The following is a 288,358-nucleotide window of genomic DNA, read 5'->3' as shown; positions in this document are numbered from 1 at the left end:
CTTATATCAATAAACACTTGCGAGGCAAAAATGATGATGCGATTTTTGGAGGGAAACGGCCTGTTTCATTTGCCCCCATTTCCACGGGGGAAAGGGGGATGTGCTTTTATTTAGCAACCAGGGTCAAAGGTGAGGGTCAAAGGTCGTCAGCATTTGGAAGCTACCAAACCCATATTCCCTGGTAAGACGGCATGATAAACTTCACATATTAGACAACAACGTCTATCCAATACACCTCCAGCTACTGATCACAGTTATAAGTTTGTTTATATCAGCTACAGATATGAATAATTAAATGCTTTCCTTGTAACGTCGATTTACATGCCAAGTCTGGGCCCTCCAGGGCCAACATTCAGGGTCACAGGTGACAGTCATCACTAAATCAACCCATGCCATTGACCATGTGACTTATGGACACCAATTAAAATGTAAGCAGCCTGGTGGGTGTGGCTTAGCCCCTGCCAGCTTTGCAAACTTTCAAGAAAGCTCATATTGTTTATGGCTGTGTTGAGTTTAGGGTTAGAGCTCCAGGTGTTCCTTATGATCTGCAAATGGACTCTTTTTAAAAAAAAAAAAAAAACATATGACCTGGCCTAGGTTTAATTTCCTCAGCATGCAGCGACATAAAATGCCCAAACACAAAGAAAATACAGGCTTTTCTTTAAGCTTGGACCTTACCCACACTGGCCTGAGACACCGGTAGTGAGACGGGCGATGATGTAATCCCCAAAGACCCGGCCCGGGAGGGGCCGCCCAGCCAGGTCAGGGTGACACGCGGAGCCTTGCTGTCGGAACAATGACGAGAGGGAAAAAAACGCATGACGTCAGCAGACCTTCAGTCACAGGCTGGATGGGAACCGGACTGTGGGAAGGGCGAGATTTCAGCAAGACGGGAAACCCGAAAATCAGCGGCGTGGCCGTCTCTCCCATTTCTGGAGCCCGCTTATCTGGGTTTCAATGGGGCTGGGAGCTCCTTGTCAGAGGACGTCTATGCCAGACAGGAAGTGATGTCATCCCCAATGCATTGGCGGTGAGTGGCATGTTAAACTTCCACCGCCTTCTGAGAGCTTGGGTGAGGTGGTAATGGTGCTTCTCCTTGCCTGGTCTCGAGTCACTCTGCGGCGGCGCTCCAGAAGATATTTCATATTTCAGGCCACTTTCAGGCCACTTTAGCCGAAGGTCCTGCTCCCCAGGAGTGAACCTACAAGACCATATCAACCACTGTGTCACCTGAGTTATGATTAATAGTTATTATCATTTATGTTCTACTTTTCAGCAGAACAGCCACAGGCACAGGGTGATATTTAGTACATAGGTGTATATCACAGTCAGCAGCTAGTCAGGGTGAGCTGTAGCAGAGAGTCTGTGATGTGGGGTGGGGGGGCGGATGTGGTTTTTCCTTGCCTGATTCACAGCACATTTCCACATTTGGATGCCCAGAAGGTCTGTGGGTGAGAGCAATTATTTTTGGGGGGGAGGAGGCGGGGGGGGGGGGGGCAATCAACGATGATTTACATATGAAAAAACAGCTCAGAAATGTTTCCGACCACCCCCCCCATGGAAGCATCCTCAAAGATAAAAACGGGGGATCGTCTGCAGCCCCCGCTTGCCACTGCTGGTGACGATATGTGACTGCGGCAGGAATGCGGGGGGGGGGCGCTTGATTTATGGAGGTGCTCTGACTGCCCCATTCCCTCCTATATGGCTTAGCCCCATTGTGGGGGAGGGCGCTCAGCTCAAATCGATGCCAAACAACCTACCTCCAATCGCACGTGGAGCAGAACCCACAAATGCGTTGGTTTCCGGGACGGTATGCGGGAACTGGTGGGGGGGGGGGGGGGAGTGATGCTCCTGGGGGGACTGCCAGGTGTGCTCTCCTAGGAAATCCCCCTCAGCTCCCATCACTTCTCCCCCCCCCTGGATCATGCATCGGACATCGATAGATGGATTTTCGGGCCCAATTCTCCCCCCTTCCTGAGAATAAACATCGTGATTATTGCGAAAGGGAGCCGGGACCGGGACACACCTGCTTTCACAGACCTTTCATTCATGCAGCCCCTCTGTTATCCGCTGTCCTCTGTTCTTTATTTTACAGTCATGCAATTTAAAAATTTCACACCGCAACAAAATCTCTGAACATCTGGTAATGAGCATCTGGGGCAGGGTGTTTAGGGGGCAGAGCCACAGGTGATTGAAATGACCCCCCCCCCCCCCCCCCACGCTGCTCCGGCGTGTTTCTCGGGAGAAATCGGTGAGAGACGCTGGCGATGGGAAAGCCAGCGAGACGCGAATGTAGCGACCACACCTGGGGGCGCGGTCACGCGGTGACCTGTCGGCCATCTTGGACGGGATGTGGGGGGGGGAGCGGTGATGTGGGCTGAGGGGGGACAGCCGGCACAAAGCGGGGGCTGACTCTGCGCCCCTAGGAGGTCCTGCCAAACCAAAAAAGTGATTCCTGGTTCGTGTTTGTCAGCGAAGTTCCTTCCCTTGGCTATTTATAACACCCCACCGGTCCATTGTCCCGGATCTTTCCTCTCGGCGCCCTCCTTGTCCTTCCCATCCACTTTCGATCGACCGGATCGTGGTATTTATGGCCCCCGGATGGGACTGTGGGAAGGGGGCCTGAAGACAGTCTCAGCAGCGAGGCTGAGTGTCTGGCATTTTGTTGGGGGTGGGGTGGCTTAACATGGTGTAAACTGGCACGTTAATCCGAAGACATCCGCTTTCCCTCATGCTTTGAGGCACGCGGTGAGAAAAATGCCCAAACTGCAGCTTGTGTGTGTTTTTTTTTCCAGTAAATCTCCTTGTATTCGGCAAACATGCATGCCAACAGTGTGAGGACTTGGTCAACTGGGGTGATTAGCAACCGTTGGCACATTTTCCAAAGCCCATTTTCACACCACCCTGCACCCACTGCCCCATGACTTCAAACTCCTCCAGTAACCAGAACATCCTGGTGCCTGCAAGCCAGAAATCGCCCAGGCATTTGAAGGAGTGACCCGCAGTTCTGAATATCACCACTAGAGGGAGTAAAAGGCGGTCTTGAGTAGTCAGAGGTGTACTCCGTTGATGAAACCATACCAGAGTCACACGAGATGGTGCTCTGTTGTATGTTACCTCACCTATAATTTAAATTATGCTACGCCATCCTCCTTTTAAGCACAATTAATAGAAAAAATGGAGCAGCTTTCTGTAAAATGACCTTGGCTGAGGGCTTTTTTCATTTTTACATTAAACCTCAAAAACATTATGGAATGCCCAGGCAGGATAAGCTTTTCAGTGTGATTGTCTTACGGTGGCATACAGGCCTACTAATAACCCAATTAAATACCGACTGCGGATGTTTGGAGCTGCTTGTGATCTCAGCAATAAGAAGACCTTTAATTCCTCAGAAGTTTGCTTCTTTTTGGATAAGCCTGGTAACCATAGGTAGGTATTGAGATGTTAGCATGGGGTAAGTGCCAGCCAGTGAGGGCTGCTAAATGCTAGCTAACCAGCTAGTGATTAGGCGGCTGGGATGTCACCTGATGCTGGTTATATGTACAACCATGGGCTATAGAAAAAACTGCACATATGCTCAAGGGTCCAACAGCAAATCCCATCACGTCACTGATATGCCACCTCCTAGGTGTAGGAACAAACTGAACTGACCTGGACACTGGAGTCTTAAAGGTCCAACAGCTAAGATGGGTGGGTGGGGGGGTAGATAGGCAGATCTCACGGGACGGCCCATCAGGCAGCTGCCCTTGTGAGTGGGGGGGTACATGTGCCATACGGGGGGGGGGGAGAGGAGGCTATATGGTTACCTACTGGACTAACCCCTAACTTGGCCATTTAAGGGGACCCCATCCAATCTGATGAAAGGGGGGCGGATCAGCCAGATCGGGGTGGGGGGGGGGATTTTCTCGCCCGTCTCGACCTCGAATCGCCGAAGAATCCAATTACAAAATCCTCACTGAAGTAAAACATGCAGACGTCCTGTGGAAATAGGTAATGGAGCTGTGGAAGACGCCCTAATGGTTTCCAGTTTGGAGCAGTCTGCTCGCGTGCTGGAGCGCCTAAAAAAATGTTAATCTTTGGAGGAAAAAAAAATCATCAGCACAGCAACTAAATGTAAAAACATATAATATACGGTCATTGTAAAGCCACAGGATCTCGGCAATTCCTGTGACTGCTGTGTAAATGAGTAATTAAGGGAGAAGCCCGTTAACGAGTGTAACAGAAGAGCAGAGGAGTTTGTGAGTCGCCCTCACTGCCCGCACTCATGAGGATGGACAGGCTCGCATTGCGTAAGGCGGGCTGGAGTAAAGAGCCCGTTTGGGCACAAATAGGCGAGAGGTTACATTCCCTGGAGAGTTTGGTGTAGGGAGTGACCTTCAACTGGAGCGCAAACTCCCGGCCAAGCCAGTGGGGTGACATGATCCTGATTAGGCTGCCGGTGTGTGTGTTTATGTGTGTGTGCGTGTGTTGGCTGTGTATGTATTACATTGTGGGTACCAAAACCTGTTATTTTGACGCCATGGGGACCATTTTTCTCGGTCCCCACAAGGGGAAGCTCATTATTATAAAAAATCTGTGACCGGAATCAAAAAACTAAAAATGTCATATGTCTTGAATTTTTTTGGTCTCTTAAGGTTAGGGCTGGGTAGAGGTTAAGATTTTTTCCCATAGAAATGAATGGACGGTCCCCACAAAGTGTGTGTGTGTGTGTGTGTGTGTGTGTGTGTGTTTATGTATGTGAGCGCTGGGGTCAGCAAGCTCTCCCACACAGAGATTCTAAAAAGTCCAAAAGCAACAGGCACCCAAAAAGACCATCATTATTATGAAGAAGTGAATTTCTGCTGGTAAATGTCACCCTGTGGTTCACTGCCATTGGTTCATGAACTAATTCTGTTTGAGAAGCAGCGTGTGTCTGACCTCAATATCCGCGGCCATTTTGCGCAGCGGTGCTCGTGCCGGTGATGGTTTCCTCGGAGACCGGGAGGACTTGCATCCAATGAGTGATGCGCGTTGACCTGGCTGCACCAGCAGAAGCAGTTAGGCCAGGAAGCCAGAGACACCCGACGCCAACGGGATGGATCCTGCTGTTGGAGCCTTAAGTGAAGAACTTTAACCTGCATGGCTTTTGTGAGAACATTCAGCTGCAGAAAGCCAGGATGGTTAGTTAAGAAGATAAATAGTAATATGACTACATTTAGCTGAGCTGAAGCTTCTGTACCAAGAATTTTGGACTTAAATGCAACCAGATCCGTGGTTCTGTGTACACCATCATAAAACGGTCAGTCCAAAACATTTATCCAGCATGCACTTTGTTTGAGGGTACAATAGCCCTTTCTGGGACTTAAACCAGCTGTAAATCTCTGTCCTCAACTACTACGCCACCTGCTGCACCAACTCCACCTGTGCCTCGTCACAACCCAGAAAAGAAGGTGGATGTTCACTTGGATCCTGATCGTCTCTGTAATTTCCATGTCACGCCTGGAGAGCTGAATGAGGTCCTGATTGCTGCATTTAAACTGGGAATATTTCCGCTTGTTTGATCCTCTTCGTGGGGGATTACAAAGCAAATGGGTCACATGATGTGATTGTTCTGGCAGAGCTGCGGCCTCAGATGTGTGACGGCTGTCCTCACTCCCGCCCCTCAGTGGTTTCGTCCATGCGAGCCGTCACTCAGACGTGGTGGGTCTCCACTCGACGCCTAGCTCCTGATAACACCAGGACTGAGGCTCAGGGAAAGGCAGCCAGAGGAGACATTAACAGACGGAGCTTGAACACAGGATTCTGTATCCCTTCTTGTAAAATCTCAACTGGTTAATTCAGGGGAAACCTGAAGGATTTCAGATGAAAGTTAAAAAAAAAAAAAAAAAAAAACACTGGACAACAGTGCAGAAAAAAAGGACGAGGCTCTCTGGCCAATCAGAGCATGCCACTGAGGAAGGTCAAAGGTCAAGCTTTTAAAAAGAGCACAGCACACAGCAAAGTGAACATGCCCCCAGTGGTTTCTTGAAGGCGGGGGGCGGGGGACGGGGGGGGGGGGGTGGACTAGCTCTTGTTCCCCAGCTGAACGCTGAGAGGTTTCTGCTGGGGTGGGAGGAGAAGGGGTGGGGGGTCACGGTGCAGTGTGAAATGCCCATTTGCAGACGGACCAATGACTGCTCGCTGAGCTCCAAAGGGAGACCCACGTGAACTTTTCTCAAACAGCCCCAGCCCCAATTTCAGCATGCCGGAGCTGTCAGACGGTTTATCGGTGTTTGAGAGGAGCCTGACGCTAAGCTAAGGGGCTGACCTGAGTGCAGCCTGACGCTAAGCTAAGGGGTTGACCTGAGTGCATCCTGACGCTAAGCTAAGGGGTTGACCTGAGTGCATCCTGACGCTAAGCTAAGGGGTTGACCTGAGTGCAGCCTGATGCTAAGCTAAGGGGTTGACCTGAGTGCTCGGGGTACAGAATTTCCCCAGGAGAACTCGTTCCAAACGTAACATGCACCACCCCACCGCCTGTGCACGTGAGTCCCCTCGTCAACGACGTCTAAGAAATCGAAATCATCTCTTCTGACTTTGTATGAAACGGTGAAGCTGGTTGCTTCGTTCCCAATGATCCAGCCCTGGCAACTAAAACATCATTAGTTTCAAGGTTCCCTCCTGGTGTCTCCATGCTCCTGGCCTCACAGCTCCATGAGTTAATGAAGCAGCGCTACTGAAATATATCGAAAAGGCCTGCGGTCATTACCGCACCGAGACTGGGCCAGACATTAAGCCACACGCACAACGGCGACCTCAAGCGGCGACCTCAAGCTCCAACAACAGTGAGGAGCATAGCCGAAGGAATCCTACATTCATCATGGTCAAAGGAGAATCCGGGGAACAATTTCACCAGCCTCCCCCAGCAAGAGGTTCGAACTCTACCATGGTAGAGACACCCACTGAATCTACAAAAGGCCACGGGGCCCCACAGAGGTGGTGTTGATCACCACAGCGTCCTACAGTGAACTGAGTCACTCCGCCTCACTTCCTATTGACCCAGCCTAAGTAGGCCACAAGAATGTAAACGACGTAAATAGTTCTACTCTAGCAAAATGGCCGCTTTTATTTTGTGGTTGAAGGCGATACGAAGGCTACGGTAACCGTGATTTCAATCTAGATTGCTTATTTTTCAGTTTTAATAATGGGCAGCCTGATCTAGAGCTGTGTTCTCCCCAGGGTCCAGCGGGGTCTGTTTGAACCATCTTTCCTCGCTATCGCTGTTCTCTCATAAATGTTATCTCAAGCTGAAAACGGAATGGAAACCCCGGTTCCAATCCAGATTAAGGAGCGGAAAACGGACGGCTTTCATTTACTTAAAGTCCTGCCTGGATATGAGCAACAGCTTGGGAGGAAGGGTGAGTAGGTGTGTCCACATGCAGCCTTCCAGCACCTTCCGTGGATTGGGAACGGGAATGTGGGGCAGAGGAGGAAGGAATCCCGACTGGGCCGCTCCGTCTGCAATAGCCAAGTAGGAATGATAGAGGCGACTGAAATAAGGGAGACCTCGGGGGTTAAGGCGCTATAAACGAGCACCGCTCAACAAATTCAGATTTGAGGGCTGAAAAAAGCCAAACATAAGCTGAATAAACAAACTCAGGAGGTTCGGCTTCTGTAAAGCTACCGGTACGACATCTGTCCGCGACACCTTTGAAAACATTTGCCGAAACACCGCCATCGCGGTCCTCCAACAGCAAGCTGCCCTGACAGCTTTTTGGCAAAGGCTGCACGCCGGCACAGTGGCCCAGTGTCACGCAGGCCGCCGGGGTCCCGGCACAAGCAAGGTGTGCATGTGATATATTTTCCTTTCAATCGTTGGTTGGGGGAGGGGGGAGAATTCCTAAGGCTGCCTAAAAAAACACATTTGTCAGAGCATACACCCAAAAAGCCACAGGTTCGCGGAGGTAAGCGAACGTCAGAGCTGTCTTTGAATTTGACATCTGTCATACTGGACTTTCTGTGACGTTTTCGGGATTTTCTCTGGATTTTCAGACATTTCATTCAAGACCAATGTGTCAAAGATGAGCTGAAGAAGCTCAGAAATTTCTTTGGTTGCTCATTGGCAGTAGCTCATGTGAACACTTCCCGTCTCTCAGAACCCCAGTGTGACAGAACTCATTCCTCCGCCGGAACCGGTTCCCACATGGTTTGGGAGGGGTGGCACCTTGATTCCGGTAAGGGCACGTGGATACGAGGAATGGAACCTGAAAAACCCGGAGCAGGTTGGACCAAGACCAGCACTCCCTGTGAGAAAAAGACGGATAGTGTGGAGAGACTGGAAGGCATTGTGGTCTCGGACTTCCTGAGCTCAGAAGCGGTTTCTCTGTCGGTGTAATTACAGGCTGTGTTTAGTGTGAACAAACCAAGTAAAAATCCCCTGCCCCCACAGAAAGCTTAATAAAATACATTTGTTTTGTTTATGTTTTCATTCCTTTCCTGAAATAACCCCCCACCATAAAGATCAGTCTAAGCTCATCTGAGACTCACACTGTGTCTATCTGTTTATCAGACGATGGTGCCGCCTGATGAAAGGAAAGCCGTAAGGCCCCCACCATGGCGATCGCTTCTCGGATCTCCGTCTCGAGGAGCCAGCAGACGTCTGAGGGGCTAAGCAGAGCTGAGAGCGGCAGATGGCTGAGAGCGACGTCACCCCCGACCAGGGCGGCACAGGGCACCCCCAGCAGGACACCGCCAGAGTGTGACGACGTCAGGGGGCCCGAAGTCATTACCAGGGCCCCCGAGATCCCCCCCAAACAGTGTCACCGCATTAGACACTGAAAATGAATGCCTCCTTCACAACACTAATGAGCCAGTGCTTCATTAATGTGGGAGTGTGACCTCCCCCCCCCACACACACACACACCAAAATCACACCTGTTAGCAAAACACAAAGAGCTAATATGGGAAATTATATAGGTCAGGGGAAAGGGCAGCTTGTCTGTGGTTTACCAGAACCATTTGGGGGGGGGGGGGAGAGGGTCTTAGAAATACTCAGACAAGACCTTTCACTGTAAGCTTCCTGTCTGCGTCAGACCAAAAGCTGGCTCCTGCTGGAAATCCAGAATTTTCAAAATGGCATTATGGAGCAGAAGAGCCGGTACCCCAAAACACACTCATCTGTTTTTATTATTACTGTAATCATCATTTACTAATATAAGATAAGCAACCATGTGAAGGTTGCTCAGAGAGAGAAGCATCGCAGAAAAGCATTGAGATGAATCCTCTTCAGAAACCTAAAAACAATGCTTACACTTCTGGATCCTGACCAGGCAATAATACTTCCATCCTGATTTCCCGGAGCAGATTAAGCGCCACATCAAACAGCTGGAGCACTTTCAATAAGCACATTTTTTTCCCCAGCATAAATATTTGTGCACCATCCACCATCAGACCCTGCAGAAACACGGCACGACTCGGACAGCCCGCGTCACAGCAACGGCGGCGCCTTTGTGACACGCAAACCGACAGCGGGGCGTGTTTTTGGGGGAGAGGTTAGCGTGCGATCCTCTACTGGAGGCAAAATGAACCAAAAAAGGCAACGACAACAGCATTCGTGTCTGATAAATCCATCGGCCGCACACAGGAAAGGACAGCTAGTTTTCAGCTTTTACGAGAAATCGGCGCTGGACTTACAGGCTGAAACCCCCCCAGTGACACGGGGGACGAGCAGAGGCCTTGATTCCAGGAGCCAGAGCTGCAGGAATGCAGCAGAATACGGGGTCGCGGAGTCCCGTGATGCATTTTGATCCAGCTGGCTGCTTGCATGGGAAAGTCAAAATGAAGCTGACCGCATGTCTATCAGATGAAACCCTTCCAGCTCTCTGATCGCACTCGTTTCTGAACCCCCGGCAAACTCCATTCCCCCCCCCACACTATACAATCCTGTCGCTTTTCATTTAATTTTGGATGAGCTCCGTCAACACAAACATGGACTCCCTTGGGCGCCAGCGCGTGACGGGGCCGTTATTCCAAACACTGCGAGAGGATTGTGCGTTATTTCTGGGCCGAGTGAAAGTCGACACGAACAAAGCGCCGCACGGAGCGGCTGCATGTGATCGAGCGCCGATGGGTGAGAAAATGACTCGCATGCTCACTGCAGGGAAACAAACAAGAAAATAAAAACAAGAGCTAATCCCAGAGGCTGGTGACCGCAAATCTCAGAGAAATGCAGATCCCAAGGAATAAGGCTTCCCTCAAATTGGCAATAAACAACAAATTAGTCCCGTCAATTAGACTCAAACTCCAAACCCAAAACTCCGCTGGAATTTGGTTTTCTGGGACCAATTTGGTCTCTTGGGCTTCACTCTAAGATCACACAAGTGGATCACACAAGTATGGATGCCTCCCAACCCAAATAGCATATCTCAAAGAGCTAGGTTCTTCTGGACCAAACTGGCAGCCAACTAACGAAGAATAATGGAGGGACCTCATCTTCCAGCATCCATACACTACACGCGCATCTCCTTCTCAGCCTGTAGGACCTCTTTGGCGTCATGTACGCTCTGTAAATTACTCCAACCCACAATGCAATGCGACTTAAGTCACACCCTCAGCATTTTGAATAGGAGATATCCAAGTAAATTACACTTTGGTGGTCGGTTGGGGAGGGTGGGGGGGTTACTTGGGGGGTGGGGGGGCCAGCCAAAACCACATTCAGCACATTCCTGTTCTGCAGGGGCTGTCCTACACGGAATGACTTAATGAAACTGAGGGTGGTCCTCCTCGGCCAGGGGTCAGGTGATCAGAGCAGCTTTAGCAGCCAAGCATGAGGGCCACAAGTCGCAGAGGACTTAGCTCACTGCAATCCTGAGGCTGCGTTAGCAATGCATGTAGTCATGCAGAGCAGTGTTTCCCAATCTGTCCACTGCACATGGACTGTCTGTGGGTCCCTGAGGACCCGATTGGGAAACACTGATGTAGCGCAAAGCAAAGCAGGAGGACGTTAGTTCTAAACACTTACAGTGAAGCCATCCGTCTACCTGTCATCATAACCATTTATACGGCAGGGAGTCACCGTGAGCCAATCCCAGGCAGCATTGGACACAAGGGACACCCTGGACTAGGTGCCAGTCCAGTGCCGTTAACAGTGACCAATACATAAATATTATCATACCACTTAGGCAAAGTAACTTATATCGGAGGTCATTTATACAGCCGGGTCCTTTACTGGAGCAGTTCAGGGTAAATTCCCGGCTCAGGGGTAAAACACTGGTGGGACCCAATCCAGTGAGCTTCAGGTATTCATATGACATCAACGGTTGCCCTAAAGAAAATCAAAAGAGGAACCAAAAGAGGACTGCAGGCAACCGTAAGACAGCCATGCAGTAGCACCTTGAACGGGGCTGCCATTCTCTGTAAGGTCCGGTGACCCACTGACTTGACGCTTGACATCGAGCGTTCCTGCTGCAGAGAATCAGAGCGGGTATAGAAGGGGAAACTAGGAGAGCGTGGCCTGCAGTTTCAGCTCTGCGGCCCAGATCTTTGCTTTTGCTTGGAGGAGACTCCCATCTGAGGCTAAGAGGAGAGCACTTCTGGATGCTCTCGAAGAGCCTCATGTTGTGTTTGGCTGTACTGACATCTTCCCAGCCAGATGTTCCAGCCTGCAGTATAGACAATCCTTACTGCTGATGTTATTAAATATTAATATTATACTGTACATGTGATGCTGCTTGGGAGAGAAGGATGGATGGATTTTGCAGTTCAGAAAGTTTGCCAGTTTTCATTATGACAATGTTAAGCTAAATCATCAGCCTTTTGTCGGTAAGGTTAATTTTGCATTGCACCTTAAAAACATAAATAATTAACATCTTAATTTGAAAGATAAACACCCTGATTATTTACACTGACCCGTGGCATGTTTTCTGAAGTGCTGAATTAGATTCCTTACTAATGAATCTCATTTTATGTATTTGAATCAGTCACACACATTAGTGGTTTTGCAGAGAGGATTAACGGTGAGATGAACGCATCCCTCTGCCCATCACACTTTCCCGAGAATTTAAGAAGAAGGCAAGGATAATTAATTATGTTGCCCCTGATCCCCCAGTTTAAAACTTCTGTCCAGGTTACTACAGATATGTTGAGTTTCTGTGAAGGACAACAGATGGCACTTCTGTGGTGTTAAAGTGCAGATAAAAATCTCAAACCAAAGCCATAACCCCCGCCCACCCCCCCTCAAGGGGAGTGCCATTTCCGCCCCAGTGCTTTTAACTGCCAGCTAGGGTGACCAGTGATGTCGTAATTATTACAGTAGAGTCGGTGGAAGACAGGGGGCAGGCAGAGTCAATGGAAGGCGAGTCATTGGCTCATTGGAGAATGTTTAAGGGGAAAAGGAGCGGGGAAAATCTGCAGCCACCCCTCCCCCACAGTTAAGACACATAAAAAGCAACCCCCCCCCCCCCAAACCTCCCTGCACAATGAATCTGACCTTTACAAACCAAAGGCAGCTGGGAGTGTTATTGATGCTTATGTGAGGATCCCAGCCTAGGGAGTAGGGGGCTTGGAGGGGTGACTCTGCCGTCTATAAAGCACTAAACGTCTGAACAGGGCTACAGCTAGCAAGTTATACCAGTCAGTGCTCCAAGGAGGGACAGAGAATGATTATAATCTACATACAGCATGTGTGTTATTAATTGTCCATGATGCCCACAAGGATTTTTCAACAATGTGAGGGAAATCACGCTATTTTGTAACCGAATGCCACAGATTAAATGAAACGGAATCCACTTGTTCATTCAGGATTTTCTACGATATTAAACTTCTAACTCCTTAGCAGGCCGGACTTTGCCACTGGAATTAAATAGGAAATCGGCGTCTAACATCTTAATACCGTAGTTTCCTCCATCAGCTCGTTCTCAGTAACCGTTTATCCTCCCAGGCAGACGGTAATCCAGAGGAGACAGGAAGTCCGAGGATGAGACGGGAGGACAGGCAGTGACAGGGTCCACACACAAGCCCCAGCAAGACCGCCCTCAAACAGGCAACACAGACGGTCTGTATTTGGTCATAGAGACAAGTCACTTAGCCACTATGGCTACGTTCACACAGCAGGACAAATGTGGGCCAAATCCGATTTTTTGCTCATATGTGACTCAGATTACATTTTTTTTTTATTGGAATCCAATTTTTTCAATTCCATTTTGTACCACTTCAGTATGTGCTCATAAATCGGATACAGGTCTGATTTTTTGCAATGTGACCTCAGTCTGAACAGTGAAATCTGATTTTTTTTACGTCACTCTCGATCGACATTCGTCACAATTCTGTGCAGGCGGAAGTCACCATATGTCCCCGTCAGAGTGTCAAACATGGAGGAGAGCACAGAAGCTGGCCAGTGGAGGGACAGTGAGGTGTTGGATTTAATAATATTTGGGGAGATAAATCTGTTCAGGGCTCATATCGTAACCGGTCAGTTTGCGAAACAATTGAAAAGACATGGCCGAACGGGGTCATAAAAGAACGTTAAAGACCTCCCCCTGGTAAGCAGTTTGAGCATGAGCAGACACGCCGGTGCCTCCATGCTGGAGATTGACTTCCTGCATCGATAAAGCGACGTCTTTGTTTTTGCGTATGTGAGTCATTGCGTCTTTGTTGTTTCGTGCGCATGCGGGCCAGTTCAGTATAGTGAATGTGAACAGGCAAACAAAAAATCTGATCAGCGCGGGAAATCAGAATTGAGCATTAAGCACCTAGGTACATCTAGCACATCGCTAAAATCTTTTGGATGTGGATCTTTCTTGAGCTTCTGCCACATGGTGAACACTTGTTGATTTGCAGTATTTTGGGTTGCAGGCTAGGGGGTGGCGAAGTCCGAAGACAAACTGCCAGATTTCTCTGGACAACAAAAGGCCCATCTGCTCCCCACTGACCCTTGACCTCCGGGTCACGCGCCCCCCCCCCCCACACCCCGCTCCAGCATCGTCTCGATGGGCACCAGCGTGTCCGAGGCGTTTCCACGACTCCCCTCTCCTGGGAGGACCGTGTCCAAGAAATGGACACCACCACTAATGGGGGGAAACGAGTTATTGAGAAATAACAAACCTGAAATGGACCGAGCCAACGAGAACCACTGACAGACATTCAGACACTCTGCAACAGTCCTTGAACATTCACCATTACAGCCCAGACCTTCTCTGTCCCAGTTCCCAGCTTCCTCCCCAGGATTGTGACATAACTGGGCTGTCCTTAGCTAACTTCAGGGCCAAGCAAGCACCGAAAATGAGTTTCGTTTTCTGTCTGTCCTCATGGGCAGGGTCCAATGTAATCACTGTATACAGAAAGAAACATCATCATTATATTAATTAATAGATATTTAACACTAGTGCCTCTCTGTCTCTCTCTTTCCTGTCCTTCATTCCAGAGGGAGTTCCCTTAGTGAGCTTTCTTTAGGTTCTCCATATCTTGCCTGCCAGGAATTAGGGACAGCATCTCTGCACTGATGACCATGTAATGCATTCCTGAAGGAGGTCGCGGGTGTATTTGGCCTGGGACGGGGGACCTCAGGGGAGGGGGCAACTAGCTCTGACCTGAAACGAATAAATTCAGAGCAAGAGGCGAGTGGAGCACGAGAGACACTTAATCTCGGACTGGGGGGAAGGAGCCCCTCAGACGGAGCCAAATCATTCCCCATAATCACTGCTGGGTCTCACAGGAGCCTGTAACCTGTAGCTGCATTTTTTGGCAGATGATTTACAAGGGACTGAACACCACGGTGCTCAGCTAACTGGGGCCAGGCGGCGTGCAGAGACGTTGGGACGGCGAAAAATCCGTAAGGACCCTTAAAACCCATGTGGAGCTCTGGACATTGCAGTGTTATGCACTTAAGCCATTAAATATAGATTTTATTCCTTTTGACTTCATCCTTTTTTACTGGTTCCATGACTTGCATGTGCAATTTCACCAAACTTTTGTGTTTCGGCACAAATGATTAGTAACTCAATTACTACTCATGTACAAATATAGTAACTGCATGAAATACATGAACCATTATGATTAATTAATGATGAGTATGTAACTAACACTTAGTTTCTGGTTAATTAATACATTAAGTAAGAGTGTACTACAACGTTATTTGTGCCCCAAGTGATGTGTTACCAAAGAATATATTTTTGGGGAATATTTTAGCAAGGGCTTGCTGGGTTATTAAATGTAGGCAGTACACTACACTTTCTGCAATTATACGGCCGACCATTTAAGTAGAACAGAATAAAACCCCTTTTCTGGTTCTAATAAGCATCAGTGTCTTCAAAAAAGGGAAAAAACACTTAGGGAAGTGTGTTTGTAGGGAGCGTTTTGGTGACCGCAGATGACAGTGATGCATCTGTGGTTAGTCTGAGCCCACACCCCAAGGTTGAAGCGCAGTTAGAGATATGGAGGGTTTGAATCGGGATTAAGAAGATCACTATAAATCACTCAAGTGGACCAGAACCGGTCCGACATCAAGAGGATGTTTTCATCACCACTGATACATGGAAACCGAGTGGACAATCACTCGGGGACCGCTTGCTGTGGAAACCAAAGATCAGGCTGGCAAGGTCCCCATCCCACATTATACAGCTGTGAGTCACCATGTCTTTCGGAAAGGCACAGTCCCACAATGCATCGGGGCATCAGATCCGTGTGGGGGCCCTTCTTGCGCGTTTGCTGTATAATAATCTCCATCTCCCAGAAGGCCTAGGGCACATCCTTAAACGACGCCTTCAGAAGGGAGAGATTTTATGTAAACATTGAATTACTTTCCATGAATCAAGTTATTAGGAAAGTCAGAGCAGTTGCCCAGTTGTTCATTAGACCCCTCAGTAAGTAAACAGGAAATACACTAATGACCAAAATTGTGGAAACACTTCCAATATTTAGAAATCGCAGAACTTTATTCAACTGTTGCACCAGTTACTAATTTAATCATCCAATGTATGATATTTGTAGCATTCTTTGATTATCTATAAACATTACCGGCAATATTTGTATAGTTATTTTCAAAGCGTAATGCCAAAAATGCTAGGTGTTTCCACAATTTTGGCCACTAATGTGGAAGTAAATGGTTTCTAGTAAAAATGGAGAGTGAAGGACATTAAGAACACCCAGCATTGGCTATTTTGGAGTGTCCACCAGGCCATGCACAGCTGATGGTGCAGAAACAGGACCCAGAAGCATGAGTGATACCTTCAGCACACCAATGTCTTGCACACAAGATGCTGGGTATCTCGTATACATAGGGAGATATAATACATTCAGTCTATCAATATGTGCATTACTAATTGGTATATTTATGCATGCAGCTCTTGTAAGGCCGATTTACTGGGGTGGGGTCGATATTAGGATTGTGGTAGCAAACACATAAACAGGAAGGCTCAGGCCCGTTTTAGTTGCCTTTCACTCAACTCCGAGGTCCAGAGAACTTATTTTGTGGCAATAGTGCTGGGATTTTGCTAAAGCTCCCCCATAAACTAGAGGACTTAACATCTGGTGCCAGGATCTGGGGTGGGGGTTATAAAACTAGGGAAGGGGGTCCCTACCTATTGCTTTGCTCTCCTGGGTCCAGGTTGGTTACGACGGAAGATGATTAAAATGACCGCCATGCGTATATGGCAAGGAATGTTACCACGACTGGTTTCCTAAAACACAAAGATCATAAACGTATATTCTGGGCATTTCAGAACCGGGAGCTTAACCATTACAGCGACGTCTTGCTGTAAAGGTAGCTTGTTGACTGTTGACACTCAGCAGTTTAAATCTAAACCCCAGTAAATGCCTGTATCTAGTAAAATCTTTGCTGGAAGTTTAGCTTTATGCTAAAGCTACATATGCATCACATGACAGAAGATCAGCATAATCCATTAATCTATGAGGAGCTCGTGGAGGGAATGGCAGACTTATAATTCATAGATTCCTTTAGAAATATTTCTGGCAAACAGGGCTATATGGAGGACATAAATTTTAACTGAAAACACAATTTATGTACAGTATATGGAGCAGGGCTGAGCTGGTCAGTGTGGTGCGTCTTGTACGCTATGGAGTTTAACTGCTCCTAGTTAGTCGTTTCTGAAGGTACGCTTGAAGTGAAATTCATCTGTGGTCAAAGCACCGCTGTCTCAGGGTTTACAGAAAGCCCTCCCGCTAAACAGAGCGCCGTTTGCTTGATCCTCTGTTGAAATGCGACATGGATTTTATTGGGTCGTACAGGGCTGCGAGAGCAGGACACGTCGTAGAGCTTCCTTTGGCTCTGGTGCGGAGCTGAGGGGCTGGTTTTTGCGGGTAATCACCTGTTAGAAAGGCAGATGAAAGGTAAGGGATGGGCTGCCTCACGTCAGCACCGTGGCGCCAGAACCTAACGGGAAGCAGACGCCGATGGGAACACAGAGATGGCCGTGGGGATCAAAGCCTCACCTGGTTTCTGTCGATCCATAATAAGTACCAGTCTGTGTTCACCCCCTCGCCTCCCGACAGAGACATCTCAACCACTCAGTCATGGAACATCTCCGCTAAAGTGACCTTTCCCTGTCAGGGATAAACACGAAAAACAAAACACACATTGTCTCAGTATCAACTCAGCATGTAATTGCATCAACTGCCAAAACTCACAAATGATAGAAGAGTTCACGACTTCCAAGCGGACGGTGAATTTGTACGAGGACTCCCTCATTTCTTTTGCTCATTTATTGCATAAATATTCAGTTTAAAAGAAGTCAAAGACCTGAACTTTGCTTCCAGTGGTGTGTGGTCTCCAGAAAGAAATTCTGTTACTACTAATCAGACACATATGAAGAAAGGCAACTACAGGCCTTCTTTTCCACTAAGAAGAACATGGTCTACATTTCCACAGTGTACATTAATAAAGATTGTTAGCCAGAAGCATAACTACAGCCTTGGGAGATGTACCCAGCCAGTAGCCTGGATACCCCAATGTTGGCGCTGTTTTTCCCACTCGATGGTATAATCACCTGTTCTCTCCAAGCGGTGATGGCATCTGTTAAGTATGTTAAGATTAACGGCCACCTCCGCGCCCCGCACAGCCTGCCCCTTGATGGCGGCCCCGTTTTCTTCGCAGGGAACGGTCTGGAATCATGGTTATGGAGCAGCATGAGCCCCCGCAGCGTTCTGCTGCCGTCCAGCGAACCCCTGTCTGAAGTAGAGACGTTCATGACGAAAAATGGACAGATGAGGCTAACAGACGGATAACGTGTACCCAGGGGCCGAGGAACTGGGAAGGGGGAAGTGTGGGCTGGGGGGACATGTACCCCAAATATTTAATTTGGCTTCAATTTAATTCACCCCCCCCCCTCCCAGTAAACAGATCTTTTGTGTACAAATTAAATTGTCCCCCCCAATATCAAACTCTCCTGCGCCATTGAGTGGATCTATCCATACATAAGTTTATTCCTATAGCTAACTTGACCCCCAGACAATCCACACCAGAACTGAACAATCAAGCCATCAAGAACACCGAATTCCTGGTATAGGTGTGTTGGGAGCTGTGGGGGGGAACAAATATTTGGGCGGTCTGGGGTTTCCTGACAAACACTGAGGTAGGGCTTAAGCTGAGTGACTGTAGATAAAGAGCACGTGGCAGTGCCTCACACCTGTAGGGTGTGGGTTCGAGTCCCACTCCTGGCTGTGTGCATGTGGACTGTGTGCGATCTCCCTGTGTAATACAGGTTTCTACACACCCCACTTACCTTCCATAGACCTGCCTTCAGGTGAAATGGTATCACTATGCTGCCCATGGAACGTGAATAATGGTGCCCGCATACTTCAAATGAAAGTTGACGGAATCATTGTCAGTTCAGTAATACGATACTGTATGAGCTGGGATCACTGTTTCATGACACCGCCTGTGCAGAGTTGCTAAGCTGAATTTTGATATTTTGAATATTTGTTCTGCTCACGTAAATATTTGTTCTGCTGCCGTAAATGTTGTATCATAGGGTTGGCCTAATTATACATTTACCAGCATGCTTTGCGCCACACCGTGTGTATCTGTAAATAGCAAAAATTTATATGTGTATTTGTGCATTCATGCTGTGAATAATGTATGTTGTAACCATAATGTTGTAGAATGTGAGTGTTTCTTTAGAGCGTAACCATGAGTGTCGTGTAAATCGCTGCCTTCCCTGTCTGTGCTGCTGCTAGTATTAGGCCAATAGTGGCTGTTAATAAAGAGCTACTTCTTTAAAAAGGATGTCATCCCCTTTATTAAAATGGCTCACACACTCCCCACAATATGTTTATCTGCCCTCTGTATGTGGGTCTGCTGCAGGTAAAACATTCTGCGCCCTCTAGGGTTGTGGAGTGACACAGAATGAACACGGTGCTGGTCTGTGTTGTTAATCGTGCAACAGGTTGTTCTTGCAGATGTGTTAGACTTCGTTTTGTCTGGACGTCCTCTGAAGTGAGGGGCCACTTTAACAGTCCTGCTATGGAGCCCATCTGCTGTCCTGTGCTTCCAGGAAGAGGCTAGAGTCTTCACTGCCACCCCGCACTGGATAAGCAGCTTTAGAAGAGGGATGGACAGATACACATCACAGCTTCCTTCATCTGCAGACAGGGCGGGAAGATTTTGAGGGCATGCATTAAGATGACGCATTTCTCGTTGACCTCTGACCAGCATACGGCTGAGTGCTTTCGTCTGTGAACCCAGCAAACACTGCCCGGCCAGTCGCCTGCTGATCTTCCGCAGACCCCAGCCGGCAGCTGCGAAGCAGAACGTTCCAGAACGTCTGATTTACAGCACCGACCTCAATCAGCAAAACCCATATGAGACGAGGATTTCCCGCTCGATAAAACGGACTCTTTCACAATTCCCAGCCGGTTCCTGGGCTCGAGTCAGACTGGCGGACCACACGCTGCCGCACAAACACATCCCGGCTCGTCAGGCGCTCGCTTCCCCGAGGAGATTCCAGACCCCAGGGAGAGTCAGGGCTTGCAAAGCGTCAATAAAAATGTCAGCCAGACACACACACCTCTCGCAATCGACCTGGCGAGCCAGTCTTGTAGCTGTTTCGCCCGTGGGAACGTACGACTCAACAAAAGAAAAAAAAAAACATCACAGCTCCATTGTACACGTTGCAAGTATCCTAAATTCTCCAGGCCCAACCTCTGGGATTATTTGCCCCCCCACACATAATAAAGAGCACTTAAAGGAGTTGAGCAGAAATGCCACCCCTCCGCGCATACCCTTTAACCGCCAGGAATGTCCGTCTCATACTACACGTGTTGCTTTAAAGGCCAGAGTTTATTACCTGTGACTATTACAATTTTCTAGGGAGGAATATCTCTGCACCCCATTTCCCGCAGCCGGCTTGGAATGCAGGCCGCTTCCCTCGAGGAAGTGCAGCGAGGTGCCCCCCCCCCCCTCCCCTCCCCTCACCACATCCTTCATAGGGAAGCAGCTGAGAGAACCCCCAACCTCTGGACCCCTTTCCTGCAACCCCACCCTCACTCCCACCCTGCCACCAGCCCGCCAGGAGGGCCCCACCCAATCTACAGTAGCCTCTTGTCCTGTTTTCTCTGTTAGGAATTTCCCCTTCACCTTGGGAACAGGGGACACGTCCCTTTCCCTCCATATAGAAGACAGGTGGGTGGAGGCTTTAGGAGATGGATGCTTCATCTCAAGGTTGCCGGTTTGGGATCTGCAAGGAAAAGCCACAGCTAGACCCCCGGGCCAGAGACATCACCCAGAGAACGCTGCTGAATCTAAGCCAGCTGTGTAAATTATGAAAAGGGCAAGTTGTTAGTTATGAAGCCAGACTTCTTACGGTTCAAGTTAGCAAATTGCCGTGCAGTCCCCATATAGCGACATCATGCTGCTCTGAGAAGACAAACACAACGGATATCAAATTTTACAACCAATGGCAAAGTGTTGCCTGAAGTGTGAGAATATGGAGGGGTTTTATGTACCAAGTGATTTATAAGGTCGAATTTTTTTAACATCAGCGTCCATCAGTGTCAAGCCTGCCTGACTTATACCATACGTCTGAAAAGGTTACACTGAATGATGTGGATCGTAGGAGACACATGCAAAGCTGGCCGTTTTATTCAGCCAATGGTCAAACCAGTCTAGAGGACCTTTGCAAGCCCATAAGGCTGCTTCTGGGAACCCACTTGGTATTTGATCATGTGAATAACTATTAACTAATTATATGCATTTGTCTGAGACCCAGGCATCTAGTTAATTATACTTTGGGCCATAGCAGCCTGGATTTGGCACTTGTCGGAACATTTCGACACTCTAAAACAACACTCTAAAACAACACTCATAAGCTTTGAGCTTTTTCAGCTGACACTGGGAGAGAAGCCAGACTGGAAAAGCAGCCGTGTGGACACCTACCTGCTGTCAACAGGCTGACGCTTATCTCTCAAAGAACCTCACGGTAGTGGAGTCTGAGAATGCAAAACGTCCCCATAATGAACGTGGGTCCTGAATGAGTCCCTGCAGGGGCATTGAGGACATCGCTGGCCTGATCAGCTCTTATCATCCAAGCGCAACAGTGTCACGTCTGGCAAGCGTCAAACACACTGCATTTGAGAGCAGGCTTGATGAAAGCCCAACCTAGTCTCCCACAGGTCTTCAGATACATTTCGACTTCCTTGCTGGGAAGAGCTTGACTTACAGCTTTACTAACTTACAATTAACCAATTAGCAAACTAATTTAATGAAGTGATTAAGGTTGGAATTTCAACAAGAGATGATACCAGGACAGAAAGTATTTTGATATTCTATATATATATATATGTATATATATATGAAACATGCAAAAAATTATTAGCATTATAATTAGGATTGGCATGTTGGCTCAGCAGATAGCATTACTACCATTCACGTTTGGGGTTTGGGGAAAAAATGCCACGTCTGCTCCATATGCATGTCGATGTCCTCCCTGCATTTTGTGAATTTCCTCTCACCCTCCAAAAGCACACAGCTTGTGTGTAATTGGAGGTCCTCTGCTTGTGCGGCGTCCTATCAGAAAGTCCCATGCCCTGGGTTTCCTGGGATAGGCTCCAGACGCACTCTGACCCTGTGCTGGTTGGTTATTTTTGGTAAATAAGTCAATTACGGATAATAGCGAATTACTAATGAGCTCACGGCACTTCGGGTTCCGTGTGAGGGATTTTACAAGTTATTTCGCAACCCAGCTGCAAATGCCTGGGAAAACCAGAGGCTCTCTCTCTCTGGTCAGTCAATGTGGGGAAGCCTCCTAATGTCCTTTCAGATGTCAGAGAACACTTTTGTATTTAATGAGTGTCACATTTCAATAGGACTTTTATGTATACATAAAGCCAAGCACATGAATGCAGCCAGCTGACCTGGAGGGTTTGGGGTGCAGTTGAAGGTGACTCCGCCCTCTTTCACAAGACATCAAGCGGCTGCAGCTGGAAGGATGTCGCGTGCAGTTAACATGTGCATCCTTTCTGAGCATTGGGTGCCGTTAGGGGCTCGCTTTGCGAAAGTCATTTTGTTTAGCGACTCAGAGGGACAGACAGCCAAAAACACATTAGCGCAAGCTGCCGTTACTGGCACTGATGGAATATAAATATTGTTAATGTTCACGGGCCCTCAGTCACTGACCGCGCTTCCATCATCCCCGGGGAGAAATACTGGCCCCTGTGGAATTTCAGATACGGCACCAGAGAGACCAGTCTAGCAAGCATGCATATAGTTTCGGCCATGTGTATTGTTTTGGCCTGAAGGAATGAGAACGACTCTGTTTACAGAGGAAAGAGAAATTTCATCCACTTAAAATATTCGGCTTATTTTGTGTAAAAATGACACACAGGAGAGAAACTGCACTGATAAAAAGCTTTTTATTCATTTTTATTTTGCAAGAAAGAAAAATTGCTAATACTTTTTTTTTGTACAAAAAAGAGACCATACAAAAATACTAGGTGATTTTAATACAATCATAAATGTAGTTTTAAAAACTTTATTAAAATGTACTATTAAAAAAATCTAACTTCACTGAATAAAAATCTGTTGTTCAGTCGATGCTTTTCAAGCAGTAGTTGTAAATATAAACACAGGTCATTCATAGTGGACATTTATCAGGCTTATGGGCCAGTTCACAATTGGTTTGATCTATTCAGAGGTGACAGAGGGGCCATGGCTGATGGGGGGGAAGCAGACTATACAGTGAACGGGCGGAGAGAGAGTGTAGTGTGCGCTGCCAGGACGGAAGGCAGGAGGGTTTACGTTACATTATGTACACATCCCAGAACAATGACCAGACATTTAAAAGAGTTTCACTTCTGTTCGCACAAAGGAGAACATTAAAAATCCACAGTTTTCTTTTCATTCTGCTTCATAACTATCTACATAAGATGAAGATCAACGTCCTTGACCCCCGACCCGGAACGGGAATCCTGTCATGGAGGTCCAGACTCTGTCCAGCTCCCGACACCAATGAGGCAGCGGAGGCGAATCAGAGGTATACTGGCCGCACGATTGACGACCCCCCAAGAGAGGCAACGCAAGACCCCCTCCCGACCAGCAGGAGGCAGTCAATGGCCAAAATGTGCCCCTCGTCACCCAGAGTCAATATGGAAGGGTGGCTTCACTCGGCACTGAGCCCCCAATGGTATGAGGAGGCATGGCACAGCCACACATACAATACAGTGGGTGCAAAGTTGTTGGGGGGGGGGGTTACAGGCTGTCATACCCTCAACCTGTCCCAGATAATACTTTTAAAAAAGGTTGCAATATGCATACTCTACCCACAGTCCCTACCCACAGGTCCTCGCAGAAACAGCAAGGTCTCAGCATCCTAAGATCATCAACAACACACTTTATAGCGACTGATTTCAGGCTGTAAGGGATGACGACGGTTACGGAGTTCGGATATAGTGCTATAAGTTATTTTACACTGTTAATATTCCTGTATATGTGCATTGTGTGATAATAATTTTACAAGAATATCATTCCTATTAGTTAGGAATTTGTTGTTATAACAGGGCCAACGTGGCTGAATTGGGGTGGGGGGGGGAATGAGGAGAAACAAAAAACAAGAGCCTCAAAAGGAGAACGAGAGCCAGCTGCACATCCAACATGACATCCATTCATTCATGCATCCATTCATCCTTCATTCATTCATCCATCCATTTGCTCATTCATAGATTGTTCCTGTTCTGCGAATCCACAGTCACAAATATCAGGAGACTCGGGCCTTGTCTGCCCACTCTCTCCTTTTTGGAAATGGGCTCTAGCTGAAATGACAGACGAAAGGACAGACATTTCCTACGGGGGTGGGGTGGGGGTGGGTCAAATGTCCGCCTCTCTTGCCTACATTCTACTGTCAGATGAGAAATCAGAGCAGCAGTTTGCTGGTCATGTGTCACAGGTGTGTTGGCGTTCTCCTTCATGCGTGCTCCAGGCCGTGCTTGGGCGCCCCCTCACACCATGTTGTGGTGGTTGTTCCTCTCTATGATGTCCGCCGTGGGAAGCAGCTCCTTCTTCACCGGAGGGGGCGGAATGCTGGTGCTCTTAGCTTTGGCCTTGAACAGGTCGGACACATAGAACACCTGGAAGAGACACGTTTCTGCATCAGTGTCGGCCTCCACTCGAAAGGCAGCAAGAACAAGATGGACAGCTGATGAGTGACCCCCCCCCCCCCCGAGAAGATCTTATCGCTCCTCACTGCCAAGTAAATGACTGTGGCAAAACCCCTTGGCGGCACCCATCATGGTCTGCGGAAGGCCAAATGCAAGAATGAGTCACGCTACTGAAGGCTGGAAAGTTCTACTCGACTCATGCAGAGTCTGTGAGGTCAATGGCATTCATGGGGGGGGATGGGGGCAGCTTTTCCTGCGCCTTGAGTGATGTGAAGCAGGATATGGAGGCTGGTTTACCTGGAAGTGGTGAAAAGGATGTGGACTCTGAAAATCAGCCATTGTCAGAAACTTCCTCTTAGAGATCTGGACACTGGCAAGTGAACAGCATGTGGCAAAGCACTTTAATGCATTTTAAATGAAATACTGATTCGACTCTGGCACACTGGAAAGATGGGTGTCTTCTAGTCATTTTCCAGATGTTTTTAAAGCCGACCAGCGGACTCTCCATGGCGTGCCGCGACACACTTGTTTTTCAGCGTACACTAGGGGCAGCGGCACAGGGAACAGGAACATTCTGGAACAGAACTGTGTGTGCTAGTGGTACTGCTTTCCAAAGAGGGCCCCTGTCGACTGCAGAGGGTCAAGACGAGTCCCGCTTCCACTAACAAGTGATCACATTTCAAACCTTAAGGAACATGTCCTTTTGTTGGACACAGTTCCTCCGGAGGGCTGTTAACTGAGGAATGAAAAACAGGATTTCAACTTGATCCGAAGTGGGAGACGTGTACACGACTGACATTCATAAGATGCTTCAGGGAAGCCGTCGGAAAACAGTTATCAATGTTGCAGTATTCTTTAGACAATATCCACTTGTACGGAAGGAGAGAGAGATGTCAAGCATAGCGCAGTGTGACTCAGACTCGGTGAGAGGCGGGTCTGCCCTACGGAATTACATCATGCTATTTACTGGGAGACCTTGTCATGCCTTGAAGCGATTCCCATTCTGTAACAAAGGAGAGGCATTTTTGCTCACATTACGTCTTTGTGCTTAAGACTTGCCCTCTCCGAGTAGCACTCAACCTCCGACCTCAGCTAAAGGAGCTTCCATGAGCCGCAAGCAGCAAACCAGGCTTTCCTGGATCTTTGTTGCCGACAACGTACGGTCAGCAATGGCTGGGGGGGGATCAGTGTGAGACACTCCCCAGGACGAAGTGTGGGTCTCAGAGTCTCCAAGCAGGACCCCATCCAGCACCCCACCTAAAATAAGGCACGCAGACGAAAGCAGACAGGCCTGATATACTTCAGAGCGCCATCGTGGACGGCAGGCGCATTGGTCTCTATAAACGGCAAGTTCTACGGCGTTTGACTCATAAGAATGCCGGAAATTACACCGTAAAATTGCCTCCGATCCCACGGCCACTCACTGCATAGAGCCCTCTGCACTGTGCTGTTCTTCAGACCTCGGTGACACTGCGTTTGATGGGGGCAGAGGAGCCCTCCAGTTCCACAAACAACAGGAGGCATTTTCCAAGTATTCAATGGCGAGATGTTAAACCTGCTTAGTCTCCCCCACCTCTGGCACCCCAGTAATGAACATTCCCCAAAGTTATTCTTCCGAACTGGCCTTTGGTGGTAGAGATTAAGCTCGCCCTCCCGAATGTCTTCAAATGAGTGATGCCATCCACCTAGCTAGGCGATGGCTCGGTCATCATCAACGGGCTGATGAAGGTCCGGGGGCAGGGCCTGGACCTTCGACAGGTAGTGGGGGGTGTCCTTCTAAGATGGTATATCGTGGGGAGACTGGAGCTGCTGTCTCCCCAAGTCAGACGGCTCACTTGAAGGGGTCCTATCTCGATGACCACATCGCTACCCCCCCCCCCCCCGCTTATACCGGGCGAATCGTCGGCATGCGATTGTGATGGCTGCTCCCCCAGCGTCACCATGGATACGCTCAGCGGACACAGACATGTCGCCCGCGAGCTCCGGCCTTCAGTGAGGCAGGGCTGCCGAAAACAAAACGTGAATTTCCCTCTGAACATCTGCCTGAACACACAGAACTTGGAATTCAGTAGGCTTTGGCACCACAAAGACAAAACCCATTATGAGCCCGGTCTTGAATCGAGTGTGAAAATACTGACTTTTTAGAGGGAAGTTTAAACTTTTTCCACTGTACCTGAGGACTCTCATAAATCTTATTTACACCATCGTGACACCCTTCCTCCCCTGTGCGGCAGTTTACATGCTGCAGCGTTTGACCATAAAATCCCAAAATGCAATAAATAACACTAATCGTGGCCCTTGGGAGCCTGAGAAGGAGGTGGACCCGACCTCTGAACATCACGCAACGCACTTCGTGTCGCTGTTCCAGCTCAGGCTGCCTGCTCTCCTTTAAAGCCAGCGCAGAACTGGAGGATATTAAACATTTTTTAATTGCAGGCCATAAGCACTCGCAGATGTAGGCCTGGCTCACGCTCGGAGGCCAGCGGGGAGGTGGGCATGGAGCTAAAGTGCTTCAGAGAGGATGTGACACATGAAACAGGCCAACAGGACCTCCATCAGCTGGGTGGTGCCGTGTCTGAGTCACTGGAATGGTATACGAGTTTTTGCACCCGAGGAACTCACGCCCCTACACTGTACCACCAGAAAGTCTGCACTGTACTCTACGGACACACTGCTCTCTGAAGCAGATGCAATCTCGGAATACCCCAAGCTGACCTACGGGTACGACTTCCTGGTCAAGGTGGAGATTGCAGGCTGCAGATGAGGCTGAACTCCCCAAGACAGAGATGACTCCACGGGGAAGGCAGCAGCAGACATAGGCAGACATCTGGACAGAGAGCCACAGCAAAGGTTTTATGGCTACCAGCGATGGCCTTTACATTCGAAGCCAAGGACAAATTAAGAAAAACGGCAAAGAGTAAAATCCACGTCCCCAAATCATGCTTTCTTAACCATAATTGCTCATTAAACTTGTTACTTGTAAATGCCTGCCAGACAGATAGTGTGAAGGCCAGGCTCAGACCAGGGGGGCACGAAGAACAATAGGGGGGGGGGGCTATTACATGTCAATCAGCACAATGAAAGATGTTGAGGACTATACAGTAGGGTGTTTTCTTTTGCAACGATCGAGAGCTCCGTATAGTCTTATGACTGGCTGGAACTTGTCTCTGGACAGATTCTCCGCACAGCAAGTCAGTCCACAGGAGGGAAGGTGATAAAACGTTCAAGAGAGCACAAGACCCCCTGAAGCGGACCTTTGCTTGCAAGTTTTTGGTAGATTTTCCAAATTCTGTGAAATAATAAATGATCCAAGAAGAGTCTCCCTCATTTTGAAATCTTCTGGGCAGCAGCAGTGCGGTGCAGCTTTGTTAAATAAACACCAGCAGTTCTGTTTATTTCCAGCAAGACCCGTCCACCAACTGAGATAATGGAGCGATACTTGTAAAAAGCAGAGGCTGGATATTTGAGCCCACTGACGGCCAACCGAGAAAATGATACAGATCATCACAATCAGGCCCCACAGCGTTCCCCATCGTGCTGGCAGGACATGGGGACAGAGGCAGGGCGTGTGGAAAAGGGGCCGTCCACCTTTTTCCATAAGCTAAATACAGGCTTTGCGAAATCCAAGCTTCAGTGAAGCTTGTAAGTGATATTGGTACAATTTTTTAAAATTATATTGGCTAAACATTAAGTTTGTAGTTATCAGATCCGGTGACCCTCACGACTACATTTTTCATCAAGCTCATTGGGGTGTTAAATGTAATGATTTAAACATCAAGCTTGTGTATGCAATTATGGTTAACTACGCATTTAGTTCTGTACCTCACAGACTGACCAAACTGATCAACGTTCACCTCACTCCACCAGCCTCCCCGAAGAAGAATATAAACTCCACCCACATTCATGGGAAGTTTAGTTAAAAAAAAAAAAGACTTACAATGCAGTAGGCCACCAATGCCCCCTGAACGAATCCCGCCAGGACGTCGGTGGGGTGGTGCTTGTGGTCGGACACGCGGGAGAGGCCGGTGTAAAAGGCCATCATCAGAAGGGTGAACTGCAGGAGGGGCCTCAGGAGACGGGCGCCGCGCCATGTGAAGCGGGACTGCAGGTAGAACTGGGGGGGGAGCAGACACACAGCAAGGATGAGTACAACCGGCACGTTTATCGGCGTGTTAAGAAGGCAGGACTGCCTCAGCCAACAGCGGCCTACGACAGTGAAGGAAATGAGCTTGAATGACAGACCAGAAAACAGAAATTATTTCCTGCAAGTGATATTCTTGCATTTAAAAAAAACCACCAAAATTTAAAAAATCAAGAAGGTGGAATAACAGACTAATAGATAGTTATCTACCAAGGTTTCAACGATTAGTGGTGCGGTGACAGAGACCAGAGACCATAAACACAAAACAAACAAATACTGTGTAGATTCTCAGCTCTTTCATGCCTTAAATTCCTGTCGTGGCAGACACAATATGATTTGCATACGACACAGAGCGCCTAAGTACTTTGTTTTTGAGACAAAGGCGGGCAAGCTGAGGCCACAGCAAAGACACACAAGAAGCCACAACATTCTTGTTTATTCTCCTTCCCAAAAAACTATAAGCACTCGTCATGGGCCAGAACTAGGATGGGTCATGGGTCAGCAGAAGACCACCCTCAAACAGACTGAACTATCAGGTGGGCTCCATTGCTACTTGACTTGGATATCTGATCATATTTTGCAGAAGTCAGCACTGTCGTGGGAAATCCTTAAGAATTCTGCATTAGGCTCAAAACAAATGACAGACACATAGATAGATACATAGATAGATAGATGCATTGTTAAAAACATTTAAGATGCATTTAGAGCTTATGAAATTATGTCTAAATAATCTTTTCAATTTGGAGACCTGGCTGGTAGGTTCCACACACAATTTTTATTATATGCAAAGGCGGTTGCTACAGGCTTCTCTTCCGGCAGATAAGGGAGAGAGTCCCGCTCTCCCCGAAGCCGCCTCATCCGCGGTGCCTTTATCAGTATTTACACACAGAGGGCACTGGTGAGACACGGCTGTACGACATTCACATCAGTATGTTACTACACCTCTGTCTCCGGTGCCGTGACATGGTAAAACGTATACATTATTATTATTTTTTTTAACGGGCCATTTACTTGTAGCGGATAACATTCGGGTTAAATAATTGTAGCGCCATCCTGCAGGGTTGCCAACTCTCACGCAGGAAATCCTACGGCAAATCTATATTATTCCACTATAAACCTAACATTAGCTACATCAAAAGCGTTGGGATAGTTTGCAAACCCTACAGACTATTTACAAGGTAATAAAACTGTTGCATATATGTAAAAGAGTATGCATGCGTGTGCAGACTTGTCTCAAATTGGAAAATCTCACGCCAGCCAGCTGACCAAAGTTCGCAACCATGATCGTAGAGCTGTTGGGAGAAACGTTAAAACGGCGACCGACAGTGCGAGTTATAAAGCTTAACTACGGCTGAAAATTCACTGCCTACCTGACTGTCCGTGATGTCTTTTACAATATTATACATTAGCGAAACGTTTGGCGTGTTTGCTAGCAGGGTTGCCGCCTCAGTGCCATAAAATCCTGTACATCCACTCACTGACTAAAAATACTGCAAGGTTTGTTTATGTCTGTTTGATGGGGAAAATAATAGGGATATTCCATGTCCAAGAATGAAATTGTTCACGACCAGAATCCTGGACGGGTGACAACCCTATTTTTTTAGCAAACGTTAGCTTGTAGTCGCACCGTAGCACATTAGTAAGTGATTTGGCTAATGCTAGCTACCGGACGGCCATTTTTAAAATACGCGGTATCGGGATTCACCCATGACGCATTTCCGGTGATGCTACCGGCAATAAAGAAACTCAAGGCGCAAACTGCACGAGACCTGATGGTAAAAGTATGTATTCCAGGGACCGGGGGATTACAGGGATTTGAGAACTTTGTTAGTTACTGGGTCCTTTTTACATTTCTCATCTCAAGTAAGAGGTACGGTGATGGTGTCATTAAAATCTGAGCCAGAACTCCCAAGGAACCAGCAGGTTCGTTCCATTTAAAAAAAAAAAATGTTATTAAAAATGTATATTTTAAAACAATTATTTAAAACATATACAGACCTGGCATACAAATGTAATTTCACAATATATTTTAAGCATAATATGTGTGTGTGTGTGTGTGTATATATATATATATATATATATATATGTATATATATATATATATATATATATGCATGCTTAAACAAATGTACTAAATGTTTATAAAGCCTTTCAACAATCCCGCAAATAGTCCCCCCTCGCCTTTTTGCGGGGTGAGGGCAGTGAAGGAGGTGGTATCACAGTTAGCACAAGCTTTTACTGGTGGCTTAAGGAAGTTGTTCCAACACGACCCCACACAGGGCAGCGGGAGGGTAACGATGCCTTGACAGTGGTAATAAATACCGTGCGGGTGCCAAAAACAGACGCGGCCATTACGTCTGCAGTGCTCAAAGTGGCAACTGGGGTGTGACCCTCTTCTGCAGCTCGGCCACCCAGCCTATGCCCCCCCCCCCCCCCCCCTCCCCCGCTGACAGAAGATAAAGGGACACCTACAACCCCAGCTAAGAACCTTTGTTCTGCAGCACTTCCCTATCAGGAAAGAATGTCTCGCTCACTGCTCTCAAAGGGAGATGTGAAAGAAGGCAATCAGATAACAGGCCGGTAATCAGTGCTGGAAGAGCTGTCTTGTGCCCTGGAATGGGCAAACAGTCTCCAGGGATAAACCTGGTCACAGCCACCAGCTAGTCCTTATTAAATAAACTTAATGGTTATGCTGAAGCAGCCACTTTTATAGTGTCAGCTGTTATTAAAGTCGAAATTACAGCTTCATGTTCATTCCCTATATTGTAGTTCATCTTCCATTTGCTGTTTGAGCCAAAACAAGCACTGCAGCACTGGAATAAAATCCACTGGCTGGAGATGGCATCTGCATTCATTCGTCACCCAAAGTACATTTTAAAATATTTTTTAAAGGTTAAACTGCCTTCCCCTCCTGGGTGAGTCTGCCACACTGCATGGGCCCTCCTAACTTTCAAGCGTCTCCCATGGCACGCCGGACGGCCCAGGGGTCGGTGGCTTGGGTCTCACCCCGTCGCCGTGCGGTCTGGGTTTTCTGGACGCACCCGCAGCCAAACCCAGAAGCAGTCTGCAAGGAGGTTACGGCGAGGCTAGGAAATACCCACTGTATGAAGCCTCCTCCGCCACAACACATGCTGACATCACCACCACCACAGCCGACTACGTCCGCCGTGGGTGGGGGGAGGGGAGGGGATGCCCGGGATCTCGGTGTGATTCCCGGGAGAAAACATTTTGGTTCTGGCAGACATAATATCCTGCCACGGAAAATGGTTGTTTTCTGCATACTGGTTTGAACTCTGAAGACCAAACTGGGTGATCGAAAAACGAAAAAAAATAATTTACCAAAAGTTCTGAATCAATGAATCAACAGCCACCTGGAAGGCACTGTAATTTAAAGCTTCCGCTGACACAGCAGTTGTGTGGATGTCCCTACAAGACAAAGCTTGTTTTTGAAATAAGACACCCTTCCCTGCAGCTCACTGAGCAAGACAGTGAGAGTCAACGATTTCATCCAACCCTTCATTCCCATATAATTGTCTAACTTTTTGTGTCTAGGCCTGCACATGTGTCATTATTCTTTGCTGGGAATTCATGGTCCGAGGGCACGGACCACCCTTAGAGTGATGTCACCATACATCTCGTGGGGTTCACCTGCTGTTCCTTCTGCTAGTCACCTTGCTGCCAGTGTCCCAGAAACAGGGAACCCCAATAAAAAAAGCAGGCCTTTCATTTGGACCCCAGCCAAGCTGAAGTGTGGCAGGTTTTGATAAGGTTTTTTAGAAGATGTGTAGTCATTTGGATACATCTGGACAGGATACTGTCCACACAGCAACTGCTGCAGATCGACAACCAGAGAAAGGATAGAGCAAAAGGTGAAACCTTCTGATATGCAACCCACGCAGTTAACAAGGTAGAATTTATCTGCCCAAACTAAAATAAGCCACAAAAACCCCTGCCTGGGAGCAAGAGGGATGAAGGAGCTACTCACCGCCAAGTACAGCATGGTGTACATCGAGAAGGAGGCGTGGCCTGAAAAGAACGATTTCCTGGGGGGGGGGAAAAACCCACAAAAATCCAAAAATTAATGGAAAATCGGCAGTGCCGAGCAACAGTTCATATATCTACACAGGATATTAAAACTGTTATGTTCATCTCATGTTTCTCACTGGCTTTCATCGAGTCCCAGCCCTTTGTACTGTCAATCAGCACTTTGTGAGCTTAATATTGGACCCCATTTCTACAACACTGGGTGAGACGATATATGACCAGCAGTCAAATGATTAAATTAATCAGCCCTTAATTTGAACCCTGAACACAAACATTATATTCCCGATCTTGCATTTCAGTACTGTTTTTAGCTTATATGTACTTCTTTACAGTCCTTGGCTGAAGTGATCTCAACAACGAACAGGCATGTAGGTAGGTAGATATTTTATAATATCTGACGTATTTTTATCTTTTGCATTGGTTTAAGCACACTTGACAGCCATAGAAAAATCCACGCTGAGGTTTCAGGGGACCATACCTGGCCTCCTGCACCACTTTACTGTCTTCCTCCTGGCAGCTATATACAGTTATATAGCCACTGGAGCAGTTGATTGTGGAGAAGTCCGGCCTGCAAACGGCCAGGAAGTGTGGCCGCAACCGGCCCACCGACACCTTGGCGATGTCCGTGAAGGACTGGCTAATAGCACAGCCGAAGATGAAGACGCCCACTTGCTTGTACAGGGCGGAGATATAGGGGTTGCCCACAAAGGACTTGGAGCCCTGGTTCAGGTAGTGGATCCTGTACCACTCCCCAATGATGATCTGAGAAGGAACAAGGAGACAGTAAGTGAAAGGTCCCAAAAGTGTCAGTTCTTGGTGAATCTCTTGGGTACTGGGGCCACGTACCAGCTTGTGCCCATCTGAAGGTCAGATGGCAAAGATGCAGTTCTAGTGACCATGAGATTTAGGACTTTCACACATAACACATGGGGGTGGATTAGAAGACAAATGAGGGATGACCATGCACGTTTAATGGCCTGTCTTGCCTGGATTAATACCATTAGCTTGTGGTGAAATGAGACGTTTATTCATTACTTGATTAAAAATGTGTTAAAGAGCGTGGAGACCGTTGGTGAGGTGTTAGCCCCATAGCTATGCAGTGCAGCAGACGGTCTGTTCCCAGCAGCTTACAGCCAAGATCATGAAGTGTGGACCCATCTGCATGCCACAGCTTAGACACGCAACGTCTCGAAGGTCCACACAGTTGGTATTGGCATTGCTGATTAGAGGCTCTGGGCCGTCCCACTTAAGCCACTTAAGTGTAACTTGGCTTCTCTATTCCCAAGAAGTACCGCTGATTCATGGTGGATGGGGTTTGCGTATCCGGAGTCCATCTGAATGAGCCATGCTCACTTGCTCCGTCTGACACTTGAGAACCAAAGGCCTGCCCTGTGGGCACAGCGGGCAAGATGTGCCACTTCAGGATAAACAGAGTGGGGTGGGAAGGATCAACAATAATTGGCCACAGCTGCACTCAGCACAACCGCCCACCCCCGTCACCACCCTTCCCGGCAGGAGCCCAAGGAGGCAGCTGGTTTTAATCACCAGATCTGCTGAGCTTGGAACGTGGGCCTTCATCTGGAGAGCTGCTCCGTTTGGGTCCCCCCCCCCCCCCCAAGCCCCTCCCTTGGCTCCTAATTGCAAAACATTTCAGCAGAGGGCCGAAAGCTCGGTGCGAGAGCATCAAAAAGTTTAACCGTGATCGCCGTCAGGGTCTCTCCTGGCTTTTCGCTACTCCTTAACGAGATAAGCCTTTGAGATTTGAGCAGATGTTGACAATCTGAGGGCTCGTGGCACCAATTAATGCTGTTTTTACAGTGGAAAATCTGAGCCACCTATCTAAAATGAAAACAGCCATTAACTGAAAAACAGCTCTGGGGTACATTTGGACCAAGACTGCAATCTTAATGTGTTTTAAGGACAGGGGCTATATCTACCGTGATGTCAGGTGTCTTTGTAAGAAGCTCGTTAATGCCATACAAACCTCAATAGGTTTAAAAAATGAAACAGAACCAAGATGCAGAACAGGCCTCTTTACTGGAACATTCTATGGTCCCAACTAATTGCAGCGTCCTGGCATCAACTGTAATATATGTTTCTGGAAACTTTCCAACTGTAGAAGCCACATGGAATCCCACATGTCCACAGATTACTGTAGAAAATGGAATGACAAACGAGGGAAAAACGTGACCTCTGAGGAGATGCAGGCGGTCCAATTCTCATGGTGGAGAGTCTAAGCAAAACTGATTGGACCCACGACGATACCTCTGCCGTACAGCAGAGTGCTATGATGAGAACTAGCTAACTCTGTTCATGTCTTTTCTTCCTTCTCTCCTCCAGAGCAGAATTCAGTTGTTGGAATGGTATGGCACAAGTCAACCGGCATGTTTACCCTTTTGACATCTCAGAAATATGACAGAGTCATGCCATGATAAGACAGAGCATGCGAGACGGAAAGAAGCAACAACGAGATATGATAAAGCGCATTAGCTAAATTAGCAGTTCTAGATGAAGATGCAGCTAAAACAAGGAGCCAAAATTGTTTGACACCCAGTGCTGCTGGGGATGTTGGCAACCTGGGAAGCAGCCAAGCAGAATTTAATGGCACCACTATGGAAGTTAGTGCCTAAATGCTTCTGAGGGACAGACGTAGCTAAATAAACAGATCACAGTTGGCAGGTCACAGACGGGACAGCACAGACATCATTTGCTGGGTAGGTACTGATAAAGGAACTTACAGAAAGGATGGCGACGACAATGCCCACAGCGCAAAGCACAGCGTCATTTATGGTTTCTTCCTTTTTGGATGGGTACTTGATGGACTCGTCGTCGCAGTAAAAGCCGCGTTCGTAGGGCTTGACAGCGCTAGACTCAATAACCAGGAAAGGCAGGCCAGCTACAGCAACACCACAGCAGGCGTGGGGCGGGGGGGACAAGAAAAGGGTTTCAGGTCAGTGACGGACACAAGAACATGGGGGGCACACAGAAGGGGCACAGGGCAGGGCAGCCAGGCAACGAGGGGGAGGGGGTCATCTCAGGGACTCTCCTGTGCCCTGAGTAATGTACTCTTCACGGCTGGGATCTTCCAGAGCAGTGTTTCATAATCCGGTCCTTGGGGACCCCCAGACAGTCCATGTTTTTGCTGGTATCCAGCTCTAGGAAGGTAGCAAATATGTGGACTGTCTGGCAGGGAGATCGGAGGGAGCAAAAACATGGACCGACTATGGGTCCCCAAGGACCGGATTGGCAAAAACTGTTCCAGTCCATGTCATGAAGACAAAAAGACAACGAAGGTGGGGTTTCCCCAAGACCCCGCCCCTCATTGCCTGACTCTGCTGCACTGTGGAGAACTTACAGAGGTGACTGGCACTATGAGGCCTGTGGCCAGCAGGATGGGCGAAGGGACGGTACTCCTTTTAAAGGGGTATCTGATGCTCTCGTCGTCACAGAAGAAGCCGCGCTGGTAGGGCTGGACAGCCGCGTTGTGTACCGTGATGGAAGGGAGCATGACTGCGCAGACAGACAACACTGGCATCAGCCCACCTGCTTCAAGTACTTACCTGTGGTTCTAACCGGAAGGGGCCTTACACATTTCATGTGGAGATTCAGTCTTTTACTCAATTGAAATGGAAACATTGCCTTACAAAATAAATGCTAAGCTCAGCAGAAATACACGTTCACCCGCTTAGAGAAAGCCACAAAGTATTCCTTTAACTGGAGCTTTGATCAGGAAGTACTAATTTCAAGTCCTTCAGTTCATTTCGAGGATTTCAGAGTGTACCCCTGTCTTGTTCCCTGTGCATTCTGGGATAGACTCCAGGGCTCCCTAAGACCGTGACCAGGATAAGCAGTTAGAAAAAGGATGAATGGAGTTCTTGTAGACAGACCAGGCTTGAAATATATATTAAACTATAGAAGACTATACACACACACACACACACTTCACCTTCCAGACACTCTACATCCCAGATTGGAAGAATAATTCTAATTAACTAAGCAAACAGCCACCATCCAATCAGACTGCACTCAGTCAAAGGGAAAGCAGACTCCTCCAGCGCGGATCCGTCTGCAGACAGAACCCAGCACTTTCCGTGGGTCTCAGTATGTTGTTCTTTCTTCCCCAAGTTTAGTCAGCCCAGCAACACTCAGAAGCTAAGCCATTTCCAGACATGACAACTGACTTCTCATCCAGTGACCTACAGTAACTTCTTTCAGCTGAAAACGTCACTTGTGTGCTTGCATTTTTTTTTTAAATTATAGTTCTTACCCAGCAAACTGAAGAATAAGCCAAGAAAAGACAAGGGAAACATTTCCGAGAAAAAATCTGAATAGTAAATAGTAAATGCAGGAATGATGTTAGTTACATTTTGTTTTTTTTCAGCACAACCTAAACCACACAAACTTTTTTTATCCCTCCAGCCAAGAAAAGAAAACATGAACTGCTAGATAATATCAGAAAGCCAACCCCAATGCAGGTCTAAGATTTCCAAATATAACATAAAAATAATATAGGCAAACCAATTTTTTTCCATTTTCCTTAAACCGGTCAAGCATCTGTGGCCCCATTGTCCTTTACACATACTTTCAAAATTCAAAATCAAAACTTCTCATTAGAGTTACACAAAAGTAAACCCCTAACAGCCAAAGCTCATCGTCTGAGATTCTGTTCACACACGGCCAACCCACGGTGACAGATTATGATGCTAATGAATGCCCCCTAAATGCTTTAGGCATATGCAAGAGCTGCCAGTTGGGTGTTTTTATCCAGCTAACTACGTAAAAGCCAATTAGGGGGAATTTAGACTATGAACAGAATCGATTCACAGCATCAAAAAAAATAAATAATAATAACTGGACCTTGACTCTTCGAGGAACATGGAGAATGACAACATTCCTAGGGTCTGTGAACAACAGAATAGGCAAGGTCTAAGATAAAGCCTCAGTGGACGTTTTGAGAAGTAGGGTTTCTGGGTAGTGCTTGGCCTGCTGGGTAATGCTTCGCCTGCCTCTACAGACCATGACCACATGTTTACAAAAGTCCTTCTATGCACAACAGGTCCTCCAGCGCTAGGCCGAGGCAACATTGTTCTGTTCTCTATGCCATTGCCAGGAGAGCACCTTGGAATGTTGGGATGCCTCCATTTCAGACCCTCCTTAGCCAATGGGGGGGGAAACAACCAGTTCCTTTGTGGTGTGGGGGAGGGGAGCATGCGTTGCTCTGAGGACAAAAACTTGCCACAAATGGCATTTTTCGCAGAAGTGAATGACTGGGTGTATGGGGGGGGGGGGAGCGTGGGAATGTGCGATTACTCAAAACTACAGCATCCAAGCCTCGACCCCCAAGCCTGCCCACACTTTTGTTCTGTCCCTCAACATACACACCTGATTCTTCGAGCCAACTAATTTGATGACCTGCTTCAGGCTCGCGGGAAGAAGATCAGCACGCGACTGGCCCAGCCCAAGGCCGCAGAGTTTATATCAAGAGGTCATCAGTACTGCTTCACCGACTAGCCTTCCGCTGAAGCCATAATGGAAAACGACTGGGCTGCACTGCTGCAGGCGTGAACAACAAGCGTCCGCTGCACTTATCTGATCGCGGCACACAGCTCTCTGCTGAAACAGCACAGACTCCCCCCGCTGTCGCTGGCAATCGACCCGTTACGTGCCGTTGAAAGTCAGTCAAACGATAAGACGCCAAATACTATCGACTGGGCCTCATTTGGGGGGGCGCACATACAAAATACAAAAATCCCCCCCCCGACCGGGCCCCCGTCCCACCACCATGCTAAGCAAACCTATGATACACAGACTTTAACTCAGAATGGCAAACCACAGCAAGATTACGGATTTCAGGTGTCTTTTATCATCCGGGGTGTGTTGAGGTTTTGGGAATTCTAAAGTAAGAGGGGTTCAGTATGCTGTACCAATGCAGGAGAAAATTAATAGGGTAGTTCCAATGAGTTTAGAATACCCTACAGACATTGTTGGTGGATTTGCAACATAATCCCATTCTGCACCACCAGATCATGTCACTGGTCCACCAAACTTTCAGGCTTTGGCATACCTGGCAGGAGCAGGTAGGGGTGGGGTAGCAGGGGAGTACAGGGTTTGAGCTGAAACTCTATAGTGTAGAGTACAACCCAAGGTCTGAGTCTGGATGAGGAGAGGAGCTCCAGCCTAGAAACTACTCCCCAGGCTACCTCTGCTTTCAGAAGAATCAAGGGCTTGTAAATCATCTGCTAGTAGCCACATGGAAAACCATATCTACTCCTGCAGAAAACTCCACGTGCTCTCCCACAGGACCCTTCCACGACTCCAGGATTTATGGTTAGCAGGCTAACCATTTCAAACAACTCTGCAGGAACGTCAATCCGCCTGAGTCTGGCACCTTCCGTCTACGTGGCACGGAGCAAAAGCAGTTTTACGAGGAGAGTTCTCATATATCTTCTTGCACACACTTTTTTGGTCTGAAGAGCCAATGACGACTGATGTGCATTTACAGTACGACGTCTGTGGGATGTTTCTATGGTCATATTTTGGACCCATTACTACACACTCACCACAGGTGATCGGTGCATTAGAACAGAGGTCTACTAAACCCAGAGGAAGGCTCTTAAAGACATGCCAAGGGTGGCCAACCCTGCAGCCTTTAACATTGTCTGCTACTTTTATGTGGACAGGCCCGGAAACGAGAGGGGTGACATACCCAGAAGCACAGGGAGGGAACAGGGCAGCGGTGAAAGGTGGAAAATGTGATGGCTTACTACTCTGTCTTTGGGCAAAAAAAGGAGGTTTTAATGAGCTATTTCAACATGTGATGGAGGTCTTCTGGAGAAAAGGCAGGGACAGGAGATTTTAGGGTGATGTACAATGCGTGGTTCCACCTCTCTCTTTGGGGGGGGGGGGGGGGAGTTGGAAATTAGAAAGAAAATAGCAACAAGCAGCAGCTGTGTTGGCATCACATGGCCGTTACCAAGGAAGCGAAGACGGCTGGTGCTTCATCGCAGCCTCATTTATTAGGGTAGTGGCGTGCAGCCCCCCCCCACCCCGCTTGCCCCCCTCTGCCCCAGCATGTTTACCTGGGAAGTAAAGTTACTTAGGGATCTCCCTCTGGCTTCCAATGGTGTGTGTGCTTGGAGAACAACACGTCCCAGGTGGGTCCAAAGAACATCACCTTCGCCGGAACATGGCTGGTCAGTCGTGCAGTTGGCAGGTGTGTGAGACATCGCCAGGTGTGGACACATTGTCAAACTGGGATTATCAGCAGCCAGGGGGGCAGGAGCGGTACCCTAACAGGCCCCCGTCTGTGCTTTCCCCACTGACAGAACCCCCCCCCCCCCAATCCCCCGCTGCTGCCAAACCCACTAACTGATACTTTCTAGCTGAGCTCAGAGCCTGTCCTTTGGCGATCTGGGGGTATGAAGAAGGGGCAAAAGTACTGAAAAACACGCCTGCACTGTTAATCAAAATAATGCCCAAAGTTGAAATACTCTGCTTCTCAAGGCCATAAGCAGCAAAACCCTTTGATTCCGATTCACGAAGTTGTGGAGTGATTTCCAGCATTGAGCTTGTGACCAGGACGTCAGCCCCCCCTCCCCCCTGCATAAGGTGTTTTGTGTATTTAGAAAGTCTCATATATACATGGCTTTGCCTACAAACATGCAACCTCATCAAATGAGCTATCAAGAATGCTTTCATGGCATAATCCAAACCCAGCCCTCCACCATGATCATCCTCCAAATCATCTGCACGTCATTCCTTTGCAGAAATCCCACACCCCCCACACAGTCAAGAAACATTGTCTTCATCATAAATAATTATAAGGCTGGCCCTGCTTTGCCGCCTGTGCCAAGGCTGACTCACTGAAAGAGACAGCTAACTTTTGGGGTGCCATGCCCAGAGGCGGCTTTGCCCAGCCAGCCGGGGGCGGAGTCTACGCTTCCTTTGAAAACATTTCACTCGCTTTTTCGTGCCTCTGAATGCGTAATTCTGCTGGAACAGTTCTGGTAGAGCTGCTTTTTATGCACAGTTAAACTGGGCATCTTGGTTTGATTGTAGAAGTTGGAGAGCACCCCCTCCCAGTCCCCCAAAAAGGGGGGAGAGGATAATCAAGTAATTATTAAAGCAACTCCGCATCAAGAAGCTCGCTGGGGATCCTGAAGTGTCAGCACACAGACAACAATGGCGACTTTGTGCTAACTTGACCTGAAATCAACAACAAGTTTGGCGTTAAGGTTTAACACACACACACATGCACACACTAACCCCTTAGTGATCCTCTCCTAACACCATGTTCTCCACCACAGCCAGACACGTTCCTAGCACAGGCGTCGAGATTCATCTGGCTTCAATCTTCTTTCGGATTTATTGGAATCCAGTTGCGAGGAGCAGGGATCGGAGGGGGCCGGAGGGGGCCGGAGCCTGCTTTGAATTCAAGAAGTGAACCACTCAACCGTTAACTACTGAAATGGTTAAATGGGGAGAGAGCTGGCCAGTCTGCTTTGCCCTTAGGACCACTAAGGAAAGGGAGACTCCCCACTGCCACGCCGCTTGACACGGCTGCAGACGCTCTGAAGGCGACGTCGCCCCAAAACCACCCAGAAAAACAAAAAACAGACGTGAAACCGTGTGACGAAATTCAAGGTCCCCACGACGGAACCACGTATTCTGTGGGTCTTTGGGGATAAACATCCTTAGTTTTGTTTGCTTGGTGACTTTGTTTCCAGGCTATAAGGCTGGGCCTGAAAAAAGGGGACATGTAAAGCGAAGTACAGGGCGCTGCCGTCGATTACTGTAGCGGAGGGCTCTGCAGTGCCAAAGCACTAGTGCTGGCGGACTGACCGAGGCATCCCAGCGTGACGTCAGGCTGGCCAGGCAGTTACATTCATTCTGGGGCATGTCAATTAACTACGTCAATAATACAGCAGATAGTGACCTGGGGTCTGTGGTGGTATAAAAATACACCAAAGTTATGAACTGAATAGGCCTCAACGAAGTGCATGTCAAATAAACAGAAGGGCTTTAAGAGAAAGTAGCAGGCGTCTAACCCCTACTCAGGTGCTGCTTAGGGTGGTGTGTAGGTTATATACGGAGTTGAGCTGGAGGAGATAAGATGCCAGGCAGCCTGCTTAAAAACAGCCAATAAGGGCATATAACTGAGAGACAGGCTACCAGGGGACTGCTGTCGGACTCCGAAAGCTCGACGGGAATATTTAACATGCATTTCTGAAGGAGTGCCATCGGACCACTGACACACCGGCACGCGGTGGTCAGGCGGTGGTGCGCCTTTCAGGGGAACCGTCCGGTATTCTGTGGCCGTGCCTCTCCAGAAAATTGCAGGTTGGGCTTTTGGGGGTGACTGCTGTAATTAACCAGAGCAGCAATCTCTGGTTTACGAGCCGCCGCCCCAGCGAGATCTGCAAAGGCGCTAAGGAGAACGTCCCGTCGGCGTGCAGGTTATGAGGTGGACTGACAAGGTGAGTCAAACCCACACCACCCAACCAAGACAGGAATTCTGTAAAACCTGGAGGATCATACATTTAATTCAACAGGACCAACATGAATGTTTACATGGTACGCTTAATCCAGGTTAACCACTGCCTCACCATTTCACAGAACTACTTAGCTGAACTTAGGAACTTAAGTGGTTTAAATTATAACAATTTGGTATAGCATGTAAACACCTCTGTGGACCATATTGCAGACTGCAGACAGACCAAAACATATGGTTTCAATGATAATCATCAGGGTCATTCTACTAGGTTTGGTCATGACGTCTACAAACCAGCTGCTCAAAACAAGAGCCGTGGGCTATTAACCGAGTAGATGGAAGCGCAGACATCTCAACGCACCTGTAGACTGCTCAGCTCTGATTGGGTTCTCTCTGAGTTCCAGGGGGGCGGGGAGCTCTGCACCTTCCACTATTTCCCTCCCCCAAACACTAGTGACAAGTTTACGTCAATGCCACGAGTCTGTGTAGAACGGGACAGATCCTGGAAGCATTGCACTTCAAGAACAGGGCAACACAAGATCATTCCAGACACTTGGCAGCGCTTCGGCAAAATAACAGGTCGGTTTCCCGGTGTTTTCCAAGTATAAAGAGATGAAGATAAAGTTTCACTTTTTTTTCCCCGCAGAAAACTGATGTCAGGGTCAACAGCAAAGAGTTCTGTCATAAAACGCCGCCACAGACCAAGGACAATCTTGCATGGCGGATCTTAGTGTAAGAACCAGCTATTACATTCATCGGTGCGTGCCGCCAGCCCGTTAATCTCACTCCACAAACTCGTGAACCTCGGAGGGCACAATTGTCATGCAAATGTGGAGAAAATGATCACTTCTCCAAAATATCCCAGAAGGCAATGGGATAAGAATCTCAGATTGAGTCATTTGCTGGACTGAAGAGTGGAAAAGCCATGGGGAGAGAAACACAGGTGGAGACCGCCGTGATGGGACGGCAAGCTTGGTCACATTCCACCTGAAGCTAATGTTATGAGAGCTCCGGCTCTGAAAGACACCAGCAGTGCAGCAGTAAATTTTCGACCTGAAGTCCTAATTATTTTACTCACCTATACCAACCACATCACCTCTCATTGCCAGCATACGACCAGCTACGGTTTTGACGAACACAGACAATCCCAAGATATCATGCCATCTAACATCAAAAAGTAATTTCTGCTAATTCTACCAAGTGCTTCTAAAGACAACTTGCACAAAAGGCCAGTCGACAGATTGTACAAACGGATGCTTTTTTGACAGATTCCTGGGGAGCGGTTTAACCGTCAGGAATGTGTGATATTATTAGAGTTACACTGTCAGAAAAAAAGGACCAATTTGCACCCCTGAGGGCATAATTACCTGTCACTGGGACTATACCCTTAAGGGTCTGCCAGCTGTAGGTAAATGGACCTTCTAATCTAATTTAAGGTGCAGAAATGGACTCTGGGGAACATTGTTGTACCACTGCGGGGAACCTAGAGGAACAAAACTATACCAGGGCTGCCGGCTTTATTCTGACAGTGTACCCGATTGCCTCTGCAAACGCACCCCCCCCCCTACAGAAAACAAAAACCCAATCAAATTAAAGGATTTAGGTAACAGTAAACCCCAAAGTCATCCATTAATGCATCTTCTGCGATTCTTTGACTACTCACACTTAACAGGTCCTGACAACACCCACACAAAACCCCTGTGGGGGCCATTTGTTAGCCACAGAACCATACCTTCAGCAATAATGTAGGGATATATTGTTTAGAATTTAGACAGCCCCTACTTGGAGCCCAAAAGGTATCCCACATACTCATTATGTACCCATTATACGTGACACAGACTGAAGCAAGTGGCAGGGAGACACAGCCACCCGGGGGGGGGGGAGACTGAACCGATGGCACAAGATGCAGCGAGATGGAAATCCCTCATAAACAGTCAAGACAAAGGCTTGCATTTCCCCCTCATATAAGTGTCAGTCTTGGGTCTATGGTGGCTGGGGGGCCAGCAGATAGATTTTTTTAAAGAGAGATCAGTCTTACTTGCTTACAAATCTCCCCACAGCTATTACTCTGCTACTGTTAATGGCATAACGTGCAAGTATAGCTAATTTACAGCAGCTTGCAGTAAACCCTCAGTGAAAACTACTGTTTAAAATGAGACGTGTCCTTTCTATTTATACCAGCTTAATATAAACAGCAAAAATGCAGAACAGGAATTTTTAAGGCAAACTAGAGACGGAAAAGTCCAATGGGGGGAGAAAAATCCAGTTTCCAAATACACGCGAGTGAAAACAGAGCTTTTTTTTAATGAAATAAGCACATTTTAAAACTGTATCCCGAGTCCAACTGCTGCTACAATTTCTTACTTTTGATATATAAACAAGCAGCGTAATCCGTGACTTACAGCGTCACCTTTTGCACAATTAAGCAAGTCGTGTCTCTGCTGTATAAGAACACAGGACTGGCGCACAGCGCGCTTTATCAAGTCGGACCGAGTGCCTGAGAAACAGATGGAGGGCTTCTCGTTGTTTACAAATTGTACATATCATTAGATACTTGCCTACCATATATCTACTGTGTTTGACCGCTAGTACTGTCAGTAAGATAAGAAAAATTAAACGGCGAGGATACAGCTGTTTATACTGATAATATTATGGACTTCAAGTAGACTAATTAAATGCGAAGAACTATCAAATGCAGACAAAAACCATGCAAAAGTCTTTTTATGGTTTTAATTATTGCTCACGTTTTTAAACAGCTGAACTTGATGGGTTTATATTAATAATTAAAGTGAAAATACATCTTTGGAAAGTTTTGCTTAAAAACACTCCATACGTAAATTTACCTTCATAAATCCGCATTCATTCTGAAAGATGTCAATAGTCTTCTTTTGCTCAGGTCATTTCAAAGATTGTTTTAATGAATGCGTGCCTCACTTTTTTAAAATTATATACACACATTTTAAGAATATGCCGCGCCTAAGACGGCATCGCAGAATGTTTAAACTCTCAAAACAACTCACCTAAAAACAAACAGAAGAGATCTAGAAAGACGAGCAGTTTCCTCTTGCTGTTGTCTATGCCGTTATTATTATTTAATGTTGCGTTTCCTCCGTTTCTGGTCTCTGGTGCCATCGTCTTCTCATACATGAAGTTTTGCATTAAAAAGTTTTACGTCTGCCTCGGTTGAAATCCAACAACAAAATGTGGCAATTAAAAACAGCAGACTCTTAAGCTCGCGTTTTAACAAAACGACAACCTATGCTGAAAACAATGAAGGGCGGGGGGTGGAATTAGCATGAAAGAAACGTTTCTCCAAAATGTTCATCCAGCGCCGGGAAAAGCGATCTCCTTGTATTGCCGCTTGCTCGCTCAGCCTAGGCGCCGGAGTGATGCTTTCCAGTAATGCAAGCCTACAGGTACTGAGAAAAGAAATGCATACACATATATCAGTGCCTATCCGTGGTAAAATATCTTAAAAATAAGTAAAATGATCTGCAGCGCACTTGTGTTGTGATGTAGCCTACAGCAAATTCAGTGTTTTCTAATCTCTATGCACGGAACTCTCGCTTGTAAGTTGTACTGCTGGTGGGCGCTTCTCCTTCTGTTTTATGAATCCTCGCCCCCCGCCCGCTCCAGAATACGCCAGCCCACTTCCCCCAGAGCCACGCTACGACTCATTATCCCCCTATTCCGACGTAAAGCTTTCCCAGGAATATTTTAGTCATCACACATGAGTCTTTAGTGCTACGAGCGATCCCGTTTTACTGGATGTTTTTGAGAGTCATAAAATGTTCTGTTTGCTTGTTTATTGGGGGTGGCACAAGATGACACTACAGTTTATTAGGCCTGTGTAATATATAGTATAGCAGTGATTCATAAACATCCACAGTGACTAGTATTTCGTGATAAAAGTGATTCGTTCGTTTCTTGCAGTGTCAATGTCATTTTTATTAAGACACAATCGCATGATCTAACCTGCATAGTAAATTGAAAATTAATGTAAATTAATATTTAAAATAGGTATTGCCTGTAGTAGGGCATGGAAAAGGAATTTTGAGAAAGCGATTACTTGCTCCCTCTAGTGGACTATAGAGATATTACAAAACCGAGCCGGAGTTCGTAAAATACGGGACACGGTTCACCAGTGACATGTCAAACGTATGAGTCGACGGTGCATTATGATTTATGCAAATGATTTATGGCATTACAAGACTGATAATTAAATAAAGTAAACTGAAAATCTAATTGCATTTATAACTTTTTGGTTTATGTTGAAATGAACATATTTTCTTTCTGATACAGTACATAGGATATAGGCCTAATGACTTCTGTTTCGCTGTGTAACATGTATTTGAGAATACGGCCTGCCATCTACTGGTAAAAATCCTGCGTTTGCGCATGTGAAATTTTTGTGGCAAATCAGCAAAATATTCATCTATCCGCAGTGTTTATTTGACCGTTGTTTTGTGCTTAATTTTTATGCTTAATAAAACAAATGTGTTCAGCCTCTGACTCCTCTGAACTGCGAATGATATCAGGTAGGGAATAATTTTAAAAATAATACTATATACATCAAGCCTAGCTTTGTTCAAGGTACACGGTTTTCCCTACTACGCCTACCATGATGTTGGTTTCTCTCTGTAATCCTCATTCGGACCGGAGCCGCAATGCGCGCCTCTGATTGGCTCCCGCCCGACACACCTCCTTATTAGCTGAAAAATGTCCACATGGCGTGGTTTGAATGAGATTCAAAAATCCCGCAACCAATTCCAGGAAAGTATAACCCCCTTTAAAGTAAGGATACCGAAAATTTATATTGCATTAAAAAAAAAACTGAAAGCAAAGATCATAAAAAGTACTGTCTTGTTAAAATGTCTCAATGGCATGGTGAGCAGCTCCAGCCTTTGCGGTACATTCAGCAAAGTGTTCCAAACTAAACTCTTTAGTCACTGCTGTGAGATTTTCAATAAGCAACCCCTTGCTATTCGCACCGAGTCCGAGTCAAAGGGAAAACATAACCAAGAAAGTAGCCCGTATTCATTCATTTTTAGTTTTACTTTTGACTTTCATTTTTCATTTTGAATCATACTCTCACTGGCCACTTTATTAGGTACACCTGTTCCACTCGTTGTTGAAGCAAATATCTTATTAGCCAATCATATGTCAGCAGCATGATGTATATGGCCAGTGGGTGTATATTTTTTTATTAATTGGCTGTACTCATACAAGTTAGGGAAAACTGCAGAGCTGCCAGCCGAATAACGATTAAGTATCAGATTTTAATATTGTAACGTCTGTATAGTCCATGTGAGATAGTCCGATGCTGAAATATGAGTATAAGTGAGGCGGAGTGGCCATAGAGAGCAGTGGGACAAGTATGCAAACTGAAAAGAGCGGAGAAAGCTGGTGCCAAGGAAAAAAGGATAAAGTGAAAAAATGCGCTGGAGAGAATGCAGCAATACGTATGAACAGTTTGGCTTCATTTAGACAAGTTGTAGTTCATTAACTTTACAACACTGCCTTGGGTCATGACTTCAGTAGCATAAGGTGAGAGCTGAGAGCAGGGTGGCATGGCGGTGCAGTGGTTAGTGCTGTTGCCTTACACCTCTGGGACTGGGGTTCGAGTCTCCACCTGGGTTCCATGTGTGTGGAGTTTGCATGTTCTCCCCATGTGGTCGTGGGTGCTGTGGTTTCGGCACACAGTCCAAAGACACCCCCAACAAAAACCTGATTGGAGTAACTAAATTGCCCATAGGTGTGAGTGCATGGTGTGTGAGTGCCCCCCTGTGATGGGCTACCCCCCATCCTGGGTTGTTCCCCACCTCGTGCCTATAGCTTCTGGACTCCCCATGACCCAAAAGGATAAGCAGTTTGGAAAATGGATGGTGAGAGTAAAATCAGCAGCATCAACAGGCCCTGCAGTAAGTCATTCAGACTGGAACACACTGGCTTTCCAACATTGATTAGTGGCACAAGCACCTTGTTACAAAGCTGACATTGATTCATAATCATGTCTACAGAGAAAGACCAGCAGAGACCAGTGACTTGCTAAGGAGCAGCTGGTTAGTCCTGTATTTGACTTAGGCAGCTGCCTAGGGCAGCAGATGTTGAGGGGGCACAACTTGCCAGCCAATTTCACTTCACTTCAGATGTGGGGGGGGCACCAGTGGTGATGCTCCCCTGGGGAGCCACATGTGACAGGATCGCTACAGCTAAGGAGGCTACTCATGTTTTAAGTAGCTATAATATTCTTAAGCTTTCAGATCAAGCACAACACCACTATGGATGATCATTTTCAGTTGGCTTAGAATTTGTTTAGGCCTAATTGCACATGGATACTCTTGATTAAAGTGTCTGTTACAGTTTGCTGCCAATAATAATCTTTCATCTGCTTTTGTATTTTGTCATTTTCTGAAACGATATTAGCTTTTTTAGGAGTGACCTTTCTTGTGCCTGAATTGGTCAACGTTGTGAAGTCCTTTCAGGCACCCTGAGGAGGTAGAGTATAAAACCTGACATGGAGTTAGGGGAACTAGACCACATTTCCCCCATTCAGATTAGGATTTGCTGTTTTTGATATTTCATCAATCATTTCTGTCATCTGAATAAATTTCAACCTTAATATTCATAAAAGTTGTCTTTACTGTAGTTGTGAAATATACCACCTAAAAGTGATCATTTTGATGATTATTACTAAACTTTGTACCAGTTACTTAAATGGTTGAAAATTGCAGTAGATCCCCAACGATAATTCAGACTCGAGGTTGTTAGATTTTTGGGACACGATGCCAGAGAGTGAACAATTCTGCCCCCTGGTGACACAACTACGCCACTGAACAGCACTCCTGAATATTTAATTTTCAAAGCCAAAGTCGGCGCTGGCAGGTCTACATATTAACTCATTCTGCACATATCTTGGCTCTTCTCTGTCAGTTTTACGGCATTCTTGCTCATGATTGTAAACACATTGATCGACACTGGCACAGATCATATTCATTTTCTAATCTGAAGATTATCATTCAATACACAAACTAAGGGAAAAAAATTCATGCTAGTTCAGGTAGATTGTGCATGGATGGTGGTTCTTGTTTCCTCGACACGATGCTTTAAAATGTCACAAAAGCTTAGACCTACTGCAGCTTTGTGGTCAGTAATCAGTTGCTTTGTAGCACCGCTAGGTGAGTTCAATTGGTGTTTATTATAAATGGACACATGACTCATCGTGATCCCAGTGCTTATTAACCAATTTATAATACAAATAGTACATCACATAAGACAGGATTTAAACGAAGACATTTATTGACAAATAGGTCACAGTATAAGTGAGACATTGATGAAACTGATGCCGTCACACAACATATCAGTGCAAAACCCTACACTGCATCTAACCTGGAACTTATCCCCAATCCTAACAAATCAAAACCCCAACACAGAAACTGCAACTAGAGAACTTCTGTTCTGTGGTAACCTTTAGATTACCCGAATCATATTTTATTACTTTATTACCATATTCAAGATTTTTATAGAAAAATAACCCTTTTCTCCCTCGTCATTACACTGCAGAGATCAGACAGTTACAGTAACCATGAAGGTTAAGTACATGGACTTCGCTTGCAGCACCCAGCTAAGATGACCAGCTCTAAACCCGATGACGACCTTCAGCAGTTTATGACAACGTTTGACAGTTCAGCTTGCCGACACTCTTAACGCAACCAAGTTCTGCAAAACTGGCTTCTCAACCTTGGAAACTGCTTCGTGGTGGTGAGTGATTAAAACTGACCGGCAGTCACTCTTTCCACTACTTCTCTATTCAAAAACCTTCACGCAATCTATTTTTCTTGAACGTTCACGAATGAAGTAATGCATTTTACTTTCATCCCATACGCGGATAAGTCCGGAAAGGTTCAGATGATAATCTGATGGAATCACCAACGTGTTCTGGCCACTTCTCCTGTAGGAAACACACACACACACAAAGTTCAGTAGCTACCAACATTTTGCGGGTTACAGCATAAACAGGAACATCTACTCCACCACCCCTTTATTAATGAATCATGCCCCAGCGGAGGAGGTTACCCGTGAGCCCGGCTGCCAGGCCAGTCACCCCCTGTCGGCGAAGGGTGCGGGGGGGGGCAGGATGATCAGGTCCATCAGTTGGAATTCCCCTTCTGGCTCGCTGCTTCGGCGAGTCGAAAATGCAGCCGCCCTGAAAGCAAAAAACAGCGAAGGGATGATGGGAACAGGCCGAATGGAAAAGCAGGAGCGGCCAAGCGAGCGGAGGGGGGTGCGTGGAAACCATGAGGGCGCGTTTGATACTTACAGACTTGTGTGCTCCTCTGCTGAACACAGACCTACACACAGAGAGCAATAGGGGAACAAATGAAAAAACAGCAAATAAACGTCTCAAAGTCTCACTGCAGTCACTTATCATAAGACCCTCTCATATTCCAACATGGCTTGTAACATAGACCAGGGGGTGGGGAACCTGTTCCACTGTTCCACCAGTGTGGGTGCAGGTGTTTGGTATGGCCTCTCAATCAGCCAATACCTGCAGTCCTGGGGACCTACTGTTGAGTGCCACTGTTTTATTATTGGCTGAGGAGGTCATGCCAAAAACCTGCACCGGTTCTCCATGGAACAGGTTCCCCAGCCCGGTTGAAGACAGAGAGCAGAATGACATCATAAGGGCCAAATTCCTTAACAGTGGTGATTGCTAGTCTATAGAAAGCCTTTCTAACATAAGCGAGACCTAAATGTGAAGCCGGCGATGTTCACTCACTTGGTTGAACTTCAGTTCTTCACAAAATACATGGAGAGAAGGATGAGAAAAGAAGTCAGTGACTATTTCTGGCAGGCATAAAAAAAATATTTAAAGGAGCACTCTGAAATAAGTTACCCTGCAGGAGTCTGTCCTGCGTTTTCCTCAGCGATACTCTCGTTTTCCTGCTGCTGCTGCTGGAAGAAAGTAGCAAGTTTCTGGAGGGCTTCGTACCTCGTCCTGCAGACAGGAGTAGAGAGAAGAAGGTGAGCCTGGAAACCTGCAGCGAACGGTCACCGGCAGCCTGAAGATTGTCAAACTATGCAACCAGAAGGTCAAGTGACTCCAACGATTCCTCTTCCCAAAAAACACAGTGATCTTCCTCACAGGAAGTGAGGTCAGTGGAAGACAGTGTCAGCTCCTCGCAGATGGAGCCGTACACGTTGACTTACAGGGCCTGGCTGTCCTCGTAACCATCGTTGCTGGCGGCCGGCTGGCCTTTGCCGTTCGCATAGCCTGTCAGACAGAACCAGGAGGCCAGGTGAGCCTCCAACCCGAACCCTTGCAGCAATGCTACCATCTTCTGCAGATTAAGCACTGAATACGAAACCTAAAGCCACAAATCTTTTTGGAGATACTTACACATTTCAGCCATGGAAACATTTTGACTCTGCAACCTATAATGAATCAGAACGACATTTTACAACAGAAAAAGTACAAATCAAACATGACAGCTGCAATGGACAGGGAAACAAGCTTTACGATTCAGGTTTGTCATCAGATCATCTTCTATTGGATGAAACCTTACAGAATCATCTCTATACAAATGCCCCAACCCAATAAAAAGTCACATGACAATGTTTGGGAGAGATAGTGGTTTGTTTCCCCATGTCTGGATGAGTAGTGAAACACCACATGGTTTCTCCTCGTACCGCACATCGGAAGGAGACAAGATCGATTCCTCGTCACACGTCCATTCCTCACTGTCTGTAACTGAGAAACAGAGTTCCTTAGTTCCACAAAAAAATACTCCAGCCAAGCAGTTGCTAACTCCCTATGCAGATTAAGGGATATAGCTACAGTTGTTCCCCCGCAGCCACAAGTTCAACCAACCGTGGATTAAAAATACTGGGGAGGAAAAGTAATCCAGAAAGTTCCAAAAAGCAAATCTTGGAATTTGCCACAGGCTGAGCACCACGCTGAAAGTGTAATTTGGGTCATAATTTTCAGTAACGTGGTCTCATCCACTCATTTTCAGTAACGTGGTCTCATCAATGTTCAGGTTTGCCCTGAGTCAGCCAGAGATACGATCTCATTCACCCACACTGCTTTATTGTGCTGATACCGAACGATGTGGGTTAAAATTCAGAATATGATTAAGTCTTTAGAGTGAAGGTAGAAAAACCATTTTACAAAATCATTTTACATTTCATTTATTCGGACACAACATTTTCCATTATTTGCGTTATACAGTGGTACCTCGGTTCTCAAACTCACTAGAACTCGAATTTCTTGAAAGTCAAACAAACCAGTTTGACCTAGAACTCAATCTGAATATCAGAAGTCGAACCGTGAACGCTGACCTAATATAAATTGTATGCGCCAGGAAATGAGTCATACTACAATGCAATTCTTACTTGAATGCCTTCTTCACAGACGGGACTAAATTAACTAAGATTAACTAAATAAAGCAGCGCAACATTACAGTAACTAACAATAAATAAACCACTAACTTACGTGTACTATTAGAGCATTTATGTCATTTATTTAAACTTTATTTTACCAGGTAAATTAACTGAAAACCAGTTCTCACTGCTTTACGTGATATTCGGGAGAAATAGCAGATTACGCATCGGAACTGCCTGGGATACAAACATCATGCGTGTAACTAAACTCTTTAGCCAATAAGGGCAAAGGTGTGTCGTCACGGAGGCGGTTCCAGTTTGTGCAGCCGGGTGAGAGGTCGCAATGCATCTAACCGTAATGCATTGCGTCAGGATCAGAATGCGTTGCTTTAAGCCAGCGCTGTAAGCAAGTCGAACGCACACAATGACCAGACTGGGGAAACAAACTGAAACGCGGACTTAATACAGAGGACTAATGACAACAACCAGAAACAGCTGATCACATGGGGATCCCACACGAGGTTAACGAGGGGGCGTGGCACACGGAAGGAGCGGACGACCGGGGCAGGACTGGGGTAATGTTGGGATAAGATCTTTATCGTTTTGGAAGCCATTAAGATAAAAATGCTCTTCTTGTCTTATCCTGTTCATCTTGTGTTTAAATGCTTAAAAAATAAATAAAATAATTTAGGTGTAATTTTGGGGGGGCCGGGAACCAATTAATTGTTTTTCCATTATTTCTTATGGGAAAAATTCGATCAGAACTCAAACTTCTTAGGATTCGATCCTGAGTCCGGAACGGATTAAGTTCGAGAACCGAGGTACCACTGTATTAGGTATTACAAGTCATGTAGAGATGATGTAAAGTTTATGGGAAGATGTACAGGGTTATACGCAAATACTACCTTTTTCTATAAGGGGCTTGAGCGTGAATACAGAGGGCAGATAGCACAAAAAAAAAAAACCATACAAGCATACTTACAGCTGCTACTGTGAGCAGGACATTGGTTAGAAGACCTGGAAAATAAAGGACAGGCAGTGGGAAAGTGACACCTGCTTCACTTTATCTCTGCTGCAGAAAACCTATAAATCAACTGACAGAACTACAGAATTATCAGCCAAGAAAAGACAAGCTGGTTTTGGTTCAAAATCATGTGGACATTTTTGGGTTTTAGAATGTAATTCAGCTGCTGTAGGGGATGGAAAATTCCTGCCAAAGGACTGTTTAATTCTTTATAGTTTGTGTGTGGGGGGGGGCATTATTCTGCCTTTAAAAGCCCCAGCTAACCTGCTTAACTACTCAGTATAAATATCATGAAATTGCCATAATGAATATTTGCTGCATGAGGCCAATATTTTACTTCGAGGCAAGAAGTGGGAACCTTAAGTCGGCCCTTGCAGTCAGAGGCATATACAGAATGTCCATTAGCTTCTATGCTGATGGAATTTAACAGTAATACAACACTTTTCAATAAAGCACATCCCACTGATACAGCAACCTCTGGCAAACCCATGTGACTGTTGAGGAGACCATCTCCGTTCTGCAGATCTGAACAACCTGCAGTAGCTTCACTCCAAACCTTTGTGTGACCACAAGGCTGACACTTAAGAGATGCCAACTTGATCCTGAATTTCACAGAAGTGGTTGGAGGCAGAATATTAGCTAATTATCCCTCTGAATTTTTGCTGGCCGTGGTTTTGAAGAATGGAGTTCCTCTGCTCGTAATTAATACCATCAGCCAAGAAAACACTATTTTTTCTTAATCAATTTGGGGAACTTCCACTTTTTATATAACCAGTGACCAGCTTGCATACATGTTTAGATTCCAGATTCTTCCTGAACTTGCATGGTTTTTGATCAAGAGGTTACTGAGCCCAAACATAAAAGGGGAGGTTTAAGACTAGTGCCTCATTCAGGCACTTATATCATTGAATTCATAACTGCAAAATATCAGGGAAGCAGACTGGTCATGCTTAAGGCTTAGCTTAAAGTAGCATTGGTAGCTATAGTCATTCACTGCATTGTCGTCACCATGCTTGAACAGTCTTATAGTAGACCCTGCTTCTGAAGTACGAAATGCACAGTTACTTTATCATTAATTCCTCATTACTACCTGCTCCCGTCGCTGAAGGTGTCCCCATCGACGGCGGGGCGCCCCGCTGCCTGGGAAGCCCTCTTTCCAAGCTCCAGCATCTCCTTGATGTCCAGCTCCACGTTCATCACAGGGATGTAGCCATCTGCGGACATGCCGAGAACCTTGGTTGCAAACTATCCAGGCTCTGCGATTCGTAACTGACGGAACGGCGGCCAGGGAACTGAGCACATCAACTGAACAAACCTCACCATTCCAGGGTCAACCTCTCATAGCTGTTAGTCAATAAGATCATCAATCCTTCAAAAAAACAGACTTCTGCATTTAACTATTCTGTAACTATCCAGCTTAGAACGATTCACATTTTCATAGCAGCTGATGACCAGAAAGGGTTAGGGTTAGGGTTAGACCCAAGTTAGTTCAACTGGCACCATGAGACCTTCCATTTCAGATCACTGGGATGAACACGGTCTCTCACACTTATGGTCATCGTCCCTCGCCAGCCACTTCCCTTTGGGACAGTCAGTGGTGCGGATGATGCTGACGACGTCTCCGGTCTGTACGGGAAGGTCACCCTTTCGGCCCTTGCTGGCGACTGTCACCGTGGCCTTGTACATGGGCTCCTCCTGCCCAGTTATCTTAGAGGGACACAGGATAAAGCAGCCAGCGATTACTGTGGAAATCTCAGCAATTAATCAGAATCTTTGCCACAAGACAAAGGCTGGTGGAAACGTGTTGGCACAACATGCTATAGCTGGAGAGACTATGACAAAAGACAACAATCAACATAACGTAGACTGAGAATAGAGGCGTAAAAGCAAGTGATAAATACCGAGGACGGCGCAATGCTGGTAGCTGTTACAGGCAGAATACAGACAATATACCCATGCATACAGAGCATAACACAAAATACGTGGAATGTGCAATTATAATGCGGCAATAGATCGTCAAGTGCAGGTGCTATTGAGAAAGCAAACATTGAAATCCTGCAAACGTTGCACGGTTATTGATTAAAAAGCAGGAGGAACTGCTGAGGAGTCTGACGGTGCTCGGAAAGAAGCTGTTCTTGAAGCGTTTTGTGGTGGTTAGTGATCAGAGTCTTCAACCTGAGCTGAAACGGATCATGTGCAGGATGATGCAAAAATGTTTGCCTCATGAATCCTTTGAGGTTCCTAATGCAGACGCCACCCCCATCTCCACCACCCCCCTCACAAAACATCTAGCAGACCCTTGAGGTGAATGTTTACGTCTCCGCAGCTCCTACTTTGAACTTCCTTCTCATCTCGTTCTCCTTCTTCTCCCTCTCCCGCCGCTCCTTTTTCTCTCGTTTCTTCTGCTCTCTGTCCTCATTGCTCTCTCGATTCTCCTTGCGCCCGTTGCTGCTGGAGACAGAAGCAGCCAGAACTGGGATGGCATTGAAAAACCTCCAACTATTTAAAGCCAAGAGAACAATAGATTCATAAACAGGCAGATGTGGCGTCAACTTCTTTACAGTAAAGTGTCTAATTGTGGAAATGTGTTCAGTTAAATGAACACGCAGACATTAAATCATGTAAATAAGATTACAAATATACCAATTTCCATGTGAGAAAGTTCCAGGAAGCTCTCCTGACACAAGCCTAGAAAGACTTTTCATGCCATTACATTTTTCAAGATGCCAATGCAGACTTCATGTTGATCATTGACAGTGATGCTCACTGAAGAAATATGTGTATTTGTCAATAGGAGCTTTCCCCATTAAAAATGAATTTGTACAAACCTACCATGGGTTGTGAAACCATGCGCTCTTACGCGAATCTTCACCCTGTTGACCATACAAACATGAATTCAGAACATCTCCAACCAAAAAAAGTTATTGCATATTAAACATTCCAAAAGCAATATTTTTTTTCAGTCACCAAATAAATCTTTTGCTATTTTTCCATGGGACAACTGCAACTTTTCAAATGCCACCTTTAGCCAGTCTCATTAACACCCACACAAACTTACCATCAAGTCAGTATCAGCGTACGGATCTAGAGAGGACCAAAATAAAACAAAAAATGTCAAATACAGATCTCTCATCCTACTTTACCGTGCAGGAGTAATAGCGACATCCAACACAGAACTCTTACTTTTTGGAATGACTTTACGTCGCCATGTATTCTGCCCGCGGCGAAGCTTGTTTGTGATCTCAACATCTTCATAGACGTCTGCATTTTCACTGTGTCTTTCAGAGCCAAGACTATTAAAAGTAAAATTCCACAATTACACAAGGGAGAGGCAATAGTACCTGTGCTTTGTCACAAGAAAAATGCAACTGAATGAGTATACACTTGTCAAAGTTGAGTCATTGGGATTGATGAGTTATATGACGCCACTTCACCCAGCTAATGGCTTTCCGTCTTTGTGTTGACGTTCTGTGATACAAGCAAAATTCTGAGCTGGAGGAGCCTGGTCTGGAGGGTCCAAAGCAGGTGTAGATTCCTTGGTCCACAACCCCAGCGCCTCTAGAACTGCTGACTTTGGCTCTCTAGGTTCAAGGTCTGTGGCATGAAGGCTCTGGTCCCCAGAACCAATGGACTGGGACTCTAGGGCATTAAAAGCCACATTGAAAATTCCTGAAAGTTCTGGACACACCAGATCTTGAGGCTTCGGGGGCACTGGATATTCAGGAGCTTGGCCTTCAAAATCAATAGATTCAAGCACCCCAAAAAAGCCTGAAACAAACAAATGCACAAGAGAACACACGTTTCACTGCAACAGGAAAACTGTACATCCAATTCAGTTCAAATGGCCTTAGAATGCTTAAGTCTTAAATGATCAAGTTAATGTTTTTAGAGAGAATTTTTTATTATTTTTTTTAAATCAGCCAAGGAATTAGTTACCAATTTCATGTTGATCCTTTCCAAATAAGGCCCAGCAGTGGCTGAGATCCACTAAATGGGGTCTGGGTGGTTTTTCCGGCGGGGGACCCAGGGACTGTAACCCGGGAAGAGGTATCTTAGCTGGACCAGTCTCAGCGCGATGCCCCAGTCGCAAACAGTTTGTCTTCCAATCTGCACCGTTCTTGCGTATGTGCGGCATCTTCCCTGGAGGAGAACCCATCACAACACATGGCACCAAGCACTAAACTCGTGATTAAAAAGGATTTTTTTTAAATGCCGGAATATAAGCTTTTGCTTCACACAGGTTGTTACATTCTTGCGAATACTTAGTCCATTACTGTCCGATTACATAGCTGGGAAGACCAGGTACTTTCATTGCTTGCCTAAGAAAATTTAGCAAAATTTAAACAATAAGAAAATTCTGGAATGTACTTACAGTGTGAGGCTATATTGAGCTTGGCAGCTAAGGCAGAGACACTGGTGGCCTGAGAAATACTTTTGGGTTTTTGAGGAGGAGCTTCTGCCTTCGGGTTCTCGCAGCCCATGGGAGAGAGTTTGGGAGATACCTTCAAGGGGAGCCATGGAGGGCTGCTGGCTTCCGGGGATCCCACATTAACACCCTGAGCACTTTCTTCGCTGGAGAGGGTAGAGTGTCTAACCGAAGTGTCTTCGAAAGCGCTACAAACACTAGGTGCAGATGTGCTCCGGGAATAGAGGCAGCCTCTGCCTCTGGGAGATGGAGAACCGGATGTCATTTCTGGACTGTTACTGGGAGACTTTGATCGAGAGCTGGTATCGAGGGAGATCCCACTGGTTTTTGGAGATGTCGACTTAACGTCATTTTCTGCGGACATCACCATCTCAGGTTGGCCAGGCGGCAGGCAGCTGCTCGAAGGCAGACCCAAGGTGACCTTCTGCTCTTTTCCTGGTACAGGAAGCCCAAGAGACAATCGCTTGTCCTTTGATGTTTGCCTTGTGCTCTGTTCCTTTTCTGCCGTCTTGCCGCTGAAGAGGGAAGGCGTACAGGGCGGCAGGGGCAGTGGGTAGGAGACTGGTCGCTTGCCGTGTTTCTTTGCTCTAGGCAGGACTGACGAGTTGCTCTCAATCTCCACAGCGATGGTGCTCAGGTGAGACGGACAAGCTCCGGGTGGTAGTGGAACCTGTCTGGGCTTTTCAGGGACCATCGGTTTTCTCCTGTACTGGTTCAAGGTGATCTCTTCTTGAAACTTGGCTCTGATAGCTTTGAAGTCAGTAATGTTCTCCTATAAAAGATTGAGAAAATAAAAGGCTTGTTTTCATATAGGCAGGACCATAGCCAGCTATGAGGTCACTGAGGTCCGGACCTCTGCAATATTTTGAGAACTAAAATTTGAAGCTAAATATTCACCTGAATAAAAATCAGGCTAATTAACGTTTTAAAGCTAACTAATTATTTTAAAAAAATAAAAACCGCACATGAAGAGGTTGGTATCAATAATATGATTGACGATCGAGGCCCACACTCAGGTCCCGGATCTCAATATTATTCAAACCTTGTCTACAGACCTGCATATAAACGCTGATGAGATTCACAGATACACGTAAAAAGTGTGAAGACTTTAGAAGTATATTAGAACTTTAAGAAAAACGTCGTTTTGGTCTTTGTATGATATGAAAAATCCAAACACCATTCAAGTACATCAGCAGCCATCGATAATCGCACGGTTTCTGCGCATTGTTATTGGCTTAACAATCACTTAGGCAAACTTAAAAATGACAAAGCAGGGCGTTTATAAGATTAAATGTCATTAAAACTGACAAGCGGAACCAGTGGAAAGCAATATTTAAAAGTAGCAAACTGTGAAAGAAATCTTCGACCAACTAAATATTTTTACGAACTGGAAAGAATCTAAGAAACAAAAGGGACTTACCTGTTCCATTCTCTTCATTATCGAAAATAACCGCTACACTTACACACTTAATGACGGTTCTGTTTAATTTTTGTTTTAAATGGGTTGCATGCGGGATTAAACATGGCGTTATCCCCAAAACTCCCTTCAGTACATTAGAGACAAATGAGGAGGAAGTGGGGCAGGTGTGAGTCCCTACGGAAATCACCAGTCCCGTGGAGCGCTTATAACCAGCAGGCGCTGTGACCGTCTTATGCGCTCAAACCAGGCTGAATTTTAACAAACTGCGGTGGGACCGGCGTTGATGTTTGTCTATTCAGCCGAATTAGTGCTTTCGCAAAGCGCGCAGCTTGTCTCTAACCTCCAGCAGGGTCACCGGTGTCAGCGCCAGAGCCAATCTGACAGGCGGGCCCAAGACTTTCACGCCCTCCGGTAAAAGTTATCGATCGGGGGTGGGGGTGTCAGCAGGCAATCCATAGCCACACCCCTGGGAGACACCGGGTTGATTCGATGTCAAAAATAATATTAGAATAAAATAAAAAAGAGATGTCCTTGGTGGGTGGCGTTTGCAGGGAGGGGGGGAAGTGTAGCTCGCGAATGACTTGTTACTGCACAGGAAGAAAAAAAAATCCGATCCTCATAATGAAAATCAGTTATATGGGCGAATGAACCTTAATAAGGAAAATAAATCCTCAAGCCGGCGGTCATGTTAAATTAGAATCGGGGGGTCCATTTCACACTGTCGTATTTTATGGGACAAAAATTCTTTACATGATATTTGTTAAAAAAGACAAGAACATTTTTCAGCTGTCTACAATTTGCTTGCTTGACTTGATTTAATTTAATTTTCACAGCCCTTTATCCTGACAGAAAGCATATTAGTCTGTTTTGTGTATAAATTATCTGTTGCACGGGCAGGAAGGTTTATATCCGCGCTATGATCATTTCCAGCATTCAACAAACATTGTAACAACAAACAAACTAATTTACAAAGACACATCACCCTGCCTGTCAACAAACATAATTTAGCAATCTTTAGCTCTGGACTATAGGCCTACTTCTATCTGTCTTTAACTGTTAATCCTGGGTAGGGTTACAGGGCACATACACACCCATACATTACAGGCAATTTGGAGATGCCTGTTAGACTAACTGCGTGTCTTCGGATTACCCACGGGACCCGGGGAGAACATGCAAGCTCTCCATACATACTGAGCGGGGGTGAAATTCGCCCAAAATTATTTAAGAATGACCCGTCTGTTAATAATCCAGCCCCTTATCCAGTGCAAGGCACTAGGGACGTAAGAATATTAATCATATTCATTCAGTTCATAGATCACCGTAATAGTTTGCCGCTATTATATAATTTTAAAGTAAACATTGTCGTCATTCTGAGCTTGTGACTGAGGAGAAATTTGATTGTATTACGAAAAAATGACGGTCAGCCCTCTCGTGGACAGTTTACTTTGATTTAATCATTTACATGACTTGTGGCCTATTGACTGTAGCTTGTGCTTATGCACAGTAAACTTCCAGGATGATCGCACTGAATTACTCTTTGCTGGGAGTTTACCTCTCAGCGCTCTTTGTGAACGATTTCATGATATTTGCGGTGATCACGACTGGAAGCAGGTACTAACTTTTTACATGTCTTAAGGTTTATTGTTTAAAATTGTTTAGGTAGATGTGTATATCTGTATTTGTGTTCCACGTGTCCGTTTTTTCTTCTGGAAGTGCTGAAAAGGTCACCTCGCGGCTGACCCGGGCTACCGATACTCCGGCTGCAATTGACTGTAAGATAAAGCCGTGGTCGCAGTGGACGCCTTGCTCGTCATGTAGCAACATTACGGTACTAAACCTTACCTGTATTATCGAATGTAAAATATCTGTTATCATAGAAATTGCCATAAATATCTGATTACTTGCGAGCCTTTAAAATAGTTCTCGGGGAACATGGTCGTCAAGGCCGTAGATCAACAATCCTCTTAGGCCTATTTACAATAATTGTTGATTCAGCAAAAAATGCTACACCCAAATATTAAAGTGTTGCATTGTTTGGCTGTTAACAGGTCAAGAGTTAGGCCTTGTACACACGTACCTGGGTATTATTATTTTTAAAATCTTCGTCCACATGAAAACGCTAAAACGCCCTGTCAAGAGCATGCCAAACCAACAGGTGGCGATATAACTCTAACCGTAAAGCCATGTTGGTCAATCAGAAGCCTGTTCTGCCAGAGTAAATGCATGGGGTAAAATATGTAACTGCACGCTCTGACGTCAAACAAAATGAACAACTGTGCATAATCTGACGTTACAAGCCTAAAACTGCGTTATCCCTGTCTACACTGAAAACAAAGTTTTTGAAAAGCTTTTCCCTGGACGGGGTTTTACAAAAGCTCTGTTTTCAGTGTCGTAAAACACCGTTTGCATGTGGAAATGCCAAAGCGCACAGAAGCTACGTTTTCAAAAATACTCCGTGTATGGGTGGACAAGGCCTTAGTGTTAACTGTTGCACACTGGGATGGAGAGTTAGGGCAAGATGTTCAAACCTCTTTATAGTCTCGCTTCAGGTATCTGGAGCAAGCGTCACAGTTCCAGGGGACCAAGTGCCTCGGCAGCCAGTGGGATCAAAGAGCCTGTTCCACAAATGTGCCGTGCAAGCCCAAGTCCGCCTGTGGCGACGGCTTTACATGTGAATTAGGTAGTTCAAGTGCATGTTTTTGGACTGTGGGGGAAACCTGAGTACCCGGAGGAAACCCTGTGACATCATACACGCTCAGTATGTGTGGAGTACGCCTGGTCTCCCTGTGTGGGACCAGCAGTGTGTGAAATACGGGGGGGGGGGGGGGGGGGGGTCCGACACCCTCGATTAACTCATGAGACCCCCTGAAAGCCTCAAAAGCAAAATTTTAAGGTAGTCTCAAGATCGGTATTGCGCAACAATAGGGATATGGGGACCCCCCCCCCACAAATATTAATGGGTATTTCACACACTGGGGATCAGGGTACGTCTTGTACTGTGGTTTCATTTTGCAGCCCAAAAGCTTAGTCTAACCAAATTGGTATTATCTTAATCAGCGTTTCCCAATCTGGTCCTCAGGGACCTGCAGACGGGAGCTGGGAGCAAAAACGTGGACCGTCTGTGGGTCCCCAAGGACCGGGTTGGGAAACACTGGTCTAAATCACCTGTATTGTGTGAGGGTGTCTGGGTGTCTTACCTGGTCCCCTGTCCCTCCTGGATGGGCTTCACTCTTGCTGTGACTCTGTAGTGCATGATAAGCGGTTACAGAAGATACCTGGATGGATGTCTGACTGGTGTGCTTCTGTGAAGTTATCACCATCTGTGAAGCCTGCGCCCACAAGTCCTGCGTGCTCTGTGACTGAGAAGGACTTCAGAAAGACTGCTTGTGCCCTCAGGACGGTGTCTGAAGAAGGAGCTACGCTGTAATGGGGAGAATGACTGCATGCTTGGCTCGGATGAGGACGGCTGTGACGCAGAGGACCTCACTGAGAACATGTGCACTGATCTGACCCCCATCCCGGGCTCTGAGGTCAGTGCCCGTGGGTAAGCACTCACAGCCCCCGCACAAGCCCCACACATCCTCATCTCACAGCCCCCCCACCCTCATCTCACAGCTGAAATCTTGGATGAAACAAGAACTTTCCGCCACTAAACCCACAACTATTCACAAATATTATTTAATGAAAGAATTAATTATTAGGGCATAGGAGAGAGTTTTGTATTAGGGAGGGGTCATGAAGCCAAATAAAATATTGGGGTGAGGGGGTGCATGTCTGCCTTGTTTCCTGTGCCATTGATCATTGTCATTACTATTAAGACATATTAGTCTACAGTGACAATAATTTAGTTAATTATAGTTTTTCATACAATTTTTCCATTCGTGACTTACAAGAAAAACAATAATCACTTTCTATTTCAGTTACAATGTTTTAACCGGCGACTTTGTCCAGAACGCGGTCGACCCGGAATATTACGGGGGACTCTGTGAGTACGTCTACAACGGAGAGTGGAGACGCCTGAAATACGACGTTTTCTGCGAAAACCTGTACTACAACGATGACGAGAAGTATTTCAGGAAACCGTATAATTTCCTCACCTATCGCTTCATGGTAATCCTTTGACTTGCCCATGAACTGAATTTGTAACGCCTTCATTTACAAATTATCTCCCACATTCCCTTTGTTTTATTTGTTGACAAATATGTAGCCTTTAATAATATGGTTTTGCATCTTAGTTACTGGAACAAATTATTCAGTCCAATGCAAGTAAAATAACATTGTATTGTAGAGTAATTTATCTTCAGCGCTAATCTGGAATTTCTTTTCACATGTATTTATAATACAATAGCAAAGAAATGAATATGCAAATTATTGTGTTCTGATGCATCTGTGAAAGACCACATATATGCATATTTTTTCATGCATATCCATATGTTCCCATATATCATGCATATGTTCTGTTTGTTTTTTTTTTTGTTGTTGCCATGGATATTGCCGTCCGTGCCCCATCCCCACAGGGTTATGCCGAATCCGGGGGGTCCAATGAGTTCTACGAGGACGCCGTTAGCTTGTTGAAGGCCAGGAGGGAGGGAGGGTCCTTCAATTTAGGATTTACTGTTGGAATTGATATGGTTGAAGTCGGCCTTTCTGGAAGCGAGCAGTCTGAGGCTTTGAAGAACATATCTGAGTACAAAGACACCGTAAGTTCATCCGGCCTTTGATTAGCCGCTGCATATTAATAAGCTTTCATCAATATCTTTAAATTGATATATAATTACGTGTGTATGTTTAAATTAGAATTTATGAAGCGTATTTATCCAAACTGCTGATGGAGGCCTGGATTTGGGGGGGGGGGGGGATTGGAACCTTCATTGTGAATGTTATATATGAGCAGGGGTGGATAGTTCAGGTCTGGAAAGTCAAAATCCAGACCAAGCAGTTGAGTAGCATGTGGCTCAGTGGGCGAAGGGGAGAAGGCTGCTGGTGTGAGCCTGGCCTTGGCAGAAGTCATGCCTGTGAGCCCTTGAGCAAGGCCCTTAACCCCCAGCTCCCTGGGCACCACTGCAGTTGGCTGCCCTTCGCTGCCTCTGTGTCACAGAGGACAAGATAGAGAAGGTAAAAAGAGAATTTCTCCATGGGGATTGTAATTATTTGTAGAGTCTCAGTCATAGTACTCAACTGGTTGGTTGAAACAAAATCTTGGTCTGGATTTTTACGATCTCCACCGGAACTATCCACTTTATATTACACTTTATGAAACACTTAATGAAATGTAGTTGTGTCCGATGACTTTTTACATACCATCTGTGATGTTAGTATGAGAGCCTCTCATTCTGCTAGAACCTGGGCTTCGTCAGGCTGGTATCCAGAGTGCAGACGGCCCACTTTAAGCTGCGGAGCCGCGATCTGATGCTAGATGAGGAGCTGCACCGCTCGCTCGCCGAGCTGCCGGACGAGTACGACTTCGGTGCATACGCTCACGTCTTCAGCATCCACGGAACGCACTACGTCACCTCGGGAGTCCTGGGGGGGGTCCTGGAATACATCTTAGTGGTGGACAAGAAGGTCATGGAAAGAAATGGTAACAGATTTCCGACAATTTATCCTAGTCCTGTCCTCGGGGACCCACAGACAATCAAGTTTTTACTACTGGGAGCTGGGAGGGAGCAAAAACTGACTGTGTCTCTGAGGACAGAATTGGGAAACACTGCTTTAAAGAGTGTGTTTGGGCAGGGCTGTTTTGGTGAGACTTGACTCCTGGTCTCCAGAGGTGGGTAGTTCAGGTCCAGAAAGTTAAAGTCCAGACCAAGATTTTGTTTGAACCAAGCAGTTGAGTATTTTGTGAGTCTGACTGTTTATACTGAACTGGTTTATTGAAACAAAAATTCTGGTCTGGATTTTTACTCAATGGACCTGAATTGCCCACCTCTGCTGGTCTCTCACACTAAATCAGTCCATTCGCCATTTATCCAACAAGGAATAATGTGCTAAATATGAAGATAACTTGTTAAATATTCCCCCAAACCTAGACGCATGTGAAAAGCATTTTTCCGCATATTTTTCTCCTGAACTTATTATGGCCAGTTATGTCTTGAGTATGTGCATAACATACATGTCAGCTAGACCCCTCAGCTGTGGTGCAGTGCCACACCTATCCCTCTGGGGGGTGCTATAACGCCCTGGCAGAAAAGTGTCAGTCTCTCCGTCTAATTCAATGCAGGTGATGTTCGAACCCGGGTCCGCTCACGCTGAAGCATTTTGCCCATTTGCAGGCTTATTTTTTAACTTGTTCCATCTCCAGAAATCACCGGGAAGATGGCTGGAGACTGCTTTGGGGCGTCGCTGGGTATATCCAAGATGGGAGCGGGATTATCATTCAGCGGGACTTGGTGTGACAAGGAACAGACGTCTGGTCAAGGTGCGGCTTGACGCTCAATCGCCTTCTCACTTTCTTTACCTTCTTTTGAAAGGAAAAACAAGAATGAATCATAACCAAACAAAAATGTCTAGTTACAAATTAATACATAAAAAACTGCAAGTAATATTTGACTTTAACGTGAGTAGACTGGACATTTGGATTTTATGGAATGTTTGGTTTCTGGAGATAAAATAGATAAATGGAGGTAACTTAGTTAAACACTGTAAAGATATTGATTACCAAATGTACTGTCAACCGATTTGAAAACATAATGAAATTCCTAATATTCAGCCATAGTCAGGATATCATTTAATATTGATATTTTTATGTAAGATTTGTGTCTAGTTGGGATCCGTGCTCCTGGTCATTTCCGTGTGTTGTGATCACTTTTCCGCCGTCCCTTTTTCTGCAGATAAGAAGTCGTCAGGCAGCTACATCAAAGACGTAGTGAATCTGGTCCGTGGGGGGAAGGTGCAGTCTGCGGGGGGGCTGCTGGCTGTCAGGAATGAGGAGACGTACACCAGGTGGGGGGCGTCTCTGAAGCACAATCCGCAGCTGATGGAGTTCGAGGTAACCCGCCCCTCAAACTGCGTTACGAAGTGAACCGGTGCGTAGGGGTGTTTGTGTAGCGCCTCCTGTTGACGTCCGCAGGTACTGCCCATCTATGAGCTGGTTCGCTCCAGCACGGCGGCCCAACAGTTCCAAGGAAAGGTGGCCCACCTGAAGCGGGCCTGGGAGGAGTACCTGCAGCAGTTCAACTCCTGCCGGTGCGCCCCCTGCAGGAACAATGGGCTACCTGTACTCCAGGGCACGGACTGCATGTGCCTGTGCAAGCAGGGCTACGAGGGCTTGGCCTGCGAGAAGACGCAGCGCACGGGTATGGCCCCGCCTCCTCACAGAGGGTATGGCCCCGCCTCCTCACAGAGGGTATGGCCCCGCCTCCTCACAGAGGGTATGGCCCCGCCTCCTTACAGAGGGTATGGCCCCGCCTCCAGGCAGAGGGTATGGCCCCGCCTCCTCACAGAGGGTATGGCCCCGCCTCCAGGCAGAGGGTATGGCCCCGCCTCCTCACAGAGGGTATGGCCCCGCCTCCAGGCAGAGGGTATGGCCCCGCCTCCTCACAGAGGGTATGGCCCCGCCTCCTCACAGAGGGTATGGCCCCGCCTCCAGGCAGAGGGTATGGCCCCGCCTCCTCACAGAGGGTATGGCCCCGCCTCCAGGCAGAGGGTATGGCCCCGCCTCCTCACAGAGGGTATGGCCCCGCCTCCAGGCAGAGGGTATGGCCCCGCCTCCTCACAGAGGGTATGGCCCCGCCTCCAGGCAGAGGGTATGGCCCCGCCTCCTCACAGAGGGTATGAGGGGGATCAAAGCAGTAAGGCTATAGCCCAAGTTTGCCCAACACCGGTCCTGGGGGGCCAGTTTGCACCACAGCTTGCAGATTTCCCTGCTTTAACACATTGCCTCAACCTGGTAATTAGCTGATTGTTTTATGTATTTCAGCAAGGAAACCTGCAAACTTTGTTGGATTCTGGGCCTCCAGGACCAGAACTGGGCAACCCTGCTAAAGTCAAAATTTAAAAAAATGGGTTAAGGTCCCTTTAAATGCAAAATCAACAAAAGAAACCTTGGAAATTCGGAGACACACAAACCTAAAGCACCAAGTCCAGTCCTGTGTGTGCAATACCAACACATGACACTTTCCCAACTTGGCCCATCTTCCTGAGGTCCAGTCGGCGAGCCCCACTTAATCCTGGTAATTAGTCCAATTAGACCAAGCCTTCCTCCTCTGGCTCCCCTACTGGGCAGGCTGACCATAGCTCTGCATTCAGTAATCAGCAGAGGTCCAGAAAGTAAAAATCCAGACCGAGATTCAAATATCAACCATCATAGACTTACAGTCACAGAGTACTTAACTGGTTGGACAAAACAAAATTTTGGATGGATTTTTACTTTCTGGACCTGAGATTTCCACCTCTGATAAATAGTTATGGAAGATGGATGGATGAATTGAAATGGATTGCTGATCGAGTCTTTAACATGAGCCATATCACTGCCTTTTAAGGTGGCGGTGAGAGACTTATGGAGATGTTTGAGGATTTCTGTGTTGGACAGGTCCCACTCATGGAGGCTGGAGCTGCTGGGGCACATGGTCAGGTTGTCAGTCTGGGACCCGGAGAAGAAGTCGTCAGTGCAACAACCCAGCTCCTCTCAACGAGGGAAGCCCCTGTTTGGGGACGCCCACACAGACCCAGGGCTGCTGAGGCGACTACATCCAGCCCAGCCCTTAAACCCTACCCCAGCTCTGGCATCAGATCGGTCACTACAGGCTGCATCTTAATTCCATATATGAACTAATACCATTCTGGTACTGCCTATGCTTCAGCCCTCCAAGGTTGTGTGTTCTATCCCAGCCCTGGTGCTGTTTCCTCCCTTTTGTTTTTACGTTTCCTCTGGCTACATCCACCTGAAGAATGTCCCATTGCTTTGTGACACAATTCCCAGAGTGGGCTCCTGACCCCTTTCAGCCTCCCGCCTTTTATTATGTTGGTTCTAACTTGCTTTGCCTGCTTTTTTCGGGTGTAAATCAGCCATGTGACTGGGGTATGGGACCCGTTTTATTGGTCTGTCAATGAAAATGCCAAATTAAACTCTGAAAAACAAATACTAGTGCATCCATAATTCATGTTAAACCTGTTTCCAGTAAATGTTTACCCTCGTGACAAAACTATTGTGTAAAGACTGTAATGTACTCAATACATTAACTAAATGAAAATATGACAATATTTTCATTTCGTTTTTATCATCCTATCTATTTTCATTTTGTTATGGTGCAAGGAATTATGGGTAGAAAATCTACAGTTAGAATGTGCTCCTGGTTCTCAGGGACCTCCAGACGGTCTACATTTTTGCTCCCTCCCTGACAGGGAGCTGGGAGGGAGCAAAAATGTGGTCTGTTTGGGGGTCCCTGAGGACCGGGTTGAGAAACACTGGTGTAAAGGATAAAATGATATCAAACATATAAATGATCCAAGATGGCTGGCTGTGGTATTGATATTTATTTGTTTGGAACCACCCCCCCCCCACTACCCTGACCAGGATAAGTGGATGGATGTTTGGCAAGTGGGGGGTCAAACACAGTCTGTTGTTTCTTCTTTAATCCCTGCACACGCCATGCCCCCATTCTGAGGGGGGGGGTGGTCACACTGGCGAGTCCTCTGCTTCTTCCGACCGCTGCAGGTCGACCAGGAGGACCAGCAGCTCCAGGTCCCGTCCACAGTGACCTCTGTGTTGGTGAAACGGCAGAGACTCCGTTATCAAAGGCTTGAAAGCCCACGGTGGGTGGAGCTAACTCAATGACACACCAATTAGCCAATAGGGAGCTAGTAAGAACAGTGAATGACAGACAGTGCACAGTCATCCAACCAATCGTGAGTTTCAGAGCCAAATCGCTGTCGTCTATGCTCACCTGTCCTTTGGGTTATCTCACAAGCTTTTCCACTGAAGCCCACTGGACAAACACAGTCACATCTGGTGCCTGTCCAAAACAGGAGGACTCAAATATTACAGTGTAAATCATTAGCTTTATTACGATACGATTTCATTTCGCAAGGCAGCAATTCGATATCTGCCAATATTTGAAACGTTAATGTGATACGATACGATTCGATCCAGTAAAATGTGCTCAATATTTTCAAAACAGTGAAACATAAGATGATTTTGGCAGAATTTATGTGAATTCAAAAAGATTTAAAATTCATGTTTAATTTTTAATTTTAACAATGGGATTTGTTGAAAAACAAATGTACACAAAAGTCCTTTAAAAAATAAAATATTTATTAAATGATTAAACCATATTGTGGCTGTAAGATTCGATATATTGATTGGAATCAATGAATGTTACATCCCTATCAGATTTTAATAGTCACTGTTAGATAAATTGCATGATACTGAGAGACAGCTACACCCCTTCCACAAAAGTGCAGGACGTGACACCTGAAGACAGGAATAAAATGAAAAACCCACCAACAAGACGACTTACTGATATGCTCCCTGATATGCTTAAATTTAAAGTGGTCCTATATCTATAACCCAGTACTGAAATAGATACAGATATTCGCCAGGTATGGGAATAATGGTGTGCTGTACCTTTAAGGACGGCCACCCCGTTGTGGAGGCAGGGGGCGCAGCGACAGGAGCTGACCTCGGCCAGATACTCCACCAAAGCCCGGTTCAGGTTCTTCTTCAGGGTGGGGGCGCTGACAAAATCCTTGGAGGTCACCAGTTCATGCAGGGGCTGCATCTGCACACCCCAAAGGCAACTTTGACAGGATTCACACAGCAGGAGACAACGGGAGACATCAAGTGTCCAGATTTAGAGGCAACACAGGAATGACTCGTGCTACCTTGGTCTGAATGAAGTCTGGGTTCAGGAACACGGACTCCCCCCAGTCCTGCATGATTTCCGGGGTCGGCAGCTGCTTGTAGACCAGCCTGGAAATAGTCTCAGTACTTCCCCCCCTTACCACAGCCACAAAGTCGTCCACGAGTTTGCCTTCTTTTTTGTCCTCTGAAAAACATGGGTGACAAAGACCAGACGGCCAAGGAAAGTACTGCTCACAAGGATCCCTACAAAAGTCCAAAACTAGCAAAAGGCCTTATGACAAAACAAAGAGAAACTGCTTCTTGGCTTCAAAATCATGGTCAGTTGCCTGTTGCAGTAAAGGCTGAGATGGACTGTAGGCCAGGGGTGGGCGATCTTATCCACAAAGGGTGTATGCAGGTTTCTGGGATAACCTTTAGGTCAGCTGTTCAAACCCAGGTGAGAGGACTCTTCAGGCAATCAGTCCTCTAGCTAGCAATCAAACCCGCATATTCAAAGGCCCTTTCTGGATGAGACTGGCCCCTGTTTTAGGCAATCACTCAGAAGGATTCATTTAAAACATGAATCGATGATTTGCCCATGAGTAACAGCCATGATTCATGAAGAATCAGCAACGCAAGCGAGTCTGAGGAGGACAGAGGGCTCTGGGGTCCAGTCAGCCAGGGAGCCCACGGTGAAAAAGGCTGTGATGTCACTGCAGAAGAGACGAGCCACAGAAGCCCAATGAGGAGAGTTCTTACCTCCGAGTTCGTTGAGCAGGCTTTTACACCTGCCCCCCTGCCCCCCTATGGACACGTACACGCCTTTGATTTTGGCGCCCAACTTGGCTCCGGCTTGAACGCACTTCCTCGTGTCCTCCAATGTGTATCCTGGGAAAAGGATGGAGATATAAATGCAGGAGGTCACCAGAGAGGGGTGTTGCTGTTTCTGCATGTATCCAAGCTACAGCCACCAGCTAAAGGCAGTATTCCACAAGCCAGGATTTCCCAGTTAGCTGGATAACTTAAGCCAAAAGTGAAAATTGTCCAATAGGAAGAGAGATAAGTGACATTCCTATTGGACAAGTCTCACCATAGGCCTTACTGTTGGACCAATAGGTGAAGACTGCAGCATATCTGGTCACTCCTATAAAACAAGCATGGTCGGTGTAGTCAACCAGTTAAGGTTGCACTCATTTGTTCTGAGTGAGAACTTTCTTATTATTCTGAACATATTTCCAGTCATGAATACTCAATAGTTTCATGTTCTTTTCTTCTTTGCACATGAATGTAAGGTTCTGCGCAAACATGCCATTCTGCCTTGATAAGCTCAGAAGCATTTCATGATCATTCCACCCGACCATCTCACCCGACTTCTCCATGTTCTCCTTATTGAGCATGATGGAGTACTCATACTCGCCGCCGAGCGTGGCCTCCGTGATGTAATGCGTCCCGTAGTCTTCAAAGACCTGCCTGTACTCGCCATAGCTGTACTCGGAGGGCAGGGCCCTCAGCCGCTGGAGGAAGCCGGGGTGCAGGACCAGGTCCTGGGGCTTCAGAGCATAGCGAGCCACCTCCAGCTGGGAATGAGCCAGCAGGAAGTTGTGTTTCTGTGGAGGAAGGGGGGGAGCAGTGTGGAACAATGTCACCCTCTCAGCCTCTCGACAGCCCTACAGAATAGTGCTTCCTAATATGGTCCTTAGGGACCACAGCCCATTTTTTTGCTCCCTCCCAGGGACAAAATTTACCCAGTGTGACAAAATTACTGTGTAAAGACTCTAATGTACTCAGACAATATTTTCATTTAGTTTTTGTCATCGTATCTTTTTTCATTTTATGCTCCAAGGAATTATGGATAAAAATTCTACAGTTAGAATGTATAGCATAATAGTGTAAAGCAGTGTGTTTCAACACGGTCCTCAGAGACCACCAGATGGTCCACTTATTTTCTCCCTGTTTCTGCTCCCTCCGAGGTCTGGTAAGGATCTCGGAGGGACCAAAAACATAGATGAACTGTGGGTCTCCGAGGACCGCATTGGGAAACACTGTCATATAAGCTTAAGGCCTTGTGAAGGGTAACTGGATTACGGGGGATATCCTGCTTATATATGGCTAAGAAAAGTAGTGATGAGATAAGGTTTACATACAGTATCTCCGCATATTTTTGCTTGGCTCATCTGCCAGTGTTTCTGCACAATCTGCCATGATGAGATTTTTACCAAGTTACGCTATCAAGGTAAGAATCCCTGAGCCTGTCAGACTATGGCTCCTTGTCTCTTGCCCCGACACCAAGTGACCTAATCCATTCCACTGAGTGAAAAACACACCTGTACACAAGTGACCCACGGCACCGGTATCATCGCCTTGGTAACAGTCCAAAAAAAACCAAAGGCCTACTTTCAAGTCATTATCTTCACAAACGCCGGCTTTCGGAATCTCCCGGTGAAATTCCGTCTGCAGTTTCCCTTTGGGGCTGACCGACCTTTAGCCTCCCACTGAAACGCCAGCGCTGATACCAAGCAATTCCAATTCAGCCAGGTCACCCAAGGTTAGAGCTGGTTATTGCCAACTCGCCCGCGACACAATACTCATCGTGATACCAGCATACAGATTCAATGCACCGGTCAGACCTGCCTATTGTGTTTCCCTATGCTGTCTTAATTGACAATTGCCCTGGCCTGATTGCCCTGGTTTGATTGCCCTGGCTTGATTGCCCTGGTTTGATTGCCCTGGCGTGTTGTACCTTTATATTTAAGGGTTTAGGTCTTGGCGTGCCGGTCAAACATTAGTTGTTTCTGCTGCTGCTGGCAGCGTCAGTGGTTTTATTGCTACCGTTATTGTGTCCGTCTGCCCTTGCACCAGGTGCCCAGTCAGGCTCCCATTTTTACCCCTTTTATCTGCTCCACGCCGTCCACCAACCCGCAGCCGCCACATGCACTCGCACCTACACGCCTGTCTCCCTATACGCATGCCTGGAGGTCAGTGACATCATCACATTATTACCATTGTACTCTGATGGTTAAACACTCCAATGCTGAAGTAATTTAGGCCGAATTTATTAAACAGGAACAGGAAGAGTCTTTAACTACCAAGGATGAGATAGACTCTTGAATGCAGCTGAAGGATACTTCAACTCCCAGGTGTATAAACTATGAATTTCTTTGTGCATGTATAAAGTGCACATTTCTGTTTTTATAATGCAAATGGGAAAAAATATATTGAATGAAAAGACTTAACTTCTACTTCAACATTTCAGAGGTACGCACTTCACCAACATTCTTGTACAGCAGTGCAGTTAGTACAGGCTACATAAACAGCATATGTTTTAATCAGCATTGAAAAAAGTATGTAAAATAAAACATTTCACTCTGCCAGGGTGAAATGACACTGCAATAAATTAATTGATTCAAAGGTTCAAAATGTCGATGAACAATCGTGTCAAAATGAATCGTGATTTAACAAACTGCAGTATAGATATGGCTTCACCTAAGGCTTCTCAGCCTGGCTTAGAGCTACATACTTTCAGTGTAAGTGTGATGCGTCAGCAGAGGACTCACCTTGCCGGAGTAGTTGCGTATTATGCTGACATAATTCTTATATTTCTCATCTCTGTAATTAAAGCCCAACTCCAGGACTCCCGGTAATTTTATTCCGAATGAAATGCTGGTTTTTGACATGCGGGCTTCCATACTGTGCTCCTCAAACCGGGAGTAAGAATCGTACACATCCAGAGTGAAATCGTAATCGCCCTTTGTCTGGAATTAAGAAGAAAGGAGACTGACGGTCAGCCTGGGGTCCCGGGTCGCGCAGAAGCACGGCGGCCATTGCGTACAACTTGCTGACCTGCACCGTGTAATGCTGGAGATTGTAGGGTTTCCGGAACCTGGTGTGCTGGATGTGATGAGGTAAACAGCTTCCTGCATAGTAACGGTTGTCAAGGACTGCTCCTTCCAAATTGCCGCTAAGCACGTTGATCCTAGAGGAAGAAGAATCCTTGGAAAACCGACTTAATTAATAATGAAACTCTAGTAATGATGCGGCCTTAGCGTAGCCAGAAGAGCACACGTCCACCCACCCGCTGGCCAGGTTTTCGATCCCCCAGTACTCCTCCACCTTCTCCCTGCAGGCCCTGATCACGCTCCTGCAGCCACGCTCGTCCGAGCCGTCCCCGCAGTCATCGTCCCCGTTACAGAGCAGCCGGCGCGGTATGCAACGCCCTGCAAGCCGACGGAAGCCACCTTAGATACAGAGAGGCCTCCTGAGGGCAGGGCTCTTGGAGAATACTGTCCAGCAGCAGACCAATCGCTCCAAGTCCATGCACCACTGCCATCACATCAATGAAATCTGTGAACTTATTTAGGACTTTTATTAGTAAAGAGTTAGATTACCATACACTGTCAATCGCTAGGATTAACCCATTTCTCATAGTAACATCACTGATCCCAAACCAGCTTTAACCAGACAGAGAGTGAAATCCAACCTGTCATTAACGTTCCATGTCATTGCTAAGGATGAATTATTATGGGGTTCCACAGGTTTCAGCAAGTAAAATGTAAGACTTTTTAAGACTGTTGTGTATGTAATTTAAGATCTATTCCATGTCCATACTGACAAAAAAGTAAAAAGGAAATGAAGGAAACTCCAAGTCCCAGAATTACTTGCAAAGTAAATGAATATATTCACATTCAACATGAACATTCAGCTGTTTTTTTGTTTGTTTGCTGCTTTTGATGAGAGGAGACGCCAGGTTTGCCCGCACACCACAGCCTGGGTGCTCTGAGACATTCTGACCAGGCTGCAGCGTTAGCGGTTAGCGGATAGCAGTCCCATGATAGTTTTGTTTTGTAGTTTTGTTACAGCATGATCAGTATAAACTTTTACCAAAAACAAATTTAAAAGTGAGACTTATAAAAGTAAAGATGATTTCATAATCCAATCACTTTTAAGACCTGTCAAAAATGTACTTGACATTTTAAAGCCTAAAATTCAGATTATTGGATTTTATACTTTTTAAGGACTGGGCGGATACCCTGTTTTAACAACTCCCGTCAGTCTAGCTGTGCTGTGAAGATTTGCAATACAAAGCAGCATCCTGAATCGTGAAGGTGCTGGTCCATTCGTAACGTCCCCACCTCCGCTGGAGATTCAGATGGGTGTGTTGGGCTGGGAAGAAGCAGTGAGACTCTCCCAAAGACCCCCGAATCAGGTCAGCAAATGTTCTAGGTCCATCAGACAAACGGCTCAGAGTGGTTTAGTGGAGGTATTGGCATTCTGACACCCCAGGGCCACATCCTCCATGACCCTGCCTGAACTTGTTGAGGTTGCCCAGGGAGGGGTGGTGTATTTCTGGGTCTGCCAGGCGGAACGGGGGCCTGGAGTGGATCGGGCAGCAACGGTACCGGTGGTGACGCAGACGAAGCCTTCGCACGAGGGACTGTCCCGACAGCTCAGTTGAGACGGGGGGTCACAGGGCTCCTCCTCTCGCCCCCGGAAGTGGCAAGGCTCTCCGCCAAACTGGGATGGCTGCACCAGCGTCGCGTACCGGTACTGGAGAAGGAGAGGGATGGTGGGAGTCTGAGAGTCTGGGAGTGATGGGCCATAACTAGGGATGCACCAAAAATTCGGCCACCGAAAATTTTTGGCCAAAAATGCATTTTCGGTTTTCGGCCGAAAGACCCACAGATAGCATTTTGTAAAGCATGCAATTTGAAGAGGGGTGCATCTATAAAATACTTTCTCAACGTTGGGATTAATTTATCATAGGGAATCAAAACATCCCGATCGCCATGCCGATTATGAGACGAATGTGGCACAGAAGAGGAAAGTCCCCCCCAACACACCCACTCCGTCTGTGGCGGCCAAGCTTTTATTTGGGATACTCTCTTGGAGGATCTCATTGAACATATCAAACAACATGGCTACATTCCCCTCATCTTTTTTCCAAGCTCTGCGCTCCCTCTCTTGCGCCGTGCGCTTCTCCGTCTCCATGCGGGTTCTCCGTCTCCATGCGGGTTCTCCGTCTCCAACGCAGCCTGGATCATTTATTGTGTGCGTTGCTTTATCCCCACATCCAAGTAATGAACTTTATAACGTGGATCAGGTACAGTCACGGTGAAGTGCAGGGGATCTGAGTATATCTCAGTAAACCTCTTTGCATAGAAGTTGTTATATCTTTCTGCAGTTTTTAAAGCACATGTTTTGAATGCACTTTGTTGTAGTGGTCCTACAGAGAATGTTAAAATGCACTTCACTTTGATGCACTTTGTGTTTTATGAGAGAAGATATTTAATTTTACAAATCTTTCAATAGTCAGTTATAGGCCTGTAGGCTATACAGGAGTAGGGCCAAGTAAAACATTTCATTTAGAATTCAATTTTATTTTATATTGTCCATTGTTGGAATGTCAGCATTCAGTGCTGTCATTTTTTTCATAGTTTTGTAATTGATTTATTCTTTGAAGCATGAATATTAATTTATGCAATTGCAATGCCTTGACCTTAGTGAGGTAAGTACACACACTCCCAGCCATAACAGCAATGGCACAAAAATATTAGCATAATAATTTCTTTCGGTTTTCGGCTAAATGTTTCCTCATTTTCGGTTTCGGGGCATCCGTAGCCATAACACCTCCGAACCACCGTGTGGCGCTGACCAGCAGTTACAAGCAGGGAATGTTTGGAAGAGGTCATTCCTGTTAAAGGAGGTTCAGAAAAGAAAGCAGACTGTGTTTGATCAGACTCTGTTTACCTATTATTGTGACTTGACAGAAGATCAGTACACGTACGAGCAATTAATCGAATGATTCCGATATACTTTGTCGCAGCTGTAAGGGTTTGTCTTCAACATTTTTTAGCAAAAAGCTAAAAAGCATTTACAGCTCAGTGGGTTAGGACAGCGTGTTTATAAGAGGCAGAGTGACCAGCAGAGTGATGTCAGGATGGGGTCCCTGAGTGAGGCCCTTAACCCACAGTCACTCCAGGCCCTAGATGACCTGGCCTTCTCCAATTGTATGTCATTTTTAATAAAAGCATCTACTAAGTAATATGTGTATAATTACTGTTAATTTACAACAAATAATTATTATACGAGGGGCACAGAAACTGGGGGAGTCCCCCCAATAAACAGACCTTTGCATTTAAATTATTGTCTCTGCCAGTATCACACTGTCTCCTATGCTTTTCAGACTGAGGGACATGGAGGGGGTGTGGTCTGTTTGGTGTGATGTCATCACGCCACGCCCATTTCACATGCTCACCCTTTTCTTCTGGCAGACGTTGCATCGCGTCCATGGAGACCAGGGCGACAGGGCACAGTCCAGCGGCTGCACTGCTCCCGATTGCACTCCGGCAGAGTGACTGGGGTTAGAATCATTACCAGGCAGAGTTGCAGGGTTACCAGGAAAGCTCAGGACTGGTCAGTGATGAGTCACATTTTTGACAGGCGAATAAAAACAAAGCTGGAATTATGCACTGGCCTGTAGTCCTGGGCTCTGAGTTGTATGGGGACCTAAACATTTTTTTATGGTTGTCACAGCATGATTTTATGCTGTAGGTAGGGCCCCAACAATAGCTTAATCCCAGGGGGCCCCACCCCCCTAAAATCGGCCCAAGCATTAACATAACTCGGCTCGACATGAAAACCATAATCTGTATCACATAAGATGCCGTAGAATATTGCAGAATCTACCCAGGGTAGATTTTTTGCATGTAGAGGCCCCTAAAGTACGGGGGCCCCCTGCCGGGGGATCCATGGCTCACTGACACCCCTGGCCTTAGTTTGTCTAAATATCACGTCTTTGAAAAGCTAGGAAAACCCCACATCAACATGCACACTCCACACATAGAGAAGCAGTGCAGGGCTGCAAACACAAAACCTTGGAGAACATGGACATATGGCATCTGTATAGCCACCAGGACTCTCCACACACCATACAGGACCAGCATATAATACACTAACCATATACCGCAATAAGAGCAGTCATAGACGGCGATACCGTCTAATTACTCTTATGTGAAATCGGTTAAATACAAATATGGTATTCAGTAAAATGTACCAAAATTACCTTTTTTCCCCCTAAGAGAAACACATATCAAAAAATCTAGAGAATCACTGAAGCTTCCGGGATATTATCCTGGAGAATAGGCCTCCGACAGTCATTAGGCTTATATTATGAGGCATTGTACAACAGAATGAACAGGTTTGCAGAAGATGAATTCCAGTCTTTTTTTTTTTTAAATTCAAAACAACAATAATCATGTTAATTGGGTTCATTTGGGATAATCATTATGGTGCAAAGGGATTTAGCCTTTACAGCCGTATTATATTTGTTTTTATATATCTTATTTTGTTTTGAAATAATTTCACCCAAATTTCCATCTTTGAAAATTAAAATGGTTATCTGTGGATATGAGTGACTATAAACAACGCACGAGTTCAACAGCCTAAAACAAACTAAAGGCTTATTTTAATAACTATAAGTACCTGTATGCTGCAATTTGTTCTATTTTTTCCCGACGTTTAGAAGCGGACGTGAACGGAATAAAAAACCAACAAACATGCCATAGATCTTGCAATGAACAAACAGCACCATTAGCGCAGTTTAAAAACACGGCTTCGTACACTTGATTAAAAATTCTTTTGAATAATTAAAAACCAAGGCAAAATATACTGAAGGCTATAAATCTCATTTTAAATGTTTTTCGCCCCGTTGCACTGGGACGAAAGGTTAAACAAAGACTGAAAACTCTAATCACTCACCAAAGAACATAGAGAAAGAGGGTTGAGATTAAGGAGAAGACGTTCATGGTTGCTGGGGAGTCCAGCGTGGGCAAAGGTACTGTGTGCTTAACACGGCACAACCAGAAATCGATCATTATTTAAAGCAGGGGTTCATCTTTTTGATCAAAGGTCCGCATCAGAGTTTTTGTTCAAAATCAAGGGTCCGTAACAATTTTCAATAACAAAACAGCATTTCATGAATTTTAAAGGATTAACAATATCCTTCGATGTAGACGATAATGTACAACAAAAAACTGGAACTTCTCAACACTCGCTGATCATTTCGACTCAATGTCCTTGCGGCGGGGGGCGGGGGGTTACTACGAGTAATGTGTGTGCGATATTTGGTGGTACTACATTATATTTTTGTACTTCAACCCACGATAAGCCTTTTTAGGTTGACTCATAAAGTGGATGAACGGCTGGGTCCAGCGCGGTGCGCTTCTGTCCGCACCGCGGACCGGATTTTCTAACGCCCCGAACTCCTGCGCTCTTCTTTGGCTGCACGACCAATCTATGGGGTGGGAAGTGTCCGTATAGCTACGTTTGGGAAAAATCAGTCTTTTTAGGTTAAAGCAGACAAACACAACCAGTTATTTATTTTCTTTATCGTTGACAGAACATTCAGTTACAGCGCAGTTTAACTGGAGAGTTTGCGCTTCGGAAAAGCATCATTCCGCAGAACGCGATAGTGACGGACCGATGGGTCCTTCCTTGCTCTAATTCCCAGGGGACCCCCCTCAGCAAGGACTGGGTCTACACTCTGCACCAAAATTCACAGACACACGAGTCTATTTCATGCCTTGATTATCGGATCAGGAGTCCTGATGCAAGATCTCCTGCTCCTTGGGGTCCTACTTTCTGTCATACCGATTTTTAAAAATTGTTTAACCGTTTAAGGATTGCGAAGTTCGGGTCTTTTCATCACAGGTCTTGATTGACACGTCCTAGCTCTATAAATCCTGATCAGGATAAGGGGCTAGAAGATGGATCGATGCAGGGCAGGACAATCCTAGAACAAAATTTTATCGCAACACACAGCTTCATTTAGGAAATGTTTATTTGTGACGCTATTACATGGTGGGATACATAAATCCAAAAAAACCCTTAAAAATCACTTTAGAATGTTTTCATAAAGAAAGGTCAGTTTACATCAACAAAGTGATAATCTGAGGTAAGGTTAACGTCTCTGAAGAGAGGTGTTCTCCTCATTTTCTGATGTAATTAATTTAGCCGGAAAATGATTTTTTAAATTAAGACTCTGTCTGTAGAGAAGCAGCAGAGGACAGAAGTGTCAATGAAGAGGACAGGAATTGATAATCAAATTAGTCGGACACACTGACACTAATTAGCAATGAAACGAACTAATAATTTTAGGATGAGGCTTAGATGGGTGGACAACAGGAGAAAACGACTGGTCTGGAGAAACGCTTGGTTTGTGACCCAGTTCAACCATGGCACTATAAACCTGCCACCAGGTGGACAGGGTGTTCCCTAACTAATCGATCTGCATGTGGGCCTTGTGGGGGTGAGGGACCTACAGAGAGATACACAGAGAGGTGTGTGGGAACCCCCCCCCCGCCCCGCAAAAATTTAGCACCATCCTTAAATCCTCTGCAGTCACCCTCTAAAGCAGACACATCATCTGACCGAGGTTAAGCGACAGTAACACCTATGGTACCCCCCTCACCCAGCAAAGAGTGCATATCGGAGAGAGAGACCTCACTACCCAGCCTTCTGAAGACACGTCGCATGATCCGACTGCGCTTTGCAGCTCTCTCAAGTCACCCTGAAGGCTTCATCCTGTCACCCCGAATAAATCACACCGCCGATTGACATTCTTGGACACCTGTCATATGTTTCTGTCCCCCCCCCCCCCATTGTAAGTTGGCCATTTTAAGCCAGCATTCCAGAAATGAGAAGCAAAGTGGCAAGCTGGTGGCTGAGGAGGGGGCAGGTGGGAGAGATGGTGAGGTCACTCGGCCATCGCTTAATCATGTCTGTTTTATGGCACAGAAGTTAGGAGAAGAACATGTAATATTTACAAAATAAATCTTGCAAAGAAATGTCCTCATTTGTAGTCCTTAAAGCAACGCACAACCCCAGAAGACTAGACCTTGATGGCATGATTGGCTTAGAAAATAAAAATTTCATTTTAATTCATCTTTTTCGATCAGTGTTGTACAAAAGCTATAGAGACTAAACAAGTCAGTCGGAGAATCGGTTCGGCAACGTCCACGCCTCTGAGAGTCCGGGACCTCCCCATGTCCCTGTTGGGGCCCTCGCTCAGAGAGAATTCTGGCAAAGCTTCCCCTCGTGCCATCAGTCCGGGGTTCGAAGGGAGCGGCTTCGTCTGCATAGCACACGGGCAGTGGACACTCGGTAGAGAGAATGGAGAATAAAGAGGAAGGCGAGGAAAGCGGGTGCTTCTGGAACCTCCCGGAAAATGCCTGCGGCGGGTAGCAGACGGGCCTCGGGCATGCGGCCTCCTGCCAAGGTCGGGGTCGGACCCTGAGCTGGAGGGGAATCCCTGCTGGAGGAGCGCCACCTGCAAGGCCGGCCCGATTGCAGGTCCACTAGGGAGCCGGGACAGAGTCACCATGATGGACATAAACAAGGGCGCTGGGGGAGCTGGTATGTGGTGGGGGGGGGGGCGGGTGGAGTGAAGTAGTGGCCCATCACGACCTGGGACCCCCTCTGAGAAGATAGCTTGGGGAAACAGAGGAATGGATCATGCTGGGGGGCTGGTGCTGTGGTCAGGGGGGCCGGACCCAGCCCGAGCGCCCTCTCACACACCACACACACACACACACACACACACACACACACGCACGCACAGTCTCCCCGGCGACTGCGGGACCCGGTGGGCTTATGCAGACTCCTCCTCACTCCTTCGCTTGGTCAGCATCGGCACGTGGACACCTCCCCTGCAGGCAGAGAACGGCTCATTAACACCCGCCTTCCAGAAGGTAAGCCCCCAATAACCCGGGTGGATTAGAACAGGGAGGAGAGTCGGTGTCGGAATAAGTCACATATCTCAGAAAAAGCCCCTCAGGGTAGCTGAGAGAAGCCAGAGTAGTTGTTGTAAGGAATTCAGATGCTCTGCACTTTAAACTAAGTTTGTGCAATATCGAGGCAAGTCGTGAGTGTAAGTGAACAGCCATGTATCCATGAGCACTTAGAATTAAATTTTACGAGCGGAACTGCCTAGTTCCTTGACCAAAGTGACTTCCTTCAAGGACATGGAAGAGCAAAATTGCTCTTGTAGTAACAGACACTCGACACTCTTGTGGAGGTATGACAGAGTAATGAGGCCGCGGGAATTTAATGTGATACTTAAAAGGAATGATTGAGGAAGAACACGGTAAGTTTCGATTGGCTTTTCTCAAATGGTGGCTTTCCAAACAGCCACCCAAGCACAGGACTATAGCCTGTATATATATAGTGTCAAGACATGTTTTATGTACTACTGCCAACTGATTTCACGCCTCGGCAAAAATTATTATGTTACATGGCCAGCAGATGGCAGTAGTGTGCTTCACAGAAAAGAACGACATGAGACATATTCGTCTAGCAAGGGGGGGGGGGGCTAACTCTGAGTCATGTATGTGTACCACCCGCAGGCATGTGAGGACGGGGGTGAGGATTTATTTGTGTGGAATGCAGAGAACCCGTCGCCAATGTGACCTTAATATAAAACACCTGTCAAGCCTCATCCGGAAACGGCGTGTTGCATCGAGACGGAGACGAGCGCTGGCTTCCCAGCACCGCTCGGCCTTTGAAAACCCAAAAGAGAGCTTTGCTCCAAAGAAATACGGAGACTGGAAATTATTGCTAAATATATGCAGCAATATATGGTTGAAATGTGGCACGGTGACCTTTTGCTACCCGTGGGCATGCAACCAGAGGGATATGTTGGATATCCAGAGAGAGCAGAAGATATGGCCAAGAGAGAGAGGCCGCCCTCACTGATGGTCAGCAAGGAGATGCCACCCTGGGTCACTTGTGGCGCATTTTCCACTGGCATACAGGAACCAGGCCGTACCTGAGCTGTACCCCAAAGAGAAACTATTTACAGCACGGTTCCAGCTCGCTTTGTTTTTCCACTGCAGAAGGTTCAGCTTGGTAAGGGCGTTGTTGGGTTTGGAGAGCAATAGTGACATAAAACCAAAGTGACACTTATTTATTGTTTTTGCTGTGTATATCATAATTTGCTATGTGCTAATTTCTGCTAACATGTCTGCGAGAATCACCATCTTACTTTAGCATCAAACACTAGTGGAATTAGCATTCGCTATGTAAATTTGCTTTATGAGTCCATTCTGTTCAGCTGTTATATAGTGATTTTTCAAGCAGGTGCAGACCACCGGTTCTTTCTTGCTCTTTCGACCAATAAGATTGTGGTGACGCAACCAGCTTGATCTTTTTCACACTCTCGGCCCTACAGGTCGGGTGCGGTTCCATTAATTTACAATGGAAAACCGTTTCCTCCTGGTTCGACTAGGTTCTTGGTGGCAGTGGAGAAGCACCATTTGAGCCACACCTTCAGCCCGAGTCTGCTGCAGTGGGGGGGGGGGGGGGCAGGAGGGAGGGGGGACAGGAGCCCATCCTACTGGACCATATGGTGTCAGGACAGGAATATAAGTGTTGGAATGTGACGCCATTGCGACGCGGGTCACTCCCAAGCATCCCATAAGGAGGGGTCTCCATGGCACCCACCCAGCAGCCCCGGTGTACGTGTCACACTGACCCCTCCATCCACGAGCGTGAGCTGGCTCGCATCCAAAAGCGCTCTGCATCTCCCTCCCCCTGCATCCACTTCCCAAGGGTAACATGACACATCATATGGGTGCGACCAGCACCTCCAGTGCCATGTGACCCCATGAGGGATAAATTCAAACTCAATAGAGACCCGATAGCCAGTGAGAGTCTGTGGTGATCTACTCACGGCAGGGACAGCTCTGTTCGGGATCCAGGGATAAAATGGCGGAAAAGCCATCACAGCTTCCCTCTGCGATGAAATATGTGACCAAGGCCTCCAAAAATCGGTACGATTTTAATTACGAGCAGCTTCAAAGACGCACGCGGAGGGATGGGGATGCTCCATGGCGTGAGCTGTAATAGAGTGGCTCTGCTAGAGCGCGTAATTATTTAAGCGTGTAATCCACAGTCATCGTCGGCGACATGACAAGGCCAGCGATGAGCGGGAGGCGTGCAGAGGAACATGACGGGACCCTGACAGCAAGGGACAGCCCATTTTCAGCTGCGACACATTCTTTAAATATCCACAGCTGGGGATAGCCAAGTGGTGCTAGCTACTTAGCGTTAGCCGTGCAGTGCCAACCACATAGCCTTGGTCACGTATCGCTAGCTGCTTAGCCATGAGCGCTAGCCACATAGCCTTGGCTACATAGTACTAGCCACACTGCCTTGCCCATAGTGCTAGCCACATAGCCATGTAGCACTAGCCTTATAGTCGAGGCCACATAAAGCTATCCACATAGCGTTAGCATTCCCACACTCCAGTCTCTGTTTCCTTATAATCTCTGCACGAGGGATGGACGCGGTCATTGCGGACACATCGTGTCATCTGTATTCATGACGTATCCACGGGCGGGGGCTGAAGGTCCATCGCTCATCTGTACATAACAGCTAAATACCAAGAACACTACATCCAGCTCTCTAATTGGATTTGTTTCAGAATTCCATTTTGGCTCAAAGCCATTCAGTTACAGGAATTTATTGGGAGTCGGGGAAGAACAAAAAGGTTTTTTTAGTGAAAGGACGCAATAAAATAAACTTGGTACAGCAGCTATTGGCTTAAAATATTCATAAATCCCCACTGCAAGTCAGTTGGAAACACCCACCTGCCTATGGTAGGCTCGGCAGAGCAAAGGGGGCCAATGAATGGCAAGACACCGACTGACATGTACTCATGGGACGTACCACAAAGGCAGGGGGAGGGGTGCAGGGTGAGAGAAACGGCAGTAGACAGCTAGGGGTCAATTGAAGGGGGTTCAGCTGAGGGCTCTGGGAGGAAGGGGAGGAAGAAGGAGACAAAGGAAGGGGATGGACACCTACCTAGCTGCCATCCTGTGGACTGGGCGACTCGGAGGGGGGATCGCAGGGGGGTTCAGCAGGGGGCAACTGTGAGTCGCCAGCCTGGAGGAGGGAGAAAGGGGGGCAGAGCTGACGAGAGGGACGGAATCCGCAGAGAGGAGAGCAGAGGAAAGCAGAGGATGATGAGAATATTCTGTATAACAGCACACGCCCCTGAAGGGAATCCCTGTCAATGATGCACTTTCACTTCAGCAAGCTGATATTTCAACCCAAAGGTCCAACAGGAAATTCCCCTGTGGGACTTGAGCTCACAACCTTCCGGCTACGAAGGAATAACTTTTATAGCTATACAACATAGAGCCCCAGGGAGAGTAGCGATTAAGGATTTATGATTTTCCAGCCAAACTAGTCATTTTTCCCCGCAGACTGCCTGCAGCATTTATAAACCAGCGTGGTGCTGAGGTCTCTGCTGGAGCTGGCGGACGGCACCGCACCATGTGTGATCGGGTCATGCCCTCCAGCGCAAGGAAACGCAGTGCTGAAACCATCACTGATCCCCTCACCCGGCACACCACCTGGTCCGAAGACTCATTTCCGGAAAGTACTACAGGTCCTTCAAAGCCTGCTGCGCATCTGACAGTCTTTCCCAGTGTACACACCCCCCCAATACTCACAGTCTTTTAACTCCAAAGCTGGATGTTGTTTGATTCACTGGTTTAATCATCTGTGGATATTTCCTTTGATTATCGAACGAGCAGAATAAGTCGGAATACATGCTGACGCATTTGGTGATGAAGCTGACGTGCTGGTCGGTTGAGTCAAACTATCCCCTGTGGTTGCGGTTGTGGTTCGTGCTGCTGATGTGGAACAGGTCAGGGCTGCTGGGCATCCTTTCCTCCGGTCAGAAAGAAGCCACAGATTGACTGCCACCACAGCCTTACAGGCTGTCAACTTCCCTGGTCAGAGGCTGTCACCCTGTGCCTCGTCACGCCAGTCGGTATGAACCTTTACTGGTCATATGGCAGAAGTGGGGCCGCAGATCATCGGCAGACCGTGTTAATGAATCAAATAAAAAATACAGACGCCGCTCTACTTACGAATGAGTTACGTTCCGAACGGCCGTTCGTAACTTGAAATGTTCGTAAGTCGTTATTCAACATCATTTTAAGGCTTTCCACAAGTACAAAGAACTAGGATGCTGCGAGTACGTACGCTACGGCGTGCTAGGCGTAACTGGCGCTCAGGGAGAAAAATTGATGTCGCGGACAGGAAACGGGAGCCCAGTGAACACAATTTGGACTTACAGTCCTCTTCGTTTGTATGTCTGAAAGTTCGTAAGTTGAAAGTTCGTAAGCAGAGGAGCGTCTGTATATAAGATCAGCAGAAAAAAAGCTTGTATAAATCTCGAGTTTTGGTAACGTGCGGATGCTGCTGTGATAGTGATCCAAAGTGAACCTTTATTTTAGCCTGAACAGCAGGGGGTGTAGTTGTTATGGACAAAGATTTGTATTTCTTTCTAATGGGGGTGCAGAGTATGGCTCAGTGGGTTAGGAAACTCTGCCTGTAACTGGAGAGTTGAATCCCAAATCGGCACAGTGATCTCACCGTGGCATTTCATATCAACCCCCAACTTCTCCAGGGTCTAACCCCACTTTCATTTGTAGGCCACTCTGGATATTAGCCTCTTGTGGAACCTGTCAGCAAAGCAGAAAACGATCCAGGGTGATATCCAACAGTCGCTTTGAAAGAAAGGGTCTGCTGAACAGGGAACGCCAGAGAAGGAACACAAAAGGGGGGCGGTAGTGGAGTAATGAAAGAGGCGGGGGGGGGGGGGGTCAGCGATGCGGAGGAGGCGCCGCATGGAGGAGGCGTCTGACTCTCACTCATGGCCCCGTTAATCGATGCGACCGGCTCCCACCTTCCGGTTCAGCGCTTAACGCTTGGACTGAAGAGGAGAGCGAGTGAGAGAGCAGCTTTAAAAGAGCGCATGGAAAATTACCCCCAAAATGCGTCCATCTGTTTGCTGTCTCGCTGTATTGCCAGCCTGTTTTATTTTGTTGCGTTAAGGGAAAAAAAAAAAACTAATTTCGGGGCTTATTTGGGCAGAAGCTGTTGACGGTGCCTCTGACATTTCCTCACGGACAGTTCTCCCACTTTGTCTCTCTAATGAAGGCAATGGTGTCTGAGCACAGTAATGGCCCCCCTCCACGGACCTGCTGACAAGTCGCCGAGGGGGGGGGGGGGGGATACATGGCTAGAAGTAAATGGTTCTGGAAACTTCCGGCAAGTCTGCGCTGACTCACCCACTGCATTAAAACCCCAGGATTCTGGCACGGGGTCCCAGAGAAGAAGGAAATCAACTTTAGCTGTTCATTTTCACTTAGTCTTTGAATCGTTTCTCTACACGAAATTTTGAGCCCGTGTGGTAGAAGTCCCACTCAAGAAGGGGTAGAGATCACATTGGCCACGCCTCCTAGACCAGCAGCCAATCAAGGACGAGAGAAGCCATCTCCCAGACTGGTGTGAGATGGACACAACCGGACCAAATCACACTTCAGGGCCACATATGCAGGAGAGCCGTGATTTATGGACGTCCCTTAACGTTCATATATCTACTAATTAATAACGCTAATGATCCCGCTGGTGACGCAGCAGGCTAATTTAACGCACTGCTGGCTCCCCAGTCGGTCAGCCTTTGAACAGTCATTGAGAGAGAAATCATCCCTGTCGAGAATACTGGGCATCGGCTGGGGAGCTGACCCCCCCCCCCCGGCGGGGATGAAGCAGCATGTGTGGGAGGGGCTTGGGCCGCTGGTGACGGGTAATTAGGCCGAGGATCAGACAGTTTGGGTCTGAAACAGAGGTAGCCCAGCCCTGGTGCTTATTATTACGATGTTATTGCTGTTTTTTATAATTGTTATGCCAATCAGCGGTAATTAAAACGCATTCTCAGGATTACATGGAAGAACATGGTTGGCAACCTTCAATTTAAACAGAAGCCCCCCCTAGAGAAAGGGGAAGTTTATCCAGTGGGGATTTGGGGGATTCCCCGCCCCCACTCACCGCCTGCTGGTCTCCGCCGCGACTGGGACTGCAGTCCGCCTCCCCGCAGGAGTCGTCGGTGGGGGCGTCGCTGCCGTGCGAGGTTGATGACTTGGAGGGGGGGCTTTGGCGGGGGGCTGGCGTGGGGGCTGAGGGACATGAGAAAGTGGAGGGGGGGGGAATGTGGTTAAGACAGAGAAACAGCAGCTAACGTATTCTGAGCTGCTGTTTAGGTGCAAACTACTGGGATCGCATTTACTGCCACTCAGAAACATGCGGGACCTTTTCCAGTTCAAATTACTCTGAAGGTTAAAAGCCTGCACCATGCACACCTTGGGCCTGATTTGCATGAGACACTGCTGTTTTATAGAGTGTTCGGTGTCTCTGGGTGCATGGTTTTGTTATATACAGCCTCTCTCTCCTTCATTTGCTCCGTTTCATTTTAGATTCACTCATTCGTTTGGTTTTCATGACAACAATACATGCAGCATCCTTCCCCGCCCTGCGATCAGGTTTGGAGACGTTTGGTAACTTGGCAGCCAGTCGATGAGCGGCCGGTGATCAGGAAGCCAATGTCTGATAGGGGATGCGGATGGATTTTTGACGAAATCGGTGTTTCATTGTTATTAAGATGGTCAATGTGTAGATTTTTCTTCACTTTATTCAACTTTCTGCCCAACATTCTAAGAACACCATATAGATGCTGTGTTTCGTCCCGTAACTAAGAATCACTTTATGTACCCTAGCTGACTTCCTGTCAGCTGACCACAGGGACAGGAAGTGTTTTCAGATCACGGCGGAAGCTCACGTGAGTTTGTGGAGGGCGTTGTCGAGGTGACAGGTGTCAGGGTCAGCTGCGATATGTCGAAGTCGTCGCAGTCGTCCGTGTCCTGGGCCATGCCCACGCGGCTGAAGTAGCTGGAGAAAGCGTCGGACGTGGCCGCCAGGCAGGGCTGCTCTCCCCTGTGGGCTGATGCCAGAGGCGGCTTGGCCATCTGGAAGTCCTTAAACATCTCCTTGCTCATCTTCTGCCGGGAGTGGTCTGCGTGCTGGGGGCTGGCGGCCGCCAGGCGCTCACTAGGGGGCGCCGTTGGTGTTGGCATGGGCGCCAGGCCCTGGAACATGGCGGCCGGCAGGGGGCCCATAGTCTGCGCCGACATAAAGGTAGCGGGAGGGAAGGAGGCGGCCATGGCGGCCCACTGCTGCTGGGCGGCCGGGAACAGGTTAGGCTGCCCCCAGATCATGGGCTGGGCACCGGGGACAACCTGCGGGACCGGCAGGGGGGGCTGCACCCCGAAAGCCAGCGGGGCCTGGGCACCGAACGGGGGCTGTGCCCACTGGGCCGCCTGGATGGCCCCCATGGTGACGTAACCTGGGGGCAGAAACAGAGCCATGATGAAAGCGCCCAGTGCCAATACCGCAAACCACGGGCAAACGGTGTGATTTACATCACAGGGCCATGTTCTCATCGTGCTGTGAGAAAGTGCTTCCAGTTCTATGTGCAGACCCAGGTTCCAGCAAGGAGCCGTTTGGGCTCGGTCTCCTCCTTCCCTCGGCCCTGACTTTCGGACCCGGGGGGTTACAGCGACATGGCACCGCCTGCTGGGCCGCGTCTCAGCTCTCAGAGCCCCCCCCCCCCCACCCGCCTGTTTTCCACGGATTAGCAGCCCATTAATCTATGTGTGAAGAGTTCAGCTGAGCATTTAAAGAACCCCCAGAAGGAGCTGGGGCTTGAATTACAGGGGGGGGGGGGGATCGGCAGAAAGTCACGCCCATTAGAGCAACAAGCTGCCCGAGTGTCGCTCCTCTGAGAGCAGCACAGGTCGGCGTGGAAATGAAATCCCCTTAAAGACAGCCGCAGGTTAGGAAACTCCACCGGCTGGGGGGGGGGGAGGGGGGAGCATTTGGAATTAATTCAAGTTCTCACAAATCTGACAGGGAGCAGCGCTTAATATACTCCCAACAAACACGGCGTCTAAACGTCCGATTAAAAGGTAATTCAGCCGAGAGGGTGCTGGGGGGGGGGGGGGGGGGGGTGAAATCGCATTAATGCACAGCCTGCAGCAGCCAAGTGTCAGATACGGCACGCAAGGCGGGGTTGGGGGTCTGATTTCAATTAAACCCGGCTATGGTGCAGACGATGCGTCAGGCCCGACTGGGCGGTGTGTGTGTGTGGGGGGGGGGGGGTTACTGCTAAGCTGGGGCTGGGGGGGCTGGGGGGGGGGCTGCGCTTCACACGCCGTGTCTAGCTGACAGGCCTGCCTCTTGGCCCTGCGTCACACGCCGTGTCTATCTGACAGGCCTGCCTCTCGGCCCTGCGTCACACGCCGTGTCTAGCTGACAGGCCTGCCTCTCGGCCCTGCGTCACACGGCGTGTCTAGCTGACAGGCCTGCCTCTTGGCCCTGCGTCACATGCCGTGTCTAGCTGACGGGCCTGCCTCTTGGCCCTGTGTCACACGCCGTGTCTAGCTGACAGGCCTGCCTCTTGGCCCTGTGTCACACGCCATGTCTAGCTGACAGGCCTGCCTCTTGGCCCTGCGTCACACGCCGTGTCTAGCTGACGGGCCTGCCTCTTGGCCCTGCGTCACACGCCGTGTCTAGCTGACGGGCCTGCCTCTTGGCCCTGTGTCACACGCCGTGTCTAGCTGACAGGCCTGCCTCCTGCCTCTTGGTCCTGCGTCACAAGCCGTGTCTAGCTGACGGGCCTGCCTCTTGGCCCTGCGTCACAAGCCGTGTCTAGCTGACGGGCCTGCCTCTTGGCCCTGCGTCACAAGCCGTGTCTAGCTGACGGGCCTGCCTCTTGGCCCTGCGTCACAAGCCGTGTCTAGCTGACGGGCCTGCCTCTTGGCCCTGCCTCACACGCCGTGTCTAGCTGACAGGCCTGCCTCTTGGCCCTGTGTCACACGCCATGTCTGCCATAGCCTCCCGCATCCTGCCGTCATTCTTAATCCTTTTATTTGCACTTGCATCAGTTCAGGAACCTTCAAGGTCCAGCTAACAGGCAAGGTAGCCAGAAACATCTGTGTCTTGGTGGCGGCCAGACCCACCGGCTTCCTGATTCACTTTTATTTTTCTTTAATTGCCCTAAATAGATCATCTACATGCTGTGAATCATCCAGCTACAAATAATTCCTGATCTTCCGTCACACGCGGATTAGGGTTAATGTGTTTCTGTCCATTAGTTTTAATAGATGCAATTTAAAAGTGACATGCTCATCCATCCATCCATCCATCCATCCATCTAGGCCCTGGCAGCACAGGGCACCCCATCAGAGGTACACCCTGGGTATTATAAAAAATATTAAATATTAGCATTAACTATACTGGCAGATAATAAGCTAAACTGAGACTCTGACTGTAGTATAAGTGATTCCTAAGCAGTTAATATTGTCCATGTGTATATAATCCTGGTCATATTGAGATTCATTATATGGATCTGGTTTGGTCTAGGGAGGTTTCTCAGTTCTGCAGGTCGCTGTATGCCTGTACTGCAGACCTCGGCCTCCCTCAGTCAATGCTGTTTATAATGCCACAGGGATATCTACGGAACCTTCTGGAAACAGCACCATATGGATAGATGCAGTACATAACATCAGCAGAGTGGTTTTACCCAGCTAATCCCCACAGCATCCTGGCTCGGGTCATACCTGAGGGCACAGAGCCGGGGCTGAAGGGGGCAAAGTGCTCGGAGGGGTGTTGGTGGCTCAAGCTGGGGCCCAGGGTGTTGGCGGGAGAGGCGGGGGTCTGTGGGAGAGAAGCAGAAGGCCTGAGCTGCAGACAGGAGGCGCTGTTTCACACCAAGTCATGCTGGCTGTATTTCTGTACACTTATTTCACAAAGCAGCTGGGGTCACAGGTGCCTCAAGACTGATGCTGAATTCCCTGTTTTTTGGAGTTCTGTGTAAAATAAGATTAGATTCAGCTTGTTTGCTAGGTTTGTTCCATGCTGTTCCCATGCAAATAAAGGAAATAGATATGCAAGCATCAAAACCTGTGCAATGTCAGCATATTTGAGAAAGAATTGGTACATTACGGAAAAAACTGCAGAGGTGCCAATATTTCTGCCCGAAATTGTGCATCCATGGTCTCTGGCTGCATATCATGGATAAGATAATACTGCTGTAAAGGGAGACACAGGCCCCTCGCACCAGACGTGGGGACTTGAGTCAGTGTCTTGCAAATTGGATTTAAGTCACAAATTTAATGACTTGGGACTTGACTTGGGAAAACTGATGGAATGACTTGGACTCAACTTGGACTTGAGGGCAAATACTCGAGACTTGGACCCGACTTGGAACCTATGACTCGAGAAGACTTGAGGTTATAGTCTCCCCTCTGGATACCATAATGTCAATTTTATAATTTCAGTGCATATTAATTCTCTGCTGTTCGCATTTTCATTTGGGTGAGTGCAAGGTCTCCTGAGAGATAGTTTGTTAGACAGATGCACCACTCCCTGCATATACACACTGTGAAGACCACTGTGACAGAGTGGAGACTGTTTTCAACCTATCTCTGTCTATGAAGGACTTAACCTACAATAAACTGTGGCGGCTTTTTGCTGCAGCAAGTTTTAATCAACAAAGATAAGAAAAACTGCCATAGATAGGGACTCAAGTTACATGACTCAAAGCTCCACAAATTTGATAACCTCTGACTCGACAGCAAAAATGGTGGATAGACTTGGACTCGAGGGCACATGACTTGAGACTTAATTAGGAATGTTTTGACTCGATACTAGACTTGGACTCGCAATGTTTTGACTCGATACTTGACTCGGACTTGCCAAGGAGTGACTTGTTGCCATTCCTGCTACACACCAGTGCAGGAGAGAAAGTCAAGATGATCAGAATCATGCATCTATCGGCCCAAGACAGAGAGGCAGTCCCACAATGGACTCTTACCGAAGGGGACGTGACGTCAGGGGGAGTGGACATATCTCCGAAAAGCTCCAGCTGGCTGATATTCTGCAAGGGGACAGAGATTCGGCAGTTAGACCCCAGGTGCGCGACCTGCGGTACCTTCAGAACGGTCCGGCCGTGCAGAACACGGCGCCCAGCCAAGCGACCCGAATCCTTGGGCGTAAGCACTCACCTTGAGCGCCGTGAGGCCGGAGTCATTCATGCGCGCTAATGAAGCTCACAGTGGCAAATCAGAGTGGAAGAAACTTCCAGAACATGAGGAACGGAAGACAATGGGATGGCAGGATGGGGGGAGGTTTGATGGAATACCTACCCAGAATTACCCACTGACATCTATAACCACTAACACGGCTGCTATCTCTACACGTCGCTTACTAAATACGACGCTATTATTACCAATTCTCAATGATTATGATTCTTCTACAACTCATGTTTTGAAATCACTGTTACTTAGAAGCAGTGCTATAAATGACTACAAACATTGGACTTTCGAGGTCAAGACTCAGATAATTCTATTAGTTAAAGCTAATTTAATTCATCAACAGGGATTATACTTGAATATTGTGACATAACTTACATGTAGACTGCTACCCCCCTAATATTATCAGGTATTTCATGTTAAGGCAGCCCCTAACCCTAATGTACCTGGCTGAGGGACAGCCATATTCTGTCCTCAGTGAGGTAAAGCAGGGAACCGTGAGGTAAAGCAGGGTACAGATTGTCCATAATAACCTTTCTCTACAATGTGATGGAGCTGCAGCCCAGAAAACATGAGCCCTGGCTGGTTAGCGTAGGTAGGAGCTTGTCACGGAGATGCTACACTAGGCTGTGTCACCAATACAGACACAGTAACAGTGGGGGGCGCTCTTCTCACACACTTCACATACTGTAATGTAAGTAAATCAAGTTGTCTGTTCATCGCTTAGGATAATCAATCCATCCGCTGTCGTCCTTCTCATGTCTCTATGACTAGAGTCCCTGGCCTCTCTCCCCCCGCCCATCAGTCATAAGGTTCTCTACCCCTTACCTGCCAGGTCAAGCTAACGTCCTCGTCAATCCACACCAGCGACCCGGCATTCTGTAACAAGAAGCGCGGTAAGAGGAGAGGGGGTGGCGGGGGGGTGTGTGGGTCTGCTTGGAGTGTGCGGGATAGAGGAAGTGAGGTAAGAACTGGGATTATATGAGGTGAGGGAGAAGGTGGATGGTGTGGGATGAGGATGGTGCAGAGAATCGGTAAATCAGTCCCCACACTGAACGATCTCTCCTGAACCATTCCAGTTGGCGTACGCCACAAACCCAGATCTTGATCCCGAGCCGTAATTCTGCTACTAAACTAGCCCAAAAAAATGAACCTTTGAGGGATACTTCAATACATGATGAAAATATGATTCATTAGTCCCGTGAGGGTCTAGGAGAGACAGATCAGGAGCTAGAGTGATCTCATCAATTAAGGAGAAAGACGCGAGCGGAGATCGATCCATGGCAGAAGCTGATGATCGCAGGTCGATGCTGGGAGGCGTTCTGGCTCATCTGTGGGGTTGGAGACATTTTCAAGCCCATGAACGCCGAGACCACAAAGACTCAACACAAAACCGTCCCGACTCAACACCGCATGAGGCTGCTGGCCGCCGAGAGAGAGGATGATGGGAGCAGCGAAATAACAGAACAACACGGTGATTTGTCCAGCAGCGACATTACGAACGGAAATGATCATTCTCTCCGTTAATGAGCATTACAGCTAATAAACTCCACGCTTGCAAGATGGCCGGATGGATGGACATAATGCGAGTATAATGTGGAAAAAAAAAACAGCTCCTGAAACGAAGCGACTGTCGATTTCAGAGACAAAAGGCAATGATCTAAATAAATAAAAGTGAATTTGCATTTATAGTGCAGCCCAGATAGACCCCGATCTGCGTCCGGAGTGGAGAATTAAAGCCGCAAATGATTTATTAATTTGTATGACTTATTAATGTGTGCCCCCCTAGGGGGAGGGGTCTCTGGAGCAACCACAGCACATGAGGAGCCCAGGCAGCCGTTACGGAGTTTTACCAAAAATCCATTATGAAATTGTGACTATCATCCATTTGAAAATGCCCCTGATTTCTCATAGCGTGTTTAAAGGTGGCTTTAATCTGGGACACTTCAGCTGCTGTTTGGACTGTAGAGCCTTGTTAAGGTGTTTTGAGGGAGAGGTGCAGTGGGGGATTCTGGGAATTGGAGAGACAAAATCACATGATGCAGCCTTTTGGGCAAAGGCTCGGCTCCGTGTAGATAGATCCCCTTTCCGGGGCTGCAGGGGAGCGCCGAATCTGTGTGACGATTTAGAGAGGGAGGCGTGATCCTTCAGGAAGTCAGGCTCGTGTAGAAGTAACAGGAAGCACGTGGGAGCACCAATCAGGGCCTTAGCCATGAAAGTATGAGATAATATTATGCGACTGGAAAAATGTGACGAGAGAATTAATATCAGCGCTAATGAGTGGTAATTAGGGTTTAGCTCTGACAGGCGTCAGTCTTGTGGGGAATCTGACCCGAGATGGCCGGCACAGATTGCCGAGGACGACAAGAAACGTGGGCAGAAATCCGAGCAGATACAGGGAATCAGGGCTGGTTATCAATTAGCGTCCCATTAGCACCCTGGCTGTAAACACAGACTGCCTGTGTGCACGGAGAGCCACAGCACGGCTGACAAAGAAACGACCGCGAGAGACTACGTTTACCCAGACTATGCAGAAGAAGATAACTATATTTCCTGTTAAAGAACATCACTAAGGCTGCCTGTTCGCAGGTTTGTAAGCTGCCTGTGGATATGACTCTTTCACAAAAATATATTTCCAATCCGCCTGGGCAGCTCGGAGCCAGGTGTTCATGACTGCTCCACGAGTAGCCTTAGTGATGGTAGCTGGGAGCAAACCTTTCAGCAGCCTCTCAGAATGACAGGTTGCCGAGATGGGAGCGGTGGATGGGTCCACCCGGGGATTAGAAGCCGCGACTTCACTGTATTTATGTTTTCAGCTAGCCGTAAGCTGCCTTCTCCCATAATGCTCAGTGTAACAGTCACACACAGAAGATCAGGAGATAGGCTCTTTATGCGGGCAGACACGGCCAACAAACTGCAGACTCCTGCTTTTTCAGGTAATTGATTTTGGTATTTGGCACAAGTTTGGCTCTGGGGAGCTTGGAAGGGAATTGAACTAATTTTCGTGAGAGGGAGTCCCCCCCACCCCCAACACCGTTTGGATCATGCCCTTCTAACTCCGGATTTAGATGATTAAATGCAGTTTGTCACCACCCCAGGTGTGTTTTGCCCTCATCGTTCTCTGTCGCCGCCCTTCTGGGGAGGGGCTTAAAGAGATTACAGCTTGAGAGGCAGGTGGGCTTTGAAGCCATGAACTAATGGTGCTCTGTAAAATGTGAGGCCAGAGTCAGAGCAACCCAACGCTGGAGAAACCCAGTGCCTCTTTGGAAACTGTGATCTCCGAGTCCTGTAGGTGGTTTCCTGCACCAATGGGACTTTCTACTGGAGGTGCTGATGTCGGGTAAAGGAAGACAGAAAAGTACATCTGAGGTAGATTTAGAGGGTTGCTGGGAAGTCAAGAGAGAAGCAGCAGAACACCTACGTTTATGGGATGTCGCTTGGGAACGTCGTAGACGCCCTCCTTCTGCTGGCTCGTGGGAACCTACATTTGTGGAGTCAAAGATACGCAAAAGCAGACAGAATTGCGATTAAAGAGGGCGTGTCTCTGGGTAACCCTCCGCCGAACAGGGCTTGGCTTTGTCTATAAGGCTAATTCCTCACATAATTCAGTTTATATTTCCCGTCACCCAGAGGATTAGGGCCGCTGTCTGTAAGCCCCAGACGAGGCTTTTAGCCTGAGCTCTGTACACAGTGTATTTTAGCAGAAATACAAGGTATGTTTTACTCCGACACTCTGACTAATGCTAGTGGATTTAGCATCTAAACTTAGCCACCGTGCTTTATAACACAGTAAACAAGCTGCGCGGCTCCCTCGTTCGTTTATCCAGGTGACGCGCGCCCTTTCATGTCAAGGCCACGTCTTCCCAGAACTATTTATCCGCCATTGTTTTTCATGTCCCCTCTTTCCCCTGCAGGCTGATTGATATTCCAGTCTCGCCAGTACCAGCTGGTTTCTTAACCGCGACGCGCTAAGGTCAAACAGTGCGGCCCGCCGTGAATCCCTCACCCTCCTTTTTATCTCCTAAACAGAAGGTCACGGCTGATGAGGCTCGCAGCTTCCGGACGCTGAACCTGCCACAACCACAAATCTTGGCCAGATCAGAACCGCTGTTGTGAGACCAGCGTCATTCTATGGAGCAGTTCTGTTCCACCACAGTACCACTACGAGACCTATCGGCGCTGATGCCTGCAACTATTTCCTCAGGGCAGTGAGATCTGATTAGTCTTGTTCAGCAGTTGTCGGTCTTACCCATTACATACCCAACAGAATCTCATAGGATTCCTTAAGCGGTGTCCAAAACACCTATTGATGGGTACAGTAATGGCCATCGCTTAGCCATACTGACAATGCTGTACTAACCATGATTCCTGAGTGGTGGGATGCTGGAGATGGGCGGTACCTGATAAATGCTCTCCTCTGATTGGGGATCGCGGACGAGCTCGTGCCCGGCCTCGAACACGATGTACTGCAAGCCGTCCGAGGCAGAGGAGATGCAGAAGGAGACAGTCAAGAAAGTGATTGGTCATGCAGATCCGCAGAGCAAGGCGACAGAGCCCAATGAGACGGCAGCAGGCAGACAAGATGGCGGCAACGTGGTGAGGAGTGTGACAACTGCCCCAAAATGCTTGCCCTCTAGGGGCTGCATGGCTCAGCGTATTCTAAAACATTCTGAGGACCCTTAAAGCTGGGTGTAATGGTGGGGTTCACCCAGGAAAGATTCACGCTGCCTCACAACCAGTGCAGGCATTTCTGGGCACGGTCAACTCACATGCACACGTCCAATTCAATTTTAAAAAAGAATATGAGGGCAGGTGTCTGCATTCAATAAACTCTAGTGAGTATTAGGGGTTAATTCATAATCGGAATATTAGGTACACATGAAATGGACATGCATCCAGTTGCTCTAACTATGTTATGTGTTATTCAGTTGGTGAAATAACGTTTTATGTCCCAAAAAAATAAAAACAGGTGGAGATGCTCAATATTAAAGAGAGAGTGAATAGCAGCGCAGCGAAGCAGCTTTGCAGAGCGATTACCTGGTACACAGGGTCTTCTACATCATCCTCCAGGATCGTCTTTGGCAGCAATTAAAGGGCCAGAAGCGAATTTTGAATCAACAGAGGAAGACAGATTGGGGGGTGGGGGGTGGGGTGAGGGAAGCAAGCAAATCAGCAGCTTTGATCAGGCCGCAGTTGATTCTCATCCTCAGTTACTGTGATACAGTGATTCTTAAATGAGGACAGAGGAGACCCGCCGATTCTCCGTAAATTGTGCGCGATGCCCGCAAACTCGTCATCCGGTCAGACTCGAGCAGCCGAAGTGATACCACATGGACACTCCCCGGGTGTCTCTCGACATTGTTCCGTCCGGCGTCACACGACATGCAGAGAATGTCATATTATTAATGACCAGAAGTGCTTTCTGCAGGCTAATATTGTGGCTGTAAGAGCGTTACCTGTGTCTATTTTGAGCAAACACTGGCTACAGAATATATTTTCACACTGGAGTCACTGGAGGTGTCTGTACACACGTTTCATGCAGGAAGGGGTCAGTGCCTGGGTGAACGAGTGTGGGTGGGGGGGAGGTGTACCTGGTAGACGGCTTGCTCGCACTGTTTGTCCTTCTGGGCCTTCTTCTCCAGCTCCTCTCGCTGCTTGATCTCGTAGATCAGCTGGAACAGGTCACGCAAGTCCAGAATGACGGGTTCCGCCTGCAGAGGTTTAGCAGAAGGAGGAGATCAGCCTACATCCTCACGGCTGGATTCCTCAGGCTTCTCCACAAACATTTTCCTCTCAGCAAGTAAACGTCCATCAGCAAGTGACTGCATCCATCCATGCCTCCATGTTACAGCCACATATCCTGGTCAGGGTCATGGGGAAATAAACGTCTGGGAACAGATCCATATGGTGCTGGGATGGGAGGACTGAACGAGGCCTTATTTGGGCAAACAGTGGGGAGAAACGGCAACAAAACTGTATGTCACCATGTTCTGGACCCAACATCCATCTCTGTCGAAGGTCCACTGACCCGTTTTGGGATGCGTCAGCGCAAAGTTGATGGGATTCTAGACTTTGAGACAGATAGCCATCGATCTGGTACATGGGATCAATACTAGAGTCCATGGTAACAGTCGAGAAACACTCCCACTATCCCCAGTGGGGATACACCATCAGCCACAGGAGAATGCAACAGTTAGCAGGAGCGAACAGAGCAGGGGCAGGGACCGATGGTCGGGTAGGTAGCTGGGTAACAAAGTGGGTAATGAGGACGGGTAACAGGGGTGGGGAACTAGCTGGGTAATGGGGCCAGCTAACAGAGACGAGTTATAGAGATGGATAATGAGGATGGGTAACAAAAACAAGTAACAAACCAGGTAACAAGCCGGGTAACGATCTGGGTAACAAGCTGGGTAACGATCTGAGTAACAAGCTGGGTAACGATCTGGGTAACAAGCTGGGTAACGATCTGAGTAACAAGCTGGGTAATGATCTGGGTAACAAGCTGCGTAACAAGCTGGGTAATGATCTGAGTAACAAGCTGGGTAACGATCTGGGTAACAAGCTGGGTAACCATCTGGGTAACAAGCTGGGTAACGATCTGGGTAACGATCTGAGTAACAAGCTGGGTAACAAGCTGGGTAACGATCTGGGTAACAAGCTGGGTAACGATCTGAGTAACAAGCTGGGTAACGATCTGAGTAACAAGCTGGGTAACAAGCTGGGTAACCATCTGGGTAACAAGCTGGGTAACGATCTGAGTAACAAGCTGGGTAACGATCTGAGTAACTAGCTGGGTAAAGATCTGAGTAACAAGCTGGGTAACCATCTGGGTAACAAGCTGGGTAACCATCTGGGTAACAAGCTGGGTAATGACTTGGTAATGATCTGAGTAACAAGCGGGGTAATGATCTGGGTAACAAACTGGGTAATGGGGCTGAGTAATGAGCCGGGTAAGAAAGCTCGATAAAGGGGTTAGGTAACGACAGTGTTGGGCATTTCAGGTCCAGAAAGTACAAATCCTGACCAAGATTTTGTCTCTACCAACCAGCTGAGTATTCTGTGACTTACTCTTTATGCTCAACTGGTTTGTAGAAACAAAATCTTGGTCTGGATTTGTACTTTCTGGACCTGAAATGCCCAACACTGGGTAAAAAGTCAGGTGACGAGCTGGGTAACGAAGTCGGTTAACAGAAACAGGTGATGGAGTAATGTAGCACTCACAGACTGTGCCGTCTTAATGGCCACGAAGCGGTGGTTCCCCTCCTTGCCACAAACGTAGCCAAAGGCACGGTGGTCGGTGATGTCCTTGGCGATGTAGGAGATCTCATGGACCGCGTGGTGATGCTGAAGGACCTGAGGGAGGCCAAAAACAGGATGGCAGGAGGCTTGAGTGAGAGAACAGGAAGGGGCAGCAGTGACAGAAGTCCCCCCCCCCAGCGCCTCGTGTGACGGACAGAGACCACGGGGGCAGCCACCACAGCGGGGACTGACTGCATTTCATGGTCGAGCTCATGGTGGACTGGGCGTTCCTCAGCAAACTGGGGGAGTCTGAATGTGGCTGTTACAGTCATTATCAGTGCACCACCCACTGCCCCCCTTCCCATGGTGCACATGTGAAAACTGTGTGATGCTTTTATGGTGAGGCCCCGCTGAATGCCCTGGGCAATATTTAATGAAATAAATCAGAAAAATTCTACAAGGGGGGAGCTAGACATTAAATGTGAGATCATAGAGTGAGAGAGTGTGAGGCCAGCTGGACATGAAGTGTAAGAGCACAGGGTGAGAGAGTGTAACCCAGCTGGAAACAAAGTGTGACAGCACAGGGTGAGAGAGTGTAACCCAGCTGGAAACGAAGTGTGAGAGCACAGGGTGAGAGAGTGTAACCCAGCTGGAAACAAAGTGTGACAGCACAGGGTGAGAGAGTGTAACCCAGCTGGAAACGAAGTGTGAGAGTACAGGGTGAGAGAGTGTAACCCAGCTGGACACGAAGTGTGAGAGCACAGGGTGAGAGAGTGTAACCCAGCTGGAAACGAAGTGTTAGAGCACAGGGTGAGAGAGTGTAACCCAGCTGGAAACGAAGTGTGAGAGCACAGGGTGAGAGAGTGTAACCCAGCTGGAAACGAAGTGTGAGAGCACAGGGTGAGAGAGTGTGAGGCCAGCTGGACACGAAGTGTGAGAGCACAGGGTGAGAGAGTGTAACCCAGCTGGAAACGAAGTGTGAGAGCACAGGGTGAGAGAGTGTAACCCAGCTGGAAACGAAGTGTGAGAGCACAGGGTGAGAGAGTGTAACCCAGCTGGAAACGAAGTGTGAGAGCACAGGGTGAGAGAGTGTAACCCAGCTGGAAACGAAGTGTGAGAGCACAGGGTGAGAGAGTGTGAGGCCAGCTGGACACGAAGTGTGAGAGCACAGGGTGAGAGAGTGTAACCCAGCTGGAAACGAAGTGTGAGAGCACAGGGTGAGAGAGTGTAACCCAACTGGAAACGAAGTGTGAGAGCACAGGGTGAGAGAGTGTAACCCAGCTGGATACAAAGTATGAGAGCTGGACAGCACATCTGCTATAAATTGCCCCTTAATCCCAGTGCATTACTGTTATAGCCCTTGTTTTGACAGCCAGAATCCAGCTGCCAGATAAAGCACCTCCACCACCTCACCGTGCACCATTAAATTCACAGATCTCTGAGCAGACACAGTCCGGCTCCCCTGGGGGAGGCTGAACAGGTCTGAGTGGGGGGTCTTAGGAAGGCGAGCGAAAAGCCCAGGACAAGAAGGGAGGAAAGGCGAAAGAACGGACGTGGAACATCCTGCTCCCTTTGTGTCCGGTGTAAATCACAGCTGGTTCAATTTCTTCCTGACATGTAACCTCAGGATGGATTGATGTCCCCACAGTGACAGTGACGCTGGGGGAGGGGGGCCAGCCCTGTAACTGCTCTGTAAATCTTACAGCTTCCCGTCAGGACCAAGGACACGGCCGTGCCCCTCCCCTACACACTTAGTCATGGGACATATGCTGGAAGCAGTAATAACACCCCCAACCCAAAATGTGTCACTAATGACACTCAGATTTCAGAGGTTAAATTCCAATCAGCTGGCTGTTGTTTGGCCAAAGACCGTGAACTCCGGCCCATTAAGATGCAGGTGGGGAGGGTGATCAGTAGGGGGCGCTGTAGATCACTTTGCAGCTGGCAGAACTGATATCTGAATAATAGGTTTTTATTATGCCTCATTTTGCAATAGCATGCTTCTCATATTGTCATGCTGTGGACTCCTGTGGACTTATGGATAGATCCATGGACCTAAAGAAACAGCTTTGTGAGCAGAGCTGGCCTCAGAACAGCCATGTATCACTCAATCGACAGTGTTGGTGTCAGATGTTAACCTGAGGCTGCCTCACTGCCTCACTGCCTGGCCAGGCTGATGGGATGGCTATGAGAGGAAGGCACCCATGAATTCGTCCTGGATTAACAGGAACCCCCAGATCAGATTGGAATCATGCAGAAATGTCATTCCAATCCATATGGTAGCGAACTAGCCCTTTCTCCATGCCCCCCCCCCCTCCCAAAGCCCCCCCACTGCGCCTCTCACTGTCAGAGTCTGAACAGCCAATCCCTCACCCTGCTCCCTTATAATGAAAACGAGCTCGTTCTGGCAGCCCGTCTGGCAGCGGGGACTGGAGGAGATCAGCAAAGTCGCACCACGGTGTTCTGCGGTAATGTAACAAAATTATAAGGTCAGCAGGAGGGGGGGGCGGGGGGTGGGGGGCTGCCCCGGGAACCACAGGGCCGCCGGCGGACCCGCAGGCCAGCGGCACGGCGAGAGCAGGGGACGGGATCACCCACTGGGACAGTTCCATCAAGCGCCGTAATGTCTTTGCAAACATCACAACTGCAGCATGGGCTGCTTGGGAGGGGGGACTCCATTTTTCACTCTTTGCGATCTACATCGCACTCAGGACTGGAGCAAGTGCACAGTCTCCATGGCAACCATGTTTAGTTTACTGAGACCTGGAGCCTGCCGATTGCTACACGTAGGCATGCTAATTAGATGTAAATTACAGCTTTGTTTGACCCTGGGATCCAAAGTTGCCTTTTATGAGATATACAGTCATATTTCAAGGAGAGAATGTTAGTAGGACAGGAGCCCTAAGTGATACAATCGAGCATGTTCAGCATCAGGCCTGGCGTCCTGTTTGACCTCCTCCAGCTGCCGAGAGTGATGGCCGTCTTGCCGCGAGTGGATCAGAGAGACTTATCAACACCGGCCGCTCGTGAAGAGTCCTTTCGCACCGAGTGAGAGCGTCTGATCCCAAATAACGTCCAGCGGACTCCAGCCGCATGCTAACACGACCCACGGCGGGCCCACGGAGACTCTGAACGATGTTCACGCGCAGATGGGGCTTTGATCACATGACTTGCGATCTCCAAATGACCTCCAATGACCTGGAGACGCAGAAGGTCAATGAGCAAGACGTGATCTATGGACACTGTAAAATGACCCATTATTTCCCATCATCCTCTGCTCCTCTGCTAAACCTTAACCAGTCCTCATCATTCTCATTTAAGCTCTCTGTTATTCTTCAGGTTCTTTGTCATATATCTCATTTACCAGTGGCTTTAATTGCATATTATCTCAGTTCTAGGCTGAATTAATTAATTACAGGCAATCCTTCATCATTTCAAGTGGTTTTTTCGCTAAACCCATCAGTATTAAAGCTACACCTGGGATTAAATCTGGAATCGAAATCCGATAGTTCCCAATGAAATCTTTAAGGTACCTGCCCACCATTGCTCCCAGAGCTCTGTGAACTGAAAATCTCTTCTACACTATAATAGTTTTCTTGTGTATCTTCAGAAGAGTAGAGGAGGGGTTAGTGACCTGTATAAGATCCGGTAAAGCGAGCTCTCCCCCCCCCCCCCCCACTGGGAGAGGCTGACCATGCGACCTCCCGATCGAGCCGCTTGGTGATCCTTATACTCACCCCCGACCTTTCATCGAAGATCTTGATGCCCCCGAATGAGACCGTTAAGAAGACTTTCTGCTTGTGCTCTCCCTTTGACCGGCCACTGGCGGCGATACCCTGCGGGAGAGTCCAAAAAAGGGAAGGTGAAGATGGAACTGCGGATGAGGCTCTGCTGACCGTAGGGGCTTTAGAGCTACTCCCTCCCCAGATGCCTTGCCTACAGTCAGTCCAAAGGACACCAAGTGCCCGCCATTCGGGCGTTTGAGGTCCTCATCGCTGGCATCCTGTCGCGTTTCCCGCCGTACCCGTAGCCCAACGCTCTCGTCTTAACGAGAAGCCCGCACTGAGGCCTTAACGAGCAGGGCGTCGACTGCCAAAGCCTCAAACTGCAGACAGCGCTTCCTCCAGCGGGTTACCGTGGCAACTTCAAAGGGCGACGGATGCCAATATGTTTCCCAGACGGAGGGGGCCTCTCTCCTGACGTGGTGGTTACGGGTGTGATGCTTGTAGGGGCGGGGCCCTGATTCGGGGATCAGCCCCCATGGGGGTCTGAGTAGTCAGGAGTGAGGCGGTTTGTTTACTAACTGGAGGAGAGTTTCTTAAACGGGGGCATGGATTTCCTGCCAAGATGAGCGAGGGAGGGAGCGGATTTGATCCACGGCTGCTGTGAGGAGCAGGGCGGCATATGAGCACCCCCCTCCGTAGATGGAGGGAGGACGTGGCCTGCCGGGGCTGCCTTCTCACGGGCATCACTACCGGGCTCCCAGAAATGCGGAGGGCGTGACACCCCCGCAGAAAAGACAAGCATTTTCACGCCGGCATCCCATTTCAGTTTCTCTTTAAAGCTCATTCCTGAACATTCAAAATACTGATTCCTGCAACCACCCCCTTCATAAATCAAACAATGTTCAGATGAACTTTTGCTTCAAAATGGGGTTTGTTTCCTCCTGATGTCCTCACGATGTTTGAGCCTTGGGAGCAAGCAACTTTCAGCGAACAAGCAGTTTAACATTTTCTTTACTTAGAAGACACCTTTATCCAAAGCAGCGTCTGGGGGGGGGGGGGTTAAGGGCCTTGTTCAGGAGCACAACTGTGAAATCTCCCTGCCGATGCTGGGATTTGACCCTGCGACCTTCCGACCACTGCACCCCCGCCCCAGGCCTCACCTTCATCTTCATCATGGAGTCCTGGCACAGCTTTGCCCCCCGTGCTGCCCGCACCTCATCGATGCCGATCAGCTTGGCCTTGTATCGCACTCCATCTCCCTTGAAGCGCTTGATGAGCCCGGCCTCGGTGCGGTCCTGGCCTGTGGGGAGGGGAGGGGTGCAGTTCAGCGTGAGGGGGGGGGCTTGGCGTGCCGGGGGAGGGGGTGGCATTTGCATTCGGCGCGCACCCCCGGCAGCCGTCGCCGTCGATGACAACATGAAAAATTACAGCTTCAAACAAGCAATTTAGAAGGGAGGTGAGTGAAAACGATAGTGAGCCAAACACACGGCATGCCGCGCAATGCGGGTAATTAATTCTATTATCTATCTGCAATATTAAATGCAATTTACAAAGCGAAATCACTTAACGGCATCTCCGACACGACGGCAGCGTAAAGGCGAAGAAACGCACAGACGTGAAGAGCTGTCAGAGACGATTCCACCTCCCCCAAGGCTTCCCAGCATGCCCTGTGCCCTTGAATGGCTTATGGGGGGGGGCTGTTTGATGCTCCCCCGCCCCAGTCATCTACGCTAACAGAGCTGATCTCATTACCCCAACCGGACCTGCAAAGTCACATGCCGCTACCAGACAGCCTTGGGGGGGGGGGAATAGCGGCTGCTCTTTTAAGCTGAATGTCGGTATGGTGCCCCTGCCACTGCTGCCCCCAAACTCCCCCCCCCCCCCCCCCACACACACATACACCGCACCCCAGTCACGGGAAACAGGTGGACATCAGGGGAACTGTGCCAACATTCAGCTTAAAAGAGCAGGTGTGAATGTAGAGGCATACATGTAGCGGTGCCGCGATAGAGATGTAGATATAGACATGTAGATATAGAGGTATAGATGTAGAGGTTTAGATGTTGATGTGTAGAAATAAAGATGTAGAGGTATAGATATAAAGGTGTAGATGTAGAGGTATAGATGTAGAGGTGTAGATATAGAGGTATAGATGTAGAGGTGTAGATATAGAGGTACAGATGTCGAGGTGTAGATATAGAGGTGTAGATGTAAAGGTATGTTCAGGACGGTGTTCACACCCGTGAGAAATTCCCAAGAGCTGAGACCTCCCCCCCCCTTGCCCCCAGTCTCCTGTTCAGTCACTGTCATGCTCTATGTTCATGTGTGGTTACCCAAACAGCACCACACTCACATGTCTCAGTCCGGAAGCGTAGGAGATAGGATTGAAATTCCAACGGTGCATCCCACCCATGCAAGCTCGTCCTCCGGCACCCATCCCACGGGACTCCGGGGGGCCTGTTCTGTGCTCTCAGGCAGAGAAGTGGCTTTTCCAAGGCCTTCTGTGGGTCGATCGCTCGCCTGTGGCGTGAGAGGCTATTCTGTGCCCCCCACTCCATTCCACCACCCCCCCCCCCCCCCCCCCCAAATCCCCAGGCATTCCCATTGTCCGCGATAACATCTTTTTTGTGGCGGCTCCCTCAAGGTTCCTCAGATTTTCAGGACGTTGCTAAGCAGGCCGCTGTCAGGCTGAAAAACGCAGCCCTTCCATAAACACCTTTAAGAAAACAGGTCACAAAACGAGAGAACAGGGCGGCATCACCATAGCACTGCATCTGCACCAGACAGCCATTGAGGCTTAAAGACAGCTCCACTGCATGTCTGACACTAAGCTGCCAGTTTGTGTGTTGCTGTGACTTTCATAGCATGTGACACAGAGAAAACGTCACAAGCATTTAAGCGACATGTTGACTGAACGGCCCAAACTACTACATGCAGTCCTCTGCATCTCTGCCGCGACCTTCAGCCTGTTTTCTGCGGAAACAGACTCAGCCTGGAAAATCGAGGGTTGGATCTTCAAATGCAAATTTATTTTCCTCTGCACAGTCAGGGATATGCTGTTTATAGTGTGGTTTTAAGGGGAACTGCAACTATAATGAAATGCAGAAAAACAGGAATAAACAAGTCGATAAGAGTCAGTCGGTAAAAATGTTGAAATGAGAAAATGGTTTATGACTACAATCTCAGAATTGTGAGAATATGAGAGAACGAGTTGCCATAATGCTGTGAGTCTTGTTAATCCCTCTGTTAACAGGCTGTTTTTGTCAGGTGACGTCCTTTACACTGTATTTGTGATCTAAAATCCATTCAGACATAATTTCCAAGGAACAACAGGCAAGAACATCCTTTAAAAGACTCCAGGAATCATTTTCATTCACCTAGTATTTCCAAATTGGGTTTTGTTGTTTTTAAAATTCTACCCATAAATTTCTTTGTTGTCTTTTTTTGGGGCTTTGTGTTAAAATTAAATAATAGAGGTGATTAACTTTTTTATTGAAGAAATACAGTTTTGGGCTGCAGAATTAAAATAGGCAAAACAAAAAGAAATGCTAAACTGCAAAATTCAATTTTAAAACAGAAGAATAAAAAATAAATCAGTAGCTACTTCAATAGAGATGTCTGTTCTGGGACCTCAGAAGGACAAATGATCCGATACGGAGATGGATCCGGTGAGTCACGTGGGGGGGGGGGGGGGGCTTAGGGGGTTGGATGGGGGTCCCGTGACCTTGTCCGGAATGGGCTTGCCTCGTTAGAGCCTGGTTAATGAGCTTGGGAAGAGCGGCCAGGGATGATGAACCAGCCTGTCGGGCCCACCTGTCACCCCCCACGAGAAGCATATGGCTCCTCCACATCGAAACGGTGGGAGAGTCATTACGGCGAGACGCTGTCACATCAGGACAGGGCCTCTGGACGGGACCGGGAATGGAGGAGTATCTGTTTCTCCTTCCTAAATGGTATGGACTGTTGAATTTGCACACTGCACATCAGACTGAGCACTGTCTGAAGGCTCAGAGTCCTACACAGCCATCTTCATACTCTCTCATCATACTCTCTGTACTCATCGTCTATCTCCTGTCCACAGTCATCTTCAATATTATTTCTATAATCCTCTTCTATACTCACCAATTATACTAAACTTCTAAATGCCTTCTTTACTCATCTTTTGTCCTCTTTCTATACTCCCTATCTAGTCTATCTAGTCTCTATACTCTATCTATACTCATCTTCTATATTCTTTCCATACTCATCTTCAATTCTCTTTCTAAACTCACCCTCTATACTAATCATCTGTACTCTTTCGGTACTCATCTTTTATCCTCTTTCTACACTCATTGTCTATCCTCTTTCTATGCTCTTTCTATACTCACCTTCTGTCCTCTTTCTACACATCTTCTATACTCTATCTATACTCTATCTTCTATATTCTTTCTATTATCATCTTCTATCCTCTTTCTATGCTCACCAACTATACTAATCTTTGCTTTTAGTACTCATCTTTTATCCTCTTTTGATGCTCATCTTACATACTCTATCTATACTCCTCTTCTATATTCTCTCTATGCTCGTCTTGTATACTCCTTCTTTCTCCATCCGGAAACCCTAACATTGGGCACACAGGTCATGGCAGCTGTCTTTTGGAAGATACAAAAATCCACCAGGCCTTTTGTGTCCCTCTATCGACCGGCCTTTGGCGGATCAGCGATCTTGTACACAAATAAAAAAACACAGATCTGACTGCTGATCTCAGGCTCGGAATAGGTGCCATGACATCCCTGAAGGACCGATAGCAGTTTAATCCCAAAGCCTGAGGTGATGAGGTCGCTCGTACAGATAATGGTCAGGATGTCCTCATCTGGAGGGCTGCTCCTACCAGACCTGCCTCCTGCCCCACGCCGATGCCCAAGTTTTACATAAAAGCACAGAGGAGACAGAATGCTGGCCCCAGATCCATTATATTCACTTAATTTCATTACATAAAGGCCCGGACATCAGCAGAAAGCTTCCCACTCGCGTGATACGTCGAGGGTCCATTTAATTATCAGAGGCAAGGGGGTCCTTCCGCATCTAAGGCCCGAGTCCCGTCCCCATTGTGCTGCCGCCGTATCAGGGCCCAGTGCAGATTCACTTTATTTCCGCGAGAACATCGATTCATTATCTCATTCCCGCACATTGACGACGTCTCGGGAAAATGTGAGCTATCTAACATGCAATTTCACATCCATTTCCCTGGAAGCACTTCTGAAGATCCCCTCATCCGCTAATCTCCCACCATTTATACCTCATTTACAGAATCCAGATCTCCGGATTTTAATATTCCTATAATAACCTGTAATAACCTATTGTATCTACTAGTGCTCTCTTCACTCTGAAAATCATTTTTATCCAATAACTTAAATAAAACAAAGTGTGAGGACAAAAGTCCGGGCTTTCTAAAGTAACGCTTATCGCCGCTCACCCAGGCCGAAGCTCCCATTGGCTGGTTTCGGACACATATCGGATTTATATCTTACATGATTATAACGTAAAAGCCATGCACACGTACTCACTGGTGCATATCTGACTAATACATAATTAAAATAACTTTCTAAAAGATCAATGTGCACATTAATCATTTACAGCAACACTAGATTAATAGAGAGTGGCGCAATGGGTATAACCCCTCCCACTCCCCCACCCGGGACCCCCACTGTACTGGATAAGCAGGGTGGATGGATGGATTGATGCATTAAATTGAAAGTGTTGCTATTATTGTTTTAAGATGGGGGTGGGGAGGAGGCTTGTTTTGCCTTAACATTCTTTTATGGAAAGTTACCATTTTACAGTGGCTGGCTTCCTCGATAGCTCCCCCTGCAGGCAGTGATATGAGTGACAGGATGCAGCTGCGCTCCCTCCTGTTTCCCAGCATTGACAAGCAGCCTGGCTCTCCGGTCAGCACTACGGACAGCAACCTGCTAGTTTTGGACAGGTGGGGTGTCTGTTCAGAGCTCGCTTAGGACGGGTGGGGTGTCTGTTCAGAGCTCGCTTAGGACGGGTGGGGTGTCTGTTCAGAGCTCGCTTAGGACGGGTGGGGTGTCTGTTTAGAGCTCGCTAAGGACGGGTGGGGTGTCTGCTCAGAGCTCGCTTAGGACGAGTGGGGTGTCTGTTCACAGCTCGCTTTGAATGGGTGGGGTGTCTGTTCAGAGTTCGCTTTGAACGGGTGGGGTGTCTGTTCAGTCCTCGCTTCGGACGGGTGGGGTGTCTGTTCAGTGCTCGCTTTGGACAGGTGGGGTGTCTGTTCAGTGCTCATCTAGGATGGGTGGGGTGTCTGTTCCATGTTCGCTTTAGATGGGTGGGGTTAGGGTTAGGGTTAGGGTTAGGACATCAAGCACATTAACACCAGGGTTATCTATAGAGAATGCCTGTGTGGGAATCTGCATGCCTGTCGGCCTCGTGCCCGTGAAGGAGAGCAGCACAGACATCCTGTGATCTTTACAACATGAATTCAGCAGCTTATAACACGCCAAATGCGAGCCATCAGGAAGCGGAACGGCGAGCAAGCAAACAACCTGGTCAACATTAACAGTCACCAAACGAAACGTGATTCGCTTCCTGTCTGCACAGCCTTTCTGGAAAGCACCGCAGAGGAATAGCGGGAGCCAGGCTCTCATGAACTGCATCCTGGGAAATGAATCTGACTGCACAATTACGAGGCTCCTTCTCCAGCCCAGGCGAGATGCAGGGGTGTTTCCTGCGATACGGCAGCGCGAGTGACAGGTGGCGCCGCGCCACGCAGCGCGAGCCGCTCGTCACGGATGATTGAGGGAACGTTCCGGAAACGGCTCTCTGCTGGCTCGTCCTGATACGGATGGCATAATTAAAACAATCAAGCCGTGAGACTCAATTACCGCTCCCGCAGCCCGTCTTTTGTATTGTACAGCACGTCACATTGGTAGGGAATGCCGTGCGGTAAATCAGGAAAACAGCACGCGATAAATAACTCCCCGCGACTCCGTCCCGAGCCCCGAGCCCCGAGTCCCACCCCCCGCCTGGTGCCGTTTGTAAGGCTCGCGTGCGCCTCACACCGGGAGAACTCCAAACGTCAAAGACAGAAGCCGCCCTCGGATGAAAGGAGCTCGTCTGTTAAACATCAGTGGTGAGAAGATTAATTGGTGGCATGGCAACGATTTAGGGCAACCAGCGGCTTGCAGAGATGCGGCTAAGCCTGTTCAGGGTGCAGTTCTGATGGCGCGGCGGCCTATCAACCTTTCCTGCTCCACCCACGCCAATGGGCCTGTGTTAGATAAGTGACTGGAAGATGGATGGATGGATGGATGGATGGGTGGATGTTTAAAATGGTCTCATGAATGTTCAAAACCAGGCTGAGCTACACGGGGAGTGAGTAAAGGCTGGTTTGAGAGGTCAGAACCATGTGGGTGTGAGCTCTAATCCCCAGCTATTAAGGAAGCTCTTAAGACATAATGTACCTAATTAGCACTACGCAAGTCTCACTTCATAATTCACTTCAATTTTTGGAAAAACATCAACATTAATAGGAACATGAATAAGATTCTGGTGGACGAAGGCACGGGGGGGAAAAGGTTTCCTGACTCAGGAAAAAATAAAAAATAATTTTAAGAGCCGAGTGGTATCCGTGGATATACAAGTGTCCCAATCTTAGAGTGACGCGCAGCATCTTCAGTTCCCGGTCGCTCTGCATCCTCGCCACGCGGCGAGAGGAGGACAGACAGCGAGCTGTGAATGCAGAGGCTGGAGCAGACACGCCGCGCTCTCGCTCGCCACGTGCCGCCTGGCCCGGCGTCTCCATTACGCCGCTCCGCCCGCCGCCCATAAACTCGCTGAGCCGCGGGCCGCACCTCTCACAGCGATTTATGAGGTTGCCCTTGGAAACTCGGGTCCCGTCTAAATAATTCACCCCCGCCATTCGCCGGCTGAGCTGGCCCCCGATTCTCCTCGGCCAACCTGCCCGCTGCTGACCGCTTCCACTCTGACCCTCGCCCCCCCACCCCCACCCCCCCAGCCCGTCTCCCGGGGTTATCGATCGCACCCCCCCCACCCCCCAACCGTGGCCTAGATAAACAATAATCAGCTGGATATTATGAGCAAGTGCCCAGAATCAGTCTGCATCTGTCCTCCATGGCGCAGATTCCCAGCTTGGCGGGGGGCATTGTGGGTCCCTCTCCCACATCTGTTGACTGTCATGGCTGGGTCCCGGGTGCGAGGTCCCAGCTGGATTTCTTATCATGGGGCAGTGCAGTGGCCCAGTGCAACAAGGGCCCAGTCTCCTGCTCCCCCCCCCGGTCTTGCTCTCCTACACACGAGGCAGGGGGGCGACCGTGCATCCAGCAAAGCAAATCGAGGCAAATTAATTTTGGCTGACTCCAGGGCCACTGGTCGAGTTTCCAGACGAGAGGCGCTGGGAAATATGTTCTGAGTCTGTGTTTCTGCCTCTCTCTGATTTTTCATTCAGCAGGGAAGAAAAGCGTAGGATAAATTGGTGGGAATGAGGAGGGGGTTTTAAGGACACTAAGAGCTATCTCGTCCTGGAAAGAATATTTTCAAACACATTTAAGACCACCTGTAGCCATTATGATAATAGTTTCATATTTATAAAAGGCTGGGTCATCGGGCCCAACACTGGACATGCAGAAGACAGATTAAAATGGATGGTACGGTGGAAGGAATATTATGCACCTGAAGGGGTGCCATGAGATGGTCATGTGACTTCCTGCATAGGCCCACAGGAACAGAAGAGGAGGGGCAGACAGCATGGCCGGCTGTGGCACAATACTCACCGGCTGTGTCCCATTTACTCCACCAAGTACACACTTACACACTCCTACACCTGGAAGCTGCGTTCATGTAAACTTTGTCCAAACTTTGGCAAATACTGCATGGAAGTGGTTCAGTTAAGGATATAGGGCGCAATGCACTGCATTAGTGACGACTACTGCTTTTATTGAGTATGAAGTTTCAATTTAAGTGTGCTACAGTAAGTTGTACGAATGCTTACATAGCCTAGGCTGCAGTGAAGGACGATCCCAAATGCAACCAACACAAATGGTTGTAGTATATTTCTTGTCCACCTCTTCAGATAGCAAGTGTGTCCCATTGTTATCAAGAATCCCTGAGCACTTGAGCCCTTCACATACACTTGTGCACATTGCGTCTTATGTCAGCATGTGTCACCAAAGTGAACAGGATCTCTGTGCGCTTGCACTTAAGTGGGGTAAAATGCCCCTGTCTGAGCTCAGAGCAGGACGGGGGGGGTGGGGGGTGGGGGTACTGAATCAGTGGAGGGTGCTCGTTTACTTGCTCCTACGGCTGATTGTTTACTTGCTCCTACGGCTGCTCGTTTACTTGATCCTACGGCTGATTGTTTACTTGCTCCTACGGCTGAATGTTTACTTGCTCCTACGGCTGCTCGTTTACTTGCTCCTACGGCTGCTCGTTTACTTGCTCCTACGGCTGCTCGTTTACTTGCTCCTACGGCTGATTGTTTACTTGCTCCTACGGCTGAATGTTTACTTGCTCCTACGGCTGATTGTTTACTTGCTCCTACGGCTGAATGTTTACTTGCTCCTACGGCTGAATGTTTACTTGCTCCTACGGCTGATTGTTTACTTGCTCCTACGGCTGCTCGTTTACTTGCTCCTACGGCTGCTCGTTTACTTGCTCCTACGGCTGCTCGTTTACTTGCTCCTACGGCTGAATGTTTACTTGCTCCTACGGCTGATTGTTTACTTGCTCCTACGGCTGCTCGTTTACTTGCTCCTACGGCTGCTCGTTTACTTGCTCCTACGGCTGCTCGTTTACTTGCTCCTACGGCTGCTCGTTTACTTGCTCCTACGGCTGAATGTTTACTTGCTCCTACGGCTGATTGTTTACTTGCTCCTACGGCTGATTGTTTACTTGCTCCTACGGCTGATTGTTTACTTGCTCCTACGGCTGTTTCTAGCATCTCTCTTTATGCTTTTACACACACGTTCATGTTTTTAATGATTTTTTTTTCTCCATTTTTTTAGATAATTGGTCGAAATAACTAACAGCTGAAGCCCAGTTGAATTTTAAATAGGTAACGAACAAGATGAATTAAAAGACATGTCAACTCATAAATACTGCAAACGGCAAACATCCGTACTCAGTATTACTTCACGGGATTTCTTTGTCCTTTTCGGGATCCAGCGGGGCGTAGGCAGCTGGGATGCCCCGGGTTTAACCTTCACAGGTGGAGGGAACAGCTGATTGGCGTGACCTCGCCGCTGATCCACTCTCTCTCACACGGAGAGCTGAGTACCAGGAGCGTGGGGGAGGGGTGGGCGGGGCAGGGAAGAGCCCGCCTCCCTGCTCTGATCCCAGATCACTGCATTGCACCATTGGATGCCTGCCCATAACATTACTGTGTCTTAATGTTTCTACTGCAAAGCTAATTGTTCATCAACCACCCCCCTCCCCCCCCAACCTCTTTTTCTATTGCAGCACCTCTCCAACACAGCAGCTGAGAAACTGCCAAGCGGGTGGGATGATGGGCACTATATGAAGCAGAAGACCCTCCCTGGTAAAATAAGATGGCACCAAAGAGAGAAGGTCTAACAAACTTGCCCTGTCTGTCCCGCCTTCCGCAGCTACCTTATTGGACGCTCTCTGCTCGGTGGTGACAGCAGCCAATCAGAATGGAAGCGCTCATGTAGATGCAGATCTGTATAAGCTCTACACTCTTTGAAGCACTTCTTCCGCCTTCCGGTTTAGCTTTAGATGTGGGAAATGTCCAAGAACTCTTTAAAAGTCAAGGCGACGACTCAATGCATCTACGTGCTCGAAATGACACAGATCAGGCTCTGTGGCTAAAGCTCCCCTCCCAGTAATGAGCTCAATGAGCCCCCGTGTGGTGGGAGTCATGAATTACAGCTCCATTGTCTCTCAAGTTTTGCTATTGGACAATCCCAAAGGAGCAGATACCCCCCACGTGTGCCGCTATCCGAGGCAGTCGCGAGAGAGACCCTGCTCCGCCATCATCGGCAAATTAATACACCATGCTCCCCCCCCCCCCCCTCGTGCGAGTAGTCTGACTGGGAGCACATTTTAATGCATGACTACCTTCTGGAGATGGGAGTCCATTCACAGGTGAACTCTACAGCTCCAGAAAAAGGTCACTGAGCAGTAATCCCACAGGGGAGGTGTGGGGGGGCATTTCTGTGCAGCTGAATTATTGCCTGTGGCTCCGTCGCTCTTATCATTTTATTGCTGTTTCACCCCTGACACACGCGTGTGAGCCCCCCCCCCCTCAGGCAGGCTGCCGCCTTTTCAGGACAGAATATTAAGTCTTTAGTGTGGCTGGCGTTTTAAGCGGATTCCAGCTTCTCAGCCGTGTCGTTCCATACTGTACCCACCAGGGGGCGATGGGGGGGGGGGGGGGGGCACACGGCTCAGGCTCCACCCACAAGGGGCCACTGGGGGGGGGGGGCACATGCACAAGTGGCTCAGGCTCCGTCCATGAGCCTCTATGTGCCGTTCACCCAAAGCCCACGGCGGGGCGAGAATCCCACCCAACCTCCGACAAGTTACAAAGTGGGTCAGATACAGCTGCCCGTTTCCCAGGCAACGTCTGCAGCGTCTTCAACCCTGCGGACAGGAAAGAGTCTTCCATCCCGTAATAGATTTAACCTCTGTGATCTTGTGCGTGCTAATTTCTCGCACCTCCTGTAGCCTGACATGACTTTCCCGGTAGGTGTTCAGACTATAAAACAACCCTTTCACTTTATTACACCAGAGCAGTCCTCCATACTGATATAAGCAAATATTGGAACAGAGAGAACGTTAGATGCACCATCCATCCATCTAATAACCACTGACCATGGTCAGAGGCACAGGGGAGGAAGCCGGCAAACACCCTGGATGGGGTAACAGTCCATCACAGGGCACACACACCCACACACACGCACACACACACACACACACACACAGTCACACTCTCTGAGCAACTTACAGATACCAGTTTGCCTCACTGTGTGTCTCCAGAGGAAATCTGTGCAAAACAATGGAAAACTCCACAGATACAGTGCAGAAGTGGGATTCGAACCTGCAACACTGGAGGTGTGAGGCGACACCACAGATGGGGAATATACTTAAAAAATGCATGTTATCTGACAGCAGAGCAGGAGGGAGGGGAAGTGGAGGCACAGCTGCAAGTGGTGTAACATGCAGCAGGCACATTAGCATCCTGAATGAGCGCAGTTATGGGCGGCCGGCACCCGCGCATCAGCACGTGCCAGATCGACACCCCCAACAGGTGCCGAGAGGCGCGGGGCTCAGACGGGCACTGACACGAGGACACGGGCACTGACATCAGGACAAAACAGGCTGTGATTAACAAGTTCATTAATACAGGTCGCTGTGTCCTATAGGGGGAGCTGGTGAGCACTGTACTCCTGGGGAGGTGAGACTCCAGGAGGAGGGGCAGGACAGATGGCACCGGATGGGGGAGAGTCCAGGGGGGCGGGAGGGTGGGGGGGTGGGGCAGGCGGTCGTGCATGAAGGTCCTGCACTCCGCAGGTCAGAGAGCCCTCTGATCCCACCATCCAGCCCCAAGCCACAGGAAGCGCCCCCCCCCCCCCATCATCAGGCCACACCCCCCCACCCCCAGGCCTTTAAAATGGAGCCCTGTTATCGCTGCAGACTGATGACGATTATGGAGCGCGGTCCGTGGAAGCGCACTATGGCAGAGTGCCAGCAGGGGGCGCACATGATGCAGTGCCCTGCCTATCTCCCCAGGACCGGCCTGCCCCTGCTTCTCTGGGAGGTGCCCTGCTGGAACGGCCCCTCCCCATGTTAATTCCTGCTGCCGGAGTAAAGCCCGGTCCACACGCTCTACCTCATGCCGCCTTTCCATGCCCACGGTCTCTGGCATTTTTCTACCCCCGAACCTCCCCCCCCCCCCGACCGAGATCACGGCTTCCAAAACGCCAGCACTCTTGGTGTGACTTTGGCTGACCTTTATCCAGGGAAAACTATCACCTGTCGAGGCTCTCCGGTGCCGGGAGCCGTCAGATGGGGAGACCATCCGTCACCAAGGCTGACCCCGCCTCTGATTACTGTGCGCATGGACGGCCAACCTGGGGGGGGGCAGGATCTTCCCGGTCCTGACAGCCTGCCTCTGTGAGCGAGCGTGCTCAACACGTGACGTGCTGTGTGTGTTCCCATTGGCTGTTAAATTTTCACACACGTGAAACACATTGCATGCATGTGTGCTGCAATGTGTGTGGTTTATAGATACTTCTCAGTGTTTATATGTGTGTGTATGTATATCTGTGTGTGTGTGTGTGTGTGTGTGTGTATGTATATCTGTGTGTGTGTGTGTGCACTGCGTGCTCCTGAGCTGGGCCGCCCTGGGCTCTCGACGCGACCCGTTTCCCATTAGGCCCCTGACAGCAGATCAGACACCCGGCCGTGTAGAACGGGCCGCAGGGATGCTCTCCTCTCCTCACGGCCATAAATGGCCGCTGCGGGTGCGTCCAAGCGGAGCCCCAGCACAGCGTCCATCTCACCCCCAGGCTCCTGCCCGTCTTTGCCGCTATACAGATAATTAATGACCTACAGGCTTCCGATGCTGACATCGGGCACCGTTTCTGCCTCCTCTTCTGTTCCTGTTGCTGTTTCTTTTCACCCCAATTTTCCCATTACGCTGTGCTTGGAAATGCTGCCCACCCCCCAGGAAGCTGAAGGCAGACAACGTAACTAAGGTCTGTGGTCTGACCTAGAAAGGAGTCCCTTCTCTAATCTGATGGGCATTAACTCTCAAGCCAAACAAGACTTTAGCTTTTCATAGTTTAAGGACCCGCGATGGCATGGAGCAGAAGACCTGTCCCGGTCACATTGTATCCAGAAGTATATATCTTACACTGAAGACTACATCAAAAAAAACCAAGGAAATGCTTTACTGCTTGTAAACATTTATCCCAGAATTTGGAGTAACAATGACAAATGTCAACAACAGCAGAAAAACATTTATAAAAGCCATTTGCTTAAAACCACACAGGAGAAATATGACGATTCCAGGACACCATCACAGACTGATCCCGCTCGGCACTCCTGGTCGGGATTCTCGGGATGCAAGATTTACAGCGTGAACAAATCTGCTGCTGCCATCTGGCTCCCCCCCCCCCCCCACGTCTGCTAACGACACGAACGTGTGCTTTACACCGAGGCTTTTAATTAGCGCCCGTGCTTGGCGCTGAACCGGCCAACAAGACAGAGCCGTGTCTAATCACGGTACCGGTGGCGGAATGGTGGCATGTAAGGGAGGCCATGAGGGCGGAAACTTCCAGAAAACAGCCAAGTGATTCACTGGTCTGTAAATGAGGGTGACTGGGGGGGGTGTCTGCAGGCTGGGGACTCAGGATGCAGAGCTCAGAGCCCACAGTGGGTCTGGTCGGTCCAGTGGTGCTCCATAAACGCAGCCAGGATGAAGTCCAGTTACATTTTTGGATTCTTTCATTGGAATGCTCTTTTAAGAAGCTAATAGACCTGAATCTACACAACCAGGTTTGACTGACTCGCCTTCAACAAACTGGGATGAAGGAATGGGCTATGAACACACCTCAGCGGCGACATCCGGCACATGCTGGGGTCAAATAGCAGGTGATCCAGAGGCCAGCAGGGCAGGAAGACACCCTCACAGTCATAACCACATGCCGACGGGAAGGGGTGTTAGCGGTGAGCGTGAGGTTCTCGCTAAATGACTTCATGAGGTTCTGTGCTGCTCCAAGCTTCAGACACCGAATATTGCTCACATCAAGGCACCACAAACCAGCCCGTGCACCATCGCCATGATTCGCCCTGCTTCCAGTCCTGCAGGGTTTCTGTCAGTAGGGGGCGCCACATTGAACTCAAATACTGATTTCCAGCTTTACCATAGTACTCTGTGTATTTCAAGATCGCTACTCTACTCAGACTATGGGTCTCACCAGCCTTCCAGTCAGGAGCGGCTGGTGAATCTCACGAGACGCGGCAGCTGGTTTTGAGGTGCCGGAGCTCAGAACTCTTCTGGGTGAATCTCGAGCTGCTAATATGCAGTTTAATCACATGCTGGAAGACGGGAGATCATCACATGGAGAAAGACCCATGACAGCAGAGAGATATTAAGGATGCCGAGGGCCAAACAGGCATTTGCAGTCATTGTGCTAACATCCAGATAGAATAAAACCAATAAAGACCTTTAGCACTGTGACCCCGAACTGGATAAATGTTTATGAAGGATGGATGGCTCTATATTACAAGTCTACCAGAGACGGCACTGCGGTACCACTATAAAAAGCATTTAAAAAAATAAAAAATACCCTGAAAAAATAAACTTATCACCTAGGATAAGTTCCAATCTGGCTAAAGCAGTAATTTCTTCACAGTTGGCTGTCAGAACGCGCTTGTTTTATTTTACTGTGTCAGCCTTGGCATAATGCTCCTTGTCTTGGTACAAGATGCATTGTTTTCTGTGCAAACGGGTTTGGATTAAACGCGTCATATATATGCAAAGTGCAACTGCATTTTAATCTTGCCTTCTGCTACTCCTGATTCTTTAAACAAATTAATTTCTGTGGCGGGCCTGTTAAATCAAAAAGGATTGTGGGACGTCAAGGGCAGACGGGGATGTGCTCATTTACGAGCCTGGTGTCTTCCTAGTCCTTCAGGTCTGCGGACTGGAGATTGGAGAACATTATGACCTATTTTACAGACACAGCACATCTGATAAGAGAGGCAGATCATTCCTGCCCTCGAAAGCAAGTAAGGTGAATTTCCCAGAAGTGTGTGGTCCAGGGCCAAACAACAACTATCAACCAGGTCAACGAAATCCAAACAGCGCATGCTAAATCCTCTACTTACGGGAATATCAGGGGTACAATCAAGAAAAAAAAATCAACGGACAACCCATTCAAAATGTCATGCTCATGCAGTGATTTCGACACAGAAATTAAAGAGCAACAGTTACTATGGCAATCAGACCTACGGATACAGTGAAGCAATCCACTTTACAGACAGAGAGCTTTGCTGGAAAAACAACTACCGAATCAGCTTTTAAAAACGCTACAGGGCAAAGCAAAAATGCCAAGACAACAACACTCTGCTTCAAGGTAGTTCTCTTTGATGGGAGACACATTATTTGCGGCCCCGTGTCAGTATTCCCAGAAGGACGCTGTTTCTGCTATCAAGATGCTCTCAAGCCTGGGAGCATCTGGGGAAAGTAGAGTTCTGATCTGAGAGGATGGCACTTTACGGTTCCCAAACCTACCTTTCTCACCAGGTTATCATCCTTCTTCTCTCAAAATAAACCTAACCTAGAACCACTACAAACCTGGAACGATAGCTTATTTTGGATCCCTCATAGCGCCACATGTAATTTTTTTGATTGACATATTCAGGTTCTTGAGACCGTTCGGCATAATGGCACTTTCAACGCCCCGGGAGCCTGGCTGGCGCTGTGCGTCTAATTTTCTGTTTTGGCGGGAAAGTTACACACCAGAAAGGTGGCCTTCTGTGAAAGGTGCTTATCGTTCTTTAAAATTAGCCGCCGGATTTCACACTCCGCTTGTTTTTGCCTTGAAAAAAGGTCAATAGTTTTCGAGCGACTGTCAGCGATTGGCAAACGGCTCCTGAGACTGACATAGATGTTAACTTTCTGCTCAGACCTGAACAAGAATATGCGAGCTTGGATGACATGGAAAATTCCGGGTCAGGGGAAAGTGGGGATGGGAAAAAAACATCTTTTTTTGATTATTATCTGGTTATTGAGGTCAGGGTTTAATTATCCAGGAAGGATATACCCTCCCACCTTCTTTTTATACCCACTGATGTAGCTGAGAGCTCTGCAGGAAGAAACGAAAGATCAACAGCTTCTTTCCTTTCTTTTAAAACGTGTTTATTTGTTTTTGTGTCTATGATAGATCAGATTTGTTTGTGGGAATGCACCAATTGCGCTGTACTGCGTACAAGACAATAAAGGATCTGAATCTGAGGTGTCTCAGTGCTTTCACAGCAATACCAGACTTTTCCCCAGCAACAAATTAAAAACTAGACTCAACAAAACCCGCAGGTTTGTAAACAGGAGGCTTTTTCTGCCTAGTTAAAGGCCCTTTTCCAGACACTGGAGCTCTTTGCAGGAAAGGTGTCTAATAGCCAACAGAAGCTGTGGGGGCCCTGGGTGGCCGGGGTTGGTCGCCTGGGACAACCAGCGACTTCGCTCTCTGGTCGATGTAAACAGACACAAGCCATTCGATACATAGTCATTCTCAGATAAATAGACCTGAAGATAAGAGGGAACAGTAAACGATTTAACCAGCCAATAAAAGCCCCTGTGAAAATTCCTCCGCACATCAACGGCTCAAAATGCCAACGAGACTGGTCAGCTAATTCAGCAGATTAATCAAGCTGTTAATGTTTCCCATAGATGATTATACTGATGTCTAAATACATAGCCCACCTGTTCGCCTTACACCTGTCCTCGTTCTGTCAGTCCCTTGTCACCTCTATAAATAGCCTTTTTTGCAGCTATCAGTGTGTGTGTGTGTGTGTGTGTGAGTGTGTGTGTGTGTGTGTGTACGGTATAGCTACAGTATGTATAATTTCCCGTATCTTAAATCCATCAAAGACGTACATTTTACGTGTATGTAAAGACCTCATTCAGGAAGATGCAGTAACTAAGTATTACATTATGTTAATAGTAAGGATACCACTCATTTCCCGTGTCATTCAAAACAAAAACAAAAAAAAAAGAAAAGAAGAAAATCAAGAAAATGATCAATGGTGCAACAGCCACTTCTGAAATCTTCCAAGAGCTTCACCTAGACAATCTGCCCTCATGTGATGCCGTTATTTAATGAGACGAGAGGACATCAACACACGAAGTTAGCTCACAATTTATAAAACCCACAAAATGGCGGTCATCAATCTGCCCTCTATTGTCACAGTCTACTGGGAATTATTTTAAACAATTACGAAATGATCCCCCTTTCAATGGTGCTGGTCTGTTTCTGGATACATAAATTAGCTTAATCAACATTTGTGATGGCAGAGATGTAATTTTAATAAGCAAAGCCTATTTTCTTTCCCAGTTTTAGATGGGGTGCAGACGGATCGCGTTTGCGAGTGCATGGTATTGGGGCAATCCTTTAAAACACACACACACACACACACACACACACACAGACACAGACACTGGCACATGGATACACACACAGATACAGTGACAGATACACATATAGACACACACACAAACAGACACACACAGACACAGACACTGGCACATGGATACACACACAGATACAGTGACAGATACACATATAGACACACACACAAACAGACACACACACACACAGATACAGATAAAGTGACACAGATACACATACAGACACAAACAGACACACACACACAGATACAGTGACACAGATACACATACAGACACAAACAGACACACACACACACACACAGATACAGTGACATAGATACACATACAGACACAAACAGACACACACACACACACACAGATACAGTGACATAGATACACATACAGACACAAACAGACACACACACACACACACAGATACAGTGACATAGATACACATACAGACACAAACAGACACACACACACACACACAGATACAGTGACATAGATACACATACACACACACACACACACACACACAGATACAGTGACACAGATACACATACAGACACAAACAGACACACACACACACACACAGATACAGTGACATAGATACACATACAGACACAAACAGACACACACACACACACACAGATACAGTGACATAGATACACATACAGACACAAACAGACACACACACACAGATACAGTGACATAGATACACATACAGACACAAACAGACACACACACACAGATACAGTGACATAGATACACATATACACACACACACACACACACACACACACAGATACAGTGACATAGATACACATACAGACACAAACAGACACACACACACAGATACAGTGACATAGATACACATACAGACACAAACAGACACACACACACAGATACAGTGACATAGATACACATATACACACACACACACACACACACACACAGATACAGTGACACAGATACACACACACACAGATACAGTGACACAGATACATATGCAGACACAAACACACACACACACACACACAGATATACACTCTGGGACATGATTTCATCTTCACGGCCATCTGGCTCTCAAACATGTAAAAAGCAAAACTGACAACGGCTGGTAAAATGGACAAATGACTGTTCCAGAAGGCCTGGCTACCCGCACCCCACCATGCAATATCAGTGAGTGGGGGGGGGGGGGTGCAGTTTTACAGCCCCATGGCTTTTATATACCGGGGGCTGCTAGGCGACATGGTTCGATAGGAGCCAGGCGTGACGGACGGCCGGACGGGCCTGTCACCGTAGACATCATTCGGCGGAACGGCTGGGAATTTTATCGGCGGGGGGGGGGAGTCTGTGAGGGCGCTACCCTCCTGGGGATGCAGGCCATGAATCTTCATATACGGGCTGCCTGTGAGGACGCATTCGTAACAGGACACATCGGCCGCCATATTGTTACCCTGAAAATATTGTGCTTCACAGTCTCACTGGGAATTTACACAACATGTGGTATTTATTACAGTGTTAGTCTGTGGCAAAATGCACAAGACACAGCGCTGCTGAACAGGGGTAAATTAAGCATGTCGCTCTTTTACATTGATGCTTCTACGGTGGTCATGTATGTAGCCTGCGGTAAGAGAACACGTTACATGAATAAAACAAAAACGAACATGGCAAGAAGACGTAACATACCTACGGTAACAAACACGTCATTGGAAATGAGCTACTGATGCATGGATCATGTCAAAGAATTATTTACAGGACGAACCTGCCTCAAGTATTTCACCATTACGTCAAAGCTAGACACCGGAGGACCATTCATCACCATTTTTTCTGCCAAACACGGCCCCGTCATGACATTAACCAGCCTCCTCTGGGGCCAGAATGACTGCCCATCTGGTAAATCTGCTCTGCACACGACCCGCAATTCGCTGGATTTCCACAAACCCCCAAGCAGAACATTAGAGCTCCGTAAAAAATTTAAATTATACCAGAGGCTAGAAATTTAGCAAAATATGCTAATACATAGCATGATTATTTTACTGTATTCCAGAAACTAAATTAACCGAGTGTCAAAGGACTTGCATTAAATATTTGCAGCTCCAGAGGTCCAATTCTGATGATGCATTGTACAGCGCATCAGCAACTGGTGCTTTGTGTTAAGTCTGGTTGTGTGTTGTTTCATTGCAAATGCGGGATTAGCTGAGACACAGTACGAACATCGCCCCCTGCTGGCCCTCCTCCTCACGCGAGAACATGCTGTGAAAGATGACTGCAGGACTGCACGCTAGCACCATGACATGCCGGGTGGCTCCAGTGCAGTAACTGACTGCTTATAGATTTCTCAGAAACAGTCAAGGAAAGAAATGAAACCCCCAGAAATGTCACACTGTCACACTGGAATCAAGAAGCGCCGTGACCACAACATGCGTGAACCAGCGAGAGATGTGGTATGAAAGCCCAGGACCGGAAAGCTGCAACTGGCATAAAATGCTGCATTTAGATTTTTTTCGTCACTATCTGTTATGTCGCCCCCTGCTGGAGAGGGGGATATGCTTCCTCACTGATTAGAGCAACAGCAAGGTTCTGGCATTGAACGTCTAATCCAGGACTTGCTGAATAAGTGGTGGGGGGTTGGGGGGGGAGGATGATAGACACACACTTCACCTTCATATAACAGTTGCCCTCTGAGGTTTGATGAAGGGTAAATGAGAGAGGAAACATCACATTCTGCTACACCCGAGACAAACAGCACGGAAGCCGAAATATACAGTCAGAATGTGTAATTAGGTCAAACGAAAAAGTCAAGTATGGAAAAGTCACAGTCTGATCAAAGCCTGAAGTGTTCACGCTTAATCAGACCTCAGAGGTGTCTCGATTTCACAACAGTAACTCAAAATGTCAATGAGAAAATGCTCACAAGCGTGAAATTCTGAAAGCTAATTGCTAATAGCTAATTTTCCACGTTACCCTGTAAAAAAAACTGTCAACATCGCCATTTGATAAACTGAAAACAGCTTGATGAAAATGATCTTCGGTGCCACTGTCGACACACAACTTCTTTTCTTTTTTTTCCGTTTCTACCAGAATTAAGATGATTTAGCGATACTGAGAGTGTAAGTTATTCGGTTTTTGTGAGCATGACTCACGCGGCAGAAGGGAAACGGCGGTGCGCGGGGCGGCTGGAACTGGCGGGAAGCGGGAATCAGTGCACGCGGGGCGTTAAGTATTCATCAGCCTCATGTACCTGCTGCAACTTTCATGAAGGAAATCCAGTATTTCTTAGAGAGAAACCAGAAAAGAGGGGCATGAGCTCCCTTTCTCTCTGTGGGACGTCTAGTCAATCACTCGGGCCGGAGAGATTCATAAAACACATCTAAAAAAAAAAACGGAAAATGACAAAAGACAGACAAGTAATCCCACGTCAGCCTGCCGAACCTGTGAGCCGCCAAAATCCCAACTTAATCACCACAAAAATGCAATTAAGATTCAAACGTTAACAAAGCCGTGATTCTCTCATTTCTACCTTCCAAATATTCATCAACAGACTGGCAGCTGTGCTTGCAAAGCTGTTTTTCTGGAAAAAAAAAACAAGCAAAAAAATAAATCTACTACAATCCGATTCCCAACAGTCAGAAATATGTAGAAACTGGTAATATAGTTCCTTATTTTCATGTCACAATAACATATTATTTATGTAATAGATTGCGCCAAGTTGTCCATACATATAGGACCGTTTTGAAGTCATTGTTGCTGTTTACACTAAGCTCAAGTAATCCAAAAAAAAAAAAATGAAAAGCAGAAACGTTAATAAAATAATAGCTTTGCACTGACAAACATTGTTGCCTGTGTCTTACATCACCCCCCCCCCCCGCTCACTCTCATACATGCGGGGCTTCGCAGTGGCTCCACTCCCCAGCTGGAAACTCCGGATTCCGGGGTGTCAGCTCACAGCGCTCGCGTTCCGGGGGCAGAAGGAGCTCGTTTGACGGGAAACCGACGGACGACGGACCTGCCAACTGCTTAGTGTTCTGATCCCAGCTGAACAGAACCTAGAGGATGCATCATCCACTAGGTGGACCAGCACCCGACCCCCACAGAACGCGCAGTGAAAATAAACACCATGTTCACAACAGGTAGTCAGTCTCCATCATCCTGACTCCCTCGTTCCCCCCCCCGTTTCCCTTTGTTCTTGGGCCGAGGGTGTGCTTTGCCCTTAACAGTGTGGTTTTCAGGTCTGCTTCTCTGATTTGACCTTTACAACATGGTTATTTAGTCAGAGAAACTGGTCACAGCCCTTCCGGGCTCAATGGGCTATGTTTATATATAATGGGGGCACTTTAAATGATTACAGTGTTGGTATGGAGGGGTCCCCCGGAGAGACAGCCTCACACTCCGGCCTCGTTATGTCCTACTGACCGTCCTTAGAGCCTGTGTCCTAATTGACGTTTCACGTTACATCACGCCGGAGTTCTTCCTTTGCTGTTGCTAGATCATTCTGTCACCTGTTTTTTTCAGAGCTTGGGTATATTTGACAAAAGAAATATTGTGGTTTTCCCAGAAAATAAATTCTGAAATAACAAAAACATCCAGTTTATAAAATCAGATCCTTATTTTTATTATTAGAATGCTTTATCTCCTACAGATAAACTATGATCCTTTGCTTCTTATTTTTAAATTGATTTTAAATTGATTACCTCTCACTTAAAGAGTGACTGTCTGTCGCTGGTCATTCTCGAGAAGATAAACAGCTCTTATAATGAAGGCAGGCAATCAATCCATGCTCTCGGGAAACAGCTTCATTGCGGTCTGTTTTTTTTTCCCCTTGTGCTGCACAGAAGACCTTTCAGTGGAAACGACACAAATGAAAATCAAACATGTGCATCCTGGAATCTGTCCTCCCTAATCCCCACAGCCGCTGTCCAAAAATACAGCTTGTGTTTAAACTTCTAATCCATTAAAAATGCAAATAGTGTTTTAGAACAGAATGTGCTATAATTGTATCGATTTCTTTGGCATCGATATTTTGGCTTTTGATTGACGGAACACTTAGGGATCCATTTCTCCTGCTAATAACCTGCCTGGAATTCTTAGTTTAGGCTTCATGTTTGTTCTTTGTTGTGTAAAATTAATCTCTCAAAAGTGCATATGATAATCCACACATTTGCAAAGTGTTTGCATCACTCCTGACACGCTGAATATAAAATAAATAAACCACGGTTTTAAAAGTAAGTATAAAAAATTCTGGAAATAATTTTTATCTGAATGGGTTCTTTAGATTAGTAATGTCATAATCATAGGCATGGTCAGGTTTCCACCAATCACACATCTGCATGTGCTCAGGGATCTGCCAGACTGAGAGATCATCTTGGCCTGGCCACATCTAGAAGGAAGTCTTCCGTAATGGTGCGCCGTGGAGCTGATGATGTCAGCACAGTGGAGGCGGAGCCCAGGAACGACGCGGCAGATTTGAAAACACGGATCATCGATAAAAGGCGGGACTTGATCCATTGCTTCTGTCGTGTCACATTCGACGGTGGATAGTAATGACATGGTGGCGGATAGCGTGGGGGGGGGGGGGGTCCTCATGGAAGATGATTCGGCGCCGGTGTGTGCGTTTCGAGGGAGCGCCGGATCCGGAATCCCTAACCCTTCGGTGTCGGGGGGGGCTCCGCGAGGCCTAATGAACTTGAGGCCTCAGGAGGCTCCGTGGAATTAAAGGGAGGATCCTCCTCTGACCAGCGGATGTCCTTGAGACGTGATTTACGCGGCAGGCCCCCCCTCGCTCAGCCAGCCGAGCCCCGCCGAGAACCCCCCCCCTTAAAATTTCAATCGAGCAGGAGCCCCGGTGGAAATTCATTTGCAGGGAAATGATACTCAAAATTACGCTCCGCAGCCCTGATGATCAGCCTTCTGGCATAAGACTACCACCTCGGTGCCGGAGTTAAATCCCAGCCCTCAACAAAAGATTGTAAGTGTGTTAAAAAAAAAGTGATTTAGAGTACCATGCTTATCAAAAACAATTTTTTCTATATCCCATTAAATTTAACCATTAACTGCATCTCTTATGAAGGACTGTCTAATATAATTCTCTTCCTGTCCTAATATCTCTTTAAAACCACATCACTGTGCAACAGAAACTAAAAGGTATATTTTGTGCATTTGTACTCCTATTTTCCTTCCCACAGATACAGGGTGTCATGACAGATACACAGCAGGAAATCAGTTGTGTGTATTTAGAATGTAATTTAATGAAATCTATAATTGATGTGTTTTTAGTGCTTAATTACCCAACTTGTTTACCAAACCGCACATATTAAAGACTGATTTTGCTGTCAGTGTGGTGCTGTGTCTGTTCCGTCGGGGATGTAAAGAATTAAGAAGCCACCTGAATTTGTTTATGCTTTGCCTGTTAAAGGTGTTTGACCACAATTGTATCCTACGGCCCCACAATAGCACCATGATTCCACTCGTCCGGTGTCAAAGATCGATTATCCAATCAGGGGCTCAGAAATCCAATTAGAGTCCAAACAGGATCCCAGCGAGCCCCAGCCTGCCCCAGGAAGCATGCAGGTTGTGGGGGGGAGGGGGTATACCCCGGATGGGGGGCCGCCCCATCTCAGGTCACTGACCTCTCCCTGCGTCGCACATCACCAGCCCACTAAAATCGATAGCGCCTCCTGGCGTGACGAGCGGCCGGCGCATTCTCATGGGGTCGCCGCCTACCCCACGGTTTTTATGAACACCATCGATTATCTGTTGAGACACCACACATATAAAAAGCTGCTTGTTTCCCTGACAATGGGATCCCTAGTATATAATCATATGAGCACGAGTAGTTCAGTCACCAGCTGAAAACACGCATTTACCGATTAATTAAAGAAGGAAATACAGCATTTCACCTTGTTAAAAAAAAATGTTCTTTCAATGATATCTAACTACGTCAGATTTGCACCATGCTGTGCGTCCATCAAAACACCAAACGGAAATTTGCGGGAGAAATAATGGGAGTAACTGTGAGGAAACACGCGGCCTCACACACGGCCTCACACGCATGGGCCCACACACACGTGCGGTTCACAGAGGTGTCGGTACACCAACACAGGAAATGTGGATGTTTCTGGCAGAAGAAAAGCGACGCGAAGAGGAATCACAGCCTGTGGGATAATGGGTAACTGCTGAAGGGCTACGTCAGTCTTCATGGCGTTGGGGCGTCGCCAAGTGAAAACAGGGGACTCGCTGGTCTCGTGGGGTCGGAGGGGTCACCGAGGTCACCGTCAATGCGATCGAGGCTCCATCAGCAGCCCCCCCGGGGTCTCCCGCTCCGACAGCCGTTACGCTAATAGGCAGATTATGCACAGCAATCCAGGGCTTGGTTAAAGAATACAGGTCGATAGGTGGTCGTCTTCTTAATTAGACCCACTGTTCTTCAAGGAGCTTCAGCTAAATGACCCTCCTTCACAATTTAGGATGACTTAATGGCATCGCTGCTCATTACTACCTGCACCACGTGTGTCCGTCCTGTTTGTGACTGATAATAGCGGTACGGTGCAGCTAATCCTCCTGTGCAGACCCTTTGGGGAAATCCGGCCATTAAGCAATTATTAATTAGCATGACGGATTCAGCAGGGCGCTTAAAGCCTATTAACGCGGCTACCAATTACGCGCAATTAATAAAGTACACAGAGGAAACCCAGGAACGTCCCTCAGACGCCAGTTAGAGGAAGTAATAATTAGCTCGGCGTGCGACCTCATGCAGGGCGCCATGGCAACCGCGCGCTTCCCACAGGTCAAAACGAGCCGGCTCCCTGACGGTGTTCTGATAAACTGCTCCCCACTTCACAGGAAGCACCTATTCTGGACAGAGGCGATAACATCAGTGTGGAAAATAAAATCCGTAAGGCGATTTGAGGTCATTTCCCACGTGACAGAGCGCTGTTAGCCGTTTAGCTTGCGGGTCTGTGGCGCAAACAGAGAAGCTCATTCTTCTTGGTTGCACCCACCCCCCCACCCCCCCACCAAAACTGTCGCACTCATCAACTTATCAACTCGCCGACCTGATCGAAAACAGCCCATCAGCATCCTTCCTCATGGAAGACTTCGGCAGGCGGGTCAGCAGCCAGGGTGGCCTGGCCTGGCCGTAAACGGTGGCCCGGCCTGGCTACGCACATCGAGGCAAAGCCGAGGTCAGAAACATTTGCTTCGTCGAAGCTGTCCGTCTCTGGCAGCACGACTGTGTAGCGGGAAAGGACTCTTTGTGCACAGCTGCCGACGGGTGACATAAAAACTAGTGTTTGTGCGGTAACAGAGCAGTGAGTCTCCTTCGCGTCGATATTTTGAACAGGCTACTTCAGAGCTCAGCGTAGCGGGTCCTTAATCCCACTATCGATAACCTTGGCCTTTTGCTTTCGCAAGACTGACAAGCGCACAGGTTACCTGTTATCTCCTTTTAGACCAAAGATTATCCTGCCCGCAATTACACCCTCAATCACGGGGAAGCACTTAGTCAAGCAGGATCCATGACCTTTTAAGGTTTAATTGCTTTGCTGGCGTAACTGGAATCTCTTATCTAAGAAATATTAATTTATTTAGCCTATAGTCATCTGCTAGAAAGGTCTACTTATAAATGTCTGAAGGTGGGGGCTCAGGGAAGGGGGGGATAGCTATTATCAAAGACTTGAAGGACAGTAAACACAGTGAAGACACGAAATAAAAAACAGCACATCCTCTGGATTATTAACATCCTGATGTATCGCGTCCTTGGACTACAATTTTCATTATTAATGTCACTGCAAACAGGCAATTGAAAAGACAACTTATAAGGAAAGATACCCTGGAAATGAGGCCCCCGGGGTTTGTGTCACTAGATTGGGGCAAAGCTTCCACTCCAGGTCCAGGACCCAAAAGTAGTAGTTTTTAAAAATCAAATATGGATGCAAAGCATAATGCATCAGCAATCCATTTCAGTGACAGGCCAGAAAAGGAATTCATCTGGCTAAAAAGCGGACCACCATCCTCTGCCAATCGCTTAAATCTGTCGGACTTGGCCCACAAGAAAGGCTGCTGCGTTCCAGCACTGCTGCCAGTGCCCTTGTGGCTCTCTGTGTGTGTACAGGTTTCAGTATCTTCCTTTGAGAAAATGTCCCCAAAAAGGATGAAATTTGAGGAGCACACCAACGTCATGACTTTCGTCTGCCTTTTCTAAGAAAAACTGCTAAAGCCAGTTTTGTTCCTCAGCAGTCCTTATACACTTTTGGGGTTTTAGTATGTAAATGTGTGCATCCGAGACAGGGACAGAGAGAAAGAGAGAGAAAGAGTGTGAGAGAGAGACAGAGACGGAGAGAGTGTGAGAGAGTCAGAGAGAAAGATACAGAGAGAGAGAGAGAGTGAGGGGTGGCTCGGAGAAAGCGTGTCAAAACATCCCTACCTTTCTTCCTGGAGTCCTTTCGCACGCTGGGTCTGACAGCTGGCTGCTGCTCTGTCTCTGTTGACATCCTACTCAATCCGTTTTCCTTCCAAAGGCAGGTCCAGTGGCGGCGTGCGCAGGCTCACCGAGTAGAGCGCCCCCTACAGAGCGTGACCCGTGCCGCCGTCCCGTCTAGCCCCGACACAGCATCTCAGTCACTCCCTGAGGGACAAAATGGTGGGGGGGGGGGGAAGGGGTGAATTAATAGGGGTTGCCAAAAGACTGAAAAGTAAGAAATGAAGGATTCCTGTTAAAGTCACGAAGGCTTCCTGTGACCCTCGTGTGGACGCAGAGGAGCTTTGGCCATACCCTAAAGTCCAATCGGAGCCCTCCTCCTCCCCAAGACTGACCAATCAGTTAGGCCAGCGGTTTTTCCCATTGCCATGGCGATCAGCGCGGCGGTATTCCACTGAAACCACGCCTAGCTGTCTCCGGTCTTGCAAACTCGGCTCCCTAAGCCTGACTGCCTATGGTACAGCTTCGAGCACCGGCCTTCCTCCGGATAACCGCCTGCCCTCCACCTCATGTGGATTCCTACCGATTTGCGGTTTCAGATTTGCAGCCTCACCGGGTCTCCTGGGGGGTGTGGTGTCATCGCGTCACACTGATACCGTCTACACTGATTTCCCGGCATGCAGCAAGAGCCAGTATTAGTGGCCACTCTGATAATTGAAGGTTTTAACGGCGACTCCCAAAGATGGCTTCCAGACCTCCATACCCAATCAGACAGATGCTATCAAACACCATTCCTCTCCTGAGCAGGAATGTCTGGCTGTTAGCTGTTAGCAGTTAGCTGTGTGCGCTGATATTCTCACCTGCACGCACACACTCCATATTAGCTACTCTCACTTTCTAGCTATTGACCAAGCGCTGACCACATTATTAAATTAAATTAAAAAAAGACATTTGGCTATTTTTCTAAATTTTATAGACAGTGCACCTTAAATTGATCATTTTGATCAACGAAAATGAACAATATTGTTGCTGTTTTTGACCATCATTGATAACTTGACAAATACAAATTATAGTTGGAGTAGCCCATGTTAGGACTCTTCCAGAAAGCAATGTTGGGACAATCCACATCCAAGGAACTCAATGTCTCAGGGATACTTGAAAATAACCATGATAGATATGTAGATATTTTTACACTCTGGTAAAGAAAAAAACCCCCGCAAATTCTTAACACAAACTGAAAACACTGAATCGTTCATCAACGCAACGTTACATTTTCCTCATTTATGAATGGCCAAGCGTTTGGCTGGAGGATACATCGGTTGGCAACTAACACTATCATTCAACTGTAAGTGCAACAGTAATTATCTGTGTAATAACTGGTTGGCAAGGTAAACAATGTTATTAATCCTGTTAGCCGGAATATCGGGATACGATGCGCGTCCAGGGGTCCTGCATGACTGAGGCTCACCATGAGTCTGAGAGAAATCCATGGAAACAGGACGACGAGGCAGGGCACTCCCTGGGTGCAGGGCACTCCCTGGGTGAGATGCCAGCGCAGCACAGGGTCCGCACACACACACACATGCACACACACACACACACATTTGTATTCATGTCTTTGTACGGACCGTCCATTCATTTCTATGGGGAAAACTCTAATACCAACTATGACAACCTTAACCCCTACCCAGCCCTAACCTTAACCATAAGTAACCGAAAATACAAGCCTTTTGGCATCTTTAGTTTTTTATTGCAGTCACAGATTTTTATAAAACTGAGGTTATCCTTGTGGGGGCTACAAACATGGTTCCCACGACCTCTAAATGTTTTATCACATTGTGGGGACATTTGATATATACATATGATGCACACACACACACACACACACACACACCATCACACACTTAGAGATACCGATTTGCATAAGAATAGATAATTTGGTCAACCAAGATGTGAATTCACTTCAAAGCAAAACGCTCATTTAAAGTTCAGTAAACAATCCTACATGCTAGGGACAAATACACAAGCTTTAAATGGCTGGCAAGTCGCACTGGATTTGACTGCAATAAGACCATGTCTGATAAGAGAATAACACTGGAGAATCCCAGCTCACTGCGCAAGCGGCTTTATAATGCGCACCAAGAACAAAATATGAGCGCTGTAATGGGTCTGAGGCATCCTAGCTCTCAGTTATATCACAGAATCCATTTTGCACAATATCCCAGCGCATCTCCCAGCCGACGGCGCGTATTTAAAGTGACAGCGTGAAAAACAACGCATATATTATAGATTCCAATCTGGCTTTCAGAAGAGAACCGTCAAAAAGGCGGGAGACGTCTCCTGCGAAGAGGCGTGCACGGATCATCGCGAGGAGCGTTTCATTTGACGTCTAGATGCAGTTACTGAGATGCTGGGCGGTGATGAGAGAGATCGGCCCACAACTGGCACGTGGCGCTTCCTGCTACTGACAAACGAGATGTCTAGTTTCTATGGCACGTCCCAAGTTATTAATATTAGTGGCGGGCACCGTTTGTCGCCGACGAGCTGGGTACGGGACCCGTGATACCCGGGAGATGTTTGGGCTAATGCTCACGGCGTCGGGGGAACAGAAACGCGAGCAGGAGCCTGTCTGCCTTCCTCTCTCCATCCCGCTGCCAATAGGGAGGCTTAATCCCCATAAATCATCCGCGTCCTGCCGCCAGCGCGGCATGGAAGCTGGCACCGGGACGACAGCCTCGCCACCACCTCCTCCTCCCCTCCTCCGGTGTCCTCCGAGGCAACAAAGGCAGGGACAGTCGCTCTTTCCGGCTGCCTCTCGACAGGGATTCAAACCCACGCCCCGTCCGGCTCCATACCGATTACAATTCCATAGCTACGGGTTTGCGACCCTTTCCTCCGGCACTGTATACATTTTGCTGATCTGACACGCCACTCCTAATTAACAATTAGCTAATTCCCCTTTTATACAAACGCCGAGGTGTTTTAATCCAGATACATGTCTTCAAAGACTCAAAGAAGCTCAACAAATCAAAGCCTTTGTATCTGAACCGCATGAAAAAAAAAAACACTTCCCCATCACTGGGAAGGCTGTTATAATAGCATTTTCATTAGAGTGGACACATACAGGCACAATATTGCAGCAGACAGCATATCAAGCTAATGTGCTCTTCAGATCATAGCTATCTAGGTCACTGTGGTTCTCAATCTGTTCTTTGTTTTACCAGCTTTGAGAGTCTCATCCAATTTAGGTCAGAGTTAACAAACACAGCTCATACTGACAGCTCCTATAAGAGCAGCAGCAGCCCGTCAAGGGCCCCAGACAAAGCCAGTAATCTTTTTATTATGACTTTACTGTAAGTCTCCTCGGCCCGAGACACGAAATCCATCCCTCTGAGATCAGGCTTCCTCTTTGCTGCTGTATGCGATGTTCCGTCGGAGAAAAAGCCGTCTCCATCTCCCTGAGTGTCTCTCAGATTGCCTGCCTCCTTCAGTTCCAGATTCTTGCTCGGTCAGAAGCTCCACTTGGTTTCATACCCATCGCATCCAGACAGGGGAGAGACAGGAGTCACGCTACGGAGCTGCATCGCCTAATCAGGACCACTCAGGATAGTTTTACACTTTTATTCACAGAATGAAGCATTTGGTGATGGAAGGTTCCGGACTCTTTGTGCAGCTGATGCGCCATCGTTGACTCTTGTTCCACAGCTGCCCACATCGAGGCTTCCTGGGGATGATTATGGTCACCTGGTAGCAGCCATCTTGGTAGAGGAGCACCCCCCGATGATGTCACAATGCAGGCCATCCCAACAGGGGACTCCCCAACTGAGCAGTGACATCACAGGCTGGCTGAAACACTGACTGCATCAACAATCTTGGGCGCTCTGTACAGACTGTCTCTTCGTATGATGGAGCACAGTCAGCTTCTGCTTGTGAGCTGGAGGAAGCTGAAGTTGGGGTGATGATCAGGGTGTGGCCGTACCGAGAGATCACAAGGGGAATCCCATTAATGAAACCCAGCTGGCCTTAAATAGCTGGGAAGATAAGAAAAGCCAAGAGGAAGGTTTTGACTCATCTCCTGGTGGGGGGGTGGATTTGACAGGGATTTATAAACTGCCGTTCTCGCTGGGTCTTGTCACAGTTTAATCTGGCGTTGTTTAATAAGACGTTTCGTTTGCTTCAGCTGCTACATGCACCTGAGGTCTGTCCAGTGACGCTGATCGGCATGACAATGACACATGTCACCGTCACCGGCATGTCCAAAAAAAAAAAAAAAAAAACCTAAGCTTCACTACCTTGAAAGCATTTGGTGGAAAAACAAATTAGTTCTTTGATGCCCTTTATTTTATAGTGCAAGATGTGCAATTAAGAAAAAAACACAGCACAGGGCTGGGGGTCATGTCCCACCACCAATTTTGCATGTGTGGAGGTTGCATGTTCACCCCATGATTTCTGTCACAGTCCAAAGACATGCAGTTAGGCTAATTTGCATCACCGAATCGCCCATGTGCGTGTGCCCTGCAATGGGCTGGCATCCTGTCCAGGGTCTCCCCCTGCCCTGTGCCCTGCCCTGTGCCCTGGCATCCACTCCAGGCCCCCATCCCCCATGACTCGTCGGAGGATTCTCTCTTTCCTAATATGCAGAAAGGCAACATGTTATGAGACTATGTAACGTAAAAACCGTGAAAATCTCAGTAAATAACAGCTGCACGCTGTGACAGAGTTCGTTAAATAATTTGGGTAAATATGCACATTATGTAAAAGACGACATGACTATTGCCAGAACAAAAAAGGCGTGTCGTCACCGAAACCGCAATCCGATTCTGGCTGCTTTGCAAAAAGAGACGGTTTGTATTTTTCCTTCTGGTGACAATAGGAGCCCCCGCTGATGAATGATTTATGATCCGCTCGCCTATCGCCGCCGTCTCTCCCCCTCTCCTCCGCGAACGACGGAGAGCACAACTAGGACGGAACAATACTTTGATGCAAACTTTGATGCGACATTTATTTAACATTTAGGGATCCCGATATAGGGATAGACCTCGGTACGGCACACCTCCAGTCAGGCGCCCCCTGCTGTCCGTCTGATGTATCAGAGAATCACTCGCCCTGCCAGCCACGCTGAGGATTAAACTTCATTTAACATAAACCGCCTTCAGCTGTTACTCACCTCAGAAAGCACCGATCTGCACACTGGCTTTCGTCCGAGACGATTCTGCCATACCCTGCCCCATATACTAATCTTCCTTAATATGATCTCCTTAAAAACATACTTTGGGTGTTTGTAAATCATCTTGTTTTTTAACACAGACAGACAGACAGACAGACAGACAGACATTAATCTAAAATCACTAATGACCCCAAAAGTGAACAAGTGAAAAGGACATGCTGATTTTACAAGATCCAAGGGGCTGTAACTTAAAATAGTCGCATAAATACAACTACAAATACTACCATAAATACATCTACAAATACAAATATAAATACAACTACAAATACATGATTGCATGAAGCTTTGGCCCCAACAGTCTTGGGAAGGAGAAAAACCACAAAGAGAGGATACTCTAACCATAAACCAGAGCGGCTCTCGGTGCTACATGGAACGCTTGTGCGGGAATTCGGAATGACGGCTTACCTGCCTGGCCCGGCCCCCACACTCCAAAACTCACCCAGGTACGCGCTTCTCCACAGTCCAGCTTTAATGATTATCGCCGGGTCCTTGCGGGATGAGTTACAGGGTAAAGACTGAGGTTTCAGCCGGGGAGGGGCTGACCAAAGTTCAGGGAGCGGTGTGTCTCCGCTGATAGGCCTCGCCGGAAGAGGCACAGCAGTATCTGTACAGACTGCACCTTAACTACCAGCTCGGGTCCAACATGAGCCATTAAACTTATATGGATTGGCGATACAGATATACGCTTAGATCAGTGTTTCCCAATCCGGTCCTCGGGGACCGACAGTCGATCATTATTCGCTCCCACCGAGCTCCCTGCCAGACAGTCCACTTTTCTGAGCAAAAATGTAGACAGTCTGCGGCTCCCCAAGGACCGGATTGGAAAACACTGGCCCAGGGACCCCCAGACCTGTAAGCCTGCCGGCAGACGGGCCTGACTCGCTGCAGAGAGCCCTGCCGGCGGACGGGCCTGACTCGCTGCAGAGAGCCCTGCCGGCGGACGGGCCTGACTCGCTGCAGAGATCCCTGCCGGCGGAGGGGCCTGACTCGCTGCAGAGAACCCTGCCGGCGGACGGGCCTGACTCGCTGCAGAGAGCCCTGCCGGCGGACGGGTCTGACTCGCTGCAGAGATCCCTGCCGGCGGACGGGCCTGACTCGCTGCAGAGATCCCTGCCGGCGGACGGGCCTGACTCGCTGCAGAGAGCCCTGCCGGCGGACGGGTCTGACTCGCTGCAGAGATCCCTGCCGGCGGACGGGTCTGACTCGCTGCAGAGATCCCTGCCGGCGGACGGGTCTGACTCGCTGCAGAGAGCCCTGCCGGCGGACGGGTCTGACTCGCTCTCAAAATGGCGCATCGCTGAGTGCAAACAAAAAAAAAAAATGCAGCCAGTTTGAAAGAGGCTGCCGTGAATCTGGGGGGAATCCATATTTTCATGTCTTGGAGAGGAGGAAAGAATTGGGAAATTGTTGTTGCTCTCTCCTGTGACTGCGCTCCTGATAAAATGGAAATCAGAGCACGAAGCTCTCTCCCCTCCTGTATCTTCTGGGCGAAAATTGCAGCGTTTTATTAACCTTTTCTTGCTTGCTTCCTCTCTACGGAAAGCCTGTGCACTCATTTTATGGCCAATATTATTCTAGCGATATTAACATGCTTATTTTCATTGCATGGCTTTTCATGCAGTGCAATCAGCACAATATCCATCCATCTTATCCTAGTCAGGCGGGAGTCAGAGCCCATCCCCGGCAGCACAAGGAATGCTGGGTTACAGGGTTTCAAGTCCATCATAGGGCTCATATACAAATGCACACGTATTGTGGGCAATATAGAAACACCGATTAGCTTAATTGGAAACCAGAGCACCCAAAATGGCAACACTGTAACATGGGGGGAGCGCGCAAACTCAACACACAGCACAGGTGGGATTTGAACCCACAACCACATTATTTTATTAGTACAAACAGAGTTTCAAACCAATTCAAGGCACCACTGTCCCTGTCAGGACCTGAACACTGAAAGCCAGGTCCTATGGCTGCTTGTCTTTCCGGGTGTCTGTCCACAGCTGCCCGTAACAGGTTCCAGTAAAAAGGAAGTGACACGCCTGATTTTAAATTCTCCGAAGGGCTCCGTGTAATTTGAAAGGGCCGCGTTACGACACGTTAATTTAACTGACTTTAATTATTAAATTATTCTGAAGCGTTGGGCCAGAGCGCTAACAAGCGGAGAAATGAAGCAATACGGGGACCGCCTGCCTCTCATGCCGCCTTTATTACTGAGATACCGCACCCTAATATATGCCAGGCATGTCGAACGGGCTGGTGGCGTGATCGCCGGAAGCACGGGCCGGCCACGCGTGATGAACGACACGTTGGGCGTAATCAGCACAGGCGGTGCACTCTGGTGAGCGTCACGGGGAGCCTTTATCAGGCCTGGATGTGAAATGTTTGGGTTCAGCCTCGGGGAACGTGGCCAATCAGGAGCGGCCGCCGTGTGACTGCGATCCGTCACGCCGCCTCTCCGCTTTTTAAAGGACCGATTGAAATTTCTCGATTCCCAGCGGACAGAAACTGACCGCAATTCTCGTGAGCGGGGCCCAAAGAGGGTGGGGAAGTGCAGCCGCCATAGTGGGCGACGCGACACGAGCCCCCAGTCCTGAGCAACAGCGCATGTCACCTGACAGGAAGTGCCGGCTGGCTGACTTCCTGTTTGGATCCCATGGTTATCTCACCCCCGAACCACCTCAGCCTGTGCTACCTTGGGGCCTGAAGGCAGCATCTGGCATCGGCTGTTCGGTCTGATTCTGAGGGGGGGGGGAGGGGGGGGAATTTATGGTTTACCCCCCGCACCCCGCCACCCCCTCCATGCTTGGCTTCCCTCAGACGCACAAGGGCCCTTTAGGTGATTCATTACACGGTGAGTGCACCTCGTCCTGCCGCTTTATGCACCTCTTCCCCCTCTCCTACTTTCAGTGCCTCCGTCTTGGGAAAACTGGAATGTAAACACAGCTGAAGTCAACTGGAGGAGAGTTCAGGCTTCTCCGTACAACCCCTTCCACTGCCAGCCAACACTTCATTCAAACGGCCGCTCTCCTGCAGTAGATGCTCATTCTTCCACTGGGAGCTGCGTTTGCAAAACACGCCAGAGACACCAAGCTCCTGAGGGAGAGGCATCCTGGCCTGTCTTCCTGTCAGACCCTGGAGCCTCTCACTCGAACCCTCACTCTTCAAAGGGCCTGATGCTTCTGACAAGCTGCCACAAAGTCCTGGCTGCAGGTGCTTCCTATGAGCTGCAGACCTAAATGTTTCCTCCCTTTCAGGTTTCTCACCTCATTCTAGTGACCAGCTGTCTTTCCGGAACCTTCTGAGTGTCCAGCTCCGTGATCCAACCACGCGAACTCAACTAGCCATCAACAACTGAGCGTGTGAACCAGAAACATTAACGAGCTAAACTCCCCGCACAGACTAGCGGGACCTACTTCCATCTTGGCCGCTTTGTAGGATTTCCACGGCATAATTAGTTTCAGGGTGGCACCTTAATACGAGGTAATGAAGCATCTTGCAGAGGGACTCGCTGTAATCTTCAGACACGTCAGTGTCACGCGGAGATAGGCAGAAGGGGCGGGATTGTTTCATTATCCCATCGGTGCAGATCAGCTCGACATCTGGAGGTAATTGGATGCAGTTTTATGGAAGCGGTATGGAAGTTCTGGAAGTTTTTTGCTGCTGTGAGTGGGGACTCCCTGTGGGGGGCTCACTCTTGATTTCGGGTCGGAATGGGACCCGCCATCGCGCTCCCGTGTCTGTATTCCACACTCCAGGCCTTGATGGTGACCTCATTCGGCTGGAGACGGCTGTTTATTTGTTGACGGATAATTCCCCCCCCCCCCCATTTTCCCAGGGTAATTGTAAGCCGCTCTTAAGCCCGCATCGCTTACAGCACGATAAAGAACCCTAGTGAGGTGGGGGGGGGCGGGGGGGGTTTGAGCACTCCCTGAAAATGGCAAAGCGCTCGAGTCTATAATCTCAAATCCCAAGACAATCCACCAGAGACAGCATCTGCCATATGCTGCTTCCCTATATTAGAAGTGCATTTATTTTCCAGGCATACAAAAAAATACCCAGCATTAGACACACAGCTGAAATATTAAATAGTCAGGTGTGGGGGGGGGGGGGGGGGGGGGCAGATTCGAACCCGCAGTCCCAGGGTGCTGACACTGCTGTCACAGTACTGAGTGAGGAGCAGAGCAGTGAGCAGACGAAGTCAGGCGGAGAGATGCGGACACAGCGTCCTTATGAGACGCCTGCGGACGCATGTGAGGGAGGGGCACATAGTCTGGGTGTGGGGGGCCATCTGCTAGACCCTCCATAGCGACGCATGAATGAGAGGATGAGGCTGGCCGGCTGGAGCAAGCTGACGACACGGGCCTTCCGGAAGTTTCTCCCTTGCTGCCTCCCTTGAAGGCTAACCTGGTGCTCCGTGTATGAGCTCGACGGGGGAGACGGAGCCTCGCAGACAGAGCTGGCGTGACGTCTCAGCAGTGTGTGCCACCGTCACGTCACACCTCCCCCGCCACCCTTCCTGCCCTCCCCGCCATCTGGAAAGTTCCGGAATGCTGGCGGCCTACCTGTGGCAAAGGAAGCCCGCGGCCTCGCTTTGTCGGTGCGTCCGGCCCTGGGGGACGAGCAGCGCACGGAAACCCCGCTGGGTCCTTTCCACCTCGCCAGGCCGCGAATCTGCACCGGAGCGTGATGAGCGAGCGTGATCCGTGCGGGATACCCACAATCCACTGGGAAACGCTAGCTAGTATGGCATAGACAATGTAGAGCGAAGCCAAACCATCCTACTAACAGCCTGCAGAGTCCCTGCACATCTGTATCTGAATCTACCATCCCTTTAAGGGCTGTATCTGAATCTACCGTCCCTTTAAGGGCTGTATCTGAATCTACCGTCCCTTTAAGGGCTGAATGGGGCAGCAGCAGATCCTGGGGGGGGACGAGAAAGGACCAGCCCCTCTATGCAGCTAGTCTGCCCCCTCCCCAGCGGCTCAGAGCGTTTCGCCCGGCCGACCGTCCGGGACGGTAATTAGTCCAGCGTCAGCGAGCCGCCCCCATATCTCCCCCCCCCCCAGCACAGTTTATTCTGGCTAATCTCGCACGCGAGTAATTAAATGCGCCGCGACACCTGGAATCTCGCTCGGCAGGGAAATTGCCGTTCGGATCCCTGTCATCTCAATTTGCGCGGCGCCCAGGAGAACGTTCTAGAAGCCCGGCGCCTTATCTGCATAACAAAGCTGGAGTCCCTGATAAGGGTTTGCACCCTCATTTAATATGAAGCGCAGCCAGGACACGGGTCTGTTTAACAAATATATACACACACACACACACTTCAACATTACAAAATAAAACACGAATAACCATCCCTCACAAAGCCGCCGGGAGATAATCAAGTTCCCGCTCCGAACTACAGGTGAAGGTCATTAATTTTTTCTACCCCCTGCCCTGAATTTATCATGCAAATGGATAAAGGTTTTAATTTAATGTGTGATTAGGTTAATTTTTGATCCCCTGCGACCCCCCCTTGAGGTGTGGGCTCTGGTGCTAAACAGACAGCCCAGAGTCCATTGACCGTAGGCGGTTATTCCCGCAGTCTCGCGACGCGGCGCTCGGTCGAGGCCCTGCCCCTCACGCTCACGCGCCCCCCACCACTCTCTTTCTACCCGTCTTACACGCCCTCCTGCGGGAAACTGTGCCGGTGACGGCCGACTGATGTTTGAACCCATCACCTCCTGGCGCTCCTCCACACGCGAGCTCCGCGCGATCAGCACTGCGGCCTTTCACCGGGCTGACACACTCAACACAGGCTGCCTATGAATGCCCATTCACCTCAAGGTCCCCTATACCCTGTCCAGGATAAGAGGACAGGAGATGGATGGATGGATGGATGGATGGATAACACCCAGAATCCAAGGTGGTGGTTCAATAACGAATCATAATCATCATCAAGACCAAGAAAGCTGTGCGAGATGCAGAGAGCAAACCATCAGAATCAGCCGTCTGCCCAGCGATTGGCACCATGCCATGATCATGTGATTACAAAATCTGAGATTTTAGAGCCCGCTGCCCCCTACAGGGCACTGGGACAGCATGCGCAACAGTGACAGTGTACCAGCTGAAACGCCGCTTGCCCTTTTCCGGGTCGTGGGCCGGGGTCTGGAGCCCCGTAGTCTGAGGGTGCAAGGCAGCAACACAGGATGGGGTCCAACCCACCACAGGACACCCTGCCATTCATACCTGTGGCCAATGTGGTGCATTTAACTGCTAATGAAATGCTAAGCGGCTGTGCTAAACAACTACGTTCAGTAGCTAAACTGAGTGGCTATGCTAAATTGCTGTGTTCAGTGGCTAGAGTGAGTGGCTATGCTGAGGGGGAGGGGGTAGAACCTGGGGGAAACCCTACAAGAACACAGGGAGAACATGGTGGAGACTCGAACGCTGGTCCCAGAGGTGTGAGGCAACAGTGCTAATCATTTATCCACCATGTCTTCCAGCTGAAGCAATCAATCTATTTCTTAAACTGAAAGATGATTTGATATCCTCCATAGATCTCCCAAATCACTGAATTTACTGAACACAAGTTAAAACACCATCCATCCATCCTTCTTCCAACTGTTTGTGCTGGTCAGGGTCATTGGAGGGACGCCAGTCTTTATCTACATCAGTGGACTGAGAGACTGAGAGATGTTTCAATCCTGGGGGGGCACCTGCTTTGCAAATCACCCACGAGCTGACAGAAAGTCATTTAGCGCAGACAAAACAGTGTGTGTCTTGGTGCACCGCCCCCCCCCCCCCCCCCCCATCTGTAGTGGTACGGTCTGCCTCCTCTGGGTCCGGACAGTGGTGCAGAGATGGTACCCCCCTCCCATTCTGGGACGGGGCCAAAAAAACCCAATTTCATTTGATGGCATTCAGATAAATGAAGCAGCTCCCCAATCCCATTTTATTACAAAGCTGCCCCCGCAGTACGAAGGGCCCCCGAGCTGCAAGCAAACGCTGGGTCATACTTAGTCCACATAAGTGAATATAGAGTAATAATTTACATTATAATTCTTCACTCACATGAAACGTTACAGGAATTGTACTCGAAATAGCAGAGAAAAATGAACCTTTAAGCTGGACTAATTAAGAGACTGTAATAGTTGAATACAGCGAACAAAGGACTTATTATCTACTGCAGAGGAAGAAATGGATAGCGGACATTACTGTGATGCTGTAGAAAGAAAGGATGGATGGGTGAATGGATGGATGGATGGATGGATGCGTGGGTACAGACCTCCACATCATCAAGAAATAACCCTGCGCCATATGTGTCCCTCCCTTGATAAGAAAATGGTAAATTCAGAAGACCAAAGATCACAAGTAAATCAACATCTAGGGGGGGGGGCAAGGATCATACCAGCGAGGCCTTCGGAGGGGAGCAGATTGGGCAACTGCAATAAGCAGCAGGCTGATGCCGGACCCTCTACTCCTGAGAGCTGTTGGTTGGTTCCTGAGCTCTGCATTAACCCACAGCTGCTCCTAACGGACAGACGCTGGCCTAAGACCCCCGTCTATAGGGCTGCCGGACCCCCCCCCCACCCCCCGCGAGCTCCATCTTTTGTGCTGGAAATTGGAGTGTCAGCTCTCAGGCAGGAAGACGGACGAGCGGCGTGGAGAAAGATTGGGCCTCAGCTTCTTTGTGTAGCCCGTACCCTCCCCCCCCCGCCCACCCCCCACCCAGACCCCAAGCCCCCATTCATCTCCACAAAGCCAGGCCTGCGGGTCCAGAGAAAAACTAAACACGGGGTCCTGCCCTGTCCTCGCACCTTATGGGACAAGGGGGCGGCATTCACCCCCCGCCCCCCCCCCCCCGAAACCCCAGAATCATTATTCCATGGTGGCGCATGTTTCGTGCCTTTGGGGCAGGTGTTTAAACTCCTTAGGTGGTCTTTATGTTGAGCGCTGTACATAGTTCATACTGTGTTCTCATTCATGGAAACAATTAGCAGCATGAGCAGAAATTAACCACACTGACTGGCGCTAACTACAAGCCCTGCATGTCCTCTTCACGCTGACTCACACCATGTAGCACAGCCACTTATTAGGGTCAGTATAGCCATTCAGCACAGCCACTCACTTTAGCCACTGAACACAGCCATTCAGCATAGCCACTCACTTTAGCCACTGAACACAGCCATTCAGCATAGCCATTCACTTTAGCATCTGAACACAGCCATTTGGCATAGCCACTCACTGAAGCCACTGAACACAGCCATTCGGCATAGCCACTCACTGAAGCCACTGAACACAGCCATTCAGCATAGCCACTCACTTTAGCCACTGAACACAGCCATTCAGCACAGCCACTCACTTTAGCCACTGAACACAGCCATTCGGCATAGCCACTCACTGAAGCCACTGAACACAGCCATTCGGCATAGCCACTCACTGAAGCCACTGAACACAGCCATTCAGCATAGCCACTCACTGAAGCCACTGAACACAGCCATTCAGCATAGCCACTCACTTTAGCCACTGAACACAGCCATTTGGCATAGCCACTCACTGAAGCCACTGAACACAGCCATTCGGCATAGCCACTCACTGACGCCACTGAACACAGCCATTCAGCATAGTCACTCACTTTAGCCACTGAACACAGCCATTCAGCATAGCCACTCACTTTAGCCGCTGAACACAGCCATTGAGCATAGCCACTCACTTTAGCCACTGAACACAGCCATTTGGCATAGCCACTCACTGAAGCCACTGAACACAGCCATTTGGCATAGCCACTCACTTTAGCCACTGAACACAGCCATTCGGCATAGCCACTCACTTTAGCCACTGAACACAGCCATTCAGCATAGCCACTCACTTTAGCCACTGAACACAGCCATTCAGCATAGCCACTCACTGAAGCCACTGAACACGGCTGTTTAGCATAGCCACTCATTTTAGCCACTGAACACCAGCTACAGTACTTAGCATAGCCACTCACTTTAGCCAATGAACATATTAGCATGAGCCCTTCACCCTGGGAGTGAGGACAGAAGCTCCCAGAACATCTGATTAGCAGTTTAATACACCAGCGCTCTGAGCAGCCCATGAAAAACAGACTTCTTCACGCTTGCAGCGATACAGTGGCCCACCGTTGGCACGCGGTCGATAACAAGCCTCGCTCTGGCAGACAGCCAGCGGAGGCGGGTACGAGGGCACTGCACCTCAGGCTCCCCGGCCCGGGTGCGCATTCAGACTGTCACAGCAGCAGTGGCAGGCGTTTAGCTGAGAGTCTCGTCCCAAACTTTTGTTCCCAATACAACGAGTGCCAAGAGCTGATATGAAAAATAGATTTGGGGATGGATTAGAGCGACTGGGGCCCACAGAAAGACGCTAAAGGCCGATCTCTGAGATTTAGTGGGAGATGCAGGAGGCAGATCTGCGATGTGCCTGGGTGTGTTCCCGCACATTTTGTCGAGTCTAGCCGGCTCTGGCGTGTGTCCCCTTACACCCGGGATTCTGACAATTACTTGACAGGCGACGGGATCGAAAGAAGCCGCCTGTAACCTCTCTAGATCCCCTCAGCACTGCGGGGGCGCGGTTGCGTGTGGAAATGCGTCTGAAATCCATCTAAATGCGTTTGCCTTCTAAGTGTCCTATCCTACTGCGCACGAGGGCGCTGAAAGGCATGCTGGGAAATCCACAAGGCCACATCACCCCCGTTTTGGCTTCGATTGGCGCGATACGGCACCGGAATGTGCCTGCCTGGCCTGATTAAAACCGCTAGTGGTTGGGACGGGAGGGGGTACAGTTACCTGCCGGGCAGAGAGCCCACTGTAAGGTGGGGGGGGGGGGGGGTACCTTGCTGGGTGGGGTGAAGCATAGTTTCACCTGAAATCACTCCTGCGTGTCACTAAGCGCTGTCCCCGCCTGCCGCCTCTTGCTGGTGGTTGCCCCACATACGCCGCTGCTGTCCCGCTAACCCAGATCCCGCTTCGCCTCCTGGGGGGCGCATTCAGCGCGCGCTTCCCCCGCATCCGCAGAGCTGCCGCTCGCCGGCCGCGATCCCAGCGATGGCCGACAGCATAGGAGCTCATCTCGGTGTTAGAGCCTCAGGCCAGTTCATTCATCATAGCCAAACATCCACTATCCAGACTGTTACTCTGTGCAGTGGGTCAGCCAGCGTGATGAACTTAAGACGACGTCCATGATGAAAAGGACAGAAACGATCAGGCTTTCTGCATAAGGCACTTCCTCATAGCCATGATAGGAGCTGCAGCTGCATTTGGGTGGGCGGGCATTTACCACCCCATGAAGCAATTTCAGAGCAGCGGGGGCCAATGAGAGCCCAGTCAGGGGCCACCAAGAACCAATGGATTCGGGGAGTAAGCAAGCTGTGATGCATCATTGGAACTCCCCCCCCCCCCCGGTGAATCCTGCTCTGCCCAACTCTCCACCACTGATTCTGTGCTACTTTTAAACAGTCAAAATAAACATGAAGGCGGGGGGGGGGGCAGTGTTCAGGGAGCCCCAAACACAGGCAGACCCCCACTGGGGCGCCAAGTCGGTCTGCTACTTGTTTGTTTTTCTCATAAATCACATTTATGGCACTGCGGCCCACATCCCCCCTGCAATTCCAAGGGGGGGTAGCAATGCACCTGTATTCTATGTGTATCCTCTATGAGCATTGGAATGGGGGGGGGGGGTCGCCCTTTTGTTTACCGCGTGATACTACATACGCTACCATGGGGTGTGGCCACTGAGCACCCCCCCCGTCTAACTGCCGCCCCCCTGCGAGCCACTCCCTGGGGTCACCCTGCTCCTGAGTGTGCCTGACCGCACGGGGGCCTGGGGGCCGAGATTGTGACAGACGGCTTGAGCAGATTCCAAGAAACAGATTCTCTGACAAACACCCCAGGCCATGGCTGAGCTACCGGGACCAAACTGGCGTCTTTAACTTGTTAAAAGTAACATCCATTCACCCAAAGCCGCGTCCCCAGTAGCCCGGTCACACTGGGCTTGGAAGGGCACCCAGGACTCGACGGCCAATTTGCAGAAGCTTATTTGCTTAAACATCTTTCTGCAATCGCGGGAAGAAACCCATATGGACTGGGGCGAGGCTGCAACTACCTCAGATAGAGAGCAAAGCTAGGAGTCAAACCCTCAGCACTGGGGGAGGGATAACAAAATGGTATTGGCTGTAAAAACAGCCTGTATTCACTTTGCAACAGGCAGAAAACCGTCAGTGTCACAGTGAGACTAGAATCACGTTTCCGCACTGAGTAAAACACCAGAAAAATCTAAGATGGCAGTTCTTCACGTCGGCCTTCGCAGTCGTGATAAATACCCGCAGTCTGTGAGCAATCGGTCTGCCTCGGCATGCACAGCACGGGGGAAGTGGACGATAAAGAATTTTTGGCCCACTGTAAAACCCTCGTAGAGTAAATGTGCCCCCTGCTGCCTGAGGAGGCAGTGTACGCTCAGGCACTGAGTGCCAGGGTCAGTGGGGCCCCAAACCTAGGGGCCACAGATGGGCACGCTGGGGTAACAAAATGTCCCCAACGCTTTGCCTTTTCGGGTTACTAAGACAACTGTCACCTGACCCTGGATCAGCAAACTAAAGCTTCTCAGTCTAGTGACTGTGCAGTGAGGGCCTGAAGCTTCTGATTAACACAGCGTAAAAACAAAGAAGTAAATATAGAAATTGACATTTAAATTGCATGAAACTGAACACCTGTTAAGCCATTCTTGGAGCCTATCCCAGCACAGGACATGAGACAGGGGGCATCCCTGATTGGTGGCCAGTCCATCGTAGGGTGTACACTCTGTTTAGACACCAATTAAAAAACAGCAGGGGGGATCCCGGAGTCCCCAGAGGAAACCCACTGAAACTTAGAGAGAACATGCAAACTGCTCACACAGCCAGGGGCAGGAACTGATATTTGTGTAGCCAATAAAAACACTGAACGCTACCAACTGCTTAAGATAGACAATAGACACAATTATAGCACTAAGAATACTGCAACTGTCTGATCTGTTAGCTAAGTAGTAACAGTTCTTCTATTTGTATTTGCAAAATCTGGAATCCTCAGTACATCCGCGACACAACGCGGCTGAATCGTTTGGGCGGATTCGAGCTTAGCGCCGAGTGCTTCAAATCTAACGGGACGGCACAATCGAGCGCCCGCCTCAGCTCGGATGATCTGATGAAACTGGTTGTGATGTTTGTTACAGCTCGCCGGGCTTGTTGGCATGCGGGAGGGGGGCACAGTACATGGAGAGGAGCTGTCCTGGCCAGAATTAAAGAGTTTCCATGTTGGATTTTGCATGATGATCCAGTACAATTCAAACTGTAGGCACTTAATCTCGATTGCTCACACTGCCACCATAATCTGGGAAACAACGTCCTGTTTTTCTGTAAGGACTGTATCCCTGTGATGTCTTCCTCTTCCTCCTGCTGAGTTGCACACCAGATTGGGGCTCAGGTCTGTCTGGCCCGCTGAAGATTCACCAGTGCTCACGTTAAGCAAACAGCGTTGACGAGCATCTCATTCCGGTAAGGAGCCATTTTCTAATTGCCACTCGACACCGTGACCCGAACGCCGGGGAAATAAATAGAGACTCGAAGATGACGACGGACGCCGAAGAGGTCATTAAGGCACCGGTAATTAAAACGGGTGCCATTTCACGTCGCTATCCAAAACGAAATCACTCGGACCCACCCCGATTATTAAAGAGCACCCCTGCTATCTTCTAACCCTCTCCAAGCTTATACAGCCTTATCCGTCCGGCCGAAACGCAGGCACGCGTATTAATTGAACATGGCGGGTGGGTTCTGAAGCAGACTAAACTGGATAAGGTATCCCCATTGCTAATTAATATTAATAACGTCAATATTAATGTTTCAAATAGATCCAGCCTGTCCTATAGCCAGGGGGCATTCATAATAAGAGTCCCCTCACGCAGCCTTCATTTCCAAATGGAAGATTGTGGACTTTCATTCCTAGCTGTAGACCCTCCTGGAGAGACTTGGGGACGAGAGGGGTGGGGGTTAAGCTTAACTGGGGATATTTTCATTAAGTACTAGCAGGCTTCTGCTGAACCTGACCTCACCTTTCCTGGGGCTGCAGTTTGAGATAGGCTGTAATCACCGCAATGTCGCTGAGCTTAACTTCGATTTGACCAACCAGAGTGGCCTATTTGCATGATTAGCCCGCCCACATAATGGCTCGGTCACCCGCCCGGGGGCGGGTCACAAGGCAGCTGTAATGCATCGCGATTCGCTGCCCCCTCTCCCCCTGCCTCCATTTAAAGCCGAAAGTGATTGATTGAAATTTCAAATGGATTTCATGCCCAATTAACACGAGGTGGGATTCGTGTCAGCGTGCTCCCCTTCTCGTCGCTTATTTAATTAATGCCCAAAACGGAGCAGCATATTATTGACTTCAAAAGTCCCCCACGAATCAATCTGCCCCCTCCGTAACGTCTCGGTGCGGGATCGGCGTGGCGCCTGATGCACGCACCCCCGGGACGCCTTAACGGGGCCGTCCTCGCTATTCACTACTCCCGACCCTCGTTAAAGGTTCAGTGTTTCAGGGAGGCTATTCCGCACCTCCCAGGTCACACCAAAGGCTTCCACCAGCAAGACTGAAATTCATTCCAGCACTAAAATGATTTAATATTTATGTTTTTCTCGATCCCCATCCATCTTCTTTTATTCAGGGTCGTAATAAATATCAAAGACTTTTTTCCAATTGAATATTTCTAGCATGCGCTGTTCTGTGTTTTCTTTTATGTGTTGATTTCCCAAAATATTACGATTCCAGCGCTAAAATAGAGTGTACCGCTTGTTTACATCGGCGGTAAGAATAATCAATAATCTGCAAAGATCAATAGCAGAGGTGAACAACCCCCCTGCTGGTGGGTTTTACAAAATCAAATGAACCACTGAAAAGAATTAATGATTAAGTGAGCCAAAGAACAAAACGAAAACATATATCCTGAAAAGAGGACGGGGGGGTTCGAATCTCACCTCGACTCTGATGCGCCCCCTGTGTCTCACAGGTTAATTGGCGCTTCTCCGCTACTAATAGTATGTGCATTTATGTTCACTGTCATCACATCCAGGGTGTACCCCAGCCCTGTGCCATATGCTGCTTGGGATTGGTTCCAGACCTCTCCCCCCCCCCCCCCCCCCCATGACCCTGAACAGGATAACCGTTCGGAAGACGGATGGACGGATGGATGACTTTCCCGCAAACCCAGCAGGGAAGAGGCTGTGCCGCTTCCTAATGTCAAGCTGAAAAGGTCCACGGGCAGAACGGGCACCTCGACGCGGGAGTTCGCGACTCCGCCGAGATGGCAGCTAATGGACGGGAACCGGCTAGGTGAGGGGCACGGGAGCGCTGCTCTGCTCCGCTGGAGTTCAGCTGGATGGCGGCCCGTCTGAACCGCGACCAGCCTGTGGGAGGGGGGCGGCTGGGGGTCTGCTCAGACCGCCCTGGGGGGTTCAGCGGTTGCAACAGAATCAACCAGCGCATGCAATCAAGTCCAGCGCATGCATCAAGCACTTATTAAAAACATATTAAACAAAAGGTCCAGAAAACGCACTGCCCGGTAAATTAAATTATCTATTTCTTTCTTTCAAATGTAATGCGTACGGCAATTCATCATAAACCGTAGGTTAAAGTGTCAATCCGGGGTGACCCCAAAATTAACACACTTCTATGGAGTGGACACTCACACGAACGGCTCTCCTTGTTTATGCACACCGTGCATTTTATCATATTTTTATTATTTTATCATAATATCCTAATTTTTATGATAAAATCGCCGGTGACACTTTCAACCACTGTTACCCAATAAGGCGCTGAAGCACTGCATTAAATTTGACCGGCAAACGAGCAAACACACAAAATCCACCAGAAACAAGCAATTAAAAAAAAAAAAAAATCCCATATGAAGTTGTGATCCTGCATCTCTCCCAGTTCCGGGGCACCGAAACCGGGTGCAGTGTTGGCATTTCAGGCAAACTTGCGCATTCGCCTAGGCTTTTTCCCCACTGAAAGATTAACGCCTACAAAGACACCTTATGCATATTAAACGTGTCTTTTAAAACAAAACTACGAGTAAAGGATTATAGGACAATATTACTACGGTGCGGCATCACATTCCGAAATGCAAATCCAATAAATGTAAGGGAATATCGAGACACTCCAAATACGTTTGTACATAGGTTTTGCACTTTCATTCTACCCAAACATAATATTTACGAACGCAATTAATATCCACAATATTATATTTTCCAACCATCGTCAAACGCTAATATCAGCAATGCAATAAAATGCAGTTAAGCGTAGCGCACGGACGGACGCGTTATTCCAGGTATCGAGGGAAACACAATTTCGCGATCAAACTTCGCATCCTTACTTTCTTATTACTCGCTGTGGTCCGGCTTTTTCCCAACTTGTTTTCCAGGTTGTCCAAGCGCCGCGATCCCGCCGGCAGACTGGTCCGGTAACAGTTAAAGCCTTAGACTCGGGGAAGCATCGCACACTGGCACAGAAAGTGCCCTCTTTCGACAGGAAAACTTACTCGGGATCTCGCACCTGCATCGTCTGCCTCACTGACCCCTTTTTTTTACTGATCTGTGATAAAGACGCTCCTATTTTTCTCATTTTTTAAGACCCATTTATCGCCCGATGGCCATGTCGGTAGGAATCCATGTCCCTTCTAAAAGACCAAGACGATCCGCTTCCCCGGTGCAGGGATATTTGGAGAAATCTGGACTACATCATTCCCATCCCCGATGAGTCTCCAGATCTGAGCCCGTATTTTTTCCCTCCTCTCCACCTTCTTTACTATTTTTTTCCGCTGCTGCTGTTGAAGTTGCCTAGTTACCCGTATCCCTCGTTCTGTGATGCTGAAGCCGCCGATCCGCCAGCCAATCACAGGGAGCCCTGCGGATTAACCCTTTCTCCGCCCCAGAGGGAAAAGGGGGGAGAGTGGGCGGGGGGGAGTGTACGTCCAAATTAGAGACGTACGACGGAGAGGGGGATAGACATGACAAGGTGGAAGAGATGAAAGTTAAAAATAAAGTGTGTTAGAATAACATGAACGTGGTGTCTGCTGGCTGTGACTGTGATTGATAGATTAGGAGATAAAAAAAGACCCACATTAAGGAAGAATAATTATTTTACAAAAATGCCAGCACCCTAAGTTTTGTTCGTCATAGCCCTGCAGTCATTCTGTCTGCTACTGATATCAGTTATCCCTGCGATGAAAAGAAAACTGTCAGTGTTAGGCACCATCAGGTGTGGGGGGGGGGTCTCCTCTCCTCATAGGGTGGAGTGTGTGATGGTGGTGGTGTTGGGGGGGCGGGGGGAGCGTTGACCTCCCGGTTCAACGAGCAGACCAGCTCTTCATGTTAGCCAGGGGCAGGGTGCATGTGTACGTGGAGCGTAAATGCAAACCGACCCCTGCATACCCCATTCCCCTTGCTATTTTCTGGCCCCCGACTCTATCCCCCCCAAAAAAAAAGTCACGTAACACAGAAAAAAAACTTTAGGGTCGAGTAAAAAGCCACCAGTTGGACGGTAAAGAGGACAGGGCCAGCGAAGCGGTCTGGCCCCGTAACCATGGCAGCACCGCGGCTGTGCTGATTCACAGGCTGCTGCATGGTCCCGTACCACCGTACATTAATCCCCAGCCGCGGCCGGAGGGTGATGTTTACCTGTCATGCTTTGTTTATGATTCCCCTCCACCCTCCTTATAACCCCCCCCCCCTCCCCGACAACCAATCCCCTCCGAATACACCCTCCTTTCTCAGTTTTACCCCCTCCCAAAAAAATTGGGCACGAAAATGGGTCACTCTCCTAAAAAGGTCTGCGCAGCCGAGTTTCCGGTAATTCTGGATTATTCTGCTTTTTAGAGGCGACACGCCAGAGGTTTGCAGATTTTTCCTCACGATTCATAAACTACCCTTGACACGTACCTTCTACACTGATACACATCACTGACAGGAAGAGCCTCAACAGTGGGTTTTTGACGTGTCTTCATTTAGAGGAGCATAACTTGGGTAAATATCATGTTTTTATATGTAAATCCTGTGCCTGAAATTAATCCATTTATTATAATTTTGAACTAGGGTGTAACACTAATGTCGCACACCTCTGGGATTATGTGTGTGGAGTTAGCATTTCCCCCCCCCCCCCAAGCATATCAAGGGTTTCCTGCCACAGTCTAAAATCATGTGTGTGCAGGGGTGATGGATAGCGTAGCAGATTCAGGGGCCGAGGTCTTTGCAGGGGCCCAAAACTTACTGCCGTGGCCCCCCCCACTCGGCAAATTGTATACAGCCATACCAAGTGGGGGTCCAAAGGTAATATTTGATCAGGGGGCCCAGAATTTCTAGGTAGGCCCCTGTGTGCACAAAAATCCACAATTAATTTTGAGAATAACAGAAAAAAACATGCAACAGTCATAAAACCTGTATAAAGGCCCCACCTCCCCGCATGCACTGTCCCCGCACAGCGGGAAACGTCTGGGAAGAAGCGCGGAGGAGAGCTCATCACGTCGCCCCGGACGCTGTTCATCCGCCGCAGTTTAGGAGTCGTCCAGGAGCAGCCCGCCGCGGAGCACCCGCGCACGTCGAGCGTCAGGCGGAGTCGCGCTTGAAGGCGGCGACCAGGCAAGCGTGACGGGGACTCGGAAACGTACACAGCCGCAGAAGACGTCCAAACGTGTGTGCCAGCAGCAGGACAGTCTCGATTCACCGAGCCTTGTGAGCAGAACTAATGGACAGATTTACGGCTCGGTAAACAGACCATGGGGCGGATTCGCCCGCCCGGCGCGGAATGAGCATCCCGGGATAGTCAGGCATTTTTTAAGGATGTATGAATATGCCTCCATCCCCATAATGCTCACTGCAGGCAGCTCGCGAAATACAGTCTGAAGGTCACGAAACTGGGTCAGAGCAGAGAGAAAGACATGCCGTGCGCCAACAGATACCATGTGATGCTTAGGCAACCGCTTAACGAGATGATGATGACTGGGGATGCCGATATTCTCTGGCACACCGCTGAGGTTGTCGTATTCGTCAGCTATTGATGGTTAACCCATAGTGTAGAGAACCCTGAGACTTACCAAACAGTCCATGGCAAAATGATCATCTTCTCATGCCTTGATTGGCGAGAACTTATTAAATAATCCATCCAAATATCTTCCAACCTCCAATCCTGGTCAGGGTCACTGGAGGGCCTGGACCGTATCCCAGAATGCACAGGGCTAGGATGTGACTCCAGAAATACACACTACAACCACCAATATGGGTTTTTCCACACAGGACAGTGCCTAGAGCTTACAGAGGAAAGTGTGATGAACGAAAATTCTCCTGTCAGCAGCAGTTGCGAGGGCAAAAACATGACAGCAGTCAGAGAAGAATGGACAGCCTTGTTAAAGTCAACAGAATTTACGAAACAAATACTGAAACACTGCAACAGAGCAATCAATATTACAAGAGGCCAGTGGATGAATTGGAAAATAAGAGCAAAAAAAAACGTCACAGACAGAGCAGAGGCAGGATTTGAACCCTGAAGGTGTGAGGCAGCCCTGCTCCGTCTCACAGGAGACATTACATGAAAATATTTATATAAAATAATAATTTTGCATTCCAATTTCCCACAGCACAACTTGCGAGTTCAGGGGTGATACAAACATAACATCAATTTCATCAGAAATCATGAAAATAGACCCGCTCTCAGCGATCAGAAATGATCCCTCACAAACATGAAGTTCAGCCTTGTCATATGGGTATCGACCTCAGGCCGGTTAACGTTTTAGCTCCCGTTTTGTCAATGACAGATCCCCCTCTGCAGATGTTATTCATAAATCGTTATTGTTTTATGCATAATTGGGTATTGTTTTATGTGTTTATACCGCAGTGAATTCCCTAATCTTCGCTTTTTTTCCTCGGCGGATCCAGTCAGTCGCTTTTCACGGTGCGTCGGACATCCGCGGCGATTACAGCGAGGAGTAGGAGGAGAAAAGCGCTTAGACAAGAGCTGCTGTGGAAGCCCTTCCGCGAGTTAGTCCTCATTACTTTAATCTCCGAGATGCCAAACTGAAATTGCAGCACATTTCATTATTGTAAAGTCTGCCTCCCAGGGCTGTAATTTATCTGCTCTGCGGATGTCGACTCCCCCCGCCGAACACATGCATTTCCGACGATGTCCTGCGAGCTTTGAAACGCAAGATATCCCCCTTTGATGCAGTTCTGCTTCACATACACCCCACCTGACCGGACCTCACCAAGACTCTTTAACAAATGCCGAAACCGCACCAAACCATTCATTGTGCCCTGCGTCGCCGTGATGCATTTTGGCATCACATTTCCAGCATTATCCCCGGACTACTATCCCATTCAGGGTGTCCCCCGTCTTCCTGGGATTGGATCCAGCCTTGCTGAATGGGCGGTTATGGAAGATGGCTGCGTAGCCTACATTTCCAGCGTTATTATTTTATTGTTACAGATTTTGCTGCAGTTAGCAAATTTGAAAACTTTTAAACAAAAGTTTGCGTGGTGTAGCCAGCAGCTGTAAGAGAGCTGTAAAAGGATTTCCCCCCGAAGTGTTATTTGACAACTTCTAGTTAAAAAAAATAAATAAGGGACAGAAAAGCAGATGTAACAGAAACCGAATGAGTCTGGAAAGGCTCCTGATGGCGTGAGTGTGACCCGGCAGCCTCCGCAGAGGGGTGCAGCTGAGTGTGAGAGCAGAACGCCTACAAATCCCAAATGGAGCCGGGGGTCACTGACCGCATGCTGAATGCACAGTGAAAATTAGAAATGGGCTATTTCTTTGAGATACCTTCCATTTTAAACATGCGTCATAAATCTCCCAGGGTAATAACTGGAAAAATGAACTGAAAAAAGGAGAAATAACTTCAAAGTGCATTGCTTTTCCACAGAATGGAGCTGTGCTTTCCAAAGTAAAAATGGGATATTCATATCTCGAAAAACAATGACCAAACCCAGCCTGTTGGAGGCGCTAGTCAGATCGATACGGCATGAGATTTTGTCCTTCGGTGGCCCCCTTGTCACAGTCATTCATCATTCATCCCCTGTCCTGTCCATTTCTCTGGCCTCAGTAATGAAAGCCCCAACACCCCCATCCCCCCCGGGGAGAGACTCCCTCCATGTCGGTGTGGAACCCCCACCCCCGCCCCCATGAGTCTGACTCCTGGGACCGGATCAATTCGCCTCATTATGCTTCGCTGATTCGACACTGTTTTACCACCCGAAAAGTCGGGGGAGGGGGCCATTGTGTCTTTAGAAATTCACAGATTCCAGGTCAGAGACCCCCGGGGCTCATTGGGGAAACACCAGCAGTCACGTGTCCGGCTGACCGGTTTGGAAACGCAGCGGCCCCCATCTGGATTAACTAACCACACAAGTGCATAGAAACATACATGTGGAATATAACATACATGTGGAATATAACCTACATGTGGAATATAACATACATGTGGAATATAACGGCTGACTCCTCCTCCGGGGTAACTGTCACTTTTCAGACGGATCAGCGCTAATTAATCGTGGTTGACCAGATATTCCAGATAAATGGTGGGTTACAATAATTCAGCCACCCTGACTGAAGTAAAGTCACTCTTTTTCCCTCCCTGCTTTTTCCTCTCCTTCGCTCTCTCTATCATTCTGTCTCCTTCCATCTCTTTATCTTTCCCTCTCTCTCCCACTCTCCACTCTAACCCCCCTCCCCCTTCCTCCAGCCCCCCCCCCCCCCCCAATCTCAGCATTCAGGACCACACAGCACGGTGTTGAATATTCCGCTCAGCCCCCTCATGCTCCCAGAGAAAGACCCGGCATGGCGTCTGACAAGCGTTTGGGAAGCTATTTCAAAGAACAGAAATGCCTGAGGAATCTAAATAATCCGAACCAGCCATTTAAAACAAAGTCGTCTCTGCTGGGCTCTACGTTAGTAAATAAAAGAACCAAAACACAGACTTTTTCCTGCCAAAAGCAGTTACACACATAGCACCTCATCAGAAAATACACCTACATACAAAATGCCCATTTCCTGATAAAATAAGTAGATTATTCCAACCCAGTTACTCATGTTCTTGATTTTTGATGAGTAAACTATCACGTGTGATTGGTTAAAGCCCTTGGTAGGGTCGTTCAGTGGCTGTCACTGTGCTCTTATACCTGCAGGGTTTGGGTTCAATTCCCCCACTCTGTGTGTGGAGTTTCCACGTCCCTTCCATGCTGGTTTGGGTTTTGTCCCGCAATTCAGAAACATTCAGTTTGGTGACTCTAAAATGAAGTGAGTATGTATACCCTCTAGGGGACAGATGTCCCATCCAGGGTGCCCTCGTCTTGGTTCCAAGCTCACTGTCACCCCACCTCTTAGGGAAAATGCACGGATTGTGCTGCCAGCTTTAAACTCAGCCCAAAAAGCACAAACCTGCATGTAAAGGAGAAGCACTCTGCACATGGAATGTAGTGATAGCTTTTAAATGTAGCTGCACGTCTTTTCATGCATGAAGAAAGTGGCGGAGCGTGAAGACAGGTCACATGGCCCCCCACCCCCAAGACCCCCGGTAGGGCCACACCCCCGCCCCCTGAAAGGGCCCGCTAGGATGCCTCCTCCCCCCAAAGGTTTGGGTCATGATCAGGCTTCTTTCAAAGCACTTGTGCCACAGTGACTGGCTCAGAAACATTTTTCATATTAATAGCTTTGGGGGCTGGGGTCAGACATGCAACTAAATGAAGGAAATACTTCAAAAAATCCGAGTGGACCATTATATGATCATATACTGACATATCATTGGTTTAGTAGTATGACGAAGGGGTTAAGATTGTCTGAAAGTCCATGCAAAATAAAATGACAATGACAAAAAAATGACTGCATGCATAAATTATTATGACGGTTTTTTAAAGACAGCGCAGCACACATGAGTTGCATAAGCGGACGCCTAAAAGCAGCCATTGACAAGTTCTTCCGGGATTATTTTCAAATTCGGAAATGTAATTTGAAAATTAATTTGAAAGTCGTCTAATTGAAAATATGCAAATTGGCTGCCGCCCTTTCAGGCGACCAGGCGAACGCGCGAGGGTAAGTAATTCGGGACAGCGGTTCAATTACGGTTCAATTACGTTCGCGCTGAATATTTATTATAAGCGGTAATAAAAGCAGTAGCTGACGAAATCACACAAATTGTTGTCTGGTTCATTCAGCAAGGCGCGATGTAATTGAAAATAATTAAAAACACAATCACGGGGCTTCACACTATAGTTTAGACCCAAGTGACTAGCCAACAATAAAATAAGATTTGGAAACAGCAAGACATAAAAAAACGTTTTTTTATCATCCTGAAACAGCATTTATTGTAGAACGACTTGGGATATTCATAAATCTTACAAAAGAAAATGTTTATATTCCTGCCTTTTAAACACCCGTGATTGACTATATAGTGCTGATGGTTTTGTATGTATTAAATATATAGCAAACATGTTTTTAAAGTTACAAGATATTGCTGAATGATGCCTTTGGGACATAATTAGAGTGAGTTTTAAAATTTTACAGACCTCCATCTCTTAATTTTTCCACAGTGCTCTGAACGATTTAACTGATCTCATCCTCTTCCAATGGTGATGATTCCCTATTAATTAATAATTAAAGACATTCTAGTTCCTGTATTAATAAAGCCACAGCATTTATTAAAAGCAAATTGTGTTTGTAAATCCAGCGAGGCTTCACCAGTCGGGTCACTTAATGAAAAATGTGTTTCTATGAATAGTATATTAAGCACAATACGCTTTTCAATGGAAACCTACAATCACGGTGTATGTGTTAATATACAGTGTCTGTGACGGATCCAATGGGAACCAGATGCTCTTACTGGTCTATATAATGAGTAGATGAACCAACATACAAACTGACCAATCTGCCTTATAATCAAAATCAAACAGCTAAAGCTCAACCAGCAGCGCTGCTAGAGATTTTGGGCCCCATGATAGCATATCACATTGGGCCCTCAGCCCACACCAATCCAACTATGTTACAAAATTTTTTGGAATCTCCCAACCACCACCCCCCCTTTCAGCACCCGTGAGCTCTCCCACTGCTGCCAGTCTCGGTCCTCTCACACACAGACCAAGCTGTGATAACTTGACTCCTATAAAATATCAACACTTTTCCCATGTCTTAAAGTAACATATAGGATATATTTTAGGATATCAAAGGATCTGACATATCCTGCTGCCTTGGTTTATTGACGATGGATGGATTAATGGTTAGATATATAAAAGTCCCAATCATTATGAAAATGGCACCCAATACATGTGGTATGTGGAATTACTCCTGGCTGTGGTGCTGAGGCCCCGCAGAACAGGGTACCTCACAGAGTTCAGGGCCTGCGTGGCTAGAACCTACCTGGGCAGTCTACCTGTCCCACACATCCCACATCTCATGAAGTTTTAAAAAATCGGAACACGTTTCAAGCTACGCCGAGCGTCACCTCCGATTTGGATGGGTGGCAACTCGGAGTTTCTTACGGTGTTACGAGGACACGTCATGCCAGAGGATTAATGTCCGTCACCCTCAGAAGTTTACAGCGGGTTGCGGAAGCGTCCGTTATCTCTGAACATGCGGTAGACAGCCTCCGGTGTTCCGCGCGGTGAGATGTGCGAGATGGGGTCAGATATGGAGAAGCTGCGACGGGACGTCGCAATCCATCAGCTTGAAACAGTACAAAAGAGAAGGCATGCATTCAGGAAATGATTCGGTGTGTTAAAAAAATACTCAAAACACAGGTAAAAGTGGAGGGAGATGCCCTTACTGTACAGAGAGACAGTCACTATTTCAGCAAAACTAAGCATAACAAACAGGAGCCTACTCTTTGCTCGAGGAGAGATACTTTTAAGTCTCCATGAGTTTTTCAAATCTAACCAACTCTCATAAATGTGCTGCAGTCCCATAATATGTCACTTTATATCGTAAACCCAAACAAATCCATAAACTGAAACAAGAACCCGGACAAACTGCTTGCATCCACTCGTACCTTTGGGACTGACTTAATTAAAATCAGTCGGGTTCATTTCCGGGGAATCATCGTCTTATGAGTTAAACACGTGGCACAGTCCTTCACCACTGAAAAATCTCATTTTCAGGAAAATGGTATCACAGCTGTGGAATTTGAACCCACAACCTTCTGGATTGGTACAGATCCCTAAGCAGCTGAGTTACAGCACACCCAAATTAATGTGTTCTGCAGAGGCAGACATTTCAGGTTCAGAAAGTAAAAATCCGAACCAGTATTTTGAGTTCTGTATGACTGTGACTCTATACACAACTGATTGGTTGAAACAAAATCCTGGTTTGGATTTTTACTTTCTGGACCTGAAATGTCCACCTCAGGTTTTATGTTTATTGTAATTATATTTGATATTTTAATGGGTGGAGGGAACTGGTGCCAATACAGCAGTGGTAGTGGGTTTAATGAAACTGGGGAGAGGGAAAGAAACTATGGAAAGATGGAGGAAATGGAACAGGAGATGGAATATATCAAGAGAGGGGTGCTGAGTTGGGCAGCCTGGTCTGAGTGTGTTATGGAGTCAAGAGTAAACTGGGAATGGGGCAGAGGTGAACTGAAAGAATGGGTGTGTCACATGACTTCACTCTGGCCTAGAATGTCTTCCCCATTTCACATTGTCTTATGGTGCGATCCACCACTAAATATTCTGGGCCCCCAGAAAAAATGTCACCTAAGCCTCTCAGCCTAATTTTACATATAATTTTACTTATTCAAGAACCCCTGTCAAGTGCCGGCCCCCACGAATCTGTCAGGGTATCCAAGCCCCTCCCACACCCCTGGAATGAGCCATGAATCTCGTCTTGCGCAGATTCCACAGCACTCCAGATGATGTTTCTGCGGACATCCTGTCCCTCATTACATATTTCACTTCCTGTCTTGAAGCACGAAACCTAAAATTTAGCTGCACACTGACAACCTACTGCTACATAAAAAGGGGTTAACTATGACGACCTTTGCCCTTTTTGGCAAGTAAGGAGGAGACAACGCAAATCATTTCGATTTCAAAGATGCCGTGAGGATATTAAACATATTAACTGGCCTTAAACTGATTCAGAACCAAAAGAACGTGCTGCTAATTTGGCACACATTGTGTTTCACTAAGTGCATAATGTGATTAGCATTGACCGCGCTCGGAAATCCTACTGGCACGCGATCAAACAGCAAATGGCAAACAACTTACCGTTTGAACACCTCTGAAGATGCGATCAGAAGATTAGGCGCGATTTAGCAGATGCTGAAAACGTTTTAATTAAAAAGCCCCGGACGTGGAATTCAGGACAGCTGAAATGGGAGCAGGAATTCTTGAGCTTGCAGTGCTAGGAAATGGAAATCTATGCAGTTGGTGGGGTGAAATCTTTTACATAGTGGTGTATCGATTATGGGCAACCAGAAGGTTACTGGTTCAGATTCATGCACCAGCTGCAAAGTTCTATCCAGTGGAACTTTACCCACGTAAATCATGTCGCCCCAACCTTTCCTCTGGATGCATTTCACTATCCCCGCAGCTTCTGACCAACTATAATCATATATCCCCAAAACCAACTGTGTCACCTTGCCTCCCTCTCTTACTCGTGCTTGGTGATCTCCACACGTTGTGACCTTCAGCAATGGACTGACTGGTTGTTTTTCATATGGCACCATCAGGTTTGTTAGGTCTAAGCAGAGACAGAGTCTTCTGGAAAAACACTGGGAGACGACCTTGGCTGCAGAAACTAAGAACACTATATTCTTGTGGAGGCTGAGACACTGAAACAAACCTATGCACTTTACACAGATCTAAACGTGCTCATCTTTTCATTCGTCTTTTGTTGTTTTTGTATTTTACATTCAAATGAATCACTACGCAACTCAAGCGTGTTCAGAGCTGGTGATTTCCAACAAAATCCAGCCAGTGATAGACTGCCTGAGAGGACTTATACTGGGGGCAGTGTGTGGCTCAGTAGGTTCTGCCCCTGCGTGGAAGGTTGTCGGTTCGAGCCTGGCTTTGGCAGAGCAGTCATGTCTGTGGGCCCTTGATCAAGGTCCATAACCCCCAGCTGCATGGGTGCTGCTGCAGGAGGCTGCCCTTCACTGCCAAGCATGTTTTCACCTAAATATGCATCTGTGCGTCATGGAGAGCAAGATGGCGTAGGTTAATAGAGAATTTCCCCACAGGGATCAATAACAGTGTCATTATAGTTATCATTATTTTTGTTAATGTGTTCAAGAATTCCTCAAAGTGTTCCTTCCAGCACTCGACAATTTCCCCAGAACTGGTCAGCACTTCCACACTCCCAATTCCCTCCTCCTGAATCGTCAGACACTTTCCTAAAACATCTGTGGTGCCCCAGTGTCTCTCCATGGTCTTCTGGCCACAGTTCTGCCCCCCAGACAACATGTTAATGTTCTCATCAAGAAACCTTTAATTATGACTAAACATAAATTATGTTTGGGCTGCAATGCCTGTCCTCCATGACATTGTAAATGTCTCTCGATTTTAACGTTACAGCTGTGATTTTTGTACACGACACACAAAGGAAAACAAGGAAAGTTGCCGGCAGCCAACTGACAATATTTGCAAAGTGTTATGCAAAAGTTCAAGGTCGTTCTTTCTAGCTTTCTGCTCCATAGATACATGGTGGCAATAAGGATTCCTCAGCTGATGAGCTCATCTTTGTGAGAAGGAGAGAGTATGTTGTAGTATCTTATGATGTAAACGTTTTGCGGGGACCTTTGACCTTTCGGGGAACGAAGAGCAAGAGGCTGGCCTCTACAGGATAACTGAGCTAATTATCACATCTGTCTGCCCTGAGACATATTTATAAGGCCGTACAAACTGAGGCTAAGGACGGATATGATTGGAGAAGTCTAAGCAGGGACCGAACTAGAGAGAGAGCGATGGAGAGAAGGGGAGGAGAATGAGACTGAAAGAGAGAGATACTGAGAGGCAGAACGAGACAGAGCATCCTTATGATTTAATATTTAGCAGGAATGATGAAGCAGAGCACGACAATATTTATCAGACACGCAGAAGAATGCAATCTGCTACATGAAAAATGAAGGGCCCAGTTGCAAGTTATAATTCTTCATAAACAGACACACACACCCTTAACGAATCACATTACGGGCCCGTTACGGCAGCTTTCAGGGAATTGTTTGGAAATATGGGAGTTTCTGCCGCATGCCGTGACAATGTGACATTGGAGACGTGATGGGGACGACCCTGCGACGGGGTCCGCTGCCTCGGCAGATGCACCGCAGCGAGGACGGGAGGATCTGGGAGCGACACCCTGACAGGCGACCTCTGATCATGAGAAATTAGCGCTCTTTTCTGAAAAATGCCCTTTATGTCAGCGTAGGCGTCCCGCTTACGGACCCCTGCATAGACCTGTCACAGATGTTTGTCCAAACAGCCAGGGAGAGCGTTTTCCGGGTGAAATCGGAGGGCGGGAGCTGGCAGCCAATTAGCTGTGACCTTCAGTGACACAGCTGTCACTTGTACCCAAAGCGGCTCACGGTGCACACAGCCGGATAGCAGTTATGGTTACGCACGCTGCCTAGGGGTACAACAGCAGAACTGAGCAGCTCTGGGCCTAGAGCCAGCAACCATCAGGCTAAAAAGAGCCTAGTTTAGTCACGACCCAGCCTGGGCTCCATCCTCAATGAAATAGTGTCACTCCAGCAATCCACCGAGGCGACTGCTGTTGTACCCTTGAGCCAAGTAATCTGCCAGAGCAGCTCTGCTAGATGGTCCAGCTCAATAAGTAGATAAAGCTTGCAAACTACATTGGATAAAACTGCCAAGCCAATGCATTAAGAACCAAGTGATCACTACTACTAATATTAATCTAACACTCACAGAGGGGTGGGAGGCAGGGATATTAATATTATTTGGGTACAGATGAGACTGTGGTTTCGGTGTCTGCACAAGTTGAACCAGATGGGCATAGGTTTAAGGTTACAGCTGGGAGTGGGGTCAGTCCCCATGTGTCTCATGGAGTCAGTGTCATATAAGTGGCAGTTAAGTAGCACACAGGTGATTTGACCCAAAGAGCTGGTAAGCTGACGTCGCCCCCTACAGGGTGTTGTGTAAAACGGCAAACATTCCCCTGTTTCAAAGGAAATTGAATAGGGTCTAATGGAGACTGATCAGAGGTGGATAGTTCAGGCCCAGAACGTAAAAATCCAGACCAAGATTTTGTTTCAACCAACTTTAGTATGAGGAGTCACAGTCACAGAGGATTCAACGGGTTGGTTGAAACAAAATGTTTTTACTTTCTGGACCTGAACTATCCACTTCTGAGACTGACACGCAGTTAAGTCAGTTGACAGTGTATCTTTTGCTGGCCCACTGAGCTCTTCTTCTAGCACACACTAGAATCCATTCAGGGTCCAGCTCAGTGGGACTCAGCAGAGGCTATTCTTCCCGATGTGGCCGAAGAGTTTTGAGGTGGGAACCCACACCCTAGTGGGACCTCAGATTACTGGAAAGGGCTGTGCGGACAGCTTCAAAGATCACAGATCTTCCTCAACTCCAATCAATCTGCCTCTCATGCTGGCAGAAGAGGGCCTAGTCCAGGGGTGGGCAATCATATCCGCAAAGGGCCGGTGTGTATGCAGATTTTTGGGATAACCTGTAGGTCAGCTGTTCAAACCCAGGTGTGAGGACTCCTCAGCCAATCAGTCCTCTAATTAGTAATATAATTAGGGAGTTGCAGCGAAAACCCGCATACACACCGGCCCTTTGCGGATATGATTGCCCACCCCTGGCCTAGGCCATCATCAAGGATGCCGTTCACCCAGCAGCCTCACCACCCTCCTGCCATCTGGACAACGCTACCGGTGTATCACCACCCGTGTCACCTGCTACAGGGACAGCCTCCCTCCCCAAGCCATCAGGTCACCCACTGCATACCCACGGCCCTGAACACTATTTCTCACCCACTACTCACACTTTATCAGCATTGCATACTTTACAGCCGCAAACTGCACATCCTCAACCCAACACCACATGACTTATTTATTATGTATTCATTATGTTTATTCATTCTCATATTGCACTATTTGTCCGATCACCTTCCCATGCATGTGGCCCCTCCCCTGCAACTGTGATGGAATTCCACATGTAACGATAAAACCTGGCGATTACCGATCGCTAGCATGGCGAGCTGGCGTTCGGCCCGAGGGCGGGGGTGCCGTAAGAGGCAACAGGTTGTACATCAAGCTCACCGTGACGCACATTTTCACATCGTCGCCCAGCCAATCAGCAGCAAGCAGTCAATCCAACTAACAGCTTTCAAGTGCTGAGCTTAATTTGAGTCAGCAAAATATTAATTGCCATCTCCACCTGGAGTCGCAGTTGGGAGATTAATGCCACAATGCGCGTGTGAACTCCGCAATTAAGGCGTGAAATGTGAGTGTGACAACGTCGGCAAAGCAGAGGGGGACTCTGTCCCCGTTTTTCATGAATGTCACCGTTGGATGATGTTGATAAAGTCACAGGTGGGGGGGGGGGGGTTATGTTTGGTCCCTGAAACATATCCTCACAAATGAACGCTTCTCGTGATAGCTAACGACCGGCTGTTAGTTGCTAAGCAACTACCCAAAATGGCGGGAGGTCATAGGTTAAAGGCCGCCCTACTGTATGGAAGCCCAACCTCACCAATTATTCTGCTAGTTATGTCTTAACAGCCGGGTGCTTTAATAAGGCTCCAGCGAGAAGGAACCGGCTTGGAATATAAATCAGAATATCCTTCCTGCCTTGCTACTGCCAGCGAATCCCCAGGCCTCGTATAAACCACGCCCCTTTACCCATAATCCACATTCAGTGTAAACAAACCCAGCCCACTAGCATACGGATCATAATATTGCACCGAATACATGCCGTTTTAAATATTAAACGTTTCAGTTTGTGTATCTTGGATGAACGTTTCCTCGATTAGCCGTCTCACAAGGTGAAGCGGTTTAAACACGAAACTGGGTTAAAACCCGAAAGCGAGTGTTCAGTAAGCTAGCAGAGAAACAAACATGGCTGACGTGCTCTCACAAGAGCCACTGATGGATTAATAGGTTATCAGCTGTCTCCAGTTTAGTGCTCCGGAGCGCAGAAGGGCCATGACACGGCGCCCCTTAGAGGTGCTTTACATTTTTAATACTCGGGTGTATTAATCCTGCAGTAGCTAATTAGCGGAGTCAGCCAGCATCTCGCCAGGAAATATCTGCTCAGAGGACCTCCTCCAGAGCTCAGCTCTTACAGCACCAGTGTTTAGTATTATTCATATACCAAAAAGTTGTTAATTTAATGCTATTAAACACTGTAGTGAATATTCATAAATAGCTCACACTCATTTATCTAGCGATACTCATTTTCCTGCTTGATATTTGTTAAAAGTCCCGCGAAGGTGAGGAATCCCAAGGTGCTGTCAGAACTCTAAGACGGAGTGGGTACGGATCGAGTCCCGGTCGGGCTCGGACCGCACACACCTCTTTCACGCGTCAGACTTGGGTCTCCTTTACACTTTGTTTGACTCAGGAAACAGGGAGTTCGGCGTGACCCCTGCATGTCCCAGAGGGGGGGGCTGGGGGGGGGGGGGGTCAGGCTTCTCTGCACGGGCCGAGAGAAGCTTCTCCTGGGTCTCCTACGGCGCGGAGAGCGTGGCGCTAATCTGCTGGGAAGTCAATTACAGGTCTCCCCGCCCGCCGTAAGTGGATTTGTCATGTAGCCAGTGGAGCGCTAAGCTCCTTTAGCTGCGGGATCAAAGGAAAGGCTGACAATAAACGGCGGGGGAACACGGTAGCGCGGGGTTAAAACAGAGCACAGGGAATTATGGGGGGGGGGGGTGGGGCTGAATGCCGAATGTGTCTCCAGTGGTTAGACTGACTGTCCTGCGGGGCTGTGTCCAGGGTTCCGAAACTGCACGGCCCACACTGACGTGTTGGGTGACCTTCCTGTAAGGTAACTTTCTGCTAAAAATCAAACACATCCCCTTCAAGATAACAGCAAAATGGCAAAGCATCTGGAATCAGCATCAACTGGGAAACAGAGGAGAATGCCTAAATTTACACTCCTAATCTCTTCCTGCTGCCCTCATACCTCCAGGCATGGGTTGTGGGTTCAATTCCCACATATTTGTGTTTCCACAAGTTTCTTCCAGTGCAAAAGCTTGTGGCTAGGTGTGCGAGTATGTGTGTGAATATGTGCCTGCCACGAATTGGCAGCTTGTTCAGGGTTTCCCGGAACATGTGGCCCTGTGCTTCTGTAAACAGGTTCTAGACTCACTGTAAGCCAGTACTGGAGAAAAATCATGGGGGTCAGAAAGAGAAGAGTATATAAAGCATCTATTTATTTCTAGGCTTTGGGTCCAATTGGGTCTCTGGTGGATGAGGGATGTGGAAACAAAGTGTAATATCCTAGAGACCAAAAAAGGGGGGTTTGGAAACGCATGACCATGTAACGGAACAGGCCTGCACCTGTCTGCATTTAATTTGGTGGAGAGCGAGTGCCCTCAGTGGGAAGCGAACATGCCGATGACTCCGGGGTGCTTTCACACCACCAACACGACACGGTACCGATTAACCTCGTTTCCTGCACCCCAGCTGTGACCCTGTCCCCAGACGAACGTTTAACCCACATTCCACGTCATCACGATCCATCTCGCGGAGAGGAGAGGAGCTGCCCAGCATGGCCGCTCTGCGTCACCGTAGCGATCACCATAGCGATCGGCTCGGCGACGGCGGCGGATGTGAATCCCTCCGCAGGGCAAGCGCACATATGCTCCGGTGGCGGTGAACCTCCTGACACCTGGATTTGCACTCAACCACACAGGCATAAGAGGGGCGGGGGCTGAGCCGGGCGAGGGAGTGACACCAACACCCAGATAATCGTGGTGGACCGCCCCCCCTTGCCATCACCTCAGCGGGGTGTCAGAATCAGGTCCCCGAAAGGCGAGACACACTCGTGGAGTGAGAGAATAGCCCCGTGGATTAGAAGTGGGCTAAAGTCTCTCCCTCCAGACCTGTGTCTTACATCCAAGGGTTAACGAATCTCGCCAATTTATTTCATTCTTTTTTACTCAGGGTCTCAAATTAGCAATTCAAATTGAAGCTATTTTAGTATGCTGTCCTGATTCTCCTTTATGCTTTCCAGGCAGTTTGACAATATTTTCGTTAAGCACCATTTCTCCCACACACACTAACAAGCGTGGCGAGATCGGGTGGGCAGGCAGGCAGGGGGGGTGGGGGGTGGGATTGTGGTGGCAGGACACTGGCCTCTGCCAGGATGCCTGTTTAGCAAACCTCATTTGCATAGAATAACGGATCCAGGCTCTCTGTCGTCCGCAAGCGCGACACTCGCTTGCCGTCGTTGCGTTCCCGCACCAGCAGACGTGCTGTGCAAAGTGCAGCTGGGGACCCATCCATGCGGTGGCGTAGGGGCGCGCTGATGCTCCGAAGGGGGCCCGGGTGACGACACAGAACATGAAGTGCCGAGTAGAACGCGGGCCATCTCCTTGGGTTGACCCGATACTAAGTCCGTCGTTTTTTTTTATTTTTTTTTATCGTTAAATCCCTTCTCCCGAAGCCATGCATTGTGACCACTGGCTGCCAATTAAAGCGACAGCACATGGCCTCTCAGGCAAGGCTCGCGTGAGCTGCAATAAAATCTGCCACTGGATTCGTCAGCCGCCGGCCCGTCCGCAAATGCTGCTCGGAATTCCGTGGTTCTCTGGAATTAGCTAGCAGATCATAATTTAACGTCTGCTCCACATAGCGATACCAAAATAACACACAATATGGCGTCTAAATATTCAAATCCATCCATCTTCTGGTGAGGGTTACTGTTATATGTAAATATTTTAAACAAATAGCTGGGGTACAATCATTCACAGTGCCTTGCATATGACCAAGAACCGTCTTACTCTGGCCTCAGTTTAGAGGCTATGCAATTTTGCCAGTATTATTTGTGACCTTATGCTTTATTTTAAATAGGAGGCATTAAGGCTATGATGGAAAATGGCAATAATCACTAACGAAGAACAAATGAAATTTATGATTTAAGCAGAAGTATAGCTAGACGACTGACAGGTCATGCGGAACTGCAAGATGAAGACATTCCTCATGTCTTCCTTTGCCAAGCCATGTTCACCTCCTGCCTGATCTGCGACAAATCTCCCCGGGGCGTGACTTTCGACCTACACAATCAGCCCGATGCCACTTACCCAGAAGGCCACCGCATGTGCCGATGTGACCTCCCCAAATTCACGATTTGCCTCTGTGCTGGCTGCCAGTTGGAGCTGTTACGGAGATCAGGACCTGGCCACCACCTGGCACGCTCGCTTGCCAAAGAAACAGCGACACCTTCCCCCCTGGACCCCCCAGAAGGACCTCTGCTCTGGGACGTCTGCCTGTCCCTCTCACAAAGTCCTATCTGTCTTCTGCCTTGGCTCCGCTCACACTGAGGGCTACCAGATACCTCTACGTTCGTGCCTGCACTCGAAGACTGCTTATAGAAGGCGATTCACAACACACTAATCATTCAGGTACGGTGCTGTTGATGTTCCCCTCCCACTGCACACAAGGCGCTGATTTAAGATTTAGTGTGTGGATGTGCCTTTAATGGCGGCCGTTGATCTTACTGAGAAACTCTTTGCCAGCTCACTGCAGCGCTTTCCCATTCTATTCGACCTTCCAAGTCGCGTGCAGTTGCTTGTGAAAGATGGTTTTTAAGTCTTTCTATAGGTGCTAGGTTCTCGGTATCAAACTCCTGACGACTGAGATAAAGGGGACCAATGAGAGCGCGCCATGTCGCCACCAGAGACACGCCCCCTGCTGCAGGTCTGCATTAAGGAGCAGGGCCCATTATGTCTGTCTCAGCTATTTGCAGGTGAATCCAATGCCTGACAGGTTACTCATATTGTTAACCGGCTGTGTTTTCGACGTGCTGAAAACTCGATATCTCTGCCTGATGCAGTCCAGTTAATAAATCCTTTTCATAGCACAAGTGGTGATTAAAGATTTATTCCCTCCATTTCCATATATGCATACATTATATCGATTTTTTTTGTATGGGGGGGAGGACTTATTGAAGTCCCTACGTGATCAGCCTTGGCATAATACCAACAGATTGTGTTATTCGGCTAGTAGCCCGTGCATGTGGGTGGGGGGGGCGGTGACGCGCAGAGAGGCGTGCACCGCAGGCCGCGGTCTCGCCAGCTGCCTCTGCCCCCCCCCCGGCAGGGGGACGCTGGATGAAGGGCATGGCAAGGCAAACAGACCCAGCTTCCAGCTCCTGTGCCCCCCTCCCACATCCCCCTTTAGCAGAACGTCCCACAACGAAACGGCTTTACAGAATACCCACAATGCAGCGGTACAGTATTAAACTGCGTGCAGAGCAGAGTCAGTCACATGCGGATGGAACAAGCACCCGACAAACAAACATGGCTGCCTCTCTGCAAATGCTACTGAGGCTCCGACATCTCCGAGCGAGGTGTGGCAACCTCGGAGTCCTGCTCCGGAATAATTATCCGGAACAAGCCTGTCCAGAGGAGGATGGTGCGACAAATGCAGGCAGAACGTTTAAAGAAAGAAAACACCATTGTCAAAAGACGGACAAAAAAAACAACAACTGCAAAACCATGCAGAAATTAAACTTCCCTGGTCTGCCTTTAACTAACGCCACCGGGAACCTTGAGAGACCCAAACGGAAGCCCAGAGTAATCAAACGTCAGGAGAGAGCTTGAAATGCCGTTGGTGGTGCTCTGCCTTTAGGCTTGAGACATTCCTCCGCCTGCCTACAGGAGGACAATTAAAAATGCATCACTTAAGAGGAGTTGCTGTTGGGCGTCCGTTGGGTTTACTTAAGAGACAGAGATGAAAGGCGAGTCCAGTAACGATGGATCCTCCGCTTCAGTCGATTTTCGGGCCCCCATTGTGTCCGCTGGGAGGACCGTGGAGAAAATGAGAATTTAAGTAGAAAGGGGACAGAATCTGTGACAGAAGGAGGGAGAAACCGACGGAGGTGCTGTGACAAGCCACCAAATCCCTTCACAAATCGCCCGAGTCACATTCATCTACCCTTTTCCCACCCATCCAGAGCATGGGCGCGGTAAGCTGGGAGCCTATTCCAGGGAACGATGCAGTCCGGGCAGGGGACGCCTTGGAAGGGACGCCGGTCCGTCACAACGGGCACACAGGCACATGCAACAGGGCGTCACCCTACCACATGTCTGCGGACTGCAGGAAGACAGCAAGCAAGGGGAGGACACACAACCAGCATGTGTGCAGGAATCAGAGCCACCGCGCCGGGGTGGGGGGAGGGGGGGCTTCAAGCCTGGTTTGGCTCTCTGAATGGAGACCTGGAATCCCAGGAATGCCGATTGTCTTAGGGTTTAACAAATTTAATTAAAAATGAGCAGCACAAGCCCAGCGGTGATCAGTGAGACGCTTCCAAATAAAAAAACTCACATATATATGGGGAGAGATGGCTTGTGGTCCTTAGCTTGCCAGGAGTCCAACAGCTTGCACCCAAATGAACACATCTGCTGCAAAACAGTCTTCCTCCAAGTTTCAAGGTTGATGGGAATCTTTCTGCTCGCGATCGCTGTGGGCGCTCTTGGCGTGCTGCCTGATGACCAAGCGGCAGACTAGTCCCTGGTACCTTGGTTATTTCCCAGCATGCACCATGGCCAGCGGGCGGTGCGATATGCGGATGGGATTTACACACATACCTGCTTATAACAGGACGTCGACCGAGTGTCACGCAGGCAGAGGCGGCGAATGTATGTGCGCGTGTGTGTGCTTCTTAGCCCTCATTAAAAGATGATTAACATTTACCAGCTGTTTTATGAACATCTGCACATCACCAGCATTTCCAGTTTACTGGATCCTAGTCTATCAGACTGGGGATTATGAGAGGAAACAGAACAGAGATCCAGAGATCAGAGCTGCGCTGAATCAGTTGGCATGGAATCATCTTATGTGATTTCGATTTATCAAATGACTCGATGATACTATGTGTCGGATACACTACAATGGACTGGCTTCCCATCTCGGGTGGCCCCCGTCTGGCACCCTGTACCCAGCCCCCCCCCCCCGGCAGGATAAGCACTTGGATGATGTATGAACTCATGGATATATGTATGAATATGTATTACATGTAAAAGTATGTATGCGATTTTGGAGATGGACTCAAAAACATAACATAAAGATATCAAGACATCGTAAGTTAACACGGCGATAAACGTTACCCATCAAGCCCATATAACAAGTTAACCGTTTGAAAGCTAAGGATGTTTTGGAGGCTAAGGATGACGTTAAAAGTTTCTTCCAGTATTTTAACTCTAAAAGAGCTCTAAAAGCTGAAATTACTAATCTGCAGGATAGTAAGGGTCTTATAATTGAAAACGACATTGACATAGTAAATGAGTTCAATGATAGTTTTGCACGGGTATTCACTGTCGAGGACACTAGTAACTTACCAGTTCTTATTACTAATTCAACATCGTCTATAACTAATATATATATAACTGAAGCTGATGTTTTGCAAAGCCTAGCTAAGCTCAAAATAAATAAATCACAGGGCCCTGATGGCATCTTACCTATAGTGTTAAAAGAGATGAGGGATATTATTTGCCGACCCTTAACATTACTGTTTCAAAAATCCTTATCTGAAGGTGTGGTACCTTCTGATTGGAAGCATGCCAACATAACGCCCATTTTCAAAAAAGGGGATAGAAGTAATTTGTCAAACTATAGGCCAATCAGTCTAACTTGTATAACTGGTAAAGTTATGGAGGCTATAATCAAAGAGAAAATGGTAGATTACCTGGACTCAAATAACATTTTGAGGGATAGCCAGCATGGATTTAGGAGAGGTAGATCCTGTTTAACAAATCTGTTGGAGTTTTTTGAGGAAGCTACTCAGGAAGTTGATGATAAGAAGGCCTATGATGTCATCTATTTAGATTTCCAAAAGGCTTTTGATGTTGTTCCCCACAAGAGGCTCTCACTTAAACTCAAAGCGACAGGTATTTTAGGAACTGTAGCGACTTGGATTGATAACTGGTTAACGGATAGGAAGCAGCGAGTAGTTATAAGAGGCTCGATGTCACAGTGGGCCTGCGTTCATAGTGGGGTACCGCAGGGTTCAATTTTAGGACCACTTTTGTTCCTAATTTACATAAATGATATAGACACCAATATATACAGTAAACTGGTGAAATTTGCAGATGACACCAAGGTGGGTGGTGTAGCAGATACTGAACTAGCGGCTCAGCAGCTACAGCGGGATCTAAATTTAATTAGTGACTGGGCTGACACCTGGCAGATGAAATTTAACATAGACAAATGTAAGGTACTCCATGTAGGGAGCAGAAATATAAAGTACAGGTATTTTATGGGACCTACTGAAATAAAGGTAGCTGATTATGAGAAAGACCTTGGTGTGTATGTTGATGCTTCCATGTCTCATTCTCGCCAGTGTGGGGAAGCAATAAAAAAGGCCAATAGGATGTTGGGGTACATCTCCAGGTGTGTGGAGTTTAAGTCAAGGGAGGTAATGCTAAGATTATACAATTCCTTGGTGAGACCTCACCTAGAATATTGTGTACAGGTTTGGTCACCATATCTTAAAAAGGACATAGCGGCCTTAGAAAAGGTGCAGCGTAGGGCCACAAGAATGATTCCTGGTCTTAGAGGAATGTCATACGAGGAAAGGTTATTTGAGCTAAATCTGTTCAGCCTCAAGCAAAGGAGACTGAGGGGGGACATGATCCAGGTCTATAAGATTCTAACAGGTTTGGATGCTGTTCAACCGAATAGTTACTTCAGCATTAGTTCAAATACAAGAACTCGTGGCCATAGGTGGAAATTAGCGGGAGAACATTTCAAACTGGATTTAAGGAAGCACTTCTTTACACAGCGTGTAGTCAGAGTATGGAATAGTCTTCCTGATAACGTAGTGCAAGCTGAATCCTTGGGTTCCTTTAAATCAGAGCTAGATAAGATTTTAACAACTCTGAGCTATTAGTTAAGTTCTCCCCAAGCGAGCTCGATGGGCCGAATGGCCTCCTCTCGTTTGTATAGTTCTTAAGTTCTTATGTTCTTATGTTCTTAAACGACCAAAACATGGTGTCTGAAGCCAGACAGGACAGCTGTAGGCGTGATTTAAACCAACTGCTAAGATTTGGAGGACATGAATATTCAGAGGCGTTTTTATCTTAATGCTGTCTTCTGGATCAGCAGACTGACGGTTTCACTCAAACAGCAGGTTACTCTCTCTCCTCTTTTAAACGGGACCAGACTGCAGTTTGGAGCACAAATGCTGGGCTCTTTCTGCTTAAATACGTTTGCAACATTAGGTCCTTATTTGGGTTCATATGACAGTATATTTATAATGAGATGCATGTTGATGGTTTTTTTTCTGTGCAATACAAAATCTGCAGTAGGGGAAAAAGTTTTGATCTCATTGTCTGTGATTTTCCAGTCCTTAGATTCATCTAAATCTACAAGCCCCTATAGATTCCGGTAAGTGGTTGTTTTTGAAAAGGATGGGGTCAAGCCCCACAGAGCGGCACACCAGGGAGGCCAAACGCACAGGCGGGCTCCGTGGTCGCCTCCCTCTGCTGAGTGGTGCGGAGGCTTCTAACGGGAGAGAGGAGATCTCGGCGTGTATGGGAAGGTGTTGGGGGCAGTGCCGCTCCGTCCACTATGCGGCATAGATGGGCCCTGGGGCACCATATCCTGGAGGGGCACCGACTTAGCAAGCTACTGGTGCCACCCTGACCCCACTGTTGGTGAAGCTTGCCTAGAGAGTCACATGGACTTCAATGGGTTGGGTGAGCGGTGGGGGGATGGTTCAGAAGAGTGGGGGATTACTGTCCTAGGTCCTTCACAAAGAAAGTGTGCAGCGAGGGGGATTCACACACGTGGGTATTAGCACTCGCTCTTTTTCAGCTGAGGGGATTGATCTTGTTTTGCACCCAAAGGTAATCCCCAGTGGGGGAGGGGGACACCTCCAAGGGTAAATGGCCTCCGGGACTGACGGGTCGGAGATGGGAGGCCACGTGTTAGCTCCTGCTTGTCGACTCGTCCCAGAGCGTGTCGTTAAAGATCAGCAAAGACTTGTGCCTGAGCGGGTCTCCCTGAACCGGGAGTCGGGAATTCGGGGGGAACTCTCTGTGAGGCCACTTCTGGGGGGGAGGGGAGACACAAGCGGGCTTCACACGAGATGAGGAATGGACATCAAAGACAAAGGGGAAAGGGAAATAGAATAGTCTGGACCTTCACCCAGCACACCCAGATCGGCCAGCCGCGTGACCCTCTGCCAGCGAGCTCAGGACATCTCTGGAGCTGCCTTCACACTCCGAGCCAGCGCCCCCCCCCCACCCCTGTATCCCGGTAACCTCCGTCGACACGTTTAAAGGACAGGTGTTTGGGTTACTCAGAGGAACAAACTAAACTGACTTTCTCATTTCCAGCTGTGTCTCATAGCGGCGTTCTGTCGGCCGGGCCGTCTCCGAGGCGGCGGCACGCTGGCGTTGTAAATTGTAGCGCCTCGCCGCTCCCGCGTGACATCTTTATGCCACTCCTCTCCTAAAAACACGCGCCTCCTCCTTCGGCTCAGACGAGGCACGTCGGGGCTCCGCGACGAGTCGGAGCGCAGTGACTGTAAAGCATTTTTAATAAGGTCATCAGAATCATCCCGCCCTCACTCTGTTCTGGCTATAAACGACGCCTAGCCAGGAATATCAATAAGCAGCTGCAGCGATCTGGAGAAGAGCGCACCCCAGTGGCCGAGATGGGTTTGGACCCAATCACTTTAATTAGCATCGCCCATAACGTTAGGGCATAACTCGTCAGGCTTTGTAAAAGCGGTCGCTGGCAATAAATCTGGTGTGTTTCACATCTGCGGTAGCGAGCTGCCGGGGTGGGAGTGTTCACTCACAGGCAGTATAATCGATTACCGAATAGCAGAGAACAGGCAAAGTGAATCGATACAGCCAAGAAAAACCTGTCTGTGATTTTACACATTCCTTTTGCTTGCTAACTGACCACTTCTCTGTAAACTTGGTGCTATGGTCACACTATCAATCTGCACATCAACGGCCGAAATATCCGATACCATTACAGAAACGGCTTAGCGGCCCCTGCTAGCTACGATAAGGCGACTCTTTGCTGCATACGGTAGGCCAGCAGGTGGCATGGCGGTTAGGGATGTAACCCAAAATGAGCCAGGAATGTGACCTGGATCAGGCTGAAAAGAATCCCAGCTCTATAAATACAAAATGCTTCTCAGTAGCTTTGTATTCACCTTGGGTCAAACAGATGTATTATTCTTCAGATAAATAAAATATGATTTCATCCTGCATTTGCCGGTACTCAACAATGCCCAGAAAGCAAACGCTTCGCCTGCAAACTAATTTAATATTTGCACTAAAATGCACACGAGTGCTCTTCGACGCATCGCAGTAATTGCGAGTGCATCACATTGAGATAAACAGCCCGCAGGCTGTCGCTGTCGGCCACGACGCCGCATACGCCAACGCTGACCGATGCAGCCTGTTGTCACTACCTCTTAGTAGGGGGTGCTGATCTTTCTCTGGTTGGCGTCCCTGGATGCCATGCAGTGCATTCTGGGTAGACGCCCTATTATTTCTTCTGCAGATATGGGTGAACTTGACTGATCCTCCATAACCTGCACCTCTTCAGAATTTTGTCCCTTATTTCCATTCAGCTCGCAGCCAAAAAAAGGGCATTTTAATGGATCTTCCTTTTCATTCGCTGTGTGCATCTCGAAGTCAGCTGATCAGCCCTTCCAGTTCGACGCGGCCCGCCAAAACAAACTGTGGCAGTGATGTTGCCGAACACTGTACCAGTGTGAAAGCGTTGCATTTCCATGCTTATTGCAGAGTAACAGGGGAAGTGGTCACGTGGGAAATGGTCACGTGACCAGACATGATGGTGACAGTGTATCAGTAGAGAGTCTCTGTGCCTCAGGCTAATGTCTTGCTACCTTCAGCGGTGGCCCGAAAGCTAGCAGGAAGCCTCCTTGGGTATTCTGGCCACGCTCTCCACCACACGCGCCCCCCCCCCCCCCCCTTGTGGGGCAAACTGAGCGCAACTAACAGGCGTAACGCAACATTCCCGCCGACAGCCAGATGGCCGCCACTGCTCCGCGAGCCGCGAACAAGACCCCCGGGAGCTGGGGGTGGAAGCGGGCCCGGGGCGCCGAGAGGCCCGGCTGGCTGCCGGTGAGGGCTGGGGTGTGACCCATCCTGCGTAGGTCGCGCCGTATCTCCCCACTGTCCTCTCCTCCAGTGCTAAAGGGCGTCGATGGGCTGGCGGCTCTATGCACTTATCGCAGAACCCCCTGGTGAGGTGTCGCCGCGGTCCCAGCCTCATCCAGCCACTCACCTGCCATCCCCGCTGTCAGACACCGCCCCCCCAGCTAAATCCCCCAACTATCTCCACCCTCCCCCCACACTAATACTGTAACCCCACCATCATTCAGCATTGGGGTCCATCTCACATAAGGGGAGGGAGGATAGCACTGGGAATGGAACCTGCTACACACACACACACACACACACACACACACACACACACGTGCGGCTCCTGTTTCCCTGTCCCTGAGGATATTGCACACGCAGCCTCATTTCAATGCAGTGTGTGAATCCTGCCTCCCCCCAAATGAAGGCAGCAAAATGGAAGTTGATAGCGGGCAGATTTCCGCATAGGTCTACATTTACACCGCATAGGTCTACATTTACAGCTGATACCCCCACTGGGTCTCGCTTTCAAGATTTACTGGACGTGAGAGATGTATGTAAACACACTGAGTCACACACACACACACACACACACACACACACGTAGCGTGATACATGCTCTCATAGGCAAAACACACTTTTCTTTCTCCTCTTCTGCTACAGATCACCCCGCCCCTTATGTCTAGGTTTTGATCCAAACTGCATAACCATGTAACATCTCATTGTCCATCATTTTTCCTTGATGAGGGACGTAGACGTGAGCATCACAGGGCCGTTTCTGCTCCCGTGTGACGGAGACCGTGACTGAGTGCTGGGTCACACGGGCCACCCGCTCTACAGGCCGCTTACGCACCATCTTCATCCTTTAGCGGCTCTTCCTGCAGAGGCTTATTTTGTATCCAGATCGCCATTCAGAGCGGGAATAGCTTTCTAACAAATCAGACGTATAACCCGCGACAGCATAACACGCTTGACTGACGGTTCGCTGGCAGATCGGAGCGAGAGCCGTCGCAGCCTCAAAGCAGAGATGTAAGGCTGACCTGCATACATCTGAGCAGGAAAACGGAAACAAACTGCGGCCTCACCGCTGCCCCCATGGGACAGCACTTAGGGGATGCGCTACAAATGCTTTACACTGGATTCCTTTATCTAACACTTTTATCCAAAGCGACTTACAGCAGAGCAGTGTTTCCCAATCTGGTCCTCGGGGACCTGCAGACAGCCCATGTTTATGCTAAGCAAGAATATGGACTGTCTGGCAGGGAGCTGGGAGACAGCAAAGATGTGGACTGTCTGGCAGGGAGCTGGGAGACAGCAAAGATGTGGACTGTCTGGCAGGGAGCTGGGAGACAGCAAAGATGTGGACTGTCTGGCAGGGAGCTGGGAGACAGCAAAGATGTGGACTGTCTGGCAGGGAGCTGGGAGACAGCAAAGATGTGGACTGTCTGGCAGGGAGCTGGGAGACAGCAAAGATGTGGACTGTCTGGCAGGGAGCTGGGAGACAGCAAAGATGTGGACTGTCTGGCATGGATCTGGTAGACAGCAAAGATGTGGACTGTCTGTGGGTCCCCAAGGACTGGATTGGGAAACACCATGCTAGAGTGAAGGGTTACAATTTATGTGCGCCTAGTTGTGCAATGACAATAAAGCCCTTCTGTTCTATTCCTGTGATTTGAACTCATAACCATTGCAGTATTAGCACAGTTTTGCTGAGCTACAGGAGCAGAGCACAAGCTAAACTCACACGCCTAATTCTCACACGGAAGCACAGAATTAAAAATGCAAAGGTCTTAACTGCCTCTTAGATCTCAGAATAAAGGCGACTCATAGCAGATTCACTGATTTGTCTTCTCAGAATCGCAGGAACCATGCAGGACTGTGAACAACCTGAAGGTGGGGGGGGGGGCTCCCAGGGTGGGGTCCAGCCCAGGCGGCATGCTGCTGTGTGTTTTCCCCATTTTCCTTGTCTATGTTGTCAGATGTTGGTTTGTTTGTGAGGCGGCCATGTTGAATCATGCTGGTCTTTAAGATCCTTCAAAGGCTCATGGCCGGTAGTGGTTCCACAGGGATGCAGGGACCTCGGAGAGCCTTAGTGCTGCGTCCAGCTGTGGGATGAAGGTGTGACTCAAAGCCACGCAGCAGGGGGTTCAAACAAATCAAAGGGGCCGTCAGAATTAAAATATAAATGCGAGAAAGGCGTCGGTTTAAGAAACGCAAGCTCACACCTGAGCCAAGACTCACTAACGACACTAAAGACCCCCAAATGAGGGAAAGGTGTCCTTTTAAGTAACACAAGCTCATACCTGAGCGAAGACTCACTACTGACACTAAAGACCCCTGAAAGACAGTAAACGACCCTGTTAAAGACCTCGCTGGGTGTCAGGTGTCGTGCTCCCCCACATCCTCAGCTGGGATTCACTACCTGAGGCTTTACCTCCATTGACGTAACTGACTAGTTTCACCATCACACTGCCCCCTTCTGGCTGACAATACGTAAGACATTATTCCATCAACGCATGGCTCTGCCCAGCACTACCAATGCATCAAGCAGTTAAAAGAGACATAGAACACTCCAACACGTGCCTGAGAAAAGACTGGACACTCAGATTGGTCAACTAAAAGTGTATTTCCCTCACATGGAGAATACTGTGCTAATCCTGGCAGTATATCACAGCTCGGGTGCCGCTACTGCGACAATCTGGGTCAGAACCTCTCGGTGACAAATGGCACCGGCATTGGTCATCAGTTGACGGTTCACCCCGGAGGCGTATCCCGGGTGCTTGATCACCTGATCACACTGACGCTAAGCACACGCTAAAGCCCGCGGCGCGCCCTCGTCCCCCGCACGCACGACGGCTCGCCCCCCCGTAGACACGCACTGCCGTCATAAATAACACTTGCCTTTTTCCTTCAGCGTTTTCAAAATTAAACACGTCTCTCCCGCTGTCCATTTATTCTGGGGTAATACGGCATTTTATAGCAGCCTGGCACCCCGCGGGAAAGATCATATGATAACAGGAGTATTTACACCACCATGAATGAGGCGGGGGGGGGGGGGGGGCTGAGTTTAGTAGCCCCCCCCCCATTCCAGTGTGAAATCACTCTGTCGTTCATCTCCTTAATAACTATCCCGCAGATGGAGACTGAGGAAAAGCCTTTATTGACTACAGTACCAGTCAAAGGTTTGAGTACATTCAATAACCTCAACATACCTGTCAATTAATAGGAGAGCAAATCAGTCTTATGGACTGATGAGTCATAATTTGTGATGTTTGGGTCCATTGACAGGTATGGAAGAGGCTGCGTCCTGGTTGCTTTATTGGTGCAGGAGTTGGTGATATTCACCGGACAATGGTTACCTCAACCAATGTGGTGAGGGTATTGGAGCAGAATGTCTGCCGTCGCATCATCGAGGTGGGGGCTAAACTCTGCTGGTGGTTTAAGTGGCTCCCCATTGGTTCTGTAAAGCTCTTTGGGTGTCTTGAAAAGTCATTTGATAAGTATTATTGTGGATTCAACTTTCCTCCGTTATTCAGCAAGACACCAACCTAAAACACACGTCAAAATTGTGCAGGTGTAGATGGAAAGTGAGGAACACCTACAAACTAATGGCCCAGCCTATGCACAGCCTCCAGACCTCAGTCTTTAAGAGATTGTATGGGATGAACTGGGCAGAAGAGTGAGGAAGTGACGCAGCCTTCCAGCGGCCCACAGTTTGGCAGGGAGCTACGACGGCCTGCTGCACGACGGCCTGCTGAGACCTGCCAGCTAAATGCCTCGCGATGAAGGCGAAGGGTGGCTATTTTCAGGAATCCACGAGAGACAGCTTTCAATTTTCCCGAACGCTGATTTTGATGGGCATCAGCGAGGCTGGTGGGCCCCGAGGAGAGGACCCTCAGCGGGCAGCGGCTGCTTTAGTAGGATGCTAGGGGGCGCCGTGCCCTGCTCGTGCCACACACTGAGAGCGCACAGATGTCTGCTCTCTCCCTGCTAGGCGGAGTCTCTTTCGGCAATCACGTGTGTCGGCTCTGAATTCCAGAACGTGCCAGCCAGCCAAGGAAGTGCCAATTTTCACGGAATACCCTAACACTAATCCGTTTGCAGCGGACACATGAAACAGTGTGAAATTTTCCCATGATTCTTAGTACGGATTCGGAAGCTGTGTTCCTCTCAAACTCCTGGAGGGCTGTCAAAGTAGCTGGGAATGCAGCAAGGCTGGGATTGGGAAGCTCCCCCAGCATCGCCAAAGGCAACATCACCTTTGCTTCTGTACCACACAGTGGTATACATTCAGTCATGATCCGAGAGCTAAACTCCAGCTAAGGGGCTACCCATCAAACCATACTCTCACCTCAGGTCAAAAAACAGTGGGGATGGTCAGCCGGTGCTCCGTCTCGGGGCCGTCAGGCGGCCGGCTTCAGCCAGTATCGTTGCAAAGGTGCTCGGCTCGCCTCCCAAGCAAGGAGTGGGATTTATTTCCCAGTCTGCCACAGCTATAATTCATACTACTGCAGAAACAGATTCTGACTGACCTTTAGGGTTCCCATGGAAACCAGGGTTATGTTCTCGGGGCGACCGAGCCGGGTTTAGGGCCCTGTTTTGGCACATGCCGGTATGAGGCGGCCTGCTTCTCATTTGTGATTGTTAATATCTCAGCAGGAATACAGGCAGAGCGAACGTTCAGCACATTTTCAGCTCAGTAAGCAGGAACTCTGGGTTTGGGATGAAAAGAATTCACTTTGATCTGTTTCATTGTTTAACAACCAGTAAATTTCTGCACCTAGGGGGATCCTGCATAATTCTTATGTTTTAAAAGTCATTTAGAAATCTTTAAATTCAAATGTTACAGCATCTCCGGACCAGCAGGTGGCGACGTCCCTTTCACTGCCTATCTGAGAGTACAGGCCCCATGACCCTCAGCTGACCCAGGAAATGAACAGTAGGGGGCATGTCTGGGCATAACTATAAGGCAGAGGATCATCAAGCGCTTCACTTTTCCACAGTCCTGAGCCACATAGTTCAGAGTTGGGCTGCCTTTGGACTCCCTAGTGGAAGATACAGTCCCTCTCCCTTAGTGAAATCCCTCCTCGGTGCATCCCAGCTACATCCTGGCACCTCAAGACCTGCCTGAAAGGGGAAGGCAAGTGCCAGAGCCACTGTCTGCAGTGGGGGGGGGGGGATTTCCTGCAAGGTGAAGCACATCAGACTGAGCTGTCTTCCAAACACAGCTCAAGGTGGCAACAAGTTTAATTAGCCACAAATAAACATGTTAAGAGGTGCCTGTCAAGATAATTAAGCTTATTTTTAATGAATGTTAATCAGGCCTGTTTATGCACATACGAGACTCCAAACATGATTAAAAACATAAACTGAATTCCAACCTAAATGTCTATCAGCTGGCCAGTACAAAGCTTCAGTGCTTAGCATTGCAGTCTAGCACCCAGGGCTGTGGCTTCCATCCTGTCCATGGGTTTAATTCCTTTAGGGTGTGTTTAGTCTGGGGTAGGGTGCTGTTCCCTATAGCACATCCTAACCTTATATCCTGTGCTCCCTCTGATGGGCTGTAGCCTGACCCCAAACCAGCAGTCAGTGCCATTTAATACTATAGGCCAGTGTTTCCCAACCCGGCCCTCAGGGAGCCCCAGACAGTCCACATTTTTGCTCCCTCCCAGCTCTCTGCCAGACAGTCCACATTTTTGCTCCCCCCCCAGCTCCCTGCCAGACAGTCCACATTTTTGAAAGCAAAAACATGGACAGTCTGCAGGTCCCCAAGGATGCTATTGGCCACACAGGTGGCCTAGGGCGCCATCTTCTGAGGGGGGGGGTTGATGTGCCAAACCACTGGTATCAAGCCACCACCCCAAAAACCCTCAATGTCTGCGACACCCCATGCATTGTCCAAGATAAAGTAAAATAGGTAAATGTATTTTGCAGTAAGGAGCACCAGAGGTGCAGCGTCCCCAGGGCTCTCTGTGGCCCCTGAGGGGCCCTGCCAGTGCGGTTAGAGTAGTTATGGAAACGCATCTGCCCCTCGTGCCCCATCTGTAGGAGAAATTACCCATTCTGTCACCGCACAGTATATTCATTCATCTGTAGGTATGAGTATGAGCGGCCCGCTGTTCCAGAACGTTCTGTGTCTGAAGAGGAATGCGATGTGCCGTTGCGGCCTCCTCGTCCCTCCCAGCATGCCCCTGAAAGGGAGGACCCCCCCCGGGGGCCGCCGGGGGCCTTTACCCGAGGGCTCATTAACACAGCAGTTAGGCGGCGATGGCAGCCAGACTGTACTGGGAGCCGCTTTGATGTTCCGCTCATTTCCCCCCATCGCTGCACTTTGTTCCTAAGTTATGATTTCGCTCCATTTTCTTCATTGTTTTAAAAGAAGTGTTGTTCTTCTAAAAACTGCATTAATGAGAGTGGTAAGGAGGTGGGTATTTAAAATTCAAATTTTAACGAGATAAGTTGTGTTCAGTGATATGGTCCACGGTAAAGCACTGGGAAAATCATGGATAGCCTGCTGAAAAAACCAGCATAGACCAGCATAGCTGGTAACCAGTATGAGCAGCATAGTGCATTTGGTTATAGCAGCATATGTTGTGCTTTGGTGCTGCTGGGCCAGCATAATTAATGAAATATTGCTGATGGTCCAGCTTCATGTGCAGGTAGACCTGCATAGCTATGCTGGTCCATCAGCGACACCGGCACCAAACCAGCACTCACCAGTATGGACCAGCATGGAAATGATGCTGGTCTATGCTGATTTTATTTCAGCAGGGTAACTGGCTACATTTACATTATTTTGGCAGTAAGTCAAATTATTTTGGCTAACCTCTATATCGCGGCATTAAATATAATCTGACTACGTGACACAGACAGGAAAACACTCGCCAAGTCTGGTCAGTAACCTCAGTACAGGCTTCCTAGTGACAAAAGGGTGGTTTTCACCACAACTCGACCGTGACAATTTCACATGGGTTGACTCAGTGTGACGCGAGTGGACCACCAATAAAAATCATTTTCAGTACTTGGGTACAATTCAGACTGGAGGAGGGATTTGAACCTCCTCTCCACTGAGCTGTCCAGGGGTAAAAACCTAATTTGATAAATAACAAATTACACTATCCCCCCCAACACTCAAAATATTTTGACACCCATATCTTATTATGTTATCTGTCTAACATTACACACACATCCATCCATATATCCATCCATCTTCCAAAGCATTAATTAGTACAGAGTTGTGGGGAGACCTTCAGCCCATCTCAGGAAGCAGGAGGGGGCGAGGGTGGGTACAACCCAGACATGATGCCAGCCAACCGCAGGGCACAGGCTCCTCAGCCCGGATGCCCACCCTCCAGCCGGGCCACAATCTCTGACTGCAGAAGGCGTCCGTCTATCATAGCAACCCCACGTATCTGTGGTAGCCATGGTTCCCAGTGACTGTGGCGCGTCACACACCAGACCAAGGCATCCGGGTGTGTTTAAGGTTAAAGCCCGTCGGCCCATCTCAGAAGAATGAATCTGTTCTCCGTTTCAGGATTGGCACAGGCGTTCTTTCAGCAGACGCTTCTGGAATTGCAGCTCCTTGTCTGTGATGCGGAACGCTGTGAATGCCGTCTTTTGACAGTCGACATAATTGGGACGTGCCCCCGTGTTCCTTACGCCCCGGCAGCTGATTGATCAGGAGAGCCGCACTCGCGCCCCCTTGACATTCCACTCCCCTGCAGTTGTGCGGCCGGCGGCCCCGGCCGGAATCGCACCCGCCCGCCCTTCTCCCCCCCCCCCCCACTGGAAACCATCTTCTGTCTGAGCGCCTGATTATTCCATTGTCTCTCCATCACGTTCGGGAAGAGCGGCGTTTGCCAGGATGGGCCGGTAGTGCCCAGGATAAAAATGTAATGCCTGTCGGTTGTAATTAATCGTCAGGTCTAGCTGGACAAGCGCAACCTATGATGCATGGGATGCAGTTTGGAATCTTTCAAAATTCAATGCGAGTTTGCGAACCATGGACTGCCAAAGAACCTTTCTCAAAGAAAAAAGACAAATTCTTTCTCTCTCTCTCTCTGTCTATCCATCCATCCATCCATCCATCCATCCATCTAAAATCTCTTTCCTAGGGTGTACCCAAGTCCACTTTAAGTCCAAGTTAAGGCAAAGCTCATGTTTAGCTCAGCGGAGTCCACATGTCACCTGGTAAATGGAGGTGATCGCGTGCCCAGGCTCGCTGCATACGCACGCTGGTCGAGGGTGAGCCTCACACATTCACCAGTGCGCCTGCCGTCTGTGAGCAGCGGCGTGTCAGTCAGGCGACCGGAAGCCGTCACTCAGGGAGTCGTATCGGGAATCCAAAGGATTACAAAATCCTCGCCACCTGGAAGCTCAGCTATGGCTCACTCTTCATCATGGTGACACCATCCCCCCCCCCCCCCCCCCATATATATCCCTGGCACAAAGACGGGTGCAGCCCCCCTTAAGGTCAAATGACACATTATGTCTGCCTCCAAATGTCCCTGACCAAAGCAAACCTAACATCCGCATGTGATAACCCAGACCTCACGTTTACAATGGTGGAAATCAACGGCAACAGAAATCTCTTTTCGCTACTAACAAAATAAGTTTCTCCGTCTGACATTTCAGCCTACATCTTCCCGGAGGAGTTTCATTTTCCCCGGACAGCCACTGTTTTTTAAACACCAAAGAATCAGCAGGAAATGGGATTGTAAAGCTGAAACAACAGAGTGGGGATGAATCGCTGTAAATATTACAATAGAAGAATTCTGTTTCTTAAAAACTCAGTAACACGCGCAGTAAGATCTGAAAAAAGAAATGTGTACTGTATATGATTTGCATAGAGCATATATTCTGCTTTCCATAGAGGGATTATACAAAACAGAAGAAACATTTCTCCTGTTGGCTTCACAAAGCCATGCTCCCTCTTAAAGGCGTAACAGAGTCTCCTTGGGGCGTGCAGAATATTGTTTGGTAATGAGCACATTACCATTTTGAGGTGCGATTTCTCTTTAAGAACACAACATTTCTTTTTTTTCTTTTTTTTCCTCAGGAACTGTAAAATTAAAAGCGCTATAAAACAATAACATAGCAGTATGCTCCACACCGCTTGTTATGCCATGCCAGTAATTTAATTAGCCTCGTTTGGACCGAATAAATGACAGATTCGGTATCCTTGTTGGCGTTCCAGGAGAAGCCTGACAGAGAACAATGACGGCGGAAGTCGCCCTTTGCTGCAGCTCTGAGGAGAACTATGGATTCAGATTGGTTAGGAAAGGTGCCATATCTATAGTACCTTAACAGGCCTTCTGGAGCTGAAAGCCTTCATTTAACCAAAACAAGTGTATGCGAAGTGTTTTACAAGTTCAGACCTCGCAAGATGGATGTATTCATGGACCAGTGGACCAGGAAGGAGAATAAACCAGATCTTCTCAGCGTGGCCCTTCGCATCTCCCTTAACGCCCCCCCCCCCCCCCCCCCGATTCACATGAGGCACCGTGTAGCGTACACATATTCAGGCAGCCCTTCGCTCTACTCAGCACGCCGAAGCTATGCTGTCTGAGTAATACTGAGAAAAGCCCCCCTCCCCACGGGATTTCCCTTTATTAACTTTGTCTCCAGACTGCAAATGACAACGAATCACCAAATATGTCAGCGGCAGCTACAACCTTGGTCCCGGTTTATTAGACGAGTTGGATGTTTATTACACTGTAGGTTTAAATACGTGTTTCTTTGCTAATATCATGCGCATTATCAGAGACACCAGGGAGCTTTCACTCATTAGCATGTTGTCAATCTGTTGCTCACAGTATAAATTCAGCAACAAGTCCAATATTAGATCTGGAGGCTTGCGTATTAAATGTAGGGCTTGGTTACTGCGGTTGTGGAGGGGGGAGGGGGGGCTTTGAAACAAGCTTAAAGGGAGATTTAGTGTTAAGCGTGCAAACGATCAAAGTAAATCGAACAGAAACAGTCAAATTCTTCTACTTCTGAGGAAAAGCTTGAGTCACGAATAACGTTCGACGTGGACGCTCATCGATTATCGCGCGGGGCTCCCTAACAGAGACCGCAGGGGACGTGGGAGCCCTTTTCCTTAAGGGACCACCACACCCCCCCCAGCACAAGCTCCCCCGCGATAAATCAAACTTAATTCTGCCGGCCCTTGTGGGTGACGGGGTGCGGCGGCAGACAGATGGGGGGGGGGGGGGGCGGGCTAATGAATCCCTCGCTGTCGGTGGATTTAAAGGGGTGTGGAGAGTCTGCGCCAGGGCCGCCGCGGATCGCATCACGCGCGAGAACTCCACGTCCCCAGGGATGCCCATCTACACCCGCAGCTGAGGTCTTACCCATTACGCTCCACCCATCCATCCAGCCATATCTGCTTACCCAATACAGGGCCAGCCCCGAGCAGGCAATTGCCTGTAGGTTGTGGGTTTGAGTCCATCCATATACTAGCTGTTATAGGCTGGGTCGTATCCCAGAATGCACTGGACACAAGGAAGGGGACAGGACGCCCAGCCGTCACGCTCACACACTATTGGCCACTCAGAGTCACCGCTTTGTCCAGCTGCAGTCAGACGCATCCAGTGAACCGCCACCTCCATGCAGAAAGACTTCCGGCTGCGGATTTAAAGGCGGTTTACAGCTGCGTGTCCTGCACCTGCGAGGCGCCGCTCCTGTCTGCTCGTTACCGTGTCGATCCAGCCGCCTCACGCACACATTCCGCGCAGATGTGGGCGCGCCGCATTCTCCTGGGGATCAATTATCTGAGAACAGTCCTCATTAACATTTCTTCTTGCAGATGATTTGAATTGTTTTATCGATTCTTTTTTATTTAACCGAGTTGCATTGTATGCGCAGGCTTTGCTGGGTATGTGAGAATCACACGCAGACCTTGAGCCATCCGTCTTCACGCGGCCCAGCCCTTCTGCCCGATTCCGGGCAGTTAATTAGCGAGCCGAGCGACATGGGAACCAGCAAGCGTTTGCAACGTGTGCCGTGTGACAGGCACTAAACGCACACCTACGCCTGGCCAGCGGGCGCTGGCGATTAGCGGGCGCTGGCGTGGACGTGAAACGCGACAAGGAAGCACAATGCTGTGTTGGGGGGGGGGGGGGGGGTTGTGTATAACCTGGGGAACAAGATGTGGGGGGGGGGGGGGGGATTATGCATAAACACCTGATACACGCGAGAAAAATATGTCGTATCGGCGGGAACCAAAGGACGGGAAGGAGGTACAGAAAAAACAATGTGTGGGACAGGTGATGTGAGGGAGGGGGGAGAGGGACGGTCAGCTGACTCGCCCCCTGGACACGGGCAGGACTGGCACGCAGCCTGGCAGCCGGCGGCGGCTCCAGGACCCTCTGACCTGCTTCCTGGCTGACGTGCCGGACAGTAGGGCACCGTAGCAGGGGGGCGGGGGGAGGGGGGGTCACCTTCTACCTCGTGCAGCAGGCTGCTGCCTTTGGCTTCGTTCAGGCACCCCGAGGGCTGCGCTGACAGTGATGATACACATCATCACATTAACGAGAGAGAAAGAAAGAAAGAACCACTGACAAAAATAACTGATCATTATCCGAAGCGATTATCCTAGATGGGCTTTCGGGAAAAATTGATTATACAGAGTTTATGTGAAAATGCTATTTCAAACAGAGATATGGATATTTGAGACAATCTAGAGGTTATAATATGTGGCTTGGAAGTATGTATAATTTCGTTCAAATGTGAGCAGTTACTACAAACATTCTTTAGCTGTTTGTGTCCCTTCATCTAAGGAAAACCTTGAAGGACATTTATAGCAAAAAGAGAACTGAATAGTATAATGGTTATGTACCTGCGTGTGGCAGTAATATCTTCCACCCACCTTGTCTGCAAACAGCTTCATCCACGAGCCGTTTATGCTCCCGCAAGGGTCGCCAAGGGCTGTGGCATTCTCCAGCTGCCCCCTACTGCCACAGCGGCCGTGTCGTTCTCCCCGCCCCTCGCGGTTCCAGCACCATCCCTGCTCATTAGCAGGGGCCCGTCTCCCCGTCCGCCATATATTAACATACGCGGCGGTATCGGCGCGGTATCGCCGCTCTGAGGACAAAGCACGGCTCATGCCTCCCCAGGAGACAATCCGGACCCGCGTAGGTAGGATCGGAATGGGTAATGAAATAAAAAAGCCAGGCGTGTATTAGTGGGATCCCAGTCTCATCAAACATGAATAGTGACCTTTCAAGGGGTTCCATCCAAAATAGCCTGTGCATACACTTCAGGTCATGAAGGGAACGTCTGTCTAATATGCGCTGGCTTATTGATTCGGGATTCCGGGAGAGAGCCGTGAGTAAGTAATGACAGACAGCAGCTGAAAGGAGACGGTGCGGCCAAAAACGGAGCCTTATACGAGGCTCAATCTGCCTCTGCTGACGGACGTGTCTCATTTCCCCCGAAAGTGCGTCAGCAAGGAGATGTGGGTCGTTTCTGTTCTGGGGGGGGGGGGGGGCAGGGCTGATGAAGAGGAGCTCAGTCTGGCATCTGCCCCGGCCCGTTTGGGCTGCCCTACCATAGTCAGACCCAGATTCGCTGGACACCTCCTGCCTCCAGCTGGCGGATGGGGGCCTATCGCAAAAACCCCCATGAAATCAACATATGTCAGAAAATCCTATTTCCACCCCTGCCTCCGAACGTGTGGCATATATTAATCCTCGGCAACCACTGGCGCTGCGGAACAGCAACAAGAAAAAGCAAAGCCCTTTAAGGTGATCTACGCGTTTCTGAAAACAAAAGTAAGCTAATAGTGATCTACAGTGTCACTGCTAAGGAAAACATTTATGTGTGTCCTACTTAACGAATCAGGGCATTCTGCTAGGACTGCTAACCTCACAAACCAAATGACGGGGCAGAACGATGCAACGAACTGTGGGAGGAAGCACACCGCCTGAGCTTGAGTTTATGCTGAATGCAGGATGGAAAGTGAGTGTTTAAAGTGCAATATTCCCCCTGTAGTGACAGCACATTTCAACGTTCAAACTTTCAGCTGTGATCAAAAACTCGGCTATTAAAATAGATTTGTTTAATAACCTTAAATGTTACTTTTTCCCCAAATGTATGTGATTCCCTGTGGCCACTGTCTACACACCCTGTGCTTGACTCCAGCCTGGTGTTAAACTGACAAATGAAGGAGTATGATCATCACACCAGACCACCAACAGGAGATGAGGAAGCTCAGTGGAGGTCTGCTCTGTGTGTGAGATTACAGCGAAATCGGGCAGATTGCATCGCTTGTCTGTGTGTGTGGTCCAGATATACCTTACTTTAATTGAATAACCATTTTTTGACCTAATGGGGACCAGTTTTCTAAAAATCCATGACTGCAGTCAGAAACCTCAAATTTCTGGGTAGGGGTTTAGGTTGTCATAGTTAGCATTAACATTAGCATTAGTCTGCTGCACGAATGAGTGGACCCCAAAAAGATATAATTACAGGTCTGCGTGTGCGTGTGTGTTCAATTACCCTGAACAAGGTCACGGAGGACCCTGAAGCATAGGACGTAACATGGGTACAACCTTGAAGGGATACCAGTCCATCACAGGGCACCATTTATATCATTTACAGTACATTACGAGTACATTTTACCATGGTATGACTATTAAATACATTATTAAAGATTACGCAAGACTGTGAGTCGAACATTACAGCTGTTGAGGTTAGCTGTAGCTAACCTGCCTGCCTTAAGCACTAACAGGCAAAAGATCAAACGTTGGAGGAACTTCCCCAGAGGCACCCGTGGTCCAGGTTCTCCCCCTGAGCACAGGGCCTCCTGCCCAGGCCATAGCTGAAGTCTGGGGTCACGCCATTACCCGACACAGACTGAGTCCTGCTGAGCCTGAATGTAATTGGCATCGCTCTTCCTGGGTAACACATGCTGGGGAGATCAGTTCATTAGTGCTGTCGAGGGGTATGTGAAAGTCAGTAACTGCAGCCGTATGGGGCACATGCAGCATACATTTACCCTAACGGACCTACAGGAACAGGGTGCCTGTCGATGTTTTTACAGGCGTTGCTTTCAATTAATTCACTCCTATGCCCCCCGCCCCTCCCTCCATTAATCCATCGGAGGTTGGCGTTGTCGTCGTTAGCCAGGCGTTACAGACACACACCTGATTTCCCGGAAAAGTTGACGTCTAATAAAAGATTTGGCAGAAATTCACATACCCTCCTGCTTCACCACTCTTTCGATGAAACGTATTAATTAGAAGAGTACTACACGAAAGAGGCATGCTAAAGATTCTTGACTAAGATGAGAGGAGCGCTAAGCTAATGATGGAGCACCGGGCCAGGCGGGGATTCTGCCTCTTTGCAGTGTCCCTGCGTGTTGCCACGGTGACATCTATTGCTTGTTCTCCTGAAGCCGGCATCCCTTTGGAAGTGTTTTCGTTGTCACATCGAACACGTGCTGACAGGTGCACCGTCATCATATCTGCCCCCCCCCTCACATGTACCAGGGCTGCAGGCAAGGCCCAGCAGATTTAACACTCCTGTCATGTATGTACTACTCCTGTGTACATTCATTCCGGCTTTTGTTCCTTCTCAGCTCCCGTCAGTGTAATTAAGCCCTGTAGATGCGTGTCGAGCATGTGTCCTGTCTATGTAGTTAGTAGGGCTGCCCCCTCATTAGTGCCATAGCGAACTGTCACTATTCAATTCCCTTTGATTTGTATCTGTAATAAAACGCCGTCCTTATCAACAGAGCTGCCCTAAAGCAAAAATGGTCACAGAACAAATAGGAGATTAGGATATTGACGAATTGCTGTCAAGATGTCGTGTGAGACCCACAACTCTACACTATGTTGAATGTTCAGTAAACACACAGAGTTTACTTGAAAAGAGCCAGATCGGGCTTTAGGGACCAGAAGTTGAGTCAGACTTTCTCGACAGGGTCATAAAACTTCCTTCATAATCTATTATTACCCATTATTTAAATTTTTTAATGATAACATGATTCATTTAATAGAATTTAATGGGACAGTTCACCCCAAAATAATCAAAAGCACATTTTTCAGATGATGTAGTTCTATTTATCCATCTAGGTTGTGGTGGTGAATGTTGCCTGGTTTTGGGGATTTCGCTTTAGAAATGTCAGTCTTCTCAAAAATATATATAATGGGACTGAATGGCATCCTTTCTATGGTGATTAAAGTGGTAGAAAGGGTTAGGGTTAGGGGATATATATATTTTTGAATATTACTTGAAATACAGAACAAGTTTCATACATCATGCAGGTATGTGATCAGCATTTTCTCAGCCAAAGTAGTTTCACTTACTGTTACCCTGATGTATCTACTGTTGGTGATGTGGTTATCGATAGCGCTGTTAATGGTCATTGCTAATCACTGTGACGTTTTGCAGTGGTATGTAGCGTTATAGCCTACCAATGCAATAGCTAAAGCCAGCTAGACAACGAGGCCATGACAGACTAGACAATAGCAAATTAATATGCACACTCGCACCCAACTGGACAGGGGTGTGAATTACTTAAAGTGACAGTAGATCGCCCTTGGTCTTCTAATCTGTCAAAAATGATGGATGGCCTTCAGATTTTTCCGTCATTGTTCAAAATATTCAGTCAATGACGGGAAAAATTCGGTTAACACAAGTCTCTTCCCCTTGGTCCTAAATATGTCTACATCACGGTGCTCTGCTTGTATTCTCACTGGCAGTTTCCTAGTCACATCTCTCTGCAATCTATGAGGCATTTATTCTGTTGTTCAGCTAGTAGCATTAGTTAATGGCTACCCTGTATGATCCATCACAAGGTCCGGTGATAAAAATCTTTTAAGTGCCCTAATTCTTAGTATTATTCAGTACATGTGGGCTAATGTGACCAGATGGAGAAAATCAAGAAACTACAATGGGAGATGTCAACAGCAACGTCAACAAGTGATGTCAATGGATGACGTCAACAAGAGACGTCAGTGGGTGACGTCAACATGAGACGTCAATGGGTGACGTCAATATGAGACGTCAACGGGAACTGTCAACAGTGAAGTCAACAAGAGACCTAAATGGCAAACCTCAACAGGTGACGTTAATGGAAGCTGTCAATAGGAGACATAACCAGGAGACATAACTGCACACTTTGGTATCCCAGCTAAACCAAAATTTCCTAAGAAAAGCATTGTTTTGCACTGAACTCCACACCTGTCACAAGGGTTAAAACTTCACGCTCTTCAGCATTGCTCATTAACAAACTTTTATGAATATGCAAATCCATCTGTGCTTATGCCTGTTGAGCCAGTCCCTGGAACTCCCTGGAGATTGTGGGCAGGAGGGAGAGGTTGTTTTTGTCTCCTGATCTCATGAAGGTGCTTCAGAGATGACAACTCACCCCCTGCAGACTTAGACCTTAAGTCAAACTTACAAATCAGGCCTTGAATGTGAAATTCTTGTTAGTTATACCAGGTTTTCTGTAGTAATTTATTCAAAAATTGGAATCAGCTGCAAAGATGAATGCACTCGCACGTACGCTACAATATGTAAAGGATGTGGCTTAAGCCGTTCCAGGAGGCCGCTGGAAGGGAGAATCTCTCTGGCGTATGTTCGATACTCTCAGGAGACCAGTGTTTTATTGTTTTCTCGTTAACAGGTACTGCCGCGTCAACGATTCTGGGGACAGCGGATCTCATTAGAGATGGGGGACACAAGGCAGAGACAAATGTGAGTATAATGGATCGGTCCGAGTGGAGGCCCCCCCCGGGACCGGGCGTCACACAGGTATGGAGGGGGACCCTGATTTCATAGAACATAGACCGGCCGGCTCTCTCGCTCTGAGAGGCGGTACAGCTTTCGATCGTTGGCATTCAGCTCTGGCCACTTCAGACCAGCACGGGGGGGAAAGGGGAGAGGGGAGGGCAATGAATAGTTCTGCTAAATATAACTCAGCCTTGAAACTGGGCTGTTGCACAATAGGTGATAAGGTTTCAATCTTGCATGAGAGGGAAAGAACAACCAATGTGAGAGAGATGTAGAAGGAAAATATATCAGGGCAGGCATGTAAGCAAGCTACGTGACACATTTCTCAGCAAGCTGATTGGTCCTTTCCCTCATGTGTGTCTTTGCTACTGACTGTGCAGATCAAATCTGACGGTATCCTGCAGAAGCTTCTGGAACATCTCACAGGTGGAGGAAGGGCTATGAATGCAACTCAGATTATTACAGGATGGGGTCTTGACCTCCCTTCTCTTCAAGATGAACTTGAATGTGTAATTAGAGAACAGTTCATGCAGAGTATTTCTGTGGCAAAACCCAGGTCTGGTGACATGTTTGAGAGAGTAAGCACAGACCTGTAAAATGACCTTAAGATGACCAGTCTGCGACCCTGACTGCTCCAGTACTGGTTTCTTCATGGTAGAAATGCTCACCTTTAAACCCCCCAGCTGCTGGTTAAACAGGAACAAGGACCTTATGGATCACTTAGTCTACCTCCATGGTCTTTAGAGAGCTGAAATTATTTACTGATTTTCCTACTCCGGACAAGTGGATGAATTAACCCGTCCAGCCTGGTAATCGATGCTGCGTAAACCGTGACACTTACAGAGACCGAAAATAACCCCTGCCCCCCACCCCCCATCCCTCCACCACATATTTCTCCGTGACGCTAAACTAATCGATATGTAATTAATCATAGTTCAGCACACGCTCCTGAATCCCGTCAGAAAATTTCCTTGGTCCCGGTGAGGTGAATCGGGAAGAAACAGTCAGGGATGAGGCTTGCGGGGTCGTAAAGAACGATTCCCCCAATCGATCCGGCCCCCTTTCCCCAGCAGAAGGGGTGACCCCCCCCTCCCTTGCCGGCCTCGGCAGCCCCCGTTCCTGCGGCTGCGTCCTTTGGAAGCCGATGGAGTCATTTTAGGATCCGCTTCATCAGGAGATCTATTATTTAAAGCGCAGTTATCAAAGCGGGATGAGAGCAGCGCCCTTTGGCTGTCAGGGAATAATCGGATGGCTGCCACTTAAAGGTTCTTTTCCAGCAGCAGAGCTGAGAGGCGGTTTTCCTGAGAGCCCTTGAGGGGCCTCGTCTTTAAAGTGCAAAAAAAAACGCTCATGGGACGAAGAGCTACCCTGCGGCGGGGCCTCCTGTCCGGTTCTGTCTGCTCACACTGCTTACCTTTAACCCGACTGTCCATGTGGACACTTGGAAAAAAGAAAGAGGATGGAAGAGACCACAACTGGGATGGGGGGGGGGGATACCACGATCGGGTGAGCGGGAGGGGAGAAGAGACCACAACTGGGTGAGTGGGAGGGGAGAAGAGACCACAAGCAACAGAACAGGGGGCAGAGACCATGACCAAGAAAATGGGGGGATGAAGGAGACACCATGATCGGGAGAGTACGGGGGGGGGGGGGGGGGGATCACGACTGGGGGAATGGGAGGGGAGAGACCACGACTGGGAGAGCGGCAGGAAGAGACCATCACTGTGCATGAGATGGTCTGGGGCGGGGGGTATGTGCAGTATTCAGTGAGCAGAATGACCCCCCTCAAGCCTTTTTACTGGGGGGGCAATTGCGTAGGACATCTCTACTTAAGACTCCCGGTGAGAGGGCGTTGACAGCTGCCTACTGTAACCATTCAATGTACTTCAGAAGGACAAAGATGACAAACCTAGGCTTCCATTTTTCATCCGTAACCATCTGCGCAGCTTCACCACTTACAAATGCCGATCCAATCTCACATGTCAGTCTGTATTACCTCCGTGCCGTCAGAGCTATCAGGGACACATACAAATCATTTTTATAAAGTCTCTTAAAATCTGTTACGCTCACCGTCAGCAGTGTGAACCAGAGCAGGTAGGAATCACATTATAATTCTGCAGAGAAACCCGCAGGAACGCCTGGCTTACCGCTGTCTTTATTGATACCACTGTCCAGGTTAACCTACCTTCTTGTTAACTGCATGGGAGAAGCAATCCGGATTTAAGAAGCCACAGGATCCCGAGGACTTCCTCCTTTCTAGTTTAAGATTCGCAGGAGGGGCGGTGGCAGCTTCTCTGGGGGCACCGGGGGGGGCAAAGTCATCTGTAAGGTATTCATGCTTTTTATGTGTATGGATTTGAGGCAGGATCTAAAAACAACCTGCAGCAGATGTCATTAACGGACGTGGCTCTAAGGTACAAGGGCGCCTTCCTACGCTCGCCTATGCAGGTGTTCAGGACTCCCTGTCCCGTCTTTACCACTAGCCAATTAGATGTTAGGACCTTTTCCGGAAGAGTCACCGAGGAGACACTGACGACGGACGTGACCGATGGCAGGTGAGATTACAGACAGCTGGTGCCCCTGTAATGCGATCTCACTTCACACGGGGGAAACTTCAAAGGCCGTCGAATGGCCATTTCAGAAGGACGGCTATAAAATAGCAAAGCCGCTGACAGCTACTCCGTCAAACGTGCCGCGCGGCTAGTGCGAGTACGAAGGTCTCACCGCACCCGGGGTTAAAACAATCAATTACGCTCCTCCATCTGTAATCGATGCCCAGCCAGATACAGCTCAAGGCGCAAAATCTTTTTATTTAGTGTCTTGGATGCCGCCAGAGGAGCTAGACGACGATACGTAGAGATTTGAAGTGATTGTCGTATCTGAAGTGGAGGTAGCAGTGCAGCAAAGTGCGTGGCGGCTTGGCGGCTTTGGCGAAGGGCGTGCTCTCCGCTTTTCTGCTGTTCACACGGGGGTCGCTACAGGATCAACACTCCGCTTGACTCTTCAATCGTCTTTGAAAATGTCACCAAAATACTCGGCTGGATCTAAAAGCCAGATCTCTGCTGTTAGCGCTGAGCTTGGAGCCTTTCCCTGGATCGACGAGCATGAATTGGACGGGATGCTGGACACCTGTGTTCAGGGCAATTCAACCAGAGACTAACAAAGCCCCATTTATCTAGACTGTAAGAGTAACTGGCAGAGGTGGGTAGTTCAGGCCCAGTAAGTAAAAATCTAGACCGAGATTTTGTTTCAACCAACCAGTTGAGTACTCTGTGACTGTGACTCTTTATACTCAAGTGGTTGGTTGAAACAAAATCTTGGTCTGGATTTTTAATTTCTGGACCTAAATTATTCACTTCTGATAATTAGGGTCTAGGAGGGAGCCCAGGCGAAGCCCCCCCAAGCCTGGGGCTGGAGTCGAACCCACAACCCTGGACTCACCAACCACATCCATATATTTCATATTTAATGTTTTCCATGATATTTCTTTCCAAAGCGGACAACCAAATGTTCCTCTTATTACTAAAATATGCTGTTGTCTCCCAAAGAATTAGAAAACGCACCTCCACACAACAAAATTCTCCAGTGAGCATTTGAGGACACTTGTTAGACATACAACTGCCCAGCAAACGAAGAACGGGATCTTTCTAGCGACTGTCTACACACCTACTGCAGAAGCTTTAGCAAGTATAAGACTGTTTCACCATAGAATATGTATAGTAAGATTCACCGATTTGCATCGGTGCACCAGCATAAAAATTCACAATGCAATTACTATGATTAAAAAAGTGTGCACCGGATACAATCTGGGATGAACTCGATGCATTGTTTCTAACATCTTTGCATTGGTAAAATCCAATTAATTAATATATAATTAGTAGCAGAGGCCATATGCCAGGGCTATTCAAATCTGGACCTCGATTCCAAATCCAGGCCGTGTTTTCAGTTCTCCCAGGTAGTTAGTTTAACAATTGCTGATTCTGATTGGCCAGAGGCTTCACACCCGGCTCATGGGTAACGGGAGGCTGGAAAATCAGCAATGTTCCGACCTCGAGGACTTTGATTTGAATAGCCCTGCCAAATGCACAAATGCATTTTTTATACAAAAATGTGACCAATCATTTTTGACCAATAATTTTTTATTTAGAATTATTTGATTCCCCCTCTTTAAACTGTTAGTTTGTATCAGATTGCACAGGATCATATTCTTTGGCATTGCATTGTACTGTGTTGAATCACATTGTGTTGCATCAGATTGTGTCGAATCGCACTGCATTGTATTAGTTGCTGCTTCATATGTATCTTCAATGTATCTGATCATTGGCAATACATCGAGATGGTCACGTCCGCCTCAATGATGGCGATGCACATCCGTACCATAGAACATTCTAGAAGCTCTTTCTGCATCTAATCCCATGAAAGGTGACCGGCTCCTTCACATTACTTTCCAACATATTTTATTGGATGATGTCACAATAACACAGTTGTGTCCCCTCAATTTTACCTGGAGGGAAAATTACTGGTTTATTCCACGGTACAGCGCTGCGTTATCATCCCTGAAATCCGCTCACTATAATTTACTATCATCTAGCTTTACTGCCAAAACGTGTTGTCATTTTCACTATAACGCCGCAGTGCAAACTGCTTAGGGAACGTGGCAGTCACGCACTACTGTGGAGCTGCAACAGACCTCCCAGGGTGCAGTGAGAGCTGAGAACGCTACCTCTCAGAGCAGAGGGGTCAACATGCAAGTAAGGACTGGGATTCGAACCTTCAACCCTGGGGTGCGAGTCTGCAGCACAGACCACGAAGCCAGCGCATTTCTCTTTGTAAGATTATGCTTTCTGCTAAAAGTACCCTCACAACATTTACCATGAGCAACAGAATTGGCGCCTCGCATCTCTGCTGGGTTCCTAAAACACGGCTGAATCCCCGTACTGGGGCTCGTCTCCTCCCCGCCCTGTGCGGCCCCGCCCCTCTCCTCTCCTCCCAGCAGACTGTCTTCTCTTTGCTCCCCGTTTAGCGGATCCTTCCCAGCCCTCCTCCTCTCGCAGTCCTCGCCATATGCCGGGGACTCAGATGGGCAGCTCGTAATTACAGATGTCCTGGGAGGAGGCAGTGCCCCTGGGGAGTTAGTCCGCATGGGGACGTCACGCCGGGGCTCTGCGCGGCCAGGCCTCCTCCTCCCCCCCCCCACTGGCAGCCACCAGCTGTGAAGTTCACAGAACCGACAAAAACTCTCCAACAAAAAGGACTTCAAAATCCTGTCCAGCTTAGCCTTCACTCGTGTGTCCATAGGAATAATACAGAGATTTCAGAGTAATTTTATTATCATCGAATGCATGTGAATACTTTACAATCATAAGTTGAATTGGTGACATCCCATCCAGGGTGTACTCCGGCCCTGTGCATTCTGGGATAGGGTGACACCCTGCCCATCATAAGCAGTTAGAAAAAGAATCAATGGATAACTAAATTGTTTTAATAGAGCAGAAAAGGGCCCTTTTCAAATTCTTGTGGGCAATCTGGTCATTAACCGTTATGGTACTAGGTTCCCCAAGGTATTTTATGGTAATAAAACACACTGAGCCATCGATCTAGAGACAGAACTTCTGTGATTCAGCATTTAATGATGTTCTCAGCATTGATATCATACCCACTCAGACAGAGTGTCAGCATGTGAATTTGTCAGCAGTGTCTCAGAAATGCACCAACGGCTTGAGGCACATACTACACACACCCTCCCCCCCCAGTGGTTGTGAAGATTTCTGGCACTTTTTCATTTGTTTACCCATTTTAAACTAAAATCCTCACCCAGACAGACTAAAAACAGACCCTCTCTGGAACTTAAATCACCATCCTTTGGGTTATGAGTCCATGACTTTAACCATTACACCCCCTGCTGGTGGCCTCAGGCACCCTGTAGCTTCTACTCCCTGACATCATCCGCATTTCTGCTTGTTAACCCATAAACCCATAACTTATGAAAGAAGTGTTTGATCTGCATCCAAGGCCACGCTGATCTCTGAAACAAGTTTACGCTGCAGGCATTCGGCAAAGAAAAAGCACCACCAGAAAAAATGGGCCTGATTTCCGCAGGGAGCAGCTTCTGGGGCCCTGTGGAGACCTGAATAACTCACTAAGTCCTCTCTGACTCCCCTCAGAGAGCCCAAGCTGCTGCCGGCTGTGCAGTCAGGGCCGTGACCGTCCCCTCTAAAGAAGGCGTGGTCTTTGATCCTTTCCTGTACGGGACGCCCCGTGGGACTCTGGACTGGCTTCACCCTCCCTACTCCTGACTCTCTAATCTCTTCATCCCCCTGTCCTGTCCCCCCCCCCCCCCCCATCAGACAAAGAACTACCCCCCCTTCTCTTAACACGTCCCTGTACACCAGCACCCATACTGAACCTGTGACGTTCAGACCCCAGGAAGCTGCAAGATGCTGGCGCTCAGGGAAAGACAAGCCGAACGCTAGCGGGCACAGAGGAGAAAGAGTCGTGATCTGATGAGGTGCTAATATCGCACTAACAAGAGCATGTTAACACTCCTGCCTGGGTCACATCACCTGCAGGAGGGGTAGGCGGCTACTGGGACAGTCAGCGAAGTTTGAATGAGATTTTCAAGAAGAATGATGGAGCGGCAGGTGGTCATTGGCAAGCAAGCGAGAAAGGCACCCCCCCCCCACCCCCCCCCGAAGGAGCCCACCAATGTTTCACGGGAGGGTGCTGCTAGGCCAAGGTGGAACTAAGGGCATGCGGGCCCTTGCAGAAGTGCTTCTGACACGAAATCCAAAAGGTCACCTGCTATTTACAGTCAGGATACACAGTGGGAGGTGCAGGAGAAGCTGTTTCCCTCAGACACGTGGCAGTAGGTGGAGGAGAGACTGTTCCTTTGGACGTATGGATGAAGTTGGAGGAGAGGCTGATCTGTAGGATGCACGACTAAAAGTGGAGGACAAGCCCTCCGATGCATGGTGGTAGGTGGGGGAGAGGCTGTTCCCTCCGATGCATGGTGGTAGGTGGGGGAGAGGCTGTTCCCTCCGATGCATGGTGGTAGGTGGGGGAGAGGCTGTTCCCTCAGATGCATGGTGGTAGGTGGGGGAGAGGCTGTTCCCTCAGATGCATGGTGGTAGGTGGGGGAGAGGCTGTTCCCTCAGATGCATGGTGGTAGGTGGGGGAGAGGCTGTTCCCTCAGATGCATGGTGGTAGGTGGGGGAGAGGCTGTTCCCTCAGATGCATGGTGGTAGGTGGGGGAGAGGCTGTTCCTTCAAATGCATGGTGGCAGGTGGGGGAGAGGCTGTTCCCTCAGATGCATGGTGGTAGGTGGGGGAGAGGCTGTTCCCGCCGGCGAGCTTTGAGTTCTGCAGGCCATAGGACCTCAGAGGATAAGGCAGAGTTATCTTAGAACCTTGGATGGGAAAGAACTACCATACATCACAGAGTGTAAGGCCAAGCGTGGGGGTCACACGCGGCGCACGCCAGCGCCCTCATGTGGATTAATCAGGCTCACGCTGGGTTAATCAGCCGCATGACCGTGGCCAAGCTTAATCCACTGTGGGGGGGCAGAGGGGGCACGCTGGAGTTTCTGCATTCGTCCAGCGACACCTGGGCTGTGCTGGGTCAACGCCGCTGGGGGAGGGATTGATTAACACGTCTCTGAAAAGCCCACGAAATACAGCGTTTACACTTCCCACCAGATTTATTTTAACCTTCTGTTAATGAAGAAAAACATACAAAGCACATAAAGTCCGAACGATTTTCAGAACCTATAAGTCAAGCCACATAGCCCTGTCATTACTTTGCAGGCATTAAGCAATAACTCTTCCTCTGCTGTTACAGGAAAAAGGGCGGCTGATCACATTAAGGTTACAGACCGCAGACCACAGACAACGGTGAAGTTCACTAAAGTCCACTGGGTGGAGCTGACTTTTTTTGCATTTTGCATGTGCCAAATAAGACTTTAATCAGCCAAACAAGGGGAGAAACACCAGTGTGTGTTATTAAAGGCCATAGCTGGGTGCACGAGGCAAATGATGTTCACAACCATTCCGTTACTCTGGCTCCCATACTGACGGAACTGTGGCAGCCAGCAACTGACACTGCGATGAGAAATGACATGCAGGGGTTTACAGGTCTGTGGGCCGATCCGTGAATCTGGCAGGCTTTAGGACAGCGGGGGTGGAAAGGAGTCGCCGAACTGAGTCTGGCATCACCGGCCACACCCCAGCTACGGAGAAATTCACCATATATTCGCGGCGAGACAGTGTGGCTGGAGAGGAAGATGCACGGCCCTCTCCGCCGAGAGTAATATTCAGCTCCGGGACGATCATCTATCCACCAATTTTCTGCACTAATAAATCAGTGTGATTCACTGGAGACGTGAGAAAATGCGAAAGCGCTGTCAGGAGAGGCACCAGCTGGCCCGGCTGACGCTGAATTAACGTCTGCGAACGTCCCCCCTGCGATTCAGTGACTGACCACAGTAAATATGGCAGCCATATTTTATGATAAACGTAGGTATCCATTCAATAAAAAGCCAAATGTTACACCGGCCTGTTAATTCCCATTAGTAGTGCTACAGTGACTCGAGGTAATATTCCGAAATCTCACATCTACAGCCTGCCACCGAATCGTTGTGGGGTGTGAATTTGAATGTCGGTCCTCTGAGAACTAGACAGATTTCTCCCCCACGTGGCTGAAGCTGCCTGCAACAGCACACCGAGGTGAGACACAAATAAAGCACCCTGTCGTCCATCAGCTCTGACCCCCAGATTTTAGTCCATGTTCCCATCTCTCTCATGGTTGCCAACTTTGGTTAGCTGGCGTTCGTGAGATTTTCAATTCAAGACAAGTCTGCATGCACATTTACATGTATGTAATAGTTTAATTTCCCTGTAAAAAGTCTGTGGGGTTTACTGTATAAACTACCCCAACACTTTTGATGCAGCTAACTTCAGGGGCCTGTTTCACAAAGCAGGATTTCTTGCTTAGCCAGATAACTTGCCAGATTTAAGGTAGTCTGGGCTAAATGTAAATTGATGAAAATAAGGTCTATTTAGCCCAGACTACCTTAAATCTGGCAAGTTATCTGGCTAAGCAAGAAATCCTGCTTTGTGAAACAGACCCCAGGTCTATAATGGAATAATATAGATTTGGCGTAAGATTTCTTGCCTGAGCATGAGAGTATGAAGGCGTGAGTGTCGCGCCAGATTCGTGAGAGTTGGTCTCTTTATCTCAGTGTGACGTTGACCCATGATGAGGGTCAACTGTCCTTGACTGAGTGAAGCTTCATGTTGAGTATATTTCCCCCTCTCTGGGTATTCCACACCCTCCCAGATATCATTCGAGCTTAAAAATCTGCCACAGCCCCCACTGCACCCCGAAATAGTAACAGTCCCCTCCTCCAGCACTACCGGCCCCGGGGCCCCACCCTCACGCAGGGGCTCCTTGCCACAGAGGCCCTGCACACTCATACTGGTTCCTTCCCTGGTCCCACTAGGATTGAGGCCGGCCAGACAGTGCGAAAGAATTGGTCTCTCTGGGTGTGCTAATCTGCTCTTCCCAGAATGCCCTGGGAGGCTCCGCTCCAGAACAGGTCCAACAAATTACCTGGTCACCAGCCGGAAGACTTGTTTTGTGGCTAGCCTAGTTTGAAAGGCTAAGGGAATAGGCTAACCTACGTTGTCGCATGGCTAACCTAGTTTGAAAAGCTAACCTAAGGCTGTAAACCGACTATGAAATAAAAGCAAATATCCAGACACCAACTGGCGTCCCTGCCTATATCATAAAGGTGAATTTATGGCACAGGGGGATGTGGGGAGGGCATCAGTATGTCAAAACTGCACCCATCAGGTCAGCCCTGGTCTTTGTGTCCTGCATAACACACAGAATTGTGCTCCTCTTTGCTTTTTACGCTGTTTTAGTTCACCTACTACAAAAAGCCGAAGTTTCCATCTATTTTGCTGTCCAAAGCGCTGTTCATTCAGCAGCTTTTCCTCCCTTTCCTTTCATCCAATGAAAAGCCACCCCGGCTGGCCATGCTGCCCCCCGCCGCCTCCGTGTCGCGTGTCTTGCTTATCGAGCCAGGAGCACGCTCCGCTCCAGCCGCGCCACGCCGCGCTCCCCAAACCGAAGTCCCCGTTTATCTATCCTGATGACAATCGCACAATACGCTTGTTTTCTGTGTAGAATTGTATGATATTTCTCCAGCAATGGATTTCCTTCCTTTTTGAATATTTCCTTTGAGAAAAATGTGATGGTATCTGTTCACCGCATTAAGCTGCAGTACTACAGGAATTAGCCATGGTCTCTATGGTCTTCCAAACCAAAAAAAAAAAGTGGAAAAAGGTCTTTTCGAAATTTGGCTGGGAACAGACAATGAGGAACTGCAAAATGACAGTAATTTCTAAGGGTTTCATAAATGTCTGTTTGGCAGGTGAGATACTTTGGCATTGTACCATATAATGATAAGGGCCACATGGCGCATGCTTACTGTACTCCATTTCCCAGCATGCTTTGCTGTTTTTTTTTACGGCAAACACCATGCCATTTGACAAGACCATGTGACTATCCAAGCGGTTTCATAGGTCTAAGTTAAAACTTTCATAATAATTACCAATTTCTTTGTCAGCTGAAATGGTTAATTTACATGAAATATGTAAGGCGACGGCAATTATCTCAGAGCAGCCGAGTAAAGAGGAACGGGGTATGACACTTTTTACCAGCTTCTAGCGGGCTTCAAGGCGGTCGCCCTGGGCGGGGGTTCTCTAAATAAGGGTTGTGTCCCCCTGAGGGGTTCTGAGACATTGTGGGCAGGGGGCGTTACAAGACGATTTCCATGATATGTTAATAAAGTTTTAAAAACATGAAAAACCATTACATTTTCACAGTAACCGCAAATAGTAAATTCTGATAATTCTACCAAGACAAAGCTATGTAGGGGACCCCCTCCCAACCCCAGTAGGCTTTGGGGGTTGTGGGCTGAAATGTTTGGGAACCCATGACCCCATGAACCCATGTTCTATCAGCCCTGGAAACCCTGTGATCCAGTGTGTTACCCATAATGCACCACAGCAAGCGGGGGGGGGGGCCTTCCTGATAAGACTGAAAATATTTGTTACAACATAGGTGCACTGACAATGATCCACGCCGCCCCCCAAAATCAACCCCAGAGGACCCCGGCTGCCCCCCCCCCCCGAAGGTGTCAGCTATGGAGGGCCGGGGAGGGGCAGGCTGCACCAGCGTGCCCCACTTATGGCAGCCTCCCGACACACAGGAGAGACAGCACACTTTCCGGATAAAATTAGAAGCAAGGTGCCGTCCTGGGCCAGCCAGAGGGGCGGAGGAGGGGGCTCGTCTCGCCTCGCTGCCGGGTCGATCTGCAATCCCGGCTGCTTCAAAGGCGGCCCTTAATCGCACTATTGATCTGGCCCCCGCTATTTTGCGGCACAAACATCTCTGATTTGCTTTAATCGCCATGAAAATAGCGGGTTCCCTGTCAAAAGTCGAACCTTTAAATGCACTTTTAATGTGCCTTCCAATGTGGCAAATTTAATAAAAGAGCCTGATTATATTCAAATGCTGAAAAAAACACCCCAACTTTGCCTTTGAGCAATTTCACTCACTCCCATCAAAAAAAAAAAGACGTCCTTCTCTTTTTGCTTTCTAAACAAATCTTTCAATGACCATTGATTCATATTTTCCACAAGACAAAGGCAGGATTTCTCCAGAGAAAGGCATTCCGGATGTATGTACGGGGGGGGGGGGGAGGGGCAGAGGGAATGGCGGAAGGCGAAGAGGGAGATGCAGATTGCCACTTGAGGGACAGACGCTCTCTCAACTGTTTGTCTCTCAAAGTCGGGAGGGGGCATCCTGATTGGATACTGACACAGACGAACAGGGCGGCGCTGGGGAGGGAGGGGAGGTTTCAGATTAAAGGTGCGTGACAGTCACATGGGGCGGGGGCAAGATCAGGAGACAGGCCCCTTTCATTCACCTGTAGCCCCATTCTGACAGTCTCTCAGCCATTGTCCATATCCCAGAGCCCTTTTTTCCCCATTTTTTAAAAGACTGTCAGGATGAGATGCATTTTGGGAAATCATTCCATAAACAAAAGACCATGACAATCACACGGCTCACAGCAAGAAACGCGTGACCGAGCTGGGCTGAGGGGACCCAGCCAAGTGGCCTGACTGATGTACCCTTGTACCCTGATCAACCGGAAGCTCCTCTGTTAGGAACCAGCACTTTGAACTAGTCAGGATGCAAAAAGCAGCATATTTCGCTTTTGGGTGAGTGTGAACAACAATGATAAAAACAGACAAAATGGGCCAAGGGTGATAAGATGGGTTTCTGGCTGCATACCACCATCCCCAAGGACTCATTTGGCAAGCAAACACTCACACACATACACACAAGCATGCACATTCACACACACATACACACAAGCATGCACATTCACACACACGTACACACAAGCATGCACATTCACACACACATGCACACAAGCATGCACATTCACACACACATACACACAAGCATGCACATTCACACACACATACACACAAGCATGCACATTCACACACACATGCACACAAGCATGCACATTCACACACACATGCACACAAGCATGCACATTCACACACACATACACACAAGCATGCACATTCACACACACATACTGTACACACAAGCATGCACATTCACATACACACAAGCATGCACATTCACACACACACACATATAAACACATGCACACACAGACACATGCACACACACACACACAAGCATGCACATATACACACATGGACACACACACACACACTTACACATGCATACGCACACACACTCACAAACACACACAAACACACAGATTTGTAATTATATCTTTGTGGGGACTCTCAATACATTTCTATGTGTAAAACTTTAATCCCAACATGATGACCTTCACCCCTACCCAGTCCAAACCTTAACCATAAGTAACCAAACTAAATATGAGACTTGACATTTTTAGTTTTTTGATTGAGTCACAGATCTTTGTGGGACCTGGAACATTTGGTCCCCACAATGTAATATAAACATCATCCACACATGCACGCACGCATGCACACACACACACACCAGTAAATCCATGACATCCTACTACACACAACGCCCCATCCCCCCAACAGCTCTGCCTGCTTCAGCCCCCCCCATCCAACTCTCCACAGCTAAAACATGGCACAGAATCACATAAGAAAAAACAACCAGGTCACCCCCCCCCCCCACCCCAGCAGTGATGTATGGTCACATGAGCGTAAGGAGAGTAACTCCCAAGCTAACAGGAGCTTGAGAAATCCCTTGCCTTTGTTCCCTCTATTTCAAAAACAAAACAATTTCCCTAATTAGAGGGGTATTCGTTAGCTGGTCAACAGCCAAGGACAGGCTGCTTTCAAAATTTCATCCCTTTAAAACGAGAAGAGACTCGACATTAACGATGCTTAATTAGCGTTAGCTCCTAAGCTTCAGTTTACTCCCGACGAGCAGAAGTGGAGTATTTTTAGCAGCTGCTAGCTCCTTGAAGCACAGCTCTCCAAAGAGTGTTGCCATTTCCTAAGTGTTGATTCATCTTGGTGATTAAACAGGTCTGCACACCCCTGTTCTTAGTGCTTTATCAAAGGATTGACTCTTGCAGTGCATTGTGGGTAAAGTGCTGGCACCCACTTCCCATTCTGTGGCACTGTGGCTCCTGAGGTTTTAGGTGAAAGACCCCCTCATAAGCAATGTGTTCTATCAGTTTCAGGTGGACTTCCTCCTACAAACACCAAGCTGTACAGGGTCCATGTTGGGTGTCTTAACCATGTAACCATGGTTAATTAAAGAGTCTTTCCATCTTTATATTACCAGGCTTTAAGGAGCAGACAAAAGATCCTCATATGATTCTACCAACTGATACCCAATGGGTCATCTTCAATTTGCAAGAAAACAAGATTGGACTGTATGAAAAAACTGCATTTTTTTCCTTACACCATAAAGATCAATCATAAAATCACATGGCGGGGACTGCATTTAGCACAGAGCCGTTTTTCTTTTATTAATATATTTTAAATAAACTGCGAAACCGCTGCTTTTACCATAAATAAAAACAAAGCTCTGTCCCTACATAGTATAAAGTCAGTCCTGTTACAACAAGAATCCGTTCTAACGTAATTGATTAGTAACCAAGTCTAAAACAATGCCAAATTGCATTTGTATTTGCGAAATTTTCAGTCGGAGAGAAAAGCACAACACGAACCACAATGCGATACGGTCTTAGCGAGAAACACTAATTGCCAGCAAAAATGGCAATCCAAGTGAACGATGGTGTTGTCTGATTCATAAACAAATCGTTCTGTTGAACCAGTTCTTTTCAGTTAATCGATCGGTCGAACCGGTTTTCAAATCTAAAAGAATTTGTACATCCACACATCGCACAGGTGAAAGTCTTAGATTCTTCTAATCTACGAATATTTAACAAATTGCCATATAAATACACAGCAACCTTTTTAAATTTCCTTAGATTTGCGTTTTGTAGTCTGTCCGTAGCCGCGTTGCCTTCAGTGCCCCTCGCACGGCTGCGGCTCACTATGAGTTAGTGAGTTTAGCACGTTCTGCTGAAGCGGTTACTAGGCAATTCTCCTGAGACTCATAATGATATAATTTATTAATGCAATATTATTATTTCTTATTTATAATGTATATACTGTAATTACATTTTTGAACAATGGCATCACTATTTTTATTATTTAATTCATTTTGTTTGGCGTAAGTTACTAAATTTTGGAGTCACATTCATCTAACCCTATTTTCCCCCGTTGGATATGTGTATTTTAGTACGCAATTTTAGCGAATGCGAGGTTTTTCAGGAACGCATTAGTCGGGTTATGTATTTTTAGTGAACTGGCTCAGAAAGATGCCGTGTCTGTAACATCTCAAACACCTGTCACTGTGTGGCTCAGTAACACACCACGGGAAACCAAAGGGGAACCACAAGTGTATGAGCACAAGTCTCCACTCTGCAGGTAAACACACATGAATAATGAACGTTGCTGAATAATTCATTAAACATTTCAATTATCTTCCTTGTGAGCGTATAAATATTCTGCTGGGGAAATGCATGCCTTCTCCTGAGAGAGGAACCAACCTTCCACTCTTCTCAAAACAGCACCCATCAAATATTCATCCAAGTGGTCTGGAAGACCTCAGCCCAGCGGTGTCGGTAGTCCGTCATCCGTGCTGCCACAACTCGCAGGCAATGCACAAAGGACCCTCTCAGTGGTCAGAAACCCATGATGTCAGTCTGGAGCTCCTGCAAATGCCCGTAGCATACTTACGCTTTTGGAGTCTCTCACATGCTGAAACAGTCTACAAAATGTGGAAAGGGGACTGAGAGCATGACGGTCACGACTGCTTAAGGTCTCAGGTGCGAATGCCTGTTTCAGGCACGTAAACCATTCCTCTAACAAGCAGAAGGATACCTCAAGCTCATGAGAGGACTGGTGTTTTTAAGAAATGTTATTCCATGGGTAGTTTTGAAGATATGGCAAAATGAACCAGTGTACATGGACAGGAAAATAGGAAGAGAAAATCTGTTTCTCAGATAATGTGGAAAGGTTGGACATTAGATGGACCAGAACTCAGCTGAGGATGATGTTCTTACTTCCATCTCTGGTCTTTTAAAATGCACCATAACTGTAACTGTCTTCAGGAACATCTATGACATGACATCTACTGAAACGTTCTGAGATCGCTGAAGGAGAAGGGAGATCCCTAAACATTGTGCAGTCTTCCCAAAATGCCATGTAGGAACGTGAATGTTGGGGTCCTTTATGGTTCTGGAAGGGGGGGGGGGATTTCCTTTCGGTCAGCTGCTGGCCAATGAGGATGGCTTGGATGCTGAGTGCTCTTCTGATTGAGGCTCTGGGGGATCTCGCTGTCTTGAATGTTCTTTGGTGGGCTGCACACAAGAATACGAGCCGAAATAACCTGCTATTTTTTCCGATCCACGGTAGGTATGGATGTATGTGTCCACTAGCTTTGTGAATAGAATATCCCTTAAAGCTAGATCAATCCAGCTTCTCAGGCTGAGGAAAAATGCGAATGGAGATGAGCCGTTTTGTTTAGCTCATCTCCCAGGCCTGGAGACAGCCCCCCCTCAGTCAATGAGGAGCCTTCAAATCGAATTTAAAGGTTATTGTCATGAACCAAAAAAAAAAAAACAGAAATTCCCCCTGGCTGTTTCGAAAGCAGCAGCACAAAGGAACAGCAAGCCGGATGTCGGACGATACGGGGACCCGACGGCAGGCTGCTGTGCCGTGGTTGGCATGTGTGGCCTGAGTATGAGGAGCAGAGGCCAGTCACAGCCTCCCCCGGTCTGCTCTCGAGAGTCGGGGGGAATCTGTACAGCGGCCATGGATGGAGAGCTTACAGGGAGAGTGATCTCTGAGCCACGCTGGCACACCGAGGGGGGGCGTTCCAGAGCAACAACAGAGCCACCGCAGATATCAGACCCAAAAAGGGGTCCGACAGGCTCAAGGTGCAAATAACATGTTTGCCCCTGGGGGCAGAAATTGCACAATCGAGCGAAACAATAAGCAGAGACATCACCCCCAGTGAGGGGCTGTCACAGGCCAACCCCGCCCCCCCCCCCCCCCGACATCGCCTTTGTGCTCAGCACAAAAGGAGACGTTGTCAAACGTTTGCAGAGAGAGACGTGGTGCCCAGCGGAACGGGGGTGCGGGAGACAAACAGGCAGTGTGGGAGGACGGCCGGGGGGGGGGGGCTGACATGCGGAAAACGCCCCCCTGATCTTAAAACAGAAAGAGAGACTTCAAGGGCGCACTGCGGCCTTCAGACAGATGCCCGGAAGACTCCGGAAGGTACCTGCAGGTGACACTGGCAGATGAGGCGGATCCGCTCGCTCTCTGCTTCCGATGGTTCTATTCACGCGCCGGAACGTCAGACCATGAAGGATGTGGCTGGCGTCATAAATCTGCTCTGACATCCTGGCCGAGTGTGTCGTCCATTTACAGGCTTCTTCAATAAGTTACCAGAGACTGCAAAGGAGTCAGAGACTGCAAAGGAGTCTGTATTACACACTTGTTCAGCATATACACTCAGGGGCACCGTAATGGACGGGGAGAGTTAGGATGATTCCAAGCACCCATAACTGACAGGGGCCCTAAATATTTTTAAACATAATTGGATTGGTCTGGGTTGGGGGCCCAAAATGAGATGCTTTCATGGGGCCTAAAATCTCTAGGAGTGTCCTTGTATATACCGAGGAAAAATGAGAGACATGGAATAAAATAGCAGCAATATTAGACACCAGGCAAAAGCAGCACATGTTCAAAAGCGAATTTATAGGACCTGTCATCAAAAACAGCCTTTTATCCATGAAGAGGACGATTTGACAGGAGGTAAAACACTTAACATTTAACACGTACTCGGGAAAGGAGACGGCAGCCAAACCACGACTCATTCTGAATCCTCCCCTTAATGTCAGCTAGGACCTGCACCCGTTGCCATTGACGACAGAAGCGATTACAGACGGGGTACGGACGTCTTTCTTATTCCGTGACGTGCACCCGCAGCCGATCAGCGACGGAGGAGAACTCTTCACGTCGCTCAAAGACAGCTGGTGCACTTCACCTGACGCGCTGCTCGCCTACGAAAGACAAGGAAGCAGGTCTGAAGGTGCAGCCCGTCGCATTGAAGAGCCCTCGTTTAATAATTAACCCTATTAACGCTGAATTCCACTCGCGTGCTCGAAAAGGGAGGCCATTGTGGAGCCAGATGTTTCACACCTGTCCTCTCACAGAAAGGGATGCTGGATGGCTTTCAAAGGAGAAGCTTTTGGAGGCTTAATAACGGCGAGCCGCTCGTGAAGACCGGGCTGAGTGCCGATTAATCTCCCCGTGACGTCTGCCTTTGTTAAAACTCCGGCAGTTCGGTGAAGGATCACTCCTGTCGCGTGTTCCTGGGGGAAAGCGGCAGCCATCGCACGCGCACACGCACGAGGGGCATCACGGTGCACACGCGTGTCGCCTGATAAGAGAGGTCACTCGGCGAAGGGCATCACGGACAGGGTTACAGCTAACAGAGACAGTGCCAAGCCGGGACCGGTTCTGATACTGTGGGATACGACTCCATGGGAGCTCATGGATATTAGTGTAGTTCAAGCTAAAACCTTGGGCTCCTTTAGATCAGAGCTAGATAAGATTTGAACAGCTTGAGGCTATTAGTTAAATTCTCCTCAAGCGAACTTGATGGGCGGAATGGCCACCTCTGGTTTATAAAATTCTTATGTTCATATGTTCTTAAATCTCCATCAGGTTTTAACCATTAACTCTGATTGGTCATTTCATGGGTCACGTGACTCAAAGCATAACACTGTAGCCACACACTGCCAAGACTGTAAGTTCAAATCCTGGTTCCGTGTGTGTGTGAGTGTGTGTGTGTGTGTGTGTGGTTTGTATGTTTTTCATATTTTTATCGTGCTTTCTCTGGGGGAGGCTTTTGTTTTTCTCCCACAATTAAAAGGCACGCAGGTCGTGTCCCTAAATTGCCCCAGTGTGTGTGTGTTTGTGAGGAAGGGGTTGGCCATGTACCCAGTGCATGCTGGGATTGCCTCCAGCGTCCCCGCACCCCAGTGCTGGATGAGCACTTATAGAAAATAGATGGATGTTTATTGAGTCCTGCCCAGCATAGCATCTTGGGATGCTACACAAACATTAGCAGCACTGTTCATTAGAACTGCTACATTATTACCACCGTTATGCCTTTTGTGTAATTTAAAACTGACAACCCATAACAAACATAGTCTTTCATAACAGCGTGTCTAAGTACCTCGTGGGTAGGAATGTGTTTAAAATGTAAGCCTGGACCTCATGAGCAAAACACAGCAACTGTTGGTGATTCTAGTGTTAGCATGTTAGTGATTCTTCAGTGTGGGCCCACAGGGAGCCATATTTGCAATGCTAATTAACGCAAATTACGCAACTCCCCGGTTTAAGGCTGGAGAATACATTCTGACAATAATGCTGAATTAATATCAGGCTCATAAACCACCCTATGACCCTGACCAGTATAAAGGGCTGCAAGATGGATGGTCACAAACCACTAGAAGACAAAAAAAAAAATCAGCGAAACCCCTCCATACAGATATACTAAGACCCGACTTCTTAACTATTGATTATACTCGAATTTTAACTCCCCTCGTAACATAACAGGTCTGCTTGCAGACCACCTGACCCAACCCCCAACGGCGTCACGCTTTCCACACGTACAGCCCCCGGCCCGTGGGGGCCGAGCGGGCATCGTCATGGTGACGCGGCCCTCGAATCGCCACGGCGATAGAAGCAGCAGATTCGTTTAATTGCCAGCCTGAAGGTCTACAATGGGCGCGTCAGCGAAGTTAATGATAATACTTATCATAACAATGTGCGGGCGGCAATGCGGCGGGATGTCAACTCATTTCCCTATTAATTCCAGGGCAGGAGTCAGGGCAACAATGTAAATCAGATAAATTAATGCAAATATATAAATAACAGGGATCGCAGGCTCTGTCCTGTGAGTCTTGCCAGAGAATAATAAATGTTCATTTTTTTTCATCTCAGGCTTAGAATAATGTTGGAAGAAAGCATTTACTGGAAAAGCTGGTGCCGAAACGGGATCTTTAAACAGTATTGGTGACTCCCTAGAAGCCTGAGAAACACTTGGGTTGGCCTGACGCTGCTCTCCAGATGAGCAGAGGCTGCTGCCCAGACCCTCCCACTGTGACTCGCACTGGAGGGGTGTCCGCTTTCGGCCCGGCAAACACGCTTCCCCACCTCTTCCGCCGAATCCTGCCGTTATCAACATCTGGAGAAGCCTTCGGGCTCTCAGCTTCTTCGCTCTGAGACTCCTCCATTTGCAGTCCAAGTCTGAGGAGAAGACGATTCTTCAAGTGTGAGAAAGCAATGTATCGATCATTGTTCCCATCTCTGGCACCAGTCGGAATCTCTTACTGGGATGCTGGGGATCTGAAAGAGCTTCTGATATCTCCACGCCGCTCCTGGTCTGCCCATCGCTTGGTGACCCCTCCCCCACACTCGGGATTCTGGGCCCTTCCATAGACCACTTTGGGGCAGATGTCCGCGTGTTAGAGAGCGCAGTGCAAACACTGGCATGGCCAGTTCGCAGATCGCGCGTGCTGTGCCCTGTCATTTAACGTCAGATGCAGCCTAATCTTCCAAAGCAGTGCTATCTACCACAGCTTTAGCTGCACTGCTTTTGGAGATGCATGGTTATTTGGTAAGCATTTTTATTTGTTTCACAACAAACTATTGGCACATTTTTGCACACCAGCCATTTGAACTAGTGTTCCGAGCATTTGCAACAAATGGTACATGTCACACATGTCATACATGTTGTATGTTTTACTTATATTTACGTGGATAGTGGGTATCCCCAACTGCTGGGACTAATGACTCCGAATAACAGCCCAGTGACTGCAGCTCAGCAAAAGTACAAGCACACACAGGCCATGATACACTGACAAAATAAAGCGAAGCTCTTGTTGGTTCAATGTTTTTCTTCTCACTGCAATAGTTGAAAATGTTTAATTTGTTTGGTTAAATGCAACTTTCTTATTTACGTTTATGGATGAATCTGTTTTTTACGGGTTAAACTGAATAAATTATTTACATTGAGGAAACGTCAAATATTTCATGTGATAGATTACTTCAAATACATTAAATTGATTCAACATTTCCAACATTTGATGTTTTTCAGCGTCTCGTGGACAGAGCCGGGATATTCTGTCATCTGTGTTTTGGCACTGAGCCACTTGCACATCAATCTAATGGAATATTTATGTTTTCGGTTTTTGTGAATGTCCTCATGGATTGGGGGGGGGGGGGGGGGAGCATTACTCCTGGATATTTTCCCTATGAACGCAAATGAGCTACCTGGATTATACCTGCTTTTCAGAGGCGGAGAAATTTCAGTGCAAATCACACATACGCTTCCCCTGCAGTTTACATACATACACGCTTCCCCTGCAGTTTACATACATACACGCTTCCCCTGCAGTTTACATACATACAGTAGAATATGTAGGCAGTCTCTCTCTGTGTTTCTCCTCCCACATTTTTGCGCGAAACTCCCACTTTTCTTGCGGCCCTCCCATGAATACACATGCATGAGTAGAAAAATTCGGAGGGCAGAATGAAAAATGATTGGTTCAAAGAGATAACCAGCTGGATTTTAGAGGAGGTGGGTCCAAGCAGCTAGTGGAGACAGGACCAAGACATCTGATTGGTTGGTCCCCCCTTTTCTAGTTGCTTGGACCCACCTCCTCTACAATCTGATTGGTTATCTCTCTGAACCATTTTTCTTTTTGCCCTCAAAACATTTTTGCTCAAGTATAACTCCCATGAGTGTGATTTTGGGTGAGTGTGGTCTGTTCGTACATACTATGCCACGTTTTTAGGCGCACGTTGTGACAAAATTACCCCTGAAATGGGCACCAACGCGTTAGTACATCTACCCCCTCAGTGCCCAACTAAAGGTTGCAGCACCAAACCCTCTCACCCCAACCGAGAGCATAATCTGACTGTGGACATGCCACTGAGAAGGAAATAAGCAGCTGATGTAAAGATCGCGCTGGAAGCAGAGATCTAAGCTCAATCTGACCCCAAACCGGTTAGAGAGCTTAGTCATGTGACCGTACATGTACAACCCCCCACCAGGCATGAGGAAACATTCTGCTGTCCTGAATGCCTGAACCATGACTGATTTGGTACCATTTTCCTGTCCCCATTGAAACAGCATTGCTTTGGTTTGTTTCAATAATTGTTTGTTTTCCCCATTTTAACGTTGAATCTCAAAAGCGAACAATCCACCCCCATATCCACCTATCTGATTCATACGAAGGGCAGCAAATACTGACCTTGACAACGTGAAGCATTTCATTCAGGCACTTTGCTGGACGCCTTAGCTGCGTCTGAAGGACCCCTGCTGCCTACAGTGCTCCCTACATCCTTCCCTCTATTTCTGCAGTGCTGTTTACCCATCTGAGTGCACACAGTCCACTTCCGGTCACTCGTCTAACACAGGGGGGCACGTCGAAGCCCGACACAACATAATCCATTTATATAACAAATTTAAATATTCATGTGTCTTCAAGCAAGACACATCACTCAGGCATGGTGGGGAGGGGGTGCCACCCAAATTCAGAGCAAATTCGAGTTAATGAAGTCCCCCTTGGGGAACTCCGAAATCCAGAGTGCGACTAGTCAAGGCAGAGAGTTACAGTAAACATAGCAGAATAAACATTAAAAGCAAGCCGCTCTAGGCTGTTTCCCTGCCGTGCATGTGTCTGTGACAAACTGGATTCCTGCCCAGGGTGTCCGCTCCCCAGGGTCGGCCCCGGGCTCACCAGGGCCCCGCTGTGGTCACGGAAAGCCGGCGCATGAAAGCTACCATGTAATTCACTTTGGATAAAAGCAAATTAATTAAACATCCCCAACACACATGCATCTGTATCTCCATTATGCTCTAAGACTTCCAGGCTTGCAGTAGACTACTACAGTATTGCTGGAAAGGGGGAGGGGTTACACACATTTTCGGGGTGCGTCTGGTAAGAGACATGGATCTCATCAAAGAGGACATGCTCTCCACATTTACTGCGCTGTGTCAGAGGCTCCGCTTCGACCATCAGAGGAAAATTACTAAATTAAACATCACATTCTCTCTCGATCGGACCAAATGTCACATTACAGCAAATTACATGCGAGCCAGGCCAGAATACCCACAATGCCCTGCTCCCAATGTCCAAATGAAGAACATATGTGCATACTAAACGATGCAATCAATTTGACAAAAAAATTACATTGAGGCTCTGTTGGTGGGGGCATAATGATAAAAAAGGGTGGGGGGTTGCAGCCGACCCCTGGCAGCACGGGACGCACAACTGGGATACCAGCCCATCGCAGTTCACATGCGCAGACACATTACAGCAAACAAGGTCATTATTCACATTTACATCTTTAAACATAGGACACCTTAAAATAATCAAGCATTACTTACTGAAATGCCATTATCTGATTTTTATTTGGACCCCAGCTGATAACAGAACGCTAGGGAGTCCCCGATAACACAAAACAGTGGGGGAATAATCTCCCTTTAGGCATCTATAAATCATTTCAGTTTACCGTTTAAGGCATGAAGTAAGAGATTAGGGCAGAATCGGTGCCACATCGTGAAGCATTACCTGGAGCAGTATTGAGAATAGTTAATAGTTACATGTGATTATTAATTCTGTGGAGTATTCCCCTCTGCAGCTAACCACAGGCTCAGGCTGTACATCGCCTTACCTACAGTATGTCAGACCGGCCAGCCGTCCCACGAGGGCCAGAAACTACGAGCGGGCCGACACAAAGAGGTTAGAAAGCTTAGGCGTGGAAGCCAGCGAATCACTCGGTGACACGGCGCAGAGCTGCAGGACGGGTCGATACGGCCGTCTGGCTCACCTGTGACACGGTTATTAAGAAACAAACGGCTTTTATGTAATAATACATTTGTTACCCTTTATGGCAGCTCTCTCCTCTCGATTCAGGAGTGTCTGACAACCCTGCAGAGATTTAGCAAATCCTGTCTTCTCAGCTATGGTGCCCCCTACAGCCAATAGTGCCCCCAACAGGATTCACGCTAATAAAATAAATCCATCCAACCACATTAAACACCAGCTTTGATCCTTCCAAAGGGCCCCAGTCTCTCCCTCCCATTAACGACGCAGAAGCACCTGATAACTACACAGGGCAAGCCGGCGTAATTCTTTTATTTTACCCTGGAGTTAATCAATTCGATTTAAAGCAGCTGCTGATGTACCTCTCAAGCCCTCTTCTGCTTTAAATAAGCCTGACGTTTGACTGTTTTTCTCTCTGGCCACCAGCTAAGCAGACTGAGAGGCCCTGAGCTCTGCCCTGGGGGGCTGGGGTAGTAAGCAGGCTTAAAGGAGCCAGACCCCCACCCTGGGACAACGATCATCCCCCATTAGGGCTCGTTAACATCACTGGATCAACTTTAAACTGGCTCCTCCCATGCCGGCCAGGTAAGCAGAAAAATCACTGATATGCTACGTGCACAACTGAGCTCTGCAAATAAGTGAAATAATTGCAAATGGTAGGCAGGCTGGACTTAATGGAAGATGACGGCGTGCAGTGTTACGGGGGGCACTGGCTCACTGGAGGGTTAGGTGTTTACAGGGAGGGCAGAAATGGCAGGACTCACACGCCTCGGAGCTGCTGCAGCGCCGCAGCTGGGATCCGTGTGGAAGCATGTGGCGAAGATGCATTCTAATGTATTTGGGGGACGTGATTTCATTGACTCCATAGCTGCTGAAAGTAGGAACCAACAGGTAAAACCTGAAAATGAGCCCAGGTTACATTTAATTGGTCAGAATGCTTTATTTTGATACCAAACAAATAAAGACACAAAAAATAGAGTCATTGTCTTTAAGGGCTTTTTGAGACGTGGCTGTTGGAGCCCCTGACCTGAGTGACCGGGGGGGGGGGGTCACTTTCACTGCAGCTTTCCGCCCTCGATTGTGCGATTTCACTACAGATCTCTAAACATCGTTGGTTTTCAAGGCTGAATTTGGTATGCTAAGTTAATTGCGTTTTTCGAGGCTTCTATGAGAAAACCAAAGGTGAAATCGACCGATATTTTAGCTGAAGAATGCTGAAAAATCGCTCCGTCCCAATGGATAATTCCAGTGTGGTTTTTGAAAGAAAGAACAAGGCAGAGGCTGGCAAAAAAGAGAAGGAAATATCACTATGGAAAAAAATATTTAAATGTGACATTTCTAGACGGAGAAACGATAAGTGGAATCTGAAGCGTTTTGGGGCAGTTCACTTACCTGCCGGTACCTAGTGAACGATCCAGAGAATGTGAGTTTGCCATGCTCACTGTTACTGGTCAAACATTTATTTGTGCTGGCTGGTTGTTTAGAGTAAAAATTCCAAGCAGACAAATACAGAACATGGCTACAGAACATGACAGGACCGGACCGGACCGGCTGGTCATTGTTCTGCCTCCAGTATATTTTTATCTGTCCGTCTGGCTTTTCCCTGTACATGTGCAGAGCTGCAGGTTAATACAACAGAGCAAATTTGAACGGTTCCTGGCCACTTTGTCACATTTAACATGGCAGAAAGTGAAAAATATATTTTGTTTCTCAGATATGTGGCTCATAGTTGCTTGGAGGTCATACAACTCCCAGTGAGCATTTCTCTATTACCCTGCACTATTCTACCTTCGCATAGTAACAAAGGCTCATGGGAATTGGGGTTCCCTACAAAGGCAATATTCCAATATATGGATATATTTTATTAGTGTTTATATCATGCAAACCTCACCAGGACTAACCAGTGATTGAAGATGGATAAAAATGTTGTATTTATATTATAAAATACATCACAGGCAACATGATGGTTTTCAGAGAACATGAAGTTTACTCTCCACCACAAACGGGAACAGAAATGTCTCCTGGTGACATCAGAGAGTGTAAAACTTCCTAAAACAAGAGGCCTGTTTACAGAGTTTGTAATATAAGGTCTTAGGAGAAACAAGATGAATCTAATGTCATTATTAGGGGGCATTGTCCCCTTTCCATACAATGCCTTATAAAAACAGGCCAGCGTTCTTACAGAGATATGTAGTAATTTAGCTGAGATCGGCAGGTTATATGGATGCGTATAAATAAATGGCTTACCGAGAGCTGGGCTCGGGCCGCTTGAGTAATGGAACATTACCGGACTCCGCCAAAGCCCTGCATTATCGCTGTGATCGATCACTAGCCCAGTGGCTGCTGGTAACCTAGTTAATGAAACCCACTTGGTCTTGGTTGGACTAATTGCCTTATTAAGGTATTTTTTTCCTTGAGATGAAAAGGTTAGGAAGCACCTGGAGATGCCTGGAAGGAGGTGTCTACCCGGGTTTAGTCTTTAGTGCTTTTTTAACACATACATTTTTTACTTTGCCAGTCTTAAAGGGATAGCGATCATTATTTTTGTGTTTGATCCATTTCCACAATTAATAGTCTGTACCTCATGGAAATGAGTTCAAGCAAGAGCAACATGCCAAAAAGAGGGCTACTCAGTAGTTACTCAGCACTGGTCTGGGTTTACATTTAATAAAACTCAGGCCTGACACAGGACACGCATCAGAACTCTGCGCCCCTTTAATAAGCGGGCCGCTTACATCTCAGAGGGAGAGGGATGCACTTTGTTTACGGGGTGTAATTCACGTGGGAGTGAATTACGGCCCGAATCATGCCCCCTTCCCACTATTAATGGTATTGGTCTGGGAAGGGGGGTGCATGGGATCTGTGCTCATTACAGGTGCAGGCCGGGAAGTCATAAATCCCATAATTTCTGCCACCCGCTTGTGGTCTGGCCCCCTGCCGCAGTGGAGCCGTGCAGCAGCACAGGCGAGGGGAGGGGGCGGGGCCTGTGACCATGACGACTGCATGCGTGAGGAGGATGGGGCCCCTTCCTCAGTGGTTATTAAAAACCTCAGTGGCGGGGGGAGCAGATATTTTTACCTGCAGTTTCATATTGAGTTTAGTTTTACCCATTTATACAGCAGGATAATTAGGGGAGTCCCAGCACTGGAAGCCACAGCCGTGTCGGCGTGTGCTGCGGATGGGGGGGCCGAGGTCCTGTGCGCCTGCAACTCTTTGGCAGTCAGAACCCAGAGAAAAGGGGAAATTAGCAGCATTTTTTTCTGATCTGTTTATCCCAAATTAAACAATGATCTCTAAGACACAAAGATTACTCTCCTCGCTCCCATATTTTTCTAATGAAAAATCATTTTTGAAAGACGCATCTTGAAAAATAAACCGCTGCTTGTAGCAGAAACTATTCAGAAGATCTTAGGATGTTTACCAGAAAATCCTGATCGTTTCTCTCTTCATCCTGTAATGACTTCATTTCCATCTCTAGTCCACTTTAATCTTTCTCTCTACTGTTTATTTTTACAGCCAGCAGTAATTCTCGTATTAACTTAGCAAACAATCTCAGGGCATCTTAAAACGGGATTACTTTAAATCCTGATTGCTCTATTCCCTGACCTCTGCTGTACCATCAAAAGCCAGCTGTTCCTCACGTGACCTGTTATCTCATCTCATCTCTACTATATCATGCAGTAGAATGATCTCCAATGACAGGTACATAACAGAGTTTTAAAAATTTAAAGCAATAAATTATCAAAGAACAACTTAATAAAGTAAGACTTTCCCAGAACCACCAAGGACTGTGCATGACCTTCTCTTATGAAACATTAACCTTTCTGGACACATGTTAACATCAACATATGCATTAAAACCTCTGTAACCTGAAAACCAGCAAAGGTCTCAATAAGAATTATAATATTGTAATATGCCCTATGAAAGGAAACTAATTTGATATTAATCGGGGCAACAGGGAGTCTTATTTGAATTTGTGGGGCTGTAAAAGCAGAAAGCTTTCATAAGCAATAACCTCTGTGTGCTTAATTACAATTCAATTACCACGTTTGTTTTTTTTCTGAAGGCCTATCCTGATTCGGCATTCTGATTGCGGGAAATGAGGTCACAGTCTCCACTGCGGGTCGGCGTGATGCTCCGAGCACTGGCATTATTAGCTCTGCAGGTGTTTCCAGTCATGGAGATGCGTCTGATTTGTGTGGGAACCGCTGTTGGACCATAAAGCAAAAACAGCAAAGTCCGGAAAATCCGTGTTACCAGGACAAATCGGTTTGAATTATTTCCATTCACACCAGCTTTCCTTTCATCTGCCGTCGGGTATTGCCAGGGGTTGGGCTTAGCCTGTTACGCCGCCTCTGATTGGCCTGTGTGTGTGTGTCCTTCACCTCCACAGCCAATCAAAGCCATGTTGAGGGTAAACACAACTGAACTGCATTAGGAAGAACCTCAGCAAGGGCACCATCGCCTACCCAGAACCGGAAAGAACCTTCCCGGCAAAACATAGCCAGACCTCCAGGGCCCCTGGGCCTCCAGCCTCCCGCCTGCAGGCCACGGTTCGTCCCCTGCCAACAGCCCTCTCTGCCCCCCTCAGTCCCCTTGGCCTGGCAGCTCCTGGCCCTAACAGGGCCCCCGGGCCTGGGAGCGATATCCTGCCATGTTCATGTGTATGATAATGTCGTCTGGCTGCAGACTGCGGCTCGGGAGGCCTGTCCTGCTCACCGGAGACGCTAATTAACACAGCACACCTCCCACAACGGACTCCCCCAGCCCCCCCCCGTCGCCGCGTGGCACCCTGTCAGACGTTGATCCTCAGAACACTCCCTCGTGTGTGTACCTTTTCACATGAGCTAGGAGCCTGAAGCCATTAAACCAGACCCTGTCCCCAGGAGAGGGGGAAGATGGAAGACCTGCCACCTGACCTCCTCGCTGGCTCCCCCTGTGGGCCAGACTGGGAATCGGGGGTGGGGCCAAACTGAGCCGGTCAGCTGTCCTGGCCTCACGTACCGCAACATGTCCTTTTCTCTTTGCCGGTGGTGATGGGAACGACCCATACCCTGGGGGGGAGGGGGGGCATTAATCCCTAGGATTCCGCTCACCACCTGCCATCTCCCCAAGCAATGTTTCAGCCCCCCACCACACACACACACGCCCAAAACAAAGTGGCTTAACCCTTAGAAGTTCCCCACATCTTCACATATCATTAGTTTGATTTCCACACCCACCGTCCATAAAACTGACCCATAAAAAGGCCAAGATGAGACCCTGAAGCTGGTGTGGCATCTCCAGGCCTAAGGACCCTGACATGGACGTGCAGAACCACACAAATGCAGCCTGAGTGTGAGTGCAGAACACGATTTCCAAGATTCGAGATTCAAAACATTATTGCCACACACCTTAGCTGTTCAGAATTTCTCTGTGTGCTCATGATAAAACAACAATCACAGCATAACACACAATAATAATAACAAAGGACCCAGAACAAAAACCCCTCCCCATGTCTGAGGTCTAATTTCCCTCCATATTATCCCTTGAATGTCCCAGAAACACTGAGACCCCCTGTTATTTAGCTAATCCCCAGACGCCTTAGAGAACCTCATTTCCGACTCGCCTCCGGAACAGGGCCGGTTCTGCGCTGTCACCCCAGAGTGCTGCTAAAGCTCGATCCACAGGGGGCGCTACAGCGCCGCAGCCCAGTCGGCCTCACTGAGCATTAGCGTTCAGTGGCGTCGCGTTTAGTCCCCCCCCCCCACTCTGTGGATCACGGGGGGGCCTGATCGCATTATTCCTGCACCGCATCGATTTCTGCTTCCTTTATTAAATGGAGGCCGCTGCGATGGGGATGCATTAGTCAGTAAATGCATCTCCCTGAAGAGCCTCTGACAGTTAAGGTCTTGTGCAAGCTGAGGCCCCCCCCCCAAACCGGCCCAGGGCCTGCTGGAGAAACAACCGGAAACCAGTTACTTGGTTCGGTTCCATGCCAAACCCCCGGTACATTTACTTTGTAGTGTGTTATCCAGCCCCATGCTCAACCTACCCCAAAAATGTTCCACGGCTTGCTGTCTGCAGCCAGAGTAAATCCGTAATTTCTCAGCCGCCTGTGATTAGAAGCGTCTGTTCATTGTTTGTTTAAAATATCGGCTTTTTAACAGTTTTGTATGTTTTTTCCAGGGGGGGTGGGGTGGCACCAGCTGGCAGTTTGCTATCTTCTCCTCAGGATCCTCAGTAGCGCTGTGGAGGCCAGCAGCTAGTCTGAAATTCCGCGCTTGAAGAACCTTCCAGAATCCTCCGAGGTTCCTTCCGGGGGGTTCCGCGCGGCTTCAGATCTGGCAGCTCCTCCTTAATCCGCCAGGCCGCGCTTCTGCTGGGGCACCGTGGGCCGCATGCCGGCGCTCGCCCTCTGCGGGGGCCGCGAGGGGGGGGGGCACTCTTTTTAAACACCATTGTGGATCACGTGAAGTGCCCTGCCCTCAATTTTGTTCTTATTCACAAATTCACATTTGATGTCCAATGGGGACGTGCCAGACTGGGGCCAGACTGGGGCCAGACTGCAACCCCCCCCCAGCCTCAGTGAGAGGTGACGGCGCACCTTATCGCGGGTGGGGTCCTGACGAGGCAGTAGCCCATGCAGTTACTCGCCGCTCACAGCCGCGTTTGTCAAAGTCAGCCTGCGGTTCTGATTTCACCTCCATATTCATTACCCAGAAGCACTCGTCCAGAACGCCCGTTAACAGAGACGCAGGGATACGTACGGGAAGCTGCGGCGTCTAGCTGCACACCTGCGACGGGGCTGTTTTAACGCGCTGCGGATGACGGAGATGCGCACACGGCGTGTCTGAAGAGGGACGTGTGAGCGGGATGGCAGTGTGAAAAGGAGTGCCATACCCGGGCATGCCACCAGGGGCGTGGGCAGCGCCTCAAAGGTGCAGGGTGCCGTCAGGCTCCTCTAGGTGTCTCCCTGGCCTGGGGGCAGCTGAGAGCCTGAGGCTGAGTTTAGAATGATGCGTTAATCTCCTCAGTGCTCTTCTTCCTGCCGAAGACCCCGCGCGTGGCTGCAGAAGCCCTCGGGCTGAACGTGATCCACCGGTGCCACCTCCACTGACTAGACCTGGGGGCCGGTCCTGGTTCCCCTCGACACCCCGTCTACTGCTTCTGTGAGCCCGACGCTTTTTAACCGGCGCCGTGACCCCAAGTGAGCCAGCAGCGGCCTTCCTGGACGGCGTCGTCACGACGACGGCGGCTCTGCACTCACAGACAGGGGGACATCACCGCCCTGTGATCTCTCTCTCTCTCGCACTGCTGCATGCCAAGACGCCGCTCGCCGCCTTCCTGGACCTCACCCCCCCAGTGATGATTTGTTTCTCCCCTTTGGAATGTGCACAGACGGCCGCCTCACCGCCTTGACAGCTTTCTGGAAGGATCCGTGCCGCTGTGCAAATGGTGCCACGCTTATAAGAGCCTAAGGCACTGCCTGATCTCGGGCCCTATACAGCAGGGTGTTTTATCAAGTGACTGACTGAAAAGCGACCGGACATTCGCTCTGTGTCTCACTGTCGCCCGGGATGTGGTGTTCATGATGTTCAGTTTGTGTGTTATGTACATATATTGCAGTGAAAAAGGACTTTCCTGGTTTCCTCTATTCCGACATATTTGCCACGGTTTCAGAAACCAGGGTGTCGCTTTTTCACAGTGCCGTAAGTATTTGGTTAATGATCGCCTCGGTTAAGGGTTTGCCGTTACCTCGCCGACGAGGAAACCCGGACCCGTCCTCTTGGTAACGCTTGTGTCTCACTTTAATATTTAATGAACCCTCAGCTATGAATAATGCCGGCGATTCTTAACTGGCTTCTGAGGAAGCCGTCGATTTTGGGGCCTCCTTGAGTTGCCGGGCACGTAGGCTCGTAGTTACGCGCTGTTTTGGTGGCAGGTGGGCCTCATAAATAGCGCGGCCCCGCCGTTCGCTTACTGATGCCCAGAGGCGGTGCGCTTAATGTTTCATGAAGTGGATATTGAGCTCGTCGGCAGACTGCGGAAGATCATGCAGGATCGGCGTCCAGCGGAGCACACAGGAGCACAGCCTGACCTCCAGCCGATATACAGAGGTGCTGCCGTGCAGACAGATCAGGGCGCGGCGGGTGATGTAAGGTCGGGCAGACGCATGTGGAGCACCTTCATTCCCAGATCCTACCCCTGAGCCTTTTGTACGTGTAGATCTATCTACAGGGTCTTATTCATTCTTGGTTGTTATTCTTTGCTGTTCTGTTTATTGGCAAAAGTCTGAAGGATGCAAGCAAGGAAGAATTTCACCACACTGTTTACACATTACAATAAAACCTCAAAACATGACTATGTCCACCTAGTTAGCTCGCTCGCCCACTGCTGGCTAGCAAACTGCATCCTGTAGAACTGACAGAATAACTGAATAACTTAAGAAAACCATCCAGGAGTCCCCACTAAGGTCTTATTGTCATGTAACCCTGAGAAAGCCTATTTATTTGATGTTCTATTAACGTAACTACTGCTTCCTGGGCGTCTTTGTTCCAGGTGAGGGGCGTGTCTATGTGTTGTCCTCCATACCCAATAATAAAAGAAAGTGGGAGATTGGATGTCACTGTTCCACAACACGTGGGGCTCCACTGTGTGGCTGACTGGGTGCTTTTTATCAGAGCTTTGTTACACTTGCAGAGGGAACTGAGATGGAATGGAAATGGATTTTATATCACATCTGCTTAAGTGGCATCCAATCCAAAGTGACAGGGCTTGTGGATTTGTACTCGGGGAATCCCCAGTGAGTCTGTGCACTGTTAGCGCACCTCCAAGGTTACGGGTTCGACTCTCACACATGGTACATCTTGCGTAGGGTGCCTCCTGCCCTGTGCATTCTGGGATAGGCTGCAGTCTCACCACAAGCCAAAATCGACTGAGCAGTTGTAAGATGGACGGACCGGAGCCCTTAATGCTCTGTCCTGGTGAAACCAAGCTTGTGGTACTGGGGGGGGGGGGGTGCTGGACCATTAGGACGTATTGGAAAGTTGCCAGATTGATAGACAGCGGTTCATCGTACAGCGAAGAGTCGGACGCAGCTAAGAGCACATCTGGAACTGGGGGGGGGGGGGGGGGGTTGCCATGGGGGTCCAGCTGCCCGTAAATGCTGCACGAAGGAGCCTCCTGTCTCAGCCCCCACCCCCACCCCGCTGTCCTCCAGCTTCCCGGCCTCAGTGAAGCCCCCCCCCCCCCCCCCAATGCTGCAAGACCACATCCAGTAGCACCCCGGCCCTGTAACGATGTGCATTAACAGCTCACAAATCAGCAGGGGCTCCCCCAAACAAAAAAAAAATCTGAATCTCAACCACAGCCCCCCCCCCCCAGACAAATAGATACCCCTTTATGGCCTAGTTCCTAAAGTCAGCCACATACCAGAAAATTGCCACATATCATTACATAATATAAAATTATTATGAAATGCGAAACATTACTTTCAGTGTGTATCATGTCTTCTAAACGTACCTTGTACTCATGGCATGAGCCAAACACCACTGTTAAATACGAATTGCATGGGGGGGGGGGAGAGGTGGCTCATCCAGAGACATGCTGCCACAGCAGACTCCACCGTGGGCTGCAATCCCATCCGGGTGTCCCCCGCCTCTTGCTTCCCGGGATCGGCTCCAGCTTCAGTGAGACTGTATTGGATCCATGCTAGATGGATGGAATCATGTCAATGACTGTATGACTGACCCAGAATATAAAACAGGCAGCAGAGGCACCATTTCCAGCCTGGTCACCATTGAAAACCCCACTGGGGGTGCTTATTAGCTTAGGTCTGTGTACAATTTACCCTCGGCATGGTGGCTTTGGGAAATGAGGAAGACAGACCGGTAAAGGTCACCTGACCAGCTGAGCATCAGACCACGCACTGATACCTGTTAGCTCTCAGTCTCTAATCACCCGCTTCACCCTGAAAAACTCCAAATAAATTACCACCACATCGCCACAGAGCCTTTAATGTTGTCCAAGGGTTTCTCCGAACTGGGACACTTCAACGAACCCAGTACCTTCCGTCAACCAGCAGACACACCTGACCACGGCCGGGGAGGGGCGCACCGCAGCGAGATGACGGACTGGCCGGGGGGGATCGGGGGGGGACATTGGTAGGAGGGAAATATCACCAGCCAGTGTGAGGGGAGGGGGGGGGTAGAGACCCCATCGCTGAGGAAGGCAACAGCAACGGATTCACGCGCCCAGTTAAGGGGGCTCCCCCCAGACAGACAGGAAGCCGGCACACCCCAGGAGCTCCACCACGTCGCCATGCTGCAGACGGGGCCCTCGCTGTGGCAGGCAGCATGCATGCTGGGATTACACTCAAACACAACTCATGAGACGCTGTCCAAATGCACCATATGGGAGCAGGAACAGCACGGGGTTTTAGTGATGTCTCATCATGACACTAGGGGGTGCTGTCCCCCTCAGGAATGTGGCCACAGCACGACAGAAACGCCACACTGCCACCAGGGCAACAGGAAAAAAGTCACTCTGTGGCTCTGAACATCAGGAGCAGGATTTCCTGTTGCATTGTGGGATGCAGGGCACCTCCTGTTGCATCGTGGGATGCTGAAGATCTCCTGTTGTATTGCAGGATGCATAGGATCTCCTGTGGCATCACAGGATGCAGAGGATCTCCTGTTGCATTCTGGGATGCGGAGGATCTCCTGTTGCATCGTGGGATGCGGAGGATCTCCTGTTGCATCGTGGGATGCTAACAGATGCACAGTGACAATGACGTGCGCACATGGGTTGGTACCATGACTCCTTCATCACACATTTAATGACCATCACTTCTCTCTCTCTCTCTCTCTCTCTCTCTCTCTCTCGCTGCCTCCCTCTTCATTACGCGTCTGGATTCCCAATCGCACTCATCAGCATGTAACGATCACCATACTGGCCACACACAGAGACCCATCTGCCTGTTCTTGCCCCCGACAGCGTGATTTAAGATGTCTCCCCCCTCCCCAGCTAACAAACGCCCCCTGGTGGCTGTGCTGTGGCACTTTCTCTGAGCCGAATGTCTCCCGCACACCTGTGGGAATCACAAATGGGCTGCAGGCGGCACGGAAGGGAATCACATGCGTCATCATCATGGGGAAACACCCGCCATCGTGACACAGGTACAGACTCACACCCCCAACACACACGCCCCGCCCCTCAGCCCCCCCAACCCAGCAAACCTGCACACTGCAGAAAGACTGTTACTGACTCCTCCCTACCTCGCCCCTGATGATCTCCCCCTCCCTCCACCCTCTCATCAGTCGCCCCTCCCACCTGGGGATTCCCGGGCTCTTCCCCTCCTCTCCTCTCGTCTCCAACGGCTGATCCGGTCGGTGCTGTGAAGGTCACACCAGGGAACCCCCCCCCCGTCTCCGGCTGAATCCCCTGCCTCACCCCCCCGCTGACCACACCGCTGCTCCGGTTCAGGCGGGCCGTCCAGGGGAGGCTGATATCCCAGCGTGAAAGGAAGCAGGACCCCCGCAGCCTCAAGCAGCCTCAACCCCGGCGAGCGAAACAGCAGTATGCGCAGGCACTGGGCATTACCGCATTCCTCCGAGTAGCGGGACCCCCGCCCTTCCCCCCCCCTCCAGTGCACTGCCTGCCTTCCGCTTCACGCAAACCCCTCCGCCCCCCAGTATCTGCCAATTGCAGATTTTCACAAGCAGATAGATTGATTTCTGGAAGTAGTGCTGCCCTCATCGCCCCCCCGAAGCATGCTGCCAAACAGCCCCTCACAGTATCAGGGGTTCATGCTGGCAGGGAGGGGGGTATCCATTAGGTATACCCCATTAATCTGCCACCATTTACTGTCTGTAATGTATTTTCCTCACCGCACTACGATGTCCTGATGTAGGAAAAATTATTATTTGGGCAATCCGGAGCAGTTAAGCCGTTAGCATGTGCAAGTCTACACTCATCAGCAAATTAATTTAATGTTGAAAGAAAGTAGGAGAGCAATTCAAGGGGGTTTAACTGGCATGATGGCCTTAATTAGCTTAATGGAAATCACCTTTGCATACAGGAAGTTGTGTTCATTTTCAGGAAATGGCTGTCGCTTAAAGGAAATGGACTTTGCTCACAGGAAATGGCCGTTGCTCACAGGAAATGGACTTTGCTTAATACACACAACTTCTGCTTGCAGGAAATGCCTGTTGCTTAGCGAAAATGGACTTTGCTTAATGGAAATGACCTTTGCTTACAGGAAATGGCCATTACTTACAGGGAAGATTCCACTTGCTTTTAGCGAAACAGGTCAGCGCAGCCAGCACTGCTGCCTCTACCCGTTATATTTAACGCTTTAAATGACCTACAGGCAGTCAGACGCAGACTGGCGCTAAGATGATAAATCAGAAACAGCCCCTCAGAATTAATCACTGTGGGTTTCAAAGTGGAGCCAGAGAAAATCACGCCATGTATTACTGAAAGATTGTGGTGAGGCAGAGCGGAGGCCGGACGCAAGGCTGCACGCCATGAGTGACTGAAACACCATGGCGAGGCAGAGCAGAGGCTGGGCACGTGGCTGCACGTCATGTGTGACTGAGACGCTGTGGTGAGGCAGGGCAGAGGCTGGGCACGTGGCTGCACGTCATGTGTGACTGAGACGCTGTGGTGAGGCAGGGCAGAGGCTGGGCACAAGGCTGCATGCCGTGTGTGACTGAAACACCATGGCGAGGAGAGGCAGAGCAGAGGCCCGGAATGAGGTTGCACAGCGCATGAGACATCGAGGCGAGACAGAGCAGAGGCTGGGCACAAAGCTGCACACCATGTGTGACTGAGGTGCCTTGGTGAGGGGGAGCAGAAGCCGGGCACTAGGCTGAACGGCATGCAGTGGTGAGGCAGGGTGGAGGCCAGGCACGAGGCTGCACACTACGTGTTACTGAGACACAATGGCAAGACGAGGCTACATGCCCTGTGTGATTGAGACCCCAGAGCAAGGCAGGGTGGAAGTTGGCCGTGAGGCTGCATGTCATTTGTGACTGAGATGCTATAGCAAGGCGAGGCAGAACAGAGGCTGGGCATGAGGCTGAAGCCTCTTATTATACTTTCATTATGAGGCTGTGAGTCCAGATGGTGCAGTAACATAAATAATGACAATGTACTGCTAGAACAATCATCACAATTATAAATGCTAATTATTTTTTAATGTGATGAATACCAGAATTAGCCAAGAGCTAGCTAGTCACTGTTTGTTCACTCTAAAGCCCCACCCCCCCCCCCCCCCCCATGGCACAGCAAAATGTTTCTGGTACCCTCACACCCACCCCCACCAAGCATGGCCACACTGACCCGCTGGATAGGACGGGCCCGTCTCCCGGGAACGGTCTGCGGATTCCACCGGAAATAAGCAGCAATCCCACGTGCTGTTTGTCCACTATACAGTTTCTCACCAGAAGATCCTGATGCGCAGGGGAACTCCACAGAAATGGATCCACCATATCCCTAACAATGGAAGCATTATGACCGGCTGATTGAAGTGACTTCTAGGTCTCCTATAACCTCTGGGTGTGTTTTAAGAAGAGGGTCCCCCCTGGTGTATGTAACACGCTGTGGTTTCGCCGTATGAAACATCATCGGGGGACACATGTGATCAGGTAGGAAGGAGCCATAGGGAAGGATCACCTCAGACTGACCAAGTCAGGCTGGAGTCTCACGCCACCCTATGGAGAGGTTCAATTCAGCAGTCGCTCTGGGCCTCGATGCCTGCAGGGGCGGGGGAGGGGGTTCCTGTAAGCTGTCACTCACCTTCGCGTTCACCCGATGCTCTCGCTCCTGCTGCGGGGAGCCCGGGGAGTACCCCACCCCCACCCACCCGCTCATCTCGAGTGTTTATTTTTAGTCAGACGGCGACGTTTGAGCTGTTTCTGTTCCTGGGTTTGTTTTGCCCTCTCCCCGAACACCGGAGACTGAATTCCCGGGAGAGAAACTAAACACACACGACGCAAAAACCGACAGCGCTTCACGCTTGGAATCCCGCACGAATCTAAATATAAACACACAACTAAACCCATGCTGATAAACATCACATGCAACGTGGAGCAAATATTTTTCTCTCCCTAATTGGTGCTATTAGTGTTAGAAAAAGAGACATCTAGGGCCATCAACAGTGAAACAGTGTATTATCCTACTAAGTGAGGGGCATTTAATAACTGTTAAGCTTTCATTCTGTGAGGAGAGCTTGCAGTTCTCATAAAAAAACGGGAGCTAGCTAACCAGCTAGCGGAAATGAGTGTGCTACTCTCAGCCGGCTCTTTCTGAGGAAGCAAAGTGGAGTATTCCATGGGAACTGAGCTACTGAAAGCTCGCTTGGCAGACAGGGGGCGCCGACGGGGATAATCTGACCCGGGATTGTTTATTCATCTTTTGCTTTCTCCGGTGTGTGAATGTGTCACCTCGATAACATAAAAGATGAAAGGAGTCAGAGAGGGATTTCTGCAGCAGGGATTTTGTGTGAGGACATCCAGTGAAACATGGCAAAGGTCATGAAGAGAGCATAGAAAACCCAGAGCTGGGTCAAACCAGGTACCCCATACCCTGTTAACAGCTGATGACAACCAAATCACCCCTGTGCATTGTAGAAAATACAATAATAATTTAGTATGATATGCACACCTGCAGCTTCAGATCAGAGACTTTGAAGGATTATACCACTTAACCAATAAATCATACAGGCATTTAATTATGCGGTGCATCTGGAGGCCCAGCAGGTGGCGCTATTGCCTCACACCCCCAGGGTTGGAGGATCGATTCCCAGCTCTCCTGTGTGTGTTGAGTTTACGTGTTAAGCCCCCCCCCCAAAAGTTCACCAAAAGATGTGCAGTTGACCTCTTTAATAAACATTTAAACCCACAACCAACCCAAGAATATGTTCTCTGCCAGGGAACACAGTCGTTTTTCTTTATAAAATCTTTAGTGTTCTAGTGCAGTTATTTAAGTGTCCCCTGTTCCCATACTTTTAAGGCTGGTCTCCTGAAAGTCCTTTAATCTCCAAAATTTCCTTCACCAATAAAACCAGCTCGCGATGTTGCTCTGTCCCATTAGCCAGATCGATTCTCGTCGGCGTTTTGGAAACACGGCGAGCAGAAAGGCCTCACAAATCCAAGAAATCCAATTTCTCAGGTATCTTGTTTTGAGGAGTCATTAACATATTCAATTCCATTTATTTGTATAAAGCTCCCGTCCCAGCAGAGTTTGCCCAGAACACTTTACATATAGACACAGCAGCTCAGTGTGAAGGCAAAAGAGGAAGGTGGAAGGGCGGAGCTGGAACCCTGAAGGTTGGGTTAGTAGGAGAACCAGCATCTTAGCAGATGCCATGATCTGCTGGATTAGCCGCCATTAGCGAACCAGCAAAGGCTTGCCAAAGCCATCAGTGCTCAGTATGATCAAAAGATGGACTCCTACCTCTGATGTGATCCATAGATCGACCAGCAAGCACTGTGTCCGCGGGAAGAGTTCACCCTGCCAGCAGGTGGAAGGAAAGCGATCACAGCACACCGGACCGTTAATGAGGCTCAGCCAGCACTGATTGGATGACGACAGTCAGCTGAGTTTATACGAGTCTCTAGGAGAGCCTGAGCTGTGTGTGACACCGCTGGCATAATGAAGGGAGATCCTCCTTCCAGTCTGAGCAATACGAAGATCCCTCTTAGCTCCATTCTTTCGGGCCCTGCCAATGAAAACACCATGCTGCCACCATGCCTTGCATTAGCGGTGATGCTACCTACGAGACATGCCGTGTGGCTTCCCGCCAAATGGTAATCTTTTCGTTTAAATTATATGGTTTTATTCTCTTAACAGAACATTGTCCCTGTTGCCAGCCACAAGTGGACAAATCTCTCACATGCCGTTTTTCCCATGTAGAGATACGCATAAATAATTTTTGTCCAAATTCTCTCATTTTCAGCCAGCCATCCCCAACCTGATTTTATCATAGACAGTCTCCCCTATCTGAAGAATGGTCTCTTCCAAAGCAGTCTTTGGCCTCTTCTCTGCCACTCCGACTCGATACTTGGATGGGGGGGTGTCCTGATGAGATTTTCAGTGGCACGGTATACCGAACCCTCCTCATCAAAAGCAACTATACTCTAGGCCTTGATTTGAAAAGAACTGTTTCGCTACATGTTTTTAATCTCTGATGCTTCTGCACACTCCGCTGAGAGCAGATGAATCTCTGTCCTTTCAAAAAGATGCAGAGTGGCCTTTGGTCACCCATGGCTGGGTGACAGGAACTCCACAGGAATTAAAGGAGGACAACCATACACATTATCACCCTATTAACTGATACATACTGGTGTATAATGAGCCATCTAATGCTAATTAATTTGAGTTAGACAGGCAACATTTGTAAATATACCTGTGGTAATCAAAACAGCATTTAATGAGCGAAATTCCCCCAGAGTGCATTTCAGTCACAGATATGACAGACTAAGTAACTTCATCGCTATTTACTAAAGTAATTAAAAAGTAGCAGAGGTAGATAGTTCAGGTCTAGAAATTAAAAATCAAGATGAATTTTGTTATAACAAGTCGAGTACTCTGTGACTCTTTATACTCAACTGGTTGGTTGAAACTAAATCTTGGTCTGGATTTTTACTTTCTGGACCTGAACTACCCACCTGAACGGCAGACATCTTGGATTTAAAAACACCTTCTGCTGGAATTCTTAGAATGGTACTTGTCAGGACTTGATTAGAACAGAGTTAAAGGTTATTCTCAGGGCTAATATGTATGAGGTCTTCTGGCTGGCTGATTCGAACCACACTGTAAAGGACGCTCATGATCTTCGCCAACAAAGGCTTTTTCAAAGCCCCGGCAGTAAGGATGAAGATGGACGGGCACGGCAAGGAACAGGCCCATTTCAGAACTACACGCTGTGAAATTAAAAGCAAAGCGCTTACATTCATCTAGCATGAGTGATGCTAAATTTCTCCAGGAGGTACATGTAAAAATAGAACAAAACCTCACTTCATGTATGTTTCGTGAGCATGCTTTGTTTGTTTATACTGTTCGCCTGGTAGTTAGAGGATAAGGATGTTACACTCAATTTGAGAGGAAGTAATTTAATTAGGTTCTGCATACAAGAATCAATTATAAGTTTTGCACTGAGAACAACCAATTAAAACCTTCAATCCCCTGCCAATCGATGCCAGTGGCAGTGAATCGATACACAGGCAGCAGGAAGCCTACAAGTGATCGTCACTGTGGTTCCCGTTTGCCTAGAAGCACAGGGAGCAGGGTGAGCGAGGGGGAGAGGGAGGGGGAGAGCGAGGGGGTGAGCGAGGGGGAGAGGGAGGGGGAGAGCGAGGGGGTGAGCGAGGGGGAGAGGGAGGGGGTGAGCGAGGGGGTGAGCGAGGGGGAGAGGGAGGGGGAGAGCGAGGGGGTGAGCGAGGGGGAGAGGGAGGGGGTGAGCGAGGGGGAGAGGGAGGGGGTGAGGGGGTGAGCGAGGGGGAGAGGGAGGGGGTGAGCGAGGGGGTGAGCGAGGGGGAGAGGGAGGGGGTGAGCGAGGGGGTGAGCGAGGGGGAGAGGGAGGGGGTGAGCGAGGGGGAGAGGGAGGGGGTGAGCAAGGCTGTCACTGCACTTCTGTCCATCTTTGTCTATAGAATTCCTGCATCCAGCTTTCTGCTTTGACAAGCTACCTCAAAAAACAGGGCTTCTCCATGCCTCTAGAAGCATCAAGAAACCGAACATGCAGATGTGGCTCCTTCATTTAAGCCTCACTGGTGAAAATGAACTTCGCCTGTAGAGTCCAGCATAAGCTTTAAATGTAAATATTTCAAGTGTTAAGTGGAGTTGGGCTCCAGAAGCAATGTTTTTTTGTCCCGCTTGTGCCCCAAATAGGTAATTAAAACGAATACAGACGTGAGGGAGACTAATTACATCGTTAATCTAAGCCGGGAGGACACTAATTGCGTTAGTGTGTCAGTGTCAGTTTCCACAGCACGGTGTCTAGCAAAGGTAAAGACAGAGCTCCAAGTGGAGGACAAATGCTTTCTTCTTTGAAATTACCCCAAAGGGACATCTCAGATAAAGCAGTGTTCCAGTCAAATCCTGCCCCATCAACTGTCCATAAACAAGCACCTAAGAAGATGTCCCGTCCCAGCCTCGATTATGAGGCTCGTGAGTCGTGCAGAGGGACTGTTTGTACGTTCGTGACAGCGCGGGTGAAGACACAGCACAGCGGGCAGCATGAGATTTCAGGTTTCCGTGGCAGCCCCGGAGACCAGCTTCCACGGTTACGGCTTTCATAACTATGACAACAAACAAAAAATGACAGGTCCTGTGCTGTCCTCGGCGGAGCCTGATTTCTGCCAGCAGTAAGCGGCGTTTCGTCCCCGAGGGGACTGCCTGCCAGACCCGCAGGGGACAGGAGAACAAAGAGGCACGGTCCAGCACACGGAGACACAAGCAGCAATTTACAGCAGGTGCTTTCCATGATGTGACCCCTGAAGAAATTGGAGGAGGCTACAGGAGACGGAGAACAAGAAAACAATTGCGTTTCCTTGTAAAAAAAAAAAAAAAAAACGTTAGAGAGATAGTGCAGCATTGTCACATGAGACAAAAAAACCAGCATTGAGAAGGAAAACTTAATAGATCGATTCATGTGGCAGGAACACGGAGCAGGGAAGTGAAGAAGCTGTGGGGAAAATGGTGAAATCAATCACCGGGAAGCAATCCGGCAGAGCAAAGCCGGCAGACTGGCAGAGTGTTTCATCGGCCTGGCCTCTCTGGCCGAGATCAAAGTTGTCAGCTGCTTACCTATTCCCTCCCAAAATCTCACGCCAGGCTCTATGTGGTACCTCCCCCCACCCCCCTTTCGGCCCATAGACACCAACTACTCAGGTACTGGTGAGCGTGCTCTACCCCACAAGTAGGCAAAACCATTTCCTCACCAGTAGGGGGGACCATTTATGTTTGACCGCCTGGTCAAGCTGGTGCCAGCTGGCCAATTTCTTTAACCGTACAACCACATTTCATCCCAATCTACTTTTCAGATCTATACCTTCTCCGGCTAATGTTGGGGAGCGAGAAAAGCAAAGTGGGCAGGTTATACCCTCCATAAAACCACCACAAGATTTGATTATTTCTAAAAACACCTGAGGTGGTTCTGCGGTGTCACTAGGCACTAATGGACACAAACCACAAGCGGACATGTCAAAGTAGGACGGAGCAGCTGCTGAGATCTCAGATCAGGTGGTGCTAAGCCCCTCCCCCTGGACAGAGTCCAGCATAACAAGGGCAGCTACACAGATGACAGAAAAGGCTCTACAGACAACATTGCTCATAGGATGGTATTTAAGCTGCTCTGTTCAATGCAAGGTTGACTAATTTAATACCACAAAAACAAATGGATTAAACTTGGCCTATAGGAGCCATGGAATTCTTAGATCTTCAGGATCAAATGCCTAGTACATGATTTCCAAAACACCAAGACGAATCGAGGATGTGTGGTCTGTGAAGGGGGCTGGAGAGCCTTTTGTGGGAGTAGAAACATCTAGAGAGGGATGATGTTAGTCCAGGTACCTGTAGATAGCCTTGGAGGTCGTGGCAGCACCAGTGATTTAAGGTTGCAGGTACTATAAGGAAGCTAGATATCAGGGCGGGGGCTGAAGCAAATTTCTTCTAAGTTCTAACTTCTAATTTTCATGGCTGCCTGAGTGTTTGATAGTAGCAAATTTCAATACCGTAATTTTACTGTGGATAAAAGAAAGTACAAATCACGATTACAAGCTATGTAAGATACTAAAATACTAAATAGGTTCAACTTCCACCTCAAACACCCACCATGTGTATTTTGGAGAAAAAAGGATCCTACAGGTAGGTGAGCTAAGTGTGAAAACGGTGAACCTCAACCTTAAAGTCCAGTACATAATATACCAGTAATATAATAATATACCAATACATAATATACCAGTAATATAATAATATACCAATATATAACATACCAGTAATATAATGATATACCAATACATATTATACCAGTAATATAATAATATACTAATACAGAATATACCAGTAATATAATAATATTCCAGTACATAGTATTCCACTTTATTTTTTTCTTTCAGCTAAACTGTTAAAATATTTGCTAAATACCGGTCCATGCCTAATTTAAAAATAAAATGTACTCTAAGGCACAATTTGATAAATTAGGCGACGTGAAAGCTTATGAGCAAGAGTACAAAACCATGACAGGAAAAACAGTAGAAATTCCTCATATTCAAAATTACTACTTTCTTCTGCTGTGTCGTTCGTCATTTCAGTTTGAGCCTCTAGACGAGGTGATTTTGGAATTAGGAATCAGTCCATAACGGGGACACTTCTGTGACTAACAGCTAGAAAATAAGCTGGGAAGAGGCAAACTCATGAGGAAGGGTCAGCCAAGGTCAGATACTTTGTTTAGAAATTAAATATATGTGGAGACAAGGCAAAAAAAAATGGGTGGGGGGAGGGGGCGGTGCTAGAGCACCCCAAGCTCCTCCCAGGGGCCCTGCCGCTGCTTGTAGGTTAGCTTGTCTGGTGACTGCCTTTCCACGTTACGCTAGCTACGGAGAGCTGACATCTATTTTTCGTTCTCCACGACAGGCCGCCGTTTCGTTAAAGGTTATCCATTAAAGGGGAGACAGCACAGACTATTCTGCAACAGGCCTTTGTTACGGCAGCGTTTGCACGTTCTTGTAACCTTTTCAATCCTATCCTCCTCCGGGGCAAACGCAGGAAAAAAAACAGCCGGTGATTACCCAGAGCAAGGCCACTGGCGTGGACGGCAACGCAAAGCCACGTCACACGCCTGTCTAGACGCGATTAGCCCTAACGACTCGTCGCCTAATTCTTTGCGTAATCATGCTAGCAGAGTGTGGAAATGTGCAGGCTTGGAATGTGCTGCCGTTGCCTGCAAAGTCTATTATAAGACAAATAGTGACATATCTCCAGTGCTCTTCCTTCAGGGGACAAGAAGCCGGCATCTATAATATTCCTCTATCGTGTCCCGAAATGCCTTGATGTTCGTGTCAACATTCCCACTCAAAGTTGACGTCCTGCTGACCACAGAAACCTTCTCGTACCGGTGGCCATACTTCTGAAGCCACTGTGAGCCTTTGCACAGCACAGAAAGATTCATCTTTGCTCTGCTCATTATACCAACATGACCATGATGGCTGCGCAGACACAGAGACCCACGGAGCTGCTTCGTCTCCCTTGAGGTGGTTCGGCCTCCGCGTCTGGCGCATCAACACACCACCTGCCGCCTCTGTTTGCAGGGTTTCCGTTTGCCACCCCACAGCACAATAAAGAAACATTCAAAAAGCTGGCGTAGCAGCATAAATCCCCCAGGCTTCGTCTTTATCAGGGGGGGGGACGAGCTCTCGGAAAGGGCCACCACAAAATCGGCTGCTCTTCAGCACGATAAACTTCACCGACCCCATGGCGTCATTCCCAAAAAAAAACCTTCAAATGTGGCAGAAGGATGCATTTTTCATAACCCACCCCCCGAATCCAAGGCCCTACTGCTAGAGGCTAATGAATACTGGCCAGGAAGCGGTTGTAGAATGGTGCTGAATGTGAGAGTGCGGGTATCAGGCTGTGAGTGTGCGAGAGTGTGTGTATCAGGCTGTGTGTGTGCGAGAGTGTGTGTATCAGGCTGTGTGTGCGAGAGTGTGTGTATCAGGCTGTGTGTGCGAGAGTGTGTGTATCAGGCTGTGTGTGCGAGAGTGTGTGTATCAGGCTGTGTGTGCGAGAGTGTGTGTATCAGAATGTGTGTATCAGGCTGTGTGTGTATCAGGCTGTGTGTGTGAGAGTGTGTGTATCAGGCTGTGTGTGTGAGAGTATGTGTATCAGGCTGTGTGTGTGAGAGTGTGTGTATCAGGCTGTGTGTGCGAGAGTGTGTGTATCAGGCTGTGTGTGCGAGAGTGTGTGTATCAGGCTGTGTGTATCAGAGTGTGTGTATCAGGCTGTGTGTGTATCAGGCTGTGTGTGCGAGAGTGTGTGTATCAGAATGTGTGTATCAGGCTGTGTGTGCGAGAGTGTGTGTATCAGGCTGTGTGTGCGAGAGTGTGTGTATCAGGCTGTGTGTGCGAGAGTGTGTGTATCAGAGTGTGTGTATCAGGCTGTGTGTGTATCAGGCTGTGTGTGCGAGAGTGTGTGTATCAGAATGTGTGTATCAGAGTGTGTGTATCAGGCTGTGTGTGTGAGAGTGTGTGTATCAGGCTGTGTGTGCGAGAGTGTGTGTATCAGGCTGTGTGTGCGAGAGTGTGTGTATCAGAATGTGTGTATCAGGCTGTGTGTGTATCAGGCTGTGTGTGCGAGAGTGTGTGTATCAGGCTGTGTGTGCGAGAGTGTGTGTATCAGGCTGTGTGTGCGAGAGTGTGTGTATCAGGCTGTGTGTGCGAGAGTGTGTGTATCAGGCTGTGTGTGCGAGAGTGTGTGTATCAGGCTGTGTGTATCAGAGTGTGTGTATCAGGCTGTGTGTGTATCAGGCTGTGTGTATCAGAGTGTGTGTATCAGGCTGTGTGTGCGAGAGTGTGTGTATCAGGCTGTGTGTGCGAGAGTGTGTGTATCAGAATGTGTGTATCAGGCTGTGTGTGCGAGAGTGTGTGTATCAGGCTGTGTGTGCGAGAGTGTGTGTATCAGGCTGTGTGTGCGAGAGTGTGTGTATCAGGCTGTGTGTGCGAGAGTGTGTGTATCAGGCTGTGTGTATCAAAGTGTGTGTATCAGGCTGTGTGTGTATCAGGCTGTGTGTGCGAGAGTGTGTGTATCAGAATGTGTGTATCAGGCTGTGTGTGTATCAGAATGTGTGTATCAGGCTGTGTGTGTATCAGGCTGTGTGTGCGAGAGTGTGTGTATCAGGCTGTGTGTGCGAGAGTGTGTGTATCAGGCTGTGTGTGCGAGAGTGTGTGTATCAGGCTGTGTGTGCGAGAGTGTGTGTATCAGGCTGTGTGTGCGAGAGTGTGTGTATCAGGCTGTGTGTATCAGAGTGTGTGTATCAGGCTGTGTGTGTATCAGGCTGTGTGTGCGAGAGTGTGTGTATCAGAATGTGTGTATCAGAGTGTGTGTATCAGGCTGTGTGTGCGAGAGTGTGTGTATCAGGCTGTGTGTGCGAGAGTGTGTGTATCAGGCTGTGTGTGCGAGAGTGTGTGTATCAGAGTGTGTGTATCAGGCTGTGTGTGCGAGAGTGTGTGTATCAGAGTGTGTGTATCAGGCTGTGTGTGTATCAGAGTGTGTGTATCAGAGTGTGTGTATCAGAGTGTGTGTATCAGGCTGTGTGTGTATCAGAGTGTGTGTATCAGGCTGTGTGTATCAGAGTGTGTGTATCAGGCTGTGTGTGTATCAGAGTGTGTGTATCAGGCTGTGTGTGTATCAGAGTGTGTGTATCAGGCTAGTTGTGCGAGGGCACGAAATGCTGAGTTTGATGTGTCCCCGAGTAGTCAAGGGAGGAGCTCGATCACATTTCACTTCTTTGACCAAACACAGTCTTCATCGTATGGCATCACCACATTCATTAAAAGTAGTGTTTTCTTTTAAGCAGCAAGGTGCAGTTTGATTGTTTAGCCCTTTTGTTCAGTGACATGTCATATATACAAAACATAGGAACATGCTTATCTGCAAAGGCTGTATGGAGAAATGTGAGGGTACATCTTTATTACATGATTAATAATAAAATCCATAACAACAAGGCCTGAACAGACAAGCTTCCAATCAAAGACACAGAGGTTTAGCTCCCAGCTCAATGGCTGGAAGCCTTGAGTTTGAAAAAAATAAACGGACCAATGCAGTGATGACATACAATGAAGACTGTTATTGGTTAAAGAAATAAAACACAATCCCCTCCCTTGTTGACCCAGGGACATATTGAACTCTGCAAAATCAGGACGCCCCAGCATGAAGAACAACCCTCAGACCATGGTGAAACTGTGGGATTCACACCTGGCCTTGGTAGATTGGGGTGCTGCGTGTGTATATGGTGTATGACGGTGGACGAGCACAAAGGGCTTCATAGCTTTATCTACATGATGAGCTGCTGGCTCGATGTACAGCTGTATTTTCAATCAAGTCACAGCAGAGCAGCAGCTCTGAGCTCCTAAACTCCGTGATAAACGCCTGCTCAGGTGTGGGGGCAGCATTCGGCAATTTGTTGTGTGGCCCTTCGGTGTCAGCTGGCGGGGGGAGAGATGGGGGAGGGTGAGGAGGTTAAAAACAGCGCCTGTCTCCCTCCCGGTGGGAATCCACATCCCGCTTCACCCTGCCAACGCTCTGCCGTTTGGACACTGTGGCCTGTTGTTGGCGCGGCCTCCATTTGGGGGCTAGTGAAGAAGAGACCCTGCCAGAGATCAGCACTCCAAGCAGGAAGGGGAACAAACCTGAGCCCCAGGGCTGGACTTGGGCCTGCTCTTGTGTGCACTAACAGCACAGCAGAATTCAGCTGGACTGGTGCCCATGATACACTGATTAGTGTTACGAAAGTGAATGAAAACGATTACAGCTCCAGACTCAATCACAGGCTTGCCGATCAATCAAACCTTTTAAATTATAATTTTTATTTTATTGTAAATAGGAAGGAAGGTAGGTGTAATGTTTAAGATCGAATCTGAGCTCTTACACCCAAATGCACAGTAGCAGACATAAATTACTTCAATTAATGGACTTCAATTAGGTCAATTAAGACCTGCACTACTGAATCTTGCGCTGAAGGGGATGTTGCTGTCCCTGTATATTCAGTTAATTCCCAGATAGATAAATGTGAAGCATGAACTAGGACACACACTGATGTTAGCTAAAGATTGACTGAATCTTTGAAACATTCATTGAACATTGAAGCATAGTGAGATTGCTGCTGTGCCCGCCGTTCCCACGACCACACCTTTACTCTGCCTCTCTGCTGTTCATGAGGTTCCCTGAAAGCTGAGGCCAGCGTTCGCTTCCCCGGTTCCTCAAATCGCTGCCATGGGGAAATTGAAGGGGCGCTGAACACATTTTGTCTTTACGCAAACCCTCTGCTGATGCGAGGAGAGAAAATCCGCTGTTCTGCGAACGGATGGGCATGTTTCCGACGATATAAGACGAGCGGATTCCTTTGTTTTACCTTGTGAGATGTGTGCCGATAGTGACGGGCTCCCGGCGGGGGTGACGAGAGTCTGCCGGCCACTGTTATTACATTAGCACCAGACTGTGGATACAGTCCCCACAAAGGCAGCGATTGGTGCTCTTATATTGCTGGTGGCTGCTCTCAAACACACACCTGCTCTTGTGGCATTTGTTACTCCAAAGAGAGGGGACCACAGGTGGGAGATCCCAACACAAGACGGCAGAAAGATGATGTACTCACTAAACTATCAGAAGGTTGAAGGTTCAAAATCCAAGAAAAAAAAGTGAAATATGTAATTCTAAGTGGGTTGTCCTGTAGGCTCATGGCTTCATGGTTATGGGTTCGATTCCCACTCCTGTAAGTGTGGAGGTAGATTTAGGTGAGTTTCCTCCCACAGCCCAAACAATGTGTTTTGTTGGTTCAGTTTCCCATAGGGTGTGACCCTGACTGACTGAAACCTACAGCTCAAGCAGGTGTTAAGCTACAAAATGCTTAAAGTTTGCAATGGTTTTGAGGAGGGGCTGGGGGGGGGGGGGTGGAGTTATAACCATTTAAAAGGATTGCAGTGCTCCTCTAATGAGATTACACTTTCACCTTGGGTTCAGCCAACCCAAGTCTGACAGAGCTGCCAACTCTTTCCACAGGACTAAAGATGAACGGCAGGTGACACTCGTACCGTAATCGAAGCCCATGACGGCATGACTGTCTGCCAGGCTGGGAATGATCTAGTCCAGGATTGTCCAATTCCGGTCCTGGAGGACCAGAATCCTATACAGTTTGCAGATTTCTCTGCTCAAACACACCTACTAAACTTGGTAATTAGCTGATTAAGATGTGTTTAAACAGGGAAATCCGTAAACCGTGTAGGATTCCGGTTCTCCAGGACCGGAACTACTACAAAGAAGCAGGAAGACTCAGTGTCATCTGTCTGTTCTGAGTCGATTGTTTGAGGTCTGCATCTAACGACACCCTTCCCGCCGGAGACCAGACCACCTAACCGCAACAAGCCATTTTCCAGAGCAGTTACCCAAAAGCATCCTTTTTTATAGTGCCGGCAACAATTAAACATTCCTCCATATAAATTGGGTTTTTCTGCTATAGTGATTCCCCCATATGATGATTTATGACAGCTCGGGATTAAAAATGCCCTACATTATGAAATCGAATTTGATTGATTGACTCATCATTTCCACACCTCAGCTCCCCAACAGGGTGTTTGCCATGACTCACAGGTTCCATGTGACTATAGAGCAGTTGGCCAGTGTCCAGTGGTCTAAACAGGGGCTTTATGTAGCTTAGAGTTTGGATTAATAGTGGCCTTGGATAATGCGCTAATCAGTCAAGCTGTATTATAGCTGTGCGACATCGCTGATGGACAGAGGCTGGGCAGTGTTGTGAAACATCTTCCGATACAGATATGATTACAATATCTGAATTAGTAGGAGATATCCAGCACCTACTTATCTAGTGGGCCCACAAACATCACATCGGTGTTGACAAACGTCAAGACCCAATCATTTGTAATGGTCTCTCTTCCTAAAAGAAACTTCCATTTGTCAGGGAATAAAGAAAGTTGGAGTTTCCCATGTCAACAGCCGTCGGGGGTCAGAAGCTTTCTGGAGCCAACATTTACCGACACAAATGAGTGTGAGCATCTCCTACCCTGAAATGCATTCAATCAATTTTCACAGGACTCGCGTAAAAAGCCCTGCGTCAAACACTCCAACGAAAAATGCTGCCGGGCTGAATCACCATCTTCCGCCAGTCGCTTATTCAGGGAGTTTTCCGGAATGAGAGTCGAGCCATTTTAAGCAGGATGAGGAGGCGCAGGCCTTAATGCGCGGTTTGGGGCAACGGGTGTGTGCCGCGTTCCCACCCTGAAAGCTCTGAAAAGGGAACGTCTGGAGAAAAAAGGCAGAGATTAAAAAAAACAAACAACATCGCTCTGCTCATATGCGCACAGATGCGATGCATCAATCCTCAATTTATTAAAACACAGTGAAAGAGTGTCTCCGGCTCAGTGCTGGGCAGATATTAAAAAAGATTAGGACAGTCACATAAAGTTCAGATAACAAATTCCCACAGTACTGTGTCCGGAGGTAAAAACATCTCCCCAAAAGATATGCAATCTACAGCGAATGCTCTTCAGCTTTCCCTCATAATCTTAGATTATTCTTCTAACGCTGCTGACATCAAGGATCGCATTGGGATGATCGGGAGCTATTAAAAAATATCATCAACAGTTTAAAGCAACGGCAAAACAACGTGACGTATGGTGGGGGGGGGACACAGAGGACTGCGGCTGGCGGCAGTTATTATCCGTGAGGAGGAGCCGGAGATTTCTTTGTGAGCTGATGCTTATCTGGTCCGCTTCAGCTGGCCCAACCAGGCCACACAAATTAAGAGGTTTAGCCTAATTTCTGACAGCACCCATGGCTACTCAGGGCTGGCCTCCACCCACATCTTCCAGCAGAAAAGCAACATCTAAGGCTAATCTCATTTCGCGAACAAAAACATAGCAGCAGAACGGGCCGAGGTCATCGCTCCGCTTTCTGTAAACGGAGTCGCGCGACAGACGTCGAAGAACACAGTTTCCAGTTGAACGTGCCGCACATACACACATGCACTGCACACGTTTGTAGTGAAATGCTTTTTCCACACGCATCCCGCCACACGTCAGGGAGGAAATGTCTGGAATGAAAACAGCTCAGTGCGGCGATACTCACACAGTGCACATGCTGTGGTCGGAGAGGTCAGAATGAGCCCGCCAGTAGACCGCACTGAAATCAGGTCATATACAAAATCACAGATACATAAACGATTCTTAGAAAACAGCAGGTATGTGGAGGAGTGCAAAGAACCACAAATGTCTATATAGATGCACATTTGTTTTATTCCACCAGAAAACTATCCTCAGACAATTTCTTCAAAGTGAAAGCAATTTTGTATAAAAATGGGCTCATTGGTTGGTTAGAAGAATGTGTGCACAGTAACACAGGTGTGTGATACTGCCTTACATGGTAGCAACTGCAAAATGACCCCTCATATAGACTACACACGTTAGAACAGACCAAGGGGAATGTACCACAGCCCTTAAATACCTGAGCGGGAGCAGACTGAGCGCACTCTGCAGAGCCCTGTACACGGCCGTCTGCCTCGTTTGGCTCTGAATCACGACTCAACCCATAATGGTAGAATCAAGCGTCCTTTTAGCCTGTGCAGGAAGCAGAGAAATGACCCGTGGATCCGCTGAAAAAGTGCTGACTGGGATTTCTCCAGAAAACTCGCCAAAGCGCCCGCAGCAGACCAAGGATCTCACCTGGATTCGAAAGAACCAAGAACCGGATGAATACTTTAATAGGTGAAGTGACAGGCATGTCCAGGCCCAGGCACGATCTCTGCAGGCTTGAATACCCCGAGTCCCCAGACAGTTGTTTAAAAAATCCATTAAGACAGGAATGGATGTGTTTCTCTGGCGTCTGACTGGCGGAACAATGCAGCGTCTGATGGAGACGTGAAGTATGAGATTCAACCTCTCAGCAAAGGAACAGTCAGCCAGCTCAACCCCCGCCCCCCTCCCATGCCCCCCCACCCCAACCCCCTGGCTTGGCACACAGCCAGGGCCTTTCACTCCTCTCAAGGAGCAAAATCTCACTGGTTCTCCTTCACATTAAACACACAGTCATCCTTTATTTTAGCGCCGAATGCAGTGCAAGTGGGTCTCGGGGAAACAGTTTCATCCACAAGAAAATGCCCCCACCTGGCCTCTTGTTGCTCTCCGCAAGGCTCACGAAGCACAGGTGCCTTTTTTTGTTTTTTTTTTTTTTGCTCGGTTTCATTTTACTTACAGAAAAGGTAAACTAAAATGGGGAAAACCCTCGAAGCCCCGTCCACCATTGATGTGTCCTTCAAATAACTAAGGCATTAAGCATAATGGATACCATGGCAACAGGAAAGAGTGAACGCAGGTAGTCTGCCTGTTTGGGGATGGTAGCCAGTCACAGGCACACGGATTGATTTAGATGTATAGGGTAATCTCTTGTCACGCTACATCTATTTTAAGCAATACAAACCGCGCCGTAATATCTGTGCCATCTTCTTGCTTTCTGCGCTCCAATTTAACGTTACTTCTTAAAGAAACAACCTACATACATACATTTCAAGAAAAAAAGCAAATAAACCTGCTGAACAATCTCAAACCCCAAGCCCCAATACGAAATGATCAGTAGGTAACACTAATGAATCAGCACCAGTGTAAATAAATACAGATCTAGTGAATAAAACTTTTTTTTATCAACAAATGACATGCATGAATATGTACATACATAGCCCTTTTCCTGTGGACACAAGTGATGAACAGCTGATTTAAATATACAAGCGTTAAGAGCTAATAGTTTATCATATATAAGTAATCATGAAAACGACCTTTGCTTGTAATAGCCTTGGGTTTAATGCATTTTAATCTCAAGGACTCGCTGTTTCAGACAGATGCGCTCCCTGATGCGATGTAGTAGGCGTGTAGTAATTATTCACTAGTTGTTTTTTCATTCTTTTTTTCTGCGGTATTTCAAATCAGCGTCTCTTGCTTTTTAGAAACCGGACCAGATAACATGAGCAGGGAGGCAGGTATTCATTTCAATTAATACAGTATTTATATTATATACGCTATACATGTATGTACAGCTATACAATGTTGGGTTGTGATACCTTTGATAGGGGGCACAAGGAGGTGGGGAGGCACAAAATGCATCCTTGCAAAAACACACACAGAAGAGTTATGATTGTGATTTTATTTTACTTTAAATATAAGCCATAGCAACCATTGTGGCTCATTTAAATCACTTTACTGTACTGGGTCCTGTTCTTTTCACAGGCCAAATGCAGATAAACATTTCATTAGTAAACTTAATTGGAGGCTTTTTAGCGCAAAACACTCTTGTCAAACTGTGCTGTCAACCTTACCACCACGGCTGAAGGACGGCCGTAAATAATGATTAATGCCTTATACGACATTTAGGGTGAAAAAGCGTTTAACTTGCGGCCTCTAGTGGCTTCGTTGGTGTACAGCATCAACAGAACACGGCACCTTCGCTTACAGTGCAAACGGACATGAAAGCTGTTGATAGGGTCTCAGGCCGAATTTCTTTACCTTTACCAATCATTCATAAATTTAGAAGAAATATACACATTCAGTGGATACTGACATAACTTCTCCAATTCTCCTTTACACGTATTTTAATTAGATTAACTGCAACAGCTCATAGCAAGTCGCTAAGTCCAGTTGCATAATGACAAAGATCATTTTCAATCTGTGCAAAAGCACATACTTCTCTATAGAAGGCATGTAATAGCAGCTGGGAAAAGAGTACATTGATCTTAACAAATTTCATATAGGACTAACCACAAATACACAGAAGTGCCTATATCCTTTCATATGGTCCTTGGTAAGCATTTCCCATCTGAACACGCTGCTATGAGTGCTCAGTCTTAAAATACAGCATGTTCATAATGCATATGCAACAGGCCCTTTAACATATATATCTAAATTGGAGTTGGTGTTAAACAGTGAATGCAGTACATTTTAAAAGTCTACTGTTAAATATTATCATACAACAGTGATATCTAAGTATGCATTTTCCATCGTTTTTTTTACAGCTACCTCACAATCTGTAATGGCCAATTACTTCACTGCTAAACCCCCCCACACACACATACACACTCACACACACACAACACCTGTACCACCTCAGGAAGAGGGGCGTATTTCCGTAACGCACTCGAAGGAGATGGCTGTTCGTTCCCTGCCACCTACACCACAGCAGGTGCTGTGCAGCAAGGGGAACACAGTCGTCTAACCCATCAGGATGCACCATAATAAACCATTTCATTTCTGAGATATGCAAGGTTATTATGAGCTAATTACCAAGGGTTTCTTTCTCCTGAATAGCCTATTGGTCTAAAAATACTGCATATTTATTTGCAAATATATTCATTGATGAAGTTTTAAAATGACCTGGAAACCCATAAAAAGCAGTATAAACGGTCTGATTTAATACTGCCTTCATTATAATCGCATGGTATTTTCATAAATATTATTATGTGGTTCCATTTTTATCATAAATATGAGTAAATTAGGTAATCACTGCCTAAATTCTATGACCAATCAACAGTTTAAATTTTATCCTTTGAAATTATTTCATACATGACCCATTTTTATTCATGTTCATAATGTCTGGAGTCAGCAAGCTAAGTTATGCTAAAATAAAGTACAATTTAATTGCCACTTTGTGAATGCATATACATTTTCTTTGAATGTTCCCCATTTGCGACATAATCTGTAACTGAATAAACCATGAATTGTAATTGTATAAAACACTCATCACCATTTTACAATCAGATTCAACAGATACTTTTTGTTATGCACTTGAGACTACATAGATAAGTGTCATATACATATATCATAAAGAATGTTATAGTTACAATAACAGGCTGTAAATTTGTTTTCATATAAAAATACACCATGATGTACTTGGTTTAAATACCATTTCAAATATAAAACCGGACACTTTTAAAGTCATATATACTGTAGGCCTAAAATGAAAGCCGTCAGTGTGTTTGATCCAGCTGAATATCTGTTATTCAACATTGGTGAAACTCCATAATATTTAGTGTTATGTACTCGGTATATAATATTAAATAAACATATTCCTACACATTATTATACATTCTTGTATTGTGTTCTTGCCTTTGAGACCAAGTGGCACCAGTGACACCATGTGGCAGAATAAAATAAAATCCTTTCAAAGTAAAACATTAATTCATAAAAACGCTACAAACTGTTAGAAATTCTTCGACTTTCAACAGCACAGACCTCAAAGCAATTTCAATATTTAACAGGGCATCACAGAACACTGAGGTAGTTGCAAGTCTCTCTCCAATAACAGGGCCTACATATTACTAGACGAATACATAGATATGAATCGTTTACAGTGAATTATTGGAATTATTAATATATTTGATAAAAGTATGCCTCTTACCTGTTAACTCCCATAATTATTTACTGTGAAATTTGGTCTCAGTAAGCACGGACAGAAGGCTCAAAGGGAACTCTGGACTGGGTGCCAGTATATTGTAGGACAAACACAATAAGGGCAATTTAGTGGCACTAGTTCACAAACCTTAAGGAAGTAAATCCGTGCAAACACAGAAACGGGGCCCAGGAAATGGACGCGTAATAATGTGAAATGCAGTGCTACATATTATTGCATTATATTACTCTAAACGAACAAAATGTGCTATATAATAAAAACATTATTAAGTTCACTTTAATCCTAATATTTTTCAGCACGCCTGTCTAAGCATACTACAGTTCAGACGTATCACGTACGAATTCATCGAGTAAAAAGTTTCTAATCTAATGTTGACACTGTACGTACATGCTTTAAAATATATTTTTTACTTTTCTCGTCTGCATTTTAATTAGATTGTTTAAGAAAACATGTAGGAAAACTGTCATGAAACTGTACGAAATCTTAATTTTTCAAAAGAGAAACTACGAGCTATCCTACTTCAAAATCGTATTCGATTTCTATGGTCGAGGTTTTTACGTATTTTGCGCATTTTCTTTAATGTCTATGGTAATGGACGCTTAGCGACACCTAGCAACCACGCACAAGGCCGTTAGTGTATTTACGTTTCTGCGTCCAGCTCTGCAGTGAATCACAGGCGGAATAACCCGTTGAAGGTATTTAAAATAAACCAATCACTGTCTTGCGTATGCTCTCTCGGCGAATCAGAGACCGCCAGCTGGGCGGGCCCTGGTGTTCCAGGTTAAACGCGGTGCAGTAGCACTCTTTAAACCAGGTAAAATGGCCCTATTAACGTTATGCGATACAAACACGAAATAAATTAGATCGTGGCTATTCAACGAACCCGTAGCTATCCGTATGGTTTATTAGACAATTTTGTGAGCTGGCTGATTCGTCGTGATCTTTGATGTGTCGTGTTAATGCACAGGCAGAGGATTATTAGCCAGCCACACGCAGCCTTGCACGTATTTTTTTCTATGAACGTGCACATTCAGCTTCAGGGAACTGTGAATGTAAACCCTTTATAGATCGATTTTGCAAAAACGGCGATTGCTGTTGATGACGGGGAATTCGTGACCCAAGTAGCCAGATCAGTTAGCTGGGTCGCTAACTGTTCTGACTACCGTATCCAATGTAATGATCTTTTTTGCAGCAAAAAATACTCGTTGATAGCCAGTATCGTTCCCAATTTTATTTGGAAGATATAAAATTGATTTTACGATAGCTGCAGCGGTTTATATATGTGGTTTAGTAGATGACAGGTTAGTTGATACGCTGATCACCCATAGGATGTAGCTGTAAATGATGCACTTCAGTTTGTAATTTTTCAGTCTTCTGGTGAAAAACCAGAAAATCTTCTAAGGTAGTTCATGTGGTGTTGTGTCACTGATGTATTTATTTTAGCTATTTACCGTGTCCAATATTGGTCTGTTTTGGTTGTCCATGGTATCTGGTTATAGGATGAAGGCTCGGTCATCCTCCCCGGTCCATGTGCACGTAGATGAGACAGCTCCTGTTCGCATTCATGTGCATCGGAGTCAGTCCTTACCTTCCTCCATGGAGGTAGAGTTTAATCTCTGCTTCAATCATGTTCAGTTCATCTGTGGTGTACAATGAAACCAAGTGTAAAAAAATCTGAAGACATTGCTGTTGTCCTTAGATGGAACAGCTTGCGCTCACTTCAGTGCCTGATTATGGGGGCACTGGTACGGGGAAAAACGCAGCCATAACCATCAACAAGGATGGTGAGACATTCCATAAGTCCAAAGAGGTAAATAATGTCTGTCAATGTTCATAAAATAACCTTTCAAGTTATAATGATAATAAATACATAAAATAATACATTTTATTTGGCATGTACACAGTTAAAATCACAGAAACTTCGATCATTTGAATTAATTTCCAAATTTCTATTTCCCACAGAAAAGCATGAAGAAACCAAACTTAACGCAAAAGCCAGCATATAAGATCTTGGAGGTTAGCCAGTCCGACGACTTTGACCTTGGAAAGGCCGAAGGAGAGAAGGAGTGTTCATCTCGTGATGTTGCTGATTTTGGCTTTAAGGTGACTCCAATATTTCCCATTTAAAAATGCCTGGGGTGGAGTGAAGGACTGGATTTTGCTCCTGATGTGATGAGGTACACTATGTCGCACTATGGATAGGTGGCTGGGTCATTCTCGCTGGCCCACGGTCGGCCATGGAGGTATCACCCATATGGTAATAAAATCATATAATTAGGTCGTATGATATATGGTCCATGTAGTAATAAATTAGTGGCTAGTATGGTGTGTTTGCTACCTGAATTATGGCTCTTTAGGTGAGATCTGAAAGACAAAGGCGCTAAGTTCAGCGTGGTGATATTAAGGGGGTACGTTTCATGAGTCCTGAAGGCTTCACCACTGAAGGGGCACGGTCATGCACTACATTTTGTTCTGCATGAAGACAGTCATGTGAAGAGCACAGTGGTAATGGTACCGCTTGGTGCATTGTGGTGGACAGAGGAACTCAGCCGGTCATCCTGTCTCTCTCCCAGGGACGTCCTCCACCACATGCTTCTGGGACGGCTGGAGGTGACGACGCTTTGTTGTCTGGCGGTCGGGACGGCCGAGGACGGGGGCGGTGTGGAAGCAGGTCCTACCTGAGTCGCTCTGACCTTGACAGGTAGTCTTTAAAAACCCCGCCACGGTACTCATTTCTCTTTACCTTTACTCATTGCCTCTGTACTTCCATCTTGCCACTTCTGCTTCCTAAGGCACGGTTACGACGGTATGAAAGACACGCATCTGCTGCGGACCCTGATCGACGCCGAGACCGCTGCCAGTGCTGTGGCTGTGCAGCTCGTGTCGTTTAAAGACGTTCTGCCGGGTGGCTTTGATGTAAGTAAGAAGGGACAGTGTGATCTCTATGGATTTGATGAAATGCTCACGTGAAGGACCCAGCAAGGTCTTCGTTTTGTATCAGTTTCTCCTTTTGGTTTTGTGCAAAACTGAAAAATGAGTTTCCAGCCAATCTCTGCCTGCTTTACTACTGTGAGAGCCTCCTGCCCCATTCCGTCCATTCCATGCTTATCCAGTATGTAGGACAGACCGCCTGGATCCTGTTGAAGGCAGATTAAGGGCACAGGGGGTGAGGTATATGTATCCTAGAGGTGCACCGATCCGATATATTCCCATTGGTATCGGCGCCGATCCATACCTATTAGATGGATCGGGTATCGGCCACACAGCAGATACTAAACTAAGTGACCATTATGTGTTTTTAAACAAATTTGCATTGTTAAATCCTGGTTTAATCCTGGTTCTGCTGGCAGAAGGCTGTGCTGAACAACAGGTTGCTTCCAGGTTAAAAATCTCTAAGACAGCTGTACACAAGAATAAGGTGAAGCAGGAGACACTGGGAATGACCAGAAACCAGCCAGGTAAAGGGCAGAAGCAACTTTCTAATGCCAGAGATGACCTTCAGTTTATCAGGCAGTGCCTTATAAATCGTAGGATGACCTCAAGTGACCTTCAAAAGAAATGGGAAACATTAAGTGATGTGAAGTGCACTGCTAGGACAGTTCGTATCAGGCTCCTAGAAGCAGGACTGAAGTCCCATAAATCAAGGAAGAAGCCCTTCATCAATGAGAAACAGAGAACAACCAGGCTGCATTTTGCAAAAAAAAAAACTATTCACAGATAAAAAATTGTGCTATGGTTTTAATTTTTCCACGGCTGTATGTGACCAAGCCACATCTGATGCTTATTTAGTTTTTGTCAGTCTGTAAAAAGATAGCTCTTTTGTAGTTAAATCAATTTGTACAATTAGTCGCACGACAGCTCTTTCCCATTCTGCGTTTTTTGCAACATTCAAGCCGAGCGCTAATGCTGCCACTCAGGTTTTTCGCCACTCAGTAGGTGTGAGCGCAGTGACTTCCACCTGCTGTGAAATCATGCGCATACCCCTCACCGTACGGGGAGTGTACGAACATCAGATAAGAGGGTGACGATCTGGAAATATTTTACACTTGAAACAACTAGTAGTACAGAGACTTGCAATCTTTGTAAAAACAAAGTTTTAATTGAGGAAGTAGTTTTTAGTGGAAAATCTATGTAAACAAAGTGCACAAAATTGTGCGAAAAAACGCAATGTATGATTTGAGAGTCGCTAACTTGGGCTGTCTTGCACACTCACTACAGCTTGTGATACACGAGGGGCTGCTATTGCAACAAAGTATAAGTGACATTGCTAGTGAGAAAATGCATGGGGGATTTTAAGCATTCGCCACTTGTGTATCCTCCCTTGGAAGATATTCAAACTGAACCTCAAATACCTCAAAAACGCTTTAAACAAGGCAGGTGGAACAGTACATTATGTATGTTTCTTGTAGCCCAATTAAAGATTGTTTGACATACATTTTTTCATTTCATGTATTTGCTAGTTTCAAAAAATATTAGTAATACAAAGTATAACTTTTTAGATATATATTTATAATATTAAAATATGAAAGTCTTGTATCGGAATCTGTATCGATTTCGACAGTAATGTATCAGAATCGGATTGAAACTACAAAAAAAAACATGGATCGGCCTGCCCCGAGGACGTCCTGGACAGGATGTCAGTATATCACGGGGCACACACACATACTCATTCGCATTACACGTTAGAGACACCAGCACACACACATACTCATTCGCATTACACGTTAGAGACACCAGCACACACACATACTCATTCGCATTACACGTTAGAGACACCAGCACACACACATACTCATTCGCATTACACGTTAGAGACACCAGCACACACACATACTCATTCGCATTACACGTTAGAGACACCAGCACACACACATACTCATTCGCATTACACGTTAGAGACACCAGCACACACACATACTCATTCGCATTACACGTTAGAGACACCAGCACACACACATACTCATTCGCATTACACGTTAGAGACACCAGCACACACACATACTCATTCGCATTACACGTTAGAGACACCAGCACACACACATACTCATTCGCATTACACGTTAGAGACACCAGCACACACACATACTCATTCGCATTACACGTTAGAGACACCAGCAAACACACATACTCATTCGCATTACACGTTAGAGACACCAGCACACACACATACTCATTCGCATTACACGTTAGAGACACCAGCACACACACATACTCATTCGCATTACACGTTAGAGACACCAGCACACACACATACTCATTCGCATTACACGTTAGAGACACCAGCACACACACATACTCATTCGCATTACACGTTAGAGACACCAGCACACACACATACTCATTCGCATTACACGTTAGAGACACCAGCACACACACATACTCATTCGCATTACACGTTAGACACACCAGCACACACACATACTCATTCGCATTACACGTTAGAGACACCAGCACACACACATACTCATTCGCATTACACGTTAGAGACACCAGCACACACACATACTCATTCGCATTACACGTTAGAGACACCAGCACACACACATACTCATTCGCATTACACGTTAGAGACACCAGCACACACACATACTCATTCGCATTACACGTTAGAGACACCAGCACACACACATACTCATTCGCATTACACGTTAGACACACCAGCACACACACATACTCATTCGCATTACACGTTAGACACACCAGCACACACACATACTCATTCGCATTACACGTTAGAGACACCAGCTAGCCTAACTGCATGTCTGTGGATTACTGGGGGAAGCCGGGGTATCCAGAGTGTGCGGCTCAGCTGATTGGAGCACTGTAGTACTGATCGGAAGGTTGCCAGTTCAAATCCCAGTATGGAGATAGTGATTCCACCATCAGGCCCTTAAACCCAGTAGCTCCAGAGCCTGATCCTGCTTTCTCAGCTGTACATCGCTTTGAATAAAAGCATCTACTGAATAAGTCAATGAAAGAGTGAATCAATGAAACTTTGCCACTCCCCTTGGAGAAGTTCTCTATTCGCCTGCCCATCCTGCTGTCTGTGACACAGACAGATATGTAGGTGTGATCAAGCCTGGCAGCCGAGGGCAGCGGCACCCATGGAGCTGTGGGTCAGAGGCCTTGCTCAAGGGCCCACAAACATGCGACTGTTCTGTCGAAGCCATGCGTGAACCAACAACCTTCTGATCACAGGCACATAGAGCTGTGAGCCATATGCTGTAAAGGACATGTAAAGGAGAACTGCCGCATGGGGAGAGCATGCACACCGCAGTCATGCTGAGTAGGCGTGTGATTCAAAGCTGCTTCCCACTGAGCCGCGACGTGACGCCCGACTCAGGATCTCTGGGGAATTTAATTGTTCCTGACGTAGAATAATTGCATGCCTGATTTACCATTGGATTTTTCCCCAGGGAACTCAACTTCCAGTTAAAAACAAGTTTTATTTCAGTCATATTCACTGATCTGATTGCCACCAAATTGCGAAGTGCACTTGCAATCATTTGTATTGTTTTGCTGATTCTCAAAATGTATATTTTAGGATTCGAGATTCAAGCACTCAGGTGAGCGGCAGCTTTCGCGGGAAAAAAACCTTTTGCTGGAGAAGCTGGAGATTTTCAAACGCATCAACGGGTTGGCCCGCGACCAGCTGAAAGAGCTGCAGAACCACGAGGTGCGTGATTCCGGCACCGAGGCCTACCAGGGTGTCCATCCAGCGTCATGCTCTTCTGTGAAGGTGGTTCCACTTTCTTTTATCTGCAGGAAAATCGACTTGAGGCGAGCCGGCAAATAGACATCTTACTGGAGAACCTGACACAGACGGAAGCTGAGAATCGGGTGGGGCTTCTGCATGGGAATTTATGTTTTTGATACCCCGGGATACGAGCAGTGGGGCTTTGATCAAGTGGAGAGATTTAAAGAGAAATACTGATTACAAATTAGGGGTATGGGGGATTGGGGGACGACTCCCGGTTCAGTGGTTGAGATTAAAATCACATGTTGACAGATATGAATGAAAGATGTATGTGCAGAGTTAAGATATGAATAACTGCTAAAGCAACCTCCACCTCTAGCTTTCACTTGTGAAGTTTAAAAAAATGGGAAACGTTTTGATCTGAATGAATTTTTATGCTTTACCTAGAACCTGAAAAGAAACCTCAGCGAGACGGAGAGCAAAGTGGGGGAACTGACAGATATGAGGAAAAGAGAAATGGTTTGACATTTAACGTTTTCCCGATTCATGCAGTGACTTTCACCTTACTTTGTTGCCACAGTTATATTCAGGGCGGCTATAGAAGGCAAGACCGCCATTTGAGGTTATTTATAACCCTGACAAAACAAGGCCCGAAAATGATCGAATTTGTGTCGTGGCGTCCTGCAGGAAAACATCGGCACCGCCCTGCAGTTGTCGAAGTCTGTGGATGCCACCCGCGCTGTCCTGCAGGGGCAGCTCCGGAACAAGGAGTCGGAGAACAACAGGCTGTGTGTGCAGCTGCGGGTGAGGGCCAGCAGGGGGTGCTGACACACTAGCAGAGCTCGCAGACTGGCTTATGATAATGTACTTAGTGGTCTGTTCGCTGAGCGTGGGGTTGTGAAGCCTGCTACCACTCCCGGCAGAGTCTGGAGAGAGCGATGGTCGAACGGAAGCTGGAAGCGGAGGCTACGAAGGCGGAGATGACAGCTCTGTCAGAGAAGGCAGCCCGGGAGAAGGAAGCTCTCAAGAAAGCCGTCCGGGCCCAGAAACGGAGGGCAGAACGATTTAGGTCCGCCATCGAGATGTGCTACAGTCAAATGAGGGAGAAGGTACCTGTGACACTGATGTCATTTCCTTCTACTGTGACATCAGCAGAGTGAGTCATTGAGACGACGACATTTTGAATCTGGTATAGGGCTGGGCGATATCATATCGATATTAAATCGCGCATGTGCAATAATCACCAGGGCTTCAGATGACAGACAAAGCATTTGGCCGGATGCCAGCTCTTCGGTGCTATACGGACATTTATTTACACCCATAATTTGGTATACTACTAAACTGCTTAAATTGTGGGCGTAAATAAATGTCCGTATAGCACCGAAAAGCTGCCGCATGACCAAATGTTGCGCCTGTCATCTGAAACCCTGGTGATTATTGCACATGGTTGATGTAATATCGATATGATGTCACCCAGCCCTAATCTGGTATTTCCCCAAATGTTGCTTGAGAGGGTAGTCTGTTATGTAAGTAATTGTGTTTGGGTGTGTCAGTATTTCCTCGTGCCTCATGCACACAGGACCTGCAGCTGGAGGAGGCCAATTCGGCGGCGAGAACCCAAAAGGGACGTTTTGAGCAGGTGTCGGAGGAGAAGACTCAGCTGGTGGCCCAGATAGCCGTCCTCAGGACGTAAGACGGCCGTCGCTGATAGGAGGCAGGCGGGGGGGGGGGGTCATCTCAGTAGATTTTTCTGACTCATCTGGGGGGATTCAAACAAATTTCTGGGGCGGTTCCAACCCATCGTTTCACTACCTAGCTATGTGGCTGGAGGCAGAGCGAAGCAGGAAACGGGTTCCGTTCTTCTGCTGGGAAGAATCAGATCTCTGTCAGGATTTGCGTGTGAGGGTTGGGGTTGGGGGTGATGTGGCCACTGTGATCAGTCTCCTTCTGTCTTAGCCAAGTCGCCGACCTGACCGCCGAGCTGCACAAGGAGAGAGATGCGGCCAGGTTGCCCGGCCGAGACCTTCCAGAGCGGATGGAGAAGATCAGGATGGAGAACGGAGAGCTGGGTCTGGAGAACGCAGAGCTGAAGGTGAAGGAACGCTAAATGGAGACAGTGGGTCGCACACCCTCATGGATGCAAACGACTATTCCCCCACCTTTCCGGAGTTGTGGGATAGTGTGCAGTGTGAAAGAAAAGAAATTCCCTTTAAAATGGTATATTTCCTGCAAAACATTTTAAACTATAATTCCGTTAGGAAATGCTGTTTGTTTATTTTGTTTGTTCACAGTGTTGTGCGACTGGGAGCCTGTTGAACACTCTCTTTGTGGTGTCTGCAGGTGCGCATTGCCGGCCTGGAGGAGGCGCTAGCGCGCTCTGCTTCAGAGCTCGATGGTCGGAACGCCGACTGCCAGGAGCAGGAAGAGCTGGCTGAGAGGTGCCGTGCGCAGGTAGCTTGCAGGGGAGTAGGTGCCTACAGCCAGCGGTCAGGAGGGAGCGACTGACGCGACTCTGCCTGCCCATGTGGCCGCTGGCGTCGCCTTTTCTTCTGAAAAGCGGCCGGAGCTTTCTGGTGAAACACCTCTTATTAAAATGATAGTGATTAGCAGGAGTATGAGAGTGCACTTTGCCTGTATTCCCAAAGGTAGACGACCTTCAGAGGGAGCTCGGGGCCATGAAGGCGAAGTTGGAGCAGGTCCAGAGAGACAACGAGGCTGCCAGGGAAGGAAAAGAAGCGGAACATGAAAAGGTGCATCTTTCGTTCTGTTTTTAAATGGCCTTTACAGGGATACATATAAAGAAGGCCGGACACACTCAGGATTCTATAAATCACACATGTTTTGTATTGTGCAATGTAAAGATGAATAAATCCGATGTTATTCTGTATATGATCTAACATATTCTGGATCTCCCTTTCCGTGTTAGAGAGATCTGTTCTATCAGTGGAAGCGGACAGAGGCACCTCCTGTTTTAAGACGCCGTTAATCCTATTGTGCTGGAAAGCTAAAGGCATCTACTGACAGATAGCGGTCAGTAGTTAGCTCAGCCAGCCGTTCGGCGAGTCACCATTATTTTGAGCGAGTCTCAGTTTAAATGAGCTTTTCGTCAGCTTGTTAATGATCTGTGATAGATGTATTGTCTTGTTTCTCTGCTTTCTGGCTTTTGTTAGAGTGAATCTAAAGGATTCTCCCATAGCTGTTAAATTTATGGTGGTATCGTGCCCCCCCCCCCCTCTGTTTTTCTAGGACAGGCAGACATACACTATTTGTGATGAGGTTGAGCTCCAGCCCCCTCTGCTGTCTGGTCAGTGTAGTGTGCCAGGTGTGAATTTGCAGTAGACAAAGAAATTTGAGTGAACATTGGCAGGTGTTCTTCCAGGCACTCTGTGTAGGCTGACAGGTATTTTCCCCTGGAAATCAGGTGGTCGCTGGCAGGTATTTTTAATGAGGGATTCCGGTGGTCGCTGGCGGATGTTTAGGGATAAAGGTGGTCACTTGCATGTGTTTTTAATTAGGGATTCAAATGGTCGCTGGCAGGTGTTTAATGAGAGATTCAGGTGGTCACTGATGGGTGTTTTCAATTAGGGATTCAGGTGGGTTCTGGCGGGTTCTGGGGCCTTCAAACAGCTGTTTGCCCATCCTCAGGTAAAAATACAGCTGGAGTCACGGGTGAGGGAACTTGCAGCCTACCCAGATTTGCTGAAAGCAGCCCAACAGTCGCTGCAGGACTATGAGGACAAGCTCCAGAGCTCTGAGAGGAAGCATTCAAACCAGTCAGAAATCCATAGGCAGCTGCAGGCTGAGGTGCACATCGATAAGTAAAATGTATTATTTAACGTGGTATAAAATGTGCAGTTATAGTTTCCCACCAGCAGGTGGAGCCAAAAGCATGGCTGTCTGTAATTGGTGACACGATGAGCATGTGCCGTGTACCTGCTTCTGCAAGTGAAGGTTGTGTTTGTGCTATGAGCTTCTGAGCGAACGTGTCCCCTCCCCCATCTTCACATCCAGCATGTGTTGTTATTGTGCCAATGATTCCCATGCTGTTTCATACCACCTGCTTCCATATATCTTTATTACACCACCACCCCCCCCCCCCTCAGCACTAGATTACCTATTGCACATCCAGTTTGGTGCTCAGGCAGTATTAGTCACTTGTGTATGTGTTTATTAGATTATTTATTATTTAGATTAGGGATTCTCTTTGCCCGAGTCCTCCATGCTGCCCAGAACAGACCCATGCGTGTCCGCAGGTCGACAGGCAGTCTGAGCAGCTGGCGAGCTCCCTGGCGGTAAGGACCACCGTGAGCGAGGCCTCCACGCAGCTGCAGCTTAAAGCGGACCTCCTGCAGAGGTGAGCCCGCTCTCTCAAAGGGGCCCCAGTTGACCTGATTTGACACTGACGGGCGGTCCGCTCCGTGCCCCTTCAGGCGGGCGGAGGAGGTGCAGCAAGAGAACACGGAGCTGGTCCGCCGGCTGGCCAGCCAAGAGGAGGCCCTTCGGTATGGCGAGACGGAGCAGGAGCGACGCTCCGCCGAATGCGCCTCCCTCAGCCGGCAGCTGGAGGCGGCGCTGGCCGACGTCAGGCAGCAGGTGGGCTGGGAACCGCCCATGGACCCCAAACATGCGAGACTCATACTTCAGAATAAGTATTAACTATTAATTTGAGCTGTTTTGTTGAGCTTTTCACTACAGCACAGTAGCCTTGGAGTAATCTTTGCAACTAGCCTATATAAACACCTCACCATTTTTATTTATTACTACAAGAGTCTGTGGTGTATACAAAGGGGGGGGTGTGGCCACAGGGGTACTGATTGGTTCTGGAGTGTCTCTTCCCCTGTCACTCACCGATTCAAAGCATATCATTGGCTAATGATAAGGTTGGCCCCTCTATGAATTATACCCCTTGTATACTTAAAAAAATACACTTAAAAAAATCCTAGAATCGCCCCTGGAAGTTCCAAGTTCCATCACACAAAATCGCCTGATAGTTAAAGTTTACTTTGCCTGTTAAAAAGCAGCACTCGTCCACATCCCCTGTTTCAGCACCTGCCCCTCGAAGACTTTGCACATCACTGCCACTAACCTGAACCTAGTGGGACCAGATAATCCATGTCAGGGATGTGCACTGAACCCTACTGAAGCCAATTAGCACACTGGGTCGCACAGCATAGCGATTTCACCGTGCCCCATCTCTCTGGTTACGGCTCTCCACCTGTCCCCACCTGAAAGGTCTCTAATGTCAAAGACACAGCCGCCGTCAGGGAGAGATCCCTGCAGGGAAGGATCCTGGAGCTGGAGGTGGAGAGAAACAGGCGTGACAGCGAGCTCCAGCAGCTGAAGAGGAGCAAGCAGGCCGTGGGTGTCCAAGCTCTCCCCCCCCCCCCCCCCCCCCCCCAAGTCAGATCCAACCCCTCAGCTGTGAACAGTGTATAAACCTCTCTCATTAGAGATACGCAAGGTTGTTGACTGACTAGTATCTTTTAATAATGCAATTAATCAACTTTTATGCGGTATGATACTCAGGGGTACTTAACGGGGCAAGTTAATCACGGAATGATTTTCTGTGATTGGTAAATTAAGCATAACACTTAAATGCCAGTAGTAGTAGAACTGGAAATGATTTCTTGACCTTACTGAAGCAGATGGGATGTACTTCTGCAAGGTGAAGTGTGTAATACAAACGCAGTCGTACCTTAAGTGTCTGTGAGTATTACTCAGATGCTTTTGCGTTGCTGTTTGTAATCAGCCCATTCATTACCGATTCTGTGACGACGTCCCTTTAAGTTAATTCAACCTCTTTGTCGTTTTTGTTTTTTTTTTGCCTTTCAGGCAGAAACTCAGCATGAGGTGCGGCTGAGAGATCTGCATCTGAACCTGGAGCGCTCGGAAAGCCACGCGCAGCGGCTGCAGGATTACGTGGACTTCCTGAAGGCGAGCTACGCTGCCATGTTCGAGGACAGCCTTGCCACTAATGTGGGAGGGGCTTACCTTTTTAAATAGCCCGCCCCCCGGCACCTGAGGAAGATCGATGGAATTTAACACTATAATGAATATCTCCATATGGTTCATTAATTTTAATAACAGGAAAAGCAGATCTCTGACAGAGACTATTTAACATATTTCAGTAATATGTAAACGTACACCAATAAGACACTGAAGTCAGGTTATGACCTGTGCTTAGTGCTGTTTTTGTAATATATGTGTCAAAAAGCACTTGGGGCTGGACTCCAGCCCTCAGCCCTGGGGTTTATGAAATATATGGTTATTCAATAATTCAATAATACAACGTGATTTATTATATTAAAAATGTATTTTATTTTTTTATATAACAAGAATACACATACACTTCCAGAATAAGATACTTTTCACACAATATATGATTTAACATATATTTTGGCCCTTTGCCATCTTTCCATGACTAATGGATCCAGGGTTGTTTATCTGCTTCGACTTCCAAAGTAACACAGAGAGAAATAGTACGTCGAATTAAGCAAAAACATATTAACATGTTTTAATAAATACAACTTAAACACACTCAAAAATAAGTCCATTAATCAGTGTTATCAGTAAAATATACACACTATCTGGTGCAGGAAATTTTACAGAGTTTACCGTCTAGATGCTCTAAAAGTGATTGTATCTGTATCTACAGGAAATATAGTATTTGTTTTTCCAGCTACTCCTTCTTTAAGGAATCTGTCTAATACAAGAGAAAGAGCACCCTCTACTGACATTTTCATGTAGCCTCTTCCTCTCTAAAGCGCCCATTACTTTCTTCTCAGTTGCATTACTGATTTTTTGGGCAACAGTGCCGTCTTGTGTTGAGTCATCATAATCTGGATTAGTGTTACTCCCACTAAGCACAGTCCCATTTACAAAGCCCTTGTGATCATGCACTTGATTGTACTCAACATAAAATCTTGGTAAGTTTTACTGTAAGGTGGTGAAATATAAAACTGCCCGTCACGACACTGAGGCCATAATGATTAACTGCTGTAGCGCTAGTGAATTTCATTCAGCATAATCCAAAAGTATTCAGATAAATAGGAAGTCATTTTAACACAGAAGTGCTGTGGTAATGCACTGGGTGCAGAGTAGCATCAAACTTCCACATCTGTGGGCTGGATCACTGCCCCCTGCTATCTGTGGGTAGTTTTTGTTTCCTTTGAGTTCCTTGCAGTTGCCTAAATACATTTAATTCAGTGAGTTGGAGTCTCTATATTGGCCGTATAGTCCCGTTTATGTTTTAAATCCTGTTCCAGCAGTAATTCCATGCAAAAAAAATAAAAAAATCCAAGCAATCCTGTCACGTCCCGATCGTGCCGCTCCTCCTGTGAGCCAATGATTATTATAGGGAGCAAGACATGAACTACTACCGGGAATGGAAAGAGTTGCAGAGGTCCCGACCTTAGTGACTAGGTAACCGTACTGATCGATCTGCCGCGCAAGTCACGCCCAATTTGCCGTCAGGGGCGGAGCTGAAGGCGAGGCCACTGCGCTCCCCGGGATAGTAGAGGACCCTCCCATGAACTAAATACATATAAAAATTACACTATTAGGATTTCACCCAAACTTTCGACAGCTAGAATATTTTGCTAAAAATTTTAATGTGACTTGCGATTTTATATATCTTTGATTTTTGATATACATTCTTATTATGGTGGGTGTATGATGTAAAAAATAATTTTTAATTAAAAAAAAAACAAACCTGTAAAATCCCTACAATGCAACAAACTTAAAATACAACACATAGTAATGTTTTTAAGTCAAACTAAGCTGTTCCTTTTGTATTTAATGGTTTAACATTTGAGGAATTTGCAAAGAACTGCAGTGCATGATGGGTAGGATCTAAAGGCTGCCTAAAGTCCTCGTCCGTCTGACGACTGTTGGGTATGTTGGTCCAGAAAGTAATTCAATTTAGCCATGTAGGCTACGTTCTTAAAAACTGCTTTTTGTTGGATATAGCCCGATTATATGCCATGGGCCTTTTAATTTCTTTGTTTGCAATTTCGCCAGGTAGGCTACCTTCTTTAAACTGCGTTTTGTTAGACTACATATTTCGGGATGTTTTATTGTAGTCTTTGTAAATATGTATATAGTTTAGCCTAACCCAGCCACTTAATGGAGCAAGCCAGCTCAACCAGGTGCCCGTCCCAAAGCCCGGATTAATGGGGAGGGTTGGCGTCAAGAAATAAAGAGACTATCTTTACTGCATCACTGATGTCAAAATGTGGGAAATATGTGGTTGTATAAATAAATGCGTTAAAGTAGGTTAATGATTCTGTGCTGTCTAAAAAGGCTACATGACATTTGAATGGGCTATACCCGGAGGCATGGACGCATTATGAGAATGAGAAAGACGGTGCGTGCACCCTAATTAATTAACCTATACCCTATTCACTTAGACAATAAACTGTAATTTTTGTGACATAAATGGATGAGATGGGCAGGCAGCTGGAGGTGGAATTTTTGTCCTCGGTAAAACTCTGACGGTCTCCACACTGGTAACAACGTTGTTTTCTAGGCATAGCCAAACAAATCTACTCCTGTCTGAAAAGTCGTAGAAAGCGCAATTTAGCCACTAAAACTTTACAGTTTTTGTGAGGGACAGTCGAATTCTCTTAAGTTTGTGTTCTTGCACCCACACTTCAAAACTCGTTTCAGCGCCGCCACATATACGTGTACGTGCGCGCGTGCGTGCGCGCGCAGCAGGGGGGCCTTGATCGACCTCGGTGTTGTCAGATTTAAAATTTGAAAAAAAAAAATTGTCTAAAACTTTATTGGTTAGTTGGATTATGTAAGCAGTACCTTTAGTTCTAGAATCTATACTTCGTGTCACATCCTTGTCTGGTGATCTTCGCAGAGCAACACTAACTGCATGCGCTCTTGCTTCTGTTCCATTAACAACACAATATACAAAATGAAGAAAGTGATTTACCGGGTCGAGTTGTTCTATGAGCACGAGGGCGTTACCGGCAGCGTCGAGTTAAGCATTTATAGAGGCAAAAAAAGGTGCTTCATCAAGTACCCTGCACCAGATGCCCTTATCAACCCGGCGGCTGAGCCTAAGTTTGCTGTGCAGGCCTTCCTTACAAGCATTGCCAAAAATTTTCTCTCCTTGGACCGGACTTTGCACGAGTGCAAAGAAGCAGGCAGTCCTCCTGCTTGCGATTCCTGCAGCCCAGCCACAGAAGCTGAGACAGGTAGGCCTGCTGCATCACCTTCAGATCACACACCTTTCCATAGAGTGACTAGCATGTGACCATGGCCCAAGCTCAAGAAGAAGGTAAGGAAAAGTGTAACAGAGGTCTGTACTCACCTTGCATTTTGAGTTTCAGGTGTGAGACCTGAGGCAAATCTTGAGGGAGACCCTGCTCAAGCAGTGGCTGAGGAGCGTGGGAGGGTCATGAGGCGTTTCCTCTCCAGGATCTCAAATGTGAGTATCAAGCTACTGGGTTTAATTTTAAGGAGTTGTTTTATTACTTTCAGGGTAAATTGGAGTTATTGTGGTTCAGCTAACTCAGGTGTGACACATTTTGTCGGCTCTGTTTACTACAGGCATTCAAGAAAGTCAATGAATCACCGTCAGATGGAGAAGGTATTCAAGAGTCCGGTCAAAGGCAGCCCCACAGGAAGACCTTCTTGCGTAGACTGATAGCAATGTTTTCTCTGGGCTGCTGTTCTGCCATATAAGTATTCCTGAAAACTACTTCTTAAATAAAACCTTATTACTTAATTTTTGGTGTTCTGGTGTGTTGTTTTTTTGGTATGTTGTCAGGCAAAATAGTCTGATCTGCATAGTAATTACTAAGTACTCAAAAGGAAGGTAAAAAAATGTGAGATAAATGTTGGAAATAATATTTTTTTTGTCATTTAGTGTATAGTCTAAATTGAACAATAATTTGTCATACTCAAAACCAGACTAATCAAAGTATATAATACTACTACTTCCCTGTTTATTAGATTACACTGCTAGAAACTGAAAACTAGATGAAAACTATGAGAAAGACCTTGGTGTGTATGTTGATGCTTCCATGTCTCATTCTCGGCAGTGCGGGGAAGCAATAAAAAAGGCCAATAGGATGTTGGGGTATATCTCCAGGTGTGTGGAGTTTAAGTCAAGGTAGGTAATGCTAAGATTATACAATTCCTTGGTGAGGCCTCACCTAGAATATTGTGTGCAGGTTTGGTCACCATACAGTATCTTAAAAAGGACATTGCAGCCTTAGAAAAGGTGCCGCGTAGGGCCACAAGAATGATTCCTGGTCTTAGAGGAATGTCATACGAGGAAAGGTTAGCTGAGCTAAATCTGTTCAGCCTCAAGCAAAGGAGACTGAGGGGGGACATGATCCAGGTCTATAAGATTCTAACAGGTTTGGATGCTGTTCAACCAAATAGTTACTTCAGCATTAGTTCAAAGACAAGAACTCGTGGCCATAGGTGGAAATTAGCGGGAGAACATTTCAAACTGGATTTAAGGAAGCACTTCTTTACACAGCGTGTAGTCAGAGTATGGAATAGTCTTCCTGATAACGTAGTGCAAGCTGAATCCTTGGGTTCCTTTAAATCAGAGCTAGATAAGATTTTAACAACTCTGAGCTATTAGTTAAGTTCTCCCCAAGCGAGCTCGATGGGCCGAATGGTTCTTATGTTCTATCAAATATGTGAAATAAGAAAATCAAAATAGCTTAAAATTAGACACAAATCAGAACATTATCCCCTTCTAAACTTAATCGAGAAAACATGTTAACATTTGGTTAGACCAATCAAATATTTTTGATACTGCACATGGTGACATTCCTAAATGCCCACCGGATGGGTCCACATTGGTTCTGCTGTGCTGAGAGCTGGTACAGAGCAAAATTGTGGACCTTCACAGTGTCCAAGGAGTAGCTTGAGAAACACTGGCATACAGGACACTCCTGTGGCAGACCTGAAAAGACAGTTGTTTAGAGATTACAGAGGCAGACAAAAGTGCTTCTATTAGCATGGCAAATAAGCTACAAGTAATCTTTAGAGATGTGTACTGGGGCTTAGTACCTGTAGGGTGCTGTATTCTGTTTCAGTTATTTGTTGTAACTATGCCACTTATGGAGAGCAGACACTGTACTTCTATTAAGAACAAAAACCACATACGACCTCTCAAACACACAATAATAATAATAATAATAAGTTTTATTTATAGTGCACTTTACATTTTACAAAGGAAATCTCAAGCTGAATCTTCAGAGTAGCAACAACAAGTCTGTGGTCAGAATTCACAAACTGGGCACTTCTGTAGACCCTACTGTTCTGCAGTAGCCTCCAGCGTCTGCGCACGAGGATGTTATCGATCTCCTTCGCCACAGCACCAGTATTGGAGTACCAAGTCCAACGATGTGGCACAGGACTTTGGAACCGGGATCCAGCGACCTGCAGCCCCTTACCTTTTGCAAAGTCAAGGATCATGGAGCCACTTTAGGTAATCTTTACCTTTATCTTCTGATACTTTTAAACAATTTCACTAAATCCCAGTTACAGTCTTCGTGTGAGACAGTAAGGCTGGTTTACGATGCAGTCCAACCTTGCAAAGGCATACAAGCGACAACTACTTTCTGTTACTACAATTGCTATGAATAGCAAAATGGATAGACAGAGCAGAACGAGTCATCAAAATATCATTACACTTAATTAACAAGAAAATGTCTGTGTGGAGGGTATATGCAGATACAGCGAACATTGCTTGTGGACTTTTGATTTTGACCAATGAAGTCGTGACATTTTTACAGAATTAAGCAAGTGTCCCGAGAGTTTTCTTGAGCACTGTACTTATGCCCAGTTATTGGGAATTCTTTGTGCCTGAAACTATTCAGTCCGAGATCTTAAAGTAAATTTAGATGCACAGTATCAAGTGAGATGCTGTGCAGAGACAGACTTTCTATATGAGACATTCCGATTTCACACTGTCACGACTCGGGAAGGAAGGAGGCAAAGGCAGATGTGGGGGAAAAACTAAGAGGTTTTATTTCAACAAAACACAAGACAAAAGGGCAAAAGGAAACAGACCACAAGGGGTCAAAACCAGGCTGGGAGAGAAGGGGAGGAACAGGGGAGGAATACAGGGTACCAGGTCACCAGAGGGGTAGCACAGGTGCGGCTACAGAAGGCAAGACCGCCATTTGAGGTTATTTATAACCCTGACAAAACAAGGCCCAAAAATGATTGAATTTGTGTGTCGTGGCGTCCTGCAGGAAAACATTGGCACCGCCCTGCAGTTGTCGAAGTCTGTGGATGCCACCCGCGCTGTCCTGCAGGGGCAGCTCCGGAACAAGGAGTCGGAGAACAACAGGCTGTGTGTGCAGCTGCGGGTGAGGGCCAGCAGGGGGTGCTGACACACTAGCAGAGCTCGCAGACTGGCTTATAATAATGTACTTAGTGGTCTGTTCGCTGAGCGTGGGGTTGTGAAGCCTGCTACCACTCCCGGCAGAGTCTGGAGAGAGCGATGGTCGAACGGAAGCTGGAAGCGGAGGCTACGAAGGCGGAGATGACAGCTCTGTCAGAGAAGGCAGCCCGGGAGAAGGAAGCTCTCAAGAAAGCCATCCGGGCCCAGAAACGGAGGGCAGAACGATTTAGGTCCGCCATCGAGATGTGCTACAGTCAAATGAGGGAGAAGGTACCTGTGACACTGATGTCATTTCCTTCTACTGTGACATCAGCAGAGTGAGTCATTGAGACGACGACATTTTGAATCTGGTATAGGGCTGGGCGATATCATATCGATATTAAATCGCGCATGTGCAATAATCACCAGGGCTTCAGATGACAGACAAAGCATTTGGCCAGATGCCAGCTTTTCGGTGCTATACGGACATTTATTTACACCCATAATTTGGTGAGAAGATTAGTAGTGTGGCTTAAATATTAATGAGATGCGTTTTGTGATACCCAAAAGTTAGTAATCTGTATAAACTTTATGTTTCTTAAATTCGATTAGCAGAGCACACCACATAATACAGTGGTACCTTGGTTTGCGAGCATAATTCGTTCCGGAAACATGCTTGTAATCCAAAGCACTCGTATATCAAAGCGAATTTTCCCATAAGAAATAATGGAAACTCAGATGACTCGTTCCACAACCCAAAAATATTCATATTAAAATTATTAACACAAAATATAAAGTAAATAAACCAAATTAACCTGCACTTTACCTTTGAAAAGAATCGTGGATGGTGTGAGGAAGACGAGAGAGAGGAGAAGAGGAGGGTTATTTTGTAGGACGACTTTCACTATAACTAACGGAATCACTGCTATCTGTTGGCTCACTGGAATCTTTTTCTGCAATTTTAACAAGGAATATATCCAATGACAGCTGCTTTTGTCTCCTTCTCGATTTCGCGGAAATGTGACCTTGCATTGTCGTCAAACATATTCATTGCTCACACTGCTACGGCCTTATTTGGATGGCACTTTCCTACTAAATTTTGGCTATACGAGTGAGGGACGCCGACTGAGACCGAGCAGGGGACACGATTACCCACAATCCCACAGTGAGAGAGAGAGAGAAGAAAAATCGGCGCAGTTGTAGTCACGTAACGCTAGCCAAAGCGTATGTGTAATAGTCGTATTTGTCAAGTTAAAATTTATTAAAAATTTGTGCTCGTCTTCCAAAACACTCGCAGACCATGTTACTCGCAATCCAAGGTTTTACTGTATAAGGAAAGCCGCTACATCGGGCTGATGGGCCGGGCCGTTTCAGGGGGGTTAAAGTAAACATGGATTCCAGGGAGGCGCTGCAGTGTCAGATTGTTCCGCCGGCTCGTATGGAAATATGACGGATGAGTTCTGGTGTTACAAAACGGTGGGAAACACTAATAATGGTTCATGTTACAGTCATAAACCTTGATAGTCACCTTTCGGTTATTGATATGCTTAGTCTTTGTTAGACTAATTGCCTTTTGTGAATATAGATCTTACATGGTTTCGGTATTTATGTGATACATCCCAGAAAACACATACGGTCACATTTTCATGGTTAAAAATTAGTTTGTTTTTAGTATCTTGAGCCTTGCAATAATTTAATATAAGATATATTATACGCTTTTGTGCAGGGTGAAAAGTACCAGTGCAGTGTCATCCCAGAACTTAAACTGGAATACTTGTCTTTAAACACTACGCCCCCTGCTGCCCATTAGTTTTTTGCTGTTAAATTGCAAATCACAGAGCTTTGGATTGCTGTTTTGGGTATTAGATTAAAAACACAGTATAATGTACTATGGGCCAGTCTTCATTGTTTTGACCATGGACATGTTGGTGACATGGATGGTAATGGTTCATCTGTGCTGTATTGCTGACGCAGGCTTAGATGAATAACCTGCTTGTTCATGGACGTCTTTTATGAATTGTAATAGAGCGGATCTCTATTCGCCTTTCAACAGTGCCATCTAGTGCTCATTTTCTAGTGCGATAGAACTTAAACTGTGAAGCAGAACTTAATCAGTGGCATTCAAAATGGGCCCCCCAGGGCTAATATTTGTCCTGAATCCGCCCCCGACACACACACACACACACACTGACTCCAAGTACTGTCAATGTCAACTTCATTATAAAGCACTTTCAAAGCAACACACATTGTTGCTGTATAGCATACAAACCAATCAATAAGCATATTTGAAGAAAATGATTAATAATTCATAACAAAAAAAACAAAATTAAAGCGATATATATATAGTAATAAGAATAGTAATGATGACAGTAAGATTTATTACATAAAAGTAAGATGTATACCATTTTAATTTTTAGCATCATATAATGTGTGTAGGTGTAATGTGTTCACATTGGTTCTAATATTTCTAATAGTTGCAGTTTTGAAATAGGTCTGCCCCGTGCCCCTCTGCAGTTCCTTCACGCTCCACCAGGGGGGTGCAACCCCACAATTTTAATATCTCTGTGTTATACCTACTTAACACTGATTTGTTAATATATTTTTTAAGAAAATGGTAATGAAAATTTTACAATATATCCATAATTCATAAGATTCCAAAATGCCATGTGAAAATATGAATACAGAGCTATCCAGCCAACTTAAAAACCTAATCACCCCAAAAAACAATAATGTCATTCAGTGTGTAGCACTATCGTTGTACACCTCCAGGACTGGGGGTCTGAATCCCGCCTCTATTCACCCGTTTTTTGTAGGTTTCCTCCTCCAGTCCAAAACCAGCAGTTAGATTAACTGGCATTGTGTCTGTGTGTCTGTGTGTGTGTGTGTGATAATTTGGCATATTACCAAATATCCCCACAAAGTGAGACTCTCCACAAGGAGAAACTCAATTTTCTAAAAATCTGTGACTGCAATCAAAAAATCAGAAATGTTGTATTTTGTTTGGCTGCTTATGGTTAAGGTTAGGGCTGGATAGGGGTTCAGGCTGTCATCGTTGGGATTAGAGTTTTTCCCATAGAAAAGAAAGTACAGTCCCCACGAAAATGTGAATATATATGTGTGTGTGCGTGCTTGCACATGTGTATTCCCTGTAACAGACTGGCATCCCATCCAGGGTGCCCCCCAGCCTTATGCCCTGTGCTGCCTAGGATAGGCTCCGGGCCCCCCCACAATCCTCACCAGGATAAACCATTAGAATATGGTAGGATGGATATTAGGTATTTCTGGAGGACTTACAGTTCATGAATTGGCCATTATTCCGGTCGGCCAAGCCCCACTGACCGAGGGAATGTACAGATCTCTGTAAAGAGGCCAGTTGGACTACAGGAGGTGAACAGTCAGCGATGTGATACTGTTTTTGTTTTTCCATACTGTTGTGTGTCATCGGTATTTCTCTTTTTTTGTTGAAGAAATACACCTGGATTAGTGCTCGTAATTTCATTGTAATTTTTACGATGACAATAAAGGCCTTCTTCTATTTTATTCTTATAAGCGTAAGATGTAGCCAGTGACGTGACATAAACCCAGGGGTAAATAAGAGGATGTGTAACAGTTGTGATCAGTATTCACAGCTTTCTGTCTTCTGCTGGGAAAACGTAGGTCATGAGAGTAATGATTTACAATTGATTATTCATTATATATGGGGAAACTGGCCAACAAACCAACACTGGTGTGTAAAATGGAAACTTGTGTATGAATTCTTATACTATATATTACAATACTACAGTACTACACTCTACATTTATATATTATGTGAGTAGCATAATGTCATATATTTATAAAAAATCTTCCTCTTCATAGTTTGAGACTACAATATGAATTTTATTAGTTTTCTTTTAACCAGCCTTCCTACTTTGTTCCGTATCACAGCTTGAGCAGTTGGGTGACGTTCACAAACATTCCACCATGTTCCGGACACCAAACAGCTAATAGGGCGGCCCAGAGCATTTAAAACAGCAACTGGTATGATGACGAGCTTTTGCTAAGCAGAGTTTATTTTCTTCCCCTCCGTAAACCCGCTAAGTCTGATTGATAGTACAAAGCTAAGCCCCCTTTGTTGTGGTTGGCACTGGATAGGCAGCTTTTTGAAGAGAACGAGAGTTGAGCATTGATCCCCCGTGCAATTTTGAAATTACGCAATACCTCAAATAACCCCTTTACTGGCAACCGAACAAAGTGAGAAAAATCTGGAACTTGTTTTAAGTGCCATGTATTTAACATATTTAACTAGCAAACGTTGATGTCACTTTGGAAACGGCAATCGGGCATATTTTAGGGCAGCCCGACCTCATGAATCACACGTAAACGATTTATGCAGTGCTTTGAAACAATTATTTACGTTCCACACATTGAAGTTTTATGTGAACTTGTAGATATGGGCAGTTTATAACATTTCGTCACCGATGTCGATGGAGAGCTGTGGCACTCGAGGGAGGTATTCCGATCTCCTTGGCTCCCGCGAGCTGCCGCACATGCTGCAGGGTGTGAGAAACTGAACCTTTCTGCCTCTGGATCATCTTGGGGATTAATAGGCTCACGGGGCAGAAGGGGGGCTGGAATAGTGCGATCTTCTGTAAGTCGACGTGCTTTACCTCAGAAACTGGTTAGTCGGCTCATTTCCCGAGAAACCCGCTGACATTAAGCAGGGACGGCCCTTTTCTGCCAGCTGTTAATGTGTAAACGTGATAAAGGCTTAGCCTGGGTTTGCCGCACTCAGCGCTGATCACCAGTAAAGCCACTGCAGCCTGCACTTCAAGACATCTGGCATTAAAAAAGGCTCCATTTGGCTTTTGGTTGGAATGAGCCCCTGTTTGCAGCTTGGAAAATGCTTCTGAAAACATGCCGGAATGTTCCTTAGCGAATTCAGTAAATCTTGGTGCACTTTAATGCTGTCACACCATTTTACTTCACAGTGAAAATGAACATACCCTATTTTTGGCAGGACAGACCTGTTTTCTTTAAGTATGGAAACCTGCTGACTATAACTGGTAAAAAAATAAAACACGAGCTACTTCAGGATGGGAACTCCCCAGTACAACCAGTACTTGAGCATTAACAGTGGGTATTATTACTCAGACAGACCCGGACTGCAAGGTTCCCCGGCCCCTCATCCCCCCCACCTGTAACGCCCTGCACCTTGAGGAAAACTACATTCAACATGGCTCCTGTATCTATTATTTCTATAGTTTTTAAGTAATTGTTCATTGGTTTTTAGTTGATAATAGTGTAAGGCAGGGGTCTCCAACTCCAGTCCTGGAGAGCTACTATCCAGTCGGTTTTCAATCCTACCTGGCTTCTGATGAGCCACACCTGTTCTCAGGTTAAATACCAGGGCCAGGTGTGGCTCATCAGAAGCCAAGTAGGATAGAAAACCTACTGGATAGTAGCTCTCCAGGACCGGAGTTGGAGACCCCTGGTGTAAGGCGGTAGAGGGTGGCTGTGTTTTGGCGGGGCAAAGTCACATGACCCCTGTTTGACTTTGTTTTGTGTCCGCTTACATTTCACTAGCTGTACTTCCTCATAACTCGGCTGTGATGTCACTCTCAGATGTAATCGGATTAAGAATGAAAGAATTAAAAGTCAGTTCCCACAAGGCCCAAGCTGGGCACCAGTGGGGCTGTAATGAGATACTGGGGTTGCATTCATCTGACATTTTACTGTATGTCCAGGATCTGGCTGCACCAGGCCGACAGCTTGTGTGTGCAAACAAACTCTCATATTTTAGCTTGTCCTGTGCAGTGTGGTCTAAGTGATGGATAACTCCTCTTAAGACAAATTCAGACCACATATATTGCCCTTCGAATATGTTTTTGTTCATTTTTATTAGACAGAAGTCTTTGAGGTAGACTTGCTATCATTACTAGTCACTGCATTAATATATGGACTCACCTTGTATCAAGAGACTTGAGGCTTTTCTGAGGCAGAATTATCAAACACTTCAATCGAACATGGTATGCAATGTGTGTGGTTGCAAACACGACATGACAGCATCTACAAACAATGCTCTGATCTTCCAGAGTCCCCTGGGGGAGGACAGACCATTCCCAGGACCCCCAGGCCTTTAGGCAAACCTGTAGCTCTTATATTCCTCTGAAAGCTTGTTTTCAACAGATTGGCACAAATCTGTGTGGAACACAGCTGACTGTCATCCAGAACCCCTCAGAATTGCTAATCAATAAGAGAACAGATGAGTTCAGGCCGTGTATGCGACTACAGTCCTGCTTCTGTTCCGCAATAAACTCCTTTCTGACAAACTTGGGAATAGTTGAGGTTCAAAGTCATAAAAGGTTTTGGAGAGCTTTGGAGAAGAGATGAAGCCTACAAGCTCACAACATGACCAGCTGTAATTCCGTTTGATCGCACTCAAAAAGCAAATCTCTCACGCCATATAAGCACTGAGATGTTTTGTTTAGGTTTGCCAGCGTTCTCTCAAGGAGAGGACAAAATCTTAGGATTGGTGAAACTTAGGACTGGTCTTTTGATCTGCACCACGTGGCGCTGAACATGGGTGGGGGGGGGGGGGGGTCATTACTGCCATAAATCTCATACTTACTACTAGAAATATAGTTCTATAAAGCCCAATGTTTGTGCTTCCCAGGGGCCTAATGAAGAGCGAGGGGTCCGTGGGGACCCAGGGCATGACGCCTACCAGGTGAAACCCTTCAGGTAATCAATCAGCTCTAGCCTCTCGGCCGTAAACTGAGAAAAAGTCATTCGAGGGCAGGAGTTCTTGGCTAATGCAGCTCAACATAAAAACATTTCATTTACAGTGAGATTATGGGAAGGTGACCAGCTTATAAATATATTACAGACTGCAGCAAATATTCACTACTCATAGGAAGGAAGAAAAATCACCTGTCACACCTAGATACTTATATAACCTACAGTTATACTCACCTGGCTTCCACGTGCCGATCCTGAATGATCCTGAGTGACCTTAGTGACCCTGAGTGATCAGGATCAGTAATAAACTATTCAGAGTGTTTGATTGGGTCGAGCTCTTGCTTGCACCACTGGACCTAGACCTGTAAGCCACTAAAGTTGTTTTCTCTGATCACATCTCTCTTTTAGATGACTGTCCCTCTCATTGAATCTATAGCAGGGGCCTAATAGTGATAGTGTGGACCATGTAAAGTATACTGTGGGTGCACCTGGACCGCAGGGACCTACAGGAGAGCAGGGAACCCTGGTGAGAAGATGGAGGTGTTTTCCACACTTTTGTGCCGTTTCACCTGACTGTTCCTTTGGCTTCCAGGGCGCCTGTTCCGGCAAATTCTGGCATGCCCTCCTTAGCATTTCCTTGATCTCACCGTAGCGCCCCCCCTGAGCAGGCCTCTCTGCCATGACTTTTAAGTTTACTGAGCAGTGTTAACCTGTTCCTCCATGTCGTTCTCATGATTATAAGTATTTTGGTGCCTTTTTAAAATTCTTTTTTTCAATTGCCGAACATAATCATTAAAAGGAGAATTAAGTAATGTATCTGGAATAAGAACAGAGACGAAAGCTGTTCCGATACTGAAGATATATGACATTTTGCTTTGCAATCCAGCCTCAGGTTACCGGGAGGACAAGGCTGTTTATTTCTGTGTTTTAATGGATATTTCAAAAGATGTTTTACTCCCTTAGCTTCCACTGAAACACGATAAAAGGATTTTTGAAACTACTATGCTGCTGATCTGTGCCTCCACAAACAAAGATGCTTTCTGTAAATTTAAACGATTGGAATGTACGCCCCTGCTGTCTTACTCAGCCAACACTTTACCAAGATGAATATACCCCCATGTCTTCCCAGCATGCAACTGTGAGCTCATCTCTCAGGTGGTCACAGAAAAAACTCTAAGAAGTTTCTTCTCTGTTCATGTGCTTTTAGTCCATGTGGCTATAACTCACTGTAATGTTTTTGATTCCAAAAACCATGTAATAAAGTAGCATACCTCAGGTTTTATGTATACAATACATATTGCACTGGCAATACGTAGTATTAAAATGTGAAAGGTTTTGGTCTATTACAAGAATTCACTTGCGTATTGCACAATTTTATGTCCCTGTGAAGATATGCTTGAGCTACAAGCTGATTCAAACCTGCTGATTTATGAGGTCATGAGTTATCATTTATTCACATTTAGTACCAGCAAAAATGCAGCATCAGGTGGTTCCAGGTAATCAAAGCATCACTGCAGAGAGAATCCATATTTGGGTGAGATGTTTTAAGTCTGGTTTGAAGCATTGGTTTCTCATAACTATGTATCCAAATATGACTTCCTGTAAATATTTATTTTGTATTTTATTGGGATAATTAGACGATTTTTATGGACTCCAAAGTAATCCGTAAAATGAATGAAGATTTGATTATGTGGCAACTATAATTTCTGGAAAGCCGAACTTTGACACAATGCTGAATGCAACAGAGGTCATGTGACACAAACGTCATCCATGAAAATGCTTATAATGTTTCTATTACAGACAGTCTTTTGTGCTTTCCTGGGATGAATGGGGAACAAACAACCCGGGGGTGGGGGGGGGTGCTTGCAGAGACGTGAACATCACTCGGGGGACAGGAGTAACAGGAGTGAATTGACCACACACTTTGAATAACGTCCAGACAAAATAAAATATAACACGTTGGCGAGAACAATCTGTCAGATGTTTGTTCTGTGTCATGCCACAACCCCAGGGAGTGCTGAATGTTTTCGATACAGCAGACCCACATACAGAGCGCAAATAAACATGCAATTTGTGGTAAGTGTGTGAGTCATTTTAATAAGGGAGATAACAGTTCGTTTAAAATGGAAATTGCTCTCTTTATTAATTATTTATTAATTAGCCACTATTGGTCTAATATAGAGGTGGCCAATTTTATCCACAAAGAACCAGTGTGTATGCAGAACCTTTAGGTCAGTTGTTCAATCCCAGCTGTGAAGACTCGTCTGCCAATCAGTCCTCTAATTAGTAGTCTAATTAGGGAGTAGCAGCAAAAACCCTCATACCTAATGGCCCTTTTTGGATAAGATTGGACACCGCTGGTGTTATACTATCAGCGGCACTGACAGGGAAGCCAGTAATTTACACAACACTCACATTTGCATGTTAACAAAACACACACATTCCACAGCAAACATTACACATTAACTATGTACAACATAAACACATGAATACACATCAATTTACACCAAGGGTAGGAAATCCTGATCCTGCAGTGCCGGTGTCCAGCAGGTTTTCTGTCCTACCTGATGAGTTACTATCTGCCTGAGATCAACTGTGGTTCCTCAGAGACCAGGTAGGATGGAAAACCTGCTGGATCCCAGCACTCCGGGATCAGGTTTCCCTACCCCTGATTTACATTATTTGCAGACGTGTGTGGTGTGGTGCAAAACATGCCGGTATGTCCTGCTGACCAACCCAGCAGCGTCACATTTATGTCAGCCAATCATGAGCAGTGGGTGGGGTCAGAACAAATGAAGAAGGCTGCCTAGGACGCCTTAGACAGGTGATGCGCCTGATCACCGTATTCCTAAAACGATGTTGATCCTGTCGATTTTCATTTGAAGTATGCGGCCACCTTAAATATTAATGGAAGGGAACTGTCTGCTTTATTACAAGAAATGATTCAGAATGGTCACAAATGGCAACATCTGTTCTGTTTATCCCACTGACTCAATGCGCTCAGTATATTATGCGTTTTGCACATCTCCTCTTAATGCATTTCTTGTTATGCTTTTTTGGCAGTTTTTTTCTATTAATGTTATAAATATTCCTTGGTTTAGCTGCATTGCTACATCAATGATTTGGCTTTTACGCGTTCTGGCTTCGCAGTTTTGAAATTCTCCGGGGGAATCAGGTTTACTCAGAAGGGTGTCCAGGTTCTGCTGGATCTCCTGCATTTCCAGAGGTACCTGGGTTCCCTCGGAGAAATGGGGATGTGGCAAGTATGAGACTTTTACCATCCATTTACCCTGCACCCCTGAAACGTATTTCCAAAGCTGGTCTGGCACCATCTAGAACATACTTTCCATGGTCCTACACCAAGAGCGAAACCACACAGCCCTAAATCCCACAGACTCCCTTTTCCGTGAAGCTGAACGGAACGTAAGCACCACACGTCTTCTGTCAGAGAGCTCACACTCTTAACTGACACTGTCAGTTCTGTAAACATTGAACGTTTCCTGACATTACCTAACTGCATGAGGGGCATAGTGAAGAAGTCTTTCTGTGGGGATAGGTGATGATAATCAATTCTTTGAGATTCCTGAGGGGGGCGCCCTTTAGGTATATTGGCAGGTGAGATACTGAGCTTACTGTAATATGATAATTGTATAATGCTAGACTGCCAACCACTGTGACAAGAATGTGTCTCAGATTAACGGCCGACCAGAGCGAGAGAAAACCGCAGGGAGGCTGGTGTTTTTCTTGACTCCTCGGGTGCCTCTACTCTCCAGATTTCTGCATTATTTGGTAAAGAAGCAAGCTGAGTGAGAATTCAGCCATGAGTTATTCCATTCCCCCGGGCAGGCCCAGCTCGACGCTACTTTAACCAGCCTCGCCTCAGTCAAGACGTGATACTAAAAGGTTCTGTGTGGATCCATCAACACCCGGATCTTCCTAAAGGTTTGCTTTACCCGATCTGAGAGAAACGTAGAGAGTAAACGTGGTACAGACACAAAACAAGAATTTTGTCCAGGTGTTCGTTGTCTGATTCTCTATAATAGCTTATGTTCACCTGACCCAGTTAAACAGGGTGATTCTCTACTTAGATCAATCAGTCAGGTAGGCAGCTAGGAGCGAACAGAGGATGAGAAAAATATCAAAACAGTTGAAGAATTGAACTAACCAGTATAAGTTTACCAAATCCAGTTCCAGGAGGTACTTTTCGTGCTCCAAACAAGATCTATAACTAGAAATCGAAAGGTTAAGAAATGTATACATAAGTTACTTATCAAAGTAATGCCCATATTGGTCACAAACACAAGAGCAATGACAGACTCCCAGCGCTGTCCCTCTTTACTCCTGCTCATTTGAGGGGGCAGAATTTCATATTCACTTGACCTTCAAACACCTTTATGTGTCATGTTTGTTGTCATGGAAGCTGTGGTGGCAGCATTTGCATATTCACCTAAATTCCATAACACATCCTTTGATATTTAATATTAAGATATCTATCTATCTATCTATCTATCTATCTATCTATCTATCTAGTCAGTCTGTTAAGAGTGCTATGTTTGAAATCATACTTTTTGAATGGTGGTTTCCTGAAGACATTGCAACCATACATCACATCGGAAAGTCAATGTCTGTAATATAATTACGGCATGAACCATGAGAACCTTAGAGCTCATGCCTAATGTTCTAGATGAAGAATGAAACATTCACTCCCAAGATGGCTGCCTTCAGCCTGTCTCCCCAGGAAAGGGAGAGTTTGCAGGACCGCGTGTGATTGCAGAAGACTCGGTTAGAAGAGAGCTGCCTGCGAAGATCAACAAGTCAGCATTGGTGAATAGTCTCATCCGTCATTCAGCTGAACATACCATGATAGCTATAAAATATTAATTGCAGTAGATTATTCGGACTGCACTGAACCCAGCAAAAAATGAAAGAAGTGATTCATTGGCCAAGAAGGCTGGGGACCAGGGGGAAAAAAAACCACACTGCACTCGAACACGTCCGACACGTACTCGCTTTACGGGGGCCGAAGCTAAACAGGGCACTCCAATTTGCACCGGTTTCGGGGCCATGCATAGCTAATCAAACCAAAATCGCAGTCACCTGACTTTCCTTTTGGACCTGGTCCTGCCCTCAGACTTGTCTCAGAACCATTTTTCTTAGAAATTCACAAAATAATACCAAGACAATAACATCACAGGTTTCCATTTAGTTTTCCCTTTACCTGTCATTATGAGACTCTAATCACAAGACCACAAGAGTTCCTTTAATGACAGATGATTTATTTCTTTAAAAGGGAGTCTATTTCTATAATCCCCTTAATGAAATGACCCTAGAGAGTGTGTTTTAGGTGGGCCAGTCTTTTATTTGGATAACTCTAAAAATAGGTGGGGTCTTTGTGAAACCGTCTGATGGTGCACATTTTTGATAAATTTCCTTTCAGAGTAGAATTACAGGGGAAGAATTCAGCCCCCTTCTTACATAATAAAGCAGCTTAGGGACCAGACCGAGTTTTCTTATGTAACGTTCAGATTAATTTCAGACAGCTACATTTTCTTATGTGCTGTCCATTTGTTTTTGGAGACCATTGTCAAATTCAAAAGCTTAGGTTTTCAGAGAAAACCTTTGATAAGTTTCTGGCTCTAAAATATGTGAAGTATTAATATTTACCATTTTTGACCAAGTGTAATTTATCTTTTTGTCCTTTAAGAAAGGATCAGGGCTACCTGGTCCCTTAACTTTGGTGTTTGTGCCACCCAGGTGTAATCAAAGATCTCTGGGATCCCCAAAGCCAGCAGTTGACATCACATTGCTGCAGTTTACATGATAACTTTAGCCAGTGAGAGTTATTTCACTGTGGTGTGTAGAAATGAACAGGACACATTATATATTAAATGTTATTTCTTTGTGTCGGAAGAAGGAGCGATTGGATTTTCTTTGTTTATCTCAGGGTCCGGTAACACTTTACTTCGCTGCACACAAATAATATAGTATTATACTATATTTATGTATTAATTAACCACAAACTAAGTCTTAGTCCTAAACTGATCTCATGTAAATTCATCATTAATTAATCGTGACACGTTTCATCCCAAGCGATCACTATATATGTAAGTATATCTGATAATTCTGTACACCAATGTGAACTACTGAAGGAACAATTCAAAGTGAAATACTGATCTTATGTTTGTTCATTATTAATGAATCATGATGCATCTTTTATCTCAAGTAGTGACTATATTTGTTCATAATTTGTATTTCAGTGGTAAATGAGTTATTACTAAGTATCTGTGCCTCGTCTAGTAAAGTGTTACCCTGGGTCTTAGTGGGCATTTGGGCCTCCCTGCCAGGCCTGGTACTGAAGGACCTGCTGGTAATCAGTGAGCAAAACAAGAGCCTCCATGTGTCCAGTTTCTGCTAAACTCCTGCAGTGGTTTGCACCAGTTAAGTTCGATCTTAGCCTACGATGGACGTAAACTGCCCCTACATTCAAGATTACGCACTATTAAAGAAATAAATGGTTGCAACACGTAAATAGTTTCAACATAGCACTAACGTAAATGTTACACTACCTTAACATTAGGTGTAAGCGCCATCGTATATGTGGCCTGTATATGGGGAGATTATCGGATTCAGTCACATCTAATGTTAAGTGACAGATAAGTGACAGAGGTCAGTCTGTGCAGAAAATGCTAGCATTTTGTGTAGCTGTGAAGTTTCCATCTTTTATTACAGTGTTGATATTATATCTAAGCATTTTAACTCTTATGGTTCAAACAATACTGCAGGTACTTTTCATTTTAGTGGCGCCGACTCATTCATTGATATAATTATTTGCTTTTGAGACGTAAGTTAAATGTTTTGGGTGAGGTGTGGCTTTTTACAGCTAAGCCGTAATGTTGTGCTGTATACATTGATTGAGAAAAGCTCTTGTATCTGAGAATGTTAAGTGTGTCGTCAAAGCAATCGAGAAAAACTGTAAGAAGATAGATGATCAGTCACCAGAGAATGAGATCAGAATGCGAAATAGTTTCTACAAAGTCAGAGCCTTCGAATTCCCCTTTTAAATCCTTGCCTCTCCGTACGTCTTTGTTTTCCAGATACTTCTATCTGAAGCATCTTGCAGAAATCACTTCACACATTTGCGCAGTGGGAGATTTTATGAAGGCAATTCAGATTTATACAATGCTGAAGGATTAAACCGCAGGAGCCTTCCCAGGCATGAACCCTGGCCTGTGAGTCCTGAAACAGCTTTCCCGTTCACGCACTCCTGCACGCCATAGATGCAAGATGTTTCGTAATATTATACCACTTCGTTAATAGCACTGTACTGCCATTCCTGAGAAAATCGGCTGCGGTTTCCGAAATGGATTACCGTGAAGCTGGACGTGACACGAAAACAAGTTCTTCCGAAAAATGCCAGCGATTGTTCTGGTACTTTCATTTAGATGGTTATGGGTTAGGCTGGAACGTACATTTTGCAGTTTTCTGTGTACACTGAATAAAAATATGACTATTTTTCTTTTAAGAGTGGGCCTTGCCATAATATACTCTGCTGTGAAAAGAATTAGGTCACATATTAATCATGTTCAGTGCTACTGGCCCGAATACAAGTGGTAACTGCAATAAAATGAGAATGAACAAAACCCTCTGTTGCAATTTGCAAAGGAGCCATTTGATCACAGAGTTCAGTTAAAGGAAAAGTTCATTCGCTATGAAACACGGATGGCCAGTCACACAGATCCAAGCAAACGTGTCCAGCAGGAAAGTGGTACATTCCGGCCACATTTGTCTTAGCAGGAAGTGCTCGTCTCGGTGTTAGCATTCTGCTGCATCGAGGGCGGCGTTTTCTCCCTGCTTTGTAAACAGTTTGAGATTCCAGGCGATGTCTTCTCCTGCTGTGGAACATGTGCACAGCGTGTTGCTTTGGGCTTAAATGAAACCCAGCTGTACAATAGACAGGGGGTTTCGGTAACCGGAGAGAATTCCAGTGCTGGCCTGTAGGGGGAGATGTTTCGCCTCCACACAATTCAGCAAAGCATCCAGCGCAGACCTCTGTTGGGCTGCATTTGATTCTACTTATCGATCTGAGCACCACAGGGATTCCGGCATGGTTTCATTCTTGCTCCTGCCTCAACCAGAAGCGGCATGGTTTTGAAATAGCTGCCTTTAAGAAAAGTCACCCTAAAACCACCCCCCCCCCACATTGCCAGGGAACATGGTACAACCCACAGCACATCCTGCGACAGTCAGCTTATAGCATACCCTGTTTGATGTGTGTGAATTACTTTAATACCTTTATTCTTATTACAGGGACCTCCAGGGGCTCCGGATCCCTTGGTAAGGCTGGTTGCTACATGAAGCGCACTTCCTGAGTTACGCCAGGGGTGGCAGCAATGCGACACGTCCTGGAATGGGAAGCATGTGCCTCTCTGAGAGGCGACAGCTGCTGCTGAGCGGTTTGGACCCAGCTGGTCCTGCTGTCCGGAATGCGGGGCCACAGGATTCAACTGGGGAAAAAAAACCGAAAGAACAGACAAGTGAACTGGGAAGCCTGGTGTGTTTTCCGAAATTCTCTGGAGGGAGGGAGCATGTGTGATGGATTTTCCTCCTGACTGACTTTGCCCCACACATTCCTGGTTCAACCAGCCGGGCAAATTCTGATTAGGCCACTGCCACCTGCCCCACCCCCCATCTCTGGTGTGGGCAGAAGGGACATCCACTGGAGCTGTTTACTACTTGATGACTCCAAAGTGATGAGGACCTCAAAGCAAGTGCTGCATCTTCATCATGGACCAGCCACCCTGCATTGGGGTCCTCTTTCACCAGTGGCGGTTCTCGACCAGTTCAACTAGGGGGGGCAGACTGGGGCCAGTTGTTCAGTCAGGGGGGGCCAGATGTATTTGACCTTACTGTCCACATATTAATGACACGAGATTGTCAGCATTAAGAAGCAAAAGGGATTTTTGAAAACCGCAATGCGATAAAGGTCGGTCAAGAAAATGTGTTTACGTTTGTGTTTCGCCTGTTTCCAGCACAATGAAATTTTAGCCCACATATATCAATGTAAATGTAAATAATAATAATAAAATATTTATTTCAGACCCAAGTAGAATACACATTTAGAGGGGCCATGTCCCCCCTCAAAACCCCCCCCATCTTTCACACCTTGCTCAGTATAACTCTCAGATTTATGATACCAAACAGCTGCTGCCACCAATCAAGGACTCTCTTTCAAACTCGGGCGGGCCCCCCCGCTACCCAGCCCGTTAGCCCGGCTAAGCTCCTGGAAGTGGGTCCGGTGCACGGTGATGTCGCCCTGCCCCCAGCAGGCTATAAAAGCAAACAATGCTGCACAGATATGAGCTCAAACTTTCCAGTTGGTTGCCTTTAATGGGCCTGTTCATTATGTCATTCTTCTCCTTAATGCTGGAGCGGAATAAATAGGCACACCCCCGCTAACACTTCTTGGGGACCCCCAAGAGCAAACACTGGTACTCATAAGAAATGGGTAGAACCCCATTTTCCGGCACCATAAAAATATTAGCAAATGCACAATGCCAGTTTGGCTAGCCTTAAGTGTTTACGTTACACCAAGTCAGCTATGAACGACGAGCATGCCTACATAGCAATGTAGCAACACTTGAAATGAGGCTTTTATGTTGTCCAAGTAGCAGCTAAAACGACAGTACTGCAAGGTCTAAAAAAAATGAAATCCAAATCACCACCATAATTTTGGGTTAAGATGGGTCAGCCTAGTCACATGCGATGTACCCAGGGGGCTGGAGGCCAAAATGCTGGACTACAAGGGACAGGGGATGGATTTTTTAGTTATTTTTTTTTAGTTATGTTGTGATACTGTACCAGAAACAGTGTTAGTCTTAGTATTAATTTGTAATCATTTTAAAAGCTGTATTACATCTTTTCACAATGTGACTATTTGATGTGTGCCCATTGCGATGTCACAATATACATTGCACCCCCGATGTCCCATGTGCAGTATAGATAACTAACATCCCCTGAGCCCTGGACAAAGGCTAAAATATCCATGGAGTCCTGTGTCCTCCACAGTAAATCTGGGCTATCCCCTGCATGTCATAATGATATAATGAGTAGCCTACCTACTACACCTCTTTTAAGGCATATAACGTATGTATCCTTATGTTTCTAGGGGATGAGTGGAACAAACATTTTGTCAGGAACTCGGGGGTTTCCATCACGGACTCGGGGCATGTTACAGGCAGTAAAGGAAGGTGACGATCCACTTGCGGCTCCACAAGACAACACGGGTTTTATTACAGAAACTGATAACACAGGGAAAACTACAAAAAAATGGACCACGATGGATCAAAACTAAAAAGGGGTGTGAAGTAAACTAACAGAACCAAAAGAGCCTACAAGGGGGAAACTGATCACATAGAGAACAGGCAGGGAAGCACACATGGAACACAGCAAATCAGAAATAATCAACATCAGAGAATCTTAAAAATACAGAAAGAGAAATTGGGAAACAGAATCTAACACTAGGGAAATAACAAAGACTGGTAAAACACAACCAAGGGCACAAAACAGAATGCAAACCACAAGACTCAGGAACTAGAAAAACTAATACAAATGAAACACTAGGGAACAAATATACTACATACAAAAACAGAGGTAGCTGGAATTGAAGACACAACTGACAAGTTAGTAGCCATATGCTCAGCCCTTAGCACCACACAGCAATCAGGGCAGCTAAGGAAATACATGAAGGACTTGAAGGACACAGGGAGGACAGGATGGTCAGCGACACCTGCTGGCCAAAAGGGGAAGAAACACGAAAGGTTGGGGCACATAGGTGCTGACCCTGACACATTTGTAATAAGTTGTATGTACTGATTACAGCACAATTACACCATGTCATAAAAGTACCTCCCAACTAGAAATTATACGCTCTGAGAACATCCCCATCGTCTCCGTGTGACCTTCCCAGGACATTCCTGGGATGTCACAATGTGGAGCTCTTTAGATGTTTGGGGGACGTTATTTTGAGGACATTCAGGGAACTTTCAGGATGTGCTGGGAACGTTTAGGGGACCAAACTTTAATGTTCCTTTTTCGTCCTATTTGGTCTTTCCATTACATTCCCAGGACGTTTTCAGAACATTTAAGGGACCACCCTCTTTTTTGGTCTTCTTTATAGGCCCTTCCATCACTTTCCCTGAATGATTGTAAATCTTTAGCAAGAATTACAGCAACCTTTAGGGGAGCAACCTAGAATAGGTTGTTCTTTAGCTCTTGCACCACCTTTTCAGAACTAGGGCTGCAGGACAGGCTATCAGATCTCCATATGTGATAGGCCTATTGAAATCCATCAGTCATATATTCCCATATTCATTGTAACAATAATTTGTTTTTAAATTATACATCATTCCTTAGGATTCTCCGTGCACATATACCATGACTAAGCAATTTTCAGCCTTCTTAACTATTGAGAATTTTGGGTATGAAATGTTGGTTCGCATATTTATGTTAAATAGGCTGTGAGAAATAGTGTTTTCCTCAGCTGTTATTAATAAACTAAAAGTGTTTTGGGGCAACCTTGGTAAACATGCCGCATTTTTGGGAAAATGTTTGAGCTCTGGAATTTATACTATTATAATCAGTAAAGTTACTTTGTAAAATCCTGAGTGTATGCATGTACTTTGGGATAAACCCATATATTTTTTGCTTAATGGGTTCTGCTGACAGGAGATTACTGGAAATGAGCTTGGATTTCATCAAAAACATATGTCATGTTACACACTACAAAAGAATACCC

The 288,358-nt window shown here is 47.5% G+C and overlaps 6 protein-coding genes and 2 long non-coding RNA genes across 21 annotated transcripts; 4 read left to right on the top strand and 4 right to left on the bottom strand.

Annotated features, from left to right (window-relative positions):
* Positions 1-22,799: 22,799 nt before the first annotated feature.
* LOC111847598 (phospholipid phosphatase 3-like) lies at positions 22,800-45,833 on the bottom strand. 2 transcript variants are annotated; one of them, XM_023818938.2, is made up of 6 exons: positions 45,254-45,833; positions 36,099-36,253; positions 33,222-33,505; positions 32,685-32,742; positions 28,496-28,672; positions 22,800-24,528 (listed from the first exon to the last, which is right to left on the bottom strand). In XM_023818938.2, exons 1-6 carry the CDS (start codon positions 45,390-45,392, stop codon positions 24,400-24,402), a joined length of 942 nt encoding a protein of 313 aa, XP_023674706.1. In that variant the 5' UTR covers positions 45,393-45,833; the 3' UTR covers positions 22,800-24,399. The 2 variants fall into 2 exon arrangements, with proteins under 2 accessions (XP_023674706.1, XP_023674705.1); XM_023818937.2 differs by lacking the exon at positions 36,099-36,253 and adding an exon at positions 35,482-35,639 and having other exon boundaries at positions 45,254-45,832.
* Positions 45,834-49,514: 3,681 nt separating this feature from the next.
* Positions 49,515-59,969, bottom strand: LOC111847569 (uncharacterized). 2 transcript variants are annotated; one of them, XM_023818874.2, is made up of 19 exons: positions 59,487-59,969; positions 58,013-58,838; positions 57,577-57,780; positions 57,075-57,408; positions 56,824-56,933; positions 56,699-56,724; positions 56,473-56,513; positions 55,974-56,088; positions 55,188-55,347; positions 54,731-54,854; positions 53,599-53,633; positions 51,924-51,984; positions 51,634-51,668; positions 51,444-51,507; positions 51,130-51,231; positions 51,013-51,029; positions 50,554-50,584; positions 50,310-50,439; positions 49,515-50,184 (listed from the first exon to the last, which is right to left on the bottom strand). In XM_023818874.2, exons 1-18 carry the CDS (start codon positions 59,502-59,504, stop codon positions 50,334-50,336), a joined length of 2,409 nt encoding a protein of 802 aa, XP_023674642.1. In that variant the 5' UTR covers positions 59,505-59,969; the 3' UTR covers positions 49,515-50,184; positions 50,310-50,333. The 2 variants fall into 2 exon arrangements, with proteins under 2 accessions (XP_023674642.1, XP_023674640.1); XM_023818872.2 differs by having other exon boundaries at positions 55,974-56,091; positions 59,487-59,967.
* Positions 59,970-61,021: 1,052 nt separating this feature from the next.
* Positions 61,022-68,566, top strand: c8a (complement component 8, alpha polypeptide). The gene is made up of 11 exons (XM_023818975.2): positions 61,022-61,097; positions 61,200-61,314; positions 62,025-62,166; positions 62,883-63,030; positions 63,407-63,596; positions 64,004-64,186; positions 64,827-65,067; positions 65,788-65,904; positions 66,317-66,474; positions 66,556-66,781; positions 68,017-68,566. The coding sequence occupies exons 1-11, from the start codon at positions 61,066-61,068 to the stop codon at positions 68,163-68,165; spliced, it is 1,701 nt and encodes a 566-aa protein (XP_023674743.1). The 5' UTR covers positions 61,022-61,065; the 3' UTR covers positions 68,166-68,566.
* A 386-nt stretch (positions 68,567-68,952) lies between these two features.
* c8b (complement component 8, beta polypeptide) lies at positions 68,953-79,259 on the bottom strand. The gene is made up of 12 exons (XM_023818893.2): positions 79,021-79,259; positions 77,519-77,618; positions 75,663-75,810; positions 74,339-74,480; positions 74,107-74,239; positions 73,821-74,018; positions 71,633-71,873; positions 71,026-71,154; positions 70,308-70,471; positions 70,051-70,204; positions 69,371-69,439; positions 68,953-69,187 (listed from the first exon to the last, which is right to left on the bottom strand). The coding sequence occupies exons 1-12, from the start codon at positions 79,134-79,136 to the stop codon at positions 69,033-69,035; spliced, it is 1,749 nt and encodes a 582-aa protein (XP_023674661.1). The 5' UTR covers positions 79,137-79,259; the 3' UTR covers positions 68,953-69,032.
* An 824-nt stretch (positions 79,260-80,083) lies between these two features.
* Positions 80,084-230,003, bottom strand: LOC111847577 (disabled homolog 1-like). Of its 9 annotated transcripts, none has more exons than XM_023818896.2 (16): positions 229,931-230,003; positions 131,806-132,006; positions 105,388-105,527; positions 104,240-104,338; positions 100,485-100,616; positions 98,855-98,974; positions 98,301-98,339; positions 97,664-97,729; positions 96,685-96,744; positions 94,092-94,142; positions 93,047-93,109; positions 91,791-91,887; positions 88,952-89,515; positions 88,165-88,292; positions 85,123-85,203; positions 80,084-81,968 (listed from the first exon to the last, which is right to left on the bottom strand). In XM_023818896.2, exons 2-15 carry the CDS (start codon positions 131,870-131,872, stop codon positions 85,123-85,125), a joined length of 1,707 nt encoding a protein of 568 aa, XP_023674664.2. In that variant the 5' UTR covers positions 131,873-132,006; positions 229,931-230,003; the 3' UTR covers positions 80,084-81,968. The 9 variants fall into 9 exon arrangements, with proteins under 9 accessions (XP_023674664.2, XP_023674668.2, XP_023674663.2 ...); XM_023818900.2 differs by lacking the exon at positions 229,931-230,003 and adding an exon at positions 214,938-215,052; XM_023818895.2 differs by lacking the exon at positions 229,931-230,003 and adding an exon at positions 152,429-152,896.
* Positions 230,004-251,521: 21,518 nt separating this feature from the next.
* LOC111847570 (protein BCAP-like) lies at positions 251,522-265,167 on the top strand. 4 transcript variants are annotated; one of them, XM_023818877.2, is made up of 20 exons: positions 251,522-251,597; positions 252,283-252,385; positions 252,483-252,593; positions 252,746-252,886; positions 253,357-253,484; positions 253,576-253,699; positions 257,328-257,459; positions 257,549-257,623; positions 257,928-257,999; positions 258,168-258,284; positions 258,404-258,589; positions 259,060-259,169; positions 259,437-259,572; positions 259,821-259,931; positions 260,126-260,230; positions 261,126-261,284; positions 261,734-261,834; positions 261,911-262,073; positions 262,713-262,838; positions 263,313-265,167. In XM_023818877.2, exons 2-20 carry the CDS (start codon positions 252,284-252,286, stop codon positions 263,481-263,483), a joined length of 2,370 nt encoding a protein of 789 aa, XP_023674645.2. In that variant the 5' UTR covers positions 251,522-251,597; position 252,283; the 3' UTR covers positions 263,484-265,167. The 4 variants fall into 4 exon arrangements, with proteins under 4 accessions (XP_023674645.2, XP_072560431.1, XP_072560432.1 ...); XM_072704330.1 differs by having other exon boundaries at positions 251,553-251,599; positions 252,261-252,385; XM_023818878.2 differs by lacking the exon at positions 251,522-251,597 and adding an exon at positions 251,611-252,084.
* A 223-nt stretch (positions 265,168-265,390) lies between these two features.
* Positions 265,391-267,219, top strand: LOC140581491 (uncharacterized). The gene is made up of 3 exons (XR_011984570.1): positions 265,391-266,686; positions 266,822-266,919; positions 267,042-267,219. It is a non-coding gene; the product is annotated as an uncharacterized lncRNA (long non-coding RNA).
* Positions 267,220-271,309: 4,090 nt separating this feature from the next.
* Positions 271,310-277,205, top strand: LOC140581492 (uncharacterized). The gene is made up of 3 exons (XR_011984571.1): positions 271,310-271,320; positions 276,500-276,567; positions 276,973-277,205. It is a non-coding gene; the product is annotated as an uncharacterized lncRNA (long non-coding RNA).
* The last annotated feature ends 11,153 nt before the right edge of the window (positions 277,206-288,358 follow it).

This window comes from Paramormyrops kingsleyae, chromosome 21 (assembly GCF_048594095.1).
Source record: "Paramormyrops kingsleyae isolate MSU_618 chromosome 21, PKINGS_0.4, whole genome shotgun sequence".
In the NCBI taxonomy this organism is placed as follows: domain Eukaryota; kingdom Metazoa; phylum Chordata; class Actinopteri; order Osteoglossiformes; family Mormyridae; genus Paramormyrops; species Paramormyrops kingsleyae.
This window is presented reverse-complemented; position numbering and strand designations above follow the sequence as displayed.

Coding starts and splice junctions, on each gene's coding strand:
- LOC111847598 (XM_023818937.2), bottom strand. CDS start 45,392: ATGCAAAACTTCATGTATGAGAAGACGATGGCACCAGAGACCAGAAAC. Junction 32,743..33,221: donor AAAGTGGTGCAGGAGGCCAG/GTATGGTCCCCT, acceptor CCCCCCCCCCAG/GAAATCGTTCTTTTCAGGCC. Junction 28,673..32,684: donor ACACCATGCTGTACTTGGCG/GTGAGTAGCTCC, acceptor CTCCCCCCCCAG/TTCTACCTGCAGTCCCGCTT.
- LOC111847569 (XM_023818872.2), bottom strand. Junction 56,092..56,472: donor GCATGGTTTCACAACCCATG/GTAGGTTTGTAC, acceptor TTCTGTCTCCAG/CAGCAACGGGCGCAAGGAGA. Junction 51,669..51,923: donor TTGTCTCCTTCCGATGTGCG/GTACGAGGAGAA, acceptor GATTCATTATAG/GTTGCAGAGTCAAAATGTTT.
- LOC111847577 (XM_023818896.2), bottom strand. CDS start 131,872: ATGTCAACAGAGACAGAGCAGCAGCCAGCTGTCAGACCCAGCGTGCGA. Junction 93,110..94,091: donor ACGTTAGCTTGACCTGGCAG/GTAAGGGGTAGA, acceptor GTCCCCTTGCAG/AATATCAGCCAGCTGGAGCT. Junction 89,516..91,790: donor CCCCGGCTCTGTGCCCTCAG/GTATGACCCGAG, acceptor TTCTGCCCCCAG/GTTACGTCACCATGGGGGCC.
- LOC111847570 (XM_072704330.1), top strand. CDS start 252,266: ATGGTATCTGGTTATAGGATGAAGGCTCGGTCATCCTCCCCGGTCCAT. Junction 252,386..252,482: donor CCTTACCTTCCTCCATGGAG/GTAGAGTTTAAT, acceptor TGTTGTCCTTAG/ATGGAACAGCTTGCGCTCAC. Junction 257,460..257,548: donor AAGAGCTGCAGAACCACGAG/GTGCGTGATTCC, acceptor TTTTATCTGCAG/GAAAATCGACTTGAGGCGAG.
- c8a (XM_023818975.2), top strand. CDS start 61,066: ATGATATTTGCGGTGATCACGACTGGAAGCAG. Junction 61,315..62,024: donor CGTCATGTAGCAACATTACG/GTACTAAACCTT, acceptor ACCTCTTTATAG/TCTCGCTTCAGGTATCTGGA. Junction 66,782..68,016: donor CGAGAAGACGCAGCGCACGG/GTATGGCCCCGC, acceptor TGTGTTGGACAG/GTCCCACTCATGGAGGCTGG.
- c8b (XM_023818893.2), bottom strand. CDS start 79,136: ATGATCGATTTCTGGTTGTGCCGTGTTAAGCACACAGTACCTTTGCCC. Junction 75,811..77,518: donor ACGTCTGCCAGAAGAAAAGG/GTGAGCATGTGA, acceptor CTCCTTCTCCAG/TACCGGTACGCGACGCTGGT. Junction 70,205..70,307: donor CAGACTTCATTCAGACCAAG/GTAGCACGAGTC, acceptor TGGGGTGTGCAG/ATGCAGCCCCTGCATGAACT.